At 48.3% G+C, this 288,358-nt stretch overlaps 5 protein-coding genes across 9 annotated transcripts in view; 3 read left to right on the top strand and 2 right to left on the bottom strand.

Annotated features, from left to right (window-relative positions):
• Nucleotides 1–334: 334 nt before the first annotated feature.
• DCLRE1C (DNA cross-link repair 1C) lies at nucleotides 335–100,216 on the bottom strand. 4 transcript variants are annotated; one of them, XM_075345240.1, is made up of 14 exons: nucleotides 100,081–100,216; nucleotides 97,211–97,262; nucleotides 93,998–94,082; nucleotides 87,270–87,329; nucleotides 72,587–72,642; nucleotides 69,304–69,405; nucleotides 68,973–69,045; nucleotides 54,759–54,899; nucleotides 48,398–48,499; nucleotides 47,180–47,316; nucleotides 45,590–45,644; nucleotides 38,937–39,025; nucleotides 37,868–37,968; nucleotides 335–1,998 (listed from the first exon to the last, which is right to left on the bottom strand). In XM_075345240.1, exons 1-14 carry the CDS (start codon nucleotides 100,187–100,189, stop codon nucleotides 1,079–1,081), a joined length of 2,082 nt encoding a protein of 693 aa, XP_075201355.1. In that variant the 5' UTR covers nucleotides 100,190–100,216; the 3' UTR covers nucleotides 335–1,078. The 4 variants fall into 4 exon arrangements, with proteins under 4 accessions (XP_075201355.1, XP_075201352.1, XP_075201354.1 ...); XM_075345237.1 differs by lacking the exon at nucleotides 100,081–100,216 and adding an exon at nucleotides 99,985–100,051; XM_075345239.1 differs by lacking the exons at nucleotides 68,973–69,045; nucleotides 93,998–94,082; nucleotides 100,081–100,216 and having other exon boundaries at nucleotides 72,597–72,642; nucleotides 97,211–97,258.
• Nucleotides 100,217–100,378: 162 nt separating this feature from the next.
• MEIG1 (meiosis/spermiogenesis associated 1) lies at nucleotides 100,379–117,290 on the top strand. The gene is made up of 3 exons (XM_075342582.1): nucleotides 100,379–100,500; nucleotides 103,311–103,514; nucleotides 117,138–117,290. The coding sequence occupies exons 2-3, from the start codon at nucleotides 103,356–103,358 to the stop codon at nucleotides 117,264–117,266; spliced, it is 288 nt and encodes a 95-aa protein (XP_075198697.1). The 5' UTR covers nucleotides 100,379–100,500; nucleotides 103,311–103,355; the 3' UTR covers nucleotides 117,267–117,290.
• Nucleotides 117,291–126,892: 9,602 nt separating this feature from the next.
• Nucleotides 126,893–168,420, top strand: TMEM243 (transmembrane protein 243). The gene is made up of 5 exons (XM_075345236.1): nucleotides 126,893–127,037; nucleotides 130,544–130,805; nucleotides 149,854–149,904; nucleotides 166,498–166,602; nucleotides 167,921–168,420. The coding sequence occupies exons 2-5, from the start codon at nucleotides 130,701–130,703 to the stop codon at nucleotides 168,041–168,043; spliced, it is 384 nt and encodes a 127-aa protein (XP_075201351.1). The 5' UTR covers nucleotides 126,893–127,037; nucleotides 130,544–130,700; the 3' UTR covers nucleotides 168,044–168,420.
• On the bottom strand, nucleotides 168,268–264,130 carry DMTF1 (cyclin D binding myb like transcription factor 1). Of its 2 annotated transcripts, none has more exons than XM_075345234.1 (16): nucleotides 264,058–264,130; nucleotides 258,408–258,526; nucleotides 255,167–255,261; nucleotides 253,386–253,500; nucleotides 237,465–237,541; nucleotides 236,718–236,875; nucleotides 220,275–220,307; nucleotides 212,619–212,728; nucleotides 211,447–211,675; nucleotides 209,772–209,923; nucleotides 206,515–206,724; nucleotides 195,823–195,902; nucleotides 195,567–195,725; nucleotides 193,977–194,354; nucleotides 182,960–183,101; nucleotides 168,268–172,423 (listed from the first exon to the last, which is right to left on the bottom strand). In XM_075345234.1, exons 2-16 carry the CDS (start codon nucleotides 258,517–258,519, stop codon nucleotides 172,326–172,328), a joined length of 2,148 nt encoding a protein of 715 aa, XP_075201349.1. In that variant the 5' UTR covers nucleotides 258,520–258,526; nucleotides 264,058–264,130; the 3' UTR covers nucleotides 168,268–172,325. The 2 variants fall into 2 exon arrangements, with proteins under 2 accessions (XP_075201349.1, XP_075201348.1); XM_075345233.1 differs by lacking the exon at nucleotides 264,058–264,130 and adding an exon at nucleotides 263,853–263,936.
• Nucleotides 264,131–270,806: 6,676 nt separating this feature from the next.
• Nucleotides 270,807–288,358, top strand: part of ELAPOR2 (endosome-lysosome associated apoptosis and autophagy regulator family member 2) — a 236,079-nt gene continuing 218,527 nt past the window's right edge. The window contains exon 1 of the mRNA XM_075345231.1: nucleotides 270,807–272,310. Within this exon, the coding sequence (XP_075201346.1) occupies nucleotides 272,218–272,310 (93 nt within the window). The 5' untranslated portion in view covers nucleotides 270,807–272,217. The remainder of the gene's footprint in view (nucleotides 272,311–288,358) is intronic.

The following is a 288,358-nucleotide window of genomic DNA, read 5'->3' as shown; positions in this document are numbered from 1 at the left end:
CCCCAGTTACAGCAACAGCCTAATTCAAATGCCCTTTATTTCTAACAAGATGGGGCCCCTCCACATTATTCAAGAGTAGTCCGAGAGTATCTTGATGAAACATTTCCTAATAAATGGATTGACCGAATAGGCCCACTTGATTGGCCGGCATGTTCACCAGACTTGACCCCAATGGATTTTTTTCTTTTGGGGAGTACTCCAGGACAAAAGTTTAGTAGAAAACCAAAACGTGTCAGTGATTTGGAAAATTACATGATACATTTCAAGAAATTAATACCCAAAGAGACTTGTGCAAAAATGTTTATGAAAGCGTAAGAGGCAGACGTCAAAGCTGTGCAAATTGTCATGGAAAACAGTTTGAGCACCTGCGCTGATAAAATTTAATTGTCAATGTTATGCTTGGGTTGGTAAATATAATTATATATAAATCAAAATAAGTTCTTTTCTGTCCACCTACTTATGGACCACCCTGTATAATAAAATATAATTATAAATAATAAAACAGAATAAATTCTGACAGGTTCCAGGCTCTCTGCTCATGGTTATTCAATAGGAAAGTTCATTGTTTACTAGTAAAGTAAAACGTGACCTGGTCATACAAAACAGGCATTGTACCGTGCGGCCATCCTGGCCGTGATCGACCTAGCCATGTGCTTATATTTCCATCGAGTAACCTTGGTCAGCTTTTTGGCACCTCAGAAGACATTTCTTGCAAAGCTCTTGAGAATTATTAGCAATTGACAAAGCATATTGGAAAATTGTGTGAAATGTGTTTTATTACACAATAAGCATTTGCTGATGCCATCTCCCTCCCCTTGAGGATTACGGTAACACTTTTTTTCAATATATATCAATATCAATCAGACTTTTAGAGCCCTGCTCTTTTCTTCAGAAATATAAACGTAATTTTAATATTTTCATATAAAATAACAAATAGTTATTACTATATATCACATATCAAAACAAAAATGTAGGGTACAAAACCATAAAATCTTTGATCTATAGGCCCCATATAGGTAGTTTGCTTCCAGTTGAAGATAAAATAACAGTATTGAATAGTAAAGGGATAAAAATAATCTTAGAATGGCTCAGGACTGAATGCTTTACATGGAAGGCACAAGTTCACTTCCCCTGTGGCCAGGCGCTCATACAGATGGTGCAGTTTCTCCGGTTGTGGCTGCTCAGCTCCAGGCGTGGATGGAATCTCAAAGTCAGAAGAACTCTGAGAATCTGCTCTCCCATCAGCATGAAGTGTTACTTGGTCCCCAGTTTGTTTACTCAGCTTACAGTCTCTTTTCTCACTTGTTCCTTTCTTTTCTCCATTCTCCCCATCACCTTGTGGATTGACATCTCCAGGGAATGTAGCAGCTGTGAGAAGAGAAGCCCCTCTATTCATACAGTGAGGGTCAGCAGCTCTCCGCTCTTGAGAGGACAGCAGTACTGTGTCCGCCTGGTTGTCCCATCCTTGGCTGCCTTGCTCAGAGATGTGGGTCGATTGGGAAGAGTTTACAGACGATATATGAGTTGAATCATCAGAATCACTAAATACTTTTGGCGACTGAGAATTTTTCTCCCTTTCGTCCTCAGACGTTTCTGGGTTGTTTTCATTGTCTCCTTCAACATGGTGAGAATTAAAGAATAAATTCCACTTAGGTAAAATGTTTTCCGCCAGGGTGGCAGTAGCTAGCAATTGTTCAGGTCGTCTATTTATTTCATAGTGATCTGTGGATTCTGATGATGTCCTTGTACCTGTATTAACTAATTTCAGGTCCTCTGCTTTTTCGTCCTCATCATCATCTTCTCCGTTGGATTCCTCACACTCTAAAAAATCATCTAGTGTACCAATAGACCTCAGGGTAGTAGTGGAGATCCCTACGGCCTTGTTATCACCAGAACTCACAGGCACATTTTCTGATGTCCATTTGTCATCTTTAAGAATTTTGTGCTTCAAATGATTCAATGGATAATCATCAAATAATCCATGAGTAACGTCTTCATCTGCAAAAGATAAAATTTACATTGACATTAACTTTTTTTTCCTAGTAAACTGTTTCAAGGGTGAGAAACATCATTCATGACATTATTCATACCACATATACTTTTCTACATTTTTTTCAAATCACATCCAAGGACAAATGTATTTTATGCGTCCCCTTCATGGCATGTGGATGTAGGTGCTCTGATCAGATGAGGCCAAAGTAGAACCTTTTTGGCTAAATGCAAAAACACTGTGTATGTGGAGGAAAACTAACACTGAACAAGACGCTGAAAACACCATCCCCACCCTAAAGCATGGTGGTAGCATCATGCTGTGGGGAGGCTTTTCTTCAGCAGGGACAAGGAAGTTAGTCAGAGCTGATGAGAAGATGAATGAAGCTAAATATAGAGGAATCCTGGAGGAAGACCTGTTCGAGACTGCAAAAGACTTGAGACTGGGACATAGGTTCACCTTCAAGCAGGACAACAACCCTAAATATACAGCCAGAGCTACAATGGAATGTGTGTGAATGGCCCAGTCACAGTCCAGACCTAAATCACATTGTGACAAGACTTAAAATTGCTGTTCACAAGTGTCTCCATATAATCTCACTGAGCTAGTCATTTTTGCATAGAAGAATGGGCAAAAAGGTCATCCTTTAGATGTGGAAAGCTGGTAGACACATACCCCCAAAAGACTTGCAGTAAAAGGTGGTCCTACAATATACTGACTTGGGGGCTGAATACAAATGCATGTCACAATTTTCAGATTTATAATTTTAAAATATTTAGAAAGCCATGTATCAATGCCTTTACACTTCACAAACTCTTGCTACTTAGGATATAGTAATACATCAATGACAATAAAAGATACTTAAGTGTTTGTGGGTGTAAGATGATCTGATTTATACAGTGTCTTAAAAGAGGATTAATATCTTGTGAATGTTTACATCACCGATGCTCAAACAAAGGCTAAAGTCAGTCCAATTCAAAGAGTTGTCCCATCAGTGATGTATAAAACAGCAAACTAGTCCAGCACTACTTCACAGGTCTTTGTTAAGAGGAATCTGTGCTAGGTTTTACTAACCCCTTAGAGCAGCATAATGTAGGGGCAGGTACCCCGATTGTGACAACATAAATACGATTAACCAGCATAGAAAGATATTTATTACTACATAGATAAAAGATACAAATTACAGTGGAACCTTGGTTTACGAGAACAATCCATTCTGTAAGTGTGCTTGTAAACCAAGTTACTCGTCTAGCAAGGCAAAGCAAAATTTCCCATAGGAAATAATGCAAGCTCAGACAATTTGTTCCACAACTTGTGCAATGTTCCATCCTGGTCCCCTATTGTGCCATTCCACGCACGCACACACATTATGCTCACCTTACCCTCCATTCCCTAGGCGGCCTACTGGTTCTTGTAGTCCGTAGGTATGTGTATGCGGTAACCATAGCGACCAAAGCCAGAGCTTCCGCTGTCAGCGCTTCAGCAGCAGACGTCATATGCAGGAGCAGCTTGCCTCTAATTGGCCAAAGCGCTGACGTCAAAGGCATAAGCCACTTGCCTCTGATTGGTCGGCGTGCTGACAACGGAAGCTCCTGCATCGTCGTGATGGTTACCGGATAAACATACTTGCGGACTACAAGAACCAGGAGGCCGCCGAGGGAACGGAGGATAAGGTGAGCAGTGTGTGTGTGTGTGTGTGTGTGTGTGTGTGTGTGTGTGTGTGTGTGTGTGTGTGTGTGTGTGTGTGTGTGTGTGTGTGTGTAAGAGCGGGTAATAGCACGGTGAATGTACAGAACTGGAAGAGTGTGCTGTGAGTATTTGCTCGTACAGCAGAGATTGCTCGCAAACTGAGTTACAAATTTACAGCAAGCTTTGCTCGTATAGCGAAATACTCGCACACCAAGTCACTCGTAAACATAGGTTCCACTGTACACCCCAAGCAAAAATCCAAACTATAAATACAAGTGCATCTCAATAAATTAGAATTTCATCAAAAAAGTTACTTTATTTCAGTAATTCAATATAAAAAGGGAATTGCACATATTATATCATTACATTAATGATTTATTTCAAGTGTTTATTTCTGTTAATATATAGTGGCATATATATAAGGTTATCTCAATTGTGAAACGTATTATTCCAAGATCTATTAAAATGAACTTTAAAAATAACTTTCGTCATGGGAAAACCCCTTTAAGATAAGCTGCCAATAATAGCCTTCAATACTTGCTAGCACAAATGGTGATTCTGCCAACAGATTCGTCATTAGCTCCCTCCACACTCAGATACAGAACAGGATCGGCCAAACGTTTCCATGTTCTAAATATGGAGAAGCAGCTGCCAGACACCGGAGGCTAAAAAGGACTGGACATTTAAATTCCATTTCCAATCATCGCCTGCTACTTCACCACTTCATCTGTCCATTCACCCTGCCCAATCAGTGGATTTGGCAGCCTTCCTTTATTCTACATAGGGACAGCCTTCAATTCCTGTAAATGGCTGCTATAATAAAGTTTATTTTTATAGCGCCAATATATTCCGCAGTACTTTACAATCAAGTAGGGGCTACTATGGCCAGGCTTCAAGTGTCAGCTGCTGTAACGGATTGGATGATCGTCTGGGTTCAATTGGATGGGTCATCAATACACCATACACAGTGTACTGGCCATTCCCAAGTACCAAGGCTTTATAGAAGTGATCGATAACAGCTGACTGTTAGGCGTGTCAGGAGCATGTCATCATCAATGCCACACTCTTGGATAGGGATGGGCGAACCTGAACTGTAAAGTTCGGGGTCCATGCCGAACACATGGTGTTCATGCACACGACCCCGAACACGAGCTTTCTAGGACGTTCGTGTTCCAGTTCGGGTCTAGGCGCTGTTAAAAAAAAAAAAAAAAGAAAAAGAAGGGAATTTTGTTTACTTACCGTAAATTCCTTTTCTTCTAGCTCCTATTGGGAGACCCAGACAATTGGGTGTATAGCTACTGCCTCCGGAGGCCACACAAAGTATTACACTTTAAAAAGTGTAACCCCTCCCCTCTGCCTATACACCCTCCCGTGCATCACGGGCCCATCAGTTTTGGTGCCAAAGCAGGAAGGAGGAACTTATAAATTGGTCTAAGGTAAGTTCAATCCGAAGGATGTTCGGAGAACTGAAACCATGAACCAAAAGAACCCTTCAACATGAACAACATGTGTACACAAAAGAACAATAGCCCGAAGGGAACAGGGGCGGGTGCTGGGTCTCCCAATAGGAGCTAGAAGAAAAGGAATTTACGGTAAGTAAACAAAATTCCCTTCTTCTTTGTCGCTCCATTGGGAGACCCAGACAACTGGGATGTCCAAAAGCAGTCCCTGGGTAGGTAAAAGAATACCTCGATAAAAAGAGCCGAAAAAACGGCCCTCTCTTACAGGTGAGCAACCGCCTCCTGAAGGACTCTCCTACCCAGGCTGGCATCTGCCGCAGCATAGGCATGAACCGGATAGTGTTTCGTGAAAATGTGCAGACTCGACCAGGTGGTGCTGACACACCTGCTGAGCCGTATCCTGGTGACGCAATGCCCAGGATGCACCTACGGCTCTGGAAGAATGGACTTTCAGTTCTAAAGGAATCGGAAGCCCAGAAGAACGGTAGGCTTCAAGAATCATTTCCTTGATCCACCGAGCCAAGGTTGACTTGGAAGCCTGCGACCCCTTACGCTGGCCAGCGACAAGGACAAAGAGCGCATCAGAACGGCGCAGGGGCGCAGTGTGCGAAATGTAGAGCCGGAGTGCTCTCACGAGATCTCACAAGTGCAAATCCTTTTCACAATGGTGAACTGGATGAGAGCCAAAAGAAGGTAAGGAGATATCCTGATTGAGAAGAAAAGGGGGATACCACCTTAAGTAGTAATTCCGGGACCGGACGCAGAACCATCTCATCGTGGCGAGACACCAGGAAGGGGGCTTTGCATGACAGAGCTGCCAGCTCAGACACTCTCCGAAGTGATGTGCCTGCCACTAGGAAGACCACCTTCTGCGAAAGGCGTGATAGAGATAACTCTGAGGACGCCAAGAGCCAGGACTCAATGGCCACCCAGTCAGGTTGAAGGCCGCAGAATTCAGATGGCAAATGGCCCTTGAGACAGCAAGTCTGGTCGGTCCGGGAGTGCCCACGGTCGACCCACCGTGAGGTGCCACAGATCCAGGTATCACGACCACCTCGGCCAGGCTGGAGCGACGAGGATGGCGCGGCGGCAGTCGGACCCGATCTTGAGTAACACTCTGGGCAGCAGTGCCAGAGGAGGAAATACATAAGGCAGTCGAAATTGCGACCAGTCCTGAACTGATGCATCCGCCGCCAGCGCTCTGTGCTGGTGGTTGATGTACGCGACCGCCGTGGCGTCGTCCGACTGTATCCGGATCTGCCTGCCGTCCAGCCACCGCTGGAGCGCCTTTAGGGCCAGTTACACTGCCCTTATCTCCAGAACAGTGATCTGAAGGGAGGACTCTGTCGGAGTCCAGGTTCCCTGAGCCCTGTGGAGGAGGAAGACCGCTGTCCACCCTGACAGACTCTCGTCCGTCGTGACCATAGCCCAGGATGGGAGCAGGAAGGATTTTTCTTTCGACCAAGAAGTGGGAAGAAGCCACCACTGAAGAGAGGTTTTGGTTGCCAGTGAAAGAGAGACGTTCCTGTCTAGGAACGTCGACCTCCTGTCCCATTTGCGGAGAATGTGCCATTGGAGTGGACGCAGATGAAACTGCGCAAAGGGAACTGCCTCCATTGCTGCCACCATCTTCCCTAGGAAGCGCGTGAGGCGCCTCAAGGGGTGAGACTGGGCCCGAAGGAGAGAGTGCACCCCTGTCTGCAGCGAACGCTGTTTGTCCCGCGGAAGCTTCACTATCTCAGAAAGAGAATGAAACTCCATCTCGAGGTAAGTCAGTGATTGGGTCGGTGTCAATTTTTACTTTGGGAAATTGATGATCCACCCGAACCTCTGGAGAGTCTCCAGAGCAATGTTCAGGCTGTGTTGACATGCCACCCGGGAGGGTGCCTTGACTTAGGAGATCGTCTAAGTAAGGGATCACCGAGTGTCCCTGAGAGTGTAGGCCCGCCACCACTGATGCCATGACCTTGATGAAGACCCGTGGGGCTATCGCCAGGCCGAAAGGCAGAGCCACGGGCTGAAAGTGTTCGTCCCGGATGGCGAAACACAGGAAGCGTTGATGCTCTGGTGCAAATCGGCACATGGAGATAAGCATCCCTGTGTCGACTGATGCTAGGAAGTCTCCTTGGGACATCAAGACGATGACAGAGCGGAGAGATTCCATCCGAAACCGTCTGATTCTCATGTGTCTGTTGAGCAGAATGAGGCCCAGAACGGAACGGAATGATCCGTCCTTTTTTGGTACCCCGAACAAGTTGGAGTAAAGACCGCGACCACGTTCTTGAAGCGGAACGGGTATCACAACTCCATCTGCCTTCAGAGTGTTCACCGGCTGAAAAAAAAAATGCATCGGCTCGCTTGGGGGGCGGAGATGTTCTGAAGAACGAGTCGGAGGACGAGAGCTGAGCTCTATCCTGTAACCGTGAGACAGAATGTCTCTCACCCCTCGGTTTTGGACATGTGCCCACCAGGCGTCGCAAAGGCGGGAGAGCCTGCCACCGACCGAGGACGCGGTTTGGTGAGGCCGAAAGTCATGAGGAGGCCGCCTTGGAGGCAGTTCCTCCGGCGGTCTGTGTAGGACGTGACTTAGACCGCCATGCAGAAGAGTTCCTCTGGCCCTTCTCTGACCTGTTGGACGTGGAGGAACGGGACTTGGCTGAGGACCGAAAAGACCGAAACCTCAATTATATTTTTCGTTGCTGAGGTTTGTTTGGTTTGGACTGGGGTAAGGACGAGTCCTTTCCCTTGGATTGTTTCATAATTTCATCCAATTGCTCGCCAAACAAACGGTCGCCAGAAAATGGCAAACCGGTTAAGAACTTCTTGGAAGCAGAGTCTGCCTTCCATTCGCGTAGCCACATGGCCCTGCGGACTGCCCCGAATTGGCGTATGCTACCGCTGTACGGCTCGCAGAGTCCAGGACGGCATTCATGGCATAGGACGGAAAAACCGACGTCTGAGAAGTCAAAGACACAACCTGCGGGGCAGAGGTACGTGCGACCGCATTAATCTCAGACAGACAAGCTGAGATAGCTTGGAGTTCCCACACGGCTGTGAAGGCCGGAGCAAAAGACGCGCCTATGGCTTCATAGATGGATTTCATCATGAGCTCTATATGCCTGTCAGTGGCATCCTTGAGCGATGAACCATCTGCCACTAAAATACGGATCTAGCCGCCAGTCTGGAGACTGGAGGATCCACCTTGGGACACTGAGCCCAACCCTAAACTACGTCAGGGGGGAAGGGTAACGTGTGTCATTAAGGCGCTTAGTAAAGCGCTTGTCCGGAAATGCTCTGTGCTTCTGGACAGCGTCTCTGAAGCTAGAGTGATCGAAAAAAGCACTCCGTGTACGTTTGGGAAACCTAAATTGGTGTTTCTCCTGCTGCGAAGCCGACTCCTCTATAGGTGGAGTTGGGGGAGGAAGGTCTAGCACCTGGTTGATGGACGTTATAAGGTCATTTACTATGGCGTCCCCTTCAGGTGTATCAAGATTGAGAGCAACGTCAGGATCAGAGCCCTGAGCTGCGACCTCCGCTTCATCCTCCAGAGAGTCCTCATGCTGAGACCCCGAACCGCGTGATGAAGTCGGGGAAGGTTCCCAGCGAGCCCGCTTAGCCTGTCTGAGGCTGCGGTCCGTGTCGGAGTTCTCACCGTGGGATCTGGGTGCCACCCCAGAAGCCCTTTGCTGTACCGACCGAGAGGGGCCTGGGGGCGATGAACTCACAGTGCCCTGGCCCTGTGTTACCGGTCTGGACTGCAAAGCTTCTAGTATCTTAGCAGACCATCTGTCCATAGACTGAGCCATGGAATATGAAAGCGACTCCGAGAGTTTCTCAGTCAAAGTTGCAAACTCTGTCCCTGCCATCTGTGCAGTGGAAACCTGCGGTACCACCTGAGCCGAGGGTCCCACCAGTGCCGGAGGCTCCGGCTGAGTGAGTGCCACAGGGGCCGAGCATTGTACACAATGAGGGTAGGTGGAACCTGCAGGTAACATAGCCGCACAAGAGGTACAGGTTGCAAAATAAGCCTGTGCCTTGGCACCCTTGCTCTTTGCGGACGACATGCTGTTGTCTCCTCTTAGAGTGATCAGTGAGGGTATAGAGCCAAAAGCAAATAATGCTGCCGAATAGAGAAAATGTATACAACATATACATACATACATACATACATACATACATACATACATACATACATACATATATATATATATATATATATACATACACTTCGGCACCCAAGGGGGGCCAGAACCTGATAACTGGTGTGGCTTACCGACCGCCCAAAGCGGTGGTGTGTCCACCAGATTCCCTGCCTGGGACTCCCAGAGCTGCAAGAATCTGGTGCCCCACAGTGCTCAGTGAGGGGGGAGGAGGATACCAAAGTATGCTCCAGCCCTCACTGCCGACGTCCAGTCGGCCGTCCCGCCCTTACCCCTGACTGGCAGGCCCGGGGGCGGGAGTATACGGTACTAGGCCGCAAAAGCCGGGGACTAAAGTTAAAAACGTGGCCGGCAAACAGGTGCGGTCGGCGCGGTAGTCCCGGTCTCACAACCACACAGCAGCCGCTGCGGCGTCTGTAACACAGGCGCTGCATGCACCGTCCCTAAGGGGACACAGAGTACCTTATGGATGCAGGGCCCTGTCCCTGATGACATCCAGTCTCCTGTCCGTCAGATTCCCCCAGGGGCTGCGGATGGAGCCCGGTCCCAGTGAATGGCGACCGGTTAGGATCCACTTCTCCCAGAGCTGCAGAGCTCGTTCTTGTCTCCTCTTTGAAATCCTCCACCGGCAGAAGTGAGTATAACAATGGCTGCCAGCGTTCTGAGGGGAGGAGGGAGCCGTGGGCGTGCCTAATAAAGTGCTGGAATCTGGTGCCCCACAGTGCTCAGTGAGGGGGGAGGAGGATACCAGGTATGCTCCAGCCCTCACTGCCGACGTCCGGTCGGCCGTCCCGCCCCTACCCCTGACTGGCAGGCCCGGGGGCGGGAGTATATGGTACTAGGCCGCAAAAGCCGGGGACTAAAGTTAAAAACGCGGCCGGCAAACAGGCGCGGTAGTCCCGGTCTCACCAACCACACAGCAGCTGCTGCGGCATCTGTAACACAGGCGCTGCGTGCACCGTCCCTAAGGGGACACAGAGTACCTTATGGATGCAGGGCCCTGTCCCTGATGATATCCAGTCTCCTGTCCGTCAGATTCCCCCAGGGGCTGCGGATGGAGCCCGGTCCCAGTGCATGGCGACCGGTTAGGATCCCACTTCTCCCAGAGCCCCTAAGGGATGGGGAAGGAAAACGGCATGTGGCTCCTGCCTTTGTACCCGCAATGGGTACCTCAACCTTAACAACACCGCCGACTCAGTGGGGTGAGAAGGGAGCATGCCGGGGGCCCTGTTAGGGGCCCTCTTTTCTTCCATCCGATATAATCAGCAGCTGCTGCTGACTAAAATGGGAGCTTATGAGTGAATGTGTGCCTCCTTCAACACAAAGCATAAAACTGATGGGCCCGTGATGCACGGGAGGGTGTATAGGCAGAGGGGAGGGGTTACACTTTTTAAAGTGTAATACTTTGTGTGGCCTCCGGAGGCAGTAGCTATACACCCAATTGTCTGGGTCTCCCAATGGAGCGACAAAGAAAAAACAAAAAAAACATTGTGCTCATACTTACAGGTGCTGCAGACTGTCTCCCGGCGCTTCTGCTTCCGTGTCCGTCCGATCATTGCTGTTCCCCCCGGTAAGCACCACTGGCTAAAAGGACCTGCCGTGAAGTCATACCCATGTGACCAGTCACGTGTAAATGTTTTATTACCTCATTGGCTACAGACTGGTCACGTGAGTATGACGTCATCAAAGGTCCTGGTGCACCGCACAATCTCCCGACGGCAGCGGGTCAGCTGCGTTTATTTCCATGCAGCTGAAGCACTCCTGTTCTGAGAGTGGGGTGAAGCGATGCAAGACGCAAGTGCAATCATCCCCACACTGTCAGCCTCTGCTTCATCACTCTGTCCAGAGTGATGTAGCAGAAGACATGGCTCTGTGCTTCTCACTATGTATAGACACGGTCTGTGCACAGTGATGTAGCAGAGCTTACATTGCTGTCACAGTGGATTACGTCAGACTAAGGATTTTTTTTATAATAAAAGGTATCTACATGTTTTTTGTTTTATTTCTAATAAAAGAAGGGAATTTTGTTTACTTACCGTAAATTCCTTTTCTTCTAGCTCTAATTGGGAGACCCAGACAATTGGGGTGTATAGCTACTGCCTCCGGAGGCCACACAAAGTATTACACTTAAAAGTGTAAGGCCCCTCCCCTTCTGCCTATACACCCCCCGTGGGATCACGGGCTCCTCAGTTTTAGTGCAAAAGCAAGAAGGAGGAAAGCCAATAAACTGGTTTAAGCAAATTCAATCCGAAGGAATATCGGAGAACTGAAACCATTCAACATGAACAACATGTGTACACAAAAAAACAGGGGCGGGTGCTGGGTCTCCCAATTAGAGCTAGAAGAAAAGGAATTTACGGTAAGTAAACAAAATTCCCTTCTTCTTTGTCGCTCTATTGGGAGACCCAGACAATTGGGATGTCCAAAAGCAATCCCTGGGTGGGTAAAATAATACCTCGTGATAGGGCCGTAAAACGGCCCTTTCCTACATGGGGGCAATCGCCGCCTGAAGGACTCGTCTACCTATGCTGGCGTCCGCCGAAGCGTAGGTATGCACCTGATAATGCTTGGTAAAAGTGTGCAGACTCGACCAGGTAGCCGCCTGGCACACCTGCTGAGCCGTAGCCTGGTGCCGTAATGCCCAGGACGCACCCACGGCTCTGGTAGAATGGGCCTTCAGCCCTGAGGGAACCGGAAGCCCAGCAGAACGGTAGGCTTCAAGAATTGGTTCCTTGATCCACCGAGCCAGGGTGGATTTGGAAGCTTGCAACCCTTTACGCTGACCAGCGACAAGGACAAAGAGTGCATCCGAGCGGCGCAGGGGCGCCGTGCGGGAAATGTAGATTCTGAGTGCTCTCACCAGATCCAACAAATGCAAATCCCTTTCACATTGATGAACTGGATGAGGACACAAAGAAGGTAAGGAGATATCCTGATTGAGATGAAAGGTGGATACCACCTTAGGGAGAAACTCCGGAATCGGGCGCAGAACCACCTTGTCCTGGTGAAACACCAGGAAGAGAGATTTGCATGACAGCGCTGCTAGCTCGGACACTCTCCGAAGAGACGTGACCGCTACTAGAAAGGCCACTTTCTGTGAAAGACGAGAAAGGGAAACATCCCTCATAGGCTCGAAAGGCGGCTTCTGGAGAGCAATTAGAACCCTGTTCAGATCCCAGGGCTCTAACGGCCGCTTGTAAGGAGGGACGATATGACAAACCCCTTGCAGGAACGTGCGTACCTGTGGGAGTCTGGCCAGGCGCTTCTGAAAAAATACAGATAGCGCAGAGACTTGTCCTTTAAGGGAGCCGAGCGACAAACCTTTTTCCAACCCGGATTGCAGGAAGGAAAGAAAAGTAGGCAATTGGCCAGGGAGAAACTTCCTGAGCAGAGCACCAAGCTAAGAATATCTTCCACGTCCTGTGGTAGATCTTGGCAGAGGTTGGTTTCCTAGCCTGTCTCATGGTGGCAATGACCTCTTGAGATAATCCTGAAGACGCTAGGATCCAGGACTCAATGGCCACACAGTCAGGTTCAGGGCCGCAGAATTCAGATGGAAAAAACGGCCCTTGAGACAGCAAGTCTGGCCGGTCTGGTAGTGCCCACGGTTGTCCTACCGTGAGATGCCACAGATCCGGGAGCCACGACCTCCTTGGCCAGTCTGGAGCGACGAGGATGGCGCGGCGGCAGTCGGACCTGATCTTGCGTAGCACTCTGGGCAACAGCGCCAGAGGTGGAAACACATAAGGGAGCCGGAACTGCGACCAATCTTGAACTAAGGCGTCCGCCGCCAGAGCTCTGTGATCGTGAGACCGTGCCATGAAAGCTGGGACCTTGTTGTTGTGCCGGGACGCCATTAGGTCGACGTCCGGCATCCCCCAGCGGCGACAGATCTCCTGAAACACGTCCGGGTGAAGAGACCATTCCCCTGCGTCCATACCCTGGCGACTGAGGAAGTCTGCTTCCCAGTTTTCTACGCCCGGGATGTGAACTGCGGATATGGTGGATGCCGTGTCTTCCACCCACGTCAGAATCCGCCGGACTTCCTGGAAGGCTTCCCGACTGCGTGTCCCCCCTTGGTGGTTGATGTATGCCACCGCTGTGGAGTTGTCCGACTGAATTCGGATCTGCTTGCCTTCCAGCCACTGCTGGAAGGCTTGTAGGGCAAAATACACTGCTCTGATTTCCAGAACATTGATCTGAAGGGTGGACTCCTGCTGAGTCCACGTACCTTGAGCCCTGTGGTGGAGAAAAACTGCTCCCCACCCTGATAGACTCGCATCTGTTGTGACCACCGCCCAGGATGGGGGTAGGAAGGACTTTCCTTTTGACAATGAGGTGGGAAGAAGCCACCACCGAAGAGATTCCTTGGCCGCCTGAGAAAGGGAGACGTTCCTGTCGAGGGACGTCGACTTCCCGTCCCATTGGCGGAGAATGTCCCATTGTAGTGGACGCAGATGAAACTGCGCGAAAGGGACTGCCTCCATTGCTGCTACCATCTTCCCTAGGAAGTGCATGAGGCGTCTCAAGGGGTGCGACTGGCCTTGAAGGAGAGATTGCACCCCTGTCTGAAGTGAACGCTGTTTGTCCAGCGGAAGTTTCACTATCGCTGAGAGAGTATGAAACTCCATGCCAAGATATGTTAGCGATTGGGTCGGGGTCAGAATTGACTTTGAAAAGTTGATGATCCACCTGAAACTCTGGAGAGTCTGCAGCGCAACGTTCAGGCTGTGTTGGCATGCCTCTTGAGAGGGTGCCTTGACAAGTAGATCGTCCAAGTAAGGGATCACAGAGTGACCCTGAGAGTGCAGGACTGCTACTACTGCTGCCATGACCTTGGTGAAGACCCGTGGGGCTGTCGCCAGACCGAAAGGCAGGGCTACGAACTGAAGGTGTTCGTCTCCTATAACGAAGCGTAGAAAACGCTGGTGCTCTGGAGCAATCGGCACGTGGAGATAAGCATCCTTGATGTCTATTGATGCTAGGAAATCTTCTTGAGACATTGAGGCGATGACGGAGCGGAGGGATTCCATCCGGAACCGCCTGGTTTTCACATGCTTGTTGAGCAGTTTTCGGTCCAGAACAGGACGGAAAGAACCGTCCTTTTTTGGCACCACAAACAAATTGGAGTAAAAACCGTGACCTTGCTCCTGAAGAGGAACAGGGATCACCACTCCTTCTGCCTTTAGAAAGCACCCGCCTGCAGAAGAGCACCGGCTCGGTCGGGAGGTGGAGAAGTTCTGAAGAATCGAGTCGGAGGACGAGAACTGAACTCTATCCTGTACCCGTGAGACAGAATGTCTCTCACCCAACGGTCTTTGACCTGTGGCAGCCAAATGTCCCCAAAGCGGGAGAGCCTGCCACCGACCGAGGATGCGGAGAGAGGAGGCCGAAAGGCATGAGGAAGCCGCCTTGGTAGCGGTTCCTCCGGCTGCCTTCTTTGGGCGTGACTGAGCCCGCCAAGAATCTGAGCTCCTCTGATCCTTTTGAGTCCTTTTGGACGAGGAGAATTGGGACCTGCCCGAGCCTCGAAAGGACCGAAACCTCGACTGTCCCCTCCTCTGTTGGGGTTTGTTAGGTTTGGGCTGGGGTAAGGAAGAATCCTTAGACTTGGACTGTTTAATGATTTCATCCAATCTCTCACCAAACAGTCTGTCACCAGAAAATGGCAAACTGGTTAAGCACTTTTTGGAAGCAGAATCTGCCTTCCATTCCCTTAACCACAAGGCTCTGCGTAAAACCACGGAGTTGGCGGACGCCACTGCCGTACGGCTCGTAGAGTCCAGGACAGCATTAATAGCATAAGACGCAAATGCAGACATTTGAGAGGTTAAGGACGCTACTTGCGGAACAGATGTACGTGTGACAGTGTCAATCTGCGCAAGACCAGCTGAAATAGCTTGGAGTGCCCATACGGCTGCGAATGCCGGAGCAAACGACGCGCCGATAGCTTCATAGATGGATTTCAACCAGAGCTCCATCTGTCTGTCAGTGGCATCTTTAAGTGAAGCCCCATCGTCCACTGCAACTATGGATCTAGTCGCAAGCCTGGAGATTGGAGGATCCACCTTTGGACACTGGGTCCAGCTCTTGACCACGTCAGGGGGAAAGGGATAAACGTGTATCCTTAAGACGTTTGGAGAAACGCTTATCTGGATAAGCGTGGTGTTTCTGAACTGCTTCTCTGAAGACAGAGTGGTCAAGAAAAGTACTCAATTTACGCTTGGGATGCTGAAATGGAATTTCTCCTGCTGTGAAGCTGACTCCTCCACTGGAGGAGCTGAGGGAGAAATATCTAACATTCTATTGATGGACGCTATAAGATCATTCACTATGGCGTCACCATCAGGTGTATCCAGATTGAGAGCGGTCTCAGAATCAGAATCCTGATCAGCTACGTCTGCCTCATCATACAGAGAGTCCTCCTGCTGGGACCCTGACCAGTGTGATGAAGTCGAGGGCCGCTCCCAGCGAGCTCGCTTAGGCTGTCTGGGACTGTCGTCCGTGTCAGAGCCTTCACCCTGGGATGCATGGGACCCCCCGGAGCACGGATTTGTTCCAAATGAGGGGGGCCAGGGAGCATTGAATCAACATTGCCCATGGTCTGAGTTACCGGTCCGGACTGCAAAGTCTCTAGGATTTTAGACATAGTCACAGACAATCTATCAGCAAAAACTGCAAACTCCGTCCCTGTCACCAGGACAGTGTTCACAGGTGGTTCTCCTTGGGCCACCTCTAGCAGAGACCCCGGCTGAGTAAGTGCCACAGGGGAGCATTGCACACAATGGGGGTCAGTGGAACCTGCCGGTAGAACAGCCTCACATGCAGTACAAGCAGCATAGAAAGCCTGTGCCTTGGCACCCTTGCTTTTTGCGGACGACATGCTGTTGTCTAGCCATCTAGGAGGGTATATAGCCAAGAATAGCGACCGTACAGTGCAATGTATAACATACAAGCATAAAGTACAAATGAACACTTCGGCACTAGTGGGGTCAGCACCTCAGGTGCTGCTTACCGCCCGCTCAAAAGCGGGTGTGTGGTCGCCCGAATCCTGTGTCTGGGTCTCCAAGAGCTTGTCTCCCTTCTCCAGCTCAGACTGCAAACAGGAATGGCTGCCGGCGTCCTGTGGAGAGGGGCGGGCCGTGGGCATGCCCCAGACAAAGTGCGGGAAACTGGCGTCTCACTGTGCCCAGTGAGGGGGCTGGAGTATGCTATGCTCACGCCCCCTGACGAAGGTTTACACCGAAATGCGCATTGGGCGCATTCCACTACAGCTGTTTTCATCTCTGAGCAACATGTAAGTCTGGATTGTTAATTATTATATGTACCTGCTTTCTGCATAATTGGTTCTGGGCGATGCTCGTGCCCTTTGCACTACATGAGTGATTGGTGGATATCATATTATAACTGGTCCATGGATTGCCATGTGTTCCCTGACTCAAGCGTGGAAAAACCCATGTGGTATTCTCATTATATACAAACCTTGAATCCGCTTGTGTACATATGAGGATTATTGGAATTACAACTCCTGCATTTTATGGATATTGAACACTGTTCTTTGTAATCATCACTATTTCAGTACCATATGGAAGTTCAATTCCGTTGCTGAGCATAGGAATTTCTGCTCACTAATATATGAATAGTGCCCCTATCCTATATATCTTATCCTCTGTACACTGTAATAGTAGATGAAGGATATTTTGTGTGGTTGTGCCATCATTTCATGGACTGCTTTATGTTCTTTATTTTGAACCACTTATGTGATTCTTGTATGGTCACCATGTATATATGGGGTTAATTGAGATTTACATTGATGCCCTTTCAATATGGTGATCTATGGAGAATGGTCTTGTATTTTCTGGGCATGTGTTCCATGTTTTGAGCCTGGAGCGGTCCATGTGTTTTATGGATATTGAGCATTGGTCATTGCAACCACCATTTTTTCAGTATTATATGGATGCTCTATTTTTTGCTGAGCATGTAATTTCTGCTCACTAATTAGGTAATTGTGCCATCATTCCATGGGCTGCTCCATGTTTTGTACTTGGAATCATTTGTGAGATCCTTTTATTATATATGGTTACCATGTGCATATAAAGATATTTAGATCTATATTGTACTTTATGGACACTGATGCCTGCTTGACATAGCGGTCTATGGATGGTGGTTTCATACTTTATCCTCTGGGCACGTGGTCCATGTTTGAGCTTGGAGTAGTTCATGTGACCTCCACTGGATCTATAACATTGTACTCTCTGTATGTGCATGTATGAGTCCAGTAAATCAGTAAGGGATATTTGATGAATAAACATTTCATACCCTATGCAGATTGTAATTTTGAGGGTGCATGTGTGTTCACAATCTTGACTTTTTATAATGTCCTGCACAATTGGTGTATGATAACTGTAGTGATGTATACCGGGTTTGACTCCCCTCACCTGTCCGCAATTTTATTGATAATAAAAATAAATAGACCTATTTGATCGCCTCTTGTTCTTCGTTTTTTGTCTTATTGTAATAGCGATTCGGTCTTACATTGTGGTCCTTAATCTGCATAATATATTACATTGTGTTGACTATTTACCATCGTTATGCAGAATTTATGTATGCCATTTCTTACTCTACTCCTTCGCACAAAGCATGAAAACTGAGGAGCCCGTGATCCCACGGGGGGTGTATAGGCAGAAGGGGAGGGGCCTTACACTTTTAAGTGTAATACTTTGTGTGGCCTCCGGAGGCAGTAGCTATACACCCCAATTGTCTGGGTCTCCCAATAGAGCGACAAAGAAAAACATTTCTCTGTGTTGTGTTTTTTTTTTATTTTATACTGTTTCATAGAAATTCATGGTAGCCATGTCTAATTTGGCGTGACACAATGAATTTCGGGCTTAGTACCATCTGAGAATACAAAGCTGGTATTAACCCCTTTATTACCCAGCGAGCCACCGCCATCACGGCCGCTGGACGAGCCAGATATAGCGCCTGGAAATGGCGCTAAGAAACAATGCTCCATTTCCAGGGGCGGCTGCAGGCTGCAGAGAATCCCAGCCCCCGGCTGCCTGGCTTTACCTGACTAGCGATCAAACTAAAGTGGGAGCCCACGCATTTTTTTTTTAATTTTTTTTTTTTTAAATAAAAAACAAAACAAAAAAAAAAAACCATTGAATGCATTTCCCTGTATTTTGATTACCAGCCAAGGTAAATCAGGCAGGTGGGGGTGGCAGCCCTTAGCCGTCTGCTTTATCTGCGCTGACAAAAATACCGCGGAGAGCTAGGTCATTTTTTTTTTTTAAATGATTTATTTATTTTTACAGTACTGTGATGTCAGGCAATCAAAATACAGAGAAGCCCATTTTTTTTTGTTATTTAAATAAATAATTAAAAATATGCATGGGCTCCAGCTACATTCTCTATTGCTAGCTAAGGGTAATCCAAGTAGCTACTGGATGCTAACCCCCACTGCTTGGTGTTACCTTCACTGGCAATGGAAAATCCAGGGAAGCCTTTTTATTTTGACAAAAAAAAAAAAAAAAAAAATACGTGGGCTTCGCCATATTTTTGTAAGCTAGCCAGGTACAGCAGGCAGATATGGGCTGCCACCAACCCCCAGCTGCCTATTTGTACCCAGTTGGGAACCAAAAATATAGGGAAGTCCTTTTTTTAGTTAATTCATGAATTTCATGAATTTAAAAAAAAAAAAAAAAACACGACATGGGCTTCACTCAATTTTTTTTTCCATGACACTAACAGAATCCCTCTTTGCTTCCTTTTTTTCTTTATCCTTATCCTCCTCTCCTGCCTCTTTTATATATGTATGTATATATATATTTTTTTATTTTCTATATTCAGTTATTTTTTTTTCTTCATATTCAGTTTTTTTGTACTTTTGATCCATTTTTTTTTTTACCCAATATGAATTTTGAATATTGTGAATAAAACAGAATAGACACATGTACGGTATGTCATTTATTACCACTGTTTGTATGGTTTTTTCCTCTTTGTTGTATACCATTTATTTTGTATTTATTTTTGTATTTATTTATTTCTGTATAGTGCTACTGAGGAAGGTCCACATAGGACCGAAAACGTTTTTGTTACGCACAGGAATACATTTTTCTTCAAATCTTGGGAGTGCCTTGTATACTTCTCACTAAATTTTGTGTGTCCAGCCAGGTACAACTAGGCAGCTGGGGATTGGAAACCTCAGCGCAGGTTGGCCCAAGCTTTCTGGGTACCCCGCTGCGAATTGCAGTCCGCAGCCGCCCCAGAAAATGGCGCTTTTATAGAAGCGCCATCTCCTGGTGCTGTATTCAACTCTTCTAGCGGCCCTGGTGCCGGGTGGAACGCCGGGTAATAAGGAGTTAATACCAGCTTTGTTTTACTAGCTAGTATTAAGCCAGAGATTCTTAATGTCAGGCAAGTTTGACCCAGCCATTAAGAACCTCCAATAAAAGGGTTAAAAAAAAAAAAAAAAAAAAAATAATGACACCACAGAGAAAAAAATACTTTATTAGAAATAAATACACTGACACACTCAGGGACACCAAGTTTATTATTCCCTCTCACCCCTCCACGATCCTGGTTTTCTTTCTCCTTCAACTCATGCAGCTCTGCTATATTAGACTGCACGGGATGGGAGGAAGAACGCTACTGCTCCCCGTGCAGTCTAATCATTCAATGAGTGAGCAGAAGCTGCGGGTTGGTAAGCGGTGACGTCACTGCTGCCACCGTTGCCATAGTAAAATGACGGGCGGGTTACTATAGCAACGGTGGTCTCAGATCACCCCATTCCCGGCGCCGCTATTTATCACCGGCTGTCGCAACCAATCCCTGCATGTGGGCTGCCTCTAAAGAGCGCCAACATGCAGGGACGGGGAGTCGACCATGTGCCCGAGCATCTCGCCGGTACACAGCACTCGCCGATTACCATCGAGATGCACTGACAGGACCTAGCATGATGTCATAGCCATGTGGCCAGTCTGTAGCCAATGAGATAATTCAACATTGTAGCAGGTGACCAGTCACGTGTGAATGTCACGGGAGTTCCTTTGGTTACCAGGCGGCACAGCTATGATCGAACTCGGAAGGAGAAGCGGCGGGAGACAGAGTCTGTGCCACGGGACCTGTAAGTATGATGACAATGTTTATTATTAACTGTATTCTTTAATTTTACAGCCCCCCCCGCCCCATCACATAACTGTAAAGTCCAAGTTCGGTGCACGGGGAGCAGTAGCGTTCTTCCTCCCATCCCGTGCAGTCTAAAATAGCAGAGCTGCATGGGTTGAAGGAGAAAGAAGACCAGGATCGTGGAGGGGTGAGGGAATAATAAACTTGGTGTCCCAGAGTGTGTCGGTGCATTTAAAATCCTTTTATTGGAGGTTCTTAATGGCCGGGTCAAACTTGCCTGACATTAAGAATCTCTGGCTTAATACTAGCTGTGCTGTTAAACTAAGTTACTCTTATATCAAAGCACATTTTCCCATAGGGATTCATTGAAACACAGACCGTTCGTTCCACAGCCCAAAAATATTTACTGTATTTATACAAGCTTATTACAGTAATACAAAATATTTTGTACTGTATTCATATAAATTATAGTACTACAAAATACTGTACAGTACAGTAAAAAGCATATAAAGCAAAATAAACTGCATTTTAGCTTACAATAAAATTGTTGGTGTGTGAGAGGTACAGTATAAGCAATGGGCTGTACTGGTTAGCAGAAAGAAAGTACAATACTGTATCCACAAATGCAAATTAATAGACATGCTATACAGTATATACTGTACAATGGTATACAGTACACAAGTACAGAAAGTTACCTCCAGAATGGGTCAGAGCATGGGTGAAATGACAGAACCAGACGTGTGCACAGTGAGTATTTGCTCTTCTTGCAAAGCATTGCTCTTACACCAAGTTCTAAATTTGTAAAAAGCTTTGCTTGTCTTGCAAAACGCTCTCAAACCAAGTTACTCTTAATCTAAGGTTTCACTGTGTGAGTGTCCGGGATTGGCATCTGCACCGTCGCAGCTACTGCCACAAAATTTTGCACACACACGTCTGGACCCCAAGAGCATCATAGGCTATGTTGTGAGGCGAAATTTTAACCCCGCGCGTTCCAATTTACCAATCAATTTTGCCCCCATCTACATAATGGGGAAAAAGTGAAACGAAAAGTGTATCCGCACCGTCGCATTTACAATCTCAAAATTTTGCAGACCCCTCATGTGACCCAGGGAATGTCGTAGACTATGTTTTGACAGGAAAATTTAACCCCGCGCTTTACTGTTGCTCTCCAAAAAACACGCCTCCATTAAAGTAAATGGAGCCTGGAACTACAGGTTATTAGTAGGAGCTGTGAGTGGTTGAATGTCTTTTGTTCCTATAGCAAAGTATAAGAAGCTTATATGTGAGGTAATAAGAGGTCGGTGGGGAGACGGATAGAGAGACACAGACAGGATAGAGACAGAGAGATAGAGACATACAGGGAAAGAGACAGAAAGATAGAGACAAACGGTAAAGAGACAGAGAGACAGACAGTGAAAAAGACAGACCTGGAAAGAGACAGATGGGGAAAGAGACAGAGATAGGCAGACAGGGAAGGAGGGGATAGCCAGAGAGACAGACAAAGATAGATTGAGAAAGACACAGATCTTGATAGAGACAGACGGGGGAAAGAGACAGAAATAGAGACAGACAAAGACAGGCAGACAGGGAAAGAGACAGACAGGAAAAGACACACACAAAGATTGGGAGACAGACAGGCAGACGAGGAAAGAGGCAGACCGGGAAAAGAGACAGACGGAGCACATTACTTAGCCAATTTAGTTAAATCGGTGTGGAATATCTGTGGTGTTGAAATATATGTTGTGAAATGCTTCTATTAGCTTAGTTTTTGCCTTTTAATAATTACATTTTTATCTATTTGTTTTGTGGTTTTTGTGTGCAGAATAAATTTTTGTTAACAGTTATTAAACCGGCACATATACACACATACATACACACACACACACACACACAGTGTGCAGAATTATTAGGCAAGTTGTATTTTAGAGGATTATTTTTATTATTCATCAACATCTGTGTTCTCAATCAACCCAAAAAAGAGAATTTTGTTTACTTACCGTAAATTCTTTTTCTTATAGTTCCGTCATGGGAGACCCAGACCATGGGTGTATAGCTACTGCCCCCGGAGGACACACAAAGTTACTACACTCAAAACGTGTAGCTCCTCCCTCCTAGCATATACACCCCCTGCTAGCCAGTTCTAGCCAGTTTAGTGCAAAAGCTGAAGGAGGACATCCACCCACAAGAAGAGAGAGTAAAATCCGGAAGAGCCGGAACCTCTGTCTACAACAATAACAGCCGGTGAAGACACACGGAACAAGAAACCTGCCAACAGGCAATAGGGAGGGTGCTGGGTCTCCCATGACGGAACTATAAGAAAAAGAATTTACGGTAAGTAAACAAAATTCTCTTTTTCTTTATCGTTCCTATGGGAGACCCAGACCATGGGACGTTCAAAAGCAGTCCATGGGTGGGAATAAACAGACAACTGAGAAGCAGGCAAACCTAACTTCACAAATGGGCGACAGACGCCGGAAAGATGCGTCTGCCCAAGCCCGCGTCTGCCAAAGCATGAGCATGCCTTGGGTAGTGCTTCGAAAAAGTATGCAGACTAATTCGAGCTGCAGTCTGACAGACCTACTGAGCCGTAACCTGGTGCCTGAAAGCCCAAAAAGGCGCCGACAGGTCTGATCAAATGTGCTCTGATCCCCGGCGGGGAAGGCACTTGAGTACACTTGTAGGTCTCCGAAATGGCCGACCTAAGCCAACGAACCAGGGTCGGCTTAGATGCCGAGAGACCGCTACGCTGACTAGCAGTCAGCACCAGAGAGAGGTGCACCGCCTAATAACGGCGGTGCGAGACACATAGATCCGGAGCGCCCGCACCAGATCCAGGATATGCAACGCTTCCTCAAGCGATGAACAGGAGCCGGACAAAAGGAAGGCAGGAAAATTGCCCCGGATAAGGTGGAAGCAGTAACCACCTTAGGGAAAAAAGTCCGGAGTCGGACGGAGACCACCTTGTCTTGATGCAAAGACCAAAAAAAGGGGGTGACTCCGAGAGAGTGCAGCCAGAACTCTCTGGCGGGAAAATATAGCCACTAGAAAGACTACTTTCTGTGAAAGATGAAACAAAGAAACCTCCCCAAGAGGCGCAAAGGGAGGTTTCCGGGAACCGGGAGGACCGGATTAAGGTCCCAGGGCTCCATAGGCCGCCGGAAAGGCGGAATGATGTGAGATGCGCCCTTAAAGGAGCGCACCGGAGCCAGCCGGACGATACGCCGCTGGCACATACTGACAGAGCCGAGACCTGTCCCTTAATGAGGGATAGTCCTATCTGTAGACCGGACTGTGGAAGGGACAGGAGGGTCGGCAAGGCCAAAAAGGTCAAAGGACACTTTGGAGCTCGAGTCATAGCGGAGATGACTTCAGGAAGGATACCAGAAGTCGCCAAGATCCGGGACTCAAGAGCTACGCCGTCAATCTGAGAATCCAGAATTCTGACGGAAAAAACGGACCTTTTGAGAAAAGGTCTGGACGGTCCGGAAGATGCCATGGCAACCCAACGGACAGAAGGAGCAGGTCAGAGTACCAAGCCTGCCTGGGTCAGTCTGGAGTATGAGAATGACCCGACGGCCCTCTTTACTGATCTTGCGCAGGACTCTGGACAAGAGGTAGAGGGTAAAATACGTAAAGAGACGAAGCTGGGGTCAAACATGAAAAAGTGTGTCTACCGCAAAACCTGAGGATTGTGGACCACGGTTGGACAGCTGAAATAGTCTGCCTCGCAGTTTTCACATCTAGGATGTGGGCTGCGGATACGGTGGACTAGGAGTCCCTTGTCCACTGAAGAATGTTGAGCCGCCAAGATTGCCAGGCGGCTGAGTGTCCCGCCCTGGAAGCTGATGTAGGAAAAACGCTGTCACGTTGTCCGACTGGACTCGAATGTGCCTAGCCGCCAACAGATGGTGAAGGCTTAGAGAGCTAGAATACAGCTCTGATTTCCAGCACATTGATCCAGAGGGCTGATTCGGACAGAGTCCAAGCGCCCTGCGCTCCACGGTGGAGATATACTGCTCCCAAGGCGGATAGACTAGCATCCTGGTGAGGCTCACCCGGGACGGGGCCAGGAAGGAGCGCTCCTGAGACAGAGTGGCCGAAGCCACCACTGAAACGAGCCTCTGGTCAGTGGCGAAGCCACCACCCCGTGGGAGGAGGGAGTTCGCTTGTACAGCGGAAAACATCCAGTCACAGAGGACGCAGGAGAAACTGGGCAAGGAATCGCTTCCATTGATGCCACCGTCTGACCAGCACCTGTATATGGTGTCTGATAGAACGACGCCGACCGCCAGCGGAGGGACTACTGATCGACTAAGAGCAGCTTCACAAGTGCCGATAGAGACTCGAATTGCGTCCCTGAGAACCTCTGGTTCGAAGTCAGAGTGGACTTGGGCAGAAAGACAAGCCACCCGAATAGGTTAGAGTGGCGAGAGTGAGCGAAGCACTCTGCTAAGAGTCAGCACTGGATGAAGCCCCGACAAGAAGGCCGTCCAGGGCAAAAGATCACTGCCAATCCCTAGGGGTGCAGGACCCTAATCACAGCTGCCCCAATGAGAATACTCGAGGGGCCGTGGCTAACCCCAAGGGAAGAGCCACGAATTGGACCACTCCGATTGTCAAAACGTAGTCAACGCTGGTGTGAAACTGCGATTGACCCCTGCAGATAGGCATCTCTGATGCCGATGGCTGCTAGGGAATCTCCTTGGGTTCTTGATTGATCCGGTGAAAAACACACGGAACAAGACCGAGACTCCATGTGAAAACGCCACACCTGACTATGCTTGAAAAGCTAAAGATCCAGGTCGGAAGGCACCGCCCTCTTCGGGGACTAGGAATAGATTTAAGCAAAAATCTCAGAACCGTTCCCAGTCGGGAACCGGTACAATTACTCCATTGGTCTGCAAGAAATGCCACGGCCTGTGAGAAGGCGGCGGCCTTGGAGCCGGGAGGAGTTGACAGAAAAAATCTGTTTGGTGGGTGGGCAGAATTCCATCCTGTAGCCATGGGAGATATAATCCCGCCCCCACTGAACGGAGACGTGTTAGAACCATACGTCGCCAAGTGGAGAGAGCCTGCCACCGACCAAGGAGGTTGTTGGCGTGGCTAGATAGCTCGGAGGAAGCTGGCTCAGTGGCAGCATCTCCTGCGGTCTTCTGAAGACGCAGCTTCGAGCCATTTGGTTCTATGAACCTAGGCCGAGCTAGAGGACGATCAGATGGAGGAACGGAAACCACCGAAACCTCAACTGATTCCTGCCCTGGACAGGTTCCCTGGTTTAGGATTGTGGCGAGGAAGCACACTCCCCGCCAAGAGCTTCCTTAATTTCACCCAGCTTGGTTCCGGGGAAACTGGGCCCACCAAGGGGGAGCCCAGCCAGGAACCTCCAAAGAGGCATCTGCCTTCCAATTTCGAAGCCACAGGAGCCTGCGGATAGCGAGGAAGGTAGCCCAGACCACCGCCGTGCGGCGTCTAGCATGGCAGACCTGGCAGAGGATGAAAAGACTGAAGTCTGGAGTTCAGGCAACCGTTTTGGGCATAGAGTCCCTGTGAGAGAATGCATCTCCTCCAGAGAAGCAGAGAAGTTACAAAAAACCGCACTGCTGTAAGCTGAGGAGAACAAGCTCCTGCCGTTCCCATACCGACTTGGCCCAAAGGACAACCGGGCGGACCGCAGAACCTTAAGTGAGGAGCCATCAGCCACTGACATAACGGTCCGGGCTGAGCCACCTGAAGTGAATGAGCCCACTTCTTGACCACCATGGGTTTACAGGGGAAACACAGTCCTCAGAAACACGCTTCATCTCAGAGCGGAGTGAGGTCCAGTACAAAATTAATGTACGGTAGAATCCTATAGAGGTGCCGTCAGCCACTGATACAACTAACCGGGCAGTCTAGACCGGAGTGGCTACCCTCTCTGAAGGGAGGGGGAGACAGGCAGCAGAACCCCGCTGTGGGGTCTGCAGGATAGGCTGTGGGCTTGGACGCAGCGGCCTGAAAACTGGAGTGGTTAAGTAACACACTCCTTGACCTGCTAAAGGTAAACTGTGCCTTTCTGCCAGCGGGGAATACTCCCCTGATCAGGCGGACACAAGAATAATGGACGCAAGCCAATCATTCGCATCTGCGTCACCTACGGACGGATCAATGTACATAAAGTAGCGTCCGTGTCCGCGGTAGAGACATCTTCCTCGTCCGGTGAATCAGCTCGTAATCGGAGCTGCGGGACGGGGAGGACAGGGGACCCTGCGTCTCCCTGTCAGGAGAACGGGGTCTGAGCCCAGAAGGAGAGTCCCTTGTGAGCTTGGCCGAGCGAGCAGAAAACGCCCTGAGAGGGGAACTGCATGCTCAGCAGATGCCGGGACAGCCGACCCCTGGAAATAGGAATCCTATGGGGGTCAGCCACCAAAACCGGAGCAGCTGGAGGGACCATTAATGAGCCCCCATGCTGAGGGGCCACAGTGGTTAGGAGCTCGGTATAGCCGTACGAGACTACCTGCAGTGGATAATAAAGAAACAGCCTGCAGCCTCGCTCTGTGAGACATGCTGCAGAGGTGGGGGCTCTGTCCAGCATGTGTAGAATACCCAAGACAGGGGTTCAGCCTGGGGGGACTCCCACCTAAGAACCATTACAGTGTGCCGGTTCAGGCAATATGAGGTTACATGCAGCACATGTAGAACCTTGTAGCTTAGCTGCTAGAGTGAGACATGCTGCTGAGGGGGAGATTCTATGATAAAGAATTAACTCCTTCAGAATGCCTGAGAGTGTAAAAAAAGTGCACAACCAGGGGTTGTGACTTATCAGGCCATATTATGAGTGCCCTCCGGATTCCAAGCCTGGACCCTCAGCCAGTATTCCCTCCCTGTGCTGCAGGGCAGCCAGCGCCGACCAGTGTACTAAGACGCTGGAAAATGGCGCCAGAGTGAGGGGGGGGAGGCGGGGGTTAACCCAGGAGCAGGAATCGGAGGGCGAAGGAGATGTACAGGGGAGGGAATCATCACCTCAAAACAGAGCGTCCTCCCCTGTGCAGAGCGGCCGGCGGGCGGCTCTGCAGCGTCCCCCTGCATGCCTGACATGCAGGGGAACGAAACGAAACTAGGCCGCGGCTGAAGCCGGGGCCTAAAGTTATGCATGCGGCCGAAAATCAGGCCTCATCGGCGCGGTTCTCAGTAAAAACTGTGGAACCGGCCGGAAACACAGTAAACAAAGCAGCATTATTCAGCAATCACTGTCCCCCCCAATAAAAGTGCCCCACATGCAGAAAGACCCTCTGAATAAACGTCTCTATACTTAGCTTTGAGACGCAGGGTCCAGTCCCTGTGGGGTGGGGGTCAGTGCTCCGTCCAGCAGGGTCCTGCACAAGGGCTGCGGATGGAGGCCGGTCTCCTGCAAGGCAGTGAGAACCGTGTTGGCTCCCACTTCAAATCAGAGCCCCTAAGGGATGTTGAAGGAGCGCGGCATGAAGGGCTCCTGCCCTGAAGTCAACCTTAACAGCACTGCCGCCAGGGGAGTGTGAAGGGACATGCCGGGGGTCCAGTGGACCCGCTTTTCTTCCAAATCTTTGTAAAAAATGAAAAATCAAAAAGGGATGCATGTGTGTGTGTGGATCCTCCTGACACAAAGCAAGAAACTGGCTAGAACTGGCTAGCAGGGGGTGTATATGCTAGGAGGGAGGAGCTACACGTTTTGAGTGTAGTAACTTTGTGTGTCCTCCGGGGGCAGTAGCTATACACCCATGGTCTGGGTCTCCCATAGGAACGATAAAGAAAGACTCAAATATCAAAGCTTAATATTTTTGGTAGTTGGAGTGGGTTTTTTTTTTAGATTTGGCTATCTTAGGAGGATATCAGTTTGTGCAGGTAACTATTACTGTGCAGAATTATTAGGCAACTTGATAAAAACCAAATATATTACCATCTCACTTGTTTATTTTCATCAGGAAAACCAATATAACTGCACAAAATTTAGAAATAAACATTTCTAACATGCAAAAACAAAACCCCAAAAAATTAGTGACCAATATAGCCACCTTTCTTTATGATGACACTCAACAGCCTTCCATCCATAGATTCTGTCAGTTGCTTGATCTGTTTACGATCAAAATTGCGTGCAGCAGCCACCACAGCCTCCCAGACACTGTTCCGAGAGGTGTACTGTTTTCCTTCCCTGTAGATCTCACATTTTATGAGGACCATAGGTTCTCTATGGGGTTCAGATCAGGTGAACAAGGGGGCCATGTCATTATTTTTTCATCTTTTAGACCTTTACTGGCCAGCCACACTGTGGAGTAGTTGGATACATGTGATTGAGCATTGTCCTGCATGAAAATCATGTTTTTCTTGAACGATACCGACTTCTTCATGTACAACTGCTTGAAGAAGTTGAATTCCCGGTAACTGGTAGCAGGTCTGGGAGTTGCACTTCACTCTATCCTCGACTTGTAAAGGTCCCACAAGTTCATCTTTGATGATACCAGCCCATACCAGTACCCCACCTCCACATTGCTGGCGTCTGAGTCGGAGTGGAGCTCTCTGCCCTTTACTGATCCAGCCTCTGGCCAATCCATCTGGCCCATCAAGAGTCACTCTCATTTCATCAGTCCATAAAACCTTTGAAAAATCAGTCTTAAGATATTTCTTATATATAAGAATAAGGCTGCACATCAAACTTGGATAATGGTATAATGCCTCAAGCATATGGAAAAATATTGGAATATACAATGAAAAATGCTACTTGCTAATTTGAACATGTGAATAATGAATTGCATACCTGCCATGAATATTAGGAAAAAGGAGATATTTAGCAATCGCATTGATCAATGTAACTGAGCCCCAAGGCCTCGTCAAGGCATATCTCTATATTGGGGTCCCTAGCTCTATGACCCTAACTGTGTGTCATCTCATTGCAATTAAAAACTGCTATGGGTGGAGAGGGGTAACTAAGGACTTTCTTATATAGGAGATGGAAAAAACATGGCCGAAAGGGGCGGAGCTGTGTTCACATTCAGAAAAAAAAAACTACATATAACTGAATAGGATAACTGAAGTGAGCACTAATATATATATATGAGTGCAAGCCAAAAATACATACTATATATAAGAATAAGGCTGCACATCAAACTTGGATAATGGTATAATGCCTCAAGCATATGGAAAAATATTGGAATATACAATGAAAAATGCTACTTGCTAATTTGAACATGTGAATAATGAATTGCATACCTGCCATGAATATTAGGAAAAAGGAGATATTTAGCAATCGCATTGATCAATGTAACTGAGCCCCAAGGCCTCGTCAAGGCATATCTCTATATTGGGGTCCCTAGCTCTATGACCCTAACTGTGTGTCATCTCATTGCAATTAAAAACTGCTATGGGTGGAGAGGGGTAACTAAGGACTTTCTTATATAGGAGATGGAAAAAACATGGCCGAAAGGGGCGGAGCTGTGTTCACATTCAGAAAAAAAAAAAAATAAATAAAAATTCTGAATGTGAACACAGCTCCGCCCCTTTCGGCCATGTTTTTTCCATCTCCTATATAAGAAAGTCCTTAGTTACCCCTCTCCACCCATAGCAGTTTTTAATTGCAATGAGATGACACACAGTTAGGGTCATAGAGCTAGGGACCCCAATATAGAGATATGCCTTGACGAGGCCTTGGGGCTCAGTTACATTGATCAATGCGATTGCTAAATATCTCCTTTTTCCTAATATTCATGGCAGGTATGCAATTCATTATTCACATGTTCAAATTAGCAAGTAGCATTTTTCATTGTATATTCCAATATTTTTCCATATGCTTGAGGCATTATACCATTATCCAAGTTTGATGTGCAGCCTTATTCTTATATATAGTATGTATTTTTGGCTTGCACTCATATATATATATTAGTGCTCACTTCAGTTATCCTATTCAGTTAAGATATTTCTTGGCCCAGTCTTGACGTTTTATCTTATGTTTCTTGTCCAAAGGTGGTCGTTTTTCAGCCTTCCTTACCTTGGCCATGTCCCGGAGTATGGCACACCTTATGCTTTTTGATACTCCAGTAACGTTGCAACTCTGAAATATGGCCAAACTGGTGGCAAATGACATCTTGGCAGCTTCACACTTTATTTTCCTCAATTCATGGGTCGTAATTTTGCGCCTTTTTTGCCCAACACGCTTCTTGCGACCCTGTTGGCTATTTGTCATGAAACGCTTGATTGTTCGATGATCACGCTTCAAAACTTTGTCAAATTCAAGACTGCTGCATCCCTCTGCAAGACATCTCACAATTTTGGACTTTCCAGAGCCCGTCAAATCTCTCTTCTGACCCATTTTGCCAAAGGAAAGGAAGCTGCCTAATAATTAAGCACACCTTATATAAGGTGTTGATGTCATTACACCACACCCCCCCTCATTACAGAGATGCACATCACCTGATTTACTTAATTGGTAGTTGGCTCTCAAGCCTATACAGCTTGGAGTAGGACAACATGCATAAAAAGTGTGCATGGAATTTTATATAAAATATATATATATATATATTTTATCTATCTATCTCTATCTACTAGCTGTACTACCCGGCTTCTCCCGGGTTAATAACGGTTGTTGTTAACAAAGAAGGGAATTTTGTTTACTTACCGTAAATTCCTTTTCTTCTAGCTCCTATTGGGAGACCCAGACAATTGGGTGTATAGCTTCTGCCTCCGGAGGCCACACAAAGCATCACACTTTAAAAAGTGTAACCCCTCCCCTCTGCCTATACACCCTCCCGTGCATCACGGGCTCCTCAGTTTTGGTGCAAAAGCAGGAAGGAGGAAACTTATAAATTGGTCTAAGGTAAATTCAATCCGAAGGATGTTCGGAGAACTGAAAAAACCATGAACCAAAAGAACAATTCAACATGAACAACATGTGTACACAAAAGAACAAACAGCCCGAAGGGAACAGGGGCGGGTGCTGGGTCTCCCAATAGGAGCTAGAAGAAAAGGAATTTACGGTAAGTAAACAAAATTCCCTTCTTCTTTGTCGCTCCATTGGGAGACCCAGACAATTGGGACGTCCAAAAGCAGTCCCTGAGTGGGTAAAAGAATACCTCGATAAAGAGAGCCGAAAACGACCCCCTCTTACAGGTGGGCAACCGCCGCCTGAAGGACTCGCCTACCTAGACTGGCGTCTGCCGAAGCATAGGTATGCACCTGATAGTGTTTCGTGAAAGTGTGCAGACTAGACCAGGTAGCTGCCTGACACACCTGCTGAGCCGTAGCCCGGTGCCGCAATGCCCAGGACGCACCCACGGCTCTGGTAGAATGGGCTTTCAGCCCCAAAGGAAGCGGAAGCCCAGAAGAATGGTAGGCTTCAAGAATCGGTTCCTTGATCCACCGAGCCAAGGTTGACTTGGAAGCCTGCGAACCCTTACGCTGGCCAGCGACAAGGACAAAGAGCGTATCTGAACGGCGCAGGGGCGCCGTGCGAGACACTTAGAGCCGGAGTGCTCTCACCAGATCTAATGAGTGCAAATCCTTTTCACATTGGTGAACTGGATGAGGGCAAAATGAAGGTAAGGAGATATCCTGATTGAGATGAAAAGGGGATACCACCTTAGGGAGAAATTCCGGGACCGGACGCAGAACCACCTTATCCTGGTGAAAAACCAGGAAGGGGGCTTTGCATGACAGCGCTGCCAGCTCCGACACTCTACGGAGCGATGTAACTGCCACTAGAAATGCCACCTTTGCCAAGACGTGATAAAGAGACATCCCGCAGCGGCTCGAAAGGTGGTTTCTGAAGAGCCGTTAGCACCCTGTTAAGATCCCAGGGTTCCAGCGGACGCTTGTAAGGTGGGACTATGTGGAAAACTCCCTGCAGGAACGTGCGGACCTGCGGAAGCCTGGCTAGACGCTTTTGAAAAAATACGGATAGCGCCGATACTTGTCCCTTGAGAGAGCCGAGAGACAAACCCTTGTCCATTCCGGATTGAAGGAATGAAAGAAAAGTGGGTAAGGCAAAGGGCCAGGGAGAAAAACCCTTATCAGAGCAACAGGATAAGAAGATCCTCCAAGACCTGTAATAGATCTTGGCGGACGTTGGTTTCCTGGCCTGTCTCATAGTGGCAATGACATCTTGAGATAACCCTGAGGACGCTAGGAGCCAGGACTCAATGGCCACACAGTCAGGTTGAGGGCCGCAGAATTCAGATGGAAAAACGGCCCTTGAGACAGCAAGTCTGGGCGGTCTGGGAGCGCCCACGGTTGACCCACCGTGAGATGCCACAGATCCGGGTACCACGACCGCCTCGGCCAATCTGGGGCGACGAGAATGGCGCGACGACAGTCGGACCTGATTTTGCACAGCACTCTGGGCAGCATCGCCAGAGGAGGAAATACATAGGGCAGTCGAAACTGCGACCAATCCTGAACTAATGCGTCCGCCGCCAGAGCTCTGTGATCTTGAGACCGGGCCATGAATGCCGGGACTTTGTTGTTGTGCCGTGACGCCATGAGATCGACGTCCAGCGTTCCCCAGCGGCGACAGATCTCTCGAAACACGTCTGGGTGAAGAGACCATTCCCCCGCGTCCATGCCCCGTCGGCTGAGAAAATCTGCTTTCCAGTTTTGTACGCCCGGGATGTGAACTGCGGAGATGGTGAAAGCTGTGGCTTCCACCCACTGCAGAATTCGTCGGACTTCCTGGAAGGCTTGACGACAGAGTGCCGCCTTGGTGGTTGATGTATGCGACGGCAGTGGCGTTGTCCGACTGGATCCGGATCTGCCTGCCCTCCAGCCACCGATGAAAGGCCAATAGGGCTAGATACACTGCCCTTATCTCCAGAATATTGATCTGAAGGGATGACTATCGGAGTCCAGGTTCCCTGAGCCCTGTGGTGGAGAAAAACTGCCCCCCACCCTGACAGGCTCGCGTCCGTCGTGACCACAGCCCAGGTGGGGGGTAGGAAGGATTTTCCCTGCGATAGAGAGTTGGGAAGGAGCCACCACTGAAGTGACGTCTTGGTTGCAAGGGAAAGAGAGACGTTCCTGTCGAGTGAAGTCGACCTCCTGTCCCATCTGCGGAGAATGTCCCACTGGAGAGGCCGCAGATGGAATTGCGCGAAGGGCACTGCCTCCATCGCTGCCACCATCTTCCCCAGGAAGTGCATGAGGCGCCTCAAGGGGTGTGACTGACCCCGAAGAAGAGATTGCACCCCTGCCTGCAGCGAAAGCTGCTTGTCCAGCGGTAGCATGACTACTGCTGACTGAGTATGAAACTCCATCCCAAGGTACGTCAGTGATTGGGTCGGTGTCAACTTGGATTTTGGAAAGTTGATGATCCACCCGAACTGCTGGAGAGTCGCCAGAGCGACGGAAAGGCTGTTTTGACACGCCATCTGAGAGGGTGTCCTGACCAAAAGATCGTCTAAGTAGGGAATCACCGAGTGGCCCTGAGAGTGTAGGACCGCCACAACAGATGCCATGACCTTGGTGAACACCCGTGGGGCTGTCGCCAGGCCGAAAGGCAATGCCACGAACTGAAGGTGTTCGTCCCCGATGGCGAAACGCAAAAAGCGTTGATGTTCGGGTGCGATCGGCACATGGAGATAAGCATCCTTGATGTCGATCGATGCTAGGAAGTCTCCTTGTGACATCAAAGCGATGACAGAGCGGAGAGATTCCATCCGAAACCGTCTGGTGCTCACATGTCTGTTGAGCAGTTTGAGGTCCAGAACGGGACGGAATGAGCCGTCCTTCTTTGGCACCACAAACAAGTTGGAGTAAAAGCCGCGACCATGTTCCTGGAGGGGAACAGGGATCACAACTCCTTCTGTCTTCAGAGCGTTCACCGCCGGAAAAAGTGCATCGGCTCGCTCGGGGGGCGGAGATGTTCTGAAGAAACGAGTCGCGGGACGAGAGCTGAACTCTATCCTGTAACCGCGAGACAGAATGTCTCTCACCCATCGGTCTTGAACATGTGGCCACCAGGCGTCGCAAAAGCGGGAGAGCCTGCCACCGACCGAGGATGCGGTTCGGGGATGCCGAGAGTCATGAGGAGGCCGCCTTGGAAGCAGTGCCTCCTGCGGCCTTTTGGGGGCGTGACTTGGACCGCCACGCATAGGAGTTCCTCTGGCCTTTCTCCGGCCTGCTGGACGAAGAGGATTGGGGCTTGGCGGAGGGACAAAAGGACCGAAACCTCGATTGTATTTTCCGTTGCTGAGGTCTCTTTGGTTTGGACTGGGGTAAGGAGGAGTCCTTTCCCTTGGATTCCTTAATAATCTCATCCAATCGTTCACCAAACAAGCGGTCGCCAGCAAACGTTAAACCGGTTAAGAACCTCTTGGAAGCCGAGTCTGCCTTCCCTTCGCGCAGCCACATGGCCCTGCGGACTGCCACAGAGTTAGCGGATGCCACCGCTGTACGGCTAGCAGAGTCTAAAACTGCGTTCATGGCGTAGGAAGAAAAAGCTGACGCCTGAGAAGTGAAAGACGCAACCTGCGGAGCAGAATTACGTGTGACCGCATTAATCTCAGCCAGACAAGCTGAGATAGCTTGTAGTGCCCACACGGCTGCAAAGGCCGGGGCAAAAGACGCGCCCGTGGCTTCATAGATGGATTTTACCAGGAGCTCTATCTGCCTGTCAGTGGCATCCTTTAGCGATGATCCATCTGCAACCGATACCACAGATCTAGCCGCCAATCTAGAGACTGGGGGATCCACCTTGGGACATTGAGCCCAACCCTTAACCACGTCAGAGGGGAAGGGGTAACGTATGTCAGTAAGGCGCTTAGTAAAGCGCTTGTCCGGAACCGCTCTGGGCTTCTGGACAGCATCTCTGAAGTTAGAGTGATCGAAAAACGCACTCCGTGTACGTTTAGGGAACCGAAACTGGTGTTTCTCCTGCTGAGAAGTCGACTCCTCTACCGGTGGCGGCGGGGGAGAGATATCTAACACCTGGTTGATGGACGAGATAAGGTCATTTACTATGGCGTCCCCTTCAGGTGTATCAAGATTGAGAGCAACGTCAGTGTCAGAGCCCTGAGCTGCGACGTCCGCCTCATCCTCCAGAGAGTCCTCACGCTGGGAACCCGAGCAGCGTGAAGAAGTCGGGGAAGATTCCCAGCGGGCCCGCTTAGCCGGTCTGGGACTGTGGTCCGGGCCGAAGTCCTCCACGTGAGACCTAGGGCCCCCCCTGGGAACGTGCTGCGGCGCGGACAGAGAGGGGCCTGGAGGTGAAGATCCAACAGGGCCCGGGGCTTGTGTAAGGACCGGTCTGGACTTCAAAGCTTCAAGCAGCTTGGCAGACCATTTGTCCATAGACTGAGCCATGGATTGTGAGAGTGACTCAGAGTTTTTCAGCAAAAACTGCAAACTCTGTCCCCGCCGCCTGGACAGGGGGAGCAAGGGGTTCTACCTGAGCCGAGGGGCCCACTAGTGACCGAGGCTCGGGTTGAGGAAGCAAAACAGGGGTTGAGCATTGCTCACAGTGAGGGTAGGTGGAACCCGCAGGTAACTTAGCCGCACAAGAGGTACAGGTCGCAAAATAACCCTGTGCCTTGGCACCCTTGCTCCTTGTGGACGACATGCTGTTGTCTCCTAGGAGAGTGATCACTGAGGGTATATGGGAAGGGTATACAGCCCGACCGAACAGAAATATAAAAAATATATATAGTATCTATTCCGGCACCCTAAGGGGACCAGCACCGGGTGACCGGTGTGGCTTACCGACCGCTAAAAAGCGGAGTGTGTGTCCTCCAGATTCCCTGCCTTAGGTCTCCCAGCGTTGCAGAGCTCTTTCCAGGAAATCCTCCACAGGCAGAATGCCAAAGAAATGGCTGCCGGAGCTCTCAGGGGAGGGTGCGCGGCGTTAGAAAAAGTGCGGGAATCTGGAGTCCCCACAGTGATCAGTGAGGGGGGAGGAAACATACAGGATGCTCCGGCCCTCACAGCCGACGTCAGGCCGGCCGTCCCGCCCTTACCCCTGATAGACAGGCCCGGGGGCGGGAGTTTTGCTACTAGGCCGCAATTGAAGCCGGGGACTAAATTTAAGACCGCGGCCGACAAACAGGCGCGGTCGGCGCGGAAGTCCGCCGGCCGTCACAAATAAGCAGCTGCTGCAGCCTCCGGGATGAAGGCGCTCCATGCACATCCCCCATGGGGATACAGAGTACCTTAGTGATGCAGGGCCCGGTCCCTGAGGATAAATAAACTCCTGTCCGACAGATTCCCACAGGGGCTGCGGAGGGAGCACGGTCCCAGTGAATGGATGACCGCTCAGGATCCCACTTCTCCCAGAGCCGCTAAGGGATGGTGAAGGAGACGGTATGAGGCTCCGGCCTTTGTACCCGCAATGGGTACCTCAACCTTAACAGCACCACCGACTTAGTAGGGTGAGAAAGGAACATGCCGGGGGCCCCGTGGGGGCCCACTTATCTTCCAACCGATATAACTACGTTGAGAATTCATGAGTGGATGTGTGCCTCCTTCCACACAAAGCATAAAACTGAGGAGCCCATGATGCACGGGAGGGTGTATAGGCAGAGGGGAGGGGTTACACTTTTTAAAGTGTGATGCTTTGTGTGGCCTCCGGAGGCAGAAGCTATACACCCAATTGTCTGGGTCTCCCAATGGAGCGACAAAGAAATAGAATGTATTAACAAAAATGTATTCTGCACACAAAAAACACAAAAAGATAGAAATGTAATCATTAAAAGGCAAAAACTAAGCTAATAGAAGCATTTCTCAACATATATTTAACCACCACAGATATTCCACACAGATTTAACTAAATTGGCCAAGTAATGTGCTCCGTCTGTCTCTTTCCCAGTCTCTTTCGAGATCTGCCTCTTTCCCAGTCTGCCTCTGTCTGTCTTTTTCACCGTCTGTCTGTGTCTGTCTCTATGTCTCTGTCTGTCTCTCTCTATTCGTCTCCCCACCGACATCTTATTACCTCACTTATACTATGAATGTCTTTTGTTCCTATAGCAACCACTCACAACTCCTACTAATAACCCGTAGTTCCAGGCTCCATTTACTTTAATGGAGGTGTGTTTTTTGAAAAGTAACAGTAAAGCGCGGGGTTAAATTTTCCTGTCAAAACATAGTCTACGACGTTCCCTGGATCACATGAGGTGTCTGTGCAAAATTTTGTGATTGTAAATGCGACGGTGCGGATATACTTTTTGTTTCACTTTTTCCCCCATTATGTAGATAGGGGCAAAATTGATTGGTAAATTGGAACGCGTGGGGTTAAAATTTCGCCTCACAACATAGCCTATGATGCTCTCGGGGTCCAGATGTGTGAGTGTGCAAAATGTTGTGGCTGTAGCTGCGACGGTGCAGATGCCAATCCCGGACACACACACACACACACACACACACACACACACCTTTATATATTAGATTTAGGATTTAAAAAGTAAAAAGACAAAAATAAACAACGTCCAGAAACACATTACTATGAATAATCTCACTTGTCTCCTTCAAACTCAAGTTTCTCGATCTTTTGAGGCTGCCCAGTGGCTTGTACTTTACTTCAGTGCTTTCTGAATATGATCTACAAAATGGCTTCAAGCTGTAAGACACAAGACACATGATAAATGCACCCGAGCGCTACAATAATACATAACATGCATATATCTAATGGTCGGTTATTTATTGCAAACACTGACCGTTACTAGATTAGTTATATTGACCGGAATGAAGACGAAAAAAAAAAAAAAAGTTCAAAAGATTTGACAAAGGGAAAAATATTACTGTTTTTTTTGGGGGGGGGGCCCAATAACCATGGGTTTCATCAGCCTGAGAATACTAGTCCCCAGCTGTGGGCTTTATCATTGCTGGGTATCAAAATTGGGGGAACCGCACGCTGTTTGTTTTTTAAATAAAATTATTTAAAAGATTAAAAAAAAAAAGCCACATTCAGTTCCTCTTATTTTGATACACAGCAAAGATAAGCACACGGCTGTGGACTGCAGCCCGTAGCCGTAAGCTTTATCTGTGCTTGATATCATATGGGGGGACCCTACAACAATTTTTTTTTCTCATTTATTTACTTTACTGTACAATATAGACCCGCACACAAGTCCTGTGATTGGTTGCGGTCACTCAGCGTGGGGATGCGTCTGACTGCAACCAATCACAGAAGCCGGTGGGCGTGGAAAGCAGTGCATATGCGACGAAGTGAATGATTGGCCTGGGGACTAAGTACAGCCTGCTCTTGGTCCTATCCCCCTATCCTTTCTACCACCATTTTTAATCGTTGTATTCTGGCACCAATAGACTAACGAGATTAACGGGAGACCAAGCTCGAGCCACAACTGGGTTTGTTTGTGTTAGCCTACTTTGAACCGCCGATCCTAGTTATCTCTGAGACAGCCCATCACTGAATGAATATAAATAGGCATGTTTCAAGGGTTCACTTACTTTGCCTGTAACTATATGTAAACCAATAGCAGTACAAGTAATTGGACAAAAGATAAAAATTAACAGTTTGCCAGCAGGTCCACATTTTCAAACATAAATATTGTTCATTTTACTCACATTTCCTCAACATACGCTAATGTTCTCCCAACCGGAATCACACTTGGATACACATTGATAGGTTTTATGTGATGCAAAAAGTCCTTAATCTAAAAAAGAAGGGAATTTTGTTTACTTACCGTAAATTCCTTTTCTTCTAGCTCTAATTGGGAGACCCAGACAATTGGGTGTATAGGCTATGCCTCCGGAGGCCGCACAAAGTATTACACTCAAAAGTGTTAAGCCCCTCCCCTTCTGCCTATACACCCCCCGTGCTCCCACGGGCTCCTCAGTTTTGGTGCAAAAGCAAGAAGGAGGAAAAAGAATTATAAACTGGTTTAACGTAACTTCAATCCGAAGGAAATCGGAGAACTGAAACCATTCAACATGAACAACATGTGTACACAAAAAAACAGGGGCGGGTGCTGGGTCTCCCAATTAGAGCTAGAAGAAAAGGAATTTACGGTAAGTAAACAAAATTCCCTTCTTCTTTGTCGCTCTATTGGGAGACCCAGACAATTGGGACGTCCAAAAGCAGTCCCTGGGTGGGTAAAATAATACCTCGTAAGAGAGCCGTAAAACGGCCCTTTCCTACAGGTGGGCAACCGCCGCCTGAAGGACTCGTCTACCTAGGCTGGCATCCGCCGAAGCATAGGTATGCACCTGATAGTGTTTCGTGAAAGTGTGCAGGCTCGACCAGGTAGCCGCCTGACACACCTGCTGAGCCGCAGCCTGGTGCCTCAAAGCCCAGGACGCGCCCACGGCTCTGGTAGAATGGGCCCTCAGCCCTGATGGAACCGGAAGCCCAGCCGAACGGTAAGCTTCGATAATTGGCTCCTTGATCCACCGAGCCAGGGTTGATTTGGAAACCTGTGACCCTTTACGCTGGCCAGCGACAAGGACAAAGAGTGCATCCGAGCGGCGCAGGGGCGCCGTACGAGAAATGTAGAGTCTGAGTGCTCTCACCAAATCTAACAAGTGCAAATCCTTTTCACATTGGTGAACTGGATGAGGATAAAAAGAAGGTAAGGAGATATCCTGATTGAGATGAAAGGGGGATACTACCTTAGGGAGAAATCCGGAACCGGACGTAGAACCACCTTGTCCTGGTGAAACACCAGGAAAGGGGCTTTTCACGACAATGCTGCTAGCTCAGACACTCGCCGAAGAGAAGTGACTGCTACTAGAAAAAACCACTTTCTGCGAAAGTTGTGAGAGGGAAATATCTCTCATTGGCTTGAAGGGTGGTTTCTGAAGAACCATCAGAACCCCGTTTAGATCCCAGGGTTCTAACGGCCGCTTGTAAGGTGGAACGATGTGACAAACCCCCTGCAGGAACATGCGTACCTGTGGAAGCCTGGCTAGGCGCTTCTGGAAAAACATAGAGAGCGTCGAGACTTGTCCCTTAAGGGAGCCGAGCGACAAACTCTTTTCCAGTCCAGATTGAAAGAAGGACAGAAAAGTGGGCAAGGCAAAAGGCCAGGGAGAAAAAACCCTGAGCAGAGCACCACGACAGGAAAATTTTCCACGTCCTATGGTAGATCTTGGCGGACGTTGGTTTCCTAGCCTGTCTCATAGTGGCAATGACGTCTTGAGATAATCCTGAAGACGCTAGGGTCCAGGACTCAATGGCCACACAGTCAGGTTGAGGGCCGCAGAATTCAGATGGAAAAAACGGCCCTCGAGATAGCAAGTCTGTTTGGTCTGGTAGTGTCCACGGTCGGCCGACCGTGAGATGCCACAGATCCGGGTACCACGACCACCTTGGCCAGTCTGGAGCGACGAGGATGGCGCGGCGGCAGTCGGTCCTGATCTTGCGTAACACTCTGGGCAACAGTGCCAGCGGAGGAAACACATAAGGGAGCTGAAACTGCGACCAATCCTGAACTAAGGCGTCTGCCGCCAGAGCTCTGGGATCTTGAGACCGTGCCATGAACATTGGTACCTTGTTGTTGTGCCGGGACGCCATGAGGTCGACGTCCGGCACCCCCCAGCGGCAACAGATCTCCTGAAACACGTCCGGGTGAAGGGACCATTCCCCTGCGTCCATGCCCTGGCAACTGAAATAATCTGCTTCCCAGTTTTCCACGCCTGGGATGTGAACTGCGGATATGGTGGATGCCGTGGCTTCCACCCACATCAAAATCCGCCGGACTTCCTGGAAGGCTTGCCGGCTGCGTGTGTCGCCTTGGTGGTTGAAGTATGCCACCGCTGTGGAATTGTCCGACTGAATTCGGATCTGCTTGCCCTCCAGCCACTGCTGGAACGCTTTCTGGGCAAGATACACTGCCCGTATGTCCAGAACGTTGATCTGAAGCGAGGACTCTTGCTGGGTCCACGTACCCCGAGCCCTGTGGTGGAGAAAAACCGCTCCCCACCCTGACAGACTCGCGTCTGTCGTGACTACTTCCCAGGATGGGGGTAGGAAGGATATCCCCTTCGATAATGAAGTGGGAAGAAGCCACCACCGAAGGGAAGCTTTGGTTGCCTGAGAGAGGGAGACGGTCCTGTCGAGGGACGTCGGCTTCCTGTCCCATTTGCGTAGGATGTCCCATTGAAGGGGACGCAGGTGAAACTGCGCGAAAGGGACTGCCTCCATTGCTGCCACCATCTTCCCCAGGAAGTGCATGAGGCGCCTCAAGGGGTGTGACTGGCCTTGAAGGAGAGATTGTACCCCTTTCTGTAGTGACTACTGCTTGATCAGCGGAAGCTGCACTATCGCTGAGAGGGTATGAAACTCCATGCCAAGATATGTCAGCGATTGGGCCGGTGTCAGATTTGACTTTGTAAAATTGATGATCCACCCGACACCCTGGAGAGTCTCCAGGGTAGCGTCGAGGCTGTGTTGGCATGCCTCTTGAGAGGGTGCCTTGATCAGTATCCAAGTACGGAATCACCGAGTGACCCTGAGAGTGGAGGACCGCTACTACAGTAGCCATAACCTTGGTAAAAACCCGTGGGGCTGTTGCCAGGCCGAACGGCCGTGCCACGAATTGCAGGTGTTCATTTCCTATGGCGAAGCGCAAGAAGCGCTGGTGCTCTGGAGCAATCGGTACGTGGAGATAAGCATCTTTGATATCGATCGATGCAAGGAAATCTCCTTGGGACATTGAGGCGATGACGGAGCGGGGGGATTCCATCCTGAACCGTCTGGTTTTTTACATGTTTGTTGAGCAGTTTCAGGTCCAGGACCGGGCGGAAAGACCCGTCCTCTTTTGGGACCACAAACAAATTGGAGTAAAAACCGTGGCTCAGTTGCTGAAGAGGAACCGGGATGACCACTCCTTCTGCCTTCAGAGTGCGCAGCGCCTGCAGAAGAGCCTCGGCTCGCTAGTGAGGCGGGGATGACCTGAAGAATCGAGTCGGGGGACGAGAGGTGAACTCTATCTTGTAACCGTGAGACAGAATGTCTCTCACCCAGCGGTCTTTTATTTGTGGCAGCCAGGTGTCGCAAAAGCGGGAAAGCCTGCCACCGACCGAGGATGCTACTAGAGGAGGTCGAAAGTCATGAGGAAGCCGCTTTGTTAGCGGCGCCTCCGGTGGCCTTTTAAGGACGTGACTTAGACCGCCATGCATCAGAGTTCCTTTGTTCTTTCTGAGACCTTTTGGACGAGGAGAATTGGGACCTGCCCGCGCCCTGAAGGGACCGAGACCTCGACTGCCCTCTCCTCCGTTGCAGTATGTCCTGTTTGGACTGGGGTAAGCATGTATCCTTTCCCTTGGATTGTTTGATGATTTCATCCAGACGCTCGCCAAACAGCCTGTCGCCAGAAATTGGCAAACTGGTTAAGCGCTTTTTGGAAGTAGAATCTGCCTTCCATTCCCGTAGCCACAAGGCCCTGCGGAGTACCACCGAATTGGCGGCCGCGACCGCCGTACGGCTCGCAGAGTCCAGGACAGCAATAATAGCGTAAGACGCAATTGCCGAGGTCTGGGTGGTAATGGATGCCACTTGTGGCGCGGCCGTGCATGTGGCTGCTTCAATTTGTGCTTGACCTGCTGAGAAAGCTTGTAGCGCCCATACAGCTGCGAATGCTGGGGCAAAAGAAGCTCCGATAGCTTCATAGATGGATTTCAACCAGAGCTCCATCTGCCTGACAGTGGCATCCTTGAACGAGGCCCCCTCGTCCACTGCAAGTATGGATCTAGCCGCCAGTCTGGAGATTGGAGGATCCACTTTGGGACACTGAGTCCAACCTTTAACCACGTCAGGGGGAAATGGATAACGTGTATCCTTAAGGCGCTTAGAAAAAACGCTTATCTGGACAAGCATGATGATTCTGGACTGCCTCTCTGAAATCAGAGTGGTCTAGAAACATACTCGGTGTAAGAGAAGCTGACTCCTCCGCCGGAGGAGCTGAGGGAGAAATATCCAGCATTTGATCGATGGACGCAATAAGAACGTTCAGTATGGCGTCCCCGTCTGGAGTATTAAGATTGAGAGCGCCCTCAGGATCAGAATCCTGATCAGCTGTCTCCGCAGTATCAACCAGAGATTCCCCCCGCTGAGACCCTGAACAATATGATGTCGAGGGAAATTCTAAGCGAGCCCGCTTAGTCGGTCTGGGGCTGGGGTCTAAGTCAGCACCCTCAGCCTGGGATGTATGAGATACCCCGGGAGGACATTGTTGGTCCAACTGAGGGGGGCCAGGGAACAATGATTCAACAGAGTCCCTTTGCTGAGATACCGGCCTGGACTGCAAGGCTTCTAGTATCTTAGCCATAGTCTCAGAGAGTTTTGTAAACTCCGTCCCCGTCACTAGGACAGTGTCAACAGGTGGCTCCCCCTGGGCCCCTCTTAGTAGAGGCCCTGGCTGAAGAAGTGTCACAGTGTCCGAACATTGCACACAATGAGGGTCAATGGAACCTGCCGGCAGCTAGGTCGTACAAGCGACGCAGGCAGCATAATAAGCCTGTGTTTTTGGCACCCCTGCCTTTTGTGGGCGCCATGCTATTGTTTTCCCTGAGTAACACACTAGGGTATATAGCCAGAATGAACTGTGCTCATACAGTGTAAAATATATACTAAAAACAAATAATGTATCAGTACACTACAGCACCATGAGGCTAGCACCACAGGTGCTGCTTACCAGCCGCCTAAAGCGGTTATGAGGCCACCAGAGACCGTGTCTGGGTCTCTCAGGGTTTGTCCCTCTCTGCAGCGTCGTAGGAGCTGACAGGAAATGGCTGCGGCGTCCTGACGAGAGGAGGGAGCCGTGGGCGTAGCCGAGGTGCTCACACTGTGCACAGTGAGGGGAGTGGAGTATGGAAATCATACTCCAGCCCTCAGTGCTGCTCTTCCGTGCAGCGTCCCGCCCTTCCCCTGCCTGTCAGGGCTGAGGGCGGGAGAAAGGGAAACTAGGCCGCAAGCCAAGCCGGGGACTCGAGTATAAGCGTGGCCGCCGTAAAAGCGCGGCTAACGCCGAAGTCCCCGGCGAACTACAAGTCCCAGCCGCGCCGCAGTTTCCCATGGCAGCGGCGGTTAGCGCGGTAGCCCCTACATATAAACACACTCAGCGACGCTGAGTGTGTAATGGCACAGTTTAACCCGGTCCCCCGGTGCACTAGCACACCCAGCAAGGCTGAGGTGTTGCCGTGCGCGGTCCCCACAGGGATACAGAGTACCTTCACGTAGCAGGGCCATGTCCCTGAACGGTACCCGGCTCCTATCCAGCAGTCTCCCAGGAGTTGTGGATGAAGCACGGTCTCAGTGCCTGGAGACCGATAGGATCCCACTTCACCCAGAGCCCTGAGGGGGATGGGGAAGGAAAGCAGCATGTGGGCTCCAGCCTCCGTACCCGCAATGGATACCTCAACCTTAACAACACCGCCGACAAGAGTGGGGTGAGAAGGGAGCATGCTGGGGGCCCTATATGGGCCCACTTTTCTTCCAACCGACATAGTCAGCAGCTGCTGCTGACTAATCTGTGGAGCTGTGCTGTGCGTGTCTGACCTCCTTCGCACAAAGCAAAAAACTGAGGAGCCCGTGGGAGCACGGGGGGTGTATAGGCAGAAGGGGAGGGGCTTAACACTTTTGAGTGTAATACTTTGTGCGGCCTCCGGAGGCATAGCCTATACACCCAATTGTCTGGGTCTCCCAATAGAGCGACAAAGAAAGATCAGGTTATTTCTGAACCCTTTTATATTAAACTCCCATAGGTAAATGTCACTACCTGTACTTTATATGTGAAAATCCTGATGGTTGATTCCCTTTAATGAGGAAAGACAAATAACTAAAGCCCTTCTAAGTCGTGGCAAAAAATGAACGGAAAATCACAATATCCTTCAAAACAGTGATATTCGCAATGTCTAATAATTGTTAACGATCATAACATCGTTCAATTCTCACGAAACCAGATCTATCAACTTGCTTAAAAAATCGCTGATTGGCATAAAATTTCACAGTGTAATAAGTCGATCTTACACTGTAATACATGCTTTTATGAACGAATAACGACTTTCCATTTACCACAACAACGATCTTTCGAGCGAACATTTGCTTGTGTAATTATGAGCTTGTACTATCCGCTCGTCAAACGCTATCGTTAAAAAAAAAAAAAATACTCTCTAGTAGGGCCTTAAACAATTGAACAATGACAGGATGGGCAGATGAAAAACTTCAATGTACAAGAAATTTAGGGAAAATGCTAAAAGGATGAACTTTATCAACATACCTCGCTAAATGATGAATGGAATGAAAAGCAGGCCCGATACGAGCTGTCTCCCGCTCTAGAAGGGGGAAAAAGAACAAGCAATTTCAGACTGAGAACAGGAACATATCAAACATGATGCGTGACCACCTTATCCTTAATCAAGGCCAATTCTCATTTAGTAAAATAATGCTGTAAGTCAGAAATCTCTAAACATATGATAATACACAAACTATGTGAACCTAGCCCTTACAATAGCCAACCAAAACATTACAATATTCAGGCACTCATCTGCTGTCACCCTTGTGGATCCATTGCAGGCCAATAGCAATTCTGTTATGTTCATTCAGTCACCTGATCACTGAGGCTTATGATTGGTTGCAGCGTTCAGGTGATTGTCAGCAGAATAATGACCAATGTTGCCACATTCCAACCACAAGCCTCAGCAGTCAGATCGCTGCAGAATGGGAGATATGGCTTCCAATCCCAGCGTCGACCACAGGAGTGGCCTGAGCTAGATTCATGGGATTGACAGTAGGTGGGTATACTTTATTTTGTAACTTTAAGCACAAACATACATCTGACAACCCCTTAAAAGAAGGTCTTTCACCAGTTAGTGCTTGTTAAACTGGCTACATAACGGAATAGTGGCTGTAAGGCTGAATGAAATGTCTTTTTTTTATCCACTGAAAAGATATTAGCTTGTCAAGTTTAGGTTATAATTTAGGTTTTTGTTCAACTTGACGCTAACAGAGGTTTGTCTCTGGGAGCGTGTACTTTCCCCCCCTGGTTGAGGTTCACCAATCATAAGCAGGCAGTAACACAGGGAAAAAGAACAAGCCCCCAATTATTTACAGTAGGCTTTCTCTGTGTGAGACATATAATGACAGACAGTCCGCTCGCCTATCCAGATATTCTGAGGATCCGTCCAGGTAACATAACCAGAGACAAGACTAATCTGGTGTCGCCCCAGGCTATGTCATCCCAGTGCTGCTCCAGGTGACTGACAGGCCTCTCCTTAGGTAAATGCAAGGAAGAAACCTGTCAGTCACCTGCAGTGGTGCTTGGAAGACCCAGCCAGGGGAGGAGATGGATTGATCCGCTCTCTGGGTATGGGCGGATCCTCAATATATACTATCTCAAACACCAGAGCGTTACAGAAGATTATGTACCGGCCTGCAGTTTGCTCAGCATTAATCGCCTGACAGGTTCCCTTTAATGGATCCTTTACATAATCCCCTTTTCTCCATCCAATAACTGCAATGCCCAATTAAAAAAAAAAAAACAAAAAACAAACAAAACTATTTCCTGAACAGCAGACAACTTCTGTGAAGATTATGGGTCAGAAGGGACAGAACTGTGATCCTTCTCATACCTAAACTACAATGTCAACATTTTGACACTTTTCTTGGTTAGTCTTTACATTAATTCTTTCACAAGACAGCTGAAGATTGATAAACTGAATATCTTATTTTGTAAACCTGAAATGAACAACAAAGTGGAAAGACTCGCACAATGCTTCGCCGATTCCCTTTTCATTCTTATAAAGGTTCAATCAACCAACCCATGTTCTGGTACTAGAATGTATCGATTAAAACAAATTATAGGACCTACCTTACAATGACACTGGTTTTCCTGGACCTCTCACCAAACCACATGGTTGAAGGTTTAATACTGATGATACGCAAAGGCACCCCGCCAGAGGAAAACATTCCACAAGGCAGTCTGTTCCCCCGCAGAAATTCTTCATTCTTCCAAATAAACAAAAATTATTACATTTGAAAAAAATAAATAAATAAATAATACTTAATGATTATTTTGGTCATTTACAGAATGACTATACATAAAAGGTGTAAAAAGTCTACACAAAAAACAAAAAAATAAAATACACTTCATTGGAGACGTATCTAAACATTGGAGACGTATCTAAAAAAAAAAAAATAGAAAAACGGCTAACTGGTAACGATTATTCAAATCATTGCCTCAGAGTAATCCTTGACTCTCCTCTTTTCTTCAAGCCACACATCCAAGCCCTCTTCACTTCCAGCCATCTACAACTCAAAAATATCTCCCAGATTCAAGCATTCCTTAACCAAGAGTCAGCAAAAGCACTACTGCATGCCCTCATCATCTCCCATCTCACCTACTGCAACCTCCTGCTCTCTGGCCTCCCTTCTAACACTCTTGCACCCCTCCAATCTATCCTAAACTCTGCGGCCCGCTTAATCCACCTCTCCCCTCGCTACGCTATTTCCCGACCTCGCCACTCTATCAATCCCTTCACTGGCTTCCCATTGCCCAAAGACTCCGGTTCAAAACCCTAACCATGACATACAAAGCCATCCACAACTTGTCTCCTCCATACATCTGTGACCTAGTCTCCCGGTACCTACCTGCACGCAATCTCAGATCCTCACAAGATCTCCTTCTCCACTCCTCTCTTATCTCCTCTTCCCACAATCGCATACAAGATTTCTCCCGTGCCTCCCCCATACCCTGGAACGCTCTACCTCAGCATATCAGACTCTCCCCTACCGTGGAAAGCTTCAAGAGGAACCTCTTCCAACAAGCCTACAACCTACAATAGCCCTCAGTCTAGCACACCAGTGCGCAACCAGCTCTGTCCTCACCTATTGTACCATCACCCATTCCCTGTAGACTGTGAGCCCTCGCGGGCAGGATCCTCTCTCCTCCTATACCAGTATGTGCTTTGTATTGTTCATGATTATTGTGCTTTATTTTAGGAATACCCTTTTCACTTGCAAAGCGCCATGGAATAAATGGCACTATAATAATATATAATAATTTTCAAATATAAATCAATGCATTTACCACAGGGTGCCGGCATGCATGTATCTGCGTCCGCCTGTCGGTGGTCACGTGGCAGAGAATCTCAGGCATATTCCTGAACATATCTAGCTTATTCACATGAACCTGAAAATGAAGGGAATTTTGTTACTTACCGTAAATTCCTTTTCTTCTAGCTCCTATTGGGAGACCCAGACGATTGGGTGTATAGCTACTGCCTCCGGAGGCCACACAAAGCATTACACTAAAAAGTGTAAGGCCCCTCCCCTTCTGGCTATACACCCCCCGTGGGATCACGGGCTGCTCAGTTTTAGTGCTAAAGCAAGAAGGAGGAAAGCCAATAACTGGTTTAAACAAATTCACTCCGAAGTAACATCGGAGAACCGAAAACCGTTCAACATGAACAACATGTGTACCCGAACAAACCAAAAATCCCGAAGGAAACAGGGCGGGTGCTGGGTCTCCCAATAGGAGCTAGAAGAAAAGGAATTTACGGTAAGTAACAAAATTCCCTTCTTCTTCGGCGCTCCATTGGGAGACCCAGACGATTGGGACGTCCAAAAGCAGTCCCTGGGTGGGTAAAGAAATACCTCATGTTAGAGCTGCAAAGACAGCCCTCCCCTACGGGGAGGCAACTGCCGCCTGCAGGACTCTTCTACCTAGGCTGGCGTCCGCCGAAGCATAGGTATGCACATGAAATGTTTGGTGAAAGTGTGCAGACTCGACCAGGTAGCTGCCTGGCACACCTGTTGAGCCGTAGCCTGGTGTCGTAATGCCCAGGACGCACCCACGGCTCTGGTAGAATGGGCCTTCAGCCCTGATGGAACCGGAAGCCCAGCAGAACGGTAGGCTTCAAAAATTGGTTCTTTGATCCATCTAGCCAGGGTGGACTTGGAAGCCTGCGACCCTTTGCGCTTACCAGCGACCAGGACAAAGAGTGCGTCTGAGCGGCGCAGTGGCGCCGTGCGGGAAATGTAGATTCTGAGTGCTCTCACCAGATCTAACAAATGCAAGTCCTTTTCATACCGATGAATTGGATGAGGACAAAAGGAAGGTAAGGAGATATCCTGATTGAGATGAAAAGAGGATACCACCTTAGGGAGAAACTCCTGAATCGGGCGCAGTACTACCTTGTCCTGGTGAAACACCAGGAAGGGAGCTTTGGATGACAGCGCTGCCCGTTCGGACACCGTCCGAAGAGACGTGACCGCTACTAGAAAAGGCCACTTTCTGTGAGAGGCGAGAAAGTGAAACATCCCTCAGAGGCTCAAAGGACGGCTTCTGGAGAGCAACCAGTACCCTGTTTAGATCCCATGGATCTAACAGCCGCTTGTACGGAGGGACGATATGACAACCCCCTTCAGGAACGTGCGTACCTGAGGAAGGCGTGCTAGACGCTTCTGAAAAAAACAGCGATAGAGCTGAGACGTGCCCTTTAAGGGAGCCGAGCGATAAGCCCTTTTCCAACCCAGATTGCAGGAAGGAAAGAAAAGTAGGCAATGCAAATGGCCAGGGTGACACTCCCTGTGCAGAGCACCAGGATAAGAAAATCTTCCACGTTCTGTGGTAGATCTTAGCAGACGTGGGCTTTGTAGCCTGTCTCATGGTGGCAACGACCCCTTGAGATAATCCTGAAGACGCTAGGATCCAGGACTCAATGGCCACCCAGTCAGGTTCAGGGCCGCAGAATTCTGATGGAAAAAACGGCCCTTGTGACAGTAAGTCTGGCCGGTCTGGCAGCGCCCACCGACCGTGAGATGCCACAGATCCGGGTACCACGACCTCCTCGGCCAGTCTGGGGCGACGAGTATGACGCGGCGGCAATCGGACCGGATCTTGCGTAGCACTCTGGGCAAGAGTGCCAGAGGGGGAAACACATCGGGGAGCTGGAACTGCGACCAATCTTGCACTAAGGCGTCTGCCGCCAGCGCTCTTTGATCGCGAGACCGCGCTATGAAGGTCGGGACCTTGTTGTTGTGCCGAGACGCCATTAGGTCGACATCCGGCAGTCCCTAGCGGCTACAGATTTCCTGACACCCTTCCGGGTGCAGAGGCCATTCCCCTGCGTCCACGCCCTGGCGACTGAGGAAGTCTGCTTCCCAGTTTTCTACGCCCGGGATGTGAACTGCGGATATGATGGATGCTCTGTCTTCCACCCGCATCAGAATCCGCCGGACTGCCTGGTAGGCTTGGCGATGCGTGTTCCGCCTTGGTGGGTGATGAATGCCACCGCTGTGGAATTGTCCGACTGAATTCGGATCTGTTTTCCTTCCAGCCAGTGCTGGAAGGCTTGCAGGGCCAGATACACTGCCCAGATTTCCAGAAGATTGATCTGAAGGATGGACTCCTCTGAGGAGAGTCCTTGACCGTCTGAGAAGGGAGACGTTCCTGTCTCGGGACGTCGACTTCCTATTGAAGTGGACGCAGATGAAACTGCGCGACAGTGACTGCCTCTGCATGAGGCGTCTTAAGGGGTGTGACTGGCCTGGAAGGAGAGACTGCACCCCCGTCTGTAGTGAACGCCGCTTGTCCAGCGGAAGCTGCACTATCGCTGAGGGAGCGTGAAACTCCATGCCCAGATATGTCAGCGATTGGGTCGGTGTCAGATTTAACCTTGAAATTTTGATGATCCACCCGAAACTCTGGAGAGTCTCCAGCGCCACGTTCGGGCTGTGTTGGCATGCCTCTTGAGAGGGTGCCTTGACAAGTAGATCGTCCAAGTAAGGGATCACAGAGTGACCCTGAGAGTGCAGGACTGCTCCCACTGCTGCCCTGAACTTGGTGAAAACCCGTAGGGCTGTCGCCAGACCGAAGGGCAGGGCTACGAACTGAAGATGCTCGTCTTCATAATGAACCGTAGCAAACGCTGGTGCTCTGGAGCAATCGGCACGTGAAGATAAGCATCCTGATGTCTTATTGATGCTAGGAAATCTCCTTGAGACATTGAGGCAATGACGGAGCGGGGGGTTTCATCCGGAACCGCCTGGCTTTCACGTGCTTGTTGAGCAGATTTAGGTCCAGAACGGAACGGAAAGAGCCATCCTTTTCTGGCACCCCAATCAGATTGGAGGAAAAACCGTGTCTTGTTCCTGAAGAGGAACCGGGATTACCACTCCTTCTGCCCGCCGAAGAGCACCGGCTCGGTGGGGAGGTGGGGAAGTTCTGAAGAATCGAGTCGGAGGACGAGAACAGAACTCTATCCTGTGTACATGAGACACAATGTCTCTCACCCACCGGTCTGTGACCTGTGGCAGCTAAATGTCGCCAATGCGGGACAGTCTGCCATCAACCGCGGATGCGGAGAGAGAGATCTGAAAGTCATGAGGAGACCGCCTTGGTAGCGGTTCCTCCCTTTTGAGCCCTTTTGGACAAGGACAATTGGGACCTGCCCGAGCCTGGGAAGGACCGAAACCTCGACTGTCCCTCTAGGACAGCATTAATAGGGTAAGTCGCAATGCAGACATTGCGAGGTTAAGGACGCCACCTGCGGCACAGATGTACATGTGCTCAAGACCAGCTGCGCAAGACCAGCTGAAATAACTTAGAGTGCCCATACGGCTGCGAATGCCGGAGCAACCGACACGCCGATAGCTTCATAGACAGATTTCAACCCGAGGTCCATCTGTCTGTTAATGGCATCTTTAAGTGAAGTCCCATCTCCACTGCAACTATGGCTCTAGCCGCAAGCCTGGAGATTGGGGGATCCACCTTTGGACCCTGGGTCCAGCGCTTGACCACGTCAGGGGGAAAGGGAGAACGTGTATCCTTAATACGTTTGGAGAAACGCTTATCTGGTAAGCGTGGTGTTTCTGGACTGCTTCTCTGAAGACAGCGTGGCCAGAAAAATACTTAATATACGCTTGAGATACTGAAATGGGATTTCTCCTGCTGTGAAGCTGACTCCTCCATTGGAGGAGCTGAGGGAGAAATATCCAACATTCCATTGATGGACGCTATAAGATCATTCACTATGGCGTCACCATCAGGTGTATCCGGATTGAGAGCGGTGTCAGGATCAAAGTCCTGATCAGCTACGTCTGCCTCATCATACAGAGAGTCCTCCTGGGACCCCCCCGGAGCACTGATTATGTTCCAAATGAGGGTGGCCAGGGAGCATTGATCAAGATTGCCCATGGCCTGTCTGGACTGCAAAGTCTCTCTCCTATGACAATCTATCAGCCGAAACTGCAACTCCGTCCCTGTCCCTGGACAGGATTCACAGGTGGTTCCTTTGGCCACCTCTAGTAGAGACTCCGGCTGACCAAATGCTACAGGGGAGCATTGCACACAATGGGGGTCAGTGCCGTTGGAACAGAATCACATGCAGTAAAGGCAGCATAGAAAGCCTATGTTGCTTTTTTGCTGCTGCAGTCTAGCCATCTAGGAGTATATAGCCAAGAATAGCGACCGTACAGTGCAATGTATAGCATACAAGCATAAAGTACAAATGAACACTTCAGCACATGCAATACAAGGAGCATAGAAAGCCTGTGCCTTGGCACCCCTGCTTTTTTGCTGCTGTAGCCTAGTCATCTAGGAGAATATAGCCATGAATAGCGACCGTACAGTGCAATGTATAGCATACAAGCATAAGTACAAATGAACACTGCAGCCCATGCAATACAAGCAGAAAAAAAAACCTGTGCCTTGGCACCCTTGCTTTTTTGCTGCTGTAGTCTAGCCATTCCAGGAGAATATAGCCAAGATTAGCGACCGTACAGTGCAATGTATAGCATACAAGCATAAGTACAAATGAACACTTCAGCACATGCAATACAAGCAGCATAGAAAGCCTGTGCCTTAGCACCCTTGCTTTTTGCTGCTGATGTCTCGCCATCTAAGAGGGCATATAGCCAAACATAGCGACATATGCAGTGTAAGCATAAAATACAAATGGACACTGCGGTATTTAGTGGGGTCAGCACTTCAGGTGCTGCTTACCGCCCGCCTATAAGCGGGTGTGTGGTCGCCATAGTCCAGTGACTGGTTTGCCCAGAGCCTGTCTCCGTTCTAGCTCGGACTGCAGGAATGGCTGCCGGCGTCTTCTCCAGCTCGTGTGCAGAGGGGCGGGCCGTGGGCGTGCCCCAGGCAAGAGCGGGAAACCGGCGTCCCACAGTGTCCAGTGAAGGGGGCTGGAGAATGCAAAGCAGACTCCAGCCCTCGGCGCTGATGTTCTATACAGCGTCCCGCCTCTCCCCTGACTGGCAGGGCTGGGGGCGGGAACGAAGTGAAAACTAGGCCGCAAAGCCGGGGACTCGAGTAATAAGCGCGGCCGTCCTATGTGCACGGCCAGCGCGGAAGTCCCCGGCGCACCACAAGTCCCAGCCACGCCTACAGTGTAAAAAACACCCAGCAGCGGCCGGCGCAGCAGTTCCCAATACATAAATTCACTCAGCAAAGCTGCAGTGAATAATAGCACGAGCGCTCCGCGCTGTTGTCCCCGGCGCACTAACACTCCCAGCAATGCTGGGGTGTGTGTGCGCGATGTGTACGGAGACACAGAGTACCTGAATGTTGCAGGGCCTTGTCCCTGAACGGTACCCAGCTCCTTATCCAGCAGGTTCAATGGGTCTGTGGACGGAGCCCGGCCTCAGGGCTTGGAGGCCGGTAAGATCCCACTTCCTCAGAGCCCCTCAGGGGGATGGGGAAGGAAAACAGCATGTGGGCTCCAGCCTCCGTACCCGCAATGGGTACCTCAACCTTACAAACCGCAAGTGGGGTGAGAAGGGAGCATGCTGGGGGCCCTATATGGGCTCTCTTTTCTTCCATCCGAGATAGTCAGCAGCTACTGCTGACTAAACAGTGGAGCTATGCGTGGATGTATGACCTCCTTCGCACACAAAGCTTGAAAACTGAGCAGCCCGTGATCCCACGGGGGGTGTATAGCCAGAAGGGGAGGGGCCTTACACTTTTTAGTGTAATGCTTTGTGTGGCCTCCGGAGGCAGTAGCTATACACCCAATCGTCTGGGTCTCCCAATGGAGCGCCGAAGAAAAAGAAGTTAATGAAAAAAATACATATGTAGATGTGAAAAAAAAAAAAAAAATAAAAAATAGAAAATCTACAAAATACATTGTCAAGTACATTCAAAAGGTTTGGGGGTATTTTCCCCCCAAAAACACAAATTCCCATCACACTTTGCAGAAAAGGGTAACTGTAAATGGATATTATACCAAGCTGGGTATTTTCCCATTAGTCATAGCTTTTAGCACAGATCGGTGAGGTATTATTCTTCTGCTGCAAAGAAGATATAGTCTCAGCGTGCAATAATAAAAAGAATCGTCACTAATACAATACATGGACGGTGCAGAATGAAATGAGGAGACAAGACAATGGGGCTCAGTGGTAAATCAATGGCGCCCTTTACAATGTATTCTTCACTTTACCTTTGCTCCAAATTCCTCACTCAGGTTTGTGAATAGATATTCATATCCATAAGCGGCTTTGCAGTTAAGCCAGACAACATGGTAAGGACTCAGCGTTATCCAGCTACGCACCAAATCCAAAATCCCAATCAAACATTCTTCCTAAAGGAAAGCAAAAAAAAGAAAATGAAAAAAATGGGTGTCCAATGCGATGGCTTCAGGGATGTGACAACTCAAAAATGGAGATATTATAAAGAAGAATTATTTTCTATTTTACAAGTTCAACTATTCTTCTTTATAAGGGGCATTTCCATGACCAGATGTAAAGCTAAGGACAAAAACAATAGAGAGGTCGAAATACAAGCAATAATCAAAAGCACACAGCTAATGAGCTGCAGTGGTTTATACCTTATTACTGCTTATGTCCACCAGCAGCTCTGTAGCCATCACACCACAGGATGAGTATAAGCAGCGTACTCCACACACACACACACACAGACACACACAGACACACCTCTCAGAGAATATCTGGCTATCAGTAGGTCCCCTCCATAGCCAAGCATAACTGTTGGGGGTTTAAGTGGATTATCTAAAAATGTATATTTATAAAGTAGAAAAAAAAAAAAATGAACATTTTACTACTATGCCTGCTACTACTGTAACAAGGTGGACAATATTTATCACGGGAGTCATATAAACCTGTCTGTTAAAGGGAACCTGTCAGGTCAAAAAAGCGTTATACCTACAAGCAGGAGCCTGTGTGAGCCATTAACCCCTTCCTACCCATCCCTTTGTTATAATATTGTGTAAAATGAAATGTAAGTAATAAAAAGTAGGATTTTTGTGTACTCACCGTAAAATCTTTCTCTGAGTCTTCATTGGGGGACACAGGACCATGGGTTATGCTGCTGTCACTAGGAGGCTGACACTAAGTAAACATAAAAAGTTAGCGCCTCCCTAGCAGTATACACCCCGAGCCGGAGGCGGGCTCAGATCAGTTGGTGCACAAGCAGTAGGAGGAGTACCAGAATCACCATACATAAAAACAAGTTGTAACTAAAAACAATGCAGCCGTGCAAACAAGAGGTCTATGAACATAAGACCGCTGAAAAATAGCAGGCAAATGCAATTGAACAACCAAAAAACCAAGCAGGGTGGGTGCTGTGTCCCCAAATGAAGACTCAGAGAAAGAGATTTTACGGTGAGTACACAAAAATCCTACTTTCTCTATCGTTTCATTGGGGGACACAGGACCATGGGACGTCTAAAAGCAGTCCCTGGGTGGGAATACAGAAGCACCGCAGATAGGAAGAAAACAACAACCTCCCTCGGCGGGCTTGCACTATAATTGAATGCTGCCATCCTATTACAGGTGTGCAACTGCTGCCTGCAAGACCTTTCTCCCAAAACTAGCATCTGCCGATGCTTGGGTGTGAACCTGGTAGAACCTAGTAAAGGTGTGCAGGCTAGACCAGGTGGCGGCCTTGCAGACCTGGTCGGCCGACGCCTGATGCCTAATCGCCCAAGAGGCTCCCACTGCACGGGTAGAGTGCGCCCTTACCCCCCGCGGCGGAGACTTGTCCCGAATCCGATAGGCCTCTGATATGGCGGAACGGATCCATCTGGCAATTGTGGCCTTGGATGCCGATTCACCCCTCTTGGGACCAGAAGGGAGGACAAACAGACCATCTGACTTACGGAACGGCGCGGTTCTGGAGACATAAATTCTAAGTGCACGCACTAGGTCCAGGGTGTGCAAGGACCTCTCCAAGCTGTGAGAGGGGCCAGGACAGAAGGACGGAAGAACGATTTCTTCGTTAAGATGGAACGGGGAGACCACCTTTGGGAGAAAAGCGGGATCTGGCCGGAGAACCGCTTTGTCCTGGTGAAAAATCAAAAAGGGGGAACAACAAGAGAGAGCTGCCAGCTCTGACGTCCTGCGAATAGAAGTGATGGCAACGAGAAACACCACCTTCCAAGACAGGTGAGAAAGGGAAGATTCTCGCAAGGGCTCGAATGGAGGGCCCTGAAGTGACCCTAGGACTAGATTAAGGTCCCACGGCTCTAGAGGCAGACGGTATGGCGGTGCCAGGTGAGCCACTCCCTGGATGAAGGTCTTAACCTGTGAACGAGCGGCCAGTGGCTTCTGAAACAGGATTGATAACGCCGATATCTGGCCCTTTAGTATTGCGAGCGAGAGACCCGCATCTAGGCCTGACTGCAAGAATGCCAATAGGGAAGGAAGGGAGAAGGCGATAGGAGAAGAAATATTATGCTCTTCACACCACCTGAAGAAAACCTTCCACGTGCGGTAATAGATTTTTGATGAAGATGGCTTCCTGGCCTTAATCATTGTCTGAATCACTCTTGAGGAAAAACCAGCCTTAGCTAGAACCCAGGATTCAATGGCCAGGCCGTCAAATTTAGGACCTGTGAGTTCTGATGGAAAAGAGGTCCCTGCTGCAGGAGATCTGGACGGTCTGGAAGGCGCCACGGAGCGTCTGCGAGGAGCTGAGTTAGTTCCGCGAACCATGCTCGCCTGGGCCAGTCCGGAGCCACTAGGATGACCGGTATTCCTTCAGCCTTGATCTTCTTGAGGACCCTCGGAATTAGAGGGAGCTGAGGGAAGATGTACGGGAGACTGAACTGGCTCCATGACAGGGTGAGGGCGTCGACTCCTAAAGCCAAGCGGTCGCGGCATCGCGCTACAAATTGCGGAACCTGACGGTTGAACCGGGAGGCCATTAGGTCCACGTCCGGAACTCCCCATCTGTCGCAGATCTGGTTGAAGACTTCCCGGTTGAGGGACCAGTCTCCGGAGGCGAGGCCTTCCCTGCTGAGGAAGTCCGCCGCCCAATTGTCCACGCCTGGGATGTGTACCGCTGAGATCAGGGAGTGATGACACTCGGCCCGGTGCAAAATCTTCTTGACTTCTCGCATCGCCCCGACACTTCTTGTGCCGCCTTGGTGGTTGATGTACGCCACCACCGTCGCATTGTCCGACTGGATCCTGACCGGGCAACCCTGTACTAGGTGCCGAAACTGCTGCAAGGCTAGCCGGATGGCTCTTATCTCCAAAATGTTGATCTGGAGACAACTCTCCCTCGGTGACCATCGGCCCTGCGCTGTGTGATGCCGAAACACTGCTCCCCAGCCCTGGAGACTGGCGTCGGTGGTCACTATCTTCCAGTGGAGCGGGAGGAAAGACCTTCCTGATGCGAGGTTGCGTTGATTGAGCCACCAACGGAGGGAGTGGCGGGTCTCCGGCGAAAGATGAAACCTGCGGTCCAGAGAAAAAGGAGATCTGTCCCACTTCTTCAGCAAGGCCAGCTGGAGGGGCCGGAGATGGAACTGTGCAAAGGGTACCGCTTCCATCGCCGCCACCATACGACCGAGGACTCGCATGCCGAACCTGATGGAAACTTGGCGCTGACGCCGGAGAGCGCGGAGGCCTCGTTGTAGGGAGGACATCTTCTCCTGTGTGAGGAAAACTCGCCCTTGGATGGTATCGAATACCATGCCTAAAAAGGTGATCCGACGGGCCGGGGTCAGAGAGGACTTCTTCCGATTTATCAGCCACCCTAACCGTGAAAGGGTGTCGATCGTGACCTGAACCCCAAGACGACAGTCCTCGAAGGAAGAGCCCTTTATCAACATATCGTCCAAGTACGGGATGACCATGACACCCCTGGAATGCAGGACGGACATGGCAGCAGCCATGATCTTCGTAAAGACCCTGGGTGCGGATGCGAGGCCGAAGGGAAGAGCCGTGAACTGGAAGTGATCTTCCGCTATCGCAAAGCGGAGGAACTGTTGGTGAGAGGTGGCTATCGGGACGTGAAGATAGGCGTCTTGAATATCCAGCGATGCCAGGAATTCGCCTACCTCCATGGACGCGATGACGGACCGGAGTGACTCCATTCGAAACGGCCGAGGCCTCACCGACCTGTTTAGAAGCTTTAGGTCGAGGACGGGACGGACAGAGCCGTCCTTTTTGGGGACCACGAAAAGGTTGGGATAGAACCCCTTGAAACGCTCTGCGGGAGGGACTGGTACCACGACTCCGGCTCGGAGGAGGGAGTCTATGGAGTGAAAGAACGCGCGAGCCCGCGCGGGAGACTCGGGAGGGCGAGATAGGAAAAAACGTCTCGGTGGCTTTGCTTCGAATTCTATTTTGTAGCCTGATGTGATGATCTCTCTGACCCAGGCATCGGCGGTCAGGGGGATCCACACATGCTGAAAACGAGACAGACGCCCTCCCACAAGTCTGGCGCTGTTGCGCGCCGACCGCGAGTCACTTGGAGGAACGTCGGCGGTAACCAGAAGAGGATCTCGTGGACTGGCGGGGGCGTGAACGCCAGGCGGGATTGGTCTTGAATGACGGGGTCTTCCTGTCTCTCGGAGGAGAGCGGCTTTTCCGCGGCTGGGGATTGGAGTTGAAGCTGCGAAAGGGCCGGAAACGAGCGGTGGGGCGCCGATTCTGGAAGCGCTTGGGGCGCAATTGGGGGAGAGATGTACTCTTTCCTCCCGTTGCATCGGAGATCAACTGGTCCAGCCTATCTCCGAAGAGACGCTCCCCTAGGAAGGGCAGGGAAGTTAGTGACTTCTTAGAGGCTGCATCCGCGTTCCAGGACCGGAGCCAAAGGGCTCGACGGATGGCCACATTGTTGCTGGCGGCCTGGGTCGCGCAACTTGCAGACGCCAGGGCTGCATTGAGCAAGTACTCACCCGCGAGGGAAATCTGCGAGGCGATGGGAACCAAGTCCGGATTGGCAGGAATGGCGCGGAGACCGCAGCGTAACGTGTCCGCCCAGGACATCAGGGCCTTCGCAACCCAAACCGAGGCAAAGGCCGGAGAGAGGAATGTGCCCGCTGCCTCGAAGGCGGAACGGGCCAACCTGTCAATAGTACGGTCCGTAGGGTCCTTGAGAGACGTACCGTTAGTGAGTGGAAGGACTGTGTGAGAAGACAGGCGGGAGATTGGGGGGGGGGGGTCGACCACAGGGGAGCCTGCCCAATCCTTTCGAAGACCCTCAGGAAAGGGATAATGCAAATCGATGGACTTACCGCTGGTAAATACCCTGTCCGGCTGTTGCCTGTGGCTGCGCAGTAACTCAGCGAATTCTGGATGTCCGCTGAATGTGTTCTGGGCCCGCTTCACCCGCTTAAACGAGACCTGGGTGCTCTGGGAGGAGACGGGGTCCACCTGTACCTTCAAGGTCTGGTTTACTGCTTCTATCAGGCTATTCACCATGCGCCGAATATCAGCCGCCTGCTCTGAGTCCTGCAGGGGTGCCGCATCGGAATCATCATCGGAGCAGTCAGAAGCCTCCCTGGAGGACTGACGGTCTGGACCTGGGGATGAAGGTGAAACCTGGGAAGAGTCTGAGGACGAGACCTGGCGGGTCCGTTTCTGAGCAGCAGAGGAGGACCCTGCAACGGGGCTCACCTGCTCCGGAGGCGATTGCGCCGGGTCTGCGGGAATCTGGGCGAGCGACGGCAGCAGGCGCAGAGCTTGCGCGATGGTCCAAGAAGCCTCAGAGAGGGAATCTACAAACTGGGACAGGGACGCTAGCCAGTCGGGGGGGGCGGGACGCAGGGCCCTGCAGCATATGGCGCTGTGGCGTCTGCGGTATCAGAAGCGTCGGCCGCGGAGTCCTGCGGAGGCTGCGCGTCTGTAGAACAGACGGAGCATAGTGGGGCGTCCTGACCCTGGGAAAATTTGGACTTGCAGGAGGAGCATGCAAAAAATAGTGCAAAGGGGGCCTGCTTGGATTGGGTGGGCTTAGCCTTAGGCATGGTGAAAACAGGTACTCTCCCTGGTGGCTGCTAGGAAGGAGACAGGAGAGGGTTAACTCGTCCCTAAACTCAGAGAATGCTACTTAGTGAGGGCTACTACTTAGGAGCAGAGCTTACCCAGGTCCTGCGTGCTGCCCACCAGTCCAGAAGGGGAAGTCCAGGAGAGCTGGCCAGAAGAGTCAAAACGCCGGCGCGCTGCAGCCTCAGGGGACCAGAGGCAGGCTAAAATGGCGAGGGGACGCTGGAGGAGGCTGGGGGAGGAGCAGGATTCCGGCGCGAAAAACCGGAGGATTCACAGCCCCCACCATCAGCCAGGAGGCAGAGCAGTGGGAGGATACAGAGGGAGACGACCGGCGGCCAATAGCGATGCAGCGGGGGCGTGGCTAGGACGCAGGAGCGACTAGCCGAGACCGGGGACTAAATTTATGGAGAGGGCCGGGGGAAAGTGCAGGAAAGGTCGGTCCTACCAGCAATCGGCGGCGCCGGCCCAGCGATGGATGCGGTGCAGGCAGGGCTCCCTGGCCCTGCCTGTGTACAGCGCTGCTCGTCCAGGAAGGCTCCGGGGGAGAGCGTGCTGAGGCAGGGTAGTGGACATCATGATGGGGGTAGCAGCCCCCTTTCAGGAGAAGGCAGCGTGACAGGGCCCCATCTATTACACACGCTGCGGAGGTTCCATCCCTGCTGTACTCCCCTGTACGCCCTTTGGGGTGATACCGCAGGGCGAATCAGGGGTGCCCACAAAACAACCTGCCCACACGCGCACCCCCGGGAGTGGTACCACGGGGACGGACGGGGGGAGAGGGCCCGAAGTCTCAAGCCCCTGCGACCCTGGGGAGTGGTACCCACAGGGCTGCGGAGGATGAGTGAAGCGAATACCTGCAGAGAAAAAGACGACAGGTATGAGAGTGATGAGCGGCGCCGAAATAAAAGAAAAAAGCGCAAAAACATACATGGCTGAGGGAGGCCGAGACGGCCCACATCAGCCTCCTACGACACTAAGCTAAAACTGATCTGAGCCCGCCTCCGGCTCGGGGTGTATACTGCTAGGGAGGAGCTAACTTTTTTATGTTTACTTAGTGTGAGCCTCCTAGTGACAGCAGCATAACCCATGGTCCTGTGTCCCCCAATGAAACGATAGAGAAAAAGAGAATTTTGTTTACTTACCGTAAATTCTTTTTCTTATAGTTCCGACATGGGAGACCCAGACCATGGGTGTATAGCTACTGCCTCCGGAGGACACACAAAGTACTACACTCAAACGTGTAGCTCCTCCCTCCGGGCTATATACACCCCCTGGATGACAATCTAACCAGTTCAGTGCAAAAGCTGAAGGAGGACATCCACCCATAAGTAGAGAGAGTAAAACTCGGCAAACCCGGAACCTCTGTCTACAACAACAGCCGGTGAAACACACGGAACAAGAACTGCCAACAGGCAACAGGGAGGGTGCTGGGTCTCCCATGTCGGAACTATAAGAAAAAGAATTTACGGTAAGTAAACAAAATTCTCTTTTTCTTCATCGTTCCTTATGGGAGACCCAGACCATGGGACGTCTCAAAGCAGTCCATGGGTGGGAAATAAACCAAACTGAGAAGTAGGCAAAACCTAACTTCACAAATGGGCGACAGCCGCCTGAAGGATGCGTCTGCCCAAGCTCGCATCTGCCGAAGCATGAGCATGCACTTGGTAGTGCTTCGAAAAGGTGTGCAGACTAGACCAAGTGGCAGCCTGACAAACCTGCTGAGCCGTAGCCTGGTGCCTGAAAGCCCAGGAGGCACCGACAGCTCTGGCCGAGTGCGCCTTAATCCCCGGCGGTGGAGGCACCTGAGAACACTGGTAGGCATCAGAGATGGCTGACCAAATCCAACGAGCTAGGGTCGGTTTAGAAGCCAAGAGACCCTTGCGCTGACCCGTGGTTAGCACAAAAAGTGAGGTGCACCGCCTAAAGGCGGCGGTGCGTGACACATATATTCGGAGCACCCGCACCAAATCCAAGGTATGCAACGCCTTCTCAAAGCGATGCACAGGGGCAGGACAAAGGGAAGGCAATGAAATGTCTTGGTTAAGGTGGAAAGAAGACACCACCTTAGGGAGAAAATCCGGAGTCGGACGGAGAACCACCTTGTCTTGGTGAAACACCAAGAAAGGTGACTCCGAAGAGAGCGCAGCCAAATCAGAGACTCTCCGGAGAGAAGTTATGGCTACTAGAAAAACCACTTTCTGTGAAAGTCTAAACAAGGGAACCTCCCTAAGAGGCTCAAAGGGGGGTTTTCTGTAAGGCCGTGAGGACCAGATTAAGATCCCAGGGATCCAAAGGCCGTCGGTAAGGAGGAATGATGTGAGATGCGCCCTGCATGAAGGTGCGTACCTGAGCCAGTCGGGCGATACGCCGCTGGAATAATACCGACAGAGCCGACACCTGTCCCTTGAGGGAATTGAGGGACAGTCCTAGCTGCAGACCGGACTGTAGAAAAGACAGGATGGTCGGCAAAGAGAACGGCCAAGGAGCATGGCCGGAAGAGCGACACCAGGACAGGAAAATCTTCCAAGTCCTGTGGTAAATCTTGGCCGAGGAAGACTTCCGAGCCTGAGTCATAGTGGAGATGACCTCAGAAGGAATGCCTGAAGCCGTCAGGATCCAGGACTCAAGAGCCATGCCGTCAATTTGAGAGCCGCAGAATTCTGGCGGAAAAACGGACCTTGAGAGAGAAGGTCTGGGCGGTCCGGGAGATGACACCGCATTTCTACGGACAGACGGAGCAGATCTGGGTACCAAGCTCGCCTGGGCCAGTCCGGAGCAATGATTATGACCCGACGGCTGAACACTGCCGGATGCAGGGCCCACTCGCCGCTGTCCACGGTTTGACGGCTGAGATAATCGGCCTCCCAGTTTTCTACGCCTGGGATGTGGACTGCGGATATGGTGGACTTGGAGTCCTCCGTCCACTGAAGGATTCGCTGAACCTCCAACATCGCCAGGCGGCTGCGAGTCCCGCCCTGGTGATTGATGTAGGCAACCGCTGTCGCGTTGTCCGACTGGACTCGAATGTGCTTGCCCGCCAACAGGTGGTGAAAGGCTACGAGAGCTAGAAGAACAGCCCTGATTTCCAGCACATTGATCGAGAGGGCTGATTCGGACGGAGTCCAAGTGCCCTGTGCTCGGTGGTGGAGAAATACTGCTCCCCAGCCGGAGAGTCTGGCATCCGTGGTGAGGATCACCCAGGACGGAGTCAGGAAGGAGCGTCCCTGTGACAGAGAGAGGGGCCGAAGCCACCACTGAAGAGAGCTCCTGGTCTGCGGCGACAGAGCCACTAGCCTGTGCAAGGAAGAGGTCCGCTTGTCCCAACAGCGGAGAATGTCCAGCTGCAGGGGACGCAGATGGAACTGGGCAAAGGGAACCGCTTCCATTGACGCCACCATCTGACCCAGCACCTGCATGAGGTACCTGATGGAATGGCGGCGGGGCTGCAACAGAGAGCGCACCGCCAGATGAAGGGACTGCTGTTTGACTAAGGGCAGCTTCACAAGTGCCGGCAGAGTCTCGAATTGCATCCCTAGGTACGTAAGTTCCTGGGTCGGGGTCAGAGTGGACTTGGGCAGATTGACAAGCCACCCGAATTGAACAAGCGTGGCGAGAGTGAGCGAGACACTCCACTGGCAGTCTGCACTGGATGAGGCCTTGACAAGAAGGTCGTCCAGGTAAGGAATCACTTCCAACCCCTGGAGATGCAGGACCGCAACCACTGCTGCCATGACCTTGGTGAAAACACGAGGGGCCATGGCTAACCCGAAGGGGAGAGCCACGAATTGGAAATGTTCCTCTCCGATTGCAAAGCGTAGCCAACGCTGGTGTGAAACCGCAATAGGCACGTGCAGATAGGCATCTCTGATGTCGATGGATGCTAGAAAATCTCCTTGGGTCATTGAGGCAATGACCGATCTCAGAGATTCCATGCGAAAGCGTCGCACCTGAACATGCTTGTTGAGAAGCTTGAGATCCAGGATGGGCCGGAAGGAACCGTCCTTCTTGGGGACTAGGAAGAGGTTTGAGTAGAAACCTCTGAACCGTTCCCGGGCGGGAACCGGTACAATTACTCCGTTGACCTGCAAGGATGCCACGGCCTGAGAGAAGGCGGCGGCCTTGGAGCAGGGGGGAGCGGACAGAAAAAATCTGTTTGGCGGGCTGGAAGAAAATTCTATCCTGTAGCCGTGGGAGATGATATCCCGCACCCACTGATCGGAGACGTGTTGAAACCACACGTCGCCAAAGTGGGAGAGCCTGCCACCGACCAAGGACGTTGCTGGCGCAGCCAGATAGTCAAGAGGAGGCTGCCTTAGTGGCAGCGGCTCCTCCGCTCTTCTGAGGACGCGGCTTCGCGCGCCAGTTCGGTTTACGATCCTTGGCTGAGGTAGTGGACGAAGCTGAGGGCTTAGAGGATGACCAGTTAGAGGAACGAAAGGAACGAAACCTCGACTGGTTCCTGCCCTGGACAGGTTGCCTGGTTTGAATTTGTGGCAAGGAAGTACTCTTCCCGCCAGTAGCTTCCTTAATAATTTCATCCAGTTATTCACCGAACAGCCGGGACCCAGCAAAGGGGAGCCCAGCAAGGTACTTCTTAGAAGAAGCGTCTGCTTTCCACTCTCGAAGCCACAAGATCCTGCGGATCGCGAGAGAATTAGCTGAAGCCACCGCCGTGCGGTGAGAAGCCTCTAGAATGGCAGACATGGCGTAGGATGAAAAAGCCGAAGCCTGGGAAGTTAAGGCAACCATCTCGGGAATAGAGTCCCTGGCGAGGGAATGTATCTCCGCCAGAGAGGCAGAGACTGCCTTAAGAGCCCACACTGCTGCAAAAGACGGGGAGAAGGAGGCTCCTGCCGCCTCATATACAGATTTGGCTAGAAGGTCAACCTGGCGGTCAGTGGGATCCTTAAGAGAGGTGCCATCGGCCACAGAAACGACTGTCTGGGCTGAGATTCTAGACACCGGAGGATCCACCTTTGGGGACTGAGCCCACTCCTTAACCACCTCAGGTGGAAAGGGAAAACGGTCATCAGAACTACGCTTTGGAAAGCGTTTGTCAGGACAGGCCCTGGGCTTGGTCACAGTGGCCTGAAAACTGGAGTGGTTAAAAAACGTACTCCTAGCTCTCTTAGGAGAGGTAAACTGGTGTATTTCTACCAGAGAGGCTTGTTCCTCTGACACTGGTGGATTGAGGTTCAGTACGGAGTTAATGGATGCAATCAAGTCACTAACATCCGCATCACCCTCAGATAAGTCAATGGGGTACATAGAGGTAGCGTCTGAGCCCACAGTAAAAGTATCCTCCTCGCCCTGCACCTCAGCTCGTGAATCAGAGCCGTGGGACGAGGAAGGAGAAGGGTCCCTGCATCTCAGTTTAGGGGGACGGGGTCCTAAAACATGTTCTGAGAGTTCTGCAGAGCTTGGAGCAGCAGAGGCACCCTGAGAAGGGGGCTGATGCATGGTCAGCAGAGCCCGGGACAGCTGTCCCATGGAGTCGGCAAAAGACTGGGAGATGGCACTGGAAAAAGATGCTACCCAAGCCGGGGGTTCAGCCACCGAGGCCGGAGCGGCCGGGGGGACCCCTGAAGAGGCTCCAGGCTGAGGCACCACCATGTTAGAGCAGGCATCACAATGTGGGTATGTGCTCGGTTCTGGCAGAATGAGCTTACATGCAGTGCATATAGCGTACAGCTTAGCAGACTTGCTCCTAGTGATAGACATGCTGCTGAGGTGGAGACTCTGCAGTAAATAATACACTCCTATAGAATGAGCCCCTGAGAGTGTATAACAAAGCCCACAACCAGAGGTTGTGGCTTACCAGACCGCTTTTTTTGTGTGCCCTCCGGATTCCACAGCTCAGACCCCCAGTGGATGCAACAGCAGCAGCAGCCAGCGCCGATCAGTGTGAGAACGCTGAGAAAATGGCGCTGGAGTGAGGAGGGGGGGGCGGGGATTAGCCCAAGAGCGGGAATCCGGAGGGCTAAGGAGAGATACAGGGGAGGGGAACACTTCCTGAGAGAGGAGTGTCCTCCCCTCTGCTGAACGGCCGGTGGGCGGCGCAGCCCTGCTCCCCTGCAAAAAATGACATGCAGAGAGACTGAAACCGAAACTAGGCCGCGACTGAAGCCGGGGCCTAGATTTTTACATGCGGCCGACGAGCAGGCACCCTCGGCGCGGTTCTCAGGAAGAAACTAGAGAACCGGCCGGAAAACACAGCAGAGTTACCAAACATACTCTCCCCTCAATAAATGTACCCGGGACCCCTGAAAACCGTCTCAATACTTAGCTTTTGAGACGCAGGGCCATGTCCCTGGTGGGGGTTAAACGCTCCGTCCGACAGGAACCTGACAGGGCTGCGGATGGAGACCGGTCTCCTGCAAGGCAGAGAGGACCGTGAAGACTCCCACTTCAAGCCAGAGCCTCAGAGGATGGTGAAGGAGCGCGGCATGTGAAGGCTCCAGCCTTGTAAAGTCAACCTTAACAGCACCGCCGACACAGTGGGGTGAAAAGGGACATGCCGGGAGTCCAGACTGGACCCGCTTTTCTTCCATATCTTTGAAATCAAAAAATTAAAAAAAAAATCAAAAAATGCATGTGTGTGTGTGACCTCCTGAACACAAAGCATGGAACTGGTTAGATTGTCATCCAGGGGGTGTATATAGCCCGGAGGGAGGAGCTACACGTTTTGAGTGTAGTACTTTGTGTGTCCTCCGGAGGCAGTAGCTATACACCCATGGTCTGGGTCTCCCATAAGGAACGATGAAGAAAAACGTATTTTATTACTTACATATTCCCTATATAAATGAGCAGGTCTCTAGCCCCATGGGTGTTGCATCGCCCCATGGGCATTTGCATGCTTTCCATGGTATCACGCCCCTATGGGCGTGATATCATGGATTTACATGAGCAACGTCACGTCTGCTCCTTCAGAATCTCGCACGTGCACGCACTTGCCATTCTTGCCAACTTCTCATCCTGGTATTTGCTTATCATCTTCAACCGCACACTGCGCATGCTCAGCAGACTCCTGCGGTACTGGTCATGCGCAGTGCGCGTCTGAACCAGGCAATTAATCACCAGGATGAGAAGACGGCGAGAATGGAAGGGCAAGCATGCGCGAGATTCTGAAGGAGCAGACGTGACGTCGCTAATGTAAATCCATGGTATCACGCCCACAGGGGCGAAACCATGCAAACGCCCATGGAGTGATGTGACGCCCATGGGGCTAGAGACACTATCATTTACATGGGGAATAAGTAATAAAATGTATTTTATTACTTTCATATTCCACAATATTACAACACAGGGATGGGTAGGAAGGGGTTAATAGCTCACACATGCTCCTGCTTGTAGGTCAGAACGCATATGGGACCTGACAGGTTGCCTTTAAAGCCCATTCAGGTACTTGTTTTGCCACGAGTCTTGCTAGAACATTTCAAGGGCCAGGTTCACAGGTAGCTAAAAACGGTGCGAGTGAAGTGCGATAAAACATCGCATTCCACTCGGACCAATATTACCTGTGTGTCAGTGCACATGAGCGATTATTTTCTCAGCCCTAATCGGACCGAGAAAACAATGGCAGCATGCTGCGGCTGTAATGCGAGACTCTTTTTCTCGCACCCATTCAAGTCTATGGGGCGAGGGGGGGGGGGGGAAACAAAAAAATGCACTGCACTCGCATTACACCGGTGTACCGTATAGTGCAGTGTGAGAATCGCAATAGCCGTCTACGGAGGAGAGAGGTAGAGAAATCCCTCTCACCCCGCTTCAGTGCCGGCCCGCCCCTCCGCAGCCGAGGTCCGCTCACACAGTCGGACCTCAGTCGCAGAGATACTAGCTAGCATGACACTCGGCTCTCCTGTACTGCCAGTGTGAGCCGAGTGTCATGCGAGGATCGCACTAGTGTCCCGTGTGGCCCCGTCCTTAAGGTTGGTTTCTCTTTTTTATGTTTATAATGAAGTCCTGTAGATCTCCAACATCGTTTAGCTTTCAATATAATTTTTAAGAACTCCATTTGCGGTCAGTGGATGGAAACATTTGCTTAAAGCCTGGGACAGTTTTGGTTCTTCTCGCAGTTTAAGAATTTGCTACCTCATTTTTCACATCTTGAGCATGAGGCCGATATATTTTATATTCTACAATACAAACTATTAAGGGTAGGAGATAAAAAAAAAAAAAGGAAACAAAAAAGTTTATAATTGCTGCCAACAAGCGGAGTTCTTTTTCAAAATAGTAAAAGCACACATTAGAAAGATGCAGGACTTTTTATTCTGCGTTGCTTAAGCTTTATCTCCATAAATACATGTGGAGGTCACTGTAAGCTGCCATTTGTTCTTATCTTACAGACCAGTATATTCGGAGCCTAAACTGGAAACGTAAAATGAAATTGCAGAGCCCAAGTAATTAACACTTACTCTACTGGGAATCTGGAAAAATTTAGGGTCGCAGAATGTGGTGTCTAGATAAACGCTTTCAATGTCTTTCACTCTGAAAAGGAAACCATCAGTACTCATTATTTGTTAGCAGTCAGGTTTCAATGTTCTATGATACATGTAAAAATGAGAGTACATATTCTAGAAGATTACACATGCTAGATCAGCCAGATCTCCAAATTATACAAAGCCTGTGCTGAGAGAACCAAACGGACCAGAATGATGACGATCCAGGGACTTCTGCACATCTGGGTTAGCGGGTGGCTTTACCACACGGCATTGTATATGACCAGATTACATATATTCTACACACCTGCTTCCTGAATGCAAAAGCTCCATACGTGCCACTTCTCCTTTTGCTAGTCTGAAGTCCCCGGTATATAGAACAGTGCCATTTTGTCCTTGGAACAAAAACCTGAAAAGAGAGAAACAATATATACAGCTCTGGCAAAAATGAAGAGACCACTGCAAAATTGTCAGTTTTTCTTATCTTTCTCTTTATAGGTATATTTTGAGTAAAATGTAAATTGTTCTTTTATTCTATAAACTACTGACAAGGTCTCCGAATTTCCAAGCAATACATTTTGTATTTATTTTCTGAAACTGAGAAATGGTCAAAATAACAAAAAAAATGCATTGCTTTCAGACCTCAAATAATGCAAAGAAAACAAGTTCATAATCATTTAGAAACAATACTAATAATGTTTTAACTCACGAAGAGTTCAGAAATTAATATTTAGGTTTCATGCGTCTTGGCATGCTTTCCACCAGTCTCTAAGGCCCTGTGCGCACACTGCGGTTTTACCTGAGGTTTTGCTGCAGAAATTTCTTGAGAAATGTTTGTAATCTTTCTGCAGACATTTCCCAGCAAAACCTAAGGGGAAAAAAAATAGCTGTGCGCACACTGCGTTTTTTTTTCTCAAGAAAATTCTTTCTGCAGAATTTCTTGAGAAAATTTCTTGAGAAAATGTGCATGTCACTTCTTTTCCGCAGGTAACTGCGGTATACCCCCCGGTATTTCACTTCATTCACTGTAACGTAATCGCGAAATACCGGGGGGTAGCAAATGATGTGCGGTATGCCCTTGGTATAGCCGCGGTTTACCTGCGGTAATGCTCATCACTGCCTGTGTTTTGCAGGAGGTGATGTCATTATGACAGAAGAGGAAGCAGAGCAGAGTAAACACACACGTCACACTCCCTGGACGCCGCACAGAAGCTCCTCCGTGTGACCTCCGTCGGGTGCACGTGCAGTCTGTGTCCCGCTCCAGCCCCACGGATGCTCGCACTGCGGTGTGTCACTGTCTGCCCGCCCTGCAGTGTCAGTGTCTGCCCGCAGTATCAGCAGCTTCTCACACTGCAGTACTGGCAGCCACGGGGATGACGAGCGCTGCTGTCAGGTTAGAGGAGATCATTACCTGCTGTGACGATCCCCTGCACTGCTGACGTCAGCACTGTCACTGACTTCTATGCCCGTCTCGCGGGCGGCCCGAGACTGTCACTAGCGGTGACGTCACGGGCTCTCGCGATACTGCTGAGAACGCGGCGGACATAGAAGGCAGTGACAGCGCTGACGTCAGGAGTGCAGGAGATAGTCACCGCAGGTAATGATCTCATCTAACCTCCTGAGGTCTGCACTCGTCATGCCCTGCAGTGACCTGGGCTGACCTATTGATGTAAGCTCAGGTCAGTGCACTAATCTCCCAGCCAATGGGGAACATTCTGTTCTTCATTAACTGGGACAGTGACTATGGTATGGATCATCGTGGGACCCCCTTATTGGATTACGCCGGACCTGGAATTGATTGTTCTTTTCAATAAATTTGTGAAAGAGGGAATGTTTTGGGGGGAGTGTTTTTTTCAAATAAAACTTTTTTTGTTGTCTATTTTCTATTTCTTACAGACTGGGTTAGTGATGTCAGGTATCTGATAAACGCTTGACATCACAAACCCCAGGGCTTGATGCCAGGTGACATTACACATCTGGCATCAACCCCATATATTACCTCGTTTGCCACCGCACCAGGGCAACGGGATGAGTTGGGGCAAAGCACCAGGATTGGCACGTCTAATGGATGCGCCACTTCTGGGGCAGCTGTTGCCTCTCATTTTTAGGCTGGGGAGTGTCCAATAACAGTGGACCTCCCTAGTCTGAGAATACCAGACCACAGCTGTCCGCTTTACCTTGGCTGGTGATTCAATTTGGGGGGGGGGGACCCCACATTTTTTGTTTTAAATTATTTATTTAATGTAAAATAACAGTGTGGGGTGCCCTCTGTTTTGGATTACCAGCCAAGGTAAAGCTGCCAGCTGTGGTCTGCAGGCTGCCGCTGTCTGTTTTACCCTAGCTGGCTACAAAAGATAGGGGGGGACCCCACGTCTTTTTTTTTTTTTTTTTTAATTTATTTTTTGGCTAAATACAAGGCTAAGCACCCTTTAGTGCCACATAAAAGTCACTAAAGGGTGTCAGCTTAGAATATGCAGGGAGGTGGGACATTATATAGGTCTTTCTCATCTATTATCTATCTATTCATCTATACATCTTTCCCTCTATCCATTATCTGTCTGTCTATCTATTATCTATATTATTTATTGCAGTTACAGCATAAAAAACCGCAGGGACCAACCTGCGGAAAAACCGCGGCAAAAACGCATGCGTTTTTCCTGCGGTTTTGGTGCGTTTTTTTTTTACTGCAGGTGCGGTAATCTTCAACTCCCAGAAGTTTCTCAACAAATTTTCTTAAGAAAAATCACTTTTCTAGTGCGCACATAGCCTCACACTGCTTTTGGGTAACCTTATGCCACTCCTGGTGCAAAAGTTTAAGCAGTTCTTCTTTGGGGTTCAGATCTGGAGATTGGGCTGGCCATGACAGTGAATGGAGGAATGGCAAATGGCAGCTGGGGTGGAGTGCACGTCAAGAACAGTTTGTAACAGTAATGGATAGCGCCTTGTTGGACCGTCTAGCTGGCAGGCCTTCCAGGCAGTGTTTGCTTGCTGGATATTCAGTCTTTCACATCAGTTAAGAGTGTAGCCCAGGAGATAAGTTATCTTCCGGTGTCACCCACACACCTGTTCTCCATGTTTCTGAGGTTTCACTGTGTCACTAATATATTGTGCAGAGCTCAGATACAGCACCTGTTACTGCAGCCGTTTATTGTGGCTCTATGGAGACGTTTGACTTGCTGAAAAGTAGTTAGTTAATGTGTCCTGATTGGGGCCTCTTCCTGTTTTTTCCGCCAACCCAAGAGGCTATAAAGCTGCGTTCTCATCACCAGACTATTATTCAGCACAGGCAGCCTGCTGCTCCCCTGGCAGTTATGGACTGGATTGCTGTGGGAACTGCAGAAAGCAGGGGCGACCAAATATCTATAGCCCATCACTGGATAATGGCGAATACCCCTTAACCACCTACATATACAAATATTTGGGGGCCTCAATGGATTTTATTCCCTGTATCATACATTATCAACAAGATGTGCCAACTTCCTGTTCATCAGCTGACATTTCTTTAAGACAGGTTGGAACATAAAGAAATGTCTTCATTGTCAATGTGGTCTACACATATCAAAAGTATTAAGAATTATGGTGTATATTACATTACTGAACCTGGACAATGGCCCGCTGGTAAGAGTGTGACCAGAACATCTTCTTTCTAGAAAAAGAACATATATTCTATGAAACATACACAAATAGATAAAGCCTGTACTTCCATTTAACACAGTGACGTTTATAGGCGTCATATACAATGTAAAAATGAGCATACTAGAAAATCTCATTCACTTGGTACAAATTAACATTTTGTTCCGAGCGACATGCACTTGTTAGTTATACACACGTCGCTCTACAGATAAATATCCGACAAACTATTTGAATGCAAAAATTACAGCAAAGAAAAAAAAAAGTCGGCAGCAGAAATGTAAAGGGGTTGTTCACTTATAATTAGGGCACTGTCCTGGCTGCAGTTTTGTATAAAAGAATAATAATAATAATAAAGAGAATTTTGTTTACTTACCGTAAATTCTTTTTCTTATAGTTCCGTATTGGGAGACCCAGACATTGGGTGTATAGCTTCTGCCTCCGGAGGACACACAAAGTACTACACTAAAAAGTGTAGCTCCTCCCTCTGAGCATATACACCCCCTGGATAACCAGATCTAGCCAGTTTAGTGCAAAAGCTGAAGGAGAATAGCCACCCACAAGTAAAGACAGAGCAAGAACCGGAACAACCGGAGCCTCTGTCTACAACAACAGCCGGTGATAACACGCGGAACAAGAAACTGCCAACAGGCAACAGGGAGGGTGCTGGGTCTCCCAATACGGAACTATAAGAAAAAGAATTTACGGTAAGTAAACAAAATTCTCTTTTTCTTTATCGTTCCTATGGGAGACCCAGACATTGGGACGTCTCAAAGCAGTCCATGGGTGGGAATAAACAGAAAACTGAGAAGTAGGCGGAGCCTAACTTCACAAATGGGCGACAGCCGCCTGAAGGATGCGTCTGCCCAAGCTCGCATCTGCCGAAGCATGAGCATGCACTTGGTAGTGCTTTGAAAAGGTATGCAGGCTAGTCCAAGTGGCAGCCTGACAGACCTGCTGAGCCGTAGCCTGGTGCCTGAAAGCCCAAGAGGCACCGACAGCTCTGGTCGAGTGTGCCTTGATCCCCGGCAGGGGAGGCACCTGAGTACACTGGTAGGCATCGGATATGGCCGACCTAATCCAACGAGCTAAGGTCGGCTTAGAAGCCGAGAGGCCCTTACGTCGACCTGTGGTTAGCACAAAAAGAGGTGCACCGCCTAAGAACAGCGGTGCGAGACACAGATCCGGAGTGCCCGCACCAGATCCAGAGTATGCAACACTTTTTCAAAGCGATGAACAGGAGCCGGACAAAAGGAAGGCAGGGAAATGTCCTGGTTAAGGTGGAAAGGAGAAACCACCTTAGGGAGAAAATCTGGAGTCGGACGGAGAACCACCTTGTCTTGATGAAAAACCAAAAAAGGTGACTCCGAAGAGAGCGCAGCCAAATCAGAGACTCTCCTGAGGGAAGTTATGGCCACTAGAAAGACCACTTTCTGTGAAAGACGAGACAAAGAAACTTCCCTAAGAGGCTCAAAAGGGGGGTTTCTGCAAGGCCGTGAGGACCAGAATGAGGTCCCAGGGATCCAAGGGCCGCCGACAAGGCGGAATGATGTGAGACGCGCCTTGCATGAAGTTGCGGACCTGAGCCAGACGGGCAATACGCCGCTGGAACAGAACTGACAGAGCTGAGACTTGTCCCTTGAGGGAATTGAGGGATAGTCCTAGCTGCAGACCGGACTGTAGAAAGTACAGAAGGGTCAGCAAGGAAAAAGGCCAAGGAGCATGGCCGGAAGAGCGACAGCAGGACAGGAAAATCTCCAGGTCCTGTGATAGATTTTGGCCGAGGAAGACTTCCGAGCCCGAGTCATAGTGGAGATGACTTCAGGAGGAATACCAGAAGCCGTCAAGATCCAGGACTCAAGAGCCACGCCGTCAATCTGAGAGCTGCAGAATTCTGGCGGAAAAACGGACCTTGTGAGAGAAGGTCTGGACGGTCCGGAAGATGCCACGGCACCTCTACGGACAGATGGAGCAGGTCTGGGTACCAAGCTCGCCTGGGCCAGTCCGGTGCAATGAGGATGACCCGACGGCCCTCCATTCTGATCTTGCACAGAACTCTGGGCAAGAGAGCTAGAGGGGGAAACACGTAGGACAGGCGAAACTGGGACCAATCTTGAACCAGAGCGTCCGCTGCAAGGGCCTGAGGATCGTGGGAGCGAGCCACGTAAACCGGAACCTTGTTGTTGTGCCGGGATGCCATTAGATTCACTTCCGGAGTGCCCCACTTGCGGCAGATTGACTGAAACACTGCCGGATGCAGGGACCACTCGCCACTGTCCACGGTTTGACGGCTGAGATGAAGGGAATTTTGTTTACTTACCGTAAATTCCTTTTCTTCTAGCTCCTATTGGGAGACCCAGACAATTGGGTGTATAGCTTCTGCCGCCGGAGGCCACACAAAGTATTACACCTTAAAAAAGTGTAACCCCTCCCCTCTGCCTATACACCCTCCCGTGCATCACGGGCCCATCAGTTTTGGTGCCAAAGCAGGAAGGAGGAAACTTATAAATTGGTCTAAGGTAAACTCAATCCGAAGGATGTTCGGAGAACTGAAACCATGAACCAAAGAACAATTCAACATGAACAACATGTGTACACAAAAGAACAACAGCCCGAAGGGAACAGGGGCGGGTGCTGGGTCTCCCAATAGGAGCTAGAAGAAAAGGAATTTACGGTAAGTAAACAAAATTCCCTTCTTCTTTGTCGCTCCATTGGGAGACCCAGACAATTGGGACGTCCAAAAGCAGTCCCTGGGTGGGTAAAAGAATACCTCGATAAAAAGAGCCGTAAAACGGCCCCCTCTTACAGGTGGGCAACCGCCGCCTGAAGGACTCGCCTACCTAGGCTGGCATCTGCCGAAGCATAGGCATGCACCTGATAGTGTTTCGTGAAAGTGTGCAGACTCGACCAGGTAGCCGCCTGACACACCTGCTGAGCCGTAGCCTGGTGCCGCAATGCCCAGGACGCACCTACGGCTCTGGTAGAATGGGCTTTCAGCCCTGAAGGAATCGGAAGCCCAGACGAACGGTAGGCTTCAAGAATCGGTTCCTTGATCCACCGAGCCAAGGTTGACTTGGAAGCCTGCGACCCCTTACGCTGGCCAGCGACAAGGACAAAGAGCGCATCAGAACGGCGCAGGGGCGCCGTGCGAGAAATGTAGAGCCTGAGTGCTCTCACGAGATCTAACAAGTGCAAATCCTTTTCACATTGGTGAACTGGATTAGGACAAAAAGAAGGTAAGGAGATATCCTGATTGAGATGAAAAGGGGATACCACCTTAGGGAGAAATTCCGGGACCGGACGCAGAACCACCTTATCCTGGTGAAACACCAGGAAGGGGGCTTTGCATGACAGCGCTGCTAGCTCAGACACTCTCCGAAGTGATGTGACTGCTACTAGGAAGACCACCTTCTGCGAAAGGCGTGATAGAGAGACATCCCTCATCGGCTCGAAAGGTGGTTTCTGAAGAGCCGTTAGCACCCTGTTAAGATCCCAGGGTTCTAGCGGACGCTTGTAAGGTGGGACTATGTGGCAAACTCCCTGCAGGAACGTGCGGACCTGCGGAAGCCTGGCTAGACGCTTTTGAAAAAACACGGAAAGCGCCCATACTTGTCCCTTGAGAGAGCCGAGAGACAAACCCTTGTCCATTCCGGATTGAAGGAAAGACAGAAAAGTGGGCAAGGCAAACGGCCAGGGAGTAAAACCCTGATCAGAGCACCAGGATAAGAAGATCCTCCACGTCCTGTGGTAGATCTTGGCGGACGTTGGTTTCCTGGCCTGTCTCATAGTGGCAATGACCTCTTGAGATAACCCTGAAGACGCTAGGATCCAGGACTCAATGGCCACACAGTCAGGTTGAGGGCCGCAGAATTCAGATGGAAAAATGGCCCTTGAGACAGCAAGTCTGGTCGGTCTGGTAGTGCCCACGGTTGACCCACCGTGAGATGCCACAGATCCGGGTACCATGACCTCCTCGGCCAGTCTGGGGTGATGAGGATGGCGCGGCGGCAGTCGGACCTGATCTTGCGTAACACTCTGGGCAGCAGTGCCAGAGGAGGAAATACATAAGGCAGTCGAAACTGCGACCAATCCTGAACTAATGCGTCTGCCGCCAGAGCTCTGTGATCTTGAGACCGTGCCATGAATGCCGGGACTTTGTTGTTGTGCCGGGACGCCATTAGGTCGACGTCCGGCGTTCCCCAGCGGCAACAGATCTCTTGAAACATGTCCGGGTGAAGAGACCATTCCCCTGCGTCCATGCCCTGGCGACTGAGAAAGTCTGCTTCCCAGTTTTCTACGCCCGGGATGTGGACTGCGGAGATGGTGGAGGCTGTGGCTTCCGCCCACAGCAGAATCCGCCGAACTTCTTGGAAGGCTTGACGACTGCATGTGCCGCCTTGGTGGTTGATGTACGCCACCGCCGTGGCGTTGTCCGACTGAATTCGGATCTGCCTGCCCTCCAGCCACAGCTGGAACGCCTTTAGGGCTAGATACACTGCCCTTATCTCCAGAACATTGATCTGAAGGGAGGACTCTGTCGGAGTCCAGGTTCCCTGAGCCCTGTGGTGGAGGAAGACCGCTCCCCACCCTGACAGACTCGCGTCCGTCGTGACCACAGCCCAGGATGGGGGCAGGAAGGATTTTCCCTTCGACAAAGAAGTGGGAAGAAGCCATCACTGAAGAGAGGCTTTGGCTGCCCGAGAAAGGGAGACGTTCCTGTCGAGGGACGTCGACCTCCTGTCCCATTTGCGGAGAATGTCCCATTGGAGTGGACGCAAATGAAACTGCGCAAATGGAACTGCCTCCATTGCTGCCACCATCTTCCCTAGGAAGTGCATGAGGCGCCTCAAGGGGTGTGACTGGGCTCGAAGGAGAGATTGCACCCCTGTCTGTAGTGAACGCTGTTTGTCCAGCGGTAGCTTCACTATCGCTGAGAGAGTATGAAACTCCATCCCGAGGTAAGTTAGCGATTGGGTCGGTGTCAATTTTGACTTTGGGAAATTGATGATCCACCCGAACCTCTGGAGAGTCTCCAGAGCAGTGTTCAGGCTGTGTTGGCATGCCGCCCGGGAGGGTGCCTTGACTAGAAGATCGTCTAAGTAAGGGATCACCGAGTGTCCCTGAGAGTGTAGGACCGCCACCACTGTTGCCATGACCTTGGTGAAGACCCGTGGGGCTGTCGCCAGGCCGAAAGGCAGTGCCACGAACTGAAGGTGTTCGTCTCCGATGGCGAAACGCAGGAAGCGCTGATGCTCTGGTGCAATCGGCACGTGGAGATAAGCATCCCTGATGTCGATTGATGCTAGGAAGTCTCCTTGGGACATCGAGGCGATGACGGAGCGGAGAGATTCCATCCGGAACCGCCTGGTTTTCACGTGTCTGTTGAGCAGTTTGAGGTCCAGAACGGGACGGAATGATCCGTCCTTTTTTGGCACCACAAACAAGTTGGAGTAAAAACCGCGACCACATTCTTGAAGGGGAACGGGGATCATCACTCCTTCTGCCTTCAGAGTGTCCACCACCTGAAAAAGTGCATCGGCTCGCTCGGGGGGCGGAGATGTTCTGAAGAAACGAGTCGGAGGACGAGAGCTGAGCTCTATCCTGTAACCGTGAGACAGAATGTCTCTCACCCATCGGTCTTGGACATGTGGCAACCAGGCGTCGCAAAAGCGGGAGAGCCTGCCACCGACCGAGGATGCGGTTTGGGGAGGCCGAAAGTCATGAGGAGGCCGCCTTGGGGGCGGTTCCTCCGGCGGTCTTTTTAGGACGTGACTTAGACCGCCATGAATCAGAGTTCCTCTGGCCCTTCTGTGGCCTGTTGGACGTGGAGAATTGGGACCTGGCTGAGGGCCGAAAGGACCGAAACCTCGGTTGTATCTTTCGTTGCTGAGGTCTGTTTGGTTTGGACTGGGGTAAGGACGAGTCCTTTCCCTTGGATTGTTTAATAATTTCATCCAATTGCTCGCCAAACAGACGGTCGCCAGAAAATGGCAGACCGGTTAAGAACTTCTTGGAAGCAGAATCTGCCTTCCACTCGCGTAGCCACATGGCCCTGCGGACTGCCACCGAATTGGCGGATGCTACCGCTGTACGGCTCGCAGAGTCCAGGACGGCGTTCATGGCGTAGGACGAAAAAGCCGACGCCTGAGAGGTTAAGGACACAACCTGCGGAGTAGAGGCACGTGTGACTGCATTAATCTCAGACAGACAAGCTGAGATAGCTTGGAGTGCCCATACGGCTGCGAATGCCGGAGCAAAAGACGCGCCTATGGCTTCATAGATGGATTTCATCAGGAGCTCTATTTGCCTGTCAGTGGCATCCTTGAGCGATGAACCATCTGCCACTGCTACTATGGATCTAGCCGCCAGTCTAGAGACTGGAGGATCCACCTTGGGACATTGAGCCCAACCCTTAACTACGTCAGGGGGGGGAAGGGGTAACGTGTGTCATTAAGGCGCTTAGTAAAGCGCTTGTCCGGAAATGCTCGGTGCTTCTGGACCGCATCTCTGAAGTTGGAGTGATCGAAAAACGCACTCCGTGTACGTTTGGGAAACCTAAATTGGTGTTTCTCCTGCTGTGAAGCTGACTCCTCTATCGGTGGAGTTGGAGGAGAAAGTTCTAGCACCTGGTTGATGGACGCTATAAGGTCATTTACTATGGCGTCCCCTTCAGGTGTATCCAGATTGAGAGCAACGTCAGGATCAGAGCCCTGATCTGCCACCTCCGCTTCATCCTCCAGAGAGTCCTCATGCTGAGACCCTGAGCAGTGTGATTAAGTCGAGGGAAGTTCCCAGCGAGCCCGCTTAGCCGGTCTGGGACTGCGGTCCGTGTCGGAGTCCTCACCGTGGGACCTAGGAGTCACCCCAGGAGCACTTTGCTGTGCCGACCGAGGAGGGCCTGGGGGCAATGATTCAACAGTGCCCGGGGCCTGTGTTACCGGTCTGGACTGCAAAGCTTCTAGTATCTTAGCAGACCATTTATCCATAGACTGAGCCATGGATTGTGAAAGTGACTCAGAAAGTTTCTCAGCCAACACTGCAAACTCTGTCTCTGCCACCTGGACAGTGGAAGCCGGTGGTTCTACCTGGGCCGAGGGTCCCACCAGTGCCTGAGGCTCCGGCTGAGTGAGTGTCACAGGGGCCGAGCATTGCACACAATGAGGGTAGGTGGAACCTGCAGGTAACATAGCCGCACAAGAGGTACAGGTTGCAAAATAAGCCTGTGCCTTGGCACCCTTGCTTTTTGCGGACGACATGCTGTTGTCTCCTCTTAGAGCAATCAGTGAGGGTATATAGCCAAAAGCAAATAATGCGGCCGAACAGAGCAAATGTATACTAATATATATATATATATATATATATATATATATATATATATATATATATATATATATATATATATATATATATATATATATATATATATATATATATATATATATATATATATATATATATATATATATATATATATATATATATATATATATATATATATATATATATATATATATATATATATATATATATATATATATATATACATACATATACATATACACACACTTCGGCACCCGGGGGGGCCAGCACCTGGTAACCGGTGCTGCTTACCGACCGCCCACAGCGGTTGTGTGTCCACCAGATTCCCTGCCTGGGCCTCCCAGAGCTGTGGAGCTCGGTCTGAAGTTCTCCACCGGCAGAAGTGTGAAAACAATGGCTGCCAGCGTTCTCAGAGGAGGAGGGAGCCGTGGGCGTGCCTCATAAAGTGCGGGAATCTGGTGCCCCACAGTGCTCAGTGAGGGGGGAGGAGGATACCTAAGTATGCTCCAGCCCTCACCGCTGACGTCCAGTCTAGCGTCCCGCCCTTACCCCTGACTGGCAGGCCCGGGGGCGGGAGTATGTGGTACTAGGCCGCAGAAGCCGGGGACTAAATTTAGTAACGCGGCCGGCAAACAGGCGCGGTCGGCGCGGTAGTCCCGGCGACACAAAACACACAGCAGCCGCTGCAGCGTCTGTTACACAGGCGCTCTATGCGCCGTCCCCAAGGGGACACAGAGTACCTCTGAGAAGCAGGGCCTGTCCCTGATAATACCCGGTCTCCTGTCCGTCAGATTCCCCCAGGGGCTGCGGAGGGAGCCCGGTCCCAGTGCATGGTGACCGGTTAGGATCCCACTTCTCCCAGAGCCTCTAAGGGATGGGGAAGGATAACGGCATGTGGCTCCAGCCTTTGTACCCGCAATGGGTACCTCAACCTTAACAGCACCGCCGACAATAGTGGGGTGAGAAGGGAGCATGCCGGGAGCCCTGTTAGGGGCCCTCTTTTCTTCCATCCGATAAAGTCAGCAGCTGCTGCGGACTAAAATGTGGAGCTTGCGTGAATGTGTGCCTCCTTCAACACAAAGCAAAAAACTGATGGGCCCGTGATGCACGGGAGGGTGTATAGGGAGAGAGGAGGGGTTACACTTTTTAAAGTGTAATACTTTGTGTGGCCTCCGGAGGCAGAAGCTATACACCCAATTGTCTGAGTCTCCCAATGGAGCGACAAAGAAAATCTGCTTCCCAGTTTTCCACGCCTGGGATGTGGACTGCGGATATGGTGGACTTGGAGTCCTCCGTCCATTGAAGGATGCGTTGAACCTCCAACATTGTCAGGCGGCTGCGTGTCCCGCCTTGGTGATTGATGTAGGCAACCGCTGTCGCGTTGTCTGACTGGACTCGGATGTGCTTGCCTGCCAAAAGGTGGTGAAAGGCTAGGAGAGCCAGAAGCACAGCTCTGGTTTCCAGCACATTGATCGAGAGGGCTGACTCGGACGGAGTCCAAGTGCCCTGTGCTCGGTGGTGGAGACATACTGCTCCCCAGCTGGATAGACTGGCATCCGTGGTGAGGATCACCCAGGACGGGGCCAGGAAGGAGCGTCCCTGAGACAGAGAGAGGGGCCGAAGCCACCACTGAAGGAAGCCCCTGGTCTGTGGCGACAGAGCCACTAGCCTGTGCAAGGAGGAAGTCCACTTGTCCCAACAGCGGAGAATGTCCAGCTGCAGAGGACGCAGATGGAACTGGGCAAAGGGAACAGCCTCCATTGACGCCACCATCTGACCCAGCACCTGCATCAGGTGCCTGATGGAATGACGGCAGGGCCTCAGCAGAGAGCGCACCGCCAGATGGAGGGACTGCTGTTTGACTAAGGGCAGCTTCACAAGTGCCGGCAGAGTCTCGAACTGCATCCCTAGGTACGTGAGCCTCTGGGTCGGAGTCAGAGTGGATTTGGGTAGATTGACAAGCCACCCGAATTGGGTTAGAGTGGCGAGAGTGAGCGAGACACTCCGCCGACAGTCTGCGCTGGATGAAGCCTTGACTAGAAGGTCGTCCAGGTAAGGAATCACTGCCAACCCCTGGAGGTGCAGAACCGCAACCACTGCTGCCATGACCTTGGTGAATACTCGAGGGGCCATGGCTAACCCGAAGGGGAGAGCCACGAATTGGAAATGTTCCTCTCCGATTGCAAAACGTAGCCAACGCTGGTGTGAAACTGCAATTGGCACATGCAGATAGGCATCTCTGATGTCGATGGATGCCAGGAAATCTCCTTGGATCATTGAGGCAATGACTGATCGCAGAGACTCCATGCGAAAATGCCGCACCTGAACATGCTTGTTGAGAAGCTTGAGATCCAGGATGGGCCGGAAGGAACCGTCCTTTTTGGGGACTAGGAAGAGATTTGAGTAGAAACCTCTGAACCGTTCCCGGGCGGGAACCGGTACAATTACTCCGTTGGCCTGCAAGGATGCCACGGCCTGAGAGAAGGCGGCGGCCTTGGAGCAGGGGGGAGTTGACAGAAAAAATCTGTTTGGCGGGCTGGAAGAGAATTCTATCCTGTAGCCGTGGGAGAGGATATCCCGCACCACTGATCGGAGACGTGTTGAAACCACACGTCGCCAAAGTGGGAGAGCCTGCCACCAACTAAGGACGTTGCTGGCGCGGCCAGATAGTCAAGAGGAGGCTGCCTTAGTGGCAGCAGCTCCTGCGGTCTTTTGTGGACACGCCTTTGTGCGCCATTTGGGTTTTTGGTCCTTGGCTGAGTTAGTGGACGAGGCCGAGGGCTTAGAGGATGACCAGTTGGAGGAACGAAAGGAACGAAACCTCGACTGGTTCCTACCCTGGGCAGGTTTCCTGGTTTTAGTTTGTGGCATGGAAGTACTCTTCCCGCCAGTAGCTTCCTTAATAATTTCATCCAGTTGTTCACCGAATAGCCTGGATCCAGCAAAAGGGAGCCCAGCAAGGAACTTCTTTGAAGAAGCATCTGCCTTCCACTCTCGAAGCCACAAGATCCTGCGGATAGCGAGGGAATTAGCCGAAGCCACCGCAGTGCAGTGAGAAGCCTCCAGCATGGCAGACATGGCATAGGATGAAAAAGCTGAAGCTTGGGAAGTTAAGGCAACCATTTCGGGCATAGATTCCCTGGTGAGGGAATGCATCTCCTCTAGAGAAGCAGAGATGGCCTTGAGAGCCCACACTGCTGCAAAAGATGGGGAGAACGAGGCCCCAGCCGCCTCATATACAGATTTGGCCAGAAGGTCAACCTGGCGGTCAGTGGAATCCTTAAGAGAGGTGCCATCAGCCACTGATACAACGGTCTGGGCTGAGAGTCTAGACACCGGAGGGTCTACCTTTGGTGAATGAGCCCACTCCTTGACCACCTCAGGTGGAAAGGGAAAACTGTCATCAGAACCACGCTTTGGGAAGCGTTTGTCAGGACAGGCCCTAGGCTTGGTCACAGTGGCCTGAAAACTGGAGTGGCCTGATACTGGCGGATTGAGGTCCAGTACAGAATTAATGGACGCAATCAAATCACTAACATCTGCGTCACTTTCGGACAGATCAATGGGGCACATGGAGGTAGCGTCCGAGCCCCCAGTAAAGGCATCCTCCTCGTCCTGCGAGTTAGCTCGTGAATCAGAGCCGCGGGACGAGGAAGGAGAGGGGACCCTGCGTCTCCTTTTAGGAGGACGGGGTCTGGGACCAGATGAAGAATCCTCTGTGAGCTCTGCTGAGAGAGCCCTAGCAGCAGAGGCGCCCTGAGAAGGGGGCTGATGCATGTTCAGCAAAGTCCGGGACAGCGGTCCCATGGAGTCGGCAAAAGACTGGGAGATTGACCTAGAGAAGGATTCTACCCAAGCCGGGGGTTCAGCCACCGGAGCCGGAGCAGCCGGAGGGACCACTGTGGGTGCGATTCCAGACTGAGGCATTGTCAGGTTAGAGCAGGCATCACAATGTGGATATGTGCTCGGTTCAGGCAGCACGAGCTTACATGCAGTGCATATTGAGTACAGCCTTGCTCCTCGTGTGAGACATCCTGCTGAAGTGGGGGCTCTGAGCCAGAATGACCCCCAGAAAGTATATAAGAAGGTCCACAACCGGAGCTTACCAGACCGTTTGTGTGCCCTCCAGATCCCACAGCCCGGACCCCCAAGCAGCTTAGCAGGGATGCTACAGCCAGCGCTGATCCAGAGAAAAACACTGAGAAAATGGCGCCGGAGCAAGGAGAGGGGGCGGGACCTGCTCTGAGAGCGGGATCTGGAGGGCCAAGGAGATTTACAGGGGAGGGGACATGTACTCAGAGAGGAGTGTCCCTCCCCTGTGCCGAACGGCCGCTGGGCAGAGCCGCACTGTCCCTTTGCATGATTGACATGCGAGGGCAGTGAAATCGAAAGTAGGCCTCCGGCGAAGCCGGGGCCTAAATTTATGCGATGCGGCCGGCGCGCAGGCACCATCGGCGCAGTTCTCAGGTGACAGCCAGAGAACCGGCCAGAAATGTCACAAAAGTTACACAGCACACTCTCCCACCATAATAAAGTACCGGGACCCCCCGAATATAAACGTCTCAGGTACTTAGCTTGCTGAGACGCAGGGTTCCAAGTCCCTGGGGATGAGTGCTCCGTCCAGCAGGATCCTGAAGGGCTGCGGATGGAGACCGGTCTCCTGCAAAGCAAGGAGAACCGTGCTGGCTCCCACTTCAAGCCAGAGCCCAAGGGATGGTGAAGGAGCGCGGCATGTAAGGCTCCAGCCTTGTAAATCAACCTTAACAGCACCGCCGACACAGTGGGGTGAGAAGGGACATGCCGGGAGTCCAGGCTTGGACCCGCTTTTCTTCAAAAACTTTCCAAAAATGAAAAATCAGATGAGAATGCATGTGTGGATGTATGCCTCCTGAACACAAAGCAATGAACTGGCTAGATCTGGTTATCCAGGGGGTGTATATGCTCAGAGGGAGGAGCTACACTTTTTAGTGTAGTACTTTGTGTGTCCTCCGGAGGCAGAAGCTATACACCCAATGTCTGGGTCTCCCATAGGAACGATAAAGAAAATAATAATAAATGTATTCATTTATATAGCGCTATTAATTCCACAGCGCTTTACATACATTGGCAATACTGTCCCCATTGGGGCTCACCATCTAAGGTCCCTAACTGTATGTTTTTGGAGTGTGGGAGGAAACCGGAGTACCCGGAGGAAACCCACGCAAACACGGGGAGAACATACAAACTCCTTGCAGATGGTGTCCTTGGTGGGAATTGAACCCAGGACCCCAGCGCTGCAGGGCTGCAGTGCTAACCACTGAGCCACCGTGCTGCCCAGAACAAACCGATCTGTACCCCTTACCGGGGTCCACCAGCGACTCTCCACCACTGCTCCCGATGCCTGGCCTTAGCTGTGGTGCGAATGTCATGTCAGCAGCCAATCGGTGAGCTCTATGGGTCTGCCAGTGTAGACTGAACGCCCACCGCAGAGCCACTGAGCTCATAGATTGTCTTCTGCGCTGTATACATGAGATCAGTGGCACAGCCAATGCCAGGCACCAGGAGCGCATGCAGAGACTTGCCTACACAACAGCAGCACAGCCAATGCCAGGAACACATGAGGAGATTCGCCTACACAATAGCAGCACAGCCAATGCCAGGCACCAGGATAGCATGCGGAGACTCACCTACATGACAACAGCAGCAAAGCCAATGCCAGGCACCAGGATAGCATGCGGAGACTCACCTACATGACAACAGCAGCACAGCCAATGCCAGGCACCAGGATAGCATGCGGAGACTCACCTACATGACAACAGCAGCACAGCCAATGCCAGGCACCAGGATAGCATGCGGAGACTCACCTACATGACAACAGCAGCACAGCCAATGCCAGGCACCAGGATAGCATGCGGAGACTCACCTACATGACAACAGCAGCACAGCCAATGCCAGGCACCAGGATAGCATGCGGAGACTCGACTACACAAAAGCGGCACAGTAAAAGACAGGCACCGGGTTCACATGAGGAGACTCACATACACAACAGCAGCACAGCCAATGCCAGGAACCAGGAGCCCATGATGAGACTCGCCTACACAATAGCAGAACAGCCAATGCCAGGCATCAGGAGAGCATGCGGAGACTCACCAGTGGACCCAGGAAAGGCAAGTACAGCACAGTTGTTTTATAAAACTGCAGCCAGGATAGAAAACCTTAGCCCTTTAAAGAATAATTAAAAATAAAGTATAATGTTTTTTTTATTATTTTTGCCCGAGGATACCTAGAGTAATGATCAGCCAATAGTCTTCAAGTCTCAGTGGAGCCCAAATAAACTCAAACTACTGTACACTAGTGCCCTTCTGAGGATGGGATTTTAGCATTTCTAGATTTCTTCATGCCAAAACAAAGAAAAAAAAGAGGGTGTGTAACAAATGGGATCACCAAATATTTCACAAAATAGAAAATATTTTATTGACAAAAAAACACCAAAAAATATGTTAAAAACATTTAAAACACTCCAAAAGTGAACAAGCATACTAGGGTTTGCATACAATAAGGCATAATAAACACCAGAGTTTCTCCTTAAAGAAATGTCATCTACCTGTAGGAAATGCACCATACACAATCAAAAAAAGCAACAATATAGCAAGCATGAAGCAAAAAAAACAAAGTGCATATAAAGTGACAATGATACATAGCAGCAAGTATGGCTGCATGCAGTATAACCGCACTCTGGGAATTAAAGATACAATAGACTGCAAGCACAAATTAGATGGAAATTAGAAAATATTAATTCTGAAAAATCAGATGACGTATACCCAATCCAGAGCAATTCCCAGGTGTAAGGTAGAATAACCATCATAAGGTGGAAACCAAAACACCCCCCCAACGCGTATCGCTACCCCCCCGGCAGCTTCCTCAGGGAAAAATGGGGCATGCTTGCTAGATTTTTTTGCTTCATGCTTGCTATATTGCTGCTTTTTTGATTGTGTATGGTGCATTTCCTATAGCGAGTATGACATTTCTTTAAGGAGGAACTCTGGGGTTTATTATGCCTTTTTATATGCAAACCCCAGTATGCTTGTTCACTTTTGGAGTGTTTTAAATGTTTTTAACATATGTTTGTGTTTTTTGTCAATAAAATATTTTCTATTTTGTGAAATATTTGGTGATCCCATTTGTTACACACCCTCTTTTTCTTTGTTTTGGCTTATATTATATAGGTGTGTACTTTTGGATTGATCCCGCACATTGAGTCGTGGTGCCCTCATATCCTCTTTTTCTAGATTTCTTCATGGAAACATTTGTCAGTATAAAATCTTTAGGTAGAGGGATACTCACAGCATCAGTAGCTTCATCGATCAAAGAAATCTGTGTCGGCGTGTCCACTTCAATGGCTCTCTGAACAAAACAAAAAAAAGGACATATACAATGCTGGGCAAATTCTATATGGTATTTCATACATACATACATATATACACATATATATATATATATATATACACACACACACACACACACACACACACACATATATACACATATATATATACATATATACACATATGTATTATATGTATATTACAAAGTCTTCTTTATAAGATGGTTAAAGTGGTTGCCCCATGAAGAGAATGTCTGTCTATATGCAACTGCAAAGTGGGACCCTCCTCTATAGCCTAATGAAGAAGACCGCTTTATACTATGGGCCTCCTGTTTTGGCACATTTGAGGACTCTTGATATTACATGGATTGTCACTGATGTGAATGACCACCATGTACTACACATCTCCCCAGAAATAACGGGCCATGACCTCCCAAAGCCAAACCCGCTGTTACCTGCAGCTGAGTAATATGACTGGTGTGCGTCTAGTACTAGGGGATACCAGGCACCAGAGCTGTTATATTTGTAGCATTCAGGCTTTAGGCCTCATTCACACATCAGTTTTTCACATATGGAGTGCTCTCCATTTTTTTCAGATTGCACTCGTACCTGTGATAGTCTATGGAGCTGTTGATTTGTCAGACTTTTCCCTTGGGCCATGTGCTCCGTGCAAAATCAGAGAGACATGGCAGATATTAATCCGCGCATCAGATCAAAATTGGCAACCCAAGTCAGTAAAAAAGAGAATTTTGTTACTTACCGTAAATTCTTTTTCTTATAGTTCCGTCATGGGAGACCCAGACCATGGGTGTATAGCTACTGCCCCCGGAGGACACACAAAGTTACTACACTCAAAACGTGTAGCTCCTCCCTCCTAGCATATACACCCCCTGCTAGCCAGTCCTAGCCAGTTTAGTGCAAAAGCTGAAGGAGGACATCCACCCACAAGAAGAGACAGAGTAAAATCCGGAATAACCGGAACCTCTGTCTACAACAATAACAGCCGGTGAAGACACACGGAACAAGAAACCTGCCAACAGGCAATAGGGAGGGTGCTGGGTCTCCCATGACGGAACTATAAGAAAAAGAATTTACGGTAAGTAACAAAATTCTCTTTTTCTTTATCGTTCCTATGGGAGACCCAGACCATGGGACGTTCTAAAGCAGTCCATGGGTGGGAATAAACAGACAACTGAGAAGCAGGCAAAACCTAACTTCACAAATGGGCGACAGACGCCGGAAAGATGCGTCTGCCCAAGCCCGCGTCTGCCAAAGCATGAGCATGCCTTGGGTAGTGCTTCGAAAAAGTATGCAGACTAATTCGAGCTGCAGTCTGACAGACCTACTGAGCCGTAGCCTGGTGCCTGAAAGCCCAAAAGGCGCCGACAGGTCTGATCAAATGTGCTTTGATCCCCGGCGGGGAAGGCACTTGAGTACACTTGTAGGTCTCGGAAATGGCCGACCTAAGCCAACGAACCAGGGTCGGCTTAGATGCCGAGAGACCGCTACGCTGACTAGCAGTCAGCACCAGAGAGAGGTGCACCGCCTAATAACGGCGGTGCGAGACACATAGATCCGGAGCGCCCGCACCAGATCCAGGATATGCAACGCTTCCTCAAAGCGATGAACAGGAGCCGGACAAAAGGAAGGCAGGAAAATTGCCCCGGATAAGGTGGAAGCAGTAACCACCTTAGGGAAAAAAAGTCCGGAGTCGGACGGAGACCACCTTGTCTTGATGCAAAAGACCAAAAAGGGGGGTGACTCCGAGAGAGCCAGAACTCTCTGACGGGAAATTATAGCCACTAGAAAGACTACTTTCTGTGAAAGATGAAACAAAGAAACCTCCCTAAGAGGCGCAAAGGGGGGTTTCCGGGAACCGGGAGGACCGGATTAAGGTCCCAGGGCTCCATAGGCCGCCAGAAAGGCGGAATGATGTGAGATGCGCCCTTAAAGGAGCGCACCGGAGCCAGCCGGACGATACGCCGCTGGCACATACTGACAGAGCCGAGACCTGGCCCTTAATGAGGGATAGTCCTAGCTGTAGACCGGACTGTGGAAGGGACAGGAGGGTCGGCAAGGCCAAAAAAGTCAAAGGAAACTTTGGAGCTCGAGTCATAGCGGAGATGACTTCAGGAAGGATACCAGAAGTCGCCAAGATCCAGGACTCAAGAGCTACGCCGTCAATCTGAGAATCCAGAATTCTGACGGAAAAAACGGACCTTTTGAGAAAAGGTCTGGACGGTCCGGAAGATGCCATGGCAATCCAACGGACAGAAGGAGCAGGTCAGAGTACCAAGCCTGCCTGGGTCAGTCTGGAGTATGAGAATGACCCGACGGCCCCCTTTACTGATCTTGCGCAGGACTCTGGACAAGAGGTAGAGGGTGAAATACGTAAAGAGACGAAGCTGGGATCAAACATGAACCAGTGTGTCTACCGCAAAACCTGAGGATTGTGGACCACGGTTGGACAGCTGAAATAGTCTGCCTCGCAGTTTTCACATCTGGGATGTGGGCTGCGGATACGGTGGACTAGGAGTCCCTTGTCCACTGAAGAATGTTGAGCCGCCAAGATTGCCAGGCGGCTGAGTGTCCCGCCCTGGAAGCTGATGTAGGAAAACGCTGTCATGTTGTCCGACTGGACTCGAATGTGCCTAGCCGCCAACAGATGGTGAAGGCTTAGAGAGCTAGAAATACAGCTCTGATTTCCAGCACATTGATCCAGAGGGCTGATTTGGACAGAGTCCAAGCGCCCTGCGCTCCACAGTGGAGATATACTGCTCCCAAGGCGGATAGACTAGCATCCTGGTGAGGATCACCCGGGACGGGGCCAGGAAGGAGCGTCCCTGAGACAGAGTGGCCGAAGCCACCACTGAAACGAGCCCCTGGTCAGTGGCGAAGCCACCACCCCGTGGAAGGAGGGAGTTCGCTTGTACAGCGGAAAACATCCAGTCACAGAGGACGCAGGAGAAACTGGGCAAGGAATCGCTTCCATTGACGCCACCGTCTGAGCAGCACCTGTAAATGGTGTCTGATAGAACGACGTCGACCGCCAGCGGAGGGACTACTGATCGACTAAGAGCAGCTTCACAAGTGCCGACAGAGTCTCGAATTGCGTCCCTGAGAACCTCTGGTTCGAAGTCAGAGTGGACTTGGACAGAATGACAAGCCACCCGAATAGGTTAGAGTGGCGAGAGTGAGCAAAGCACTCTGCTAAGAGTCAGCACTGGATGAAGCCCCGACAAGAAGGCCGTCCAGGGCAAAAGATCACTGCCAATCCCTAGGGGTGCAGGACCCTAATCACAGCTGCCCCAATGAGAATACTCGAGGGGCCGTGGCTAACCCCAAGGGAAGAGCCACGAATTGGACCACTCCGATTGTCAAAACGTAGTCAACGCTGGTGTGAAACTGCGATTGACCCCTGCAGATAGGCAGCTCTGATGCCGATGGCTGCTAGGGAATCTCCTTGGGTTCTTGATTGATCCGGTGAAAAACACACGGAACAAGACCGAGACTCCATGTGAAAACGCCACACCTGACTATGCTTGAAAAGCTAAAGATCCAGGTCGGAAGGCACCGCCCTCTTCGGGGACTAGAAATAGATTTAAGCAAAAATCTCAGAACCGTTCCCAGTCGGGAACCGGTACAATTACTCCATTGGCCTGCAAGAAATGCCACGGCCTGTGAGAAGGCGGAGGCCTTGGAGCCGGGAGGAGTTGACAGAAAAAATCTGTTTGGCGGGTGGACAGAATTCCATCCTGTAGCCATGGGAGATATAATCCCGCCCCCACTGAACGGAGACGTGTTAGAACCATACGTCGCCAAGTGGAGAGAGCCTGCCACCGACCAAGGAGGTTGTTGGCGTGGCTAGATAGCTCGGAGGAAGCTGACACAGTGGCAGCATCTCCTGCGGTCTTCTGAAGACGCAGCTTCGAGCCATTTGGTTCTATGAACCTAGGCCGAGCTAGAGGACGATCAGATGGAGGAACGGAAACCACCGAAACCTCAACTGATTCCTGCCCTGGACAGGTTCCCTGGTTTAGGTTTGTGGCAAGGAAGAACACTCCCCGACAAGAGCTTCCTTAATTTCATCCAGTTGGTTCCGAAGAAACTGGTCCCACCAAAGGGGAGCCCAGAAAGGAACCTCTATAGAGGCATCTGCCTTCCATTTCCGAAGCCACAGGAGCCTGCGGATAGCGAGGAAAGTAGCCAAGACCACCGCCGTGCGGTGTCCAGCATGGCAGACCTGGCATAGGATGAAAAGACTGAAGTCTGGAAGTTCAGGCAACCGTTTTGGGCATAGAGTCCCTGTGAGGGAATGCATCTCCTCCAGAGAAGCAGAGAAGGTACAAAAAAACCGCACTGCTGTAAAGCTGAGGAGAACGAAGCTCCTGCCGCCCCCATACCGACTTGGCCAAAAGGACAACCGGGCGGACCGCAAAACCTTAAGTGAGGAGCCATCAGCCACTGACATAACGGTCCGGGCTGAGCCACCTGAGGTGAATGAGCCCACTTCTTGACCACCATTTGTGGACAGGGGAAACACAGTCCTCAGAATCACGCTTCATGGGAAGCGACTGTCAGAGCGGACCCTGGGCTTGGTCACAGGGGCCTGAAAACTGGAGTGGTTAAGGAACACACGTTGTGTTCTCTTAGGTAAGGTAACTCCGGCGGATTGAGGTCCAGTACAAAATTAATGTACCGTGGGATCCTTATAGAGGTGCCGTCAGCCACTGATACAACTATCCGGGCTGAAAGTCTAGACACCGGAGTGGCCACCCTTGGCGAATGAGTACACTCCTTGACCACCTCTGATGGGAGGGGGAAACAGGCAGCAGAACCCCGCTGTGGGGTCTGCAGGACAGGCTGTGGGCTTGGACGCAGCGGGTTGAAAACTGGAGTGGTTAAGGAACACACTCCTCGTCCTGTTAAAGGTATACTGATGCCTTTCTGCCAACGGGGAATACTCCCCTGATACAGGCGGATGGAGGTCCAGTACAAGTATAATGGACGCAATCCAATCATTAGCATCTGCGTGACCTACGGACGGATCAATGTACATAAAGTAGCGTCCGAGCCCCTGGTAGAGACATCCTCCTCATCCAGTGAGTCAGCTCGTAATCGGAGCTGCGGGACGGGGAGGACAGGGGACCCTGCGTCTCCCTGTCAGGAGGACGGGGTCTGAGCCCAGAAGGAGAGTCCCTTGTGAGCTTTGCTGAGCGAGCTGAAGCAGAAAACGCCCTGAGAAGGGGGCTGCATGCTCAGCAGATGCCGGGACAGCCGACCCCTGGAATAGGATTCCCCCAGGGGTCAGCCACCGAAACTGGAGCAGCTGGAGGGACCACTAATGAGCCTCCAAGCTGAGGGGCCACAGTGGTTATGAGCTCGGTACAGCCGTACGAGACTACCTGCAGTGGAATAATAAAAACAGCCTGCAGCCTCGCTCTGTGAGACATGCTGCAGAGGTGGGGGCTCTGTCTAGAATGGCCCCCAGCATATATAAACGGATAAAATAAGCAGCTCACAAACCGGAGGTCGTGGCTGCAGATCGTTTAAACAGACATGTCTGTGCCCTCTAGTCCCTCAGCCCCGGCCCCCACTTGTCACAATGTGGAATCTCTGTGCCTATGCAGGCACAGAGAACGCTGAGAAAATGGCGACCGGAGCGAGGAGAGGGGGCGGGGCCTACTCTGAGAGCGGCAAATGAGGTAGCCAGGGGAGGGAATCTTTCCTCAGTGAGGAGTGTCCCTTCCCTTGTGCTGCACAGCCGCTGGGCGGAGCCACACTGTCCCTCTGCCTGACTGACATGCAGAGACAGTGGAAACCGAAACTAGGCCTCAGGCGAAGCCGGGGCCTAGAGTAAAACATGCGGCCGGCGTGCAGGCACCATCGGCGCGGTTCTCCAGTGAAAACTGGAGAACCGACCGGAAACGTTAACACCAAACATAAAACACACTCCCCCAATAATAAACATAAAGGACCCCTGGAAAGACCACTTTCTGTGGTAATAACGTCTCATATACTTAGCTTGTGAGACGCAGGTTGCCAGGTTCCTGGGGGGGTGATAGCTCCGTCCAGCAGGATCCTGCAAAAGGGCTGCGGATGGAGACCGGTCTCCTGCAAAGCAGTGAGAACCGTGTTGGCTCCCACTTCAAGCCAGAGCCCCAGCATGGGATGGTGAAGGAGCGCGGCATGAGAAGGCTCCAGCCTTGGAAAATCAACCTTAACAGCACCGCCGACACAGTGGGGTGAGAAGGGACATGCCGGGAGTCCAGCTGGACCCGCTTTTCTTCCAAATCTTTGATCCAGAAGGAAAAAAATCAAAAATCAAAATCAGAGATGCATGTGTGTGTGATCCTCCTGAAACACAAAGCATTGAACTGGCTAGGACTGGCTAGCAGGGGGTGTATATGCTAGGAGGGAGGAGCTACACGTTTTGAGTGTAGTAACTTTGTGTGTCCTCCGGGGGCAGTAGCTATACACCCATGGTCTGGGTCTCCCATAAGGAACGATGAAGAAAAAAAGAAAAGAAAAAAAATGTGACAGCATCTGGATGCCATTGGTGTGCCATTCATTTTTCAATGACAGGTAGGAGAAGGTGTGAAATAAACTCTGACACTCAGTCCGTTTTGTTTGTATGTGAAAAAAACTGATGTCTGAATGAGGCCTTAATTCAAGGGTACACACTTACAATGCGCTTTTCCCAAAATGCATACTTTGGACTTGTCAGCAGCAATTCCTTAGTGACTGGAGAACAGTACAGGAAAACCTTTAGGCTGTAAGAGACAATTTTAATTCAGTCCTTTGCACAAAATTTATGATCATTCAGTATAAAAAGACAAACATGCTGTGTTTCCACAAAGCGCTCCGGTCAATGCACACGCACACACACACACACACGCACTGGAAATGTGAGCCCCTGACGACCAGATATAACAAATAGGGTGCAGCCGAGGGATTCCACTGGAGAAGGTGACCAATTACACAGTGACTAACCAGGCCAGTAAGATAATGCACCTTTTAAGGCCCCCTTCACACGTCCATGCCTCCGGTACGTTTGGCAGTTTTCTCACGTACCGGAGACACGTACACGCGTAGACCTATGTATTCCTATGGTTTTGGACACACGTAAGTATTTGCGCACGGAACGTGTGTCCGTGTGGTTTCTCACGCCAACATGTCAGTTTTCTCTCCGGCATCAGAGGTGTCACACAGAACGCAAAACGTGTCACACGGATGTTTTCCGCGTGACACGCACCGCAGAGAAGACATGTGTCTGTGAGAAAAAAAAAAACCAAAACATTACTCACCTTCTCCTGCCCTCCTGTCTCTGCCACTGCTGTCACTTGCTGCCGACCGCCGCTCATTATGCTAATTGCATATTGACTTCACTGCGGCCGGAAGCAGCAGCAGCGGGGAGTCTGCAGGACCGGAGACCGAAGATCAGCACCACGGACAGCGACGCCAGGGACAGGTGAGGGGAAAGTTCCCGTTCTCTGTGTGTTATCACGGAGAACACACGTAGCCCATAAACACGGGTCACGGAGGGCAAAACGCACCTCTGACACGTCCGTGAAAAACGTGCATGGTTTTTCACGGACGCGCGAAGGGGGCCTAAGACAGGTTCAAACAGCTCAATCGACAGCACACTTATCAAATAACAAAGAATATGTCTGTGCACACCAGCAATTTCTCAGACAGACTTAAGGCCACTTTACACGCTGCGATATCGCTACCGATATCGCTAGCGTGGTACCCGCCCCCATCGGTTGTGCGACATGGTCAAATCGCTGCCCGTGGCGCACAACATCGCCCAGACCCGTCACACTACTTACCTGCCCTGCAACGTCGCTGTGACCGGCGAAACGCCTCCTTTCTAAGGGGGAGGTTAATTCAGCGTCACAACTGCGTCACTGATCCGCCACCCAATAGAAGATGAGCGGGACGTAACATCCCGCCCACCTCCTTCCTTCCGCATTGCGGGTGGGAGGCAGGTAAGGAGAGGTTCATTGTTCCTGCGGTGTCACACATAGCGATGTGTGCTGCCGCAGGAGCGACGAACTACTTCGTACACCGATCAGCAGCGATATTTGAGAATGGACCCCCATGTCACCGATGAGCGATTTTGAACGTTTTTGCGACGATTCAAAATAGGTGTCACACGCAAAGACATTGCTAATGCGACCGGATGTGCGTCACAAATTCCGTGACCCCCAACGAGATCGCTTGGGTGATGTCGCAGCGTGTAAAGCCCGCTTTAGGCTTTGTGCCCACGTTGCTTTTTACCTGCTTTTTTGCTGCTTTTTCAACTGCAGCATTTAATGCCAAAATGGATGTGTTCTGCTTTTCAAGCATAGTCTATGGGAATTTGGGTTTCTTGTCCGCACTATGCAGTTCAAACTGCAGCCTTTATGTGACAGACATTTGGGCAAAAACTCTGCTTTGCGTCGTCTTATACGCTGGAAAATATGGTAGTCGTTCAAATTACACACAGAACCAATTGTATCTGCAATTTACAGACAGGTGGCTCACCTTTTTCCTTTCTTTCATACAGCCATCTGAAATCAGCCTAAGGCTATATGTCCACGAGAGAATGTAGCTGCGGATTTTTCTGCATCAAAATCTGCAGCTTTCCCGCAAAATCCGCACCTTTTCAAAGGTGCGGATTTGCCGCGGATTTACGGCGGAACTGCTGCAGATTTTTTTTTTTCCCAATTTTAAAGCCAAAATCCGGATGAAAATCCGCAACAATAATTGACATGTTGCAGATTTTTCCGGATCAAAATCCGCACGAAATCCGCTGCGGAAAAATCCGCAGCGTGGGCACAGCATTTCCAAAATGCCATAGAAATGGCTGGGAAGTGCCTGAGCTGCAGATTTTCGGGAAATCCGCGGCTTTTCCGCAAGAAATCCGCGGCAAAATCTGCGCATTTTCCGCAGCGTGGGCACATAGCCTAAAGCCTCGCTCATATGACAATACAAATCGGCTGAGTGCAATGCAAAAAAATCTTTGATCAATGTTATTCAATGAGGCAGAGCAGATCTGCAATATTTTTCTCATGCCGAATTGGCAAGAAAGAAAAATGGCAGTATGCTGTGATTGGCAGCGTATATCGAATCATGCACACCCATACCAGTCTATAGGTGTGTGTAAATCATCGAACTGCACTTGGATGATATCAGTACAGTCCCATACATGCAGAGACAGACAATGGAGAATTAATCTCTCCATTTTCTACAACACATGTGCTCCGATTCTCACATGCAAGAGAATCGGACACAGTATGACACTCGGCTCACGCTCGAGCAGTGTCATTACCATATTCCATCGGATTCTGGACCCTGTTCACACTAGAAAAAGATTAGCGCCCTTGCTTTTTTTGCCATAGATAATGGTTAAAAAACGCAGGGACCAACCTGCAAAAAAAAAAAAAAAAACAAAAAAAAAACGCATCAAAAACACGGTAAAGACGCATGCAGAAAAGAAGTGACATGCTCATTCTTTTTTTCAAGAAATTCTGCAGAAAAAATGTTCTTGAGAAAGAAAAAAAAAAAAAAAAAAAAAAAAAGTGTGCCCACAGCTAATTTTTTTTCCTTAGGTTTTGCTGGGGAATGTCTGCGGAAAGGTTACAACCATTTTCTCAAGAAATTTCTGCAGCAAAAACACAAAAAAAGCGTGTAAAAACGCAGTGTGCGCACAGAACCTTAAAGGGTATGTCAGCAGAGAATGACTGTTCTAACAAGTACAGGCGCTTGGTGCACCGCACCCTTGGGTGCTGCCAAGCATTTAAGTGCACTTTCTCATCTATTTCCAACCAATTCTGGGTCTAGAAAGCCAGAGATGCCAAGCAAAGAAGATGCGGGTCTACAACAGACGGTACAATCTAGAAGAGATTTCACGTACCAGGACTGCAGCTTTCGTTTCAACAGAGGAGCGCGAAGTCCTTTCATATGATCTACAAAAGGGGAAAACAAAACAAAAAAAAATTCAGACTATGCAAAGAATACGGAAGACAGAAATGATAGTCTGGCAGTCATGTTCTATGCTGGACCTTGGCTGGCTTTAAAAGACTGGGGGGACCCCACGTCATTTTTTTTAAATTACAAAATGGATCAAATACTTAAAAAAAAAAGCGTGGGATCTTCTCTATTTTTCATAACCAGCCAAGGTACAGCTGAGATTGTTCCTGTGCTGGATATGAAAAATGGGGGGGGACCCCACGTCATTTTTTACAAAAACAAAAAAATAAAAAAAAAAAACTGGCCAAGCTAGCTATCCCTCTACTGAGCTATTCTCTGTTCTTTCTTATTATCTATTCTATATGTTCTATTGTATCAATCATACTATCCTATAATATTTTGTTACTCCTTTAAAAAACGCATTAACATGCTGTCTGTGACAAGGAGCAGTTTTGGTTGCAGTTTGTGTGCAGAAAAAAACGGCAGTGTGCGCATGTAGCCTAAGACAGCCATTCAAATTTTGTCAGATTGCCTTCCATGCGTAGTAATGCTGTAGCCATGTTGGTTACTGCTATGGTGATTGGCCACATAGCGTCATTTGTCTTATATGAGACCTGGGGATGGGGACACTGTCCTCTGGAAGCAGTTCTGGGAGCGTTGATGAAGGAGGAGAGCTTAGGCTGCTTTCACACCTCCGGTTTCTGCAATGCGGCACAATCCGGCACTTTGCAGGAAAATCGCAACCGGTTTTTTTTTGCTGCCGGTTGCGTTTTTTCTGCATAGACTTTAATTAGTGCCGCATTGTGCCGCAAGGCCTTGCACTCCATCCGGTTTTTGCCGCATGCGGCAGATTTAGCCGATGCAGCGGCCGGATGGAACGTTGCCTGGCACGTTTTTTTGTGCGGCAAAAAAACCCGCATCGCGCCGCATTTGGCTGATGCGGCGCATTTTTCAATGCATGCATATGACGGCCGGATGCAGCGCGATGCGGCCAAAACCGCATCTGGCTGCCGCATGCGTTTTTTGCCACTGCGCATGCTCGGTAGCGTGCCGCAAGCGGCAAAAACCGGACGGGGCGCATGTAAAAGCTTATGCAAAGGATGCGGTGTTTTCACCGCATCCGTTGCATAGCTTGCACAGCCGGATTGAGCCACACAGCTCAAGCCGGATGTGTGACAGCAGCCTAAGGCTGCTTTCACACCTCCGGTTTCTGCAATGCGGCACAATCCGGCACTTTGCAGGAAAATCGCAACCGTGTTTTTTTTTGCTGCCGGTTGCGTTTTTTCTGCATAGACTTTAATTAGTGCCGCAAGGCCTTGCGTTCCATCCGTTTTTTGCCGCATGCGGCAGATTTAGCCGATGCGGCGGCCGGATGGAACGTTGCCTAGCACGTTTTTTCGTGCGGCAAAAAAAAACCGCATCGCGCCGCATTCGGCCGATGTGGCGCATTTTTCAATGCATGCCTATGGCGGCCAGATGCGGCGCGATGCAGCAATAACCGCATCCGGCCGCCGCATGCGGTTTTTGCCACTGCGCATGCTCAGTAGCATGCCGCAAGCGGCAAAAAACGGACTGGCCGCAAAGGAAAAACTTATGCAAAGGATGCGGTGTGTTCACCGCATCCGTTGCATAGCCGGATTGAGCCGCAGAGCTCAAGCCGGATGTGTGAAAGCAGCCTAAGGGTATGTGCGCACGTTGCTTTTTACCTGCTTTTTTGCTGCTTTTTCTTCTGCGCTGTTTAATGCCAAAATGGATGTGTTCTTCTATTCAAGCAAAGTCTATGGGAATTTGGGTTTCTTGTTCACACTATGTTGTTCAAAATGCTGCCTTTTTGTGGCAGAAATTTGGTCAAAAACTCAGCTTTTCAAAGAAGCAACATGTCAATTGTTTTTGCCATTTGGGTTTTGCACTGCAAAGCTGAGTTTTTGACCAAAGTTCTGCCACAAAAAGGCAGCATTTTGAACAACATAGTGTGAACAAGAAACCCAAATTCCCATAGACTTTGCTTGAATAGAAGAACACATCCATTTTGGCATTAAACAGCGCAGAAGAAAAAGCAGCAAAAAAGCAGGTAAAAAGCAACGTGCGCACATACCCTTAGATTACAGCAGGGCTTTACACTTGCCCTTTAGTGTCCTCTTCATGTGGGTCTAAGGTGTTTAGGCTGGTTTAACACTAGAAGTCCCAGAAATTTCGAGCTCCCCCCTGAAGTCCCGAAATATGTTCAAATGAACTGAATAGAACTAACTAGAAACTAAATGGCTAAACTCAATGGAAAACAACAACCTCCTGTGGTGCGACAGTAATGGCCTTAATTACAGAACAAAAGACAGTGATTATAGGATGTTAGCTAAAATCCTTCAGGTCATTCAACCGTCTCTGGGTTCCAAAGATAGAAATGTTAAATGACCCCTCTCTGGGACTTCTAGTGTTAACAAATCAAATAAATAGTTAAAGGGTCCTCCTTACTTTTCATGACCAGCCAAGATAAAGCAAGCAGCTGGGGGCTATCAATGATAGGGAGGACCCCAGGCCTGGGAGTCAGAGCTGTGTCCAGGCATGCTCCCATTCCGGGGTTTCCTGTCTCCGCCGGAGTTTCCCTGTCACCTCCATTATACTCGGTACTGGAGCCCTCCTGGATTCCCGTACCAAGCACACAGCATGGCACTGCTCGCCCATCACTACCGAGGACCGTCCACACCGGCAGTGCTCGCATACCTGTCACACGTCCCAGCAGTGTACGGTGAACCCCCGAATGGCGCCTTGTGGTGCTCACAGGGGCTCCCGTCCTGGCAGACTATGGACTCCTCTTACCCTTGTGGCAGTGGGACAGGAAATACGCCTTGGCGGAGAGATTCTCTCTGTCGAACCTGTCTATGGATACGGAAGGATACTCCTTCATGCGGCCCTGGAAGGAGCTCATGTTATCAGCACAGGCAGGAGACGCTGCGGAACCGGCGGCCGAGCATTCCCGGAAGCGGCGAACAGCGCTCTGCAAGTTATCCCAACGTGACAAAGCAGCCAATCACCGCTCTGCTATGCGGACACAGCTGCCAATCAGCTACGAGCTCCACTGTGGCCCCTCCCAGGCTCCCAGGGAAAGCTTACATCTGCCACTCGTCCCTCACGTCTTGATCCGCCCATAGACTTTGGCTGAGCATTTTTAGCCCTTCTACGGAGGCAGCGCGTCAGTTGTTGCTAGGATACCGTGGAGCTGCTGATCGGGGCTGGCCGGTAAGTCACGGATACATCCCGGACGCTGCCTGTCAGCTGCACCCTCTATATTACATCTCCAGGGTGTAGGACAGATGAATGGAGCAGATACTGAAGCTCGACCCCCGCTCCATTCACTGTCTACAGGACTGCTGGAGAAAAAGGAGCACTCCGCTATTGTACCATAGACAGTGAATGGAGCAGATGCCTAAAGCTTGTCCCCCACTGTATTCATTGTCTGTGAGACTGCTGGGGAGAGAGGAGCACTCCGCTATTGTACCATAGACAGTGAATGGAGCAGATGCCTAAACCTTGTCCCCCACTGTATTCATTGTCTATACCTCTGCTGGGGAGAGAGGAGCACTCAGCTATTGTACCATAGACAATTAATGACGCAAATGCCCAAAACTCGCCCCCCACTCCATTCATTGTCTATGGGACTGCTGGAGAAAGAGGAGCACCACCCTGAACTATCGTCCCATAGACAATGAATGGATCAGGCGCTTAAAGCTCGACCCCCGCTCCATTCACTGTCTACAGGACTGCTGGGGAGAGAGGAGCACTCAGCTATTGTAACATAGACAGTGAATGGAGCAGATGCCTAAAGCTTGTCCCCCACTGTATTCATTGTCTGTGAGACTGCCGGAGAAAAAGGAGCACTCCGCTATTGTAACATAGACAGTGAATGGAGCAGATACTGAAGCTCGACCCACACTCTATTCATTGTCTGTGAGGCTGCTGGGGAGAGAGGAGCACTCAGCTATTGTACCATAGACAGTGAATGGAGCAGATGCCGCTTGTCCCCCACTGTATTCATTGTCTGTGAGACTGCCGGAGAAAAAGAAACACTCCGCTATTGTACCATAGACAGTGAATGGAGCAGATGCCGCTTGTCCCCCACTGTATTCATTGTCTGTGAGACTGCTGGAGAAAAAGAAACACTCCGCTATTGTACCATAGACAGTGAATGGAGCAGATGCCGCTTGTCCCCCACTGTATTCATTGTCTGTGAGACTGCTGGGGAGAGAGGAGCACTCAGCTATTGTACCATAGACAGTGAATGGAGCAGATGCCGCTTGTCCCCCACTGTATTCATTGTCTGTGAGACTGCTGGGGAGAGAGGAGCACTCAGCTATTGTACCATAGACAGTGAATGGAGCAGATGCCGCTTGTCCCCCACTGTATTCATTGTCTGTGAGACTGCTGGAGAAAAAGAAACACTCCGCTATTGTACCATAGACAGTGAATGGAGCAGATGCCGCTTGTCCCCCACTGTATTCATTGTCTGTGAGACTGCTGGAGAAAGAGGAGCACTCCGCTATTGTAACATAGACAATTAATGACGCAAATGCCCAAAACTCGCCCCCCACTCCATTCATTGTCTATGGGACTGCTGGAGAAAGAGGAGCACCACCCTGAACTATCGTCCCATAGACAATGAATGGATCAGGCGCTTAAAGCTCGACCCCCGCTCCATTCACTGTCTACAGGACTGCTGGGGAGAGAGGAGCACTCAGCTATTGTAACATAGACAGTGAATGGAGCAGATGCCTAAAGCTTGTCCCCCACTATTCATTGTCTGTGAGACTGCCGGAGAAAAAGAAGCACTCCGCTATTGTACCATAGACAGTGAATGGAGCAGATGCCGCTTGTCCCCCACTGTATTCATTGTCTGTGAGACTGCCGGAGAAAAAGGAGCACTCCGCTATTGTAACATAGACAGTGAATGGAGCAGATACTGAAGCTCGACCCCCACTCTATTCATTGTCTGTGAGGCTGCTGGGGAGAGAGGAGCACTCAGCTATTGTACCATAGACAGTGAATGGAGCAGATACTGAAGCTCGACCCCCGCTCCATTCACTGTCTACAGGACTGCTGGAGAAAAAGAAGCACTCCGCTATTGTACCATAGACAGTGAATGCGCTACTGTCCTGTGGAGTCAATGGTGCTATATGACAGAGTAAAATAAATTGTGTGTTCTTTGGCTGAGTGTCCTGTCATAGCCGAAGTCACTTTGTGAGTCCAGCCTTATAGCGCTGCATGCAAGACAGTGGGATCTGCAGAAGAGGCGTCTACCAGAGATACAACCCCGAGCACAAGACACAGTCATTAGATGCCGTGACACATGATTATCACAGCTATCACAACTCTGTTCCTTCCTATTGTTACACAACTAAATGCACAGGATAAAGCCAAAATATACGTAAAGGGGTGGTCAGGAGGCAACGTCATTGTCATTCTAAATCCCTATTTAGAGCCAGAATCGAGACTATTCTTTAATATACCTTGCACTCAATATTCCTTCTCCTTCCCTAACTATTACTGCTATTCTATTTTGTTTCCCCCTCTTTCCTTTGTCATGACGCTTTGTTTGAGAATGCCAGTGCATGCTGGGATATCCAGACGAAGCGTCATCAGAGGGTAGAAGCTGAGGCCACTGCCCCCTCCCTGAAATGACGCATAACGATGGGTAATCAGTGTCCTCCGTTTCAGGGGCTGGTCCCAGCAATGTGCACAATGACTATGGGATGGTTTCACCCCGTATGTGTCGACACGATCCTTTCCATTGCTCATCTGCTTCTGCTAGATCTTCCTCATCATAGTGCCCGAAACAGATTTCTCTCAATCTTCCCGATGACCGGATTGTATCTATGGGCAGGGACATTACAAACCATAGTGTAATCATCTCCGCAGTGGGGAGAATCTATTTTGGGATATATACTGCATGATGACTATTCTTATTTCTCAGGATTTCATGATAAGGAACCTTCCTTGATGTAAAAAATTAATGTTGCCATTTTTTTCCAATACTTTCCTACTTCTCTCTTCAGAGATCAATTTTACTCCTCTGAATCCGGGCAGAAGCTCTCAGCGCCATGTCGGATGCAGAATCTGGTGCCATTAGCTCTGAAGTTAAACCCAGATCAATGACTCGTGCAAAGAAGTGGTCGGATGAGATAGAAAACCTGTACAGGTTCCAAACCGCGGGCTACAGAGACGAGGTGGAGTACAGGCACATAAAGCAAGTGGAGATGGTGAGAACGGTGCACAGGCGTATTACTGCAGCCTTCATAGCTGAGGATGGGACCGGAGGCAGAGCAATATATAATATACATCAGATGTAGGGGGGAACCGATCAGATGACGGTAGCACCACTCAATGGGGGATGTGTTAGGGAGCAAGAAAAAATCAGTTCTTCAAGTTACTGTGTTGGAATCTAAATAGGGAAGTGTGAAGATCTGAGCCACATTGTGAAGGCTAAATACCAGGGTCTGAGTGTGCCGCCCCCACGTCAGCAGCCGGGCTGCTCGGATCCGGATCCGCAGTGGCTCGAGGGGTCTCCGGACTCGGGGGTCGCGCGGACACTCAAATAAAAAGGGGCGTAATATATGTTGTAGATACTTTGTGATGCCACCCATGGTGTGTGGTAAGATGGAGTACCACCACCACTGCTGTTGGGGAGTACCCGGGGGCGTTGGAATGGCAGCTGGATGTTAACCCCTCCGTGGGTAGGGGTGGATGTCCCGGGGCTCAGTGTCCAGAACACGGGAGGTGATGGCTGTTGGTGGTGATGCACCAGGCCGGGCCGGGGGGTGCTGATGTACTCATGATTGAATAAGTGCACATGAGTCAGCTGCTAAACCAAGGTGTCAGTGGCCGGATGCCTCTTCAGGGTGTATACGGTTCCCACACCCAGCTGGTGTACGAATGTCCCTTCCTTCGGCACTCTGTATTTTCCTTCTATTCTAGACGACCACATATGGAACGGGGAAGTCCACTCCCGGATTGGTTTTGGTTGGGAGATGTGCCTACGAAACTGACCCATGGGATCTCAGTGGGTTGTTGAGGATACCCTATCCCCGGCGGTGGGCTGCCGTTTCGCTCTATCTGGGCTAACAGTTTGGAACAACGTCTGGAACCTTGCTCCCAGCCTGGTTAATTAGAGAAGGGTCTTGCAACCGTCTTCTAACTGGGGTCCAGGTACCCCGCCTGTGCACGGTTTCTGGACCGGATCTCCACTGTCGGTACCGGCGGGCTCCAACCCTGTCCCGGTCTACTTTGGATTTCTCGTGACCGGACTCCCGTCGTCTTTGGATATGGTCCACTGCTTGCCACCTAGCCAGTAGACCAGGGCCACGACCCTGGCTACTCTTCACTAGGCTCAACCTTGACCTCCCTTAAGACAAAACTTGAACTCCAACTGACTGGTTTCCTCCCCTCAACATCACCAATCCGCCTGGTCCCGCCCACTGATGTGTCATTCTTACCCTGAGGAGGGTGGCTAGGATTTTGTGGCAGATGGAACCTGATGTGGGATGGTGTTGTGTGAGGGTGTAGTGTTTCTCTATGACCAACTGGCGGCGCCAGGGCATCACATGAGTGTGCCGCCCCATCAGCAGTCGAACTCGGATCCAGGGTTACTGTGGCTCGAGGGTCTTTGAAGCCGGGGGCTTGCGGCCACTTCAAATGTAAGGGGATATTTACATGGGATGAATGTTTGTGATGCCAACTGCGGGTTGCGGTAAAGGAGAGTACCGCCGCTGTCGATGGGAGTACCGGGACTGATGGTGTGGGGCAGCCAGGTGTCGGTCCCTCCGCAGGTAGGGAAGGCTCTGGATAGTGGGGATTTGGTGAATGGGTGGCTTGGGCTTGGGAAGCAGGGTGCAGGGGTTAGATTACTCACTGCGGTAGTCATGGTGCTGGATCAGGTGGATTAAGCAGACACTCCCACAGATGGTAAACCAAAGTCTCTAGTTTCTGTGGGGGGAGCCCGTCCAGGTCCCGCTCCCACCAGTGTCACTTGGTAAGTCCGGAGCCCTGCCTCCGTGCACAAATTGATTGGCCGTTGTTGTCCCTCGGCTTGAAGCTTTCGGGGCCCCGCTACCTGTGTGTATGGCAGCTGTGCTCTTGGTGGCTGGAACTTGGGATTTTAGTGGGTTGTGTGTTTTGGAGAACCCTATCCCCCACGTTGTGCTGATGCCTCCAATCTCTGAGCTCTTGGGGAAAGTTCATAAATAGACTATCCTTCACAGGTTAATAACCAAGGTGCTTGAAGCTCTTCCCTGATCTAGGGTCTTGTACCCCGCCGTGCTCGGTACCGGTAAGGTGGGTGGGCTTTCTGGTGCCAAGAGTCCTCCTAGACTGTGTCTGTTACACTCTTGTCCAGTGTTCCTAATACCGGTCCCCGACTCCTGTGGTCCCGGACCATCGTCTGTGACCCAACCTGTCGCCTTCCTGGGAGCTCCAACTCCCCTGCTTCTCACTCTCTGAGGGCTACCACTCAACTCTTCTTCTCCCCTCCCACCAGTCTGCCTGACCCCTAGGTGGGCGGAAGTGCTCCATCTTGACCAACCCACAGGTGTGCCTGTCCAGCCCTGGTGTGAAGTGTGGTTGGGATTTCTAGTGCAGATGTCAGTGACACTGTTGATGGAAACCTGGAACCACGGGGAGTAGACCCTGCACCATGGGGGACAGGATGCAGTTCCCTGTAGCACCCTGATGTACTCTGGGGCGCTACATGAACATCTCAAACAGCAGGTTAAGAGGTTTAATTAAGAGGTTTGTAACTCCTAAAAGTAGCCCAAAGGACAACTGGTAAGCTAACGGCAACGTCATGGGCTCCTAAGATTCATTGATGGATGTGGAGAGCAAGGATTAGCGGATCAAGTCCTTACTGCAGCACAATTTGCTGAAAAGGCTAATGCTGGAATTGAAGGCCGTAGTTGCTTGGTTTGCTATTAACTACTGGAGACAAGCCTGCATCTTGAAGCAGGGCCACCATTGTAGTATTATAGGATTATTCTCCTCTCCAAGATTCTATCCCAATATGTAGTATGACTATGACCACAAGTAATTAACTAACTATCACTATATGAGTGGACGTAACCATGGATGCCTAAGCTGCAATGCCCTGCACATAAGGTAAGAGACATGGCTATATCAGTAGAGCTATACTAAATTTCTAATTGGAGGTATTTGCTAATATTAGGCTTTGTTCACACTAGAAAAAGGATTTTTCTCAAGAAATGTCGAGAGTCTGAAAGATTACCACAATTGCGGTCACAAAACGCATCCACATGTGGTGTTGCCGCGGTTGTGTGCGTTTTTTATGCCTTTTTTTTTTTTTTTTGGGCGATTTTGGTGCATTTTATTTTTCCGCAGGTTGGTTCCTGCGTTGTTTTTTTTTACTATTATCTATGGCAAAAAACGTAGGTAACAGAAGTGAGATGCTCATTGTTTTTCTCAAGAAATTCTGCAGAAAGACTGTTCTTGAGAAAAAACGCAGCGTGCGCACAGCTATTTTTGTTTTCCATAGGTTTTGCTGGGAAACGTCTGCAGAAAGGTTACACACATTTCTCAAGAAAATTCTGCAGCAAAACCACGGGTTAAAAACGCAGTGTGCGCACAGGGCCTTATTATTATTACACCTACTACATATTGGGATAGGATCTTGGAGATAAAATACCCCTTTAAGGCCTATTTCACACGTCAGTGATTCTGGTACTAATGTTGCAGTTTTTATAGGAACCAGAATCACTGACATATGCAGACCCATTATAATCAATGGGTCTGCGCACACATCAGTGATTTCTGACTGACCGTGTCTCCATGCAGCGTACACGCGTTTCTGTGATTACCGCATGTAGACATGTCAGTTTTTTTTCTGGCATCACTGATGTCCCATGGACCACACTATAGTGTGATCTGTGAAAAACGTACCAGAAAAAAAAACACATTGAAAATAAAAAGCATTTTCAACTTACCTTCTCCAGCGACGCTCTGTGCAACCTCTGCTGTCTGCAGCTTCCTGGCCGGCTCATTATTGCATGCATATTCATGAATGCAGCCAGAGCCGACCCGGAAGTAGCTGCAGGTGAGAGGCAACGGGGAACGGATGCTGCAGACCTCAGCACCATGGACAGCAGCAGCGGGGACAGGTGAGTATACGTCCATGTGCAATCACGGAGAATGGATCATGTATCACGGATAGCACATGGACAAGCCACGTGTGCCGTGAATCACAGAATACGGAGGGACATAGGCGTTTTTTACACAACAGTGCAGAACCTCTGTGTTTTTCACTGAGGTGTGAAACAGGCCTAAGTCAGTTTAACTAGGGAGTGGTAGAGTAAGGGTACCGTCACACTTTAGCGACGCACCAGCGATCTGACCTGGTCAGGATCGCTGGTGCGTCGCTACATGGTCGCTGGTGAGCTGTCAATCAGGCAGATCTCACCAGTGACCAGCCAGCAGCGACACTGCACTTGGTAACTAAGGTAAATATCAGGTAACCAAGGGCTTGGTTACCCGATATATACGTTGGTTACCAACGCACACCGCTTAGCGCTTGCTCCCTGCACTCCTAGCCACAGTACACATCGGGTTAATAAGCAAACCTTTGCTTATTTACCCGATGTGTACTCTGGCTACGTGTGCAGGGAGCCGGCACTGGCAGCGTGAGAGCGGCGGACGCTAGTAACCAAGGTAAATATATGGTAACCAAGGAAAGGGCTTCCCTTGGTTACCCGATATTTACCTTGGTTACAGCTTACCGCAGGCTGTCAGACGCCGGCTCCCTGCTCCCTGCACATTCAGATCGTTGCTCTCTCGCTGTCACACACAGCGATGTGTGCTTATCAGCGGGAGAGCAGCATCCAAAAAATGAACCAGAACAGTGTGTAACGAGCAGCGATCTCACAGCAGGGGCCAGATCGCTGCTCAGTGTCACACACAGCGAGATCGCTAATGAGGTCACTGCTGCGTCACAGAAACCGTGACTAAGCAGCGATCTCGCTATGTGAGAAGTACCCCTAAGAGATATTTAACCCCTTTACGACCGCCGATACGCCTTTTAACGGCGGTAAATAAGGGTACTTTTTCCGATCCGCCGCTTTTTAACGGCGGTCGGAAAAAAGGGTCTAGCGCCCCCCAGAGTCAGAAAATTTCCGGGGTCTCAGCTGCCGGGGGTAGCTGAGACCCTGGAGATCATGATTCGGGCCGGTTTTTCCGGTCCCCGCTCACCTGATGACCGGTATACACCGTATACCGATCATCAAGTTATAGTAAATGACCGCGCCGGTAAAAAATGATTTATCTCCCATCTGGCATGATCAAACATGCCAGATGGGAGATAAATCTTTTTCCCGGTTCCCTCCGGTCCCCCGGTGTCCCCAAAGTGCCCCCCCCGACCCCCAACCCCCTCCCGAAAATCCAAGATGGCCGCGCGCACCGGGGAGCACAGCAGTGCGCCGGCCGCATTTCCACTGTTCCTATGGTTTCTGTCGTATGTGCCATCACACATGCGACAGAAACCTGCTCCCTAGGCCCTGCCGGGTCCCCCCCTACCCCCCCCCTGGTGTTCCCCGGTGTCATACATACCTGTCGCAGCTCTGATCCCCCGCGGCCCCCTCCTCCGGCTCCTTCTCAGCAGACTCCGGTCACATGTGCAGAGCGCAGCTGTCAGCTTCCTGTGTTCAGGACGCTGGCTGCTCGCACTCTGCAGCTGTGACCCAGGGAGGGTGGGTGCAGATTCTTTGCACCCACTCTCCTCAAATGGAGGGTATGCCCTCCTAGAAAATGGGGGATACGTTCCCTGAACGTGTCCCCCATATTCTAGAAGGTCCAGAGGCGACGTGGGACGTCCAAATGGATTATTGTGGATTTTTTTTTTTTTCTTTTCAATAAATTGGTCAATCAGGGAATGTTTTGGGGAGTGTTTTTTCAAATAAATTTTTTTTGTTGTCAATTTTTTTTTTATTACTGTCAATTAGTTATGTCGGGTATCTGATAGACGCCGTGACATAACTAATTGCTGGGCTTGATGCCAGGTGACATTACACACCTGGTATCAACCCCATTCATTACCCCGTTAGCCAACGCACCAGGGCGCGGGATGAGCTGGGGCGAAGCGCCAGAATTGGCGCATCTAATGGATGCGCCACTTCTGGGGCGGCTGCGGCCTGCTATTTTTAGGCTGGGAAGAGTCCAATAACCGTGGCTCTTCCTATCCTGAGAATACCAGACCCCAGCTGTCAGCTTCACCTTGGCTGGTGATCTAATTTGGGGGGACCCCACGTTTGTTTTTTTTTTTTAATTATTTATTTATAAATAAAAAAAAAAAGCCTGGGGAGCCCTCCAAATTGATCACCAGCCAAGGTGAAGCTGTCAGCTGTGGTTTGCAGGCTACAGCTGTCTGCTTTACCCTAGCTGGCTATCAAAAATAGGGGGGACCCCACGTCATTTATTTTAATTCTTTTTTTTTTTTTGGGCTAAATACAAGGCTAGGCATCCTTTAGTGTCACATGAAAGGCACTAAAGGGCGCCAGCTTAGAATATGCAGGGGGGTGGGACGTTATATATGTTTGACATCTATCCATTCATCCATTGTAGCATTTTACGCTGTGTGCCCACAATCAGGGTTTGCAACGTTTTGGGCGCAGAGTGTTTTCCCTGCGTCCATAACGCTGCGTTGTGCAGTAGAAGCACAGTGGCAGGATTTTTAGAAATCCCGTGCCCACTGTGTTTCTTTTCTCCGCAGCATAAATCGACCTGTGGCGCAGCTTCCCGAGCCTCAGGATGTCAATTTATGCTGCGGAGATGAGTGTTCTTTGCAGGTAGAATAGAACTAAAGTCCACAGCAGCCTGAACCCAAATCGTGGGCATGGGCAGCTGCGTTCTCCCGTGGACAACACTCACATTTCTGCAGGAGGCTGACACTGGGTACTAGACGCCGTGTCGCTGGATCATGGCCACATAGCCTAAAGGCTACTTTACACGCTGCGATATCTGTCCCGATATCGCTAGCATGGGTACCCGCCCCCATCTGTTGTGCGACACGGGCAAATCGCTGCCCGTGCCGCACAACATCGCGCAGATGCGTCACACATACTTACCTGCCCGGCGACGTCGCTGTGACCGGCAAACCGCCTCCTTTCTAAGGGGGCGGTCCGTGTGGCGTCACAGTGACGTCACTGAGCGGCCGCCCAATAGAAGCGGAGGGGCGGAGATGAGTGGCCGGAACATCCCGCCCACCTCCTTCCTTCCTCATAGCGGCCGGGAGGCAGGTAAGGAGAGGTTCCTCGATCCTGCGGCGTCACACATAGCGATGCAAAATCGCTCATCGGTGTCACACGCAGCAACATTGCTAATGCGGCCGGATGTGCGGCACCAATTCCGTGACCCTAACGACTCCGCATTAGCGATGTCGCAGCGTGTAAAGCCCCCTTAACAGTGAGAAATTTTTTGCTACAGCAACAGTTTTGTGAAGTACCTGTGGATTCAAAATGTTTACTATACTCCTGAATAAAATCCTTGAGGGGTCCAGTTTCCAAAATGAGGTCACTTGTGGGGGGTTTCTGATGTATAGGTGCCCAAGGGGCCCTGCTAATGTGACATGGTGCGCGCAATTTACTTCAACTTTTCCAAAATTCAAATGGTGCTCCTTCCATTCCAAGCCCTCCCATTTATCCAAACAAAGGTTTTTGGCCACATGTGTGGTATCCCTGTGCTCACAAGAAATTAGATAACAACCTGTGGGGTACACGTTTTGTTGTTGCCTCTTGAAAAAGTGAAAAATGTGTCGCTAAATCAACATTTTTGTGAAAAAAATGAAAATTTCAATATGGCAACCTAAGCTTATCAAATTCTGTGAAGTATTCGTGGATTCAAAATGCTCAATATACACCTAGATTAAAGCCTTGAGGGGTCTTATTTCCAGAATGGGGTCACTTGTGGGGGACCTCCACTGCTTAGGCACCTCAGGGGTTCTCCTAATGCAACATGGCGTCCGCTATTGATTCCAGCCAATTTTGCAGTCAAATTGCACTCCTTCTCTTCTGAGCCCTGTAGTGTGCCCAAACAGTTGATTTCCACCACATACAAGATATCAACAAACTCAGGAGAAATTGCGCAATAAATTTCATGGTGATTTTTTTCCTGTTACCCTTGTGAAAAAAAAAGCTACCTGGTTGAAGTAACAATTTTGTGGTAAAATTTTATTTTTTTATTTTCATGGCTCAACGTTATAAACTTCTGTAAAGCACCTGGGGGTTCAGGGTACTCACCAAACATCAAGATAAATTCCTTGAGGGGCCTAGTTTCCAATATGGGGTCACTTGTGGTGTTTTTTTGCTGTTTACGTACCTTAGGGGTCCTCCAAATGCGACATGGTGCCCGCAATCTTTTTCAGCCAAATTTCCTTTCCAAAATTCAAATATTGCTCCTTCCGTTCCAAGCCCTCCCATTTCTCCAAACAAAGGTTTCAGACCACAAGTGAGGTATCACCGCGCTCATAAAAAAGTGGGTAACAAACATTGGGGTCACATTTTTGGAATTACCTCTTGAAAAAGTGAAAAAATTGATGCTAAAGCAACATTTTTGAGAAAAAAATGAAAATTTTCAATGTGACAACGTAACGTTATCAAAATCTGTGAAGTACCTGTGGATCCAAAATGCTCACTATACCCCTAGATAGAAGCCTTAAGGGGTCTAGTTTCCAAAATGGTGTCACTTGTAATGGGTTTCTGCTGTTTAGGTACCTTGGCGGACATGTAAATGCAACATGGTGCCCGCAATCTGTTTCAGCCAAATTTGCTTTCCAAAATTCAAATATTGCTCCTTCTGTTCCGAGCCCTCCCATTTGTCCAAACAAAGGTTTCTGACCACATGTGGGGTATTGGCGCGTTCATAAGAAAGCGGGTAACAAGTTTTGGGGTTCATTTTGTTGTGTTATTTCTTCTAAAAGTGAATAAATTTGGGGTAGAGCAACATTTTAGGTAAAATTTTATTTTTTGCTTTTTTTCATTCCACTTTGCTTTAGTTCCTGTGAAGCACCTGAAGGGTTAATAAACTTCTTGGATGTGGTTTTGAGTACTTTGAGGCGTGCTGTTTTGAGAATGGTGTCACTTTTAGGTATTTTCTGTCACTTAGGCCTCTCAAAGTCACTTCAAATGTGATGTGGTCCCTAAAAAAATGGTTTTGTGAATTTTGTTGAAAAAATGGGAAATTGCTGATGAACTTTGACCCCTTCTAACTTCCTAACCCCAAAACATTTTGTTTCAGAAATTGCGCTAATGTAAAGTGGACATGTGGGAAATGTTATTTATTAACTGTTTTGTGTGACATAACTCTCTGGGTTAAAGGCATAAAAATTAAAAGTTTGAAAATTGCAAAATTTTCAAAATTTTCATCAAATTTCCGATTTTTTTCACAAATAAAAGCAAAAAATATCGTTCTAAATTTATAACTATCATGAAGTACAATATGTCACGAAAAAACAATGTCAGAATCACCGGGATCCGTTGAAGCGTTCCAGAGTTATGACCTCATAAAGTGACACTGGTCAGAATTGCAAAAAATGGCCTGGTCATTAAGTACAAAACTGGCTTCGTCCTTAAGGGGTTAAAGTTAAGAACTGCGTTGCCAAACAGCCAGCAACCTTGCCATTATTTACTCAAAATGGGGAACTCAAGTACCCTTATGTTATCTGTTTTCATGTTCTGCTTAGTCCCTGATGATATATTGTCATGAAAAAACGTGTAGGTATTTTTGTGACTAGAGCTACAGTAGATAATCCCCCTTACATTTTAGATAAGTATCGGTCAAACTGTCGATTCTCTCATAGATAGGAGCACTTGGTCGTCAGAGCTCTCCTGTGTTCTCTATGAGAGAGCCGCTGCCAGACTTCTCTGATGGCTGCTAATCTCTGAGAGAACAAAAGATTAATCAATATATTTTGGAATAATAATAATACGTTCCACAATTGGATGTATTTAAAAAAATATGTTCCTGTACTGAGAACCTTATATATGTGCTATGTACTGTGTAATGGCCGTGTCTGACTATACAGTGACATGGTCTGATCATACCATATCTCCTGGGCTCGGGAGGAAGTAAAAGAGTATACAGACAGCACAGCATGGGATCGCAGCTGCTGCTTTCTGTGAGGTAAAACATTTCCCTGCGTGTTTATAAACAATGTTTTACATCATAGAAAGTATCAGCTGCAATACCAGGTTGTACTTTATGTATACTTTCTTTTGCTTCGTCTCATGACTAGGAGCTGTGGTATGTTCAGACCATAAACTGGATCAGCTCTGTACGGTCAGACACATCCATTACACAGTACTTAGCAGAGGCACATTTAAAAAGTTATTTTAGTACAGGAACATTTTTTTTTAACACATCCAATTGTGGAACTTCTTTTTATTCCAAGATCTATTAAAGGGGTTATCTGGCTTATTTTGCTTATTACACTATTGGGCTACATAGTGGCAGGTAGGTAGATAGCAACTACCTTCCCACCCTGCTGTCAGCCCCTCTCCCCCGGCTCAGATTGGTCATGTGACCGCTCCTACCGGGATTTTGCTACTTCCTATGATGTCACATTGACAGGGGCAGGAGCTTATGTTCGCCTTGTAGACGAGCATCACAGCTGACGTCATGTTGCCGCCCTGCTGGGCATGTACAGTGTGTCGGAGTCCCCTCCCCCGCACCCTCCCACACATTCCGTATTTGTCCACGCAACTGCTGTGGCACCCATGAGCTGGGTGGAGGGGTCTGGCGGCAGCTGTCCATGTTGTCGGCTCCAGCATCAGGCCCCCTGCTTAGGATCACACATTCAAATGTATCGGCATCACCGATGCCAATACATTACAAAGCACAGATGAGAGGGAGCACTGCGCTGCTTCTCATCACTGTCCTGCTGTCTGTGCTCTCTGACAGTTCAGTACAGCGGTGCTGATATGGCCAGAGCACAGATAGCGGGCGAACGAGAAGCAGCGGCGGGGACCGAGGAAAGGTGAGTATGTGGGGGTGCAGAGCCTGCTGTGTGTGTGTGTGTGGGGGGGTGCAGAGCCCGCTGTGTGTGTGTGGGGGGGTGCAGAGCCCGCTGTGTGTGGGGGGGGGGTGCAGAGCCCGCTGTGTGTGTGTGTGTGTGTGTGTGTGTGTGTGGGGTGCAGAGCCCGCTGTGTGTGTGTGTGTGTGTGTGGGGGGGGGTGCAGAGCCTGCTGTGTGTGTGTGTGTGTGTGGGGGGGGGGGTGCAGAGCCTGCTGTGTGGGGGGGGGGTGCAGAGCCTGCTGTGTGTGGGGGGGGTGCAGAGCCCGCTGTGTGTGTGTGTGGGGGGTGCAGAGCCCGCTGTGTGTGTGTGTGTGTGGGGGGGGGGGGGTGCAGAGCCTGCTGTGTGTGTGGGGGGGGGGTGCAGAGCCTGCTGTGTGGGGGGGGGGGTGCAGAGCCTGCTGTGTGTGGGGGGGGTGCAGAGCCCGCTGTGTGTGTGTGTGTGTGTGTGTGTGTGGGGGGGGGGGTGCAGAGCCCGCTGTGTGTGTGTGTGTGTGTGGGGGGGGGTGCAGAGCCCGCTGTGTGTGTGTGTGTGTGTGTGTGTGTGTGTGGGGGGGGTGCAGAGCCTGCTGTGTGTGTGTGGGGGGGGGTGCAGAGCCTGCTGTGTGTGTGTGTGTGTGTGTGTGGGGGGGTGCAGAGCCCGCTGTGTGTGGGGGGGGGTGCAGAGCCCGCTGTGTGTGGGGGGGGTGCAGAGCCCGCTGTGTGTGTGTGTGTGTGGGGGGGGGGGGGGTGCAGAGCTCGCTGTGTGTGTGTGTGTGTGTGTGTGGGGGGGGGTGCAGAGCCTGCTGTGTGTGTGTGTGTGTGTGTGTGTGTGGGGGGGGGGGGGGGGGAGTGCAGAGCCTGCTGTGTGTGTGGGGGGGTGGGGTGTAGAGCCCGCTGTGTGTGTGGGGGTGCAGAGCCCGCTGTGTGTGGGGGGGTGCAGAGCCTGCTGTGTGTGTGTGTGTGTGTGTGTGTGTGGGGGTGCAGAGCCCGCTGTGTGTCTGAGGGGGGGTGCAGAGCCTGCTGTGGGGGGGGTGCAGAGCCTGCTGTGTGTGTGTGTGTGTGTGGTGCAAAGCCTGCTGTGTGTGGGTGGGGGTGCAGAGCCCGCTGTGTGTCTGAGGGGGGGTGCAGAGCCTGCTGTGGGGGGGGTGCAGAGCCTGCTGTGTGTGTGTGTGTGTGGTGCAAAGCCTGCTGTGTGTGGGTGGGGGTGCAGAGCCTGCTGTGTGTGTGTGTGTGTGTGTGTGTGTGTGTGCAGAGTCCGCTGTTTGCGGGGGGGGGGGGGTTGCAGAGTCCGCTGTTTGCGGGGGGGGGGTTGCAGAGTCCGCTGTGTGCGGGGGGGGGGGTTGCAGAGTCCGCTGTGTGCGGGGGGGGGGTTGCAGAGTCCGCTGTGTGCGGGGGGGGGGTTGCAGAGTCCGCTGTGTGCGGGGGGGGGGGTTGCAGAGTCCGCTGTGTGCGGGGGGGGGGGTTGCAGAGTCCGCTGTGTGCGGGGGGGGGTTGCAGAGTCCGCTGTGTGCGGGGGGGGTTGCAGATCCGCTGTGTGCGGGGGGGGGTTGCAGAGTCCGCTGTGTGCGGGGGGGGGGTTGCAGATCCGCTGTGTGCGGGGGGGGTTGCAGAGTCCGCTGTGTGCGGGGTACCAGAGCCCTATGTGGTGCTGTTACTTTCAGTTCTGTAGTGATGAGAGGTCAGTGTTGAGCAGAATAATGACAGCCAATCAGTGGGCAGAGGGCAGGGCTGGACCGTGAGGCCGGGCGGCGCCAGATCTGACTGTGAGGTTTGGCACAGGAAGATTTCATGTGAGGTTGAGCTGCAGGTAAATAAAGAGGCACCCACACTCAATGTCAGCTGACCCTAAGTGTCCTTTACTGCATCCTAAACTATAAACCAAGTGTGATACAAAGCACCAATAAACATAAAAGAAGGGCAGAGGGTGAGAAACAGGGCTTGTGATCACACAGTCATACAAGGAAGATGGAGGAAACCTAAAGAAATGCAAACAGACTTACTGAATAAGTGGAACCCCTCCAAATCATAAATAAAACAGAATGAGAGAATGCTGAAAAGAGAAACACACACACAAAGCACAGGGAAAAGAAAAAGCGGGAACGGAGCAAGATAATCCTAAACTGAGGAGTTGGGATTCCAAACATCTATCAGCCTTGGAATATAGCCAGCATTGAAGGCATGCACATGGTAATTATAAATAGGCCCTCCTAAGATGTGATAGGGCAATTAAAAATTGATGTGAACACGCCTGAATAAAAGTAAAACAAAAAGGAAAAGGAAAGGAAAGACAAGAGAACTATCAGCAGTTGGACCAAGACAAAACAGGCTGTGGTTCAATAGAGAGGGAAACTGACCACACAACCAGAGCTCATCGCATCAAAGCCTGGAGTGAAGTCATGAGATCACTTCCACATGCTACTATCTCATTTGAAGTCACTTAGTTTGCATTTTTATCTTAGCAACTTTTATATAGATATACAATAAAAGTTATGATTTCATTAGGACAGAACCCTAAACATAGCACAGTGAATCCTGGCTGCGGTTCTCATCTAAATTTATCTGCAATTTTCTACTACGCTGCACTTTATAATCAGATTTTTATTACATACATATTTATAAAGCATTAATGGAGGGTGACATATTAACCTATGCAGTCACTGCAAAAGGACGTCTGGATTTATTGCTGTGACAGCACCACACTGTTATTCCTCTCCGGTCTTGTCATTATTTTACAAGGAAATATTAAAGCAAACTTTACATAAAATTAATATTAGAAATAGAATTCATTGGCACTGACATTCTATAATTGATAATACGAAAATAATAATGCTTTTTCTTCTTAGGTGGATCGCTGGCCAGACACTGGATTTGTAAAAAAGTTGCAAAGAAAAGACAATACATTTTACTACTATAATAAGGGCAGAGAATGTGAAGATAAAGAAGTCCATAAAGTAAAAGTGTATGCCTACTGAATAAATGTGTTTACATTGTTCTAATCTATTCTTCTTGGTGTGTTATTTATTCAAACATTACACCTAACATATGTGTGCAAGACTTCATTAGGAGAGGTACACCTCATACCCATGTTCCGGGGTGTATGGTCTACAGCTGGAGACCATGCAACCTTTATGAGGCCTGAGGGGTTGGGGCCGGAGCCACTTAGCATTGAGCTCTCCATTTGTCACAATTTTAACAATATCCACATCTTCAGGATGCGGACAGTGTTGAATAGAGTGATGGATCAGAGAGCCAAAGGCTATCTGTTCCACCATTCTGCCTGCACCTGTAAGTCTGAGATTCAGTGCAGTATAGGAGGGATGATGTCACTACTGCTCACCTGCAGTATGGAACCTCAGCATTCACCCTGTACGGACCAGAGCAGAATGGTGCCGGACAAATTCAATTAAAAGCTAACAAAGGCAGATGATGGGGGTAATGAAAAATTAGAAATGAGTAGTGCTAGAGGTACAGTACAGACCAAACGTTTGGACACACCTTCTCATTCAAAGAGTTTTCTTTATTTTCATGACTGAAAATTGTAGATTCACATTGAAGGCATCAAAACTATGAATTAACATAAGTAGAATGAAATACTTAACAAAAAAGTGAGAAACAACTGAAAATATGTCTTATATTCTAGGTTCTTCAAAGTAGCCACCTTTTCCTTTGATTACTGCTTTGCACACTCTTGGCATTCTCTTGATGAGCTTCAAGAGATAGTCACCGGAAATGGTCTTCCAGCAGCCTTGAAGGAGTTCCCAGAGATGCTTAGCACTTGTTGGCCCTTTTGCCTTCCCTCTGCGGTCCAGCTCACCCCAAACCATCTCGATTGGGTTCAGGTCTGGTGACTGTGGAGACCAGGTCATCTGACGTAGCACCCCATCACTCTCCTTCTTAGTCAGATAGCCCTTACACAGCCTGGAGGTGTGTTTGGGGTCATAGTTGTGTTGAAAAATAAATGATAGTCCAACTAAACGCAAACCGGATGGAATAGCATGCCGCTGCAAGATGCTGTGGTAGCCATGCTGTTTCAGTATGCCTTCAATTTTGAATAAATCCCCAACAGTGTCACCATCAAAGCACCCCCACACCGTCACACCTCCTCATCCATGCGTCACAGTGGGAACCAGACATGTAGAGTCCATCCGTTCACCTTTTCTGCGTCGCAGAAAGACACGGTGGTTGGATCCAAAGATCTCAAATTTGGACTCATCAGACCAAAGCACAGATTTCCACTGGTCTAATGTCCATTCCTTGTGTTTTTTAGCCCAAACAAGTCTCTTCTGCTTGTTGCCTGTCCCTAGCAGTGGTTTCCTAGCAGCTATTTTACCATGAAGGCCTGCTGCACAAAGTCTCCTCTTAACAGTTGTTCTAGAGATGTGCCTGCTGCTAGAACTCTGTGTGGCATTGACCTGGTCTCTAATCTGAGCTGCTGTTAACCAGCGATTTCTGAGGCTGGTGACTCGGATAAACTTATCCTCTGCAGCAGAGGTGACTCTTGGTCTTCCTTTCCTGGGGTGGTCCTCATGTGAGCCAGTTTCTTTGTAGCGTTTGATGGTTTTTGCCACTGCACTTGGGGACACTTTCAAAGTTTTCCCAATTTTTCAGACTGACTGACCTTCATTTCTTAAAGTAATGATGGCCACTCGTTTTTCTTAGCTGCTTTTTTCTTGCCATAATACAAATTCTAACAGTCTATTCAGTAGGACTATCAGCTGTGTATCCACCAGACTTCTGCACAACACAACGAATGGTCCCAACCCCATTTATAAGACAAGAAATCCCACTTATTAAACCTGACAGGGCACACCTGTGAAGTGAAAACCATTTCTGGTGACTACCTCTTGAAGCACATCAAGAAAATGCCAAGAGTGTGCAAAGCAGTAATCAAAGCAAAAGGTGGCTACTTTGAAGAACCTAGAATATAAGACATATTTTCAGTTGTTTCACACTTTTTTGTTAAGTATTTCATTCCACATGTGTTAATTCATAGTTTTGATGCCTTCAATGTGAATCTACAATTTTCAGAGTCATGAAAATAAAGAAAACTCTTTGAATGAGAAGGTGTGTCCAAACTTTTAGTCTGTACTGTATTTCCAAAGATTGTCTCAATTCATTGAAAAAAATCAAGAATTTCACAGAACCATGAGTCCATCGGCTTCTTATCTTCATCTCATCTCAAAGGTATGGAATCAACATAATCACATAACATTAAAATAAAGCCCCAAGTTATACTATCAGATTCTAGATAAAGGCATAGGTTTTCTAAGGTATCCATGTCTTACTTTTTTTTTTAACGCGTTCTGGGTCATGGTTTCTGAAGGACAAGCCAGAAAGTCCCTCTAATCTATAAATCTCATGTACTTTATCCAGCCATTTTTGTGGTGGGGGGTTGTAATCAATATTCACTTTAGCTTCCAAGTATGTAATTAGATTCTTCCTGGATGGTCTGTAAGAGAAGGTCTAGTGAGAGCAATCATTTCGAAGAAAATCTTAAAATCAGATTTTGTGTTTTTTTTCAACATTGTGCCACAAGAGTTTAAAGGGGTTGACTGAAACTTATTTTTTACTATGGGACTAAAAACTAACAATCAGGTAGATACTAACTACCTGTCTATCCGCCTGGCACCGAGCTCTGTCCTCACAGAGTAATCAGTCTGATCCTGCCGGCGATTCTGCAGCTTCTGCTGACGTCACACCGACAGAGCGGCACCTTCTCTTCTGCTCTGTTGACGGGGCATGACTGCTGATGTAATGCTGATTCACGGCTGGCTCTCTACTGCCTAACTGCGAATTGCCGGCTGTCATTCAGCATGGCTCTCCACAGTAATGCACCGGTAAAAGAGCAGCCTGGAAGAGGATGAGCTACTCTGCTGATGTGGAGCAGCTGAATCTCTGGCAGGAGCGCTCAATGACTGCTCTCGGCCAACGCTGGCTAGAACAGGCAAGTAGTTAGCAATAAAATATGATGCCTTGAAGGGACAATGTCACTATATATGGAAAGATAGCCAACCTAGGAGCAACCCCTCCAACAAAGATGTGAGTTGAAGAGCTTGTAAGTATATAGTGCTGTAAAATTTGACACATCTCTCAGCTCTTGTTCACCACTGGCACAAATGTATGTCGCTCAAGGGCTGGATAACAGAGAACAGTGGTAGAAAAAGGGTTTTCATAAGCCGCGCCAAATGATCACTGGTTCAAGTAGTCCGATTAATGAATATTTAGCACAGGTCTACGCAATGCACCCTTTCCCGCCCGTTTTTTTCTAACAGAGGCGGTCCTTTGACGTCAGCAAATGTATATACAGTATGTGTTGTCCATTCCTGTTGCAATAGATTTGATGTTATCTTATGCCTAACGGTCCTGAGGAAGGGAGCTGAGCCTCCAGAAACGCGTAGACCTGTGCTAAATAAAGATTCATTAATCGGACTACTTGAACCAGTGATCATTTGGCGCGGCTTATGAAAACCCTTTTTCTACCACTGTTCTCTGTTATCTGCCACTCGGGTTGCTGCTGCCGTGATCCAATTCATCCATGCCTTTACAGTAGTTGTGACTTTCACAACTACATCTGGTGAGTATTATTTCTCCCTGTCCTCCTCCCCATACATTATTGGAGTAAGACCCTATTGCGCTTGTTTTTCCACAGCTCTTCCTTTATTGACTCAAGGGCTGGAGGAAGCTTCTGTCGTAATTTATGCCCATTCTATAAGGTAAATTATACGATGGGCTGCTGATAAGTCTTTGGCTTTACCCAAAAAGAAATGAGAGGATGATAAAACTTTCCATTTATTCCACATACTCTCCACTTATGTGAACACACTTCTTACATCAGTATTCCAAGTTCTGTAAACCTAGCAAAAAGAAGGATTTCAGTTGTGCCTCAAACCAGTCATCCATAGCAGCCATGGCATCAGAAATGGTGTGAAATTTGGTACCCTTGAGGTGTTTCTTCAGGTTTGGAAACAGATGATGTCGGAGGGAGCTAGATCTGGTGAATAAGGTGGGTGGTCAACCAGCTAGAAGCCCAGCTCTGCCAGTTTTGCCATGGTCACTTGTACAGTGTGAGTGGAAGCATTGTCTTGCAGGAACAAGATTCCTTTGGACAGCTTGCAGTGCCTTTTGGCCTTTAGAGCTGCCTTCAATTGGTCTAAAAGTTCAATGTAATACCCTGCATTGATGGTGGAACCCTTTTGAAGGTAGTCCACTAGCAGTACATCCTCCTTAACCCAGAGCACAGACGCCATAACCTTAGTGACTGATTTTTGCAACCTGAACTTTTTTGGACGAGGAGAACCACTGTGCCTCTACTCTTGACTGCTCCTTGTTTTCAGGGTCATACAAATAAATCCAGGTCTCATCCATAGTGAATAGTCGATCCAGGAAGTTCTTATCAGTCCGGAAAAACTGACAAATGGACCGGGAAGTTTTCACTCGCATGCTTCTCTGATCTGTTGTAAAAAATTTGGGGGATCCACCTTGCAGATAGCTTCCTCATGTCCAAATGTTAATGGATAATGACACAAACACGTTCACGGGAAATCCCCATGATGTCTGCTATTGCTTTAGCTGAAATTCGTTGATTCTCCAGTATCAGGTTGTGAACAGCATTGACGATCTCCGGAATAACAACCACTCTCGGCCGTCCAAGACGTTCCTCATCATTGGGGCTGAAGTGGCCCGTTTTAAACTTGGCAACCCAGTTCTTAACTGTGGAATATGAAGAGCATTGATCCCCCAATGTCTGCGACATATCACCATGAATATCCTTCGCGTACTTTCCCTGCAGAAACAAGAATTTTATCACTCCTCTGCTCTCAGTTGCTGTGAATATCGCATTAGACTCCGCCATTTTGTTTTCCCACATGCGTAGAACACTGTTGCCATAAGCAACAAACACAATTTTGAAAACAAATATTAGACACATGAGGTTTTCATGTGATATAACATTCGTTACCATAGAAACAAAAAAAGATCACAAAGCCAAAGATTTATCACCAGCCCCTCATAGTAAATGTGTTGAGTAAGCTCATCCACACCCAATGTCAGCCAAGCAACGCCATCTTTAAAAAAAAAAAGATGGTGTTGGCCAAGACCGGTGAAAAACTCCAAAAGTTGCTCGCAAATTTTGCAACATTTAATTTTACGCCAGTAAACTGCTTGTTGAATCAACCCCTTCATCTTTAGCAACTTTCTAATGTTGCAGAAAGTCTTCCTAGAAGAGTGGAAGCTTTTGTAGCTGCAAAGTATGAATCCATTTTGTTTTATTATTGGATCCCATAAGAGCTCTCGTAGGTGTAAAGCCCCTTTCACACATCAGTTTTTTGCCATCAGTCACAATCCGTTTTCTTGATGGATCCGTCGCAGATTTTAGCTAAATTGATGCGACGGATCTATTTTTTGACGGCTCCGACTAGCTGGGGGCTAAATAATAATTGGAGCATGCTCAGTTAAAAAAAAAATGGAATCCGTCGCTGGATTCTGTCATTTGATGGATTACGACAGATCCCGCGCCCATAGGCTTCCACTGTACCAAATGATGTCCGTTTTTTCGACGTACATAAAAACGTTACTGTTGCCGTCATCTCCATCTGATGGACAAACATTTTCATACGGATCCGTCAAACAACGGATGAAACGTGAGGCAATCTGTTGCTAATACAAGTGGATGAGAAAAAAATGGATCCAGTGGCATCAGTCGCCGAATCTGTTTTTTTTAAAATTCAATGGATTGTGACTGATGGCAAAAAAATGATGTGTGAAATGGGCCTAAAGTGCAGGTGTCCCAAAACTTATGTCCAGTCACCAGCATTCCGCTAAGGGTACGCTCACACGAGCGTGAAAATCGGACGAGTGCAATGCGAGAGAATCTCGCCTTGCACTCGGACCTATGTTAGTCAATGAGGGAGAGCAGTTGGTCAGCTTTTCTCGCATCCAGATTCTGGATACGAGAAAAGCGGTAGCATGCTGCGATTTTCTGCTACAGCCGTATCCCTCGCACCCATTCAAGTGAATGGGTGCGAGAGGAACATCGGACTGCACTCGGAAGTTATCCCAGTGCAGTGCTATATACGCAAAGGCTGACAATTTAGGAGATGGGAGGATTAACCCCTCCCTCTCCTTTGCAGCGCCTGCACTCAGCTTCACAGCTGTCACCCGATTGCAGGATCGAGTCACGCTCGCAGCAGAGCCTGAGCTGGAAGTCATTAGCATATCTCTTCCGATGCTGTTGCATCGGATGCCATACGCTCGTCTGAGTCCAGCCTAATGAATATGCTCTCTGAAGGGAAATGTCGCCTTGGAATAATTATATAAAGGAGGATCATTTGTTTAACCCCTTAACACCAAAGCCTGTTTTCACCTTCCTGACAAAACCAAATGTTACAATTCTGACCAGTGTCACTTTACGAGGTAATAACTCTGGAACGCTTCAATGGTTCCCGGGGATTCTGAGATAGTTTTCGCAACATCTTGCACTTCATGAGGGTGGTAAATTTAGGTATACATTTTTTACTGTATTTGTTAGAATATCGGAATCTTGGTGAAAATGTTGATGATTTCGCAATTTTGAAACTTTACATTTTTATGCCCTTAAACCAGAGTTATGTCACACTGAATATTTCCCACATGTCTACTTTACATCTGCATCATTATTGAAACATGGGGGGGGGGGGTTTGTTGGGAACTTAGAAGTTTTAAAAGATTATCAACAATTTCTAGATTCCAGCAAAGTTTACAAAATCATTTTTTAGGGGCCACGTGTGTGGTGGAAAATTACTGTTTGAGCACGCAGCAGGGTTCGGATGGGAAGGAGAGCGATTAGTAACGCGAATACCAGCGTCCACACACTGTGTACCGCCCCGCGGGCGCTCGTACTGCGGGTGGTGGCTCGAGCCTCTCACGGACCCGGGGGTCACGTCGCTCTGAAAGGGAGTTGGCGCTACATGCGGGGATTTGGGTGTTTGGTTTGGGATGATAGTTCGTGACGCCACCCACGGGTTGTGGTGATTGTGGACACCACTGCTGCGGTGAAGGTGTGGGGCTCCCGGGAGTGATGTAATGGCGCAGCTAGGTGTTGACCCCTCCGTGGGTAGGGGTTGTTGGTCCCGGGGCCCGGTAGGCAAGGGCCGGGGTGCAGGGTGAAGTGTTGTGGTGCAGAGCGATGCGGTGCCTGATGGCACTGGTATACTCACTCTGACATAAGACACTGGAGTCTCTGGTAAACCAAACGGAGTGATGAACGGGGCCCGCAGTCGGCTGCAGCTTCTCCCAGAGTAGGTTGGTGGTTTCCGCCTTTCTCCTGCACCTCTGTGTGTAAATGTTTGACTCCTATGCCTAGACACCGGTAGTCCGCTCCCCGACTTGCATATGCCGTAGGGGCCCGTTTGCCCGCAGACGCTGGCCCTTTGGGTCTCTATGCCTTGGCGGTGGCTTTACCCTGTATGGTTGGGCTGTTGTCTTCTAAAGGGACTTGTGTGGGATAGGTCCTTAAGTCCAGTCCGCAATCAGTTGATTCGACTCGGCTCTGTCGGTTCAGGGCTTTGTACTGGGTCTGAGTACCCTGCCTGGTGCTCCGGTATCCAGGTGGCTCCCTGGTTCGGTTCCGGCGGGCCACAACCCTGTCCCGGTCCCTTACAGTTCCACCGGTCGTATTCCCGGTCTCCTGCAGGCGGCCACCACCGTCTGCCTCCTTGCCAATGGTGACTGGGCTCCGACCCAGCCACCGGAGTAGTCTATGGCAGGCCTGAGCGCAGGTCTGCCTCTGGACTCAACCTCTCTCCTTCACTGTCAAAACTACTCTGCACTCAACTTGACTACTGTGTTTCCCGCCTCCAGGCCTGTGAACTCCTCGGTGGGCGGAGCCAACCACCTGGCTCCGCCCACTGGTATGGACATCAAACCTGGAGGGTGGTATCGAGGTTTTTAAGTTGACTGGTGTTACCTAATCGGAAGGGGGGTGTGGTGTTGTGTGTGTGACTACCTGGGATGACCCGACTAGTCCGGGGCGTCACAACTGTCCAGCCCCCTCTCAACAAGTGACCCCACTTTGTAAACTAGGCCTCTAAAGGAACTTATCTAGTTGCGTGATGAGCACCTTAAAGCCAAAGGTGCGTCACAGAATTTTATAATGTTGAGCATTGAAAATAAAAATCACATTTTTCCCACAAAAATGGTGTTTCAGCCCAAATGTTTTTTATTTTCACAAGTATAACAGGAGAAAATGCACCATTGAGCAGTGACAGTATCTTGAATGTCCTAATTTGGCTGCTATTGGTCGATCTGCACAGACTGACCAATCGCGGAAGGTGGGACTACCACTGCGTGACTGGGGGTCCTCATAGTGATTGGTGCTGACACAGACAGCACCAATCAGCACTTCACAGTAATGTAAAAAGCATTTTCATGTGTGATGTGCTTTACTGCTGTGGTTGGCTGATCGTATTTGACCATCAATTGCTAATGTGGGAGGGCGGTGACAGACTCCTGGGCTTTGAGGCAAAATTGTAACGTATAAATCCCAGTGGACAGAAGGACCTATGTTGACGTCATGTCCATGTGACCAGAAGTGAGCGTGGCCTCTGCCAACATAGCTGATACCAGGAAGATACATTATTCCTCTAAGTCCACGTGGGCACGGAGTTGATTATAATAGAAGCGGGGATCTAGGGGTAAGACCCCAAGATAGGGAGGGGTGAAGGGGGGACGATGCCCCCCTGCATGAGTATAGTGGACGGGGGGAAACCACCACACCCACCAATGAAGCCGGCCACTACGCAAGCTAGTCATGTCCACAGGTCCTTCTACCAATTGGGAATAGGCTACAACCGAGACAAAAATGGCTGCTGTTGGGGAAGAAAGCCAACTTCATCTAATCACAGCCCCTTTAGACATAGTGAACGTTCTCCCGCAGGACGTACCAGTGCATCCAATGCCAGGAAGGGTTTAATAAAAGGGCGGACATATCATTGGTGCAGACTGTGCAGCCGCACAGGGGCCCCAGAGGTCAGGGGGCCTAAGAGGTCAGGGGGCCTAAGAGGTCAGGGGGCCCATCAATACCTCCAGAGCAGCTGGAATTGTGCATTATGAGGAGCTCTTGGGCTGCAAAGGGCCCATCTATTGTTCTTCCCCAGGGTCTCTAGTCTGTCTGTGTCCACCAGTGAGCCATTTTGGGCAGTAAGATGTTACTGGTAGCTCCTGAGCCCCATTATTGCACGTCTTTGATAGCATTGATCTTTTCCTTTAGGCCCCCTAGGCTCCAGGGCCCGGTACTATTCAGCTATGGCCATGGGGCCTGCCTATAAGCACGGCGCACCCTGCCCTGACCGCCCATAGCGTTACACGGCAGCATTACTATGCCCGGTGCCCGTAGCTTCACAGCGTTATATTGTGCTGGGATTATGAGCCATTTCACGCGCCATAATGAGCAGAGGAGCCAATGAGCGATCAGCTATCGGGGGCGCGTCCCCAGCATCGGCCAATAGCGTGTCTGCTCTGCTAAACATAAACAAACAGCACGTCTAGCGGGGCACTGCCGGGCAAGTGACGTAGGGGGCGTGTCCGTGCGGCCGCCAGACATAGAATTAGCAGCTAAAGGAGGAGCCACATACAAGTACGCATGCGCAGACCCATAACACCGGCTGCTCTGAGAACGCTGTGCCGGGCACGGTTGTCCCGGTAACTATGTGCTAAAGTTGGGGTTGGCGTCTCCCGGAGGCACGGTACTTACAGTCGGGATGCTAAAGGTGACGTGTGGCTGTACTGTGCATAGACCTGGGGGGCGAGGGGCATGTGTACTGAATAGTGAACAGGTAAATTGATGGTTTCATTACCACCACCGGCCAGATGACGAGGGGGGAATAGGTTTAGGCCTGTGTGGCAGTGACATGGTTAACAAGTCTGGCTATGATTTATATGCTGTATGGTAATGAAGTGGTTAAAAAGTTTTTTGGTTTTTCTTTTTTCTCTTCATGCTTGTTTAGCACCATCTTATTCCCCATAGTTTTCCAGACCTCCTCATCGCTGTCCCCATGGGGGCTCACCATCTCAATGTAGGGTTTCTATCCTGTGCAGTAAGGAAATGGTTAACAGTATGGCTTCTGTCCCGGGGCTCCTTGTACATGAGGAGTCTCATGGGTCTGCAATCCCTGATAGCCCCCTGTAGACCCCAGCACGCTCCCCCAGAGACTACCACCCCGGAAGGGAGCGGCCCCCGGACGGATCCATATAACTGGTCTCTGAGCCGCGGACGTACACCTCCCCGCTGCTGCACCACGGGGACATATTGATCGGTGTAATGTCCTGACCGCATCACCATCTGTAAAGTGTGTGTGAGCCATGGCAGTGCAGAGGTACGATTAGGCTGTGATAATGCGGCGTATGGGGCTCCCCAGGTCTCCCCTATTGTGCCAATGTTAAAGGGGTTCTCCAACCTTTTGGAGTCTGCAGTCACTGTGGAGGATTCTCCGGTACCGGAAGCGGTGGGTGAGTGACCTGAAGTGTGCGATTTACATACTTCTGGCCACTTTCCGACTGGACTGTATGTCCCCACTCAGTACACTTGCATTGACCCAGGCTGTGCTATCTAGTTGGCATGTGACCACGTGTGGAAATCGCACACTTGAGGTCATAGGCCCACTGCTCCCGGCATCGGAGAATCCTCATAGTGACTGGAGCCTGGCCTAGACCTCTGGTAAAAGCTGCCCCAATGACTGTGCAGATACGTCAATCCAACTGAGGAGGCTCACGACGTTCTGTGATAACCCAACTATGGGCCCACACACAACTGGAGATCAGCCATCACCCTCTTCAGATAAAACGCCAGAACTGAGGACCAGGAACCTATAGTTACAGTTCATGTGGATCAGGGACCCACAACCTCTGGCTCGGGGGCCCGTGATGTGTGGCTCATGGTTGTCTGCCGGCTTGTGGAGTAGCACCAGTTCTAGCAAATGGTTATGAAGAGAGGTCTCCAGATGGTGATTTATGTGAGTAGCCCCACACAGAAGAGCAGGCCTTGGGGTTCAGGAGACAAATGTAGTGCTAAGCTGGAGATGGGGTGACCCTGCCCGATAGTGGTGAGCTCTATGTGATGGTGTGCTGGGAGTACTTGGTGCAAGAATATGAAATGGGAGCCCCCGTATAATGGTGTACTGGAGACCTTTGTCATTATACTGATGCTGGGGCTCTGGGTGTCACCACAGTGAGGGAGTTCACTACTAGGACTTGATGTTACAATGCACCTTATACAATTTGGGCTGTTCACCAATTTCCTTTTTTTTTTGTTGAATAGTATTCTGATAACTGTAGTTAGAAGATGAAGACCTTCTTCTTACATATGGAAGTATTGTATTGCTATCCATATACCTGAGATCCGCCACCTGCCGGCCATAACTGAGAGTTCGCCCCTGTGTTCTCTGCATTTTGTTTCATCAGCAACAAAATTGAATTTGCAGCATTAAAGGGAGCTTTACACGCAGCGATATCGCTAGCGAAAGCACCTGCCCCGGTCGGTTGTGCGTCACGGGCACATCGCTGCCCGTGGTGCACAAAATCGTTAGGAGCCATCACACATACCTGCCTAACGACATCGCTGTGGTCGGTGAACCACCTCCTTTCTAAGGGGGCGGTTCGTTTGGCGTCACAGCGGCATCACTAAGCGGCCGCCCAATAGAAGCGGAAGGGTGGAGATGAGCGGCCGTAACATCCCGCCCACCTCCTTCCTTCCTCAATGCCGGCGGCCGCAGGTAAGCTGTAGTTCGTCGTTCCTGAGGTATCACACGTAGCGATGTGTGCTGCCTCGGGAACGACGAGCGACCTGCGTCCTCAACAATCAACGATTTTATGAAAATGAACGACGTGTCAACGATAAGGTGAGTATTTTTAATCATTAACGGCCGTTCGTTGGTGTCACACGCAACGGCGTTGCTAACTATGCCGGATGTGCGTCACAAAATCCGTGACCCCGGCGATATATCGTTAGATACGTCGTTTTGTGTAATAGGGCCTTTAGACCTCACATTTTACTGAAATCAAAAGCTTTTTCCAATCTAAAACGTTTTAACAGGCCAAGATACATAACATAGGACACTTTTTCTTTCATATCACATTTTTCACAATTCTTGCATCCTTTGAACTTGTGAGTTTTTGCATAGTTTCTGCTTGAATTTCTTTGCAGGATGTCAGAATATCGCCCCAGAGCTGCTGGTTGCATGTGAACCCTCATAGATATTTTGCTTGAGGATACTCCAAAGGTTCTCTATAGGGTTGAGGTCAGGGGAAGATGGTGGCCACACCATGAGTTTATCTCCTTTTATGCCCATTGAAGCCAATGATTCAGGGGTTTTATCTGCAGCTTGAGATGGTGCATTGTCATGCATGAAGATGGTTTTGCTACAGATGGCACTGTCTTTAATACCATGGTAGAAAATAAATTGTGAGTTAAGACACTTTATACTTTGCCAAGATCATTTTCTTACCTTCAGGGACTGTAAAGGAGCTACCAGCTCTATCCATTGATTTTGGAGGATCCTACACCTTGTGTTTCGTGGGACTCTAGAGTCATCAGCCGCTTCAAATACCTGTTTGCTGCATCATAATAGTATTTAACAACTGCTCACTTATTCCAGTAAATTTGTCTGGCAGAAACCTTCCTCATTATGCCTTTATCTGCACAAACCCATCTGTGCTGTGCATCTAAACAGTACGATGAACACTTATTTCATAAATCAATAGAATACAGGAAACTAATAAGCAACTCTGTAAGCTAGCTTACCGGTACACGCTGATGATGCTGGGCATTGAATAGCATGTTAGCACTTATATGTGTATATATATATATATATATATATATATATATATATATATATATATATATATATATATAATTAATTTTTTTTTATTTGCAGTAGCTTTCTGGGGTCCTAACTGGCAGTTCTTTCCTGTCACTTTGTCACCCAACATTCTCAGGCTTCTGCAATACAAATGTATCGGGAGCAAATAACTTGCCACATACAAGTTTCAAATATTGCTAACGGATAGGCAAAAATGTCCGATTCTCATTAGTATAGGCGTAAAGTTGGACGTGTTCTTCTGGACAGACCTTCTGTGTGCTGCTTTGGGGCATTATGGTGAAATCTGTTATCTGTTCCCGCAGTTATCTGTGGAGTGCTCCTTATCTGCCCGCACATTCGCTCGCTCGTCACACCTTTCATTGCACAGCTCTTCACTTCAGCTCTTTCTGTGTTTTCAGACCAATCGCCATGAAGTGAACATTCCAGACATTGCTCTCAGCCCAGTAGTGAATCTCCGGTGCGTCCTGTTGGTGCACTTCATGAGCCAGCCTCTCCCTCTTTACCATGTTCTGAAGGTGTCAGGTGTATGCTTTAATACACTAAAACACTAAGTTAATGACTGAAGAAGACACACCGTTTGTGATGGACGACTATACCACTAGGACCTATGGAACCGGTGGTCTGGACAACAGACCTTTGTTTGGGGAAACCTCTGCAAGGGTAGGTACTTTACAGCCGGTGAGTATTGTGTTGAAAGCACTGTATTTAAATATTACCTCTACACTTTTGGTTTTGCTTCCATTTTTCATGTGCTGAACTATTTGTCTCAAATATAATTCACAAATTGTCTAAATCTGTTTTGTGAGCTGTTTATTGAGAAAATCCATCCACCTCATAGGTGTAACATACCAAGGTCCTGATTAGACAGTATGATTATTGCACAGGTGTGCCTTAGGCTGATCACAATTAAAGGCTTTATGGGTTTTACAGTATTGAGACGCCCGGGGTGTGGGGGTCAGAAACTCAAGTCGGTATCTGGTGTGACCACCATTTGCCAGTCTGCCATCTACCCTTTACAAGGAAAACTGGGATTCATCCATGAAGAGAACGTGCTAGATGCCATTGAATGCAACCATTTCCTTACTCAAGTCCGTTACGACCATGAATTTCAGTCAGGTGGACACACTGATGATGAGGACGAGCAGCAGATGAACTTCCCTGAGATGGTTTGTGACTGTTTATGAAGAAATTCTTTGGTTATGCAAACCCATTATTGCAGCAGCTGTCCGGGGAGGCTGATCCGAGACGATCTTGGAGGTGAGGATGCTGGATGTTGAGGTCTTGGGCTGGTGTAATTACACGTGGTCTGCGGTTGTGTGGCCAGTTGGATGTGCTGCCAAATTCTCTGAAACGCCTTTGGGGACTGCTTATAGTAGAGAAATGAACATTAAATTCACGTGCCACAGCTCTGGTGGACATTCCTGCAGTCAGCATGCCAATTACACGCTCCCTTAAAACTTGCGACATCTGTAGCATTGTGCTGTGTGATAAAACTGCACATTTTTCAGTGGCCTTTTATTGTGGCCAGCCTAAGGCACACCTGTGCAAAAATCTTGCTGTCTAATCTGCATTTTGATATGTAAGATGGATCTATTATGCTGGCTAAGGAGAAGGGCTCACTAACACACATTTAGACAATTTTGTGAATATTTGAGCAAAAAAGGTGTTTTGCTTACAAAAAAAAAAGTTGTCTCCGATCTTTGAGCTAAAGGCCCCATCACACACAGAGATAAATCTTTGGCAGATCTGTGGTTGCAGTGAAATCATGGACATATTGTTCCATTTATACACAGCCGCAAACCTGGCACTGATTGTCCACAATTTCACTGCAACCACAGATCTGCCGCATTTATCTCTGTGTGTGACAGGGCCTTTAGCTCATGAAAAATTGGTTGCAAAAACAAGTGTTGTGTTTATATTTGTTTAGTATAGATACTAATAGATAGTTTCAGCCGTGGTTTTCTATATGTGCTCTGATGCCAAGTGTGTGGTTCCACAGATATGTATTGCAGCTGTTTGTAAAAGTCTATGGTTAGATTCCATGCAGGATTTTTAAACAGAAACCCGTAATTATCCAAAAATTGTCCAGAAGTTTCTCTTTATGCTTCTTCCTTTGCGATCCATTCCTGCTTTCACTTAAAGGGCTTGTTCAGGACTTATATATTCATGACATACAGTTAGGGAAAGTTATCAATATCAGATCCATGTGGTTGGATTTCCCTAGGCACTCGTATTGATCAGCGATTTACAGTTCATGCTGCTGGGTGTTTAACCCCCAACTTATCTGATAGGTTATCAATAAGTCTGTAATAACATTTTTAAAGAGGTATTCCATTTTACATAAATTATAACCTATCCAGTAGATAATTGATTAAATAGCTGTGACAAGGAAGAGTTTAATGGAGCGGTTGATCATACATACTGCTCCATTGTAGGGGTAAGGGTACCGTCACACTTTAGCGACGCTCCAGCGATCTGACCTGGTCAGGATCGCTGGTGCGTCGCTACATGGTCGCTGGTGAGCTGTCAATCAGGCAGATCTCACCGGTGACCAGCCTGCAGCGACGCGTGGAAGCGACGCTGCACTTGGTAACTAAGGTAAATATCGGGTAACCAAGCAAAGCACTTCGCTTGTTTACACGATATTTACCTTTGTTACCAGCGCACACCGCTTAGCGCTGGCTCTCTGCACTCCTAGCCAGGGTACACATCGGGTTAATAAGCAAACCGCTTTGCTTATTTACCCGATGTGTACTCCGGCTACGTGTGCAGGGAGCGGGGAGCCGGCACTGGCAGCCTGAGAGCGGCGGATGCTAGTAACCAAGGTAAATATCGGGTAACCAAGCAAAGCCCTTCGCTTGGTTACCCGATATTTACCTTGGTTACAGCTTACCGCAGGCTGCCAGACGCCGGCTCCCTGCTTTTTGCACATTCAGATCGTTGCTCTCTCGCTGTCACACAGTGATGTGTGCTTCACAGCGGGAGAGCAACGTCCAAAAAATGAACCAGAACAGTGTGTAACGAGCAGCGATCTCACAGCAGGGGCCAGATCACTGCTCAGTGTCACACAAAGCGAGATCGCTAATGAGGTCACTGCTGCGTCACAAAAACCGTGACTCAGCAGCGATCTCGCTATGTGAGAAGTACCCCTTAGTTTATACTGTAGAATGAGCAGCGTTAAATGAACTGTTAGCACATGACTGTTCTCACCAAGTGCAGGCCCTCGTGCATCATTGCAGGGATAATCATTTTAAATATACCTTCCCACATACTTGTTTTCTATCTCTGCCCTTCTCTTCCTCCTATGATGCCAGAACAGTCAGAGGTGGGGTGCAGACAGAGGGAAAAATAACAGGTGCGAAGGTGTATTTAACACCTTTACGACATAGGACACACCTATACATTCTAGGTCACATTTATCCTTGATCTGATCAGCAGATGTGCAGCTAACAGTCATGGGTGGATCAGAGAGCCACCTGTGCCTGTTAACTAGTTAGAGCGCACTGTCAGTTTGACAGCATGATCTAACAAGCTCTGGTCAGGATCGCGCCATTCGGCGGCCCCATGATGCAATTACGGGCACCAGTGAGTTGTCATGACAGCTGGAGGGTCAGCTGATGACACTTGTCACTGTCATGAAATGCTTCCTGTCAATGCTGGCAGAGCGCCTGCACTCATGCTGAACACTAGAAGCAATCGGACAGTGCAGGCATAAAGTCCCCTAAGGGGTCTAATAAAATCAATAAAACCGAAATGTTCAAATCACCCCCCCCCCTATTTGCCCCATATAAAATAAATGCATTTCTGAAGGTGGCGATACCAATCTAATCAAATTAATTAATTTTCTTTATATGTTCATAAAGGGCATAGCAATTAAAAAAAATGAAACCACCAGAATTGTGTCTTTTTGTTTGGTTGTCTCAACATTGCATTAAAATGCAATAACTGGAAATCAAAACATCACATCTATGCAAAAATGTTAGAATTTAAAAATGTCATCTCAAGACCCAAAAAATAAGCCCTCACTGAGCCCCAGATCCAAAAAATGAGAACGCTAAGGCTAGGACCCCACTTTGCGTTCTCCTAGTTGCAGTTCTAAACGCATCTTTTGGGCTTAATTGATTTGACCAAAGTTGCCTTTTTCAGAACTTTAGCGCTGAAAACGCATGCGTATTTACCGCATTTTAGATGCGTTTTCAGCGCTTTTTACCTGCTTTTTCACCTGCATTTTGACAGATGCGTTTTGAACATCAAGACACTGCTAAATAAAGATTAAACAGTCAAACATAATGAAAAAAAGAGAAAAAAAAGATCATATCTATATTAATGGAAAAAATAATGAAAATAGATAGATATATTTCATAAAAATATAGCGGTAATATACATCTTATCACTAAAATAGCAATAAATACATATTTTTTTTAAATAAAATTTGTCGTGTGTGTGTAAAAGCACATATGAAATCATTATTTTGATGTCCAAAACGCATGTTTTTTGCACTGAAAAAAAGCAGGTAAAACGCAGTAATTTGCTGGAATCTTGGTTTTTGCCATTTCTCATTGACTTCCATGTTGGCAAAACTGACCTAAAATGGCAAAAACTGACATGCTCCTTCTTTGAATGCATGGTTTTTGCCACAAAATATGCAAATTAAACGCAGCTTTTTGAAACGCAAAGTGCGGTCTGAAAATCAACATTTCTTCATCGTTCCTTATGGGAGACCCAGACCATGGGTGTATAGCTTCTGCCTCCGGAGGACACACAAAGTAACTACACTCAAACGTGTAGCTCCTCCCTCCTAGCATATACACCCCCTGGTAGCCAGTCCTAGCCAGTTTCAATGCTTTGTGTTCAGGAGGTACACACACACATGCATTCTCTGATTTTTGATTGTTTTGGATTTCAAAGATTTGGAAGAAAAGCGGGTCCAATCTGGACTCCCGGCATGTCCCTTCTCACCCCACTGTGTCGGCGGTGCTGTTAAGGTTGACTTTACAAGGCTGGAGCCTTCACATGCCGCTCTCCTTCACCATCCCCTAGGGCTCTGGCTTGAAGTGGGAGCCTACACGGTTCTCACTGCTTTGCAGGAGACCGGTCTCCATCCGCAGCCCTGTTCAGGATCCTGCCGGACGGAGCGTTTAACCCTCCCCCCAGGGACATGGCCCTGCGTCTCAAAAGCTAAGTATTGAGACGTCTTTACCACAGAAAGTGGTCTTTCCAGGGGTCCCTTGTACTTCATTTATTGGGGGGAGTGTGTTATGTTTGTGGTAACATTTCCGGCCGGTTCTCCAGTTTTCACTGGAGAACCGCGCCGATGGTGCCTGCACGCTGGCCGCACGTTTAAATCTAGGCCCCGGCTTCGCCTGAGGCCTAGTTTCGGTTTCACTGCCCCTGCATATTAGTTATGCAGAGGGACAGTGTGGCTCCGCCCAGCGGCTGTGCTGCACAGGGAACGGATACTCCTCACTGAGGAGAGATTCCCTCCCCTGTCTACATCATTTGCCCGCTCTCAGAGTAGGCCCCGCCCCCTCTCCTCGCTCCGGTCGCCATTTTCTCAGCGTTCTCACTGTCTGTATAGGCATAGAGATCCCACATTGTGACAAATGGGGGCCTGGGCTGGGGGACTGGAGGGCACAGAAATGTATGTAAAACGGTCTGGCAGCCACAACCTCCAGTTGTGCAGCTGCTTATGTTCTCTGTTTATATTCTCTGTTGGGGGTCATTCTGGAGATGCATTCCCTCACAGAGCCCCCACTTCTGCAGCATGTCTCACATCAGAGCAAGGCTGCAAGACTGTTCTTAATATGCACTGCATGTAGACTGTACTGAGCACATAAACACAGTGATCCCTCAGCCTGGAGGCTCATCAGTGGTCCCTCCAGCTGCTCCGGTGGTGCTGAGCATGCATTAGCCCCCTTCAGGGCGCTTCTGCTGCTACGGCTTGCTCAGCAAGCTCTCAGAGGATTTCTCCTCTGGTCTCAGTCCCCGTCCTCCTAAAATGGAGACGCAGGGTCCCCTGTCCTCCCCGTCCCGCAGCTCTGATTTACGAGCTGTCTCACGGGACAAGGAGGATGTCTTTTCTGGGGGCTCGGACGCTACTTAATGTGCCATTGATCTGTCCAAAGGTGATGCAGATGCTAATGATTTGATTGCGTCCATTATATTTGTACTGGACCTCAATCCGCCTGTATCAGGGGTGTATCCCCCTCTGGCAGAAAGGCATCAGTATACCTTACGGAGAACAAGAAGTGTGTTCCTTAACCACTCCAGTTTTCCGCCCACTGGACCATGCCCAGAGCCTGTCCTGACAGACGCTCCCAAAGCGTAGTTCTGATGACTTTGCTCCCTTCCACCACAGGTGGTCAAGGAGTGGGCTCATTCACCAAGGGTGGTCCCTCCGGTGTCTAGTATTTCAGCCCGGATAGTTGTATCAGTGGCTGACAACAGGGTGCGGAGTGCAGGCAATAAAAAACCCACTGAACCGGTGGGACCAGAGAAGCACAACACATATATGCTCCTCTCTACACACAAAGTGTGCCCACCGCACCCCCCTATCCCACTGTACATTAATTCTGTACTGGAATCCGCCAGTATCAGAGGAACAACCCTCTCTGGCAAAAAGGCACCAGTTTACCTTGCCTAAGAGAACAAGGAGTGTGTTCCTTAACCACTCCAGTTTTCAGGCCACTGTAACCGAGCCCAGGGTCTGCTCTGGCAAACGCTTCCCAAAGCGTGGTTCTGATGGCAGTTTTCCCTTTCCACCAGAGGTGGTCAAAGAGCGGGCTCATTCACTTATGGCTTTGCTGTCCGCCAGGTTGTCCTTCTGGCCAAATCTGTATGGAGGCGGCAAGGGCCTCGTTCTCCCCAGCTCTTGCAGCAGTACGGTTTTTAAAGCCATCTCTGCTTCTCTGGAGGAGATGCATTCCCTCACAGGGACTCTTTGCCCGAAATGGTTACCAGACTTCAGTCTTTTCATCCTATGCCATGTCTGCCATGCTGGAGACTCTCACTGCACTGCGGTGGCCTCTGCTAATTTCCTCGCTATCCGCAAGCTCTTGTGGCTTCGGAAATGGACGGCGGATGCTTCTAAAGAAGTTCCTTGCTGGCCTCCCTTTTGCTCGGACCAGACTATTCGGGAACAACTGGATGAAATTATTAAGGAAGCTCTTGGCGGGAAGAGTTCTTCCATGCCACAAACCTAAACCAGGAAACCTGTCCAGGACACGAATCAGTCGAGGTTTCGTTCTTTTCGTTCCTCCATCTGATCGTTCTCTAAGCCCTCGGCCTCGTCCACTGGCTCAGCCAAGCGGGGTGGTGGCTCCAAATGGCGCACGAGAAGACCGCAGGAGATGCTGCCACTAAGTCAGCCTCCTCCTGGCTATCTGGCCACGCCAGCAACGTCCTTGGTCGGTGGCAGGCTCTCCCACTTGGCGACGTATGGTTTTAACACGTCTCCGATCAGTGGGTGCGAGATACCATCTCCCATGGCTACAGGATAGAATTCTATCCAGCCCGCCAAACAGATTTTTTCTGCAACTCCTTCCTGCTCCAAGGCCGCGCCTTCTCACAGGCTGTGGCATTCTTGCAGGCCACTGGAGTAATTGTACCGGTTCCCGACTGGGAACGGTTCTGAGATTTCTGCTTAAATCTATTCCTAGTACCCGAAGAGGGCGATGCCTTCCGACCTGGATCTCAAGCTTCTCAAGCATGTTCAGGTGCGGCACTGTCGCATGGAGTCTCTGCGATCAATCAATGACCCAAGGAGATTCCCTAGCATCCATCGACATCAGAGATGCCTATCTGCATGTGCCAATCGCAGTTTCACGCCAGCGTTGGCTACGTTTTGCATTCAGAGTGGTCCAATTCGTGGCTCTTCCCTTGGGGTTAGCCACGGCCCCTCGAGTATTCTCAAAGGCGAGGCAGCTGTGATTGCGGTCCTGCACCTCTAGGGGTTGGCAGTGATCCTTTTGTCCTGGACAGCCTTCTAGTTTGGGCTTCATCCAGTGCAAACTGTTAGCGGAGTGCCTCGCTCCCTTTCGCCACTCTAACCAATTCGAGTGGGTTGCCATTCTGTCCAAGCCCACTCTGACTTCGACCCAGAAGTTCATATTCCCAGGGACGCAATTCGAGACTCTGTCGGCACTTGTGAAGCTGCCCTTAGTCAAACAGCAGTCCCTCCGCTGGCGGTCGACGTCGTTCCATCAGGCACCTTATACAGGTGCTGGATCAGATGGTGGTGTCAATGGAAGCGATTCCCTTGCCCAGTTCCATCTGCGTCCTCTGCGGCTGGATATTTTCCGCTGTTGGAACAAGCGGACTTCCTCCTTCCACGGGGTGGTGGCTTCGCCACAAACCAGGGGCTCGTTTCAGTGGTGGCTTCGGCCCCTCTGTCTCAGGGACGCTCCTTCCTGGCTCCGTCCCGGGTGATCCTCACCAAGATGCTAGTCTATCCGGCTGGGGAGCAGTATATCTCCACCATGGAGCGCAGGGCACTTGGACTCTGTCCGAATTAGCCCTCTGGATCAACGTGCTGGAAATCAGAGCTGTGTTTCTAGCTCTCTAAGTCTTTCGCCATCCGTTGGCGGCCAGTCACATTCGAGTCCAGTCAGACAACGCTCCAGCGTTTGCCTACATCAACCTCTAGGGTGGGACACTCAGCCGCCTGACAATGTTGGAGGTTCATCGCATTCTTCAGTGGACGGAGGACTCCTAGTCCACCATATCCGCAGCCCACATCTCAGACGTGGGAAACTGGGAGGCAGATTGTCTCAGCCGTCAAACCGTGGTCTCCACGATCCTCAGGTTTTTGCGGCAGACGCACTGGTTCAAGTTTGGTCCCAGCTTCGTCTGTCTTAAGTGTTTCACTCTCTAGTTCTTGCCCAGAGTCCTGCGCAAGATCAGTAAGGAGGGCCGTCGGGTCATTCTCGTTACTCCAGACTGACCCAGGCAAGCTAGGTACCCTGACCTGCTCCGTCTGTCCGTAGAGATGCCATAGCATCTCCCGGACTGTCCAGACCTTCTCTCACGAGGTCCGTCTTTCCGCCAGAACCTGCGGTTCTCAGATTGACGGCGTGGCGTTTGAGTCATGGATCTTGACGACGTCTGGTATTCCTGAAGTCATCTCCACTATGACTCGAGCTCGGAAGTATCCTTTGGCCTTTTGGCCTTGCCGACCCTCCTGTCCCTTCTACAGTCCGGTCTGCAGCTAGGACTATCCCTCAATTCCCTTAAGGGACAGGTCTCGGCTCTGTCAGCGTTGTGCCAGCGGCGTATCGCCCGGCTGGTCCAGGTGCGCTCCTTCATGCAGGGCGCATCTCACATTATTCCGCCTTACCGGCGGCCTTTGGAGCCCTGGGACCTTAATTCGGTCCTCACGGTTTCCGGAAACCCCCCTTTGAGCCTCTTAGGGAGGTTTCTTTGTTTAGTCTTTCACAGAAAGTGGTCTTTCTAGTGGCCATAACTTCCCTCAAGGGAGTCTCTGTTGTGGCCGCACTCTCTTCGGAGTCCTCCTTCATCAAGACAAGGTGGTTCTCCGTCCGACTCCGGACTTTCTCCCTAAGGTGGTTGCTGCTTCCACCTTAACCGGGGCATTTTTCCTGCCTTCCTTTTGTCCGGCTCCTGTTTATCGCTTTGAAAGGGCGTTGCATACTCTGGATCTGGTGCGGGCGCTCCGGATCTATGTGACTCGCACCCCTTTTTCTTAGGCGGTGCACCTCTTCTTTGTGCTGACTGCTGGTCAGCGTAAGGGCCTCTCGGCATTTAAGCCGACCCTGGCTCGTTGGTTTAGGTCGGCCTTTTTCCGATACCTACCAGTGTACTCAAGTGCCTCTCCCGCCGGGGATCAAGGCACATTTGATCAGAGCTGTCGGTCCCTCTTAGGCTTTCAGGCCCAGGCTACGGCTCAGTAGGTCTGTCAGACTGCCACTTGGACTAGTCTGCATACCTTTTCGAAGCACTACCAAGTGCATGCTCTTGCTTCGGCAGATGCGAGCTTGGGCAGACGCATCCTTCAGGCGGCTGTCGCCCATTTGTGAAGTTAGGTTTCGCCTACTTCTCAGTTTTCTGTTTATTCCCACCCATGGACTGCTTTAGAACGTCCCATGGTCTGGGTCTCCCATAAGGAACGATGAAGAAAAAGAGAATTTTGTTACTTACCGTAAATTCTTTTTCTTATAGTTCCGACATGGGAGACCCAGCACCCTCCCTGTTGCCTGTCGGCAGGTTTCGTGTTCCGTGTGTTATCACCGGCTGTTGTTGTAGACAGAGGTTCCGGTTGTTCCGGGTTTTGCTCTGTCTCTACTTGTGGGTGGATGTCCTCCTTCAGCTTTTGCACTAAACTGGCTAGGACTGGCAACCAGGGGGTGTATATGCTAGGAGGGAGGAGCTACACGTTAGAGAGTAGTTACTTTGTGTGTCCTCCGGAGGCAGAAGCTATACACCCATGGTCTGGGTCTCCCATGTCGGAACTATAAGAAAAAGAATTTACGGTAACAAAATTCTCTTTTTTCCATTGACTTTGCTGGAAAATCAAAACGGATGCATTTTGGCAGAAAAAAGGTGCTTCTCAAAACGTACCAAAAAAGCAGCTAAAACGGAAAGTGCGTTCCTAGACTAAGGGTCTCGGAAAATAAAAAAAAGCGCTATTCCTCTTTTGTTTTTTTTTTTTTTTTTTTTTTTTTCACCCTCGCACTTGGAATTTTTCTTCCTGTTTTCCAGTACACAATGTGGCAGATTTAATGGTGTCATTCAAAAGTAATATATAATAATAGTATTTCTTTGTCGCTCCATTGGGAGACCCAGACAATTGGGGTGTATAGCTTCTGCCTCTGGAGGCCACACAAAGTATTACACTTTTAAAAAAGTGTAACCCCTCCCCTCTGCCTATACACCCTCCCGTGGACCACGGGCTCCTCAGTTTTATGCTTTGTGTGGAAGGAGGCACACATCCACTCATGCATTCTCATACATAGTTATGACGGATGGAAGAAAAGAGGACCCCTATGGGGTCCCCGGCATGCTACCTTCTCACCCCACTATGTCGGCGGTGTTGTTAAGGTTGAGGTACACATTGTGGGTACAGAGGCTGGAGCCACATGCTGTCTCCTTCACCATCCCTTATGCGGCTCTGGGAGAAGTGGGAGCCTGAACGGTCATCCACGTGCTGGGACCGTGCTCCATCCGCAGCCCCTGGTGGAACCTGCCGGACCGGAGCTTCGTCACCCCCAGGGACCGGGCCCTGCAACTTTAAGGTGCTCTGTATCCCCATGTGGGGACTGTACAGGGAGCCTTCTCCCCGGTAGCCCCGCGGTAGTTCCGTCCAATGTTTTTTCAGCGGACTTCCGCGCCCACCGCGCCTGCTTGTTGGGCACGGCCTTAAATTTAGTCCCCGGCTTTGCCGCGGCCTAGCCGTGAAAAATCCCGCCCCCGGGCCTGCCTGTCAGGGATAGGGGCGGGATTACCGACATCACGTCGGCTTTGAGGGCTGGAGCATCTTTGCATGTTCCCCCCCCCCCCCCCCCCCCACCCCCTCTCATGGACCACTATGGGACCTCCAGATTTCCGTTTTTTGCCGGCGCCGCCCATGGCTCCACGCCCCCACTGAGAGCTCCGGCGGCCATTTTTGGCATTCTGCCGGTGTATGCTACTCGGCTGCAAAGCTCTACAGCTCCAAGGGATCCACGACAGGGAATCTGGAGGACACACCGTTCGTTAGCGGTTGGTAAGCCACACCGGTCACCCGGTGCTGGTCCCCCTAGGGTGCCGGTGTATGTATGTATGTATGTATGTATGTATGTATGTATGTATGTATGTATGTATGTATGTATGTATGTATGTATGTATGTATGTATGTATGTATGTATGTATGTATGTATGTATGTATGTATGTATGTATGTATGTATGTATGTATGTATGTATGTATGTATGTATGTGTATATATATATATATATATATATATATATATATATATATATATATATATATATATATATATATATATATATATATATATATATATATATATATATATATATATATATATATATATATATATATATATATATATATATATATATATATATATATATATATATATATATATATATATATATAATATATATATATATATTCGGAAAGGCTGTATACCCTTTTCCCATATACCCTCAGTGGTCACTCTCCTAAGAGACACCGATTGCTTACAGCATGTCGTCCACAAGGAGCAAAACCCCTGAGGCACAGACTTTTTTTTCTCGGCCTGTACCTCTTGTAGGGCTATGTTTCCTGCGGGATCCACCTACCCTCACTGTGATCAATGCACGACTCCTGCCACGCTTGCTCAACCGGAGCCTCGGGCACTTGTGGGCCCCTCGGCTCATGTAGATCCCCCTGCTCCCCCTGAGCAGTCAGCAGGGACAGAGAATCCATTGTACAGTCTATAGACAAATGGTCATCTAAGCTACTTGAGGCATTACAGTCCAGACCGGGCCCTTCACAGGCCCCGGCCCCTGTTCGTTTGTCTCCTCCACGCCCTTCTCGGTCCGCGCCGCATGGCGCTCCCAGGATTCGCAGCGCCAGGCCGGCTAAGCGGCCTCGCTGGGACTCTTCCCCGGCCTCCTCACGCTGCTCTGGATCCCAGCTTGAGGACTCTCAGGAAGACGAGGCGGACGTGGGAGCTCAGGGCTCTGACCCTGACTTCACCCTTAACCTTGATGCCCCTGAAGGGGACGCCTTAGTAAATGATCTTACAATACGTTTTTTTGATCACTCTAACTTCAGGGAAACTGTCCAGAAGCCCAGAGCGGTTCCGGACAAGCGCTTTGCTAATCAGCAGGGTGCGGAGTGCAGGCAACGGCACTGGGAGGAGTGGTAGGACTGCCAGCAGAGGCGATGTCCCACTCTAATAAACCCACTGAACCGGGGGACCAGAGAGCGAGCACCACATATGCTCCTCTCCACCCACCATAGCTACTGACAGGACACACCAAGTGTGCCCACCGCACCCCCCTAAAGTGTGGGCTCTCCAAGCAATCTCGGCATATCTGACTGAGATTAATGCCGCCACGCGGAATTCTGCTCCACATGTTTCATCCTTGACCTCTCAGGCATCAGCATTTTCGTCCTACGCCATGAACGCCGTACTGGACTCCGCTAACCGTACAGCCGTGGCATCCGCTAACTCCGTGGCAGTCCACAGGGCCATGTGGCTGCGCGAATGGAAAGCAGACTCTGCCTCCAGAAGATTCTTAACTGGTTTGCTTTTTTTCTGGCGACCGTTTGTTTGGCGAACGGTTGGATGAGATTATTAAGGAATCCTCGGGAAACGACTCCTCCTTACCCCAGTCCAATCCTAAGACACCTCAGCAGAGGAAGATCCAATCGAGGTTTCGGTCCTTTTGTCCCTCCGCCAAGACCCAATCCTCTTCATCCAACCGGCCGGAGAAAGGCCAGAGTAACTCCTATGTGTGGCGGTCCAAGTCACGCCCCCAAAAGGCCGCGGGAGGCATTGCTTCCATGACTGCCTCCACATGACTCTCGTCCTCATCCAGCCACATCCTCGGTCGGTGGCAGGCTCTCTCGCTTTGGCGGCGCCTGGTGGCCACACGTTCAAGACCTTTGGGTGAGAGACATTCTGTCTCATGGTTACAGGATAGAGTTCAGCTCCCGACCTGCGGCTCGTTTCTCCACCACAGGGCTCAAGGAACCTGGACTCCAATAGAATCATCCCTTCAGATCAATATCCTGGAGATAAGGGCAGTATATCTAGCCCTATTGGCTTTCCATCGGTGGCTGGAGGGCAGGCAGATCCGAATCCAGTCGGACAACGCCACTGCCGTCGCCTACATCAACCACCAAGGCGGCACTCGCAGTCGTCAAGCCTTCCAGGAAGTCCGGCGTATTCTGCAGTGGGGGGAAAACACAGACTCCACCATCTCCGCAGTTCACATCCCGGGCGTAGAAATCTGGGAAGCAGATTTTCTCAGTCGTCAGGGCATGGACGCGGGGAATGGTCTTTTCACCCAGACGTGTTTCGAGAGATCTGCCGCCGCTGGGGAACGCCGGACGTTGATCTCATGGCGTCACGACACAACAACAAGGTCCCGGCTTTCATGGCACGGTCTCGGGATCACAGAGCTCTGGCCGCGGACGCTTTGGTCCAGGATTGGTCGCAGTCTCGACTGCCATATGTGTTTCCCCCTCTGGCGCTGCTGCCCAGGGTACTACGCAAAATCCGGTCCGACTGCCGTCGCGCCATTCTCGTCGCTCCAGACTGGCCGAGGCGGTCATGGTATCCGGATCTGTGGCATCTCACGGTGGGTCGACCGTGGGCACTTCCAGACCGCCCAGACTTGCTGTCCCAAGGCCCGTTTTTCCATCTGAATTCTGTGGCCCTCAACCTGACTGTGTGGCCATTGAGTCCTGGCTCCTAGAGTCTTCAGGGTTATCTCAGGATGTAATTGCCACCATGAGACAAGCCAGGAAACCAACGTCCGCCAAGATCTATCACAGGACTTGGCAAATCTTCTTATCCTGGTGCTCTGATAACGGTTTTTCTCCATGGCCGTTTGCCTTACCCACATTTCTTTCATTCCTACAATTTGGAATGGATATGGGTTTGTCCCTCGGCGCTCTCAAGGGCCAAGTGTCGGCACTCTCCGTGTTTTTTTTTTGTTTTTTTTTTTTTTCAAACGCGACTAGCCAGACTTCCGCAGGTCCGCCCGCACGTTCCTGCAGGGGGTTTGCCACATGGTCCCACCTTACAAACGTCCGTTGGAACCTTGGGATCTTAACAGGGTCCTGACGGCCCTTCAAAAGCCGCCTTTTGAGCCGTTGCGGGATGTCTCTCTCTCCCGTCTTTCTCAGAAGGTGGCCTTCCTGGTTGCAGTCACATCACTTCGGAGAGTATCGGAGCTTGCAGCCCTGTCATGCAAATCTCCTTTCCTGGTTTTCCACTAGGATAAGGTGGTTCTGCGTCCTGTCCCGGAATTCCTCCATAAGGTGGTATCCCCTTTTCATCTAAATCAGGATATCTCCTTGCCTTCCTTTTTACCCTAATCCAATTCACCAGTGTGAGAAGGATTTGCACTCTTTGGATCTAGTGAGAGCACTCCGGATCTACGTGTCTCGCACGGCGCCCCTGCGCCGTTCAGACGCGCTCTTTGTCCTTGTCGCTGGCCAGCGTAAGGGCTCTCAGGCCTCCAACTCCACCTTGGCTAGGTGGATCAAGGAACCGATTCTCGAGGCCTACCGTACTTCGGGGCTTCCGCCTCCTTCAGGGTTGAACGCCCATTCTACCAGAGCCGTAGGTGCGTCCTGGGCATTGCGGCACCGGGCGACGGCTCAGCAGGTGTGTCAGGCGGCTACGTGGGCTAGCCTGCACACTTTCACGAAGCACTATCAAGTGCATACCTATGCTTCGGCAGACGCCGGTCTAGGTAGGCGAGTCCTCCAGGCGGCGGTTGCCCACCTGTAAGAGGGGGCCGTTTTCGGCTCTTTCTATTGAGGTATTGTTTTTACCCACCCAGGGACTGCTCTTGGACGTCCCAATTGTCTGGGTCTCCCAATGGAGCGACAAAGAAAAGGGGAATTTTTTTTACTTACCATAAATTCCTTTTCTTCTAGCTCCTATTGGGAGACCCAGCACCCGCCCCTGTGCCCTTCGGGCTGGTTGTTCTTTTATGTACACATGTTGTTGATGTTGATTTGTTCTTTTGGTTCATGGTCTTCAGTTCTCCGAACATCCTTCGAATTGAATTTGATCTAGACCATTTATAAGTTTTCGCCTTCCTGCTTTTGCACCAAACTGAGGAGCCCGTGGTCCACGGGAGGGTGTATAGGCAGAGGGGAGGGGTTACACTTTTTTAAAAGTGTAATACTTTGTGTGGCCTCCAGAGGCAGAAGCTATACACCCAATTGTCTGGGTCTCCCAATAGGAGCTAGAAGAAAAGGAATTTACGGTAAGTAAACAAAATTCCCTTTTTTTTTATAGCGCTGTTTAATTCCACAGCGCTTTACATACATTGGCAGCACAGTCCCCATTGGGGCTCACAATCTAGGTTCCCTATGAGTATATTTTTGGAATGTGGAAGGAAACCGGAGAACCCGGAGGAAGCCCACGCAAACACTGGGAGAACATACAAACTCCTTGTAGATATTGTCCTTGGTGGGATTTGAACCCAGGACCCCAGCGCTGCAAGACTGCAGTGCTAATAAAGTTATGGCTCTTTTGAAGAAGGGGACGGAAAAAAACAGTAAACGGAAAATCGTCGGCTGGTAAAGGGGTTAAATGATTTGTCCCTCCTGAGCGCCTGTTCATGGTTTGAATAGTCATTGTGTTTAAGGCTGCAAAATAAGCGTCGTTCTAACAATCGTGCAGTGTAAATGCACCATAAAAGCGTTTGTCACCTTTCAGAAAAAGTTCTTTTTAATATTTTAGTTCTGTTATTTAGTATAAAAAAAAAAAAAAAAAAGTTTCCATTCACCCGTATACACCACTGCTGCTGATTTAAAAAAAAAAAAAAAGATTTCGGCTCCTCCTAGTATTCCATATCCACTGCATTTAATCAAAGCCAGGCGATGCACAGAAGCCGGGACATCGGGGATCCACGATGCAGTCACAAACACAAGCAAGGAAAATCCAGCAGCTCATCCGGTGTTATTAGAAAATTTATAGAAATTTATTGAGACTTCATTAAAAGCGACAAGGGGTTAAAATCATGCAATCCATGGTTAGCTCGCTTACTCGTTTCAGACTAATCAGTCCTTACTCAAGCTATGAGTAACAACCGCTTTTAAAGGGAATCTGTCACTAGGTCCCCCCCTCCCCAAATCTGAGAGCAGCATAATATAGAGACAGAGACCCTGATTCCAGCGATGTGTCACTTACTGAGCGGTTTGCTGTAATCTTGATAAAATCAATGTTTTTTCTACACTGCAGATTCCCTTTAAGAAGCATTTACACTCTGACTACTGTGAACAAGCATTTCTTAAACCCTCATTCTTATTTCGTTCACTACTATGAACTGAGGAAAAAGCAAGCAAATTCTTCTTTCGGGGATAGGAGTGGTGTGGCTCAAGACCTGGCCAGACCAACCAACACTACTTATTAGAAGAGCACTTATGTTCTCTTGAAATCTTTAGTAAAATGGATTTTCCATGTGGGAATAATGGAGGAGGAGTGAGACCTCTTTTCAACTTGTGCAATAATCATGAAATTAGTTTGGTCACTGTTCCTGCAAATTCTGTATCATGTGTCTCTGACTTAACCGCAAATAGGGGATATATAATCCTGAAAGTTGGATCATTTCCACCTAAAATTAAGAGGCGTAATAGTAAATATTAGCTCTGAAGTTTTTCTTCATTTTCTGCCATTTTTCTTTTCTGTTTTCTGTAAGTGGAAATGGCCACCATTACAACTCCACTGCACTCCAAACTTGTGAACGGGATATTCCTCCACATCAATATTGATGAGCTATCCTGAGGTTGTCATGAATATCAGATTGGCGGGGGTCCAGCATTGCCTCTAATCAGCTATTATAACAAGCAGCAGTGGCCAGATGTGTGGTGGTGACTCTGAAGCTGAGCTCCCTTCACACACTGATTGGAGCTGACAGCAGCCAGTGCTCCAATCGCTGCTGTTAACTATTTAAATGCACTAATCATCTGACAGCAACATTTAAATAGATCGGTTGCTGTAAAACATGAACGTGCGCGGCCATCAGCTCCCCACTACATGATCACAGGCACTATTAGATTCCCTTGTTGCTGCCATCCTATTACTCCTATGAATCTCAGCCACAAGCAGAGCTTCAAAGGAGTTGGTGATTTACTCTATACTGCAGTACACTTGTATTGTAGTATATAGTAGTAGTGAGCAGATGATCACAGGCTCAAGTCCCCATAAGGGAACTGGAAAACAAAAGACATAACTCGGTTTACGAGTAACTGTTTGTGAGCGTTTCACTATACGAGCAAAGCTTGCTGTAAATTTGTAACTTAGTTTATGAGCAAGCTTTGCTGTACAAGCAAATACTCACCGCACACACTTCCGGTTCCGTACTTTAACCGTGCTTTGACCCGCTCTTGCAGTCCAAAACGCACACACCACACACACCACACACCACACACACACACGTTATGCTCACCTTAGCTTCCGTTCCATTGCCGGCCTCATGGTTCTTGTAGTTCCCAGTACAGGCTGTGTATTGGTACCCATCACGACGATGGAGGAATTTCCACTGTCAGCTGCTTCTCAAAGGCAGCGCGCTGACCAATCAGAGGCAAATGGCTCCTGTCTTTGACGTCAGCGCTCTGGCAGTGGAAGCTTTGGGGTATCGGTCACGATGGTTACCAGATACACATCCTGTACCGGTGAACTGCAAGAACCATGAGGCCAGTGATGGAACTGAAGGTAAGGTAAGCATAATATGTGTTTGTGCATGTGTGGAATGGCACAATAGGGGACATTAGACAATTTGTTCCACAAGTTGTGCGAGCTTGCATTATTTCCTATGGGAATTTTGCTTTGCTAGACAAGTAACTTGGTTTAAAAGCACACTCCCAGAACGGATTGTTCTCGTAAACCAAGGTTCCACTGTATATTTACTATATGTGACACACCTCTTATTCCCAAAAAGCAATGAAAATATTAGTTGTTTATCTTGCATCCCTAAAAGTCTGCTTTATCAAAATATAATATTGAAAATGAACCCATACTATAAATGCCATAAAGGGTAAAATCTAATCAAAAATTGACCTGTGGATGTTCAACTACTGCACCTCCCTAAAAGGATAATCAAATTACAAAATGTAGTAATAATAATAATTAATAATAATTTTATTCATTTATATAGCACTATTAATTCCACAGCACTTTACATACATTGGCAGCACAGTCCCCATTGGGGCTCACAATCTAGAGTACCTCAATCTAGAGTCTCTATCAGTATGTCTTTGGAGTGTGGGAGGAAACCCACGCAAACATGGGGAGAACATACAAACTCCTTGCAGATGGTGTCCTTGGTGGGATTTGAACCCAGGACCCCAGCGCTGCAAGACTGCAGTGCTAACCACTGAGCCACCGTGCCACCCTAACCCCAGTGTTTGTAATGGACAGCTCCCTGATGCCATACTGAGTCTATTCACATCATGGACACACTCATTGCAATGTCTAAGTTGGGTCTGTGACTTGGGGCAAACTTGGGCAGGGGGAGAGAAGGGGTTATATGTGGGAGGGGGGAGCTGTGAAAACGACCATAGGTTGTAATCTGTCCACATACTATCTGTTAAGAGGAGAAAAAGAAAAGCTATGACAGATGTCTACAATTGGTGAGACCCCCTGATCTCCAGAATGAAGGGCAGCAGCACAAGTTTAGTGCTTTGTCCCCTTGAATGGGTGTTCCTATGTCAGACACGTGTGGTATATCCAAGACATGCTATAAATGTCTGGTTCCACCTTGTCAAGTATGGGGACTGTCTTGTGTCACTAGGAATAGAGGTGGTCCATGCATGCCTCTGTCCATTCACATATACAATTCCAATATGGCAGAGCTCACTTTCTCCTGGCCTTCCGATGCAGCACAGACACCCTGATCTTAGTGTGTGTGTTATATACTGTTATATTTTTATATATATTTTTTTTTTTTCCTTCTTCTACTGTAAATCAAGTCAAATCTCATGGAATAAATTAATGTCCTTTTCCTCTAATTTCAGGATAGAATCATCAACCTCATTGTTGGTGGGTTAACGGCGGTGCTGGTTCTGGTAAGTGTGTCCGTATATGAATTGTATGAGTAATGTATTGTGATATTTTCTAGTAATCGGTAACATAACAAAAAAAAAAAAAAAAAACCACACCAAATTTCTGCAAAGAGCTAACAAATCTATTTTACACACTAAAATGGACTTCTGGAAAATGTCATACATGACTGGGAAGTGAATATAGTGTAATGGATTAAAGGAATCTGTCGCCAGGTTTCTGCAACCTATTCTGATGGCAGCATAATGTAGAGACGGAGATCCTGATTGCAGTGACTTGTCACTTACTGGGCTGCTTGCTGTTTGTTTTTATACAATCACTGTATTATAAACATATTATCACTAGGGGACTACCTGGCCTGCTACCAGATAATCTAACCACACCCCCACCACTGATTGACAGCTGTGTTCACTGTGCATAGGCAGAAAGCTGCCAGTTTGTGATGTGGGTACAGAGCTCAATACTCGGAGAACGGATACATCTGTAGCAGATAAAACAGATCAGGGGAATTTTCTTCAATTTTAGTTGCAATGTTATTTCATTACAGCATATTTGGCAACCGTGAGAATAAAATTACTATTGAAGGAAATGGGTGGGATGTGAATGGGAGTTGTTTTTTTTGTTGCTGACCTAAAATGTTAAAGAAACAAAACAAAAACCCATACATTTCTGTTACATAAAAATCTAATAAATATTTTACACAAGCCGTAAATGTAAAGTGGAAGTGAGGGGACAGGGGTGAGCTATGGACGGGACAGCCTGGCTTCAGTGTGATCTTAACCCTTTCACGACAGTTGACGTGCATTTACATATTAGTCGGGAAGGGGTTTCCTCTAATTAATTGACGTAAATGTACGTCATGATGGCACAAGAGCTGGTACCACATGATTGCCACCAGGAAAACGGCGTAAGTTGTACCTGAGCTCCGGCTGTCACAGCCAGGGCCGGTCCACACACTGCCTCTGGCTGTTTAACCCCCTAAATACCTTTTAAGATTCTGGGAGAGTGTGTGCTCCCTCTCCCATCTGATCAGGACCTCTACAACATGATCATGGTGATGCCTAATTGTTACCATAGCAACATGAAGTTTTCATGATTACCTCCAGGTAGGTACAGAAAAGCCTGTTAGACGATGCCAGGAGCATGGTCTAAGAGGATTCTTTGTCATATTGACAGGTATAACGTATTGTGCAATGATAGTGTACTGCAATATATTATACCAGCAATCAGCGTAATAAAAGTTAATGTTCCATATACAGACAAGGTTAATTAAAAAAAATAAATAATTTTAAAATCTGAAAATTTAAAGATCAAAAAAATGAAACATATCTGTTTTTTAATTATTTTTTTTTATGATATTTATGTAAAAACAATTAAACATTTTTGGTATGGTCGCATCTGGAACAACTTGATATAGGAAACTGTCACACTAGTTAACCCCTTCAATGAACACCATAAAAAAAAATAGCAAAAAAACTGTCTTATACAGCGGACAAAAAAGTGGAATAAAATGCTAGCAGTCATATATAAATAAAAATAGTATCGCTGAAAACGTCATCCTGTAATGCAAAAAACAAGCCGCCATATAGCTCAGTCAGAGAAAATAATAAAGCTATAGCTCTGATTACAGCAATGCAAATGTGGTGGTTTTTTTTTTTTTTTTTTTTTTTTTTTTGCTTTTTCTTCTCTGGTGTAAAAGCGGCAAAACTGTTGTGAATGTTAGTTATGTCTTGGCTGCTGGGAGGCTCCCTCTGGTGGCCAGGAAGGGTTTGGATAGAGACCAGGTGTGTTGTGCAGTGGGTGTTTCCTTTCCTAACTCTCTGCTTATTTAAGTCCTGGTCTGATTGCAGGCTGTTGCCGGATGTCAGTTGTTCTTTGTATCTCTAGCCTGCTTAATCTTGCTCTACACCACATCCACTCCAGATAATTGCTTGCTCTTTATTTATTGTCTGGTTCTTTGCTTATCTGGGTTTGTCATTTTGTTGTGGTTGGTTTCAGTTTATTTCCTTCCAGGGATTTTCCCCCTCAGTGGATTGTTGAGGAACTCCCTGCAGTTCTGTGTGGAGTATAGCTCCTTTGGGTCCATGTGTTTATGGCTTGTTGAATTTGTTATAATTCTTGCTTTCTGGTCATTGGTATGACAAGGGCACCTGGTATAGGACGGAGTTCAGATCGAGCGATCTGAGGGCCTTTTGTGTACTATCAGGAAGTTGGTATTTTGCAGGGTTTTTCTCTGGCCACCATCAGTTCAGTTCCTTTCCTGTCCTTTCCTATTTTAGTCAGCGGGGGCCTCACCTTTTGCTAATCCTGTCATCTACCTGTGTATTGTGTTTTTCCTATATCACCGCAGTCTTTGAATGTGGAGGGCTTGCTATTCTTGTCTATTTTCTGAGGCAGAGAGTTATTCATCTTTCCTACCTTTTAGGATAGTTAGTTCTCCGGCTGGGTTCGTGGTGCACAGGATGTTAGTTCACCCACGGCTACTTCTAGTTGTGTTGGTTAGTAAGGGGATGGCGGCCAGATTAGTTGCCAATGCTCTTGTCACCTTTTTGCCAAGGATTTGTGGTGGTCTTCCATGGTTCCGGATCATAACAGTACATCCGGCCAAACAAATTTAAAGGGTACTCTTAAGAGAGAAAAAAAAAAAAACTGCTGAGAATTTATTTATTTTTTTTATGGGGTGTTTTTCCTCTTCTTCTTTGGGTTCTTTTGTCTCGCATGGATGAATTGGGTGAGCGTGTTGCTCATCTTGATGCTAAGGTTCGTCGTATAGAGTCTTGTCTTGCACAGACTCCCCTTGCAGAGCCTAAAATTCCCGTTCCTGAATTTTTTTCGGGAGATAGGTCGAGATTTTTGAGCTTCAAAAATAATTGTAAATTATTTTTTGACCTGCGCCCTAAGTCCTCAGGGAATCCCGTACAGCAGGTTAAGATTGTCATCTCCTTGCTGCGTGGTGACCCTCAGGACTGGGCCTTCTCTTTAGCGTCTGATGATCCGATTCTCAATGATGTGGACTCCTTTTTTCAGGCCTTGGGATTATTATATGACAAACCCAATATTGTGGACCAAGCAGAAAAGGTCTTGTTGTCCTTAACTCAGGGTTTGGATTCTGCAGAAACGTTTTGTCAGAAATTTCGTAAGTGGGCGGTCCTTACCAAATGGAATGATGATGCGCTTGCGGCTCTTTTTCGCAAGGGTATTGCGGATGCTGTGAAGGATGTAATGGTAGGATTTCCCGTCCCTTCTAGTCTTGATGCCTCTATGACCTTGGCCATTCAGATTGATAGGCGTTTACGTGAGCGCAGGAAGATACCTGCTGGTTTTGTGCCTGTGGAACAGCCTTTGGAGCCTATGGAGTGTGATAGGGTCCTTTTTAATGCTAGTCGGCAGGGGTTCAGACGGAAGAATAGACTGTGCTTCTATTGTGGAGACGCTTCTCATAACATCTCTGTCTGCCCTAAACGTGAAAGGAGATTGGCTACTTCTGTTACTGTGGGTTCTTTGCAACCAAAGTTTCTTTTGTCTGTCACATTGATTTGCTCATTGTCTTCCTTTTCTGCATTTGCCTTTGTGGACTCGGGGGCAGCGCTCAATTTGATGGATTTTGGGTTTGCTAGGGATTGTGGTTTTCCCATGGTTCCTTTGCAAACTCCTATTCCTTTTTAAGAGGCATTGATGCTACCCCTTTGGCAGTACATAAACCCCAATTTTGGACCCAGGTGCCTAATGAGAGTTGCACCAGCGCAACAGGAAACTTGTACATTTTTAGTATTGCATAATCTACAGGATACCTTGGTACTGGGATTTCCGTGGTTGCAGACCCATAATCCGGTTCTTGACTGGAGATCCTTGTCGGTAACCAGTTGGGGTTGTCAAGGTTTGCATCAGGACCTTTCCGTGTCGTCCACGTCTGCTCAGGCAGTTGATGTTCCGGCTTTCTTGTCTGATTTTCGTGATGTATTTAATGACCAGGAATCTGATTCTCTGCCCCCACACCGGGACTGTGACTGTGCCATTGAGTTGGTGCCCGGTTGAAAATTTCCCAAGGGGCGAATTTTCAACTTGTCTGTGCCCGAACATGATGCCATGCGGTCATACATCAGAGAATCATTGGAGAAGGGGCATATTCGGCCCTCATCTTCTCCTTTGGGTGCTGGCTTTTTCTTTGTTGCTAAGAAAGATGGTTCGTTGAGGCCTTGTATTGATTACCGTCTTCTCAATAAAATTACGGTCAAATATCAGTACCCTTTGCCTCTGATGTCTGATCTGTTCTCTAGAGTGAAGAGTGCCAAATGGTTTACGAAACTGGATCTCAAGGGTGCGTATAATCTCATCCGTATTAAGGAGGGTGATGAATGGAAGACAGCTTTTAATACTCCTGAGGGGCATTTTGAGTACCTAGTGATGCCTTTTGGGCTCACTAATGCACCCTCCATCTTCCAGGCCTTCATGAATGATATTTTTCGGGACCTTATTGGTAAATTTTTGATTGTGTATTTGCATGACATCTTGATTTTTTTTCTGATGATTGGGACTCTCATGTGGGGCAAGTACGGGATGTTTTTCAGATACTTAAGGATAATGCACTGTACGTTAAGGGGTCAAAGTGCCTCTTTGGGGTGCAAAGGATTTCCTTTTTGGGCTTCATCCTGTCTCCTTCCGCTATTGAAATGGACCCGGTTAAGGTTCAGGCTATTTACGACTGGGTGCAACTGACTTCTCTAAAATCCCTGCAGCGGTTTTTGGGGTTTGCTAATTTTTTACCGTAAATTTATAGCCAATTTTTCTGCCATTGTCAAACCTCTGACAGATTTGACAAAGAAGGGAGCTGATGCTGAGCATTGGACCCCTGAGGCTATTGTGGCCTTCCAGGAGCTTAAAAGGCGATTCACTTCTGCCCCAGTTCTGCAGCAACCTGATGTGTCTCGCCCATTTCAAGTTGAGATCGCTGCCTCAGAGATCGGAGCAGGTGCTGTTCTGTTTCAACGAGACGCTACTTCGGGTAAACTTAAGCCCTGTGCCTTTTTTCTCTCGGAAATTTGCTCCTTCTGAACGGAATTATGATGTGGGGAACCGGGAATTATTGGCTATGAAGTGGGCATTTGAAGAGTGGAGGCATTGGTTGGAGGGGGCTAGGCATCAAGTTGTGGTGCTTACGGACCACAAGAATCTCATCTATCTGGAATCTGCCAAGAGGTTGAATCCTCGGCAGGCCAGGTGGGCTTTGTTTTTTACCCGGTTTAATTTTGTGGTCTCTTTTTTTTTTGCCGGGCACCAAGAATGTTAAGGCCGATGCCCTTTCCAGGAGTTTCTGCACTGACTCTTTGGAGGTTGTCGAACCGTCTACTATCCTGAATGATGGTGTAGTTTTCTCGGCTATTTCGCCTGATCTGCGGTTGGCACTGGCGGAATTTCAGGAGGATAAACCTGAGATGTCCTACAGGGAAACTGTTTGTCCCAGACCAATGGAGAGACAGAGTTGTCTCTGAGGTTCATTGCTCTGTTTTGGCGGGTCATCCTGGCATTTTTGGTACTCGGGATCTTGTGAGACGCTCTTTTTGGTGGCCTTCCCTGTCCCGAGATGTCCGTCGTTTTGTGCAGTCGTGTGGAGTTTGTTCTAGGTTCAAGCCCTGTTGTTCACGTTCTAGTGGGCTATTATTGCCTTTGCCTGTACCTAAGAAACCTTGGACGCACATCTCTATGGATTTTATTTCAGAGCTTCCCGTCTCTCAGAAAATGACTGTGATTTGGGTGATCTGTGACAGATTTTCCAAGATGGTCCACTTGGTTCCCCTATCTAAGGCTATGTGCGCACTAGACCGTTTTTCCCGCGGATTTGTCCCGGAAATTTCTTGAGAAATGTCTGCAATCTTTGTGCAGACATTTCCCATGAAATTCAATGAGAAAAAAAATAGTTGTGCGGATTTTTCTCAAGAAAATTTCTTGAGAAAATTTTCTCGAGAAACTTTCTTGAGAAAATGTGCATGTCCATTAATTTCCGCAGGTACCTGCGGTATTCCGGGGGTATTCCCCAGGTAGCAATGATGTGCGGTATACCACCGGAATAGCCGCGATTTACCTGCGGTAATGCTCATCGCTGCCTGCGGTTTTGCAGGAAGCGATGTCATTATGCCAGGAAGAGGAAGCGGAGCAGAGTAAACACAGACGTCACACTCCCTGGACGCCGCACAGAAGCACTTCCGTGCGACCTCCAGGTCTGTCCCGTGCAGTCTGTGTCCTGCTCCGGCCTCGCGGCTGCCTGCACTGCAGGGTGTGAGTGTCTGCCCGCAGTGTCAGCAGCCTGTCACGCTGCAGCGCAGGCAGACACTGACACAGGCAGACACTGACACTGCACTGCAGGGTGTCAGTGTCTGCCCGCAGTGTCAGCAGCCTGTCACGCGGCAGCGCAGGCAGACACTGACATCCTGCAGTGCTGGGAGCCGCGGGGATGACGATCGCTGCTGTCAGGAGGGGAGATCATTACCTGCTGTGACGATCTCCTGCCTCCTGACGTCAGCGCTGTCACTGCTGTCTATGCCCGTCTTACGAGCGGCCCGAGACTGTCACTAGCGGTGACGTCACGGGCTCTCGCGATACTTCGGGCATAGAAGTCAGTGACAGCGCTGACGTCAGCAGTACAGGAGATGATCACAGAAGGTAATGATCTCATCTATGCTCCTGATGGCAGCGCTCGTCATCCCCTGCAGTGACCTGAGCTGACCTATTGATGTTAGCTCAGGTCACTGCATTGCTCTCCCAGCCAATGGGGAACATTCTGTTCTTCATTGACTGGGACAGCGACTATGGTATGGATCGCCGTGCCCCCTCCCTTATTGGATTACGCCGGACGTGGAATTGATTGTGCTCTTTTCAATAAATTGGTTAAAGAGGGAATGTTTTGGGGAGTGTTTTTTCAAATAAAACTTTTTTTGTTGTCTATTTTTTAATTATTACTAACTGGGTTGGTGATGTCGGGTAGCTGATAGACGCCTGACCTCACCAACCCCAGGGCTTGATGCCAGGTGACATTACACATCTGGCATCAACCCCATATATTACCCCGTTTGCCAACGCACCAGGGCGCGGGATGAGCTGGGGCAAAGCACCAGGATTGGCACGTCTAATGGATGCGCCACTTCTGGGGCGGCTGCGGCCTGCTATTTTTAGGCTGGGGAGTGTCCAATAACAGTGGACCTCCCTAGTCTGAGAATATCAGACCCCAGCTGTCCGCTTTACCTTGGCTGGTGATCCAATATGGGGGGGACCGCACATTTTTTTTTGTTTTAAATTATTTATATAATTTAAAATAATAGCGTGGGGTGCCCACTGTTTTGGATTTTCAGCCAAGGTGAAGCTGCCAGCGGTGGTCTGCAGGCTGCAGCCGTCTGCTTTACCCTAGCTGGCTACAAAAAATGGGGGGACCTCACGTCGTTTTTTTTAATTATTTATTTATTTTATGGCTAAACACAAGGCTAAGCACCCTTTAGTGCCACATGAAAGTCACTAAAGGGTGCCAGCTTAGAAAATGCAGGGAGGTGGAACATTATATAGGTTTTTCTCATCTATCTATCTATCTATCCCTCTATCTATCTATCTATTCATCTATTCATCTATCTATCTATCCATTATCTGTCTATCGATTATCTTTATTATTTATTGCAGGGACAAACCTGCGGTAAAACCGCATGCGGATTTGGTGCGGATTTTTCCGCAGGTCCGGAAATCTTTCACTGGCAGAAGTTTCTCAAGAAATTTTCTTGAGAAACTTCACATTTCTAGTGCGCACATAGCCTAAGTTGCCGTCTTCATCAGAGTTGGTGCCTTTGTTTTTGCAACATGTCCGTTTGCATGGTATTCCCGAAAACATTGTTTCTGACAGAGGGGTGCAGTTTGTAACCAGGTTTTGGAGGATTTTTTGCTTCAAATTGGGTGTTCAGCTGTCTTTCTCCTCGGCGTTTCATCCTCAGACCAACGGTCAGACTGAAAGGGCTAACCAGACCCTGGAGACCTATTTACGGTGTTTTGTTTCTGCGGATCAGGATGACTGGGTTTCGTTTTTGCCTTTGGCTGAATTTGCCCTTAACAATAGAGCTAGCTCTACCACGTTGGTGTCACCCAAAATTGCAGAAAAAGGGGATCACCCTAGGTTCCTCTCAGGGCAGCTTGAGGCGTCTGACTGTCCGGGGGTGGATTTGGTGGTCAACAGAATGCAGCAGATTTGGGGGCAGGTAGTGGATAAATTGTTTCAGTCCCAAGAAACTGCCCAAAAGTTTGCCAACCGGCCTTTAAAGTAGGGGACATGGTGTGGTTGTCCTTTAAAAATATTCCTATGAGAGTTCCGTCTCCTAAATTTAAGCCCAGATTTATTGGACCTTATAAGATTTCGGAGATTATTAATCCTGTATCTTTCCGTTTGACTCTGCCTGCGTCATTTAAGATTCACAATGTCTTCCATAAGTCCTTGTTGAAGAAACATGTGGAGCCGGCAGTTCCTGCAGCAGCGCCTCCTGACCCTGTTTTGGTACAAGGGGATCTGGAGTATGAGGTTGAAAAAATTCTGGATTCCCGTCGCAGTAGGCGTCCGCTTCAGTACCTTGTGAAATGGAAGGGTTATGGGCAGGAGGATAACTCTTGGGTTGTAGCTTCTGACATTCATGCGGACAGGTTGGTTCGCGCCTTCCATCATGCTCATCCAGAGCGACCCGGTGGCGTGGGTGAGGGTTTGGTGACCCCTCCTCAAGGGGGGGGTACTGTTGTGAATGTCAGTTATGTCTTGGCTGCTGGGAGGCTCCCTCTGGTGGCCAGGAAGGGTTTGGATAGAGACCAGGTGTGTTGTGCAGTGGGTGTTTCCTTTCCTAACTCTCTGCTTATTTAAGTCCTGGTCTGATTGCAGGCTGTTGCCGGATGTCAGTTGTTCTTTGTATCTCTAGCCTGCTTAATCCTGCTCTACACCACATCCACTCCAGATAAGTGCTTGCTCTTTATTTATTGTCTGGTTCTTTGCTTATCTGGGTTTGTCATTTGTTGTGGTTGGTTTCAGTTTATTTCCTTCCAGGGATTTTCCCCCTCAGTGGATTGTTGAGGAACTCCCTGCAGTACTGTGTGGAGTATAGCTCCTTTGGGTCCATGTGTTTATGGCTTGTTGAATTTGTTATAATTCTTGTTTTCTGGTCATTGGTATGACAAGGGCACCTGGTATAGGACGGAGTTCAGATCGAGCGATCTGAGGGCCTTTTGTGTACTATCAGGAAGTTGGTATTTTGCAGGGTTTTTCTCTGGCCACCATCAGTTCAGTTCCTTTCCTGTCCTTTCCTATTTTAGTCAGCGGGGGCCTCACCTTTTGCTAATCCTGTCATCTACCTGTGTATTGTGTTTTTCCTATATCACCGCAGTCTTTGAATGTGGAGGGCTTGCTATTCTTGTCTATTTTCTGAGGCAGAGAGTTATTCATCTTTCCTACCTTTAGGATAGTTAGTTCTCCGGTTGGGTTCGCGGTGCACAGGATGTTAGTTCACCCACGGCTACTTCTAGTTGTGTTGGTTAGTAAGGGGATGGCGGCCAGATTAGTTGCCAATGCTCTTGTCACCTTTTTGCCAATGATTTGTGGTGGTCTTCCATGGTTCCGGATCATAACACAAAACATAACATGTATATTTTTGTTTTGTTGGCAATGTAATCGTACTAATCCAAAGAATAAAGCAGTCATCACTTTTACAACACGTTGAATGGCATAAAAAATAAACACACACAAACTATTCCTGAATTGCTGTTTCTTCTTGATTCTGCCTTGCAAAAAGTGGAATAGAAAGCCATCAAAAACATTGTGGTCCAAAATGGTACCAATGATAACTTCAACTCATCACGCAAACAACAAGCCCTCATATGCATATGACTAGACAGAAAAATAAAAACTATCCTTCAACATTTGGTGACTCAAAAAAAACCCTTTATTTATTTTTTAGTGTAGCCAAGCCTAAAAAAACCTGTATAAAGTTGGTATCTCTGTAATGTACCTGAGAAATAAGGCCCTCTTCACTTATACCGCAAGGTGAACAGCATAAAAAAATAGTATGAAAGCCAATTCCTCAACTGCAGGTTTTTTTTTTTATTTTTTTTTTTATTCTGCCTCCCAAAGATCACAATAAGGCTTGACTCACAATTATACTGTGCTTACACCAGCAACAAAATGTTGTGTACTACAAACTTCCACCAATAATATTCATCTCAATCTACGAAAATCACTCAGGTCCGTCATCTATTAACCCCTTAACGACCGCGGGCAGTAATATTACGTCCTAGCAGTCATAATATTACTGCCCGTGCCCTGCCGCTGGCAGCATGCCGCGATCGGCGCACATCTTAGCTGATTTTTACAGCTGAGATGTGTGCCTGCTAGGCAGGAGCAGAATCGTTATCTGCTCGTGCCGTTTAACACGTTAATGGTGCTGTCAATATGTGACAGCGCCATTATAACGGCATCGGCAGTAAAATTTTACTTACCACCCAATACCGGAAGTCACGTGATGTAATCACGTGACTTCCGGTATTTGTCATGGTAGCACAGGGTCATGTGATGACTCCTGTACTAGACATGAACTACTTTCAGTTTCAGTCAGCCCGGAGCCGAGTGAACCAGAAAGTGAACGTATCTGCTGTTTACAGCTGTATAGCTGTGATCAGCAGATAGGGCAGAGCGATCGGATTGCTGATCGCTATAGCCTCCTAGGGGACTAGTTAAAAAAAAAAAAAAAGTTCAAATCACCCCATTGAAAATTAAAGGGTTAAAAAAAATACACACATTTGGTATCGCCGCGTTCAGAAACGCCCGATCTATCAAAATATAAAATCAATTAATCTGATCAGTAAACGGCGTAGCGGCAAAAAAATTCCAAACGCCAAAATGACGGGTTTTTTGCCTCCACAACTTTTGCGCAAAATGCAATAACAGGTGATCAAAACGTAGCATCTGCGCAAAAATTGTACAAGTAAAAACGTCAGCTCGAGACCCAAAAAATAAGCTGTCACTGAGCCATAGATCCCGAAAAATGAGACCGCTATGGGTCACGGAATATGGCGTAAAACGTGCGCCACTTTTTTTTGGACAAACTTCTGATTTCCTCCCCCCCACCCCACCTTATATAAAAGTAAACCTATACATGTTTGGTGTCTACGAACTCACACTGACCTGAGTCATCACACCCACACATCAGTTTTACCATACAGAGATCACAGTGAATAAAATATCTCAAACAGTAGTGCTATCGCACTTTTTTTGCAGTTTTTATGCATTTAGAAATTTTTTTATTTTTTTCGCAGTTTTTCCAGTACACTATATGGTAAAACGTATGGCTTCATTTAAAAGTACATCTCGTTCCGCAAAAAAATGAGCCCTCACATGACCATATTGACTGAAAAATAAAGTTGCGTCTCTTAGAAGAAGAATGGCCCGAAAAAAAACGGAAAGCTAAAAATCGGCCAGTCGTGAAGGGGTGGAAATTTATAAGGGGCTTCCATGTTACTAGAAGCACAAAGGCTCTGGACAAGCACTATAGCTCCCCCCTCAAAGAAAAAAAAAAGCAAGCAAACATCCAAATGTCCCCCTCCCTTCAGATCCCCACTATGTGCCTAAACTAAAGTCTACATTAGGATTGATTTTATTGAGGAGAGCTCGCTTAATTTATGAGGCATGTGTCTCCAGAAGCACAAGCTGGGCACAATATTTTGGGTTTATTTGCAATTTTCAATTCTGCAACATTCACTGTGTTTGACACCATCTGTGTTTTTTCAGAGACTAAATTGTCACTACACCCATAGATGAACTTCCAGAGGGGTGTCCTTTCGAAAATGTGGTCACTTAATGGGGCTTCTCCAGTTCTGGCACTTAAGGGCTCTGCAAATGGAGTCCAGAAAACTTGAGCCCTATGGTGCGGCCAAACAGTACTGTACAGTCATATGTGGGGTATATTTCAGGAGAAATTGTGTAACACGTTATGGGAATTTTTTTTTTTTTTCTCTTCGTGAAAATTGGAAATCTGGGGTTAAAAAAAAACCAGAACATTTTAGTGGTAAAAGTAATTTTATTTTTTCCTCACCCTCCCCAATAGTACCTGTGGTGTCAATATATTCATTGCACCCCTAGATGAATTGAGGGATATACTTTGTAAAATGGGATCACTTGTGGGGGGATTTCTGCTGTGCTGGCATCGGGGGGACCTCTGCCAATTTGACGTGGCACCCATTAACAATTCAGCAAAATCTGAACTCCATATGGTGCTCCTTCCCTTCTTCATTTTGCACTGTGTCTCCATATGTAGTTTTTTGACCACATATGGGGTATTGGCGAACTCCAGAGATATTGTGAAACAAATTGTATGGCTCATTTCGGCAGCGTCAGTGAGCCTCTAAAGCTGGGTGTCCGCTTCTTGGCTTCAAAGAAGTACACTGTGTGCATGATCTGAAGTGCGCAAGTAGCCTCCCCATCATGCGCAGTGTGCCTCTCTGAAGAATGAGTGTACACAGTCAACATGAGCCACGCGCATGCACAAGATTTCCAGAAGCTGCAGTGATGCTGGCTTGTGGAAGTCATGTTATCAAGCCCACAGGGTCATGAAAAGAAGGGGAAACTATGCGCCTTTGACTAGTCCAGACCCTAATTAGCATAGGAATAGTCCAGTGTATAAATGCATGGGTTTTTTTTTTTACCTTAGTAATGGCTTTAACCCCTTCACGACCTTGGACGGATCTATCCGTCATAGATCGTGTCCCGTTAAGCCCCGCCCCCTGCCGCGGGCAGGCGGCGTGGATCGGCACACATCAGCTGTTTTCAACAGCTGACATGTGTGCCTGCTAGCCGCGGGTGGAATCGCTTCCACCCGCGGCCATTAACCCCTTAAATCTTGCTGCCAAAGTCTGGCAGCAAGATTTAAATGCGCGCGGCCATGTTTGTTACTCACCGCCGCCCCCACCGGAAGTCACGTGTGTTATCACGTGACTATCGGTGGTTGCCATCGTAGCACAGGGTCATGTGATGACGCCTGCTGCTATGATCTTTCACTTTCATTTTCCCTCGGCCGAGAGCAGAGGGAAAACCAAAGTGAGTGAATCTGCTGATTACAGCGGTATTGCTGTGATCAGCAGATAGCGATCAGCGATCGGATTGCTGATTGCTATAGCCCCCTAGGGGGACTAGTAAAATAAAAAAAAAAAGTAAAAAAAAAATTTTAAAAAATAAAAAAAAAACAAAAAACCTAAAAGTTCAAATCACCCCCCTTTCCCCCCATTGAAAATTAAAGGGTTAAAAAATAAATAAATATACACATATTTGGTATCGCCGCGTTCAGAAATGCCCGATCTATCAAAATATAAAATCAATTATTCTGATTGGTAAACGGCGTAGTGGCAAAAAAATTCCAAACGCCAAAATTACGTTTTTTGGTCGCCGCAAGTTTTGCGCAAAATGCAATAACAGGCGATCAAAACGTAGCATCTGCGCAAAAATGGTACCATTATAAACGTCAGCTCGAGACGCAAAAAATAAGCCATCACTGAGCCATTGATCCCAAAAAATAAGAACTCTACGTGTTTCGGAAAATGGCGCAAAACGTGCGCCACTTTTATTGGACAAACTTGTGAATTTTTTTTAACCCCTTAGATACAAGTAAACCTATACATGTTTGGTGTCTACAAACTCGCACCGACCTGAGGCATCACACCCAGACATCAGTTTTACCATATAGTGAACACCGTGAATAAAATATCCCAAAAACTATTGTACGATCCCACTTTTTTTGCAATTTTTCCGCACTTGGAATTTTTTTGCCGTTTTCCAGTACACTATATGGTAAAACTTATGATTTCATTTAAAAGTACAACTCGTCCCGCAAAAAACAAGCCCTCATATGGCAAGATTGACGGAATAATAAAAAAGTTACGGCTCTTGGAAGAAAAGGAGCAAAAAACAAAAACGCAAAAACGGAAAGTGCCCGGGGGCTGAAGGGGTTAAACAGGGCAGGTTAGGCAGGGAATTTTGATCTGACAGGTTCCCTTTTTAAATTGCATGTACGCTGGCAAATATTATGTAAGATTCTAATGTTAATGACTAGGGATGATCGAATACTTCGGCTTCGCAAATATTTTCCGAATACCTCGCCACTATTCGCGAATATTCGATGCGCAATGTAAGTCTATGGGAAACCTGAATAACAACTATTCGGGCTTCCCATACTTACATTGCGCATCGAATAGTGGCGAGGTATTTGGAAATTATTTGCAAAGCCGAATATTTGAGGTATTCGATCATCCCTATTAATGACCCACTGTTCATAACTGTGTAAAGTGAATGGACTGAGTTACTGAACTGTCAAAGCCTTGATCATTGTGCATGAAATCATTTAGGTGACACCCCCCCCCCCCCTCCCCAAATTCTCATTCAGCATCAGTGTATTGTGTCCATTTTGCCCAATGAAAAGTAGTAGAAATTCAAGTCCTAAATCTGGGCTGATCATGTTCCAAGACGATAAATGGCTCCTTAGCATTTGGAACATTGGCATGTGTAAATGTTTGTGAGTGTCGGGAACGATTGATATACCGTATTTTTCGGACTATAAGATGCACCCTTGTTTTTAGAGAAGGAAAATAAAATTTTAAGCAAAAAATGTGGTCATGACACACTTATGGGGCGAGGATCTGCTGCTGACACTATTATGGGGGTAATGTCCCCAAATTCTCTACTAAGGTATCCTATCCTGGTAATGATCTTCCTGGTGTGTGTGTGTGTGCGTGTGTGTGTGTGTGTCCCTCATCCTGGTATAGCCCCCCATCCTGCTGTATACTGACATCCTGGTATGTGCTCCCATCCTGCTATATACTGACATCCTGCCATATGGCCGCCATCCTGTCCTGCTATATCCGCCATCCTGTCCTGCTATATCCGCCATCCTGTCCTGCTATACACCCCTTTCCTCGCTCCACGCAGCATCGCTCCTCCTCCTGTCTGTGCCAGCAGCGCTGTGTGGATCCGGCCACGCTCCCTGCAGCACCGCAATGTCCTCCTGTCTGTGCCGGCAGCGCTGTGTGGACACGTGTGCACAGCGATAACGTCATCACTGTGAGCACCGCTAGTCTCCACACAGCCGCGGCCGGCACAGACAGGAGGACATTGCGGTGCTGCAGAGAGCGTGGCCGGCTCCACACAGCGCTGCCGGCACAGACAGGAGGACATTGCGGTGCTGCAGGGAGCATGGCCGGCTCCACACAGCGCTGCCGGCACAGACAGGAGGACATCGCGGTGCTGCAGAGGAACGGTAAGGCCAGTTTCACACATCCTTCTTTTTGCCGGTTTCGCGGATCCGGCGCGCTCCCGTACAGTGAATACAGTACAATGACAACGCAACAAGCGCCAGTCACGTGCTGTCATGTGACCGGCGCATGTGACCCAGAAGTTACAGCGCTGTCATTGTACTGTATTCACTGTACGGGAGCGCGCCGGATCCGCGAAACCGGCAAAAAGAAGGATGTGTGAGTGAGCCCTAAGTGTACTGATTTACTGCACCCCGCGCTGATGATGCTCGGGGAGCAGTGAATATAGCCGCACATAACTCCATTCTGTAGTTGCCAGGGGTGATCATGTGGCCGGCTGTTTAGTAAGCGTGCACCCCCCCACCCATCACCCCGCCCACCTGTCAGCGCCGGCTTCAGCGCTGAGAGATGGGCGTGCATATGTAATGAGCGGGCCCACTTGGTCATGGCAGGCGCTGCTTCAGCCTGCTCGTGCCCCAGATGGCCTGCTCCACCGCAGCACCCTCATTCCCCGCAGCCCTACATTCAGACTATAAGACGCAGCCCCCACTTCCCCCCCCCCCAACACTTGGAAGAAAAATACGCTATATAATTTTTGCTAATTCAGGTAATATTTTTTTGTACAGTATCAACGGAAATGTTTGTAGAATGCCTTTAAGAGCACTCAGGCACTCTGATGGGCTCGACTTTTGTGTACTCAAGTATAATGGAAGTCAATGGGGAACTCGAGCATTTTTGAGAGAGGGAGACCCATTGACCCCCTTTGCTCTGTTCTCAAGTCGAGCACATCCAAGCATCTGACCTGCTTGATTCGACTACTGAGTAGTGGAGCATTTTAGTGCTCGTTCATCACTAGTAGTAATTTTTAAAAAAAAAAAAGTATTCACAATTTTATGGAAGGCTGAAATGTTACAATTGCTTGAAACGTAGAAGAAAAACTTAAGTCCCATTTCTGTGTAAAAACTGCTTGATAAATGGGGGCCACAGAATCCTGCATGGCATGGCTTAGAGAGAATCTGTGCAGTACAAAGGCCTTTTACTGAGGCACACGGAGGGCTAAGCAATATGCAGCCATAAGGGGAAGCTTCTGTGTCATCATACACATGACATTGCCATCTGCCTGAGAACCATGATGGATTTTTTTTTTTTTTATATTTCCATATTTTCAAGGTGATTCCCTACTGTTCTCTAATGGGATCTGCTGCTTTTGCTATGGAATATACTAATGCTTCCTCCTTATGACTGGAGTAACTAGCAGTACCTGTCCAGGATTAGACTAATACTTTCTCTCTTACATACAGGTAACATTCATCAGTGCTTTTGTTTTTCCTCAACCACCTCCAAAACCAGTGAATGTTTTCTTTGCGGTCTGCATATTCTTGTGTTCGGTTACTGGTCTCATACTGGTGAGTTCTATATTATACCTGGTGATTTGCATTAAAACCGACTACTGTAGCGATTTGTTTACTATCTCCTTACAATGTACCTCTGGTTTTAGTGTCTGACTTCTACACTGATGGCACTGGTGCCTTTCTGAGCGCGGTGTTCCTTCAGGTTCTAGCTGAGATCTCTGAGCAGAAGTTTACGAGAGGCCTGTGGACATTAATGTTTGATTAGCTTTTGCTAAAAGCCAATGGGGCACAAGCCTTGGAACAGGAGGTTCTAGCGCCTCAATTTGTTACGGACGTTGTTGATGATCACATTTCAGCCACGTGTTGGGGGCTCTGTATAAACCCCGAAAAAAAACTAATTTTAGATATTCCTCTGATAGAACCATAGACTTAATTACCAAACTGAGTCTAAAGCTTGAAACTCTTCTCAGTGTTGAGAACAGTAACACAGTAGCCTAAGCTATTGTTCCTACTCAGTTGCAGTCAAAAGTTCCAGGTTTGCAACCTTGTTTAAGGCCGGGGCCACACGGGGATCTACTGCGATCCTCGCATGACACTCGGCTCACACTGGCAGTACAGCAGGAGCCGAGTGTCTTGTGAGTGTCACTGCGACCGAGGTGGAATCATGCGATCGGACCTCAGCTGCGGGGGGGTGGGCCAGCTCTGAGGAGGGGTGGGCTGGCGCTGCGAAGGGGAGGGATTTATCTCTCTCTCCTCCGCAGCCGGCTATTGCCATTCTTGCTCTGCACTCGCAGTACACCGGTGTTCTGCAAGTGCAGTGCGTTTTTGTTTTTTTTTTTTTCTTCTCTCGCCCCATAGACTTGAATAGATGCGAGAGAAACCTGGATCGCATTACACCCGCAGCATGCTGCAATTGTTTTCTCTGTCCAATTAGGGCTGAGAAAAGAATCACTCATGGGTACTGACACATAGGTTAATATTGGTCCGAGTGGAGTGCAATGTTTTATCGCACTCCACTCGCTCCAATTTTCATGCCATGTGTCTTGGGCCTAAAGGAAATCTCATCAGACTTTTTTGCTATGTAATTGAGAGCAGCTGGACATAGTAACTCAGATCCTGATTCTTCATTCACTGGGCCTCTTGGGTCAGTTTTGTTAAGAATTATACAAGTACCAAGCATGGTAGTGCTCGCTCAGCACTAATCCTAATTTGCTCTTTTTAAGCCTTGTTTGATTTTATTTTCCCGCAAAGGTAAAATTATGGCTGAAATGTCTAACTTTTGTTTGCAATACTTCTTATAAATAAATAAGATACTTGTAGATGACCAACAATCTTGACTTGGTTTGTAATATTAAATGTGCTCTTCTTACAGATCTTTTGGTATCGACAAGGAGACCTGGAACCCAAGTTCAGGAATCTGATCTATTATATATTATTTTCTATAGTCATGTTATGTATATGTGCCAATTTATACTTTCATGATGTGGGGAAATGAAGCATGGGGAAGAGTCGGCCAACTCATAGGACGCATGGTTTACTGCACTGCCACGGAGAAGACATGTGGAACAAATAGACATTTCCTTATCCCTTTTAGGAAGGGGAGAGAGCTACTGCCATAAAACTTTCTTTTTTTTTTTTTAACCATTGTTGCACTTTGGGCAAGTCACTGGCTGATACTTTTTTTGTTTTCTGTTTAGGTTGGCACAAACAGAGAATGCAGAATGTTTAATATTCTTTATTTTCATTAAATATAATACGGTTTCTTTTTACTATGCAACAGATGTCAGTAAGTACTGTCACATGACCAAAATTGTAATATTAGAAGCTGAAAGACATTTTGAATATGAGAATTTAAATAAATAATTGACATGCCGGACTGTGCAGTGTTTTGTTACACTACAAGTATACAGGTAAAAAGGCATCTAGCAGGATGAGAATTGTGCTCAAGACTGAAGCCAGACCGCAACTCGGCAACGCAGGGATTCTGGGCCAGAACCAATACAGGCTTCAACAGTGTCCACAGCCAGACCACGTAAATCCTGCCTTTCTGTACATTTTTCCTTCTGTTGATGCGTTCTGGACGATGCTGAACACTGTAAACACAACTAGCCCTCCAGCCCGGCCAATATGGGAAGAGGGGGGAAATATCAGAGACGCAGCAATCTGTATCACTGTTAGGAGCAATATTCATTGCTAAAAGCTTCATCACTGGTCCATGTAGCTTATCAGACTTCATAAAAATAAGGGTTGGTGACGGTTCACTTTTTTTTTTTTTTTTTTTTTTTTTTCCCCCTTAACACAATTCATTCAGCTTGTCTGGGAATACCGGGAAACCGTGACCCTGTGTACTGCACGCTGCCACGGTTTGCAGTCTCATAGGCTACCTGCAAGCCTGGACAGCTCCTTCAGCCTTAGTAACCCTTAAGACCCATTCAGACATCCGTGTTCTATGTGTGTTATAACCTACATGTAAAATTGCTGTTTATCCCCCAGTTAGAGCCATTCAGAGGCTGTGACTGGCTCTCCCTGTGGTGCATTCTTGCATCATTTTCAGTGAAGCGACCCCGTGCTTTGGTTGTTGCACGGATGACAGATTGGATGACAATACTTGGCCGAGCTTCCTGATGCTTGACAGAGTGCTGAGCACATTCACCCATCGCTAATTAAAATAACACCCTTGGAAGACATTGGGCCTAATTCATTAATACTTTACCGCCAGAATTCTAGTGTAAAAGCTCTTGTCACAAAATGTAGGCATGACTCTGGTTTCACATCAGTGTTTTTGTGATGCACTGCTGGATCCTGCACAAATGCGGTACAGTTCACTGGCATCGCGACAAGCTCTGGTTTCTTGCGGCCATGTGACCGGAGCTTGTGACCGGCGCTTGCCGTGATGCCTGTGAACTGTATTTAACTATACCAGATTTGTGCAGGATCCAGCAGTGCGTCAGAAAACCGCTGATGTGAAACCAGCCTAATTGGAGTTAGGTCTGAATTTTGCAGCTTGGCCACCGTTCTCCCTGCTCCCTCATGACACTACAGCTTGTCTCATTTATGACTGCGGTCACCATACGCCAGTCGCTGAATGGAGTGACATTTCTAGCATAGCACATGGAGGCTTATGGCACCCATCAGATGCTCCAGATTCATGAAGATGCGAGCACCCTAACTTCAGCAGGGCTGGTCTTGATAGATTGGGCCCAAAGTGTATATGAAACATGGCATGTGATAATCTTACCTGTCGCCTATACAAGGGGAAGGCAGCTTTTTTTTTCTTTTTACTCTACAGATTTTATAAAATCTAACTTAATATGCATTGTACTGAACTCTGCACAAACCCGGTCTTGGGCATCAACCTTCAATGATTTTTCTTATACATAATAGAGAAAAAAAAATCTGTCCGCTTTTTTTTTTTTTTTATCAGTGCTGTTTGTTTTTTTTTGCCTATGCAAGAAAAAACTAATTGTATCTCTTTTCCTACCACTTAGTGTAAAAAGACAAAAAGATAAAAATGCGTGGATTGCAGTGGGTTTTTTTTTTTATATTATACTAGACAAACAAAACAAAAAAACACTGAACATCGCCGTAGATTTTAATGGGTATGAGGTCTACATATGAGACTCTACTCGTGCAGAAAATATGATGTCTGAATGGGGCTGTAGGTTAACCTTGAAAGTTACGGCCGCAGCACTGTATGCTCATCCTCCTGGTAGATGGCTGCAGGAGCTTCCTATGATCCAAATGCACGGGTATACGGCATAGAATTTATTTATTTTATTCTTTCCTCACAGACCAGAGTTCTGTGTGAAAAACCACCCATGTGCACTAATACATAGGTTAATCTTAATTCATTGCATGCATGATCCAAAATGGCCCAAAGACTATACTCAATCTGAAATAGCTGACAACAGAGAATGCTTGATAGGTCTGTTTCAAACATAGAAACTACCAAAGACAGAGACTTTAGCATATTCTTAAAGGAATCTGTCAGCAGGTTTTTGCTATGTAAGGAGAAGACTGCATGCTGCAAGGGTTAACACACACTTCAGGGATGCCTGTATAGTCAAGGTCCGATCTGTTGTTTATTTGCTATGTTTAAGCAGCAGGACTTATCATTGCACGGACTAGAATGTCATCCGCTTGGCAGTCTGGCTCACCCCCTCCTCTGACACCTTCCTGGTGTGGGCTGGACAGCTTTCTCAGCTCTCCTACATGGTTAAATTAAAAAAAATTCTGATTGTGTCAAACGACTGCACCCAGTAATTTAAGTGATACATCGTTGGAATCAGGTTCTCTTTGCCTACATCATGCTGCTCTCAGATGAGGTGGTAAAAACCTGCTGACAGATTCCCTTCTATTCAAATTCAAAACACTCCTGGTGAGGTGCCTGGATAGGATCAAACTATGGTAAATTGATTTCTATGCATCTTTTCACAATAATTCTGGGAAACAAAAACGTTCCCTATGAAAATGTGTAAGGTGATGGGGCTTTTTTTTAAATTTTTTTTTTTTTATAAAGATTCCTTGAGTGAAGTCTACTTTCTGTATACATACGATCAGGATGTCTATAAATAGCAGATATTATGTACATTAGCACCATTTGTTACACCCTGGTTGTGGGTTATAATGCCAAGTAAAGGGCATCATTAGGTCATTGCTACTGGGCTTGCTGGTTCCATTAACACTTTATTTGCCTCCCAGTCAGCCTGCTGATTGTTGTGTGTTAGGGTACTTTCACACTTGCGTTCAGCGCAGTCCGTCACTATGGAGAATAGCGCAGTCCGTTAACGCACTGCGCTATTCTCCATAGACTTGTATGGACGACGCACTGTAACAAGTGTCAGCGTTGCATCCGCTGGACGACGCAGCGTCATTATTTTGATGCTGCGTCGGGCGGAGGGAACGCAGCATGTAACTGTTTTTGAGTGGTGGAAACCTTTATTTTTCATTGTGCATGGTGTTTTTTTTGTTTTTTTTTTTTTTAAACTCACAGAAACTTTACTTTGTTTCTTGGTGGCCGAATGTTCAGCTGAGATCTCTCAGCTGAGCGCCCGGCCGCCGGCATGTGAGAGCGCTCAGCTGATCGTTCACAATAGTCTGCTGCCTGTAAAACTAAAGATAATTTTTTTTTTTAAAAAAAGCTTTCTGTTGTTTTGTACGATCCATTGCATCCGTTGTGCCATTATATGCAACGCATCCGTCACACAACGCAATGCAACGAATGCCGTTAAACGCAAGTGTGAAAGTAGCCTTATATGGAACGCACGGAGACTCAGGAAAATGAAAACTATCCATGATCTAGGGTAGACCCCAGTGCCTTCTCTAGATGTATTGTACTTTACTAACCATCTCTGTAAACCGGATTATAGAAAACCAGCCCCTGTAAACCATATTTAATTACCCCGAACAGTAAAATGTAAGGATGAAATTAAATATTGCCTCTAGCACTTAGCTCCAATCTTATCACCTCTTACATTACTAGTTTTCTGAGAGATTCTGGGTCTGATCCATTATAAAGCTTAAGGTACATTTCAGACAATACTGGAATGTCATTTACCAGAAACCGGCTGTCTCCTTCCTCCTCATGCTCTAATAAATCACAGTCAGAGAAGACGTCACTTCTAATCTGAACATGACAATGGAAGCTGGTGATAAAATAGTGCAAATTTTGCTGTATTAAAATAAGAGATTTGGTGCCATAGCGAACTGTAACAACTCGAGCACGTAGGCGTGAGGGTGGACTCTGCAGCAAAGCGGACACTAGGAATGCATGGGGGTTATAAGTCCTCAATGTCTTTTGAGTCATCAGAATCTGGTCCATCTATTGAGGAGTTAATCCGGTGAATGCTGTCTCTGTGGTGCTGCAAGATTGGATCTAAGGGAAAGGAGAAAGGAACAGTCATTAAGGCCGAAGTCACACTTGCGAGTGCCTCGCGTGTAACTTGCGTGAGTTTCTCATTGAATCACCCGGCACGGCTGCACACTCTCCGGACAGGAATGTCTCAGCTGCATAGAGATACAGAAGCCGACCCGCTGCTGCAGGAGAGTGTGCAGCCGTGTCGGGTGATTCAATGAGAAACTCACGCAAGTTACACGCGAGGCACTCTAAAGTGTGACTCCGGCCTAACCGAGAAAAATGTAAAACCTGATAGAGTGTTATGTGAGGATTCTGTAGTGGAATTCAAGCTATGCATTACAGAAGGTGAAATCAGCAATGACAGTTCTCAGAAAGACTGAGCGTGGGGCCGATCTGAAAGATTACACCGGAGGTTAACTTATTGGCTGAAAATGTATGAAATATTTTTTTAAATTAAGCCACATATTTGAAATCTTACCTGAGTAAGCATAACCTGTCTCTAATACATAAATAAATTAAAAACTCAATTAGCCATATGAAAAATTGAAAAATGTGACATTGCATAACTGCTGAGGATTATTAGAAAAAAAAAAAAAGTTTAGCTAATGTATTGATCAATTCATTACTGCTTGATAACCATTTCACGGTAATCTCTTATTTATTGGGTCCCTAACCAAATGTTACCCCTCTCTGCGGTTGAAACCTGCTTGTGTGCATGGGTACCTAACCAAATGTTACCGCTATGTGCGGTTGAAACCTGCTTTTGTATGGGAAGCCAGGGACCTGGCTATATAGGAAATTTAATAACCTGGCTAAAGGGCGGGACTGGGTGCAGCTGTAACTGCTTTCAGGCCGCTCACTCTTTTTGCGGGGCTGCTCATTTACCTTCATGCATATTCACTGCTACCCCACCCACCGGCAGTCCTGACATCTGTGATTGGTTGCAGTCAGACATGCCCCAGCCTGGGTGACAGCGTCTGACTGCTGGCGATCACAGACTCTGTCTGTGGGTCACTATCTAATATATAAAGCTGAATGTGTGTGTACACAGTGATGGCCAAAAGTTTTGAGAATGCTACAAATATTATTTTTTACAAAGTCTATGTTTTTCTAATGGCAATTTGCATATACTCCAGAATGTCATAAAGAGTGATCAGCTTAACAGCAATTACTTGCAAAGTCAATATTGGCTAAGAAAATGAACTTCAACCCCCAAAACACATTTCAACATCATTGCATTCCTGCCTTAAAAATAGCAGCTAACATTGTCTTAGTGATTGTTCCATTAACACAGATGTGGGTGTTGATGAGGACAGGGCTGGCGATCAATCAGTCATGATTAAGTAAGAATGACACCACTGGACACTTTAAAAGGAGGCTGGTGCTTGGTATCATTGTTTCTCTTCAGTTAACCATGGTTATCTCTAAAGAAACACGTGCAGCCATCATTGCTCTGCACAAAAATGGCCTAACAGGGAAGAGTATCGCAGCTACAAAGATTGCACCTCAGTCAACAATCTATCGCATCATCAAGAACTTCAAGGAGAGAGCTTCCATTGTTGCCAAAAAGGCTCCTGGGCACCCAAAAAGGACCAGCAAACGCCAGGACAGTATCTTAAAACTGTTTCAGCTGCGGGATCGGATTACCAGCAGTGCTGAGCTAGCTCAGCAATGGCAGCAGGCTGGTGTGAGTACTTCTGCACGCACTGTGAGGCGGAGACTGCTTGAGCAAGGCCTGTTTTCAAGGAGGGCAGCAAAGAAGCCACTTCTCTCCAGAAAAAACATCAGGGACCGACTGATATTCTGCAAAAGGTACAGGGAGTGGACTGCTGAGGACTGGGGTAAAGTCATTTTCTTTATCGCTTCATTGGGGGACACAGAGACCATGGGTTGTATGCTGCTGCCACTAGGAGGCGACACTATGCAAAAAAAGTAAACTCCTATGCAGTATACACCCACCACCTGGCAATAATTCCTCAGTTTAAGCTTAGTGTCCATAGGAGGTGGACACACTTGGGGCTGCTCTCAGCTCCCCAGGTTTGTATTTTTAATATTTCTTTCTTTCTTTTACAGACACAGCTCGTCGGGCGACAGGGTGTAATCGATCACCCTGCTCTCCCCCCTAAAGACCGGTCGCACAGAAGTGGGGTCCGTCCGCCACTTCCGTTGTCTTCCGTGTCTGTCTGGCAGGACCCTACCCCCCTAACACTTTCAAGACGGTTTGGGGGGCATCCGCACAGAGGGACAGGCGGATGGTCGTTGCCCCCCTCCCCCTGCACGCTCGCCTTCCACAGCCGGCCTGATCAGGGAGGGGAGACGAAAATCATACAGGCAGGATGACCGATGCCCGTCTCCCTATATCCATTCCAGGATCAAGGAGGGACTATCAGCCGTCGGCACAGATAACCTCCCGTTCCCTGGGCCATGGGGGGCTCCGTTTTAAAAAAAAAAAAAAGGATCCATGAAATTAATCTCTCCTTACCCCGGGTCAGCTCCCCTCCATGCAGGCTGTGCGCTCGCCCTCCCTCCACAGTCCCGGCCCCGTCCTCGGCTCTGCCCACCGTTTCCTCCTGCGGCCTCACTTCTAATTTAGTCCCCGGCTTCTCCCTGGCCTAGCTCCCATCCGGTCCACGCCCCCTCCCGGCCAGCCTATCGCGCGAGTCCTCGCTCCCCAGCAGGCCCGCCCTCTCCAGCAGCCAGTCACAGCAGGCCTCTCTGCGCGCCCTTTCCAGCCAATCACGGGCGCTTTCCCTCTCGGCCATCCCTGAGCCAATCCCTGCAGGCTTACCTCTGCAGCGCGCCTGTTTTGCGCGCTCTTTTCCGGCTCCTCCCCCGGTCTAGGTGCTCTCAGCCTCTCCAGCGCCATCGCAGCCCTGCTGTTACTCTGTGCGGCGGCAGCGTCCCACGTGCAGCCACCGGCCACATACCCCTGCAGCTCCCCGGAGCCCCCACCTCTGCTCCCTCTGCCTGCAGTCTGACACACCAGCGGGACACAGCGCCAGCAGAACACAGGACCCCAGAACCTGGGTAAGCCTTGCCACTGGGAGGCAGCTCCTTCCCCAGTTCCCCATTCACCTGGCACCCTCCGGTCTGTTCTCTCTCTCTCTTCTCGCTCTCTCTCCCTTCTGTCCCATGTCCAGCACAAGAGCCTCCCGCTCTCAGCCACAGGCCATAGTCCTACACTTCGCCTGCACCTCTTGTTTAAAGAAGTTTCCCTCAGGGCAGTCCTCTCCTATCTGCCAAGCCTGCAGCACCCCCAGCATGACTACTACGGAGCCCCCCACCGCCCGTAACGAGGACTCTGCCCCCACACCTGAGTGGGATGCAGTTCTCTCGCAGTCCGTGGACAATCTAACTAAGGTATCTCAAACCTTGGTTTCAGCCATAGAGCGTCTGCCCGCCTCCACCTCTGGAGCCCCCCCCGGTGGCCCAGAGCGAGTCTGAACCCGCAGCGCTACTAGCCCGGCAGGGCAGGACGCACAAGAGGTCTAGGAAGCGGTCCTTCTCGGGATCGTCCTCCAGCGCTCCTAACCCCTCCACGGCCTCCAGAGCAGTACACTCTCCCTCTCCTACCTCATCTGCGGCAGCCCCGGATTCGGACTCCGATCTGGACTCTGAACATATCTCCAAGCTGAGCAGCATGATGGACAGTCTGGTTATTGCCGTCAACCAGACCCTAGAGGTAAAGGATGTAGATCCGACCCCTGCCAGTCAGTCGGTTCCTTTCAAAAGGGCCAAAAAAACGCCAAGGATCTTTGGCAACCATAGGGAATTTGAGGACATTTTCTCTAGACAGTGGGAACATCCCGACAAGCGTTTCCAGAAGCGCAAGCGGGCACAGGTCCTTTACCCCTTTGCACCGGAACTTCTTCAGAAGTGGTCAGCGTCTCCTTCAGTGGATCCTCCAATCTCCCGACTTTCACCTAGTACCACCTTACCACTCTCTGATGGTGCCTCCCTTAAAGATCCCTCTGACAGGCCCATAGAATCCCTTGCCAAGTCGGCCTTTGAAGCCTCCGGTTCTGCCATCAGTCCAGCCTTTGCATCCACCTGGGTCTCCAAGACTGTCTCTGCCTGGGCAAAGCTACTCCGGCGCGGTATCCTGGCTGAAGCTCCCGGTCCTGAGCTGGCGGATCTGGCAGATCAGATCGCCCATGCCGGAAAGTATCTAGTTACTGCGTCCCTCGACTCTGCTGCTTCTGCAGCTCTGGCAGCCGGTAACATTGCCGCAATCCGTAGAGCCTTGTGGCTTAAGGCGTGGAACGCGGACTCAGCATCCAAAAAGTCCCTCACCAGTCTCCCCTTTTTAGGGGCCAGACTCTTCGGTGAAAAACTGGACAAGATCATTTCTGAGGCAACAGGGGGTAAGAGTACCTTCCTTCCTCAGCGCAAGGTCCCTCGAGCCCCTCCCAAACGCCGGGCTTTTCCCTTTCGTCCTTTTCGCCAATTTGCTGCCAACAGCAGCACCCGTCGAGAGCGGTCGCCAGCACGTCAAGAGAGACGGAAGCCCTCCTTTAAAGCAACACCCTCCTGGCGTTCCCATGGCCAGCAGTCCAAGACCTCCAGCTCCAGATCCAACAGATTCTCCTCCGCATGACTGGGCTCCCATTCCCGGATTCTCATCCAGGGTCGGCGGTCGCCTCCGACTGTTCAGAAGCGTGTGGCTTTCCGTGATAGACGACGCCTGGGTCTGAGACGTCGTCTGTCACGGCTACAAGATAGAGTTTTCTTCACTCCCACATCCACGCTTCGTCAAGTCTCGACCCCCCAAGGATCCCTCCCTCACCAGGGGTTTCTTCGCGGCCATCCAGTCCATGCGAGATTCTGGGGTCATCACCCCCGTCCCCTCTCAAGACTGGTTTCGGGGTTTTTATTCAAACCTTTTTGTTGTTCCAAAGAAGAATGCCACCGTCCGCCCCATTCTAGACCTGAAGCGGCTCAACAAGCGCGTCCGTCTCCGTCACTTCCGCATGGAGTCTCTACGCTCAGTGATTGCATCCATGGAACCCGGGGAGTTCCTTTTGTTCGGTGGATATTCAGGACGCCTATCTTCACATTCCGATCTTCCCAGCTCATCAGAGATTCTTACGCTTCGCGGTTCAGGATCAACACTTTCAATTCACAGCTCTCCCATTTGGGCTCTCAACGGCTCCCAGAGTCTTCACCAAGATAATGGCAACCGTCATGGCTATTCTTCGGACCCGGGGAATCCTAGCCATCCCGTACCTGGACGACATTTTAATCAAAGCTCCCTCAGCATCGGAGTGTCGCGAAAGCCTCAGCATCACCCTGGATACTCTAACCCGTCTTGGCTGATTGATCAACAGACCAAAGTCATCTCTGATCCCGGCACAACGCATCTCATTCCTTGGCATGGTCTTCGACACCGCACAGGTGAAGGTTCTTCTGCCCGAGGACAAGCTCTCGGCTATTCTCAGGGGAATTTGGAAACTCCAACGCCCTTCCCATTGCTCTCTCCGGTATTGCATGAGCATTCTCGGGAAAATGGTGGCGTCAATGGAAGCGGTGCCCTACAGTCAATTCCATACACGTCCTCTTCAGGGTCTCCTTCTACCAAGATGGGACAAGTCCCTTCACTCCCTGGATCGCCCAGTCGCGCTCCCTCCACGAGTCAGAGAGTCACTGGAATGGTGGAAACGCTCTCCCCTCATCCTCCAAGGGAGATAATTTCTTCCCCTTCGATGGAAGGTCATTACGACAGACGCCAGTCTACTAGGCTGGGGAGCCACATTCCAAGACCTTACAGTTCAAGGTCGCTGGACCGAGCCGGAAACGACCCTTCCCATAAACATTCTGGAGCTCAGGTCAGTTCGATTGGCTCTCCTACATTGGGAGACTCTACTCCTAGGACACCCAATTCAGGTACAGTCCGACAATGCGACAACTGTGGCCTACATAAACCACCAAGGCGGAACACGCAGCCGAGCGGCAATGAAGGAGGTGTCTCAGATCCTCGACTGGGCCGAACAGAACATTCCAGCGATCTCAGCGGTCCACATTCCGGGAGTGGACAATTGGGCCGCCGACTTCCTCAGCCGAGAAGGCCTCGACGCGGGAGAGTGGTCCCTCAATCCCAGCATCTTCCAGCAGATCTGCTCCAGGTGGGGGATCCCCGACGTGGACCTCCTGGCCTCCAGGTGGACGCCCTAGCGATCCCCTAGTCGCAGTTCTCTCTGCCGTACCTCTTCCCCCCGCTTCCGCTCATCCCCAAATTAGTCAAGATGATCAAATCAGAAGGAGTCCCGGTGATTCTCGTGGCCCCGGATTGGCCCAGTCGTCCATGGTATGCAGAACTCGTGCACCTTCTCGCCGACGTCCCGTGGAGACTACCAGACACCCCGGACCTACTCACTCGGGGACCATTCCTCCACCAGAATTCACAGTCGCTCAATTTAACGGCATGGCTGTTGAAGCCGCAGTACTAACTTCCTCGGGATTCTCAGAAAGGGTCGTCCAAACAATGATTAGAGCACGGAAATCCTCCTCCTCCCGCCTCTACCACCGTACGTGGAAGGCCTACTTCCGCTGGTGTGAAGCTAACCAGGTCGCAGCCATGACCTTCTCCTTACCAGTTATGCTGTCTTTTCTGCAGTCTGGTCTGGATGCGGGGTTGGCACTCAGCTCTCTTAAGGGTCAGGTGTCTGCTCTTTCCATACTCTTTCAGAAGAGGATTGCCTCTCGCTCACAGGTTCGCACATTCATCCAAGGGGCCGCTCAATCTGTTCCCCCCCGTCCAGCCTCCAGTGGAGCCTTGGGATCTCAACTTAGTTCTGTCCGTTCTTCAGCATTCCCCCTTTGAACCTATTCAGGTGTCTCTAATGTTCCTTTCTTGGAAGGTCTTAGTTGCCATCACGTCAATCAGGCGTGTATCTGAACTAGCGGCGCTTTCCTGCCGCTCCCCCTATCTCGTCTTCCACCAGGATAAGGTAGTTCTTCGGCCGGTACCGTCCTTTCTTCCGAAGGTGGTCTCCTCTTTCCACCTTAACGAAGATATTGTTCTTCCCTCCTTTTGCCCGAACCCGTCTCACCCTTGTGAGATTCTTCTCCACAGGCTGGACTTGGTCAGAGCCCTCCGCCTGTACATTTCCAGGACGTCTCATTTCAGAAGGTCAGATTCTCTATTTGTGCTTCCAACCTGTTCGCGCAGAGGCCTCCCCGCTTCCAAGTCCTCCATTGCGCGATGGATCCGTTCTGCCGTACTAGAAGCCTACCGGGTAAGGGGCAGAGCGCGCCCACTCAGGATTACAGCCCATTCCACCAGGGCGGTGGGAGCCTCTTGGGCGGTCCGTCACCACGCTCCAAAGCTGCAACCTGGTCCTCGCTCCACACTTTCACGAAGTTCTACAGGGTCCACACTTTCGCATCCTCTGATGCGAGCCTTGGTAGACGCGTTCTGCAGGCTGCAGTGGACCGAGGTCAGCCCTGAGAGTAACGATAGACCCACCCGTGGGACTGCTTTAGGACGTCCCATGGTCTCTGTGTCCCCCAATGAAGCGATAAAGAAAAGTAGATTTTGGGTACTCACCGTAAAATCTCTTTCTTGGAGCCTTCATTGGGGGACACAGCACCCGCCCTTGTGTTGGATACATGTTACTGTTGAATGTTGATTCTAATGTTCACTTCTGTAAGATTATTCGTTCTTTCTTTGTGGTCTCCTATTGCTTTCTCACTAACTGAGGAATGATTGCCAGTTGGTGGGTGTATACTGCATAGGAGGAGTTTACCTTTTTTTGCATAGTGTCACCTCCTAGTGGCAGCAGCATACAACCCATGGTCTCTGTGTCCCCCAATGAAGGCTCCAAGAAAGAGATTTTACGGTGAGTACCCAAAATCTACTTTTCTCAGATGAATCCCCTTTTCGATTGTTTGGGACATCTGGAAAACAGCTTATTAGGAGAAGAAGAGGTGAGCGCTACCACCAGTCTTGTCTCATGCCAACTGTTAAGCATCCTGAAACGATTCATGTGTGGGGTTGCTTCTCAGCCAAGGGAATCGGCTCACTCACAGTCTTGCCTAAAAACACAGCCATGAATAAAGAATGGTACCAGAATGTCCTCCAAGAGCAACTTCTCCCAACTGTCCAAAAGCAGTTTGGCGCCCAACAATGCCTTTTCCAGCATGATGGAGCACCTTGCCATAAAGCAAAGGTGATCACTAAATGGCTCATGGAACAAAACATAGAGATTTTGGGTCCATGGCCTGGAAACTCCCCAGATCTTAATCCCATTGAGAACTTGTGGGCAATCATCAAAAGACGGGTGGACAAACAAAAACCAACAAATTCTGGCAAAACGCAAGCATTGCTTATGCAAGAATGGACAGCTATCAGTCAGGATTTGGTCCAGAAGTTGATTGAGAGCATGCCAGGGAGAATTGCAGAGGTCCTGAAGAAGAAGGGTCAACACTACAAATATTGACTTGCTGCATTAACTCATTCTGTCAATATAACATTTTGGTACTCATAATATGATTGCAATTATATTTCTGTATGTGATGTAAACATCAGACAAACACAATTAAAACCAGATGGCAACAGATCATGTGAAAATATAATTTTGGTGTCATTCTCAAAACTTTTGGTCATGACTGTATGTATGTATGTATGTATGTATGTATGTCCGGGATTGGCATCTGCACCGTCGCAGCTACAGCCACAAAATTTTACACACTCACACGTCTGGACCCTGAGAGCGTCATAGGCTATGTTGTGAAATTTTAACCAGCACGTTCCAATTTACCAATCAATTTTGCCCCTATCTACATAATGGGGAAAAAGTGAAACGAAAAGTGTATCCGTACCGTTGCATTTACAATCACAAAATTTTGCACAGACACCTCATGTGACCCAGGGAACGTCGAAGACTATGTTTTGACAGGAAAATGTAACCCCGCGCTTTACAGTTACTCTCCAAAAAATATGCCTTCATTAAAGTAAATGGAGTCTTGAACTACAGTGATTGGTTGCTATAGGAACAAAAGATATTCATAGTATAAGAAGCTTATATGTGAGGTAATAAGATGTCGGTGGGGAGACGGATAGAGCGAGACAGACAGAGACAAACGGTGAAAGAGACAGATGGGGAAAGAGACAGACCGACATGCAGACAGAGAAGGAGGAGACAGCCAGAGAGACAGACAAAGATAGATGGGGAAAGACACAGAACTTGATAGAGACAGACGGGGAAAGAGACAGAGAAATAGAGACAGACAAAGACAGGCAGACAGGGAAAGAGAGACAGGAAAAGACACACACACAGAGACGGGGAGACAGACCTAGGAAAGAGACAGATGGGGAAAGAAACAGACAGGCAGACGGGGAAAGAGACAGGCAGACGGGGAAAGAGACAGACCTGGAAAGAGACAGACAGAGCACATTACTTGGCCAATTTAGTTAAATCTGTGTGGAATATCTGTGGTGTTGAAATATATGTTGTGAAATGCTTCTATTAGCTTAGTTTTTGCCTTTTAATAATTACATTTCTATCTATTTGTTTTGTGGTTTTTGTGTGCAGAATACATTTTTGTTAATACATTCTATTTTGTTAACAGCAGTTATTAACCCGGGCGAAGTCGGGTAGTACAGCCAGTCATGGTATAAAAATAAACTGACACAGGGTCCCCCCCGTATTGTGATACCCAGCACATATAAAGAATATGACCACAGGCTGCAGCCCCTAGCCCTGTGCTTATCTTGGCTGTGTATCAAAATAAAAGGAACTGCATACTCTTTTTAACATTTTAATTATTGAAATAAATAATTTAGCAAATCGGCGTGCGGTCCCCCCAAATTTTGATATCCAGCCATGATAAAGCCCGACAGCTGGGGGCTGGTATTCCTTATGTATTATAAAGCAGTTATGCTTGTTCATATTTCTCTGAATTTGGTGTGCAGCTTTCACTTCATATAGATTGTGTATATTTTGGCTAGAACCCTGTTCACATTTACAATGGTGTTCCAGCAGTCGTTTTGATTGTTATGCAGTTTTTTCTGCCTGAGAACCCAGTCCTGCCCTTTAGCCAAGTTTATTCCATTTACTATATAGCCAGGTCCCTGGCTTCCCATAGACAAGCAGGTTTCAACCACACATAGAGGTAACATTTGGATAGGGACCCTATAAATAAGAGATTACCGTGAAGTGGTAATTGGGCAGTAATGAATTGATCAATACATTAGCTAAATATCTTTTTTCAAATAATCCTCAGCAGTTATGCAATTCAAATTTCAGTTTTTTCAATTTTTCATATGACTAATTGTATTTTTTGTTCCTTATGTATTAGAAAGCCGTTATGCTTGTTCATATTTCTCTGAATTTGGTGTGCAGCTTTCACTTCATATAGATTGTGTATATTTTGGCTAGCACCCTGTTCACATTTACAGTGGTGCTCCAGCAGTCTTTTTGATTGTCAAAAATAAAAAGAGACATCACAACTCTCACAGTATCATGAGTTACTTAGGAGCACAAGGCAGCGCCTTCTAATCTACATGGTTGGTATGTAATGGCTCCTATTATCAAAATTACTGTAAAACACTACCTGCTAGTGTGGTAAGTGGAAGCACAGATTCTCCATCAATATCATCCGCTTGTATATAACCATGGCATGATGGGACTATTAACACTGTTCCCTCAATAGCCGGCTGATCAACGTGTTCTTCAAGGGAGGTAGGCCTGAGATCCTACATAGAGAAGAAATGCAGATTACTTGCCATTATTTCCATGAAAACACTGTCATTATGACTCATCCTACTTCAGCAGAGGGTTTGAAAAGCACACATTAAAATATCAGCGCACTTTTTAATTTTTTCTTCTACAGTGAATTAATTAAAAAAAAAAACGTCAATTTTCTAGGTATTCTTTTGTGGGATAATGAGATGTGAAGCACACTGTAGAATAATGCCACAAGTACATAATTTATACAGATATTGGGGGGGAAAAAAAGTATTTAAAAGGGAGTCTGTCAGCACAAACTGTTCAAACCAACCACATGCATTTGGTGCACCCTTGGTGTGATCAGAGGAGTCATCTATCTCTGCCCCCTCTACCTTGTTTGACAGATCTTGACTACAAGAGCCAGACTGTGCCGAGACAGGTGAAGGTGCACTGAGCCAAGTGGCTGTGCTTGGTTTGATCAGTCATTTTGTGGTGACAAAATTCCCTTTAAAGTTGGATTCTCTTGAATATAGTCCTTGAGAAGTATCTATGATGGGAATACCTCTAAAAGCGAGCATTAAATACACTTTAGGCAGCTGATATTTTTCCTGACACCCCCAACCTACAAATGAACACTTGGCCAAGTGTGCGTGAGTTCTGAAATGATGAAACAGGAGTAATCTGTAGTCTTGACTTATCTAAAACAAAACGATTGAGCACGTTGAAATGTAACGCCCGATCCTCATTTCAGCAACATCTGCCATTGGTGGTGGTGCGGATCAGGTAAGTGGAGACACCTCCATATACTTTAGGTGATTACCCAGAAATTAGTGGGCTCGGAAACATCAATCTGATGTGTATGACTAGTGTGATGCTGGACTCCGTGAACAAGTTAGCGACAAATGGGATTATAACAGCACAGAGGTAATTTTATTATACATATACCCATATCAAATTACAGATACTGAACAACGTTATAATAGGAGGAGAGGAAGTATAAGCACCAACAAACAATTGTCTCCCTTTGAAAAAGCTGCCACCTGATGAAGCGAAACGTGTGTTGGGGCACATCCATCATTGGGTGACTCGAACTTACACTCTCCTTGCAACAAGGTATGCTGATAAAAGGCTTACAGTAGTTTTTTGAAATGTCACTGCCATGTTTTTAGCATGTACTCGTATATCAGCAACAGCATGAAGAGTGAATGGGAGCTCTTTTCCCTTAATTCTTTCTATTAAGAGGCTCACCTCTTAACTACACTAACCCCTCTTAAAGGGATATCTTACTTGTTGAAAGTGTGTGACTCCTTTGGCTATTTTTACCTCCTGTTCAGTGCTCCATTATTTCCATCCTCATTTTCAGAAATAAGTCACCCTGTTCCTAGCACTCTCCATTATTTGACAATTCAACAATTCCTTTGTCCCCTCTTCATGGTTTTATGAATAGGTTTGTACATTTTTTTTTGGGTGTATTTTTGTAATAAAAAAGATTTGGTTTATAGTTTTTGGTGCTAATACTTTGTCTCCTCCTATTGTAACAATATTTATGAAGTTTGTGGCTTACCCAGTGGCCATCACAAAACGAGCCTTTGATGTCTACATATAGCGGCTAGGCTTATATTGATATTAGGTACTGAACAATGTAGTTACCATATTTTTCGCTTTATAAGACGCACCGCCAAATTTGGTGAAGGAATAGAGAATTTTTTAATAAATGGGGTCCGTCTTATAATGCTAGTGTCCGTCTAACAAATCATATAAGGTATATGTCCCTCATAGCCTCCCCATCCTAAAATTAGCCCCCTAATCTGGATATACCCCCTTGTGCTGGCACACGTCCCCCAGTGATGCCACATGTCCTCTATGGCTGGCACACGGCCCACTATTGCTGCACACGGCCCCCTGTGGCTGGCACACAGCACCCTGTGTTAGATATCGCCCCCATGCTGCTGCTTTTAGTAAAATAAACTCTTTCCTTACCTTCTCCAGCACTGTCCTGTCTCGTGACTCCCTCCTTGGGGTTGAGCTCCGGCCTCTCCTGCACTTCCTGGTTCTCGGCCGGTCATGTGATCGTCACAGCAGAGTGATATCATCTCTGCGTGCATGACCACAGCAGCAGGAGGGAGACCGGGAGATCAGCGCTGGAGGAGGTGAGTAAAGAGTGTTTTATTTTACTATGGGCAGCAGCATGGGGGCCATAGCTAACACAGGGGGTGGGGCATGTGCGATCAAAGGAGGGCGCAGGCAGATATAATATGCGCCGCTGCCCCAGCCCATCGCCGCAGTGCGGTTTCAGCACCACTGTGATGGACAGCGGCTGTGCATATTACATGAGCGGGAGCAGGAGATCAAACGCTGCCGCCCACAGCTTTCACCTGCCCCCAGCAGAGCTCCAGAGCAGCCCCCACCTCCCCTGGACTCTGTAGTGTGTGTAATATATAAATATATATACCCCCCGTATATTCGGATTATAAGACGCACCCCCTACTTTCCCCCAAAATTTGAGGGAACAAAGAAGGGAATTTTGTTTACTTACCGTAAATTCCTTTTCTTCTAGCTCCAATTGGGAGACCCAGACAATTGGGTGTATAGGCTATGCCTCCGGAGGCCGCACAAAGTATTACACTAAAAGTGTAACGCCCCTCCCCTTCTGCCTATACACCCCCCGTGCTCCCACGGGCTCCTCAGTTTTGGTGCAAAAGCAAGAAGGAGGAAAAAAATTATAAACTGGTTTAAAGTAACTTCAATCCGAAGGAATATCGGAGAACTGAAACCATTCAACATGAACAACATGTGTACACAAAAAAACAGGGGCGGGTGCTGGGTCTCCCAATTGGAGCTAGAAGAAAAGGAATTTACGGTAAGTAAACAAAATTCCCTTCTTCTTTGTCGCTCCATTGGGAGACCCAGACAATTGGGACGTCCAAAAGCAGTCCCTGGGTGGGTAAAATAATACCTCGTAATAGAGCCGTCAAACGGCCCCTTCCTACAGGTGGGCAACCGCCGCCTGAAGGACTCATCTACCTAGGCTGGCATCCGCCGAAGCATAGGTATGCACCTGATAGTGTTTCGTGAAAGTGTGCAGGCTCGACCAGGTAGCCGCCTGACACACCTGCTGAGCCATAGCCTGGTGCCTCAAAGCCCAGGACGCGCCCACGGCTCTGGTAGAATGGGCCTTCAGCCCTGAGGGAACCGGAAGCCCAGCAGAACGGTAAGCTTCGAGAATTGGCTCCTTGATCCACCGAGCCAGGGTTGATTTGGAAGCCTGTGACCCTTTACGCTGGCCAGCGACAAGGACAAAAAGTGCATCCGAGCGGCGCAGGGGCGCCGTACGAGAAATGTAGAGTCTGAGTGCTCTCACCAGATCTAACAAGTGCAAATCCTTTTCACATTGGTGAACTGGATGAGGACAAAAAGAAGGTAAGGAGATATCCTGATTGAGATGAAAGGGGGATACCACCTTAGGGAGAAATTCCGGAACCGGACGCAGAACCACCTTGTCCTGGTGAAACACCAGGAAAGGGGCTTTGCACGACAACGCTGCTAGCTCAGACACTCTCCGAAGAGAGGTGACTGCTACTGGGAAAACCACCTTCTGTGAAAGGCGTGAGAGAGAGATATCCCTCATTGGCTCGAATGGTGGTTTCTGAAGAACCATCAGCACCCTGTTCAGATCCCAGGGTTCTAACGGCCGCTTGTAAGGAGGAACGATGTGACAAACCCCCTGCAGGAACGTGCGTACCTGTGGAAGTCGAGCTAGGCGCTTCTGGAAAAACACAGAGAGCGCTGAGACTTGTCCCTTAAGGGAGCCGAGCGACAAACCCTTTTCCAGTCCAGATTGAAGGAAGGACAGAAAAGTGGGCAAGGCAAAAGGCCAGGGAGAAAAACCCTGAGCAGAGCACCACGACAGGAAAATTTTCCACGTCCTGTGGTAGATCTTGGCGGACGTTGGTTTCCTAGCCTGTCTCATAGTGGCAATGACCTCTTGAGATAATCCTGAAGACGCTAGGATCCAGGACTCAATGGCCACACAGTCAGGTTGAGGGCCGCAGAATTCAGATGGAAAAACGGCCCTTGAGACAGCAAGTCTGGTCGGTCTGGTAGTGCCCACGGTTGGCCGACCGTGAGATGCCACAGATCCGAGTACCACGATCTCCTCGGCCAGTCTGGAGCGACGAGGATGACGCGGCGGCAGTCGGCCCTGATCTTGCGTAACACCCTGGGCAACAGTGCCAGCGGAGGAAACACATAAGGGAGCTGAAACTGCGACCAATCCTGAACTAAGGCGTCTGCCGCCATAGCTCTGGGATCTTGAGACCGTGCCATGAACGTCGGTACCTTGTTGTTGTGCCGGGACGCCATGAGGTCGACGTCCGGCACCCCCCAGTGGCCACAGATCTCCTGAAACACGTCCGGGTGAAGGGACCATTCCCCTGCGTCCATGCCCTGGCGACTGAGATAATCTGCTTCCCAGTTTTCCACGCCTGGGATGTGAACTGCAGAGATGGTGGAGGCCGTGGCTTCCACCCACATCAAAATCCGCCGGACTTCCTGGAAGGCTTGCCGACTGCGTGTGCCGCCTTGGTGGTTGATGTATGCCACCGCTGTGGAATTGTCCGACTGAATTCGGATCTGTTTGCCTTCCAGCCACTGCTGGAACGCTTTCAGGGCAAGATACACTGCCCTTATCTCCAGAACATTGATCTGAAGTGAGGACTCTTGCTGGGTCCACGTACCCTGAGCCCTGTGGTGGAGAAAAACCGCTCCCCACCCTGACAGACTCGCGTCCGTCGTGACCACCTCCCAGGATGGGGGTAGGAAGGATTTCCCCTTCGATAATGAAGTGGGAAGAAGCCACCACCGAAGGGAAGCTTTGGTCGCCTGAGAGAGGGAGACGTTCCTGTCGAGGGACGTCGGCTTCCTGTCCCATTTGCGTAGGATGTCCCATTGAAGAGGGCGCAGGTGAAACTGCGCGAAAGGGACTGCCTCCATTGCTGCCACCATCTTCCCCAGGAAGTGCATGAGGCGCCTCAAGGGGTGTGCGTGACCTTGAAGGAGAGATTGCACCCCTTTCTGTAGTGAACGCTGCTTGATCAGCGGAAGCTTCACTATCGCTGAGAGGGTATGAAACTCCATGCCAAGATATGTCAGCGATTGGGTCGGTGTCAGATTTGACTTTGGAAAATTGATGATCCACCCGAAACTCTGGAGAGTGTCCAGAGTAGCGTCGAGGCTGTGTTGGCATGCCTCTTGAGAGGGTGCCTTGATCAGCAGATCGTCCAAGTAAGGGATCACCGAGTGACCCTGAGCGTGGAGGACCGCTACTACAGTAGCCATAACCTTGGTGAAAACCCGTGGGGCTGTTGCCAGGCCGAACGGCAGTGCCACGAACTGCAGGTGTTCGCTTCCTATGGCGAAGCGCAAGAAGCGCTGGTGCTCTGGAGCAATTGGTACGTGGAGATAAGCATCTCTGATATCGATTGATGCAAGGAAATCTCCTTGGGACATTGAGGCGATGACGGAGCGGAGGGATTCCATCCGGAACCGCCTGGTCTTTACGTGTTTGTTGAGCAGTTTCAGGTCCAGGACAGGACGGAAAGACCCGTCCTTCTTTGGGACCACAAACAGGTTGGAGTAAAAACCGTGACCCTGTTGCTGAAGAGGAACAGGGACCACCACTCCTTCTGCCTTCAGAGTGCCCAGCGCCTGCAGAAGAGCATCGGCTCGCTCGGGAGGCGGGGATGACCTGAAGAATCGAGTCGGGGGACGAGAGGTGAACTCTATCTTGTAACCGTGAGACAGAATGTCTCTCACCCAACGGTCTTTTACCCATGGCAGCCAGGTGTCGCAAAAGCGGGAAAGCCTGCCACCGACAGAGGATGCGGATTGAGGAGACCGAAAGTCATGAGGAAGCCGCTTTGGTAGCGGCACCCCCGGTGGTCTTTTTAGGACGTGACTTAGACCGCCATGAATCAGAGTTCCTTTGAACTTTCTGAGGCCTTTTGGACGAGGAGAATTGGGACCTGCCCGCGCCCCGAAAGGACCGAAACCTCGACTGCCCCCTCCTCTGTTGGGGTATGTTCGGTTTGGGCTGGGGTAAGGATGTATCCTTCCCCTTGGATTGTTTGATGATTTCATCCAAACGCTCGCCAAACAATCGGTCGCCAGAAATTGGCAAACTGGTTAAGCGCTTTTTGGAAGCAGAATCTGCCTTCCATTCCCGTAGCCACAAGGCCCTGCGGAGTACCACCGAATTGGCGGATGCAACCGCCGTACGGCTCGCAGAGTCCAGGACAGCATTAATAGCGTAAGCCGCAAATGCCGACGTCTGAGTGGTATGGACGCCACCTGCGGCGCGGACGTGCGCGTGGCTGCGTCAATTTTCGCTTGACCTGCTGTGATAGCTTGTAGCGCCCATACGGCTGCGAATGCTGGGGCAAAAGAAGCGCCGATAGCTTCATAGATGGATTTCAACCAGAGCTCCATCTGCCTGTCAGTGGCATCTTTGAGTGAAGCCCCATCTTCCACTGCAAGTATGGATCTAGCCGCCAGTCTGGAGATTGGAGGGTCCACTTTGGGACACTGAGTCCAACCTTTGACCACGTCAGGGGGAAAGGGGTAACGTGAATCCTTAAGGCGCTTAGAAAAACGCTTATCTGGACAATCATGGTGATTCTGGACTGCCTCTCTGAATCAGAGTGGTCCAGAAACATACTCGGTGTACGCTTGGGAAACCTGAAACGGAATTTCTCCTGCTGAGAAGCTGACTCCTCCACCGGAGGAGCTGAGGGAGAAATATCCAACATTTGATTGATGGACGCAATAAGATCGTTCACTATGGCGTCACCATCAGGAGTATCAAGGTTGAGAGCGGCCTCAGGATCAGAATCCTGATCAGCTGTCTCCGCATCATCCACCAGAGATTCCCCCCGCAGAGACCCTGAACAATATGAAGATGTCGAGGGAATTGCCAAGCGAGCTCGCTTAGTCGGTCTGGGGCTGGGGTCTGTGTCAGAGCCCTCAGCCAGGTATCTATGAGAATCCCCGGGGGGACATTGTTGGTCCAACTGAGGGGGGCCAGGGAACAATGATTCAACAGTGTCCCTGTGCTGAGATACCGGTCTGGACTGCAAGGCTTCTAGTATCTTAGCCATAGTCTCAGAGAGTTTATCCGTAAAGACTGCAAACTCCGTCCCTGTCACCTGGATAGTGTTAGCAGGTGGTTCCCCCTGGGCCCCCCCTAGCAGAGGCTCCGGCTGAGTAAGTGCAGCAGGGGCCGAGCAGTGCACACAGTGAGGGTCAGTGGGACCTGCCGGTAGCGGCGTCGTACATGCGGCGCAGGCAGCATAGTAAGCCTGTGTTTTGGCACCCCTGCGTTTTGTGGGCGCCATGCTATTGTCTTCCCTGAGCACACAATAGGGTATATAGCCAGAAATCAACTGTGCACCATACAGTGTAAATAAACATATAATTTATAATTACACTTCTGCACAATGGGGCTAGCACCACAGGTGCTGCTTACCACCCGCTTAAAGCGGTTGTGAGGCCACCAGAATCCCTGCCTGGGTCTCCCAGAATTTGTCCCCCTCTGCAGCGTCCGAGGAGCTGACAGGAATGGCTGCCGGCGTCCTGAGGAGAGGAGGGAGCCGTGGGCGTGACCCAGAAAGTGCGGGAACTGGAGCCCCACTGTGCACAGTGAGGAGGGTGGAGTATGCAAAGCATGCTCCAGCCCTCATTGCTGCTCGTCCCGAACAGCGTCCCGCCCTTCCCCTGCCTGTCAGGGCTGGGGGTGGGAGGAAAAGAGACTAGGCCGCAAAAGCCGGGGACTCGAGTAATAAACGCGGCCGCCGTAAAAGCGCGGCCGCGCGGAAGTCCCCGGCGCACTACAAGTCCCAGCCGCGCCGCAGTGTTAAACATGGCAGCGGCGGTCAGCGCGGTCGTCCCCAAACACAAACACACTCAGCGACGCTGAGTGTGTAATGGCACATTTAACCCGGTCAGCGCCGCGGTCCCCGGTGCACTAGCACACCCAGCAATGCTGGAGTGTTGCTGTGCGCGGTCCCCACGGGGACACAGAGTACCTCCAAGTAGCAGGGCCATGTCCCTGAACGATACCCGGCTCCTATCCAGCAGGCTCCGCAGGAGTTGTGGATGAAGCACGGTCTCAGTGCCTGGAGACCGATAGGATCCCACTTCACCCAGAGCCCTAAGGGGGATGGGGAAGGAAAAACAGCATGTGGGCTCCAGCCTCCGTACCCGCAATGGATACCTCAACCTTAACAACACCGCCGACAAGAGTGGGGTGAGAAGGGAGCATGCTGGGGGCCCTATATGGGCCCACTTTTCTTCCATCCGACATAGTCAGCAGCTGCTGCTGACTAATCTGTGGAGCTGTGCATGTCTGCCTCCTTCGCACAAAGCAAAAAACTGAGGAGCCCGTGGGAGCACGGGGGGTGTATAGGCAGAAGGGGAGGGGCGTTACACTTTTAGTGTAATACTTTGTGCGGCCTCCGGAGGCATAGCCTATACACCCAATTGTCTGGGTCTCCCAATGGAGCGACAAAGAAAGTGCGTCTTATAAAGCGAAAAATACGGTATATAAGATTCCAGTAGCAGTTGTCACATACAAATCAAAAAGTGCAGCAGCACACTGTGTGCACCAAAATGTAAGCAAGCACAGAATCTCTGAGGCCATCAAAGAAACATACGCCTTGTAGTGGCTGGTGGGCGGACATGAATTAGCCAATTTGATAAGAATATCGTATAGTGCAGTAATGAATGTATTGTTTGGGTTTTTTTTTGTTTTTTTAATCTTTGCGCATACAGTGTGCCGATGCACTTTTTGATTTGTTCTTACTGCAGTCACAGCAGCTTGAACCTGCTAACACTTGCTTCATTCTGGTAGTAGGTACTGGTCAGATTTGTTCTTTTTTTGGAATACATGAATATTGGTGATCTTCTTCTGATCTGATCAATCATCCTGCACACATTGGTCTTACGACAGTTATACGCATTTAACCAGCATATAATAAAATGTATGATATACTACAAGAAAGATCACTGCACAACAAAATGGCTATGTACTGCACAGATGTCCAGGACTCTAAAGAAATGCATTTTTTTAGCTGCACTGGCTAATAGCTAAGGGTCCTAGTTGGGAAACTATTCTACTAAATCAGAATTTCCTAAAAGTATATATTAAATGTTTTTAAAATGGATCGTCTTCCTCAGTTGAAACTCTAATAATTACCTTCATATGTAGAGTACCATCAAATGTTTGGATACACCTGTTCATGCAATGATGTTTTCATTTTCTTATTGAATATGCACATTGTAGTTTCAGACCGACAGCAGCAAAACCAACAAGGAAAACATGTATGTTCCTCAAAGTACCCTCCTTTTACACGAATGACAGTTGTATATACCCTTGGCACTCTATCAAGGCGCTTCACAAGATAGTCACCTCGTCCTGAAAGAGTTCCCAGAGGTATTGAGCACTTGTAGGGTGCTTTGCCTCCACTCTGCGGTCTAACTCATCCCAAACCATGTCAATGGTCTCGGTCAAGTGATTGTGAAGGTCACGTAACCTGACGCAGTACTTCATCCCTCTCCATCTTGATCTCATAACCTTTATACAGCCAGGATGTGTGTTTTGGGTCTTGTACTGTTGCAACACAAATGATGGAACAACTGAATGCAAACCAGATGGAATGGCATGTTGTTGTACAATGCTGGGCAAGTGTGCCATGAATTTGCAGCAAATCACCAACAGTGTCACAATCAGAGCACCTGCACAACGTCACACTTCCTCCATTCTCCAGGGCAGGCACCACACCTGTAGAAGCCATCTACTTACCTTTTACAGAATCTTGCAAAGACATGGTGGTTGGTACAACAGTATAGATTTCAACTCCTCTAGTGCCCAGTGCTTGTTTTGCTAGGCCTAAACAATATCTTGTTTGCAGTCCGCAGTAGTGGCTTCTTTGCCACAGTTCAGCCATAAAGTCCTGTTTCTCTGAACAGCAGATGTTTAGATGTGTCTGCTTTTTGACATTTAAGTATCATTTATGATGATCGGAGTTGTTTTCTGTTTGGAAGGCTGGTAACTCTGTTGAACTTATCCTCTGCAGCAGAGGAAATTCTTGGACTTCCTTTTCCTGAGGTGGCCCTCATGAGTTATCTTCATACTAGCTATTGCTGGTTTCATAATTGATCATGAGGGTACCTTCAAGGTTCTGCCAATTTAACCAGATTGACTAACATTTATGTCTTAAAATGTAATGATGGACAGTTGTTTCTCTTTACTTAGGTGAGCAGATCTTGCCATATTCTTACTTAGAACAGATGTATATGGAACTCTGTACCAAACACAGCCACTGCAAACACACCTGACAGTTGCAAACACTTTCTGTAGGCCACTGATTGCACAACTGAACCCTCGACAAGACAAAGGAAGCCATTTCAAGTTATAACCTGATGAAGATACTTGAGAGAATGTCAAAAGGTGTGTAAAGCTGCCATAAGAGAAATATAAGGTTATTATATTCTGATTTGTTTCACACTTATTTCTTTGCTCTTTGTTTCGATAAATGGTTCCTATGTGGTTTTGCTGTCATAAGCCTTAATCTACAGTGTTCACAGTCCAATAAGAACAAGGAAAATAATTACATGAACTGGTGTTTTCAAACTTTGACTGGAAAAGTGTATGTTACAGCTCAGATTGTTTATTATAGTTAAAAGTACATTGACAAATACAGCAAATATACAAATATCGCTCTCTTTCTGTTAAAAAAAAATTGTGGTCAACATTTTCGATATCTAAAATAATTTTCCTTTTTCAGACATAATAAAAACCCAAAACACAGGAAGGAAAGAACCGCTTTCACTTAGAACATCCTTACTTCTTTGTCATAGTTATCAGCCAAGTCAATATGACTGTCATCTGTCCTTCTGTCAGCGCTTGGCAGGTCCGCAGCATGAGTTCCAGGATGATGTAGCAGTTTCACATTACCCCTGATGCCCATATTTATGGACTGCTCGGTGCAGTATAAAGAGTCCCGGCTGACGTTTATATCTGTGCGGTGCATCTCTTGGGAAAGGCAGTCTGCTTTCAGAGATCGCTCACCACTATGCAAGTCATTTAGCTGTACGTGAGGATCAACAGAAAGCTCAGTCTGAGCAAGGGGTGAAGAGAGGTCAGAGGCTAGCGTCCGAATTATAATCCCTGGTGTATGACAGTGGACTGTCACATTGTCACTTGCATTTAGGAGGTTTTCAGGCTGTGAATAGATACAAGAAAAGCAGGTTACTTTTCAGTCTTTTAACAGAGCAAAAGAAACAGTATGTCTCCAGCACATCAATACATTCAAACTGACATCACCATTGAAGTCCCAACAACTGACACAGTAGGAGAAGCAGATACACTAGAAGGCCAGGGCCACACAGGGGATCTACTGCGATTCTTGCATGACACTCGGCTCACGCTGGCAGTACAGCAGGAGCCGAGTGTCATGCGAGTGTCCCTGCGACTGAGGTCTGATCATACGATCGGACCACAATTGCGGGAGGCGGGCCGGCGCTGCGGAGGGGAGGGAGGGATTTATTTCCCTCTCTCTTCCGTTGCGGGCTATTGCCATTCTCGCCTTGCACTCCAGGTACACCGGTGTACCGCGAGTGCAGTGCGATGTTTCTCTCTCCCCATTGACTTGAATGGGTGCGAGAGAAACAAGACTCGCCTTGCAATCGCAGCATGCTGCGATTGTTTTCTCGGTCCGATTAGGGCTGAGAAAATAAATCGCTCATGGGTGCTGACACACAGGCTAATATTGGTCCGAGTGGAATGAGATAAAACATCGCATTCCACTCGCTCCGATTTTCATGCCGTGTGGCTTAGGCCTAATAGTTAGGACATGGGCCAACAACAGCTTTTCCAAGGCGTATGCCAATGGCTGATAATAGGCAGTTCCATGCATGATTGGTTTGGTGGGCTATGCTTACGGGAATGGCCAAAACTGGAATTGGTGGAAGTAAAACTGTTTGGCAGCACTGATGTGGAAAATGACAGGCAGGAAAGGTAAAAACAATGACAAAAGTATATGGGGATCACTTGGGTGGTCATTACTACAAGTCAGTTGACCTTTTCATTCAATGGTAAAAGTACAGTCTTTTAGGCGACTGAATGCATAAGAGTAAAAATTACCTATACTAAGCTGTGATTTTTACTTCACAATGATAGTCTATAGGTGATGTATCACATAATCACCTTTCCTGCCATGTTTATAGTCCTAAAGGACCACACACCATCTATGGTTTCCCATAATGGCTTGACAAAAAGTAACACTGACATCTACTGTATGCAAATACTGCCCTGTCCAATAAGGTGCTCTCCAAAATAATATATTTACTGAAATCTTATAATAAAAGCTGAAACCTGAAAAGCATCTCCATTAATGCTCATCCCCATACCCTATACACAAGCGGTGAATACTCACAGATAAGGCATGCACAATAATCTGCTCTGGTGATGCTGGGGAGGTGCTGGAGGTCAGGGTCACACCTTGGTTCGATGTCAGTGTTAATGGAAGACTTTGGCTAGAACTTGTCTGCAGGATGAAGGTGCCTGAGGTGCCACTTGGCTGTAAATAAAAGGACTTGGGGGAAGATACAGAGTTAATTTTAAATAGAGTTTTGATGTTATCTTTTCATTTTATAGTAACTAGTACATTGTGCTAATAAAAATCTACTTACTGGTAAGATCTCAAATGTCTGCAGTGTTCCTGCTGAGAGCGAGTCTGGGTCAGCATTAGGAGAGGAGGATTCAGGCGAGGCTATAATAATGGGAGAACAATAATAATGAAGCATTTCTATTTGAAAATGATGGACTGTAAAACTATTAGTGCATGCAATTCATTCCATTAATGTATTGATTAAAGGGGCACTAGTCTGACAACCACTTCTCAATCCCTAGGATTCCCCCCAGTAAAATAATGACATATATACTCCCCTCCAGTATTGGCGCCGTTCCAGTGCAGGGGGGACTACCTCTTCCAGAGAAAGTGATTGAGAAGGGGTTGTCCGAGTAGTGGACAAGGCCATTAATAAGAGATTAAAAGATAAATCTCTGGTTATTACATAAAATGGCTAAAGCATCATCTTGGGAAAACTGATGCATTGTATACTCTATAGAGGTCCTTGGTAATACATATCTGGGGATAATAAATGTGAAGTCTTAATTAGGAAGACATGAAAAAAAAAAAAAACCTGGGCAGCAAGGAGGATACATGAAGTACCCATGCTTTTTGTGTGAATGGGACAGCCGGGATAGGACTCACTAAAGCCAAAACAATTGGCCATCAAGAACATCTTTACAATCTGGACTAAAGAACAAAGTTGCAGAGAACTAAAGGTCTCCTGACACCACTCCACATTAAACTTGAACTGATGAAGCAGCTTATGGAACCTCTACTGAAAGAAGGAGAGCCTTTTAAGTACAAGTGCATCTCAATAAATTAGAATATCCTCAAAAAGGTAATTTATTTCAGTAATTCAATACAAAAAGGGAAAACACATTATATAGCGTCATTACAAGCAGATTGATCTATTTCAAGTGTTTATTTCTGTTAATGATGATAATTGTGGCTTACAGCCAAAGAAAACACAAAAGTCATCTCAGAAAATTAGAATAATTAACACAACATCTGCAAAGGCTTCCTAAGCATTTAAAATGGTTCCTTAGTCTGGTTCAGTAGGCTACACAATCATGAAGACGACTGCTGACTTGACAGATGTCCAGAAGGCAGTCATTGATACACTCCACAAAGAGGGTAAGCCACAAAAGGTCATTGCTAAAGAAGCTGGCTGTTCACAGAGTGCTGTATCGAAGCATAATAATGAAAAGTTGAGTAGAAGGAAAAAGTGTGGTAGAAAAAGGTGCACTAGCAACCGGGATAACTGCAGCCTTGATAGGATTAAGAAAAGGCCATTGCAGCACACACAGACATATCCAGGATATGGGCTACAAGTGTCACATTTGTTGTGTCAAGCCACTCATGACCAATAGACAATGCCAGACGCGTCTTAGGCTGCTTTCACACTATGTCTTTTTAACAGGCGTCCTGAACGTTTTTTTGCTGCAAAAGCGGATCCTGCTTTTACAGCAAAAAATGCATGCAAACACATGTCTTATTTTGCAGGATCCTGTCACTGGATGTTTAGGGGCGGGCATTGGAGTCATGTGATCGGGAGTGAGGGGAACTAAATTTGCCAGACTGGGAGCCGGCATCTGACAGCTGCGAGGCTCGTAACCAAGGTAAACATCGGGTATACTTGCTTGGATACCCGATATTTACTTTGGTTACAAGCGTCTGCAGCTGCTAGGAGCCGGGCTCCCTGCACACGTTACCAACGTAAACATCGGGTAACTAAGATAAGTGGTTACCCGATATTTACCTTGGTTACGAGTGTCCGCAGCTCTCAGGTGGGGGAGAGGGAGGGGGGGAGACAGAGAGAGAGGGAGGAGAGAGACAGAGGTAGGAGAGAGATAGACTGATCACGGGCCTGGCTTCTGTGCATGCTCAGTAGAGCAAGCAGGATCCTGCCTATCAGCATGCCAGCGTTCACATGCGTTTGCATGCTGTTTAGTCAGGATCCAGCAATTTGCAGAAGTTGGACGCAGCTCAAAAACGCTACAAGTAGCGTTTTTGAAAGATGTTAAAAAACTGCAAGTCGCTGGATCCTCACTATAACGCACGCAAACGCAGGTGAACGCATGTTAACGCGAGTCCATTGCAAATGCATTGAAATGAAAACGCATTTGCACTGGATCCGTTTCTGCGTTAAAAAAACGTTCAGGACGCATGTTAAAAAGACGTAGTGTGAAAGCAGCCTTACCTGGGCCAAAAAGAGAAAGAACTGGACTGTTGCTTAGTGATCCAAGCTGTTGTTTTCAGACGAAAGTAAATTTTGCAGTTCATTTGGAAATCAAGGTCCTAGAGTCTGGAAGAAGAGGCACACAAGAGAGTGGAGAGACACACAATCCAAGCTGCTTGAGGTCTAGTGTAAACTATATTTGTTCACCAAATTGGCAAAACCTGATAGGAATATAGCATCAAGCAATATACAAGAAACATCTGATGAAATCAGAACAGCTGCAACTCCAGACTAATCATAAAATAAATTTTTAGTAAACACATTAATAGACAATGTTTTACAATTTAAAATAAGCAGGTATTTCACAGCGGTTTCACCTACCAGATCACTGAAATAACACTAATTACAAATTTAATATGGTCTTTCATAGATTAGGTTTTATAAATATACATAATTAGGTTTTATAAATACTATAAAACCTAATTTTTGAAAGACCATGTTAAATTTGTAATTAGTGTTATTTCAGTGATCTGGTAGGTGAAACCGCTGTGAAACACCTGCTTATTTTAAATTGTAAAACATTGTCTATTAATGTGTTTAATAAATATTAATTTTATGATTAGTCTGGAGTTGCATCTGTTCTGATTTTATTAGATATGTTTTGAGGTCTAGTGTGAACTTTCCACAATCAGTGATGGTTTGGGGAGCTATGTCATCTGCTGGTGTAGGTCCACTGTGTTTTATCAAGACCAAAGTCAGCGCAGCCGTCTACAAGGAAATTTTAGAGCACTTCATGCTTCCCACTGCCGACAAGCTCTTTGGAGATGGAAATTTAATTTTCCAGCAGGACTTGGCACCTGTCCACACTGCCAAAAGTACCAATACCTGGTTTAATAATAACAGTATCACTGTGCCTGATTGGCCAGCAAACTCTCCTGACCTAAACCCCATAGAGAATCTATGGGGTATTGTCAAGAGAGGAGATGAGATGAGAGACACCAGACTCAATAATTCAGACAAGCTGAAGACTGCTATCAAAGCAACCTGGGCTTCCATAACACCTCAGCAGTGCCACAGGCTGATCGACTCCATGCCACGCCGCATTGATGCAGTAATTCAAGCAAAAGGAGCCCCGACCAAGTACTGAGTGCAGTTACTGTATATACTTTTCAGTAGGCCAACATTTATGAGTTTAAGATCATTTTTTCAGTTGGTCTTATATATTTTAATTTTCTGAGATAATGACTTTTGGGTTTTTGTTGGCTGTAAACCATAATCATCAACATTAACAAAATTAGATCACTGTGTGTAAGGACTATATATAATGTATGTGTTTCTATTGTTGTATTGAATTACTGAAGTAAATAAACTTTTTGAGGATATTCTAATTTATTGAGATGCACTTGTAGTTGTGTGCCAAGTTTCAAGCCCTGTACAAAGAAAAAATGAAGGAAGGCATTTTTGGGAGTCTGGATATTAGGAAACTCAAAGGATGTCGTGTTCGAAAGAAATATGAAAGCTGTCAAGAAAAGGGCTTGGAAAGAAATTTCTACGTTAAAAAACAAAGATGCAAACTTTAAGTCTATTCAAGGAGAACATGCTGAAACGTTTCAAATCCTTGAGTTGTCTGATGAATCTGAATTTACATGTTTTACATTCCCATTTGGATTACTTTCCTGAAAACCTAACAGCAAGGAGAAAGATTTCATAAGGATATCAAGGAGATGTAACAACAAGACCAAGGTAGATGGAACGTGAACATGATGGGGACTACTGCTGGATGCTTCACAGAGAAGATCTGCAGGCCTTCTATAAGAGAGAAGGTATCAAGAGAAGCTTTGAAGTGAAAGAAGGGAATTTTGTTTACTTACCGTAAATTCCTTTTCTTCTAGCTCCTATTGGGAGACCCAGACAATTGGGTGTATAGCTTCTGCCTCCGGAGGCCACACAAAGTATTACACTTAAAACTGTAAACCCCTCCCCTCTGCCTATACACCCCCCCCGTGCATCACGGGCTCCTCAGTTTTGGTGCAAAAGCAGGAAGGAGGAAACTTATAAATTGGTCTAAGGTAAATTCAATCCGAAGGATGTTCGGAGAACTGAAAACCATGAACCCAGAACAATTCAACATGAACAACATGTGTACACAAAAGAACAACAGCCCGAAGGGAACAGGGGCGGGTGCTGGGTCTCCCAATAGGAGCTAGAAGAAAAGAAATTTACGGTAAGTAAACAAAATTCCCTTCTTCTTTGTCGCTCCATTGGGAGACCCAGACAATTGGGACGTCCAAAAGCAGTCCCTGGGTGGGTAAAAGAATACCTCGGCAATAGAGCCGTAAAACGGCCCCTTCCTACAGATGGGCAACCGCCGCCTGAAGGACTCGCCTACCTAGGCTGGCATCTGCCGAAGCGTAGGTATGCACCTGATAGTGTTTCGTGAAAGTGTGCAGACTCGACCAGGTAGCCGCCTGACACACCTGCTGAGCCGTAGCCTGGTGCCGCAATGCCCAGGACGCACCCACGGCTCTGGTAGAATGGGCTTTCAGCCCTGAAGGAACCGGAAGCCCAGAAGAACGGTAGGCTTCAAGAATTGGTTCCTTGATCCACCGAGCCAAGGTTGACTTGGAAGCCTGCGACCCTTTACGCTGGCCAGCGACAAGGACAAAGAGCGCATCCGAGCGGCGCAGGGGCGCCGTACGAGAAATGTAGAGTCTGAGTGCTCTCACAAGATCTAACAAGTGCAAATCCTTTTCACATTGGTGAACTGGATGAGGGCAAAAAGAAGGTAAGGAGATATCCTGATTGAGATGAAAAGGGGATACCACCTTAGGGAGAAATTCCGGAACCGGACGCAGAACCACCTTATCCTGGTGAAACACCAGGAAGGGGGCTTTGCATGACAGTGCAGCTAGCTCAGACACTCTCCGAAGTGATGTGACTGCCACTAGGAAGACCACCTTCTGCGAAAGGCGTGAAAGAGAAATATCTCTCATTGGCTCAAAAGGTGGTTTCTGAAGAGCCGTTAGCACCCTGTTCAGATCCCAGGGTTCTAGCGGACGCTTGTAAGGAGGGACTATGTGGCAAACCCCCTGCAGGAACGTGCGTACCTGCGGAAGCCTGGCTAGACGCTTTTGAAAAAACACAGAGAGCGCCGAGACTTGTCCCTTAAGAGAGCCGAGAGACAAACCCTTTTCCATTCCGGATTGAAGGAAGGACAGAAAAGTGGGCAAGGCAAATGGCCAGGGAGTAAAACCCTGATCAGAGCACCAGGATAAGAAGATCCTCCACGTCCTGTGGTAGATCTTGGCGGACGTTGGTTTCCTGGCCTGTCTCATAGTGGCAATGACCTCTTGAGATAACCCTGAAGACGCTAGGATCCAGGACTCAATGGCCACACAGTCAGGTTGAGGGCCGCAGAATTCAGATGGAAAAATGGCCCTTGAGACAGTAAGTCTGGTCGGTCTGGTAGTGCCCACGGTTGACCCACCGTGAGATGCCACAGATCCGGGTACCACGACCTCCTCGGCCAGTCTGGGGCGATGAGGATGGCGCGGCGGCAGTCGGACCTGATCTTGCGTAACACTCTGGGCAGCAGTGCCAGAGGAGGAAATACATAAGGCAGTCGAAACTGCGACCAATCCTGAACTAATGCGTCTGCCGCCAGAGCTCTGTGATCTTGAGACCGTGCCATGAATGCCGGGACCTTGTTGTTGTGCCGGGACGCCATTAGGTCGACGTCCGGCTTCCCCCAGCGGCAACAGATCTCTTGAAACACGTCCGGGTGAAGAGACCATTCCCCTGCGTCCATGCCCTGGCGACTGAGAAAGTCTGCTTCCCAGTTTTCTACGCCCGGGATATGAACTGCGGAGATGGTGGAGGCTGTGGCTTCCACCCACAGCAGAATCCGCCGAACTTCCTGGAAGGCTTGCCGACTGTGTGTGCCGCCTTGGTGGTTGATGTATGCCACCGCCGTGGCGTTGTCCGACTGAATTCGGATCTGCCTGCCTTCCAGCCACGGCTGGAACGCCTTTAGGGCCAGATACACTGCCCTTATCTCCAGAACATTGATCTGAAGGGAGGACTCTGGCTGAGTCCAGGTACCCTGAGCCCTGTGGTGGAGGAAGACCGCTCCCCACCCTGACAGACTCGCGTCCGTCGTGACCACAGCCCAGGATGGGGGCAGGAATGATTTCCCTTTCGACAAAGAAGTGGGAAGAAGCCACCACTGAAGGGAGGCCTTGGCTGCCCGAGAAAGGGAGACGTTCCTGTCGAGGGACGTCGACTTCCTGTCCCATTTGCGGAGAATGTCCCATTGAAGTGGACGCAGATGAAACTGCGCAAATGGAACTGCCTCCATTGCTGCCACCATCTTCCCTAGGAAGTGCATGAGGCGCCTCAAGGGGTGCGACTGGGCTCGAAGGAGAGATTGCACCCCTGTCCGTAGTGAACGCTGTTTGTCCAGCGGAAGTTTCACTATCGCTGAGAGAGTATGAAACTCCATCCCGAGATATGTCAGCGATTGGGTCGGTGTCAATTTTGACTTTGGGAAATTGATGATCCACCCGAATCTCTGGAGAGTCTCCAGAGCAATGTTCAGGCTGTGTTGGCATGCCACCCGAGAGGGGGCCTTGACAAGCAGATCGTCTAAGTAAGGGATCACCGAGTGTCCCTGAGAGTGTAGGACTGCTACCACTGTTGCCATGACCTTGGTGAAGACCCGTGGGGCTGTCGCCAGGCCGAAAGGCAGTGCCACGAACTGAAGGTGTTCGTCCCCGATGGCGAAACGCAGGAAGCGCTGATGCTCTGGTGCAATCGGCACGTGGAGATAAGCATCCCTGATGTCGATTGATGCTAGGAAGTCTCCTTGGGACATCGAGGCGATGACGGAGCGGAGAGATTCCATCCGGAACCGCCTGGTTTTCACGTGTCTGTTGAGCAGTTTGAGGTCCAGAACGGGACGGAAAGATCCGTCCTTTTTTGGCACCACAAACAAGTTGGAGTAAAAACCGTGACCCCATTGCTGAAGGGGAACAGGGATCACCACTCCTTCTGCCTTCAGAGTGCTCACCGCCTGAAGAAGAGCATCGGCTCGCTCGGGGGGCGGAGATGTTCTGAAGAAACGAGTCGGAGGACGAGAGCGGAACTCTATCCTGTAACCATGAGACAGAATGTCTCTCACCCATCGGTCTTGGACATGTGGCAACCAGGCGTCGCAAAAGCGGGAGAGCCTGCCACCGACCGAGGATGCGGTTTGGGGAGGCCGAAAGTCATGAGGAGGCCGCTTTGGGAGCGGTTCCTCCGGCGGTCTTTTTAGGACGTGACTTAGACCGCCATGAATCAGAGTTCCTCTGACCCTTCTGTGGCCTGTTGGACGAGGAGAATCGAGACCTGGCTGAGGACCGAAAGGACCGAAACCTCGATTGTACCTTCCGTTGTTGAGGTCTGTTTGGTTTGGACTGGGGTAAGGACGAGTCCTTTCCCTTGGATTGTTTAATGATTTCATCCAATTGCTCGCCAAACAGGCGGTCGCCAGAAAATGGCAAACTGGTTAAGAACTTTTTGGAAGCAGAGTCTGCCTTCCATTCACGTAGCCACATGGCCCTGCGGACTGCCACCGAATTGGCGGATGCTACCGCCGTACGGCTCGCAGAGTCCAGGACAGCATTCATGGCGTAGGACGCAAACGCCGACGCCTGAGAGGTTAAGGACACAACCTGCGGAGTAGAGGCACGTGTGACTGCATTAATCTCAGACTGACAAGCTGAGATAGCTTGGAGTGCCCATACGGCTGCGAATGCCGGAGGAAAGGACGCGCCGATAGCTTCATAGATGGATTTCATCAGGAGCTCTATCTGCCTGTCAGTGGCATCCTTGAGTGATGCACCATCTGCCACTGCAACTATGGATCTAGCCGCCAGTCTAGAGACTGGAGGATCCACCTTGAGACACTGAGCCCAACCCTTGACTACGTCAGGGGGGAAGGGATAACGTGTGTCATTAAGGCGCTTAGTAAAGCGCTTATCTGGAAAAGCTCGGTGTTTCTGGACTGTATCTCTGAAGTCGGAGTGATCAAGAAACGCACTCCGTGTACGTTTGGGAAACCTAAAATGGAATTTCTCCTGCTGAGAAGCTGACTCCTCAATCGGAGGAGCTGGAGGAGAAAGATCCAACACCTGATTGATGGACGCTATAAGGTCGTTTACTATGGCGTCCCCTTCAGGTGTATCAAGGTTAAGAGCGGCGTCAGGATCAGAGCCCTGATCTGCCACCTCCGCTTCATCCTCCAGAGAGTCCTCATGCTGAGACCCTGAACAGTGTGATGAAGTCGAGGGAAGCTCCCAGCGAGCCCGCTTAGCCGGTCTGGGACTGCGGTCCGTGTCGGAGTCCTCACCGTGGGACCTATGAGTCGCCCCAGGAGCACTTTGCTGCTCCAACCGAGGGGGGCCTGAGGGCAATGATTCAACAGTGCCCGGGGCCTGTGTTACCGGTCTGGACTGCAAAGCTTCTAGTATCTTAGCAGACCATTTATCCATAGACTCAGAAAGTTTGTCAGCGAATACTACAAACTCTGTCCCTGTCACCTGGACAGTGGCAGCAGGTGGTTCCACCTGGGCCGAGGGTCCCACCAGTGGCAGAGGCTCCGGCTGAGTGAGTGTCACAGGGGCCGAGCATTGCACACAATGAGGGTAGGTGGAACCTGCAGGTAGCATAGCCGCACATGAGGTACAGGTTGCAAAGTAAGCCTGTGCCTTGGCACCCTTGCTTTTTGCGGACGACATGCTGTTGTCTCCTCTTAGAGCAATCAGAGAGGGTATATAGCCAAAAGCAAATAGTGCGGCCGTACAGAGTAAATGTATACAATATAAGCATATAAATATACACTTCGGCACCCAGGGGGGCCAGCACCTAGTAACAGGTGCGGCTTACCGACCGCCCTCAGCGGTTGTGTGACCACCAGATTCCCTGCCTGGGCCTCCCAGAGCTGTGGAGCTCGGTGTTGTCTCCCCTCTGAAGTTCTCCAGCGTCAGAAGTGCAGATAGCAATGGCTGCCAGCGTTCTGAGAGGAGGAGGGAGCCGTGGGCGTGCCTCAGAAAGTGCGGGAATCTGGTGCCCCACGGTGCTCAGTGAGGGGGGAGGAGGATACTAAGTATGCTCCAGCCCTCAGCGCTGACGTCCAGTGCAGCGTCCCGCCCTTACCCCTGACTGGCAGGCCCGGGGGCGGGAGTATGCGGTACTAGGCCGCAAAAGCCGGGGACTAAAGTTATAAGCGCGGCCGGCAAACAAGCGCGGTCAGCGCGGTAGTCCCGGCGCACAAACACACCCAGCAGCTGCTGCAGCGTCCATTACACAGGCGCTCTATGCGCCGTCCCCAAGGGGACACAGAGTACCTCAGAGGAGCAGGGCCTGTCCCTGACGATACCCGGTCTCCTGTCCAGCAGATTCCCCCAGGGGCTGCGGAGGGAGCACGGTCCCAGTGCCTGGTGACCGGTTAGGATCCCACTTCACCCAGAGCCCCTAAGGGATGGGGAAGGAAAACAGCATGTGGCTCCAGCCTTTGTACCCGCAATGGGTACCTCAACCTTAACAGCACCGCCGACCAGAGTGGGGTGAGAAGGGAGCATGCCGGGGGCCCTGTTATGGGCCCTCTTTTCTTCCATCCGATATAGTCAGCAGCTGCTGCTGACTAAATTGTGGAGCTTGCGTGCATGTGTGCCTCCTTCAACACAAAGCATAAAAACTGAGGAGCCCGTGATGCACGGGGGGGGTGTATAGGCAGAGGGGAGGGGTTTACACTTTTTAAAGTGTAATACTTTGTGTGGCCTCCGGAGGCAGAAGCTATACACCCAATTGTCTGGGTCTCCCAATGGAGCGACAAAGAAAAGGAAAATACGCAAGAATTAATTTCCAATAAAGTTGCTGATGTAAAGATTTTTCTTGTTCATCTCGCTTGTACGTAATTCACTTGCATTTTGTGCAAAATCCTTACATCATGGTTACAAATGAAGTGTTTTTTGTTTTTTTTTGTTTTGTTTTTTTAAATCAGGGCATAAGGAAACAAGAATCAGTCTTTGGATTTGAAACAATTTTCATAAACCCAAATTTTGCATGCCTGTATTATTAAAGGGAATCAGTCAGCATGTTGTAGGGGTTAAAACACAGATTGAAGCTATTATTAAGCTGTGAGTTGTTTACTTACAAATATTATTTTAGCAGCAGGACCTTATCATTGCTGGGACTATATCAGCTACACCAGCATGCGCCTTCAAGTTCAACCAAACCCCCTCCTCTGGAAAGCAACTCACTGTCAATAGACAATGTACATAGAGAGCTGTGGAGTAGGTGGGGTTAGCTTTCTGAGCTTTGCTACATCTAAGAACTGTGATTGTGTCACAACTGTTGCACCCAGTAACCTGTGATACATTGTTGAAATCAGAGTCTCTTCTCCTGCATAATGCTGCTATCAGATTAGGTAAAACCTGCTGACAGATTCCCTTTAACATTTTGATATGAAGAATATACTGTACAGTGTATGCAGTTTATATCATCAACAATACATTCCCTAGTGCTTACAAAGGTGGGTGATTTGTACAGGGATCTGTAACGCAGCCATTGAACTTTGCGGTAGGCTTCGGCTCTCTTCCAAGTGAGCCACTCGTATCTGTACATGCTGCACACTGGAGGCTCCGCTCTGGGGCTGGATGTCTGCTTTGTTCTCTAGCTCCTGAGCACCCAAGAGAGTAGTTTGGCTTTCATGCAACTGTCTTAGTCCTTTTATTAATACTGGGGAAGAAAAAAAAAATAAGAAATCCACTAGTCAAGTCTATAAAGACATGCCATGGTAATGTTTGAAATGACAGCAAGTTGTGAGATGTAGGTTACTGACTCAGCCATCTGAGCTGTCGAGCTCGAATGGTTCATCTGCTGCGAAGACATCTGTCATTAAACACCAAAAACCTGCTGCCACAATGTAGACATGTCAGATGTTATGGGTCCAGAAGCTAAGGCCCCACAGAGCTCCTAATGAAATATTTAGCTTAGTATTTAATTGTTGGCATTTTTGCTTCTTCTCATGCTTTAAGGCTATGTGCGCACTAGAAAAGTGATTTTTCTTAAGAACATTTCTTGAGAAACTTCTGGGACTTTAAGATTACCGCACCTGCGTTAAAAAAACGCACCAAAACCAAGGGAAAAACGCAAGCGTTTTTGCCGCGGTTTTTCCGCAGGTTGGTCCCTCCGGTTTTTTATGCTGTAACTGCAATAAATTATATAGATAATAGATAGATAATCAATAGATAGACAGATAATGGATAGAGGGAAAGATAGATACATAGATAGATAGATAGATAGATACATAGATAGATAATAGATGTGAAAGACCTATATAATGTCCCGCCCCCCTGCATATTCTAAGCTGGCACCCTTTAGTGACTTTCATGTGGCAGTAAAGGGTGCTTAGCCTTGTATTTAGCCAAAAAATAAATAATTAAAAAAAAAAACTACGTGAGGTCCCTCCTATCTTTTGTATCCAGCTAGGGCAAAGCAGAAGGCTGCAGCCTGCACACCACAGCTGGCAGCTTTACCTTGGCTGGTAATCCAAAACAGAGGGCACCCCACGCTGTTATTTTACATTAAATAAATAATTTAAAACAAAAAACGTGGGGTCCCCCCCAAATTGGATCACCAGCCAAGGTAAAGCGGATAGCTGTGGTCTGGTATTCTCAGACTAGGGAGGTCCACTGTTATTGGACACTCCCCAGCCTAAAAATAGCAGGCTACAGCCGCCCCAGAAGTGGCGCATCCATTAGACATGCCAATCCTGGTGCTTCGCCCCAACTCATCCCGTTGCCCTGGTGCGGTGGCAAACGGGGTAATATATGAGGTTGATGCCAGATGTGTAATGTCACCTGGCATCAAGCCCTGGGATTTGTGATGTCAAGCGTCTATCAGATACCTGACATCACTAACCAAGTCAGTAAGAAATAAAAAATAGACAACAAAAAAAGTTTTATTTGAAAAAAACACTCCCCAAAACATTCCCTCTTTCACCAATTTATTGAAAAGAACAATCAATTCCAGGTCTGGCGTAATCCAATAAGGGGGTCCCAAGATGATCCATACCATAGTCAATGTCCCAGTCAATGAAGAACAGAATGTTCCCCATTGGCTGGGAGAGTAATGCAGTGACCTAAGCTAACATCAATAGGTAAGCCCAGGTCACTGCAGGGGATGACGAGAGCTGCCATCAGGAGGTTAGATGAGATCATTACCTGCAGTGACGATCTCCTGCACTGCTGACGTCAGCGCTGTCACTGCCTTCTATGCCCGCCGCGTTCTCAGCAGTATTGCGAGAGCCCATGACGTCATCGCTAGTGACAGTCTCGGGCCGCCCGCGAGACGGGCATAGAAGGCAGTGACGTCAGGAGAGCAGGAGATCGTCACTGCAGGTAATGATCTCATCTCGCCTCCTGAACGCATCGCTTGTCATCCCCGCGGCTGCCAGCACTGCAGCGTGAGAAGCTGCTGATACTGCGGGCAGACACTGACACTGCAGTGCAGGCAACCGCGGAGCGGGAGCGGGACACAGACTGCACGGGCACCCGCCGGAGGTCACACGGAAGTGCTTCTGTGCGGCGTCCAGGGAGTGTGATGTGTGTTTATTCTCTGCTCCGCTTCCTCTTCCTGTCATAATGACATCACTTCCCTGCAAAACACAGGCAGTGATGAGCATTACCGCAGGTAAATCGCGGCTATACTGAAGGTATACCGCACATCATTTGCTACCTGCGGTATACCCCCGGTATTTCGCGATTACATTACAGTGAATGGAGTGAAATATCACAGGTACCTGCGGAAAAGAAGTGACATGCACATTTTCTCAAGTAATTCTGCAGAAAGAATTTTCTTGAGAAAAAAATGCAGTGTGCGCACAGCTATTTTTTTTCCCATAGGTTTTGCTGGGAAATGTCTGCAGAAAGATTACAAACATTTCTCAAGAAATTTCTGCAGCAAAACCGCGGGTAAAAATGCAGTGTGCGCACAGGGCCTAAAGAAAGGACTTTTACATCATCATACGACTTGTACATCGCTCTCAGAGTAGAGAGTAAAATTTTAGGCGACAAAAAGGGACCCAATGCTCACCGCTTCATTTTAGGAATGCGTGGGATTTTTAGTACCTTGCCCCTCACTAATGAAAGCTTATGCACTGCCATTATGATATATCACAAGTTTTGTTACACGACAGCTAGATTTGAACAGTTTATAGACGCCACCTATTGTTGTCTTCAAGACACTGCAATTTTCCTTTTATTTGTTCCTTCTGAGGTTTAACTCTTATATTTCCATTCACACAGCAATTTGAGACCTTAATTGTTTTTTATATAGCAACGTTTTATCATTTCTTTTGGGGGAATGACAGGGTTGGTGGAGAAAAAATATTTTAGGGTTCCGTGAATTTTATTCATTTTGCAGATTAAATAGCAGGTTATAATAAGACTACATTTTCCTAAACACCTTTTGGCACTTTATTATTGCCTGTGAGCACTTTAGGAATAGTCAAACGGAGATATGGTAACCCGATGGGATCTTACACTATGCAGCTGCAGGCCCTTTTTAGGGTCTTGGCAACAATTTGACCTTCTGCTATGGTGTTGAGTTGTGCCGACATAGTCAGATCAAGAGCCCACCGTTAGGAACCACAGTCAGCATTATCTGTGGCATCTACTAGGTTTAAAGGCTGGGATCAGAGTAATTTATATTCACAATACTGGTTTTATAAAAAATACGATCATCAGATACTTAAATGCAATTCACTGACAAAATTACTATACCAGGAAAGGACACATCTTTGTGGTTCGCAATCTGCCGTTTGACAGTCCACCATTTACTTCGGAGCCACTGCGGAGATCGAACACTGCTCCAACCTTCGGACAATATATCCCAGTTAATGTCATTTTCATCCAACACGCCAAGTTCTGCTATTCTGGTTGAGAGGAAAGGGATATAATGAGAAGATTTTTCATAAAGGACTGGTAATGTATGATAACGGTAGTTTGCACAAAATTCTATAGAAGAAGAATGTTGAAACAACAGCCTAAAAGACAAATTCTTCACTACTATTGCTAATTTTCCTTCCATTTATTATATTTTATTGTTTTAGGTTTATAATATATATTATAGATATATAAATAATGCAGTATTTGATAATCCAGAGCAAAACTGAAAAAAGATACTTTATAAATTATAAAGCAAATCGATTTCATTTGCTGGCCTCCGCATAGCAAGACATGGCCTAATTTATTAGGAGACATGTACGTCAATAATTTAGGAAAATGTTCCTTCAGCATGCTGAAAAAAAATGCTGGTTTTCATTAAACACCCCTCTTTGTGTTTAAAGGACCATTAAATGTACAATTTTTGCATGTTCCTGACACAATCCGTGTGGTAGAGATCCTGCAGAGAACACATGGGTTTACTAACGGGTAAACAGTGGGGAAGGAGGTAAAGGGGCTCAGAAGGATTAAAAGTGACTTCCTGGGACATACACAGCCAAATACTTATATATTTCTTATGTTTGACTGTCATATGACACAATACAAGTCGAAAGGAAAAGAGAAGATTAAATGGGTTATCTGGGACTTTGGTTATTTTTTCATATGTGGCTAAGAACTTAATGGCAGGTAGTTACCAACTACCTGCCTGTTCTGCCCGTCTACAATGTCTGCTGGATCAGGCGGTGTGGTGACAGTGACTCGCCTTCTTCCTTTGACCTCACGTCAGAGCAGCTATCTCTCTTCCGGTGTACTCTGCAGATTAACAGGCTGGCTCCCCGCTGCCTATCCCCATGACATCGGCAATGACAATCTGTGGACAGAGCAGAGCCAAAGAGAGGATGCTGTTCTGTTCACGTGATGCCACCGGAAGCAGGATTGCTGGCAGGAACAGTCCGTGACTGCTCTGAGTCGGCAGAGATTGTCGGCAGGCAGGACAGGCAGGTAGCTAACAACTACCTGCCAGTAATTTCTCAGCCCCATATGAAAAAATAATCAAAGTCTCGCATAACGCCTTTAGAGGACGTGAAATGGATTTAGTCACATTAAAAAGTTGTCCAAAATACTAGTATACCGTAACAATCTTGAAGCAAGAAAGAGTGGCATTTACCTATGATGTCTTGTATCTTTATTTTAGATAAAACATAGCAGCTAAGGAGGAAGTTGATGCATGTAGCCGAGGTAGACCAGATGAAATGCAGAGCAGCGCAAAACAGCCGTCGTCTACATGCACCAACTTCCTCCTGCTGTAACATAACTGTTATGTTTTACCTAAAATAAAGATATAAGCCACCATTGATGACTGACGCTCTTACTTCAATAATTTTTCTTTATCAAGCAGACAGCCACCTGTAAGAGTATTACAAAGTGAAAAGCGTTGGATTTGTTGCATGCCAAACGTCATTGTCACTTTAAAGCCATTCAGTAGTTGCCCACCCGCGGCTCTAACACATACCTTAATATGAGGTTGATTTCATCTTCTTTGGTCCACTGTGTTCCACCACTTTGTTTCCAATTTAAATAGTTCAACCACTTAGAGCGGCACTGCTTTTCCGAACGTGACCCCATCCGTTCTGCCACGGACGCCCAAGAGACCCCTTGTGTGACAATGTCACCACTTTCTGTGCCAGTAAGTTCATGTACAACATCTGTTAAACGCCGCTCCTCTTCATCAGTCCATTTCCCTAAAACCCCATACATAAAGTCTGAGACAATCGGCCAAAAACCAGCAAATTATTAAGACTTGTATTAGATGAAGACTAATATGGAGCAAGCAATATTGTTTACTGCAGCATGGCAATCTATAAGTAGGCTGCATAGGCACCACACAAACTAGACTGCAAGTTCCCTGGTTCCCCTTTACGATATCAGCGGTCTCGGAGGTGATTTTCTGACCCGTTACACTCAACTGTGCACTAAACGGACTATTATATTACTGACTGTACACTCACTGGCTGTGGCTTTTATATTAGCCTGTGAACTGAAGCAGATTTTTTATAATAGGCGGTGGAATGACTGACAGCAGCTCTTACAGTAGACTGTAGACAGGACGGCTGCAGCATTTACAGAAAAAAATATGCTCTACATCTTGGCTACCTGCAACTGCCACTAGAGGGAGTGTAAGAGCCAACTGCACGTTATACACCCACCTCAATAATAACACTAAACTCACAAGCTCCCTCTAGTGGCTGATGCAGGCAGCAAGGAAATTATGTTTTGCAAATTTTAAGCTATTCACAGAACTGCTGATCTGTGGTGTCCCTAAGTAAATGGCTCCGAAATGTGCTCTGACTTCTTCAGTACTCTCAGACAATGAGTAAAGCTCTGATTTGTATGCAGGGCAGTCCGTTCATGTCCGACGAGACATTTCAGAGCCCCATTCTTATAATTGGTGAGGGTTCCTAAAGGTAAAATACAATGATAGTGTGCAAGGTGAAGTTTTGACTACTGTGGACAGGTGATAACTTGCAATGTTGGGAATAATACTTTATATCTAAGTCTGGGCAGCTGAATATGAAAATAAGTGCCTTTGGCAACAGCCTGTAAATACATAATATAAGAAAATCAAAAGTAAAACCAGTACAAATCCATCTGAAATGACAACATTATAGTGGGAAAGACTTGCACCTGTTTTACAGGTTTCTTTCATTAGTCGACATCGATCCTTTACAGAAGAGGCACTCCGGCCCAGAGCAGCGCCTATCGTCGCCCAGTCATTCCCATGCTTCACCCGAAGCCTGAAAAAGAAAGAGAAAACAGATAAAAAGAGAATTTTGTTACTTACCGTAAATTCTTTTTCTTATAGTTCCGACATGGGAGACCCAGACCATGGGTGTATAGCTTCTGCCTCCGGAGGACACACAAAGTACTACACTCAAACGTGTAGCTCCTCCCTCCTAGCATATACACCCCCTGGTAGCCAGTCCTAGCCAGTTTAGTGCAAAAGCTGAAGGAGGACATCCACCCATAAGTAGAGATAGAGCAAAACCCGGAACAACCGGAACCTCTGTCTACAACAACAACAGCCGGTGAAAACACACGGAACAAGAAACCTGCCAACAGGCAACAGGGAGGGTGCTGGGTCTCCCATGTCGGAACTATAAGAAAAAGAATTTACGGTAAGTAACAAAATTCTCTTTTTCTTCATCGTTCCTTATGGGAGACCCAGACCATGGGACGTTCCAAAGCAGTCCATGGGTGGGAATAAACAGAAAAACTGAGAAGTAGGCGAAACCTAACTTCACAAATGGGCGACAGCCGCCTGAAGGATGCGTCTGCCCAAGCTCGCATCTGCCGAAGCATGAGCATGCACTTGGTAGTGCTTCAAAAAGGTATGCAGACTAATCCAAGTGGCAGTCTGACAGACCTGCTGAGCCGTAGCCTGGGCCTGAAAGCCTAAGAGGCACCGACAGCTCTGGTCAAGTGTGCCTTGATCCCCGGCGGGAGAGGCACTTGAGTACATTGGTAGGTATCGGAAATGGCCGACCTAATCCAACGAGCCAGGGTCGGCTTAGATGCCGAGAGGCCCTTACGCTGACCAGTGGTCAGCACAAAAGAGAGGTGCACCGCCTAAGAACAGCGGTGCGAGACACATAGATCCGGAGCGCCCGCACCAGATCCAGAGTATGCAACGCCTTTTCAAGCGATGAACAGGAGCCGGACAAAAGGAAGGCAGGGAAATGCCCCGGTTAAGGTGGAAGCAGCAACCACCTTAGGGAGAAAGTCCGGAGTCGGACGGAGAACCACCTTGTCTTGATGAAAAACCAAAAAAGGGATGACTCCGAAGAGAGTGCAGCCAAAACAGAGACTCTTTTGAGGGAAGTTATGGCCACTAGAAAGACCACTTTCTGTGAAAGACGAAACAAAGAAACCTCCCTAAGAGGCTCAAAGGGGGGTTTCCGGAAGCCGTGAGGACCGGATTAAGGTCCCAGGGCTCCAAAGGCCGCCGGTAAGGCGGAATGATGTGAGATGCGCCCTGCATGAAGGAGCGCACCTGAGCCAGCCGGGCGATACGCCGCTGGCACAACACTGACAGAGCCGAGACCTGTCCCTTGAGGGAATTGAGGGATAGTCCTAGCTGCAGACCGGACAGTAGAAGGGACAGGAGGGTCGGCAAGGCAAAAAGGCCAAAGGATACTTCCGAGCTCGAGTCATAGTGGAGATGACTTCAGGAGGGATACCAGAAGTCGTCAAGATCCAGGACTCAAAAGCCACGCCGTCAATCTGAGAGCCGCAGGATTCTGGCGGAAAGACGGACCTCGTGAGAGAAGGTCTGGACAGTCCGGGACATGCCATGGCACCTCTACGGACAGATGGAGCAGGTCAGGGTACCAAGCTTGCCTGGGTCAGTCTGGAGTAATGAGAATGACCCGACGGCCCTCCATTCTGATCTTGCGCAAGACTCTGGGCAAGAGCTAGAGGGTGAAACACGTAAGACAGACGAAGCTGGGACCAAACTTGAACCAGTGCGTCTGCTGCAAAAGCCTGAGGATCGTGGAGCAGAGCCCACTCGCCGCTGTCCACGGTTTGACGGCTGAGATAATCTGCCTCCCAGTTTTCCACGTCTGGGATGTGGACTGCGGATATGGTGGACTAGGAGTCCTCCGTCCACTGAAGATGCGTTGAACCTCCAACATTGCCAGGCGGCTGAGTGTCCCGCCCTGGAGGTTGATGTAGGCAAACGCTGTCGCGTTGTCTGACTGGACTCGAATGTGCCTGGCCGCCAACAGATGGTGAAAGGCTTAGAGAGCTAGAAACACAGCTCTGATTTCCAGCACATTGATCCAGAGGGCTGATTCGGACAGAGTCCAAGTGCCCTGCGCTCCATGGTGGAGATATACTGCTCCCCAGCCGGATAGACTAGCATCCTGGTGAGGATCACCCGGGACGGGGCCAGGAAGGAGCGTCCCTGAGACAGAGGGGCCGAAGCCACCACTGAAACGAGCCCCTGGTCTGTGGCGAAGCCACCACCCCGTGGAAGGAGGAAGTCCGCTTGTTCCAACAGCGGAAAATGGCCAGCCGCAGAGGACGCAGATGGAACTGGGCAAGGGAATCGCTTCCATTGACGCCACAATCTGATCCAGCACCTGTATTAGGTGCTGGAACGACGTCGACCGCCAGCGGAGGGACTGCTGTTTGACTAAGGGCAGCTTCACAAGTGCCGACAGAGTCTCGAATTGCGTCCCTGGGTACGTGAACTTCTGGGTCGAAGTCAGAGTGGACTTGGACAGAATGACAAGCCACCCGAATTGGTTAGAGTGGCGAGAGTGAGCGAGGCACTCCGCTAACAGTCTGCACTGGATGAAGCCCTGACTAGAAGGCCGTCCAGGACAAAAGGATCACTGCCAACCCCTAGAGGTGCAGGACCGCAATCACAGCTGCCCCGACCTTGCGAATACTCGAGGGGCCGTGGCTAACCCCAAGGGAAGAGCCACGAATTGGACCACTCCGATTGCAAAACGTAGCCAACGCTGGTGTGAAACTGCGATTGGCACATGCAGATAGGCATCTCTGATGTCGATGGATGCTAGGGAATCTCCTTGGGTCATTGATTGATCGCAGAGACTCCATGCGAAAATGCCGCACCTGAACATGCTTGAGAAGCTTGAGATCCAGGTCGGAAGGCACCGCCCTCTTCGGGGACTAGGAATAGATTTAAGTAGAAATCTCAGAACCGTTCCCAGTCGGGAACCGGTACAATTACTCCATTGGCCTGCAAGAATGCCACGGCCCGTGAGAAGGCAGCGGCCTTGGAGCAGGGGGGAGTTGACAGAAAAAATCTGTTTGGCGGGCTGGATAGAATTCTATCCTGTAGCCGTGGGAGATGGTATCCCGCACCCACTGATCGGAGACGTGTTAAAACCATACGTCGCCAAAGTGGGAGAGCCTGCCACCGACCAAGGACGTTGCTGGCGTGGCCAGATAGCCAGGAGGAGGCTAACTTAGTGGCAGCAGCTCCTGCGGTCTTCTGAGGACGCGGCTTCGTGCGCCAGTTGGGTTTACGATCCTTGGCTGAGCTAGTGGACGAGGCCGAGGGCTTAGAGAACGATCAGATGGAGGAACGAAAGGAACGAAACCTCGACTGATTCCTGCCCTGGACAGGTTTCCTGGTTTAGGTTTGTGGCATGGAAGAACTCTTCCCGCCAAGAGCTTCCTTAATAATTTCATCCAGTTGTTCCCGAATAGTCTGGTCCCAGCAAAAGGTATCCCAGCAAGGAACTTCTTTAGAAGCATCTGCCTTCCACTCTCGAAGCCACAGGAGCCTGCGGATAGCGAGGAAATTAGCCGAGGCCACCGCAGTGCGGTGAGAGTCTCCAGCATGGCAGACATGGCATAGGATGAAAAGACTGAAGTCTGGAAGTTAAGGCAACCATTTCGGGCATAGAGTCCCTGTGAGGGAATGCATCTCCTCTAGAGAAGCAGAGATGGCTTTGAAAGCCCGCACTGCTGCAAAAGATGGGGACAACGAGGCCCCTGCCGCCTCCATACAGATTTGGCCAGAAGGACAACCTGGCGGACAGCAAAACCTTAAGTGAGGTGCCATCAGCCACTGATACAACGGTCCGGGCTGACCACTCCTTGACCACCTCTGGTGGAAAGGGAAAACTGTCATCAGAACCACGCTTTGGGAAGCGTTTGTCAGAGCAGACCCTGGGCTTGGTCACAGTGGCCTGAAAACTGGAGTGGTTAAGGAACACACTCCTTGTTCTCTTAGGCAAGGTAAACTGGTGCCTTTTTGCCAGAGAGGGTTGCTCCTCTGATACTGGCGGATTGAGGTCCAGTACAGAATTAATGTACAGTGGGATCCTTAGAGAGGTGCCGTCAGCCACTGATACAACTATCCGGGCTGAAAGTCTAGACACCGGAGGGTCCACCCTTGGTGAATGAGCCCACTCCTTGACCACCTCTGGTGGAAGGGGGAAACAGTCATCAGAACCACGCTTTGGGAGCGTCTGTCAGGACAGGCTCTGGGCTTGGTCACAGTGGGCTGAAAACTGGAGTGGTTAAGGAACACACTCCTTGTTCTCTTTAAGGTATACTGATGCCTTTCTGCCAGAGGGGGATGCTCCCCTGATACAGGCGGATTGAGGTCCAGTACAAATATAATGGACGCAATCAAATCATTAGCATCTGCATCACCTTCGGACAGATCAATGGTACATGAAGTAGCGTCCGAGCCCCTAGTAAAGACATCCTCCTCGTCCTGTGAGTCAGCTCGTGAATCAGAGCTGCGGGACGGGGAAGGACAGGGGACCCTGCGTCTCCATTTTAGGAGGACGGGGTCTGAGACCAGATGAAGAGTCCTCTGTGAGCTTTGCTGAGCGAGCCGTAGCAGCAGAAGCGCCCTGAGAAGGGGGCTAATGCATGCTCAGCAGAGTCCGGGACAGCTGTCCCCTGGAAAGAGCGGATTCTACCCAAACCGGGGGTTCAGTCACCGGAGCCGGAGCAGCTGGAGGAACCACTGATGAGCCTCCAGGCTGAGGGACCACTGTGTTTATGTGCTCGGTACAGGCAGTACGAGTCTACATGCAGTGCATATTAAAAACAGCCTTGCAGCCTTGCTCTGATGTGAGACATGCTGCAGAAGTGGGGGCTCTGTCCAGAATGACCCCCAGCAGAGTATATAAACAGCTGCACAACCGGAGGTTGTGGCTTGCCAGACCGTTTAACATGCATCTCTGTGCCCTCCAGTCCCCCAGCCCAGGCCCCCATTTGTCACAATGTGGTATCTCTGTGCCTATGCAGACATTGAGAACGCTGATAAAATGGCGACCGGAGCGAGGAGAGGGGGCGGGGCCTGCTCTGAGAACGGGCAAATGAGGTATACAGGGGAGGGAATCTTTCCTCAGTGAGGAGTGTCCGTTCCCTGTGCTGAACAGCCGCTGGGCGGAGCCGCACTGTCCCTCTGCATGACTGACATGCAGGGGCAGTGAAATCAAAACTAGGCCTCAGGCGAAGCCGGGGCCTAGATTTAAACATGCGGCCAGCGTGCAGGCACCATCGGCGCGGTTCTCCAGTGAAAACTGGAGAACCGGCCGGAAATGTTAACACGGTCATATAACACACTCTCCCCAATATATAAAGTACAAGGGACCCCTGGAAAGACCACTTTCTGTGGTAAAAACGTCTCAGTACTTAGCTTGTGAGACGCAGGTGCCAGGTCCCTGGCAGGTGAGCGCTCCGTCCGGCAGGATCCTGAAAGGGCTGCGGATGGAGACCGGTCTCCTGCAAAGCAGTGAGAACCGTGATGGCTCCCACTTCAAGCCAGAGCCCCAGGGGATGGTGAAGGAGCGCGGCATGTGAAGGCTCCAGCCTTGTAAAATCAACCTTAACAGCACCGCCGACACAGTGGGGTGAGAAGGGACATGCCGGGAGTCCAGACTGGACCCGCTTTTCTTCCAAATCTTTGAAATCAAAAATCAGAGAATGCATGTGTGTGTGTGACCTCCTGAACACAAAGCATTAAAACTGGCTAGGAATGGCTACCAGGGGGTGTATATGCTAGGAGGGAGGAGCTACACGTTTTGAGTGTAGTACTTTGTGTGTCCTCCGGAGGCAGAAGCTATACACCCATGGTCTGGGTCTCCCATAAGGAACGATGAAGAAAAGACAATCACATTATTATAGGTTTCTTTGGTGGCATTGCAGAAACATTGAAGGCTTTCTGCTGAGCAACCCCTGATGCTTCGGCTAACCATTAAGGTTTACAGCACTGGGACAGCAGAGACCAGCTTGTTATCTGCAGCTATACTGTAACTAAAGGCTGGCTATAAATTGCCATTATGTTCACTGCACGCTTATTCACATGTGACACAGAGGTGGCTGATTAACCATGCAAACACATCCCCCCCTTCTCTGAAAGGTCACTACACCTAAAAATCAATCCTGTCTATAATTGCTGTGCAAGCAGAAAGAAAAAAATATAGATAATTGTGCGTAATTTCAGCCTGGAGACAAACTGACGGTTTGGTCCTTCATTTGGACTAGTAATAAGAAGTTTGAAAATCCATTAACTCCTATGATTACTTCATTTAGTAAACTCAAAGGAGCAAAATGGATTTAGCAAATAAAGCATATTTATTGTCAGAAGTTAGAGATCAGTCCTGGACACGTAATGTGCACACAGATACAGGACTAATCACAGCTACAGTACACTATAACAGCTGTGTCTTGTAACAATGCTAATAACATACTGGTGACTGGCTCATGTGTCAAGGTTGGGAATTTAGGGAAAACAGCAAATTTGGTTTTTCGGGGTCACAGAGACGGAGTTCAAATCGATCTGCGCACATGTATGTAACTCGTATATTATAAAACATTCACAGTTATACAATTCAACATTTGACCTTGTGACGGGAACAAGGAGTAAAGATAAAGCCCCAGCTTCACATCCCAGCTGGTGAGAACTAGTGTGTTATGAATAACTCTTTGCTCATTGTTCATTTTGGCTTGATTATCTAGTTAACACATTCCTGTATGCACATCTTAGAATCATATTATGGCGTCTATGCAATTGTCATATAGACACACAGATAATTATGCAACGACATCTATACTTTGATCATTTACACACACAGATAATCTTATTACATTTGGACAAACGCCCTATAGCGTAGGCCTACCCTCACACATGCAGCCTTTATCTATCCCCCTTTTCTTCGAGATGGCTGGGCCATCTTGCAAACAATCACTTGAACCTTGTTTCACCCCCATCTCACCCCATTGTAGATTGTAAGCTCTTATGAGCAGGGTTGTCTTTATTTTTGCTTTAATTATTGTATCGTCTATAAGGGTTACTTATAATTGTTTTCCTATGAACCTTTGAATTGTAAAGCGCTGTGGTATTTAGAAATAAAGATTATTATTATTTCCGGAAAATTGAAATGGAAATTAGAAACTTTATTTGTGGAAATCATGATACATGCTCATTGGCAAAAGCCAGCATTATTTATCTCCGAGCTGAAAAGGGTTGTCCAGTTAAGTTTTTACCTATACGCTTTATAGGTGATAACTTTCTGCACCACTTAGATTGGGGAATTTGTATTCTCATTACAGAATGGCACAGCGTACGAGTGCCGGTCCCTTCATTCTCCATTGGGCTTCCAGCAAGAGCCAAGAGCAGTGCTTGGCAACGGATTTCTCACAACCGGTGCTTACAACACTGATTCCAGTGGTAGCAGTCACAGATCAAAAAATTATCACCTAACCTGCGGATACGTGATAACTTGATTTCATTGGACAACCCTTTTAAATCAAAAAAAATATATAGCTTAGGTTTCTTACTCTCTCAGTCTTTCAATTTCTGCATGTGTGTATCTGCAAAACAAAAAACACTGCAAATAACCATATATTCTGATGACAGACAGCATGGCAGCAAAAATATCCAAATCCAGGAAACACCATTTACCAAATAAAAGTAGTCTAATAATACACAATCCATACTGATAAAACATGGATACATAGTGAAATATACCTATATGCTATAAATTGTCAGGCTCGTTCATTGAAATTGGTCATGAACTCCACTGAGATTGATGACTAATCCTTATCATAGCGTATTGGTGCTGGTCTGACACCGTATACCGCACCTGATTATCCGTTAGCAGATTAGTAGGAGCTAAATAGGGTAGTGCTGATCAGTGCAAGTGGCCACTAAATAGTGTATGGTGCTGTGCTAACAGCTGATTGGTGGGGATGCTAAGTGCCATCTTGTATATAGATCATCAATATCATAGTAGTGTAAAGTCCCATATTGGTAAAAAAATGCAGACCTAAAGTAACTCCATGCCAGAAAATACACTGAAGGTAAAGATCACTAATATGAGTTGAGGTTATGTGTTAGGAATTACAAAAGACATTTGTCTAATCAAAAAACAGCATTAGGGTTAATTCAGAATGCAGATTCTCTGCAGATTTTAGCTTGTGATCTGCTCTAGTAAGGGTATGTGACCACGTAGCAGATTTGTGTACAGATTTTCTGCACACAAAACAAGTTTTGGCAGAAAAAAAACCCACGTGTTTTTCTTGTGTTTTCGCAGGAGCTTTTATGCATTCTTTTCCTGAATTTTTATGTCATCGCAGCATTCAGGAGGCAGGGAGAGGAATCGCTTACCTCTCCCTGGAGATCGAGTCCCTGTAATGCGATCACAGGGACCTGATCACTGGGTCATCACCGTGACAACCTCAAGTTACTGAGGTATGGATCGCCTTACAGACCATGCCAGATGCATGGTGTGTGAGGCGACGTGTCAGTGCTTTGAGTGCGGCACTGATAGAGATAACCCACTGCAGTCCTCAAGCTCGATCACTGCAGGGAATTATATCAGACGCCGGGAAAAACGCAGAAAAAAATTGACATGTTGCACATTTTTTCTGCACCAAAATCTGCAATATGTGCACAGCAAGTCAAGATTATCACAGGCTTTGCTGGGATGCGATTTTCCTTGCAGTATTGATTAAAATCTGAAAGAAAAATGCATGAAAAACGCAGCGTGGACACAGCCTAAAACTGTCAGTGGAATACAGTACAAGGGAAATTGATGAGATTTTACAAATCCGCCTCATGCTCTTTCTGTGCAAATTACAGTTAAGGTGCGTGCTCACGATCAGTGATTGCAGTGTTTTGGATGTAGCATGTTTTCGCTGAGTCCAAAATGCTGCCTTGTACAGTACAAGCAAAGTGGATGGGATTTCTAGAAATCTCGTGCCCACTGTGCTTGTTTTTTCCACAGCAAACACTGACCTGCAGAGCGTCTTTCCAGACCGCAGCATGTCAATTGTTTGCTGCGGATTCGCATGTATCCTCCGTAGAGAGAACAGAAACAGGAGTTCGCAGCGCACGGAACCCTGATGGTGGGTATGAGCAACTGCGATTTCCTGCGGAGGACACTCGCGGCCCCGCAGGTCAGGACCCGCTGCGTCCAGGACACAGTGAGTCCTGATCGTGGGTATATACCCTTAGGCTATGTGCACACGGTGCGTTTTTCTCGGCGTTTTTGCGCGTTTTTCGGGTGCGTTTTTGGCCTCAAAACTGCATGACTTTGCTTCCCCAGCAAAGTCTATGAGTTTTCATTTTTGCTGTCCCCACACAGCGTTTTTTTTCAGCTGCGTTTTTGTGGTGACCACAAAAACGCAGCATGTCAATTATTCCCGCGTTTTTCACTGCGCTTTTCATCCATTGAGTTCAATGGGATGTTGAAAGACGCAATGAGAAACGCAAATAGCTGCGTTTTGGTGCGTTTCTAAGACCAAAAACGCAGCTATAAGCGCAGGAGGTGGGTAGTAAAGTGACGTGTACAGGAAGAGGATTCCTTCTGTCAGTATAGACAGAAGCATGAATCCTCCCGGTACCGTCACCGCCGCGTCCATCTCCCGTCCTGTGCATGTATGCTGCCGTGCGGCGCCATGTACAGGCAGGAGGTGGAAGCGGCTGCGAAAACAAAAGTTAACAGTAGAATAAAAAAAAAAAAAGTTATACTCACCTGTCTGCAGCCTCGCGGTGCCATGCCCGCTCCCAGCTCCTGTCACGGTATCGCCACCCCCGCTTTGGCTGTGTGCAGTCTCCCCGGGGCAGGACCTTGCTTGCAGGACCTGGCGATGGATCACCTGATGCAGTCACCTGACGCATCAGCTGATCGAGTCTCGGGCTGACGCGGGCGCCCGGCCGGTATCAGCGGATGCGTCAGGAGACTTCATCCCTGATTACCGGCAGCTGCTGCAGCGATCGGACAGGATCAGACTCCCGCCCCATCGCTCCGGGAGCTGCCGGTAATTCAGCACATAAGTGAGTATTATTTTTTTTTTTTTTCTACTGATGCATCAGCTGATTGTATAATCGGCTTTTATACAATCAGCTGATGTGTGATGGGATTCACATCCTTTAACCTGACACATCATCTGATCGCTTTGCCTTCCAGCAAACCGATCAGATGATATTGGATCCTGATTGGACGGCGCGGGACCCTGACCCAGGATTACTGCGGAGGGGGGTTTATTTCAATAAAGATGGAGTCACTAATTGTGTTGTGTTTTATTTCTAATAAAAATATTTTTCTGTGTTGTGTTTTTTTTTTATCTTTACTAGAAATTCATGGTGGCCATGTCTAATATTGGCGTGACACCATGAATTTCGGGCTTAGGGCTAGCTGATAATATACAGCTAGCCCTAACTCCATTATTACCTGGCTAGCCACCCGGCATCAGGGCAGCCGGAAGAGTTGGATACAGCGCCAGAAGATGGCGCTTCTATGAAAGCGCCATTTTCTGGGGTGGCTGCGGGACTGCAATTCACAGAGGGGGTGCCCAGAAAGCATGGATTCCAATCCCCAGCTGCCTAGTTGTACCCGGCTGGACTCAAAAATGGGGCGAAGCTCACGTCATTTTTTTTTTTAAATTATTTCATGAAATAATTTAAAAAAAAAGGGCTTCCCTATATTTTTGGTTCCCAGCCGGGTACAAATAGGCAGCTGGGGGTTGGGGGCAGCCCGTACCTGCCTGCTGTACCCGGCTAGCATACAAAAATATGGCGAAGCCCACGTCATTTTTTTTTTTTGGGGGGGGCAAAGAAATCCTGCATACAGTCCTGGAAGGAGGATGCTGAGCCTTGTAGTTCGACAGCTGCTGTCTGCTCTCCTGCATACACTATTGGATGGAGGATGCTGAGCCTTGTAGTTCGACAGCTGCTGCTTGCTGTCCTGCATACACTATTGGATCGAGGATGCTGAGCCTTGTAGTTCTGCAGCTGTCTGCTCTTCTGCATACACTAGTGGAGAATGAAGAACACATTGAAGAAGGAAATGACATCAGACCTTTTTTTTTTTGTTCACTGATAAAAAACGCAGTGAGCAAAAACGCAGCAAAAAAACGCACCAAATCGCGGCAAAACGCGTGCGTTTTTTGCCGCGTTTTTTCGACGCAGGTGCGTTTTTGTGCGTTTTTAGCGGCCAAAAACGCACAAAAACGCAGCGTCAAAAAAACGCAGCGTGTGCACATAGCCTAACACTTCCAAATCAGTATGCATGAATTCAGAGGTAAATCAGCAACCAAATCTGCATATGATAGATGCAGAATTAACTGGAAGATCCAAGGCAGATTTGCACCGCATGTGAACTTACCCTTATTTTTCCCATTTTTAGAAAACCAGCCACATCTGTATAGTAGGATAATGTAACAAATGATGATACCATGTACTTTACTAGTTAAATACTTAAAGGGAAGGTGTCGCGGATTTTTATAATCCAAACAATGATTACTTGTAAGATAACATGAAGTTATAATGTTATCTTGCAATAAATAAAAGATGTCTTTTAGTTTTTATAATCTTTGAAAGCTGGCAATGGGGGCTGCCATGTCACATTCAAAGTTCTAGCACGACAGTGCAGCCTCAATTTACAGCACCTCATGGACATAAGGGATAGTAGTTGGATCCCGACCCCTTTAGTTCTGTTACTACTCAAATGGTAACGCCTATGTGGGCTGCCCAATTCCCAGCCGTGGGTGGGTTCAGCCGCCATTTTTCCATAGCCCACGATTTTGGCTGGATTGTATTTTTTCCCCCTACCGCCAGGATCTGAAGGAACAAGCAGCACCAGCTTCTGTCCTAACAGCTCCGCCTCCTAGAACAGAACCAGCCTTACCGACAGCTGAAGATCAGCGTTGATCCGTTGAGGGGCGGTGTGCAGCGGTGGAGGACCGGCGCTGACCTGTGGAGTAGCGTTGAACGGTGAAGCAGCGGTGGCGGACCGGTACTGATCAGTGGAGCAGCGTGCAGCGGTGGAGGAGCAGCGTTCATCTGTGGAGGAGCGGCGCTGATCGGTGGAGGAGCGGCGGCGTGCAGCGGTGGAGAAACGGCGCTGATCGGTGGAGGAGTAGCGGTGAAGGAGCGGCGCTAATCGGTGGAGCGGCGGCGTCCAGCGGTGTAGGAGCGGCGCTGATCGGTGGAGCGGTGGCGTGCACCTGAAGATAATAAACCACAGGAGAGTGACGGTGACAGATAACACACATATACATACTGTTACACATATACACAGACAGATCAGAGCCCCCACATATATACAGACGTAGCAGGCTCTAACCCCAGTCTGTATATATGTGGGGGCTCTGATCTGTCTGTGTATATGTGTAACAGTATGTATATGTGTGTTATCTGTCACAGTCACTCTCCTGTGGTTTATTATCTTCAGGTGCACGCCACCGATTAGCGCCTCTGCTACATCGCTGGACGCCGCCGCTCCACCGATTAGCACCGCTCCTTCACCGCTGCTCCTCCACCGATGTGTGTGTGTGTGTGTGTGTGTGTGTGTGTGTGTGTGTGTGTGTATATGTATGTATGTATGTATGTATGTATGTATGTATGTATGTATGTATGTATGTATGGCCCCGTCCGCCATGGCCCCGTCCCCCCACACCGATTGGCCGCTCGCCCAGGCTGCGCCCCCACACGGATTGGCCAGCCGCTCGCCCAGGCTCCGCCCCCCCCACAGATTGGCCTCTCGCCCCGGCACCCTGCAGGCATTGGCAATTCGGCCACGCCACGCCCCCCTCACGCAATGCACGCTAGCTCTGGCCCCGCCCCCTCCCTCCCCCCGCGCATTCCCCGAACTGACACGGCTGTCACGGAGGTGAGTACTGTACTCCCCCCCCCTCCCCCCCCCCCCCGCGCATTCCCCGAACTGACACGGCTGTCACGGAGGTGAGTACTGTACTCCCCCCCCACCCCCACCCCACCCCCGGCCCCCGCTCGCACGGGAGTGGTGTGGATACGTTGGTAACCATGCTCGCATGGTTACAAGCGCATCAAGGTCCTGCTGCGGCGGAAGATCCACACGCACACACATAACAGCACACACACAAACATACACACACATCAGATCACACTCATTCTCACACACACACACCTCACACACACCTCACATCGCATCCACACACTCACAGCATCCGGCGATATCGCTTGCTTCTCGGCCTCGATACTGTGCTGTTGTGACCTTCCAGGACCTGACGGAGGATCACATGGCCAGAGGCATGTGATATCTCCGGATGTTGTGAGTATCAGCGCGTATGTGCGATATCGTCAGTGTCTGTGTGTGTGAGTGTATGCGATCGGGTGTGTGTGAGTGGATGCGATCGGGTGTGTGTGAGTGGATGCGATCGGGTGTGTGTGAGTGGATGCGATCGGGTGTGTGTGAGTGGATGCGATCGGGTGTGTGTGAGTGTCGGCAGAGGAGCACGGCGTGCTGGAGGAGGCTGGGAGCAGAGAGGCTGATCATGGGGAAGGCTGGGAGGGGGAGGCTGATGCTGGGGGAGACTGGGAGGGGAAGGCTGATGCTGAAGGAGGCTGGGAGGGGGAGGCTGGGAGGAAGGAGGCTGGGAGGAGAGAGGCTGATCCTGGGGAAGGCTGGGAAGGGGAGGCTGATGCTGAGGGAGGCTGGAAGGAGAGAGGCTGATGCTGGGGGAGGCTGGAAGGAGAGAGGCTGAGGCTGGAAGGAGAGAGGCTGAGGCTGGAAGGAGAGAGGCTGATGCTGGGGAAGGCTGATGCTGAGGGAGGCTGGGAGGGGAAAGCTGATGCTGGGGAAGGCTGGGAGGACGGAGGCTGGGAGGAGAGAGGCTGATCCTGGGGAAGTCTGGGAGAGGGAGGCTGATGCTGGGGGAGGCTGGAAGGAGAGAGGCTGATGCTGGGGGAGGCTGGAAGGAGAGAGGCTGATGCTGGGGGAGGCTGGAAGGAGAGAGGCTAATGCTGGTGGAGGCTGATGCTGGGGGAGACTGGGAGGGGAAGGCTGATGCTGAGGGAGGCTGGGAGGTGGAGGCTGGGAGGAAGGAGGCTGGGAGGAGAGAGGCTGATCCTGGGGAAGGCTGGGAAAGGGAGGCTGATGCTGAGGGAGGCTGGAAGGAGAGAGGCTGATGCTGGTGGAGGCTGATGCTGGTGGAGGCTGATGCTTGGGGAGGCTGATGCTGGGGGAGGCTGATGCTGGGGGAGGCTGATGCTGGGGGAGGCTGATGCTGGGGGAGGCTGATGCTGGGGGAGGCTGATGCTGGGGGAGGCTGATGCTGGGGGAGACTGGGAGCGGAAGGCTGATGCTGAGGGAGGCTGGGAGCGGAAGGCTGGGAAGAAGGAGGCTGGGAGGAGAGAGGCTGATCCTGGGGAAGGCTGGGAAGAGGAGGCTGATGCTGAGGGAGGCTGGAAGGAGAGAGGCTGATGCTGGGGGAGGCTGGAAGGAGAGAGGCTGATGCTGGGGAAGGCTGGGAAGAGGAGGCTGATGCTGAGGGAGGCTGGAAGGAGAGAGGCTGATGCTGGGGGAGGCTGGAAGGAGAGAGGCTGAGGCTGGGGAAGGCTGATGCTGAGGGAGGCTGGGAGGGGAAAGCTGATGCTGGGGAAGGCTGGGAGAGGGAGGCTGATGCTGGAGGAGGCTGGAAGGAGAGAGGCTGATGCTGGCGGAGGCTGATGCTGGGGGAGGCTGGAAGGAGAGAGGCTGATGCTGGTGGAGGCTGATGCTTGGGGAGGCTGGGAGGAGGGAGGCTGGGAGAGGTAGGCTGAGAGAAGAGAGGCTGATGCGCACACACACACACACACACACACACGCGCGCGCACTGCACAACACACCACACACACACACACACACACACACACACACACTGGGAACCACAAACTGCCCTACACAGACACCCACACACACAGACAACGCTGCACACACACAACACCCAACACACAAACACCGCGGCACACACAAATATACGCACATACCGCACAACACACACATTGCACAAAACATACCTCCCCCAAAAACACACCACACACACACAACGCTACAGACACACAGCGCTCCACAAACAACGCAACACACACAACACACATACAACACCGCTCTCACCCCCCGTCACACCCAGACAACACCCAGAACATGTACAGCGCCTACACAAACACTTGGTAACTACACACAACAACATCTCTCTCTCATATATATATATATATATATATATATATATATAAATATAACAAAAATCATACATGAACTACACAATACGTAAATTCTAGAATACCCGATGCGTAGAATCGGGCCACCTTCTAGTATATATATAATTGCCTTATTCTGTCTGTCTGTCTTGCTCCAAAATTGTGTCCTTACGGTGACACAAAGCTGATTGGCCGCTGGGCTCGCCATGGCCCCGCCCCCCCCACGGATTGGCCGCTCGCCTAGGCTCCGCCCCCCCCACGGATTGGTCGCTCGCCTCGGCCTGGCCTCGCCCTCCGCATGGATTGGCCGCTCGCCCCGGCCCTCCGCACGCAGCGCCAGACATAACCTTGCGCTGCTGGGATCGTGACGGAGCCGGTGTACGCTGGTAACCATTATACACATCGGGTAACTAAGGTCCCTTAGTTACCCGATGTGTATCATAGTTACCAGTGTACACCGGCTCCGTCACGATCCCAGCAGCGCCAGACATACCCTTGCGATGCTGGGATCTTGACGGAGCTGGTGAACGCTGGTAACCATTATACACATCGGGTAACTAAGGTATATGGAGCACGATGGGGGGTGCGCAGCATGGGGGATGGGGCACGATGGGGGGTGCACACCTCCCCCCAACACACACACACACACACACACACAACACTGGGAACCACAAACACCGCCATACACAGACACCCACACACACAGACAACGCCGCACACACACACACACACACACACACACACACACAACACCCAACACCCAACACCCAAACACCGCGGCATACATATAATATACGCACATACCGCACAACACACACATTGCACAAAACATACCTCCCCCCAAAACACACCACACCCACACAAACCGCGCAACACACACACACACAACGCTATAAACACACAGCGCTCCACAAACAACGCAACACACATACAACACCGCTCTCACCCCCCGCCACACGCAGAACATGTACAGCGCCCTACACAAACACTTGGTAACTACACACAACAACATCTATATATATATATATATATATATAACAAAATCATACATGAACTACACAATACGTAAATTCTAGAATACCCGATGCGTAGAATCGGGCCACCTTCTAGTGTGTTTAATCAACAAGATACCGAAATTATTCATGCCACTTATAACAAGTAATTCAACCCAGAATTTGTCCCCAAATCAGGCAACAAATAAGTGGTTCATGTTAAAACATAATTTTTATTACATATATTAAAAAAAACATTACAAACATTAAAAAACAGATAAATCCTGTGGGGACCTGATATATACCCAGACACCAAATAACAGTCATAAAAGGGAAATATGTATTGGTAATATAGCCTCCAAATCCCATAAACTGATTTATGTACACCTGATGTATAAGATATATAATATATGAACTACAAAAAATGGATTACAGTACCAAAAATCATGTTATTGCCTACTGCCCTATCTTTCATGCATTACTACATATATAAAGTGGTGCTGCTAGTAAATTACCATGCAGCCACTAAGGCACTATAAGCACTGATAGTTATATATAATTCACACAGAATATGGGTTAATGAGTCAAAGTTCAAGCAATTGCCTGCTGCCCTATGCATTACTTCATATATAGTGGTGCTGCTAGAAACTACCATACAGCCACTGAGGCACTAAAAGCACTTGATAGCTATATATAATCCACACAAATATGGGTTAAAGTGCAAGAATTCAAGCTATTGCGTGCTGCCCTATTACAATATTGTGTCAATTCCTAATAACTTTGAGCCATAATAGCTACCTGATAATAAATAACCGCAGGATCTGGGTGATCGGTCCCTCCACCCCTATTGTAATAGGGCAGCAGGCAATAGCTTGAATTCTTGCACTTTAACCCATATTTGTGTGGATTATATATAGCTATCAAGTGCTTTTAGTGCCTCAGTGGCTGTATGGTAGTTTCTAGCAGCACCACTATATATGAAGTAATGCATAGGGCAGCAGGCAATTGCTTGAACTTTGACTCATTAACCCATATTCTGTGTGAATTATATATAACTATCAGTGCTTATAGTGCCTTAGTGGCTGCATGGTAATTTACTAGCAGCACCACTTTATATATGTAGTAATGCATGAAAGATAGGGCAGTAGGCAATAACATGATTTTTGGTACTGTAATCCATTTTTTGTAGTTCATATATTATATATCTTATACATCAGGTGTACATAAATCAGTTTATGGGATTTGGAGGCTATATTACCAATACATATTTCCCTTTTATGACTGTTATTTGGTGTCTGGGTATATATCAGGTCCCCACAGGATTTATCTGTTTTTTAATGTTTGTAATGTTTTTTTTTAATATATGTAATAAAAATTATGTTTTAACATGAACCACTTATTTGTTGCCTGATTTGGGGACAAATTCTGGGTTGAATCACCTTCTAGTGTGTGTATATTATTATATATATATATATATATATAATATGACTGTGGTTAGAGCCCCTTCCCCCTATATATATATATATATGACTATGCTTAGAGCCCCCCCCATATGTATATACACTGTTCACAGAGCCACAACACATATACACCTAGACTGTAAGATCAGCGCTCTCCTCTCCTGACTTCCTCTGTGCTGCTGTGGACCTGCTCCTTCCTCTGTGTCTCCATGAGCTCCTGTCAGATCAACGCTCTCCTCTCCTGACATCCTCTGTGCTGCTGTGGACCTGCTCCTTCCTCTGTGTCTCCGTGAGCTCCTGTAAGATCTGTGCTCTCCTTTCCTGACATTCTCTGTGCTGCTGTGGACCTGCTCCTTCCTCTGTGTCTGTCTGTGAGCCTCCTGTAAGATCTGTGCTCTCCACTCCTGACATTCTCTGTCCTGCTGTGGACCTGCTCCTTCCTCTGTGTCTGTCTGTGAGCTCCTGTCAGATCAGCGCTCACCTCCCCTGACATGCTCTGTGCTGCTGTGGACCTGCTCCTTCCTCTGTGTCTCCGTGAGCTCCTGTCAGATCAGTGCTCACCTCCCCTGACATCCTCTGTGCTGCTGTGGACCTGCTCCTTCCTCTGTGTCTGTCTGTGAGCTCCTGTCAGATCAGCGCTCACCTCCCCTGACATCCTCTGTGCTGCTGTGGACCTGCTCCTTCCTCTGTGTCTGTCTGTGAGCTCCTGTCAGATCAGCGCTCACCTCCCCTGACATTCTCTGTGCTCCTGCTCAAGAACACATTTCTCGTTTTGGCAAAAAATAAAAATGTTCTCTTTTCTGTGTACAACAGTTGTAAATAAAAAAGAAATTGTTTTACAATTGGATTGATGCCTTTTAATTTTCCAACCAACAAAACGTTTGTTTGCTACGACTGTATTTATTTTAATATATACAAGAAAAATAAGTCCGGCACTCAAAACGGGACAACAAGAAAAAGTAGAATCCAGATGATTTTTGCGGTTATTAATTTTTATTCTTTTGATTATTGCTACAATTTTTTCTTTTTATGTCCATAAGTAATAATGGTATCAACGTTTCGACAGAATCTGTCTTTTTTCCAAGACTGTCAGTAGGGACAAGTGAAAAGCAGAGAAAAAGCAATTGAATACGTATTTGACTCGATGAAAAGCGAAAGCACTATGTCCAGGGATCAAAAGAATAGGTGAAACACCTTGTGAATTATAAAACCAGAAGAAACATCCAGAATATGGCGTTATGCAATTTGCTATGCAAATGGTAAACCGAAGAGGAAGTAAGGGGGTGGCAGCACCCGCCGCCGCAGCTCACCCAGCGATACCCGCCGCCGCAGCTCATCCAGCGATGCCCGCCGCCGCAGCTCACCCAGTGATGCCCGTCGCCGCAGCTCACCCCAGCTTTGTGTGTGTGTGTGTGTGTGTGTGTGTGTGGCACAAGGTCCCCATTCGGGGTGATGTGTGTGTGTGTGTGTGTGTGTGGCACAAGGTCCCCATCAGGGGTGATGTGTGTGTGTGGGTGGCACAAGGTCCCCCATCAGGGGTGATGTGTGTGTGGCACGAGGTCCCCATCAGGGGTGATGTGTGTGTGTGTGTGTGTGTGTGTGTGTGGGTGGCACAAGGTCCCCATCAGGGGTGATGTGTGTGTGTGGCACAAGGTCCCCATCAGGGGTGATGTGTATGTGTGTGTGTGTGTGTGTGTCACAAGGTCCCCATCAGGGGTGATGTGTGTGTGTGTGGGTGGCACAAGGTCCCCATCAGGGGTGAGTGTGTGTGTGTGCGCGCCACTGCATGTGAGTACCTGTGTGTGTACCGGTGATACTGTCTGCTGAGCTGTGTATCTAATCCTGTGTGATACTGTTTGCATAGCTGTGTATCTAATCTCCTGTATGATACTGTCTGCTGAGCCGTGTCTCTAATCTCCTGTGTGATACTGTCTGCTGAGCCGTGTATCTAATCCTATCCTGTCTGCTGAGCCGTGTATCTAATCCTCTCCTGTGTGATACTGTCTGCTGAGCTGTGTATCTAATCCTATGGTGTGTGATACTGTCTGCTGAGCTGTGTATCTAATCCTCTCCTGTGTGATACTGTCTGCTGAGCTGGGTATCTAATCCTATCCTGTGTGATACTGTCTGCACGGCTGTGTATCTAATCCTATCGTGTGATACGGTCTGCTGAGCTGTGTATCTAATCCTCTCCTTTGAGATACTGTCTGCTGAGCTGTGTATCTAATCCTCTCCTGTGTGATACTGTCTGCAGGGCTGTGTATCTAATCCTATCCTGTGTGATACTGTCTGCTGAGCTGTGTATCTAATCCTATCCTGTGTGATACTGTCTGCTGAGCTGTGTATCTAATCCTATGGTGTGTGATACTGTCTGCTGAGCTGTGTATCTAATCCTCTCCTGTGTGATACTGTCTGCAGGGCTGTGTATCTAATCCTATCGTGTGATACTGTCTGCTGAGCTGTGTATCTAATCCTCTCCTGTGTGATACTGTCTGCTGAGCTGTGCATCTAATCCTCTCCTGTGTGATACTGTCTGCTGAGCTGTGTATCTAATCCTCTCCTGTGTGATACTGTCTGCTGAGCTGGGTATCTAATCCTATGGTGTGTGATACTGTCTGCTGAGCTGTGTATCTAATCCTCTCCTGTGTGATACTGTCTGCTGAGCTGTGCATCTAATCCTCTCCTGTGTGATACTGTCTGCTGAGCTGGGTATCTAATCCTATCCTGTGTGATACTGTCTGCTGAGCTGGGTATCTAATCCTATCCTGTGTGATACTGTCTGCTGAGCTTTGTATCTAATCCTCTCCTGAGTGATACTGTCTGCTGAGCTGTGTATCTAATCCTCTCCTGTGTGATACTGTCTGCTGAGCTGTGTATCTAATCCTCTCCTGTGTGATACTGTCTGCTGAGCTCTGTATCTAATCCTATCCTATGGGATACTGTCTGCTGAGCTGTGTATCTAATCCTATCCTGTGGGATACTGTCTGCTGAGCTGTGTATCTAATCCTATCCAGTGTGATACTGTCTGCTGAGCTGTGTATCTAATCCTATCCTGTGGGATACTGTCTGCTGAGCTGTGTATCTAATCCTCTCCTGTGTGACACTGTCTGCAGAGCCGTGTATCTACCGTATTTTTCGGACTATAAGACGCACCGGACTATAAGACGCACCCTGGTTTTAGAGGAGGAAAATAGGAAAATAAAATTTTAAGCAAAAAATGTGGTCATGACACACTTATGGGGCGAGTATCTGCTGCTGACACTTTTATGGGGGTAATGTCCCCAAATTCTCTACTAAGGTGCCGCATCCTGGTAATGATCCTCCCTGCCTGGTATATACAGTATATGTCTCTCATCCTGCTATATACCGTAATCCTGCCATATGGCCGCATCCTGCTATATACTGGCATGTGGCCGCATCCTGCTATATAACCCATCATGGCGGCATATGGCCCCATCTGGCTCATAATATGCCCCCATCTGGTTCATAATATGCCCCCATCCTGCTCATAATATGCCCCCATCCTGCTCATAATATGCCCCCATCCGGCTCATAATATGCCCCCATCCGGCTCATAATATGCCCCCATCCGGCTCATAATATGCCCCCATCCTGCTCATAATATGCCCCCATCCGGCTCATAATATGCCCCCATCCTGCTCATAATATGCCCCCATCTCTGGCTCATAATATGCCCCCATCTCTGGCTCATAATATGCCCCCATCTCTGGCTCATAATATGCCCCCATCTCTGGCTCATAATATGCCCCCATCCTGCTCATAATATGCCCCCATCCGGCTCATAATATGCCTCCATCCGGCTCATAATATGCCCCCATCTGGCTCATAATATGCCCCCATCCGGCTCATAATATGCCCCCATCCGGCTCATAATATGCCCCCATCCGGCTCATAATATGCCCCCATCCGGCTCATAATATGCCCCCATCCGGCTCATAATATGCCCCCATCCGGCTCATAATATGCCCCCATCCTGCTCATAATATGCCCCCATCCGGCTCATAATATGCCCCCATCCGGCTCATAATATGCCCCCATCCGGCTCATAATATGCCCCCATCCGGCTCATAATATGCCCCCATCCTGCTCATAATATGCCCCCATCCGGCTCATAATATGCCCCCATCCTGCTCATAATATGCCCCCATCCGGCTCATAATATGCCCCCATCTGGCTCATAATATGCCCCTATCTGGCTCATAATATGCCCCCATCCTGCTCATAATATGCCCCCATCCGGCTCATAATATGCCCCCATCCTGCTCATAATATGCCCCCATCCGGCTCATAATATATCCCCATCCGGCTCATAATATGCCCCCATCCGGCTCATAATATGCCCCCATCCGGCTCATAATATGCCCCCATCCGGCTCATAATATGCCCCCATCCGGCTCATAATATGCCCCCATCCTGCTCATAATATGCCCCCATCCTGCTCATAATATGCCCCCATCCTGCTCATCATATGCCCCCATCCTGCTCATAATATGCCCCCATCTGGCTCATAATATGCCCCCATCCGGCTCATAATATGCCCCCATCCTGGTGTATGGCCGCATCCTGTGGCACATAAAAAAATAAACGTTCATACTCACCTCACTTTACCTCACTCCCTGCAGCATCGCTCGTCCTCCCGTCTGTGTCAGCGGCAGCGCCGTTGATTGGAGCCGTTCCCATTGCCCTGCTGGATCGCGATCATCTCCTGTGTCTGTGCCAGTGTCCCGGCGGCTGCGTGTGGACACGTGCGCACAGCGATGACGTCATCGCTGTGCGCGCCGCTAGTCTCCCCTCAGCCGCCGGCACAAACACAGGAGATGATCGCGATCCAGCAGGGCAATGGGGACGGCTCCAATCAGCGGCGCTGCCGCTGACACAGACGGGAGGACGAGTGATGCTGCAGGGGAACGGTGAGTATACTGATTCACTGCTCCCCGCGCTGATGATGATGCACGGGGTGCAGTGAATAGAGCCGCACATGATCACTCCAGGCCGTAGTTGCCAGGGGTGATCATGCGAGCCGGCTGTTTATCCCCCGCCCATCATCCCGCCCACCTGTCAGCGCCGGCTTCAGCGCTGAGGGATGATGGGCGGGGGATGGGCGTGCATATTAAATGAGCGGGTCCACGTGGTCACGGCAGGCTGCTACAGCCTGCTCGTGCCCCCAATGACCCGCTCCACTGCAGCACCCACATTCCCCGCAGCCACATTCAGACCATAAGACGCACCCCCCACTTTCCCCCAACATTTGGGGGAAAAAAAGTGCGTCTTATGGTCCGAAAAATACGGTAATCCTCTCCTGTGTGATACTGTCTGCAGAGCCGTGTATCTAATCTTATCCTGTGTGATACTGTCTGCAGAGCCGTGTATCTAATTCTCTCCTGTGTGATACTCCTGCTGTCCTTGGTGACACTTTAGACATTTCTGGTCACCAGGAAAATGGCTGTGCATTGTGTCCTTACATGTCATTCTCTGTTATCTGTTGTAAACACTCAGATTAGGAGGGGGAGGCGTGCCACCACACACAGGAGAGCAGACTCCGCCCACTTTACGGCAGGCTGTAATCTGAGCTTTTTATACAGTCTGATTTCTGTAGGATTTCAGCAGCTGCTCCCCCTAGTGTTTAAGGCTATGTGCGCACGTTGCGTACAAGCCCTGCAGAAATTTCTGCAGCGATCTGAAGAGCACATGTGCGCTTTAGATCGCTGCAGAAATGTCTGTAGTGAGCGCCGATTCCATGCGCTCTGCCTGCAGCTCCTGCCATAGACAGAGCAGGAGCTGCCGGCAAAGCGCAGGAAAGCCCTGCAGAAATTTCTGCAGCGATCTGAAGAGCACATGTGCGCTTTAGATCGCTGCAGAAATGTCTGTAGTGAGCGCCGATTCCATGCGCTCTGCCTGCAGCTCCTGCCATAGACAGAGCAGGAGCTGCCGGCAAAGCGCAGGAAAGAAGTGACATGTCACTTCTTTTTGCGCAGCGCTTCGGCAGTAGCCGAAGCGCTGCGCTCTTAGACGCCACGTGCGCACGGCCCCTGCACAATCTCCATAGACTGTGCAGGGGCCGCAGGACGCATGCAGTTACGCTGCGCTACAAAGCGCAGCGTAACTGCATGTTTTTACGCAACGTGCGCACATAGCCTTACAGTGGAAAATATCAAACTTTCTATTTTTTTTTTAGATTTTGCTCAATTAAAAACAAATAATATTTAAACAAAACATTAAAACATTATTACTTTACATTTTTTCAGTTATTGGAATTTTTTTTTTTTTTGATGATACCTTCCCTTTAAAATACAAAACATTTTCTTACTTTCCCACATGGTTCCTGTCATCATACATGCGAAGAACTCTCCTGTACACAGCAAAGAGAGGCCGGTTCAGGCCCCAGGCTATTGTCCGGTAGAAATCTTTCCTCTCATCCTTGGACATCTCAAAAATGATTTCAGATGCATCTTTAATACCGTGAGCCTATATAAATGATAATACTGATCAGAAAGACAAACATGACATCTACCTGGCGAACAATTTGTGTTTAATTGCAAGTAAATAAAGTGGTTGTCTACCCTTTTTTTAGTTTATAAATGGCACAAGTGGGCTCTAAAAATAGTAAAAATGATATTCTTATCTGTTGTTCCTCTGTCCAACTCCCTGGTGTCCCCACCGGTTTCCTCTCTTTCTCTTCAGGTGTGGTCGCGAAGTGAACACTGCATCCAATTAGTGCCCGAACAGTGAAATGTTGATCACGGCTGCAACCACTGATTGGCTGCAGAGGTCACAGGTTTAGAATACTGGGAGAGGAAGAGAGGAGACGTGTAAGAGATCAGGTGGTGAGTATATGGTTTTGTTATTTTTAGAGCACATGTGGACCTATACATAATAAAAATGTGACAGATACCATGTATACATATAAAATACACAAATATGGCATAAATTATGTCTTGGTAGTAGTTGTGTCCATTGCTGATTAACTAAACATATTTCAGGGTTATCATACAACATTACATTTTTCCGATTTGAGGTCGTACATTGACACGTATATAGTAATGACTACTAGTACCTTCAGGTATCGTTCAATGTTGCTCATTAGAAGTGAAATCTCCTCCTTAGACCACATGCCTTGCTTCCATCTGTGACCTTAGAAATGGATACATAATGTATAGTAATATCTTAGTATGAAACATAGATGCTATTTTTAAATCTGTACTTTGTGTAGTGGTAAACTCACACACGTCATACATGTTTTAGTTCAGATTAAACACCAAAATCCAACAACAATCCACATCTAATACATGTGAATTAAATTTACACAAACCAGGTCAATGGCATCAGAAATTTTTCCATGTGGATTTTTGGTGCCAAGGAACAAAAAAAAAAAAAAAAACCAAAGTCCACACAAAGTTGACGGTTTGCTCCATTGAATGTAATCTAGACACTCCAAATGCAGCACACCAGGTCATTTTTACTACATTCCTTCTACTATTTTGACACAATTCCCTCATTTATCATTTTATTTATTATGAGGTGTGTGCTCTTCTTATGTTTCCACTATGCACTACTGCTTAGTTCTAATAAAGATTTATAGTAGGTTTCCTTAATCATGACTTCTTGTTCCCAGGTTCTAACTGTTATATTTCAACTGTTGCCCTCATCATCTCCCACCTCGACTACTGCAACCTCCTGCTCTCTGGCCTCCCTTCCAACACTCTTGCACCCCTCCAAACTATCCTGAACTCTGCAGCCCGCTTAAGCCACCTCTCCCCTCACTATTCCCCAGCCTCACCACTCTGCCAATCCTTTCACTGGCTTCTCATTGCCCAAAGACTCCAGTTCAAAACATTAACCATGACCTACAAAGCCATCCACAACCTGTCTCCTCCTTACATCTGTAACCTAGTCTCTCAGTACCTACCTGCACGCAACTTCAGATCCTCACAAGATCTCCTTCTCTACTCCTCTCTTATCTCCTCTTCCCACAATCGCATACAAGATTTCTCCCATGTGTCCCCCATACTCTGGAACACTCTACCCAAGCAAATCAGACTCTCTCCTACCATGAAAAGCTTCAAGAGAAACCTGAAGACCCACCCACCTCTTCCGACAAGCCTACAACCTACAATAACCCTCAGTCCAGCACACCACTGAGCAACCGGCTCTGTTCTCACCTGTTGTACCATTACCGATTCATCACCGATTCCCTGTAGACTGTGAACTCTCGCAGGCAGGGTCCTCTCTCCTCCTATACCAGTCTGTTGTGTATTGTTAATGATTATTGTACTAGTTTTTATGTATACCCTTTTTCACTTGTAAAGCGCCATGGAATTAATGGCACTATAATAATAAATAATACTAATAATAACTGTTCATATATAAACGTGATACAAAATCACCAACATTACTTATGAACTTTGATTTTGTGACAATGGCCTATGCTAGTTTTGGATTTATTGAGATAAAACACAAATTTTTTTACTTCTTGTGTTATGTCATAGAAACAATCAACATTTCACTACAAATATGCAATTATTATGAAACTCGATTAATGCTGCGTATATTAGCTCAAGGTTGGGGTCACATGAGCATATGTAAAAACGGTCCCATTCTTATCCAGGAGAGTAGGACGATTTTTTTCTTATTTGTCATCTGTGTGTAATCTGTTTTTTTTTCTCAGCAACTATTATTGATTTACAATCATCTACAGGACCATTTACCGTGTTCTGTGCTGCAGAATTGTAATGTAGCCGTAAAAAAGGGATGTCACTAGGATGGTCCGTGCGGTGTCTGTTTTTTCTCACAACCACTGACTTGTATTGGTGAGTCTCGCACAATTTTAGCATCCACTCCCACCATGCTGCAACTTTTTTTCTCATCCAGAATCTGGATGAGAATAAAAAACTCTGACCATCTGCTATAACTCACACACTAACATGAGATTTTCTGACATTGCACTCATCCGATTCATACACTTGTGTGAGCGAGGCCCAAGAATGAGTGTGTTTTCTTTATTTGTGACTGTATTGTATATCACTTTCAAGAATCAGTCCCCAAATATAGTCTCCCATCATTTTTTCGTCATACTGTTCTTGGTAACGGCGTTCCAAGTTCATTATATCATGGTGAAAGCGTTCGCCTTGCTCCTCTATATAAGCTTCCATTTTCTCTTTGAATTTCTCAAGATGGGCATCAAGGATATGGACTTTGAGTGACATCCTGCAGCTCAGCCCAGCATAGTTCCTTATCAGAGTCTGGACCGGCTATATGTAGTTTTTATCCTTGTGATTGCCTAAGAAGCTGTGAACCAATGAGACAAACCTGTTACAAGCAGCTTTCTGCATCCTATTCATCTTCTTGGGAAATTTGCTGCACTCTATGATGTTGCTGATGATGTAAAATAATGTGAAATAAATGGCGCCATCAGAGGCGTACATAGAAATCATGGGGCCTCATAGCAGAATTTCTAAATGCCCCCTCCAACCCCCCTCCATAAAAAAAATATATCATATCCACTTGGGTCACAGGAGAGCATACTTCACAAATTTACAGCCCTCACAAAGTAATTTTCCTGCTATTGAAGGCCCTAGATTCCACTTTGATTGTAGACTAAGTGTGATGGAAATAAAAGTGCCCCACAAACACTATGATACCCCACAGTAATTTCCTCTACAGTACCCTCCACATGCACAGTATGATGATCCTATTGTACCCCTCAACTACCCTGCAATGAATGATGCTCCCGGCCAACACAGTAAGATCCCCAGCTGTGATTCCCACACAGCCCTCCCTGCAGTATAATGGGTCTACATATAGTGTAATGGTACCTACTATCCCTCCAAATACTATAATGGCCCCCACAAAGCCCTCCACACAGTATGACCCCTCACAAACCTTCACATTGTGTGATTGCTTGCATACAGTATAATGGCCCTCAAATAATTGTAAATAAAATATAAAGGCTCCCTCATAGCTCTCCAAATAATATAATGGCCCCAAAAAGCCTTTCATATAGTAAAATGGCTCACATATAGTCCTCTACATAGTAATGGAACACACATAGTCCTTCATATAGTATAATGCATCCCATAGTCCTTCATATATTATAATGCACTCCCCTTAGTTATCCATAGATTATAATGCATTCCCCATAGTACTCCACATATTATAATGCACCATCCATAGTCCTTCATATCGTATAATGCACCCATTAGTCCTCCATTATAATACACTCCCCACAGTCCTCCATATAACAAAGCACTCCTCCAGGTATTATAATGCACTTCCATATTCCTCCATATAATATAATGCAGCCTCATATTACTCCATATAGTAGTATGCAGCTGCATATTACTTTATATAGTGTTATGATGCCCACATAGTCCTCCATATAGTATTATGCAGCCCCCCATATAGTATTATGCAGCCCCCCATATAGCATTATGCAGCCCCCCATATAGCATTATGCAGCCCCCCATATAGCATTATGCAGACCCCCATATAGCATTATGCAGACCCCCATATATCATTATGCAGACCCCCATATAGCATTATGCAGACCCCCATATAGCATTATGCAGACCCCCTATATAGCATTATGCAGCCCCCATATAGCATTATGCAGCCACCATATCCTTCCATATAGTATTATGAAGCCCCATAGTCCACCATATCACATTATGCAGCTCTCATTTTCCTCCATACAGTAATATGCAACCCCATATTCCACAATAGCATTATGCAGCTCCCATATATTATTATGCAGCTCCCATGTATTATTATGCAGCCACATATTCTACCATATTGTATTATGCAGCCCCATAGAGTATTATGCATCCCCCATATTTCTCCATATATTATGCAGCCCCATATTCCACCATATAGTATTATGCAGCCCCCATATAGCAGTATGCAGCCCCCATATAGCATTGAGCAGCCCCCATATAGCATTGAGCAGCCCCATATAGCATTATGCAGCCCCCATATAGCATTATGGAGCCCCCATATAGAATTATGCAGCCCCCGTATAGCATTATGCAGCCCCCATATTCCTCCATATAGCATTATGCAACCCCATATTCCACATTATTGTATTATGCAGCCCTCGTATAGCATTATGCAGCCCCAATATAGCATTATGCAGCCTCCATATAGCATTATGCAGTCCCCATATTGCTCCATATATTATGCAGCCCCATATTCTACCATATAGCATTATGCAGCCCCCATATTCCTCCATATATTATGCAGCCCCATATTCTACTATATAGTATTATGCAGCCCCCATATAATATGATGCAGCCCCCATATAGTATGATGCACCTCCATGAAGTATTATGCACCTCCATGAAGTAGCATATAGCCTCCATAACATTAAATGCACTCCCTTAGTCTTCTAGCCTTCGTGATAGAATACATACTCACTTCTCCTCGTTCCCCCACTGCTCTCGTTTCCTCAGCGTGTGTCCACTCTTCTGCTGTGCAGACAAGTCTAAGCGCCGCAGAGACAGCAGAAGAATGATGAGAGAGGCAGCACTCCACTCCCTCTATCATCATTTCTTTCAATTGTATTGGCATCTGCAATGCCGATACAATTGAAAGTGTGATCCTCGGAGGGGGTCCCAGTATCAGATCTCAAAATGTAGCTAAATAAAAATCTGCCCTCTAAGAGAGCAGCACCTACACTACAGTTCAAAAGTTTAGGATCACTTAGATATTTCCTATAAAATGTAAGCCTGCAAGGGCAGGGCCCTCTTCCCTCTGTACTAGTCTGTCTATTGTAACTTGTATATGTATTCTGTATGTAACCCCTTCTCATGTACAGCACCATGGAATTAACGGTGCTCTAGAAATAAATAATAATAATGATAATTATGATATTTCCTTATTTTTTTAAAGAAAAGCACATTTTTTCAATTAAGCTAACAATAAATTAAACAGAAATATACTCTATACATTATTAATATGGTAAAAGACTATTCTAGCTGAAAACGTTTAGTTTTGAATGCAATATCTACATAGGTGTATAGAGGCCTATTTCCAACAACCACCACTCCAATGTTCTAATGGTACATTGTGTTTGCTAACTGTGTTAGAAGGCTAATGGATGTTTAGAAATCCCTTGAAAACCCTTGTGCAAGTATGTTAGCACACAGCTGAAAACACTTTTGCTGATTAAAGAAGCTATAAAACTGACCTTCCTTTGAGCTAGTTGAGAATCTGGAGCATTACATTTGTTGGTTCCATTAAACTCTCAAAATGGCCAGAAAAAGAGAACTTTCGTGTGAAATTCGACAGTCTATTCTTGTTCTTAGAACTGAAGGATTTTCCATGCGAGAAGCCAAGAAACTGAAGATTTCCTACAATGGTGTGTACTACTCCCTTCAGACGAGAGCACGAATAGGCTCTAACCAGAGTGGAAAGAGAAGTGGGAGGCCCCGCTGCACAACAGGACAAGTACATTAGAGTCTCTAGTTTGAGAAATCGATGCCTCACAGGTCCTCAACTGGCAGCTTCTTTAAATAGTACCCGCAAAATGCCAGTGTCAATGTCTACAGTGAAGAGGTGACTCTTCAAAAAGAAAAGATTAATATGGGATAAAGAACACAGACATTAGACAGAGGAAGATTGGAAAAACATGTTATAGACTCTGCTCCTCCCTCATCTCCTCTTCCCACAATCGCGTACAAAATTTCTCCCGTGCATCCCCCATACTCTGGAACGCTCTACCTCAGCACATCAGATTCTCCCCTACCGTGGAAAGCTTCAAGAGGAACCTCAAGACCCACCTCTTCCAACAAGTCTACAACCTACAATAGCCCTCATTCCAGTAGACCACTGCGCAACCAGCTCTGTCCTCACCTATTGTACCATCACCCATTCCCTGTAGACTGTAAGCCCTCGCGGGCAGGGTCCTCTCTCCTCCTGTACCAGTCTGTTATGTACTGTTAATGACTGTTGTACGTATACCCTTTCACTTGTAAAGGCGCCATGGAATAAATGGCGCTATAATAATAAATAATAATAAATAATAATAATAATAATAGACAGGCGGATCGAAGTTTGAGGTGTTTGGATCACACAGAAGAACATTTGTGAGACGCAGAACTACTGAAAAGATGCTGGAAGAGTGCCTGACGCCATCTATCAAGCATGGTGGAGGTAATGTGATGGTTGGGGTTGCTTTGGTGCTGGTAAAGTCGGAGATTTGTACAATGTAAAAGGGATTTTGAATAAGGAAATTATATCACTCCATTTTGCAACGCCATGCCATACCCTGTGGACAGGGCTTGATTGGAGCTAATTTCATCCTACAACACAATGACCCAAAGCACATTTCCAAATTATGCATGAACTATTTAGGGAAGAAGCAGGCAGCTGGTTTTCTATCTGTAATAGAGTGGCCAGCTCAGTCACCAGATCTCAACCCTACTGAGCTGTTGTGGGAGCAGCTAGACCGTATGGTACGCAAAAAGTACTTATCAAGCCAATCCAACTTGTGGGAGGGGCTTCTGGAAGCATGGGGTGAAATATCTCCAGATTACCTCAGCAAATTAACAGCTAGAATGCCAAAGGTCTGCAAAGCTGTAATTGCTGCAAAGGGAGCATTCTGTGACGAAAGCAAAGTTTGAAGAAAATTATTATTTCAAGTAAAAATCATTTTTTTCTCAGACACGTGTATTTTCTCCGATGCGTGTCACACTGAACACCTCCGTGTGGTCTGTATGCGGGCCGTGTGACACCCGTGATGCCGGAGAAAAACTGACATGTCTATGTGTGGAGCACACGGGCACATGTATGCACCACATGTACACACGGTCCATGGCAGAACACGCACGTGAGCGCAGACCCATTGATTTTAATGGGTCTACATGTGCCCGTTTCTCCGGTATGTGAGGAAACGGACCAAAGAAGTACCGGAGACACAGACGTGTGAAAGAGGCCTTACAGGTAGAGCAGTCAGACTAGAATACCCTACCACAAGAGGTTGTAATGGCAGAGACTGTAACAGCTTTTAACCCCTTAACGACCCATGACGTACTTGATACGTCATGGTTCGTGTGCAGTTAATCCCCGCCCCCTGCCGTGGGCAGGCGGCGGCGATCCGCGCACATATCAGCTGTTTTTAACAGCTGACATGTGTGCCTGCTAGTCGCAGGTGGAATCGCTTCCACCCGCGGCCATTAACCCCTTACATCTCGCTGCCAAAATCTGGCAGCGAGATATACTGTATATGCGCGCTGCCATGACAGTCCCTTACCCCGCCCCCATCGGAAGTCATGTGACTTGATCACGTGACTTTCGGTGGTTGCCATGGTAGCACAGGGTCATATGATGACGCCTGTAGCTAACATGAGTCACTTCCTCTCAATGCCGGAATATAGCCGGCATTGAAAGTAAAGCACCAAATCTGCAGTTCTCAGCTCTGTAGCTGTGATCTGCAGATAGGGCAGAGCGATCGGATTGCTGATCGCTATAGCCCCCTAGGGGAACTAGTAAAATAAAATAAAAGTTAAAAAAAAAGTTTTAAGAAATTAAAAAAAAAAAATAAAAAAACCCTAAAAGTTCAAATCCCCCCCCCCATTCACCCCATTGAAAATTAATAGGGGTTGAAAAAAAATTAAAAATATACACATATTTGGTATCGCCGCGCTCAGAAATGCCCGATCTATCAAAATATAAAATCAATTAATCTGATCAGTAAGATTCCAAAAAAATTCCAAATGCCAAAATTAAGTTTTTTTGTCGCCGCAAATTTTGCGCAAAATGCAATAACAGGCGATCAAAACGTAGTTTCTGCACAAAAATGCTACCGTTAAAAACGTCAGCTTAAGACGCAAAATATAGGCCGTCACTAAGCCATAGATCCCGAAAAATGAGAACGCTACGGGTTTTGGAAAATGGCGCAAAACGTGCGCCACTTTTTTTGGACAAGCTTGTGATTTTTTTTTAACCCCTTAAATACAAGTAAACCTATACATGTTTAGTGTCTACAAACTCGCAACGACCTCAGGCATCACAATGAGACATCAGTTTTACCATATAGTGAACATGGTGAATAAAATATCCCAAAAACTATTGTACGATCACACTTTTTTTGCAATTTTTACGCACTTGGAATTTTTTTGCTGTTTTCCAGTACACTATATGGTAAAAACGTATGGTTTCATTTAAAAGTACAACTCATCCCAAAAAACAAGCTCTCATATGGCAAGATTGATGGAAAAATAAAAAAGTTATGGCTCTTGGAAGAAGGGGAGCAAAAAACAAATACGGAAAGTGCCCGGGGGCTGAAGGGGTTAAGAAAGTGCTGGATGATTTCCTCAGTACACACAACATTGTTGGTTATAAGTGATTTAGTGACAAAATGTAGAATTGGTGGAGGACGGTTGCACTAGATGGACCTAGGTCTTTTTTCAACCTATGTAACTATGTAAATACAATTATCCTAAACTAAACATTTCATGTGCTGTTCTGCTGAATAAGTGAACTTGTGTACACAGAAACAGTTAATTTAGATGGCATCAAGAGGTTGCATACAATCGGCAGACACATGTTGCTATGTCTTTGACAAATTTATAAAGACAAGAGTGAAACTCTGTGAAGGCATGTGCTAAGATGTATGAGGCCTACAAAGCATACTTTGGCGTGTCTCTTGGCGATCAAGACAAATGGTAGACATCTCATTTCAAGTATGATCACTGCAAGAAAACTGTTGAAAGTACACTACAGTTCAAAAGTTTGGGGTCACCCAGACAATATTGTCTTTTCTATGAAAAATCATACTTTTATTTATCAAATGAGTTGCATAATGAATAGAAAATATAGTTCAGATATTGACTAGGTTAGAAATAAATAAATCTTTACTCACCTTCTCCAGCCCTGCTGTCTCTGCCGCTGCTGTCACTTGCTTCCAACCCCCGCTCATTATGCTCATTGCATATTCACTTCACTGCGGCTGGAAGCAGCAGCAGCGGGGAGCCGGCAGGACCGGAGACCGTAGATCAGCACCACGGACAGCGACGCCAGGGACAGGTGAGGAGAAAGTTCCCGTTCTCAGTGTGTTATCACAGATAACACACGAAGAACACACGTGTGCCATAAACACGGCTCACGGAGGGCAAAACGCACCTTTGACACATCCGTGAAAAACGTGCATGATTTTCACGGACGTGTGAAAGAGGCCTAAAGAACGCTTTCCCATTTAGCTGTCGGAATCGCTTTTCTTCCACTCGCAGTGAGTGCCCCCTGGTCCTTAGTACTGTCTTTGGAAGAAATAAGTCATGTGCCAGTCCTTTATATTGACCACACACATATTTATACAAATAAATGAGATCTCCTCTGAGACGTCTTTTTTCTAAGCTAAACATATCTAACTTTTCCAGCCTGTCATCATATGGGAGGCCTTCCACTCCTTGTAGTAGTCTAGTTTCCTGCCTTTGAACTGACTAACTTCTGAATGTCCTTTTTAAAATGTGGAGCCCAAAACTGGATCCCGTATTCCAGATGTGGCCTTACAAGTGATTTATAGAGGGGTAACAATACGTTGGGATCACGGGATCTGATCTCTCTTTTTATAAACCCTAAAATCTTATTTGCTTTAGCAGCTGCTGCTTGACATTTAGTGCTGCTGCTCAGCTTATTTGTAATGAGAATACCCAAGTCCTTCTCCTGTTCTGTAGTCCCGAGTTTACTTCCATTTAATGTATACGCAGTTATAGGATTACTCCGTCCTAGGTGCATTACTTTACATTTATCAACATTAAATCTCACTTGCCAAGTATCTGCCCATTCTGACATCTTATCCAGATCTTTTTGTAATATTGTACTATCAAGGTCAGTTTTTAATATCCTACATAGTTTGGTGTCATCAGGAAAGAGTGACACTTTACTATCAATCCCATCCACAAGGTCATTAATAAAGAGATTAAAAAGAACAGGTCCTAGCACAGATCCCTGCGGCACCCCACTGCTGACTATTGCCCATTTAGAGAATGTACCATTTATGACTACTCTTTGTTTCCTATCTTTTAGCCAATTCCTTAGCCAGTTGCATATAATTTCCCCAGTCCTTGCTTCTGGAGCTTTAGTATAAGGCTATTATGTGGTACAGTATCAAATGCCTTTGCAAAGTCCAAATAAATCACATCAGCTGCATTACCAATATCCAGATTTGCACTTACCTCCTCATAGAACCCCAAGAGGTTGGTTAGACACGACTTATCTTTCATGAATCCATGCTGTCAGTTATTATATTATTTTCTGCAATATATTTTTGCATGTGATCCCTTAAAATGCCCTCAAAAACTTTGCATACTACTGATGTCAGGCTTACTGGACAGTAGTTCCCTGGATCCATCCGCTTACCTTTCCTAAATATCGGAACCACATCAGCAATCCTCCAATCCCGAAGCACCAACCCTGTTACAAGCGAGTCTAAAAAGATGAGATACAGCGGTCTGTCGATTACGGAGCTCAATTTCCTCAATATTCGTGGATGAATGCCATCTGGCCCTGGGGATTTGTCAATGTTTAATTTACTCAGACACAGGCGTACGTCTTCTTGTGTAAATTAATTATATCGGGTGGTGAACTTTGATTTTTCACTTGATGAATGATCCCTGGAACAGTCAGTTCCTTGGTAAACACTGATGAGAAGTGCCTGTTTAATATCTCAGTCTTTTGTTTGTCCTTCTATAACTAACTTATTATATTTTAAAGGGCCGATACTATCCTTTGTTTTCCTTTCGGCATTAATGTATTTATAAAAGATTTTGGGATTTATTTTAATGTCCTCGGCGATGTTTATTTCAATAGCTAATTTTGCTTGCTTGATTTCTTTTTTGCATTTCCTATATGATATCTTTATACTTCTGAAATGCAGTGACTTGCAGGTGTAATTGCAGCAAAAGGTGGCGCTACAAAGTATTAACTTAAAAGGGCCAAATAATATTACACGCCCCACTTTTCAGTTTATTTTTTTTTTTTTACAAAAGTTTAAAATAAGCAACACATTTCATTCAACTTCACAATTGTGTCCCACTTGTTGTTGATTCTTCACTATTAAGGCCCCGTCACACTAAGCAACATCGCTAGCAACATCGCTGCTAACGAACAACTTTTGTGACGTTGCTAGCGATGTTGCTGTGTGTGACATCCAGCAACAACCTGGCCCCTGCTGTGAGGTCGTTGGTTGTTGCTGAATGTCCTGGGCCATTTTTTAGTTGTTGCTGTCCTGCTGTGAAGCACAGATCGCTGTGTGTGACAGCGAGACAGCAACAACTAAATGTGCAGGCAGCAGGAGCCGGCTTCTGCAGAGGCTGGTAACCAATGTAAACATCGGGTAACCAAGAAGCCCTGTCCTTGGTTACCCGATATTTACCTTTGATACCAGCCTTCCCCGCTCTCACTGCCTGTGCTGCCGGCTCCTGCTCTGTGCACATGTAGCTAGCTGCAGGACACATCGGGTTAATTAACCTGATGTGTGCTGTAAGTAGGAGAGCAGGGAGCCAGCGCTAAGCAGTGTGCGCTGGCTCCCTGCTCTGTGCACATTTAGCTGCAGCACACATCGGGTAATTAACCCCATGTGTGCTGTAGCTAGAAGAGCAGGGAGCCAGCGCTAAGCATTGTGCGCTGCTCCCTGCTCTGTGCACATTTAGCTGCAGCACACATCAGGTAATTAACCCCATGTGTGCTGTAGCTAGGAGAGCAAGGAGCCAGCGCTCAGTGTGCGCTGCTCCCTGCTCTCTGCACGTGTAGCTGGTCACTGGTTGCTGGTGAGCTCACCAGCAACTCGTGTAGCCACGCTCCAGCGATCCCTGCCAGGTCAGGTTGCTGGTGGGATCGCTGGAGCGTCGCAGTGTGACAGCTCACCAGCAACCTCCTAGCAACTTACCAGCGATCCCTATCGTTGTTGGGATCGCTGGTAAGTTGCTTAGTGTGACGGTACCTTTACTTTAAAATTTTTATCTTTATGTTTAAAGCCTGAAATGTGGGAAAAGGTTGAAAAATTCAAGGGGGACAAATACTTTCGCAAGGCACTGTAATTGTCTTGAATAGTAGATAAGATAAGATCTTACAGCTTTTAGCACAACCAGAAGACTATGTCCCACTGAATGTCTGGATTGTTGAAATCCCCCATAATAGGAACCCGATTATTATTATTATTAGCTGCCTTTTCAATTTGTTGCCGCATTTTACCCTCTACTTGTTCAGGTATGGTATGAGGCTTATAGCAAACTCCAATTAGCATTTTTCCATTATTCCCCTCCCCATGTACATTTACCCATACTGACTCTACATTGTTGCAGTTCCCCCCAATGTCATCATTCAACACAGGTTTTAAGTTAGATTTGATAAATATACACATCCCATCACCTTGTCTTTCCTGAATGTAGTATAACCCTTTACGTTTGTCACCCAGTCATGGCTTTCATCCAGCCAGGCTTCCGTAATGCCCACCACATCATAATCCATGGTTGACATAAGAGTCTCCAATTCATTCATTTTGCTTGCAAGACTTCTTGCATTTGCTAGTGGACACTTAACACTATTAACGCATTCCTTAGGGTATGTGCGCACTAGGCGTTTTTTTCACGCTGCGTTTTTATGTGCGTTTTTGTCTCAAAAAACGCACTCGCGGCTAAAAAAACGCGACAAAAACGCATGCGTTTTTGCCGCGATTTGGTGCGTTTTTTGCTGCGTTTTTGCTCACTGCGTTTTTAATCAGTGCACAATGCCATTAAAGATTGTTGATGAAAAAAAAAAAAAAAAAAAAAGTCTGATGTCATTTCCTTCTTCAAAATGTTCATTGTATGCAGGAGAGCAGACAGCTGCAGAACTAGTGTATGCAGGAGAGCAGACAGCAGCTGGAGAACTACAAGGCTCAGCATCCTCCATTAACTAGTGTATGCAGGAGAGCAGACAGCAGCTGGAGAACTACAAGGCTCAGCATCCTCCATTCACTAGTGTATGCAGGAGAGCAGACAGCAGCTGCAGAACTACAAGGCTCAGCATCCTCCATCCAGGACTGTATGCAGTTTTTTGCCCAAAAAGAAAAAAAAATGACATGGGCTTCGCCATATTTTTGTATGCTAGCCGGGTACAGCAGGCAGGTACGGGCTGCCCCCAACCCCCAGCTGCCTATTTGTACCCGGCTGGGAACCAAAAATATAGAGAAGCCCTTTTTTTTTAATTATTTCATGAATTTCATGAAATAATTAAAAAAAAAAAAAAATGACGTGAGCTTCGCCTAATTTTTGAGTCCAGCCGGGTACAACTAGGCAGCTGGGGATTGGAATCCACAGTGCAGGGTGCCCAAGCTTTCTGGGCACCCCCACTGCGAATTGCAGTCCGCAGCTACCCCAGAAAATGGCGCTTTCATAGAAGCGCCATCTTCTGGCGCTGTATCCAACTCTTCTAGCTGCCCTGGTGACGGGTGGCTAGCTAGGTAATAATGGAGTTAGGGCTAGCTGTATATTATCAGCTGGCCCTAAGCCCGAAATTCATGGTGTCACACCAATATTAGACATGGCCACCATGAATTTCTAGTAATGATAAAAAAAAAAAAAAACACAACACACAGAAAAATATTTTTATTAGAAATAAAAACACAACACAATTAGTGACTCCATCTTTATTGAAATAAAGAACCCCCCTCCGCAGTAATCCTTGGTCAAGGTCCCGCGCCGTCCAATCCGGATCCAATATCATCTGATCGGTTTGCTGGAAGGCAAAGCGATCAGATGATGTGTCAGGACCAAGTGCCTGAATCCCATCACACATCAGCTGATTGTATAAAAGCCGGTTATACAATCAGCTGATGCATCGGTGCAAAAAAAAAAAAAAAAAAAAAAAAATAATACTCACTTATGTGCTGTGCTGATTACCGGCAGCTCCTGCAGCGATCGATTGGACAGGAGTCTGATCCCGTCCGATCGCTGCAGCAGCTGCCGGTAATCAGCTGATGAAGTCCCCTGACGGCAGGATCAGCTGATAGCCGGCCGGGGGCGAAAAAGCCGGCGAGACTACGATCAGCTGATGCGTCAGGTGACTGCATCAGGTGATCCACCGCCAGGTCCTGCAAGCAAGGTCCTGCCCCGGGGAGACTGCACACAGCCAGAGCGGCGGTACCGAGACAGGAGCTGGGAGCGGGCATGGCACCGGGACCCTGCAGACAGGTGAGTATATATGACATTTTTTTTTTTTCTACTGTTCACTTTTGTTTTCGCCGCTGCCCCCACCTCCCGCCCAGACATGGCGCCGCACGGAGCTGACATGCACAGGACGGGAGGTGGACGCAGCGGTGACGGTACCGGGAGGATTCATGCTTCTGTGTTTACCAACAGAAGGAATCCTCTTCCTGTACACGTCACTATACTGCCCACCCATTGCGTTTATAGCTGCGTTTTTAGTCATAGAAACGCGGCTATATGCGTTTTTCATTGCGTTGTTGAACATCTCATTGAACTCAATGGGTGAAAAACGCAGTGAAAAACGCAGAAATAATTGACATGCTGCATTTTTGTGGTCACCACAAAAACGCAGCTACAAAAAAACGCTGTGTGAGGACAGCACTTCTGAAAACCCATAGACATTGCTGGGGAAGCAATGTCACTGCGTTTTCAGCACAAAAACGCGGTAAAAAACGCCGCTAAAAACGCGGCAAAAACGCCTAGTGCGCAGAAGGACTTACTCCTAGCCTCCCTACGTTCCTTGCATGTCCCAGCCCCCCTAATCCTTCATTGACCCCTACAATCTCACTGTCTCTATCTGCTTTATCTCCTTATTTTCTCCACTACCCTCCCTCCCCCCATATCTTAGTTTAAAAGCTTCTCCATCGGTCTGACCATTTTCTCTACCAGTGCAGCTGCACCCTCCCCATTAAAGTGCAGCCCGTCCCTATCATAGAGCCTGTAGCCGACTGAGAAGTCGGCACAGTTCTCCATGAACCCGAACCCTTCCTTCTTGCACCAATTTCGAAGCCACGTATTTATCTCCCTAAGCTCCCGCTGTCTATCTAGTGACGCTCGTTGCACCGGTAGTATTTCTGAAAACCCCACCATGGAGGTCCTGGCCTTCAGCTTCTCTCCTAGTTCCCTGTAATCATTTTTAAGGCCCTTCCACCTCCCTCTAACTTTGTCATTAGTACCAATGTGCACCATGATCGCTGGGTTTTCCCCAGCCCCACCCAGCAATCTGTCTATCCGATCTGCAATATGCCGAACCGAAGCAGCCAGCAGACAACACACTATTCAGAATTCACGGTCTCGGCGACAGATGACCCTGTCTGTCCGCCTAATTATAGAGTCCTCTACCACAACATCTGTCTTGCCTCTGCTGCACTCCTATTTCCCTGCTTCCTACAGCAGTCGTTTTCCTGGTTGCTAGAAGCAACGCCCTGCTGTAGTGATCCTGGTCCTGGGCCTGCATTCCTAATATCAGCCAAACAGGCATATTTACTAGATTGTACCAGATCAGGGCTAGGCTCCCTGATACTTTTCTTCTAACGGTTACCCAGCTACCTACCTCTGGGTCCTGACCTTCCCCACCTCCATCCTCCTCCATAGCACTGGCCCTACTGCCATGTACAGTTCCGGGCAGTTCTAGAAACTTCTTGATAGTGCTCACAGTTACAGAAGGTTCTCAAAGTCTATACTCAGCACTGAATATTTTGGGAATATTCTTAAAAATTGATACATTTCAAAATGTCATTGGGCTGACCACAAAAGTAAAGTTTATGGGAAATAATAACCTTTATCTATTAATTTTAGGCTCAAAGAATTAGGAAAACACGCAACACCTGGCAACAAAAAAAATATATGTAAAATTGTTACGTAGTGAATTATTGATGTTATGATCAGTATTTTCTTCCTTTGGTTTTTATTACTGGCATTACCGACGCCAGGTAACAATAAAGCATTTTACATCCAGATCACGTTCTTCAGGTTTATAATGCCATGGTGATTTAACACCAAAACCTAAGATTTACCTCTGTTGGTGAGGGAATCTTTGTCTTCTTTGCTGGTGAACCAGGCACGACTGACGGCTGACACCTCATCATTGCCTGCAGGAGAGATGTCAGCAAGCTGCTCGTTCTGAAGAATCTAGAAAAAGAAAAAAAGAACAAAAGAATAAGAGTAAAGAACAAGGAGAACACTTTCACCAAGACATCAGGATCATGGAACATAGATATCAAGAGAGATGGAACACAAACATGTTGGCCGACTACTACTGCCGTTAAAAGCGTGACAACCCTGACTATAACTATTACAGAGCATCCAACAAGAGAAAAATCCCCCCCAACAATTAAAACTTAGAAGAGAGCAAAAATTGTGTAAGAAGACTTGTTTTTTGAATGAAATAAATATATTACGTGCCATCGCTTCTTCAGAAGTTCTCATCCTTGATATTTGACTTTAAAACCTTTAATAAAACATTTCTCATTTGTGAAAAAAATGTGACGTATTGAAATTGTTTTTACTTCAGATCTGAAATCAGCACCTTTCATTTAGGTCAGCAGAATTTTCTTTTTCAAATGTAGACCAGTGTAATAAATATTAATACTAGTATTTTACAAGATTAGAATCAGGTAGAGGTAACACGGAGAAGACAATGTCAACATTTGTCCCTTACTGGCATAGGATATCACAGTTCATCCTACGTCAGGTCCATATGTACGTAGCGAGCTCAAAATCGTAGCCCAGCCCATACGGGGCAAACACTACCTGTATTGCACAGCCTGCATCTACCAGTAAGAGCAACGAATGGAGCGAACGCCAATTACTGATGTTTAGCCATTTAAATGCCATAGACAGTCAACCACCACAGCACTTAAATAGAAGGATTTTTGTGTACTCACCGAAAAATCTCTTTCTCCGAGTCTTCATTGGGGGGGACACAGGACCGTAGGAATCGTCTACCCATGGATGCCCAGCTCCCCCAGTGGTTCAGAGAACCCCTGGGGGAGCTGGGCATCCATGGGTAGACAATTCCTACGATCCTATGTCCCTCAATAAAACGAGAGAGAAAGTGCAATTGCCAGTACATATGTATGCTATTTGTCCCCTCCACCCCTGTACAGGGTCCAGGGTACCGATGGGTTGCTATGATAGCCAGGGTCTTGCTAAAGCCCCACTGGCTGTCATCTTAGCCATCCTATGAAGCCTCATAGTAGAACATTGGATTCAAATCACCTAGGAGTAGAGATGAGAAAACCCAAGGTCCAGTGTTCAGATCGAACAGAGACTTTACAAAAAAAAAACAGAGTTTGGGGGCTTTACGTATGCTGACCACTTGCAAGAGCATCACTGTACCCAAATTGTGTACGATCGGTGCTCAGCCCAGTGTGAGCCACTTGGCAGTGTTTTAACAGCTCGCACTGGGGGTAACATCAGAGTTTTTGGAGCACAATAGCAGACTGTGTGGATGACGTACGACGTGCCATCCACACAAAGCTAGAAGGAGAATCGCGATCGCAAGAAGATAGGAGGCGCCTGACTCAAGACCAGTGACACCCACCGGACCAGACCGGACTGTGCCCTTGGTGAGTAAAATAAAGGTCTTCTTTACGTTCTACACAGCGGCCTGGGCTCTTATATACAGCATTCTAGAATACTGTATATAAGGACTCACTGGTGGTGGCCGAAGCTTATAAGGAACAAATCTGGCGAAAGGTTCCCTTTAAGTAATAACAGAAGGAGAACAGAAGAAGGTACTGATAATAAAAGATTCTGCAATGAAAATAGAATTCCAGACCTGAGTTTCTTTTACCTGAATTTGCGTTATGGAGTCTTCCGTAATGTCATCTTCTGTTACCTCTGTAGTAGCAGTCATGGTCACCTCAAAGCTCTGGTCCTGTTCTGATACTGAATGAAAATAAGCACAAAACACTCCATAAAACCAATAACCCAAGCTTAGGGCAGGTGCAGACTGACGTATTTTCAGTCCGAGTGCAATCCAATAAAACATCGGATCACAGTTGAACCAATGTTAGTCCAGGGGTCCGCTCACACGTCAATTTTTTTCCTTGGACAGCGTCTGTCTGAGGAAAAAAAAATGGCTTCATGTCCATGTTTGATCTGATATTTGGATTGTACTCGGCATTGGAAGCCAATGAGTATGTGGAAAACATCGGGCTGCGCTGGGAGGACATCTGAGTGCAGTCTGATTTCCATGCACTGACAGAATGGAGAAGATGGAGACATTTTCTGCTCCTCACAGCGTGCTCCGATTCTATCATCCGAGACACTGATCACACTATGCTGACTGATACGCTGCTTGGAGTGTCACTTGTACAATCAGCCCGATTGTCTTGGATGACCCCATCTATGGCTGTCTGCACAAGCCCTTACAATCACACTACGAGGATAGACAGAGATAAAGACATTTTCCTATAATGACATTGCTAAAACCGAAGTGCTCAATAAGAGATAAAATGACAGATATGGTAAGGAATATCAATATAAGTGGAAAATGGTGGTACAGTGGAGTCACATCCAAGCTGACCTCCACTGATACACGATTCCTCACCCAGTCTGTACATGTATGACCAGCCTCAGGGTATGTTCACATGTAGCACACAGGCGGTGTATTCTGAGCACAGAAAGCCACAGTGTTACAGTAACATCTAAGTGGATACAAATTCTCTAAAGTTCCTCTGTACATTGTAGGAGAGAATTAACCTGCAGTATGGGTTTTCCATCCACATCATGTCATTTCCTGCTGTGGATTTTCACTGCAAATTTCACCAAGAAATATCCACATAAAATACAGATTATTCCACTATGTGTGGACATACCCTACGTGTACACAGCAAGCACCAAGTTTGCCATCTTGGCAGAAAATTATAAGCTAGGGCAACATTTTTATTTTTGCCACATTTACCAATCTAATGCTATTAAAGAGGTATTCCCATCTCCGATATCCTACCACACTACATATTAGGTGTAATAATAACAGCAAATCCCTCCAATTAGAAATGTAGCATAGTTTTCCTGATATAGCCATATCTCTTACCTCATGTGCAGGGCATTACAGCTCAGGTATCCATGGCTACAACCACAAGAAATAATTATCAGAGGATGTATCCATGGCTACCTAAGCTAATATGCCCTGCTCATGAGGTAAGAGACATAGCTAATCAGGAGAACTGTACTACATTTCTAATTGGAGGTATTTGCTAATATTCTTATTATCACGCCTACTACATATTATGATAGGTTCTTGGAGATGGGAATAATCCTTTAAGCTTAGTTTCAGGGGTGTGGCAATTGTGTTGTTTGAAGGGAATGTGGAGAAAATGGCATGAGAGGTTATTCTGGTTAGGAACCATGGCCAGAGGAAAATTACAGCCTACCTCCTCTCTGTAGCTGAACACATTAGTGGCACTGGAACCTCAGTAATCCTCCATAAAGGTGCCCTAGTATTTGCTTGGCTGCACCAGCACTTCTGTGTGATGAAGCTTCTAAAGCCAATCTCAGAATATGGTGGGAGTGGGATAGAGGATCTTCATGTCTGCAGTAAGGGCTGTTTCACACGTCTGTGCAATTCGCTCCAATGTCGGATCACAATGCACGGCCTCGCTGCACGTCCCAAGCGGGACACCTTCATAGATACATATGAAGCATTGCGATCAGACATTGGACCGAACTGCACGGACTTGTGAAAGAGCCCTTAGAGAGAGTCCATTAGGGCAAAATTATATTACATACAAATTAGCTGTGTGGTGCACCATGGGCGGTCCAGAGCACCATCTGTTGTGAATACATTTGGACTAGGTTCCAGTTTGGGGCTCCCTCTTGTGGTCAGTGCTGGTAGTGAAGTTTGCTTGCTGAATAGAAACCAGACACCTGGGGATGATTGGCAATCAGGTTCTTCTGACTCGGCCTATATAACTGAGTAGCGTTCTCTTGTTCCTGGCTGGTGCTCAAGTTGTCTCCTGTGTGCTATGGACATTCTGAAGCCAGCCCTTCCTTTTGTGTCTACCAGAACTCCTTTCAGCTAAGTTTGTTCCTCGTACCTCTGCTGGTGGTTTCCACCTTCTGGCTGTTTTTCTGTTTAGGTACTAAGGCTTATTCCTATTTTGCCTGTGTGGAGTTCTGGGTGGAGTTGGATCATTCCCTGCTGGGAATGTTTGTGTACCTTGCTCCATATTCTGTTATGTATTTTGTTTTGTCATGCTTGGTACTAATTTCAGTCCCTCCACTATATTAGTGTTTTGTTTGGATCCCAGTAACACCAGAGTACTGATATAGTGGGGGAGAGTCTGTGTGGGTTCAGTATTTTTCCATATCAGGAGTGTTGGTTCTTTTACCAGGGTATTGCACGGCTGCAGACAGTGCTCTTTTCTGTCCTTTCCTATTTAGATAGTTTGGGCCTCCTCTTTGCTGAATCTGTTTTCTACCTGTGTATTGTGTTTTTCCTACATCACCGTAATCTTTATGTGGGGGAGCTATCTATATCTTTGGGAACTGCTCCGAGGCAGATTAGCTTGTCCTGTATTTCTCTCTGTAGGAATAAATTAGTTCTCCGGCTGTGTCGACGCGACCATCGTAGGCACGTCCCACGGCTACTTCTAGTTGTGTGTTAGTGGTAGGTCTGGATTTCACTGAGATTCCAACTACTCTGGTACATTCTGGGTTTCCTAGTTTTGTCCTTTTTTTCTGATCCTCCTCGGTCACTGAATCATAACAACCATCCCTCTGTCAATCTGGCTGCACAGTTCTTTCACTGATTGACAGCAGTGGCTTCACGGGGGCCATAGTGATCCAGACTGCACGCAACGCACTTAATTCACATATTAGGTCACAGACCATTTTCTTGAGAAGAAAAGACGGATTTTAAAGCTGAAGGGAAAGCAGTCCTACATGGAGATGGACTTACTTTATGATGTAATTTTGCACTGATGGACTGTCTTTCTTAGAATACACTGTGCTTTCCCTTAATGAAATGCTTTGTTATATTCTATCCGGCAGCAATTATTATAATAGAGGTAAAAAGGAAATCCTAGTACCATTCTGAGGACAATGGAGGATTAAATTTCCATCCAGGTCCTGGGTGAGTGTGAGGGCGCTCCTGGTGCTTTGTACTTTCACTGTTCCAGACTCGTCTTCAGCTGTGCTCATACTCAACCTGTGGGAAAACACAGGGCAGACCGTGATGTCACCTAATGCACATGTAACGTCATACACCAGCATAATGACCATTGTGAAGTAGATGGCCATGTAATAGAAGCCAGCTCCTGGGATTTATGCCCATACATTAACCCTTTACTTATTTCAAGCTCATCAATATTTATCAAATGTCTAATCTCATAGGCAAACCTTAAAGGGGCACCTGCCATGCTGTTCCAGAGATATGAGCTTTTTAATTTGCTGCTAATTTTTACAAGGGTGTGTGGCTGATTGTCTGGGGCGCGTCTATGATAGGTGAGGTTTACTTATCAATGCAACAATGAAAATGCAGCCACAAAACCACGTATAAGGGCTCATTCAGACGACCGGTCTGTTTGTCCTGGTCAATTCCTGTTTTTTTGCGGACTTCCTGACAAGACCATCTCTTCAATGTCTATTGTGTAGGATCGGATGGCACACTGAAGCACTTCCGAATGTATCCAATCCTACAAAAAACACATTGGAGTCTGTTCCGTTATTATGGAACATGTCCTATTCTGTTCCGTAATAACGGACCGTGACACAATACAACAATACAAGTCAATGGGTCCGCAAAATCCTCGGAAGCACTTCCGTGTGACTTCCGTTGGGTGCCCAGGCAGTCTGTGTCCCGCTCTCGCGCCAGCCCCGTGGCTGCCCCCGCTGCAGCGCGTCCGCATCTGCCCCCGCTGCAGCGCGTCCGCATCTGCCCCCGCTGCAGCGCGTCCGCATCTGCCCCCGCTGCAGCGCGTCCGCATCTGCCCCCGCTGCAGCGCGTCCGCATCTGCCCCCGCTGCAATGTGCGAGCAGCCGTGAGGATGATGAGAAGGAGGTTAGTAAAGTTCGTTACCTGCTGTGATGAAGACACTCCTGATGTCAGCGCTTGTTACTGACTTCCATGCCCGCCGTGTTCTCACATCACCTTTCGCGGGCGGCCCGAGACTATGACTAGCGTTGAGCTCATGGGCCGCTCGCGATACTTTGCTTGTGAAAACAGCGGTCATTGAACTCAGTGACAAGCACTGAGGTCAGGAGTGCAGCGGCTTCCATCACCGCAGGTAATATACCTCGCTAACCTCCTGAAGTCAGCACTCGTCATGCCCTACAGTGACCTGGGCTGACGTCATGATGTTAGCTCAGGTTACCGCACTACTCTCCCAGCCAATGTGGAACATTCTGTTCTTTACTGACTGGGACAGTGAGTATGGATTGTCGTGGGACTCCTTATTGGATTACGCCAGACCCGGATTTGTGTTTTTCTTTCCAATAAATTGGTGAAAGAGGGAATGTGTTGGGTAGTGCTTTTTCGAATAAAAATTTGTTTGCCGTCAATTTTTTTTTTAATTATTATTACTGACTGGGTAAGTGATGTCGGGTATCGGATAGACGCCGTGACATCACTAACCTCTGGGCTTGATGCCAGGTAACATTACACAGCTGGTATCAACCCCATATATTACCCCGTTTGCCACCGCACCAGGGCATTTGGGATGAGCCGGGTAAAGTCCCGGGACTGTCGCATCTAATGGATGCGACAATTTTGGCCAGCTGCTGGATGATATTTTTAGGCTGGGGGGGGGGCTCCCAATGACGTGGGTCTCCCCAGCCTGAGAATACCAGCCACCAGCTGTGAGGCTTTATCTTGACTGGTATCAAAATTGGTGTGGGGGGGGGGAACCGCACGCTTTTTTTTTTTAATCATTTATTTATTGTACGATCTAGACATGCCCACTGGAGGCTGTAATTGGTTGCAGTCAGACAGCTGTCACTCAGTGTGGGGGCGCGTCTGACTGTAACCAATCACAGAGTGCGAAGAGTGAATATGTATGAGCTTAATGAGCAGTCGGCTCGGAAAGTACAAAGAGCTGCCTCGGGAGCAGTGTGACAGCCGCCCGGTGATCGGTGAGTATTTAGCACTTGCTCCTACCCCTTTGCCCCAGATTCTGTTCCCCATAGACTTTATATGGGGACCACCATCTGGCCAGACACCCTGGACTGCATGCAATTCTCCCTGCGTTTTTTTTTTTTTTTTTTTAAATTTTAATGTTATGGTGAAGAATCAACAAGTGGGGCACAATTGTGAAGTTGAACGAAATGTATTGCTTATTTTAAACTTTTTTAAAAATAATAAACTGAAAAGTGGGGTGTGCAATATTATTCGTCCCCTTTACTTTCAGTGCAGCAAACTCACTCCAGAAGTTCATTGAGGATCTCTGAATGATCCAATGTTGTCCTAAATGACTGATGATGATAAATATAAGCCACCTGTGTGTAATCAAGTCTCCGGATAAATGCACCTGCTCTGTGATAGTCTCAGTGTTCTGTTTAAAGCGCAGATAGCATCATGAAGACCAAGGAACACAACAGGCAGGTCCGAGATACTGTTGTGGAGAAGTTTAAAGCCGGATTTGGTTACAAAAAGATTTCTAAAACTTTAAACATTCCAAGGAGCACGCTGAAAGCGATCATATTGAAATGAAATTAAAGGACTATCATACCACTGCAAATCTACCAATACCCGGCCGTCCATGCAAACTTTCATCTCAAACAAGGAGAAGACTGGTCAGAGATGCAGCCAAGAGGCCCATGATCACTCTGGATGAACTGCAGAGATCTACAGCTGAGGTGGGAGAGTCTGTCCATAGGACAACAATCAATCGTACACTGCACAAATCTGGCCTTTATGGAAGAGTGGCAAGAAGAAAGCCATTTCTCAACGATATCCTTAAAAAGTGTTGTTTACAGTTTGCCACATACCACCTGGGAGACACCAAACATGTGGAAGAAGGTGCTCTGGTCAGATGAAACCATAATCGACCTTTTTGGGCACAATGCCAAACGATATGTTTGGCGTAAAAGCAACACAGCTCATCACCCTGAACACACCATCCCCACTGTCAAACATGGTGGTGGCAGCATGATGGTTTGGGCTTTTCTTCAGCAGGGACAGGGAAGATGGTTAAAATTGATAGGAAGATGGATGGAGCCAAAAACAGGACTATTCTTGAAGAAAACCATACCCCAAGCAACTTGCAGCTGTAATGGCAGCAAAAGGTGGCGCTACAAAGTATTACTTAAAGGGGATGAATAATATTGCACGCCCCACTTTTCAGTTATTTATTTTTTTATAAAAGTTTAAAATAAGCAATAAATTTCGTTCAACTTCACAATTGTGTCCCACTTGTTGTTGATTCTTCACCATAACATTAACATTTTTATCTTAATGTTTGAAGCCTGAAATGTGGGAAAAGGTTGAAAAATTCAAGGGGACCGAATACTTTCACAAGGCACTGTACATGCACAAGTCTGCTCCATAAAACGGACCTGACTAGGTCATGATGCAAATTATTATTATTTTTTTTATACACTTTCATGGGCACTGGCACATTGGTTATTATTGAATCAGTGTATGTCCATGGAGCACATGGTCCGAAAGTACGGCCGAGTTTTGTGTTTTCTCAGAGCAGTCACATCCACAAACTGCAGAGGTACTACCCAGTGCTCTGATATTGCAGACGGCTGCAGGAGCTGTCACCACCAGAAATGCCGTGTTCCTGCAAATATAGAGGTAACCGGCAAGCAAATAGTGTTGACGCCTTGTACAGATGGCTCACTAGACATGCAATGAAGTGTTAAAGGGAATCTGTCAGCAGGTTTTTGCTATATAAACTCAAGCCAGCATGCTGCAAGGATTGATAGAAAATTCAGGGTTGCCTGTCTTGTCACAGTCCAATCTGTTGTTTATTTATGTTAGTTTAAGCAGCAGGACCCTTATCACTGCTCAGATGCGCAAGGCATTCTGGCATACCCCCTCCTCTGACACTTCACTGTCGATGTACAATCCCTATAGAGTGTGGTGTGGACTGATACAACTCTCTCAGCTGTGCTACGTGGCTAAATCTAAAAGTTCTGATTGTACCAAAATGGCTGCACCCAGTAATCCAAGTGATACATAGTTGGATTCAGAGTCTGTTTGACTACATCATGCTGCTTTCAGATAAGGTAGAAAAAAACCTGCTGACAGATTATCTGTAATCCCGTGTAACCATTGACCCCAAGTCATGAAGCAGAGGACTGATAACGTCACTACTCATTATACTGTAAGGGTACCGTCGCAGTAAACGACGTACCAGCGATTCCGACCACGATACGACCTGGTCAGGATTGCTGGTGCGTCGCTACATGGTCACTGGTGAGCTGTCAATCAGGCAGATCTCACCAGTGACCAGTGACTCTGCGCTTGGTAACCAGGGTAAATAACAGGTAACTAAGCAAAGCGCTTTGATTGGTTACCCGATATTTACCCTGGTTACCAGCGTACATCGCTTAGTGCTGGCTCCCTGCACACGTAGCCAGGGTACACATCGGGTTACTAAGCAAAGCGCTTTGCTTAGTTACCTGATATTTACCCTGGCTACGTGTGCAGGGAGCCAGCACTAAGCGATATACGCTGGTAACCAGGGTAAATATCGGGTAACCAATCAAAGCGCTTTGCTTAGTTACCTGATATTTACCCTTACGATCAGCGATTTCACAGCAGGGGTCAGGTCGCTGCTTAGTGTCACACACAGCGAGATCGCTGATGAGGTCACTGGTACGTCACAAAATCTGTAACTCAGCAGCGATCTCGCTATGTGAGAAGTACCCCTAAGTGTGGCTGTAATCAGGCCACAGCACTATGATTGCTAGCCATATACATTAGATATTGTGGGGAAAACCTGCCAAACATCTGTTGTGTTGATGTGTATAGGGGGGGGTCCCAACTCCTCCTTCCCCGCAGCAGAGATGTCAGGGAAGCGAGGGCCCAGGGTACAGGGGAAGCGGGGACACGGGAAGCGAGGGCCCGGGGACACGGGAAGCGAGGGCCCGGGGACACGGGAAGCGAGGGCCCGGGGACACGGGAAGCGAGGGCCCGGGGACACGGGAAGCGAGGGCCCGGGGACACGGGAAGCGAGGGCCCGGGCACATGGCACCACAACCTTCTCCTGACATTCCTTTCTCAGGACTCTTGTTTTGTTCCTGTTATGGCAGTTAGAGATTGAAGAACTAATTGCCAGCTAGGTGATACCATTTGGGGGGGGGGGAAGGGGGGGTGTACTCACATATTGACCAATCTCAGGTCACAGTGCCAGATTTGGCAGAGCACAAGGAGAATGGTAACACCCAGTTGCCAATTTCCCAATACATTTCCAGGAGGAATAACAGAGGCCAGTAAGAGAGGATTGTCCGGGCCGTTACAGCAGGTCAGTACTAGCTGTTGGCCAGCACCACAGTGTTCGGGCTGTGTACACACTACGTGCACGCACCATCCCCTCACTCCCCCCCCATGGCAGGGAGCAGCTTTCATTTCTCATGGCCACATATCCAATGACAGGTACAATGAGGGCACAGGTGTGCCAGGAGCTGCCAGCTGTCGGGCACAGCACATGCGGCTCACTGCCCGCACTGTGCCCGGACTCGCTCACTGCTGGCTCGGATCACTGCTGTCATAGGGCCGGGCCTCGTACTCACTTCCTGTTTTCAGTCCGGGCACTTGGCGAGCAGGATGGAGGCTCCGAGATACCAGGATGCAGGAACACATACAAGCGGGGAGACGCTGCGCACGTGACCGCGCAGGAAGGGGCGGGGCTTACTCCCATGTAACTCTATGGAGGAGCGGGGACTGCGGCGAAGTAATGTTTGCTAATGAGGAGGCTGTGTGATCAGTGGGGTGTACAGCCCGTGTGATCAGTGAGGGACCGTGGGGTGTACAGCCCGTGTGATCAGTGAGGGACCGTGGGGTGTACAGCCCGTGTGATCAGTGAGGGACCGTGGGGTGTACAGCCCGTGTGATCAGTGAGGGACCGTGGGGTGTACAGCCCGTGTGATCAGTGGGGGGCCGTGGGGTGTACAGCCCGTGTGATCAGTGAGGGACCGTGGGGTGTACAGCCCGTGTGATCAGTGAGGGACCGTGGGGTGTACAGCCCGTGTAACCAATGGGAGACCGTGGGGTATAAAGCCTGTGATCAGTGGGGGACCGTGGGGTGTACAGCCCGTGTATTCAGTGGAGGACAGTGGGGTGTACAGCCCGTGTGATCAGTGGAGGACAGTGGGGTGTACAGCCCGTGTGATCAGTGAGGGACCGTGGGGTGTACAGCCCGTGTAACCAATGGGAGACCATGGGGTATAAAGCCTGTGATCAGTGGGGGACCGTGGGGTGTACAGCCCGTGTATTCAGTGGAGGACAGTGGGGTGTACAGCCCGTGTGATCAGTGGGGGACCGTGGGGTGTACAGCCCGTGTGATCAGTGGGGGACCGTGGGGTGTACAGCCCGTGTGATCAGTGGGGGACCGTGGGGTGTACAGCCCGTGTGATCAGTGGGGGACCGTGGGGTGTACAGCCCGTGTATTCAGTGGAGGACAGTGGGGTGTACAGCCCGTGTGATCAGTGGGGGACCGTGGGGTGTACAGCCCGTGTGATCAGTGGGGGACCGTGGGGTGTACAGCCCGTGTGATCAGTGGGGGACCGTGGGGTGTACAGCCCGTGTGATCAGTGGGGGGCCGTGGGGTGTACAGCCCGTGTGATCAGTGGGGGGCCGTGGGGTGTACAGCCCGTGTGATCAGTGGGGGGCCGTGGGGTGTACAGCCCGTGTGATCAGTGGGGGACCGTGGGGTGTACAGCCCGTGTGATCAGTGGGGGACTGTGGGGTGTACAGCCCGTGTGATCAGTGGGGGGCCGTGGGGTGTACAGCCCGTGTGATCAGTGGGGGGCCGTGGGGTGTACAGCCCGTGTGATCAGTGGGGGGCCGTGGGGTGTACAGCCCGTGTGATCAGTGGGGGACCGTGGGGTGTACAGCCCGTGTGATCAGTGGGGGACCGTGGGGTGTACAGCCCGTGTGATCAGTGGGGGGCCGTGGGGTGTACAGCCCGTGTGATCAGTGGGGGGCCATGGGGTGTACAGCCCGTGTGATCAGTGGGGGGCTGTGGGGTGTACAGCCCGTGTGATCAGTGGGGGACCGTGGGGTGTACAGCCCGTGTGATCAGTGGAGTGTACAGCCCGTGTGATAATAGAGGTGGTAGAGCGCTGAGTGTACAGTCTGTTAGAGGAGTGAGATATCTGCCAAATATAGAGAATAGCGGTCACTTCCTTTTCGTGGTGATACCAGACTTGTATAATGTTGTATTTCTATTTATTGAAGAGAAGTGAAAATGTAAGAATAGAAATGGTTTGTGTTGCAGATATGAGTCCTACCTTATCTTTCCGCGGTGTACACATCAAAAACAAACCTGCTGAATGACTTTACAGTATGGGCTGATATTTGTGTAGGTTGGACCTTACACATGTGGCCGATCCAACTTCGCTCATTTTTATTTCTTTTTAAACTGGGATCAGGAGCACATTTACATTTCTATTTACCAGCTTCATTTAAATGGTTAAACAGTTAGGAGCGAGCTGTGGACAGGCAGATGCGGGTGTGTACACTGCCTTCATCTGTAGTGCAGGCTCCGCTTCTGAGCCTGCTCCATATATGGGGACCCAATATAGGTCGCATTGTGAGGTGAAGGGGTTAATGTACATGATTTACTTAGAATGTGAGGGGGGTTTTTGTTTTTTCTTTTACTTGTTTTTGTTAAATCTCATTTATCAAGACTGGTTTTGTTACTCAGCAGTGAATCCCCGTTCAGCATTCAGCTGGGATTGTTTTCCTGGAGAAGAAATATTTCTTTTCTTAAACATTCTCTATAAATGAGGCTTGCTGATTTATTCCTTTCTGTAATGTCTGTGTCTATACAGCCGTCTCACTGCTTGTGCAGCACCCTGGGATATGCTACCCCAGTGGTCTGCAGGATCCTAAGGCTTTCTGGAACACCCTATGCTGACAACCCACCCCTCACACACAGGTAGGGGCACATTCCCTGAGACCTGGGCGCAGCATGTAGAGGGTTAACAGTGGGCAGATGTGAGACCCAATCCCTTAGCTGTTAGCCTGGGGAAGGGGCGTGGCTAGTGGAAAGCAACAGGGGTTGCTAGGCAGAGTTGGCAGAGAGGAAAAACAACAGTTGAAGGAGTGACAGTTGAAAGGAGTCAGTGAGTGAGGATTGTGAGGAGACCCCAAAGGGTGACTAGGAGGTAGTAGCCTGAGGGTAGACAGATTCCAGGTACTACGCACGACGGGGTACTGTACCCCAGAGTAGACGACAGCTGCAGGCGGTCTGCTGATCCAGCCGTGTGTGGTGACTTCCAGGGTACCACACCACCCACAGGCTCAAGGACACAGCCTCATATATAGGACCCGGGAGAGGGCACCGAGAAGTAGCCTATCCCACAAGGGACCACGAGGCCTGTCATACTGGACCCAGAAAGAAAAGGAGCAGAGTGGCGCAGGTCACCAACAGCTTCAGGCAAGGGGACCATCAGCTCTGCATGTGCAGAGGGCTCCACTGGGTCTCAAGCCAGCACTGGGACAAAGGAAAGTCGGTTGACTAGCCGTACCAAACTGCACTTACAACATCCAGTGATTAAATACCAGTTAATCTGCAAGAACTGTGTCATGTCTATTATTGGTGCACCACAAGGTGCAGCACACCTACATGGGACTTAAGCCCCTACTGGCGGAGGGCGCGAACACACTTGCTGCTATACCATCTGTCCCTAAAACCACAGCAGCGGTGGGACATCTTATTACCGCAACCCGCCAGTGGCGTCACAAGTGACATAGAAAATAACCCTGTTACCGAGAGCCCCCAGGTCACGGAACCGGGCACGGAAACCTGTGATAGTGATCCCCATTATCCACCACCCGGAACAGAATATCCCAAGGGCCTGGGGTGTGGCAGCGCTCTACAAATTTGGCGTCACGAACAGGATACAAACTAGGCCCAGCAACCCTGGGTGCTGTGTGCCTTAAATCGTGTAAAACTGTATATAGACTTTTGCCGCCATTTTGCCTCAGTATAAACTACTGCGCCACCACTCTGGCTGTAAAGGAGTGCAATGTTTGAAAAAGTGTGCAGGAAAACCTGGCTCCGCCCCCCACAGGGAATCTGCAGAGAAGCCAAACACCGAGCAGTAGCCTGACTTCAGGAGCTCCCGAGCCGCTCGATACCCCCATAGAGAAGGTTGCTGAAATTAACCAAGGGGGACTAAAATGGAAGCGCAAGAGAACGGAGACGCTGCCGGACCTAGTCGGGGTGCAGATGCTGCGGCGGTGGCACCGATCATGCCGCTCATGCTACCCAACCTCCCAGGCGCGACCTGGATGCCCCAATGGCAAATCAGATACCTTAGCTGGGTTCAAAAAGAGAATAACTACTGCAATGGACATGTATCCCTTAAACGGCAAGCAAAGGGCGTCCATTATACTGGGGCAGCTTAAAGGGGTAGCGGAGCTAGAAGCAGAAACTTGGTCAGACACTGAACGCGAGTCAGTAATCACCATCTATGACAAATTGAAACTTGCATTTGAGACCCGCACTGAGGCAGAACTGCGGATGGAGTTCTACAACTGCAGGCAGAAACCACGGGATAACATCAGGGACTATGCCCTGAGACTCCAAGCAGCATTAAGGACATTAAAACATGTCGATCCTCTCAGTGTGAGAGAGGAAAACCGGATGCTAACGGAGCAGTTCATACAGGGCCTGTTGTCATCAGAGGACCGCAAGCAACTGCGCCTGTGGTCTCTTGAACATGCTGATGCGGACTTTGCAACTCTAAAAGACCGGGCTATCAAGGCGTTGCAGCTCCCGGCAACCTCAGACTCTACCCTGGCGGTGCCACCTGCCTCTGTCCCTTCCTTGGAAGTGGAACCTGCCTCCTCTACTCCAGCAAAGGCCAACGGGCAGGTTGCGACCCCTAGTGCGCCAGAGGACCTGCGTTCCCAAGTGCAGCGACTGAGCGAGGACATAGCAAAGATCCTCAAAGCCATGCAGCTTGCTCCAGAGCCCAAGCCACCGGACCGGATTCTGCTTGCTGACTGCCCTGAGGACGTGCGTGGATGAGGAACCGGAGGAGTCCCCCACTGCGAGGAAGACCCACTGATCGCTATTGTTCTTCATGACAACCCATCTGCCGGCGTTGCGGTAAAACAGGCCATCTTGTAAGAAGGTGTCCTTTAAATCTGCAACCCCTGAGACCAAGGGACAATCCCCAGGTGAAAGTCGACAAGGCCCAATGGAATGGCATGACCGGTATGTGGGAGGACGTCCGATTCTGTCCATTACCTTGCACGGGGTCCCCACTTCTGCACTGTTGGACACCGGTTCACAGGTAACCACCATTCCCTATGAGCTGTACCGCCGATTCTGGTGTTATGAAGAACTCACCCGACCTCATCCAAGTCTCACCGTATATGCTGTAAACGGGTTACCGGTAGAGCAGATAGGATTTAAAGAAGTAACCATAAAGGTGGGGAGGGTGGAGCTTAGGGGTCAGAGATTAATTGTTGTCAAAACTGATGCAAATTATAGAAATCCCCATGTGATCCTAGGTACCAATGTCATCGAAAATTGTTTGGGAGAAGTATTGTTCTTGCTCCAACAGATCGCCAAGACTGCTGATGCCAGGCAGCAGAGGGTCCTGCAGAAGGAGATTAAAGCCCTATTGCTAAAACAGGTAAACCAGTCTGGTGGAGAACTGGGCAATGTGCGGGTAATGGATTAAAATCCCATTGTGTTACCTCCAAGAAGTGAAATGATGGTGTGGTGTCGGACAGCCATAGGTCCTAGAGGACAAAATTACCAGGCAGTGGTAGAGCCCATGTATTCAGAGAACTGGTCCACAATCCTGACAGCCAGGGGGGTAGTCAATCTACACAAAGGGAGAGTTCCTGTACATATATTAAATTGTGGGGAAGAGGAAGCCAAATTGCCCAGGTACGCTACCATTGGTAAATTGTTTACCGTTACAGTGCCATTCAAGTAGCAGAACCACTTGCCCTAACAGACCTGGCAGATGAGCAATTAACAAACTGGTGCCAGGAACTCCATGTTGGTACCGTCTCCACGCCTTCTTACCAGAAGCAAGGAATATACCGGGTTGTGCAGGAATATGAACCAATCTTCAGTAAGCATCCATTGGATTTTGGGAGAATTAAAGGGGTACAACACCATATCCCCACTGGGAACCATCCTCCCATCAGAGAGCGATACAGACCTGTACCACCAAAACACTATCAGAGGGCCAAAGGAATGCTACATGACATGAAGGAGGCTGGGGTTATCTGAGATAGTTGTGACCCTTGGGCAGCTCTACTAGTCTTAGAAAAAAAGATGGCACCATGCGGATGTGTGTAGATTACAGGCATATAAATTACATTACACATAAGGATGCTTACCCATTATCCCGCATAGAAGAGTCACTAGCTACACTCAAGACTGCTAACTACTTTTCCACCTTAGACCTTACTAGTGGGTATTGACAGGTCTCTGTATTAGAGGAAAACCGGGAGAAGACTGCATTTGCCACCCCGATGGGCCTGTGCGAGTTCAACAGTATGCCATTTGGACTCTGTAACGCACCTGGAACCTTCCAGCGCCTGATGGACTGTTGTCTGGGGCACCTGAACTTTGAGGCTGTACTACTCTATTTAGATTACGTCATTGTGTTCTCCAAGTCCTACGAAGACCATCTGGAACATCTGGCAGCGGTGTTTGAAGCACTATCCAAGTACGGCATGAAGCTGAAACTATCCAAGTGCCATCTTCTTAAACCCAAGGTTCAGTACCTGGGACATGTAGTCAGTGCTGAGGGAGTCGCTCCAGATCCAGACAAGATAACAGTCATCAAGAGCTGGCCAAGACCAACTACTAGCAAAGAGGTACGTTAGTTCCTGGGCCTGGTAGGATACTACCGAAGATTCATCAAAGGTTACACCAAGATGGCTGCCTCCTTGCAAGACCTCCTGGTTGGTCAACCCAAGAAAGGCAAGAAGTCGGGTTCTCCATTCGAATGGGGCGAAAAAGAAGAAAGTTCCTTCAGACAAATGAAGTGGGCTCTGATGGGGGAAGAAATTCTAGCTTATCCAGACTACAACTTACACTTTGTGCTGTACACGGACGCCAGCAACGTGGGACTAGGAGCAGTGTTGTCACAGGTCCAGAATGGGAGAGAGCGAGTAATTTCCTATGCTGGCAGGAAGCTTCGGCCTACTGAGAGAAATCCAGAAAATTACAGCTCTTTCGAGTTGGCGTTCCTGCTATCACTGAGAGGTTCAAGCACTATTTAGCAGCCACTAAGTTCACAGTCTTCACTGACAACAATCCTCTTACCCATCTAGATATAGCAAAGTTGGGTGCATTAGAACAACGCTGGGCAGCTCGGTTATCCAACTATGACTTTACCATCAAGTACAGAGCTGGACGAAAGAATGCAAATGCAGATGCGCTGTCAAGAATGCCCCATTTGCAAGAAGAGGGAGAAGACATAGATGAGCTAGAAGAGATAAAGTTACCTGCCTTCCATCGCAAGAGAACATGCCAATGTCAACAAACTGGTTCTAGACCAAAAGAGGCAACCTTGAACCCCTTATCACATTTTAGTTGGAAAGAAACACAGGACAGTGATCTCGCTGTCAGCTTAATCAAGAGACTGGTAAGCCACACTGATTCTCGTCTTGCACCAGAGGCTCCACAAGAAGCCCAACGTCTGTGGAAGAACAGGAATAAGTTGTTTATCCACTGTGGAACACTCTGTAGATGATTCATCAATCCAAAAACTCACGAGATGAGGTGGCAAGTGATAGTACCAAAAAGAGACGTCCCAATTGTGTTTGAAGCGTACCACAACGACTCTGGACACTTCGGTTGGAAGAAACTTGAGATGTTACTCCGTGAAAGATTCTACTGGGTTGGAATGACATCTTCTATCGAAAGCTAGTGTAGAAATTGTGGTCCATGTGCTTTGAGAAGAATAGACAGAGATAGTCAAAGAGCACCACTGCAGCCTATTGTTACCAAACAACCTCTAGAACTAGTCGCCTTAGACCATGTGAAGTTAACACCGAGTACCGAAGGTTATACTTAGGCCCTTTACTATTGTAGACCACTATTCATGATTCCTTGTAGTAGTACCAGTCAAGGACTTAACAGCACAAACAGCAGCAAAAGCGTTTCAAGCCTACTGTTGCAGACCTCTGCTGATAACCCACATGTCACACACAGGTAGGGGCACATTCCCTGAGAACTGGGCGCAGCATGTAGAGGGTTAACAGTGGGCAGATGTGAGAACCAATCCCTTAGCTGTTAGCCTGGGGAAGGTGTGTGGCTCGTGGGAAGCGACAGGGGTTGCTAGGCAGAGTAGGCAGAGGAAAAATGACAGTTGAAGGAGGGACAGTTGAAAGGAGTCAGTGAGTGAGAAAGGTGTGAGGATTGTGAGGAGACCCCAAAGGGCGACTTGGAGGTAGTAGCCTGAGGGTAGACAGATCCCAGGTACTATACACGACGGGGTACTGGACCCCAGAGTAGACGACAGCTCCAGGCGGTTTGCTGATCCAGCCGTGTGTGGTGACTTCCAGGGTTGCACACCACCCATAGGCTCAGGGACACAGCTTCATATATAGGACCCGGGAGAGGGCACCGAGAAGTAGCCTACCCCACAAGGGACCGCGAGACCTGTCATACTGGGCCCGGAAAAAAAAGGAGCGGAGTGGCGCAGGTCACCAACAGCTTCAGGCAAGGAGACCATCAGCTTTGCATGTGCACGGAGGGCTCAACTGGGTCTCAAGTCAGCACTGGGACAAAGGAAAGTCAGTTGACCAGTCGTACCAAACTGCGCTTGCAACATCCGGTGAGTAAATACCAGTTAATCTGCAAGAACTGTGTCATGTCTATTACTGGTGCACCACAAGGCGCAGCACACCTACATGGGACTTAAGCCCCTACTGGCGGAGGGCGCGAACACACTTGCTGCTATACCATCTGTCCTTAAAACCACAGCAGCGGCGGGACATCTTATTACCGCAACCCGCCAGTGGCGTCACAAGTGACATACAAAATAACCCTGTTACCAAGCGCCCCTCAGGTCACGGAACCGGGCACGGCCACCTGTGATAGTGATCCCCATTATCCACCACCCGGAACCGAGTATCCCAAGGGCCTGGGGCATGGCCGCTCTTTACACTTACACTCACGTTTGCATCACTTATACAGAATGATTGAAAGAGACTTCATTAATCTTCATTTAATATTCTGATTTAGTTTTTCTGTTTGATGTGATTTATAAACACTTGAGTAAAGATGTGGATGGCTGTCCCTGTGCAGCTGACCTAAACACAAGATGGAAGATAAGGGAATGGCTGAGGGTCTGTTACAGGGCTGATGGATTGAAGGGAAATATAATGGCTTCAATCGCAACCCGGGGTCCACCATGCAGAGATGGTACAGCTGCTAGTAGACCTGAGGACAAGGCGAACACAACAGCTTATAGGTAAAAATAAATATTAACCCACAAGGCTGTGTAGATGCACACAGTAGTGTATAGTGGATCGCAATAACGTGTGTTCACATCACAGAGGTTATACAAATTAAATGAAGATGGTCGCCATAACCAATCTTATCATAGAGACTACGCAACTCAATAACCTAAAGTAAGACACCATGCACACATCCACACTCAGAATACACGCCTAACCCGTGACTCTGAAGTAGCAGTGGAGTGCGACACGCTCATCCCGCATGCATACAAAGGGAACGTCTGTGGACAACCTTGAACATGTTGTGCTTACAACAGAATTTGTCTGAACCTAACATGCCTAAAGGCCGTTTCACACCTCCGATATTTTGCCAGAAGCCGGGTCCGGCACACATGCAGTACAGTTACATTCATTTACAGTGGAAGCGCGACATCATGTGGACACATGCGGTTGTGTATGAAGCACATAGCCGCATGGTGTAGCACTTCCACTGTAAATGAATGTAACTGTACGGCTTCCAGAAAAATACTGGAGGTGTGAAATGGCCCTAAGCGGTCCACATAAGGTGCGGAGAATCTCTCGCAGGGGCAGACCGCATCAAGAGCAGTACCTACCTAGGTGACCCACACTCGATGTGGGGTAACCCTCTCACAGCACGGGGTCACCAAATGTATGATATTAGTAGTACCTAAGTGACCTTTCTAAGGCGTGGAGTAACTCTCACAGACCCAGATCGCAGCAATGGCGTGCAGCCTGCCATCCACACATCTGAGGTAATAGCATCTGAAAAGTGCGCACCCATGTGCGCCGGTGGGAGCCTCAGATAACATTAACTCCACCCCAAACACTCACAGAACCGCCCCAAATGAGGGTGTCAGTCACACCACCATTGCTGATTCAGCCTCTCTTGGACCTAAATCAGGCGTCCTCTCCTCATATCACCGCTCTGTCACAGCTTCCCTCCATCACTTTGACAATTTACTGCAAAATGTGATGCTCTCAACTTAACTTCAGTGACGGTTGTCCAAGGCGACCTGTGCATCATAGCATCTTTACATTAAGCAAATGCCTTGATAAAGGTGTTACAACCGAAACGTCGGTGTTGCTACTGTCAGGGTTCACATTTTTTGCAGTTTGTCATTAAAACACTTGCATGAAACTTATTCCTCTCCTTGTCCTTTGAGTACTTGGGTTTTTGCCATTTTGTGTACTTATTTACCCTAGAGCACTTAGTCAATAGCAGTTGAGCCAGGCTCTATCCTATTACTCAAGTCGAATAGTCCTGAAGGCAAGTGTCCAGCGGCAAATTAACAACCGACACATCAGCAGGGCAACTGATGTAGGAGAGCCAATCATGACCTGCCATGTCACGGACACGCTCAGTCGAGTCCTTTCCGGACTTAGCCTCAGGCCTCCAACACACATCCATTAAAAACACGCACGTGCCGCGTATTTTCTCTGCATTTTGCATGTGGTAAGTACGTGTCTCCGGTACGTGCGCGCCACGTGTGTTCTCCATGTGCTATCCGCGATAACACACGGAGAACCGGTAATTTGCATACTCACGTGATCCGCGATGCTGTCCAGGGTTCTGATTTTCGGCTCTAGCCCCGCCCACTCCCCGCTGACGCTACTTCCGGCCGAGCGGAGGGGCAGAGATTAGCGCCCGTGACAGCACGCTCACCTCCTTTACATGCTCATAACGAGCGGCGGTCGGCAGGAACATTTGCAGCGGAAGTATCTGTGGGGCTGGTGGAGGTGAGTATGTGTTTTTTTTTTATTTTTAAATTAATGACACGTGTTCTCCGACGCGTGTCACACGGAACCGCATCCACACTACAGCCGTGTGGTACGGGTCCGGGCCGTGTGACACCCGTGCTGCCGGAGAATACGTGGACATGTCAGCGTGAGAAAATCACGGATGCATGTACAGTGCCTACAAGTAGTATTCAACCCCCTGCAGATTTAGCAGGTTTGATAAGATGCAAATAAGTTAGAGCCTGCAAACTTCAAACAAGAGCAGGATTTATTAACAGATGCATAAATCTTACAAACCAACAAGTTATGTTGCTCAGTTAAATTTTAATAAATTTTCAACATAAAAGTTTGGGTCAATTATTATTCAACCCCTAGGTTTAATATTTTGTGGAATAACCCTTGTTTGCAATTACAGCTAATAATCGTCTTTTATAAGACCTGATCAGGCCGGCACAGGTCTCTGGAGTTATCTTGGCCCACTCCTCCATGCAGATCTTCTCCAAGTTATCTAGGTTCTTTGGGTGTCTCATGTGGACTTTAATCTTGAGCTCCTTCCACAAGATTTCAATTGGGTTAAGGTCAGGAGACTGACTAGGCCACTGCAACACCTTGATTTTTTCCCTCTTGAACCAGGCCTTGGTTTTCTTGGCTGTGTGCTTTGGGTCGTTGTCTTGTTGGAAGATGAAATGACGACCCATCTTAAGATCCTTGATGGAGGAGCGGAGGTTCTAGGCCAAAATCTCCAGGTAGGCCGTGCTATCCATCTTCCCATGGATGCGGACCAGATGGCCAGGCCCCTTGGCTGAAAAACAGCCCCACAGCATGATGCTGCCACCACCATGCTTGACTGTAGGGATGGTATTCTTGGGGTCGAATGCAGTGCCATCCAGTCTCCAAACGTCACGTGTGTGGTTGGCACCAAAGATCTCGATCTTGGTCTCATCAGACCAGAGAACCTTGAACCACTCTGTCTCAGAGTCCTCCAAGTGATCATGAGCAAACTGTAGACGAGCCTTGACATGACGCTTTGAAAGTAAAGGTACCTTACGGGTTCGTCTGGAACGGAGACCATTGCGGTGGAGTACGTTACTTATGGTATTGACTGAAACCAATGTCCCCACTGCCATGAGATCTTCCCGGAGCTCCTTCCTTGTTGTCCTTGGGTTAGCCTTGACTCTTCGGACAAGCCTGGCCTCGGCACGGGTGGAAACTTTCAAAAGCTGTCCAGGCCGTGGAAGGCTAACAGTAGTTCCATAAGCCTTCCACTTCCGGATGATGCTCCGAACAGTGGAGACAGGTAGGCCCAACTCCTTGGAAAGGGTTTTGTACCCCTTGCCAGCCTTGTGACCCTCCACGATCTTGTCTCTGATGGCCTTGGAATGCTCCTTTGTCTTTCCCATGTTGACCAAGTATGAGTGCTGTTCACAAGTTTGGGGAGGGTCTTAATTAGTCAGAAAAGGCTGGAAAAAGAGATAATTAATCCAAACATGTGAAGCTCATTGTTCTTTGTGCCTGAAATACTTCTTAATACTTTAGGGGAACCAAACAGAATTCTGGTGGATTGAGGGGTTGAATAATAAATGACACTCTGAATAAACTTTTCACAATTTAAAAAAAAAAAAAAGAAATAACATTCTTTTTTGCTGCAGTGCATTTCATACTTCCAGGCTGATCTACAGTCCAAATGTCACAATGCCAAGTTAATTCCGAATGTGTAAACCTACTAAATCTGCAGGGGGTTGAATACTACTTGTAGGCACTGTAAGTACGAAACGGACACACGTTCCGTTCCAAAATACGTGTGTCCAAACAATAATGAAAACATAGGTCCACGTGTTTCCGTGCCACCGGTACGTGAAAAAACTGCCAAATATGTACCGGCGGCACGGATGTGTGTCTTAGGCCTCAGAGAGCTTGAAAACTGCCCTCACATGCTCAGTGAGCAGATTTCCACACAGCCTCTGGCAGGTCACAAACAACCTGAGCATGCTCTGTAGAGGCATCTCGGGACTTAACACCCGCCATGGGGTACTCTCAGATCTTAGAATCTGGCGAAGGTGATACAGGCCATGCATGCTCATTAACCGGCACACCACACTTAGATGCATAAGCCAGCTGAACTACCCGAGGCACTGCCAGAATCCGAGGAAAGTGCCCAGGTGGATTAGAAGACAGAGCAGGCCGTTTCCGGCATTAGCAGCGATGGATCATAACGGGGTCTACAGGAGTTACAGTGGTGTGTAAAAGTGGTTTGGTGAGGTCACTGAGTTTAATGAGGTCACCTGAACTCAGTTTACCTGCGGTCAGAGGTGGGGTACCATGGGAACCTCCAGCTGTGACCGCAAATAAACTGAGCGATGTCGGCGCTCAACACTGCAGTTAAGTCAGTCTCTGCCTGAAGCCCTAAGCGTGCGGACATGTTCTGTGACTTCAGTATGTAGCAGAGCCAGAATCGTCATGGGATTTCAAGTGGATTACGTCGGAACTGGGTTTTTAGGGTTAATAAATTGTTGAAAGAGGGTGTTTTTTTGTATTTTATTTCAAATAAAGGATTTTTTCAGTGTTACATAGGTTGAAAAAAGACCTAGGTTCATTTAGTTCAACCTTCCTCCACCAATTATACATTTTGTCATTAAGTCATTTAGAATCAACAATGTTGTGTGTACTGAGGAAATCATCCAGCCCTATTTTAAAAGCTGTTATAGTATTTGCCATTACTACCTCTTACAGTAGGGCATTACACAGTCTTACTACTCTAAGGGCCGCTTTACACGCTACGACATCGCTAGCAATTGCTAGCAATGTCGCGTGCGATAGCACCCGCCCCCGTCGTTGTAATGATATGTGGTGATCGCTGCCGTTGCGAACATTATCACTACGGCATCGTCATACGCACATACCTGTGCAGCGACGTCGCTGTGAGCGGCGAACCACCTCCTTTATAAGGGCGCGGTTCGTTCAGCATCACAGCAACGTCACAGCAGTGTCACTGAACCGCCGCCCAATAGAAAAGGAGGGGAGGAGATGAGCGGCCGGAACATGCCGCCCACCTCCTTCCTTCCTCCTTTTCCGGTGGACACAGGTAAGGAGATGTTTGTCGTACAAGCGGCGTCACACATAGCGATGTGTGCTGCCGCAGGAACGACAAACAACATCGTTACTGCAGCAGCAACGGTAATTGGGAAGGGACCCCCAAGTCACCGATGAGCGATTTTGAACGTTTTTGCGACGATTCAAAATCGCTCATAGGTGTCACATGCAACGACATCGCTAAAGCGGCCGGATGTGCGTCACAAATTCCGTGACCCCAATGAGATCGCTTTAGCGATCTCGTAGCGTGTAAAGCCACCTTAACTGTAAAGAACCCTTTCCTTTTTAGCTGCCGCAATCTCTTTTCTTCCATTTGCAGTGAAGGCCCCCTGGTCCTTAGTATTGTCTTTGGAAGGAATAAGTTATGTGCCAGTCCTATGCATTGACCACACATGTATTTATATATATAAATGAGATCCCCTCTGAAACGTCTTTTTTCTAAGCTAAACAAATCCAAGTTTTTGAACCTCTCATCATATGTGAGGCCTTTCATTCCTTGCAATAATTTAGTTGTCCGCCTTTGAACTGACTCTAACTTCTGGATGTGCTTTTTAAAATGTAGAGCCCAAACTGGTTCCCATATTCCAGATGTGGCCTTACAAGTGATTTATAGAGGGGTAACAATACGTTGGGATCACGGGATCTAATCTCTCTTTTTATACACCCTAAAATCTTGTTTGCTTTAGCAGCTGCTGCCTGACATTGAGTGCTGCTGCTCACCTTATTTGTAATAATAATACCCAAGTCCTTCTGTTCTGTAGTCCTCAGTTTACTTCCATTTAATGTATACGCAGCTATAGGATTACTCCCTCCTAGGTGCATTACTTTACATTTATCAACATTTGCCAAGTGTCTGCCCATTCTGACATCTTATCCAGATCTTTTTGTAATATTGCACTATCAAGGTCAGTTTTTAATATCCTAGATTGTTTGGTGTCATCAGCAAAGACTGACCCTTCTCTATCAATCCCATCCACAAGGTCATTATTAAAGAGATTAAAAAGAATTGGTCCAGATCCCTGCGGTACCCCATTGCTGACTATAACATAGAGATGTTTGTCGTTCCTGCGGTGTCACACACAGCGATGTGTGGTGCTGCAGGAACGACAAACAACATCGTACCGGCAGCAGCAGCGATATCATGAAAAGGAGAGACGAGTCACCGATCAACGATTTTTGACGTTTTTGCGATTGGTGATCGTCGCTCCTAGGGTTTACACACTGCGATGTTGGTAACGGCGCCGGATGTGCGTCACTAACGACGTAACCCCGACGATATAGTTTTACTGATGTCGCAACGTGTAAAGCCCGCCTAAGTCCCCAACATAGTACTGCGTATAAGAGAGGAGAAGCAAACTCTTGTTGCTCCAGTAGAGGACTCTGCCTGCTCTGGGGAGCTCTGTTAACATGGCTGTCATATGGTAACTATCTATATATAGGCAGTAACCTCATTGGAGCTTCCCTATTTGCACAGAACACTCAGATTTATAAAGGATGTAAGCACTGTGCACTATGAGGATTCACTGGTGTTAGAGGCGGGAATGGCAGACATGTAGCCACAAGTAAGGCTGCTTTCACACATCAGTTTTTCGCCATCAGGCACAATCCGGCAAATTGCGGATAAAACGGATCCGGCGTCGGATCCCTTTTATTCCCCATAGACTTGTATTAGTGCGTTTGCGTTGGCTTTGCGTTGCATGCGGCGTCCGTCGGATATGGTGAAATTTCTTCGTCCGGCTGCCGGAAAGGACGCAGCATGGGACATTTTTTGACAACGGCAAAAAAACATACCACGCCGGATCGGCATGTTGTATAATGGAAACCTATGGGCGCCGGATCCGTCGTCATCCAGCATATGATGGAATCCAATGACGGATTCCAAAAAAACGATAGGCACGCACGGAAAAAACTAATGTGAGGGATCCGTTTTTTCGCCGGATCCGTCGCATCAGTTTTTTTTGCCAGATTGTGCCTGATGGCAAAAAACTGATGTGTGAAAGTAGCCTAAGGCTACCGCATATGATTGGATCCATTACAAATGCATTGTCATTTCAATGCATTTGCAATGGAATCGCGGCAATATGCGGTGACTTGCGGTTGTGTGCGGCACACAGTGGATCCATTGTTTTATGGTATTTTACAGAGTTTCAAAAACGCTACTTGTTGCGTTTTTGACCTCGGTCAAAATACTGCATCTCACTGGATCTGATGCATTGCGGTGGTACCTGCAATGTAGTTCAATGTGCGCCGGATCCTGATAGACAGGATCCTGTTTTCTGTACTGAGCATGCCCAGAAAGCAGCCTGGCATGGTCAGTATAGAAATCTCTCTCTCTGGCCAGTTTCAGATGTCCGTGTTTTATCAGGTACAAGCCACACGCATGGCCATTGTCATACGTGTGACATGTACCGGAGAAAACACTTGTCTGTGAAATAAAGATGTTCTATATTCACCTGTATCCAGCAATGCTGTCTTCAGCTCTGCTGCCACCCACTCCTGACCACCACTCATTATTAGAGATGAGTGAACCGGTCCCGGTTCGGCTCGAGGTCGGCTCGCCAAACGGGGGTCCCGTTCGAGTTCGGCTCGTCGAACGTTCGACGAACCGTACTCGAACTGCATAGGAAACAATGGCAGGCAATCACAAACACATAAAAACACCTAGAAAACACCCTCAAAGGTGTCCAAAAGGTCACAAACAACTCACAACACATGGGAAAGTGACAAGGACATATACTCATGTGAAAACAAAAGAGCTGGACAAGGAAAAAGAGGAGGAGACACAGATTTATGAGTATATGCAAGGAAACATCGATTCCATTATTGTGCAACTTGAGCCCTGCTCATTTTAGGCTTCCAATCTTGATAAATTGCCTGAGCTCGCCACGTACGCCTTGGGGATCTTGTCGTGTCCTGCAGCCAGCGTTCTCTCGGAACCTGTCTTCAGTGCTGCTGGGGGTCTGCTGGCAGATAAGCACACATGTCTGTCCACTGACAATGTGGACATGGCTCTCAGAGGACTTTTCTTCCCCTGGGTCAGCCAGGGGACGGGAAAGGCACGCGTATTTTTGAGAGTGCTTCATGCAAAGCATCTTTTTCTTTTTCAAAAGGGGGCTCAACCGATGCCAGTCAAGTGGGGTGTGTGTGGCCCAGTTAGTGGCAACGAGGGAGACTGTGGTTGGAGTCCCCTCGCTGTGTTTCTAAAAGAACCAAGATGAACAAGTCATGGCTCTGAGGACTTTTCTTCCCCTGGGTCAGCCAGGGGACGGGAAAGGCACGCGTATTTTTGAGAGTGCTTCATGCAAAGCATCTTTTTCTTTTTCAAAAGGGGGCTCAACCGATGCCAGTCAAGTGGGGTGTCTGTGGCCCAGTTAGTGGCAACGAGGGAGACTGTGGTTGGAGTCCCCTCGCTGTGTCTCTAAAAGAACCAAGATGAACAAGTCATGGCTCTCAGAGGACTTTTCTTCCCCTGGGTCAGCCAGGGGACGGGAAAGGCACGCGTATTTTTGAGAGTGCTTCATGCAAAGCATCTTTTTCATTTTGAATGGCTTGGAGGTTGACTTTCATCATCTGCAAACTGTTGGCTACCAAAATGCTGCCTTTCCAACAACTGTGGTTATAGACAATGAGGAACATACTGATGAAGATGAGACGCAGATACCCGATTGGGATGACAACTTAAATATTCGGTCAGGGCAAGAAGAGGCTCGGTCTGAGGGGGAGGGGAGTGCAAACACAACAATTGATGATGAAGTTCTAGATCCCACCTACTGTCAACCCACAGTCAGACACTCGAGGAGGTCAACAGAGGCGGTGGAGGAGGATGCAACCGACGACGAAGTAACCTTGCGCCTTCCTGGACACAGTCGGAGCACTGGTAGCACGTCTACAACTGCATCCTCAGCCACCACTCTGCCTCTGAGCATTATTCGGGGTGGATCAACAGGTCGCATGGCCTCTAAGCCTTGCCTAGCCTGGTCCTTTTTTGACATAAAAAAAGATCGCCCAAATTATGTGATCTGTAACATTTGGCATGGTTATCTTAGTAGAGGTCAAAACCTCAGCAGTTTGACAACTTCTTCCATGAATCGTCACATGAATAAATATCATATGGCCTGGTGGGAAGCTCACCGTTCTGCAATGCGGCCTGGTGGGAAGCTCACCGTTCTGCAATGCGGCCTAGCGGAGCCAACCATCCACCGCCTGCCCCTTCCAGTGCATCCGCGCGCTCGTCATCTTCTAGGACTGTGGGGACAGCTGTCACACCTGTTTTTCCACCCACAACTTCCACCACTGTAACCGCAACAGGCAGTTTGCTTGGTAGGTCGTCAGTTGGTTTGGAAGGGGAAACAAGTGATTGTGTACAGCTCTCTCAAACATCGATAGCACCAACGTTGGATGAAGGCAACATCATGTCTCCGCCTGCACTTTCCTCACAAACCTGCATTTTTCCAGGGACACCCTACTCAACACCGTCTACACACAGCAGCCAGATCTCTGTCCCTCAGATGTGGTCAAATAAAAGGCCACTTCCTGCGACCCATGACAAAGCTAAGAGGTTGACTCTATCCCTCTGTAAGCTGTTGGCTACCGAAATGCTGCCTTTCCGCCTAGTGGACACACAGGATTTTAGAGACCTTATGTCTGTCGCTGTGCCCCAGTACCAGATGCCTAGTCGCCACTACTTCTCTAAGAAAGGTGTGCCCGCGCTACACCAGCATGTCACACACAACATCACCGCTTCCTTGAGAAACTCTGTGTGTGAACGGGTGCATTTCACCACCGATACTTGGACCAGTAAGCATGGACAGCGACGTTACATGTCGCTGACTGGCCACTGGGTAACTATGGTGATAGATGGTGAAGGGTCTGCTGCACAAGTCTTGCCGTCCCCACGACTTGTGTGTCAATCCTCTGTCTGTCCAAGTTCCGCCACTGCTTCTGCATCCTCCACCTCATCTGGGTCCTCCACCTCCGCCCCAAGCCTGCCTGGTCAGGCCACCAGCGTTCTCACTGCGCAGAAGGAATCACGCACCCCTCATTACTATGCTGGCAGCAGAGCGCAACGGCATCAGGCGGTCTTTAGCTTGACATGTCTTGGGAATAAGAGTCACACAGCTGAGGAGTTGTGGTCAGCTCTGCGGTCCGAGTTTAATAAATGGTTGTCTCCACTCAACCTGCAGCCTGGTAAGGCCGTGTGCGACAATGCTGCAAACCTGGGTGCGGCCCTTCGCCTGGGCAAGGTGACACACGTACCTTGTATGGCTCACGTGTTGAACCTTGTCGTCCAGCAATTTTTAACACACTATCCCGGCCTAGATGGCCTTCTGAACAGGGCATGAAAACTGTCTGCTCACTTCCGCCGTTCAAGCGCCGCAGCTGAGCGACTTGCATCGGCCTGCCGGTTCATCGCCTGAAATGCGATGTGGTGACACGCTGGAATTCAACTCTCCACATGTTACAGCGACTGTGGCAGCACCGCAGAGCCCTGGTGCAATACGTCATGACGTATAGCCTGGGCCAACGAGATGCAGAGGTGGGGCAGATCACCCTGATGGAGTGGTCTCAGATCAAGGACCTAGGCACACTTCTGCACAGTTTCGACATGGCGACGAATATGTTTAGCGCTGACAATGGCATTATCAGCATGACGATTCCAGTCATTTACATGCTGGAGCACACGCTAAACACTATTCGGAGTCAGGGTGTGGGACAACAGGAAGGGGAGGAACTGCAGGAGGATTCATATGCGCAAGGGACAACAACATCACCAAGGTCCAGACATTCATCATCACCAACGCGGCAGGCATGGGACCATGGGGGACAGGGATCAACAAGGGCGCATGGTAGCAGGCGAAATGTTGAGGAAGGTGCAGGAGAACATGAAGAAATGGAGGACGAACTGTCCATGGACATGGAAGACTCAGCGGATGAGGGAGACCTTGGTCAAATTTCAGTTGAAAGAGGTTGGGGGGAGATGTCAGAGGAAGAAAGAACGGTTAGCACCTCTATGCCACAAACACAGCGTGGACATGGTCCGCATGGCTGCGCAAGACACATGAGTGCCTTCTTGTTGGACTACCTCCAACATGACCCTCGTATTCTCAAAGTTAGAAGTGATGATGACTACTGGCTTGCCACACTATTAGATCCCCGGTACAAGTCCAAATTTTGTGACATAATTCCAGCCATAGAAAGGGACGCACTTATGCAGGAGTATCAGCAGAAGCTGTTACTCGATCTTAGATCCGCTTTTCCACCAAACAACCGTGCAGGTGCAGGGAGGGAATCTCCCAGTTGTAACTTGACAAACATGGGACGGTCTCGTCATCTTCAACAGTCTACACATACCAGTAGGACCGTATCTGGTGCTGGTAACAGCAATTTTATGGAATCTTTTCATAATTTTTTTAGACCCTCCTTTGCAAGGCCACCAGAGACAACAAGTCTGACACATAGTCAACGGCTGGAGAGGATGATACAGGAGTATCTCCAAATGAACATCGATGCCATGACTTTGCAAATAGAGCCTTGCTCATTTTGGGCTTCAAATCTAGAAAAATGGCCAGAGCTATCCAGTTACGCCTTGGAGATTTTGTCGTGTCCAGCTGCCAGCGTTGTCTCTGAACGTGTCTTCAGTGCTGTTGGTTGTGTGCTGACAGATAAGCGCACGCGTCTGTCCAGTGACAATGTGGACAGACTGACGTTCATCAAAATGAACAAGTCATGGATCCAGAAGGAATTTACAACCCCTGTGTCATCCTGGGGAGAGTAAATGCTTGTGGATTTGGAATGTGCTTGATGCAAATCTAGCTGTGAAGTGTACAACTATGGCACAACTGCTGCCACTGAATGGGTGGGTGTGTGTGGGGCACAATTTTTGGAAAAAAAGGGAGGCTCCGCTTGGAGTAACCCTTGCTTACATTGTTTTTCAAAGGAGCCAAGATGACCAAGTCATGGTTCAGCAAAGACTTTATCTACCTACCCCGGTGTCATGCTGGGGACGGTTAATTATGGCGTATTTTTGAATGTGCTTGATGCAAATCAAAACATCCTGTTTGCAACTAGGGCACAAGTGCTGCCACTGATGGGGTGTCTGTGTGCCCAATTTTTGGAAAAAAGGTAGACTCCGCTTGGAGTAACCCTTGCTTGCTGTGTTTTTTAAAAATGATACAAGATGAACAGATCTGAAGGCAAGATGAAGGCAACATCATGTCTCCGCCTGCACTTTCCTCACAAACCTGCATTTTTCCAGGGACACCCTACTCAACACCGTCTACAGACAGCAGCCAGATCTCTGTCCCTCAGATGTGGTCAAATAAAAGGCCACTTACTGCGACCCATGACAAAGCTAAGTGGTTGACTCTATCCCTCTGTAAGCTGTTGGCTACCGAAATGCTGCCTTTACGCCTAGTGGACACACAGGATTTTACAGACCTTATGTCTGTCGCTGTGCCCCAGTACCAGATGCCCAATCACCACTGCTTCTCCAAGAAAAGCATGCCCGCGCTACACCAGCATGTCGCACACAACATCACCACTTCCTTGAGAAAATCTGTGTGCGACAGGGTGCATTTCAACACAGATACTTGGACCAGTAAGCATAGACAGGGTCATTACATGTCACTGACTGGGCACTGGCAAACTATGGTGAGAGATGGAGAAGGGTCTGCTGTACAAGTCTTGCCGTCCCCACGAGTTGTTTCAATCCTTCTTCTGTATGTAGAAGTTAATACACTGCTTCTGCCTCTTCAACCTCGTGTGGGTCCTCCACCTTGGCGCAAACCCTGTGTGGTCAGGCCACCCTTCCTTGCAACTGCGCACAAGGACTACCACACACCTCCTTACTATGCTGGCAGCAGAGCTCAATGCCATCAGGCGGTCAAAGTTTTACTTTGAAATGTATGGGAAATGTGAGTCACACCGCTATTCCAGAGAATAGTAGTCAGGCAGGGTCAAAACATTAATTGAGGAACAGGAACACAATGGGACGGCCAGGACTTAATCAGAAAACAAGAAGAGGTGAAATGCGGATCGGCCAACAAGGTACATAAACAGCAAGCAGGAAAAGTAGTCAGGTAACAAGCATACAAAATCATAAAACTGAACTGGGGGTAAAATTAACCAGAGGTTCATAGCTATGTCTGGCAGTGGTCTGCAGACAGGATGGGCATAAAAAAGGGTGTGGTGTCTTCCCATTGGTTGTAGCTGAATGATGGTATTTCATCTGTGAGATACCCACCAGCTACATTCAGCCAGAATGTCAAGGTAATGCAGCCCAGTGGGTGAGCATAACCTGCGTCCACCTGCGCCGCTGGCATCGACTACTCTCCCATCATCAGCACTATTCATGAAAGGAACACGTTGTCACCTGGCGACCGGAGTACAAATTGACGGAGCGGACTCCGTTGGTGACTTAACAGCCGTGTGCGGCAATGATGCAAACCTGGCTGCGGGCCATCCTCAGGGCAATGTGACACACGTGCCTTGTATGGCTCACGTGTTGAACCGAATTCTCCAGCAATTTTTAAAACACCATCACGGCCTACATGGCCTTGTGCAGCGTGCACGCTCGCTATGTGCTCACTTCCATCGTGCGCACACAGCAGCTCAACAACTTTCATCACTCCGGAAGTCTTAGGGTCTGGCAGTTAAACGCCGGAAATGCGATGTTCCGACACGCAGGAATTGGAATCTGCACATGTTGCAGCGTGTGTGGCAGCACCGCAGAGCCCTGCTGAAATACGGTATGACATATATCCTGGGATAACTTGATCAAGAGGTGGTGCAGATCACGCTGCTGGAGTGGTGTCAGATCAAGGACCTATGCACCCTGCTACACAGTTCACAAATGTCGACGAAGATGTTTAGCACTGGCAATGTCATTCTCAGCGTGACAATTCTGGTCATCTACATGATGGAGCACACTGTAATTATTATTCGGAGTAGGTGTTGGGACAAGAGGAAGGGGAGGAAGTACAGGAGGAGTCATATGCGGAAGGGATAACAAGATCTACGAGGTCCAGATGGTCAGCGGCACCTATGCGGCAGTCATGGTGAGGTAGAGGGATTAACAAGGGCGCATAGTATCAGCAAAAAGTGTTGATGAAAGTGCAGGAGCCCATGAAGAAATGGAGGACGAACTGGCGATGGGCATGGAAGACTCAGCAGATGAGTGAGAGCTTGCTCACATTTCGGTTGTGCGAGGTTGTGGGGAGAGGGCAGAGGAAGGAGGCACGATTCTCACCTCTCTGCCACCAACACACCAAGGACTTGGTCCTCCTGGATGCACAAGACACATGAGCGCCTTCTTGCTGCACTACCTACATGACCCTCGGATTGTATGAATTTGAAGTAATCCTGAATACTGGGTTGCCACACTGTTAGATCCCCGGTACAAGACAAAATTTGGCGAACTAATTCCTGCCATAGAAATGTACGCACGTATACAGGAGTATCTGCAGAATGTGGTACGCAATCTTAGATCTACTTTTCCACTAAACACCAGTGCTGCACAGAGTGAATCACAACGCTTTGTCATGGATAGGAGGAAATGGTCTTTTACTTGTCCACATCGGAGGGACCGAGGGATGGCTGCTGTGCTGAGATGGCGTTGAGTACGGTGTCCCTGCACAGTTGCACTTTTGGTCATATACCAAAATGAGTTGAAAAAGGACAGATGCTGTTGGAAAGGGGAACAGGTGTGTTGGAAAGGGGAAAAAAGTTTTGGTCCGTGGATTTGGTGGTTAAGCAACTGTAACATTTGCTGAAGAAACACCATCTGTTACAGTGGGACTGGCAGATTTGGATAAAGTGGTATATAATCTGTGACCGCTATATAACGAAAATTAATAAGAAAAGAAAGAGAAAGGTATATATCCCCATCAGCAGTCAGTGTCCACCGTGCTCCCAGTTGGAAAAGGAGAGGTTGGCAACTGGAAGGTTTGGTGGAGGATACAGAGCTGTGTGGCTATGAAACTAATAGTAGCCTGAACCGAGTTAGACGCCATTCGGATCTGGAGACTGTGAGCCCTGTTAGCGTCACAGGGTCCACATGCCCACCCAGCCCAGGAACTCACTGTTAACAACACAGGGGCCATTGAGTACGCTGACCGTGTGCGTAGGGGCCACACCTGTGGACAGCAGGCGCATCAGCAGCAGCAGGCCTGTTAATGCCACTGGGCTGCACAAGCAGGACTGGTAGGACAGGAGCTGGTCTTAACCGTTCTGCGTTACCAACTGTGGTGGTGGCCTGCATCCACCACCCTATCCCTGCCTACCTCTGGCCTAAAGCCGCAATGGGTTCAACACATGGAGGTGTGCTCTTTCGGAGCATAATAGAACACTGCGCACCTCCTTGTTGGCTCCAGCCCCTTTTATAACCTGGGTCCGCCCCAAACCAGGGTGAACCACAATGCACCTCCTGGAGACAAAAGTAGAGTGACACGTCATGAGTGGCATAACTAGCGTCCTATTTGGAAACGCAACTTCAATGATGACCTCATGGCTGCCATGACCCAAACACCTCACCAGTCATCGTCTGACCATCAATAATGCGGTGACAAGTCATAGGTG

The sequence above is a fragment of the Anomaloglossus baeobatrachus genome, chromosome 4 (assembly GCF_048569485.1).
Source record: "Anomaloglossus baeobatrachus isolate aAnoBae1 chromosome 4, aAnoBae1.hap1, whole genome shotgun sequence".
NCBI lineage: Eukaryota > Metazoa > Chordata > Amphibia > Anura > Aromobatidae > Anomaloglossus > Anomaloglossus baeobatrachus.
The sequence above is the reverse complement of the archived record's forward strand: the minus strand, read 5'-3'. Positions and strand labels throughout refer to the sequence as shown.

Excerpts from the sequence above, each read along its gene's own strand:
- DCLRE1C (XM_075345240.1), bottom strand. The coding sequence starts at position 100,189 with ATGAGCTCCTTCCAGGGCCGCATGAAGGAGTATCCTTCCGTATCCATA. Across the intron at positions 45,645-47,179 it reads AAAACCAGTGTCATTGTAAG|AGCGGGAGACAGCTCGTATC; the intron begins GTAGGTCCTATA and ends TCCCCCTTCTAG. Across the intron at positions 39,026-45,589 it reads TCCATTCATCATTTAGCGAG|ATTAAGGACTTTTTGCATCA; the intron begins GTATGTTGATAA and ends CTTCTTTTTTAG.
- MEIG1 (XM_075342582.1), top strand. The coding sequence starts at position 103,356 with ATGTCGGATGCAGAATCTGGTGCCATTAGCTCTGAAGTTAAACCCAGA. Across the intron at positions 103,515-117,137 it reads ACATAAAGCAAGTGGAGATG|GTGGATCGCTGGCCAGACAC; the intron begins GTGAGAACGGTG and ends TTTTCTTCTTAG.
- TMEM243 (XM_075345236.1), top strand. The coding sequence starts at position 130,701 with ATGACTGAAGAAGACACACCGTTTGTGATGGACGACTATACCACTAGG. Across the intron at positions 130,806-149,853 it reads TTGGGGAAACCTCTGCAAGG|GATAGAATCATCAACCTCAT; the intron begins GTAGGTACTTTA and ends CTCTAATTTCAG. Across the intron at positions 166,603-167,920 it reads CGGTTACTGGTCTCATACTG|ATCTTTTGGTATCGACAAGG; the intron begins GTGAGTTCTATA and ends CTCTTCTTACAG.
- DMTF1 (XM_075345233.1), bottom strand. The coding sequence starts at position 263,893 with ATGAAAGCTGCTCCCTGCCATGGGGGGGGAGTGAGGGGATG. Across the intron at positions 209,924-211,446 it reads GAAATCAACCTCATATTAAG|AATAGCAGAACTTGGCGTGT; the intron begins GTATGTGTTAGA and ends CCTCTCAACCAG. Across the intron at positions 195,726-195,822 it reads AGACATTTGAGATCTTACCA|TCCTTTTATTTACAGCCAAG; the intron begins GTAAGTAGATTT and ends TCTTCCCCCAAG.